The following is a 243,793-nucleotide window of genomic DNA, read 5'->3' as shown; positions in this document are numbered from 1 at the left end:
TAAGTTTAGTTTTGAGTATGAGGCATTAGTGGGATATCCTTTAGGTAGTGGGCCATGACAGTCTAGAACTTAGGAAAGAAGTCAGGGAGGGAGGTACAGATGATCACAAACTCTCGTCATTTATTTGTATGGGAATGTTGTATCCTGCTAATAGAATATAAGCTTCTTGAGGGCAGGAACTATATTGCTTTTATCTTTGTATCCTCAGCTTCTAGCAGGGTGTCTGGTGTGGGGTAGGGAAACACTATGTTTATGTAATTGAATTAGGAGAATGTGGCATACAGGTGATGGTTGAAGGCAGTTCAATGAAACCCAGTGAAGCTAGCAGAGCTAGATATGAATCACTGCTATGCCTTTTACTAACTTTGTGACTGTATGTAGGTAAATCCCTTCAGTTCTTCAAGCCTTCTTTTTCTTCATTTGTAAAATGAAGTTAGGCTAGATGATCTTTAAATTCCCTTCCAGCTCTAATGATCTATGAGACTGCCATGGGAGACAGTTTAGGAAAAGAACAAAAAGTGGGCTAAGGACAAAGGAATGGCTATTGAAGTACCTTACTTTCTCAAACCAGGATTTGCTTCAGTGAAAGAGGTATTGGGGAAAAAATGTCATTTGAGCTGTTCCAAGGATGGTATTAACAATTCTTATTTCTTATCCTTTCATTTGAGCATTTCCAAGTAATTTAGCAACATTAACTTAGCTTCCCTCCCTTCACCAACAAATATGCAATGTGCCTTTGTAATGGTAGATTGGGCACATTGTTCTCTTTTTGTCTTACAAAAGGAGAAAGGTCCCAGGTCAAATGAGAAAGTCATAAAATGTGAAATCTTCCAGTGAAATTTAAGACCCAGTTTTTATCCCACACTAGGAATGCATAGAATCAAACAGTGCTAAAATAGGATAGGAATTTAGAGATTTTATAGCCCAATCTCCTAATTTTATGGACTACTGCAAGAGCCTCCTGATTAATTTCCCTGTCTCAAGATTCTTCCCACTTTGATCCATCCTTCACATAGCCAATGTCTAAAACAACTCATTTTCTTTTCTCCCCAAGTAAAACTCATTATCTTTTCCCCTAAGCCCATTTCACTTGAGAGGGCATCACTATCCTCCCGGTCACTTGGGATGAAAAGCACAGTGCCACTCTCCACACATCTGATTTGTTGCCCAGTCTTTTCATTTCTACCTTCACATCATTTGTTGTATCAGCCTGCTCTCCACTTATGCAGCTACAACCCCGAGCACCTCTTGCCTGGACGCTTTTAGTACCTCTCTAACTGGTTTCCCTTCCTCAAAACTCTCCCCATTTCAATCCATCAGAATTTCACTCAGCTGCCAAAATGATTTTTCTAAAGTGCAGGTCTCATTATGTCACTTCCCTACTCAGTGAACTCCAGTAATTTCCTATTACCTCTAGAGTAAAATATAAAGTTCTCTTCTTGGCTTTTAAAGCTCTTCCTAATCCTGTCCCTTCCTACCTTTCCAATCTGTTCCCTCTCCTTTATGCACCCTACGATCTAGCTGCACTAGCCTAGTTGCAAACGAACATGACGCCATGTCCAATTCCAAGACTGTTCTAGACATGACCAAAAGTGAAGCATCCCGGTATGATGGGAATAGAACTTGGCCTGGAAACCAAGAGACCCCCGTCCTATTTCCTGCTCTGCTAATAACCTGCTATGTGATCCTGAGCCAATCAATTCTTTTTTGGTACTTGGTTTTTAGATACTTTTATTAAATGAAGGAGTAAAGCATAGACGATTTTTAAGATTCTTCCTATCTAGAAAAACAAAACAAAACAAAACTATGACTTTATGTATCTATCCTTATGTAATTATGAATTCAAAGGATTGCTCTCAAGTTTCCTTCCAGGGCTAAGATTCTGTGATTCCCCATGAAAGGAGAAAAGGAAGTGTGGTGTTTTCTTTGTCTGCGGTTGCTAAAGGAATCATCAAATCATAGGTTTAGGGATCTTATTCGTTTTCTAGTTCAGCCCCCTCATTTATCATTGCAGAAACTGAGGCCCGGAGAGCTGCAAAGGAGGGTTAGAGGTAGTCAGAGGATACTTTTCTGTGTAGAAAAGAGAAGACAAGAGGCTGCCGGTTATTTGGGGCTATATTGAGAACAGGATGAGAAGGAAAGGGGAGGACGCTGGAGATACAGCAAAAAATAGCAAGTCGTGGGGAACTTTTAAATGAAAAGGGCAAGGAAATTTATTCAGAGGTCAATTTGTTGGTCCATTGTACGTCCGTCGCCTGCACCTCTTCCTCCTCCACCCCGTAGTTCCTCCAGGAGCTAGTTTTCATTCCCTGCCCCCGCCCTTTTTCCTCCCTTTCCCTCTCCTTTTCCTTTCCTCCCTTCCAGAGAAGCGAGACACGCATGCGCCTACGGAACCTTCTCTCGCGACCAGTTCTCTTCTTTCCCTCCCCTCTTCTCCTTCGCTCCTCGCTCTGCCGCTCTTTCATTGGACAACCTGCTCCCGCGCTCCGGCCAATCAGCGCGGCCCTCTCGCCCCCGTGTTACTGGGTAGAACAAAACAAAAACAAACAGAGCGAGAGAGGCCAGAGAGGCGCTGAGGAGGCAGCAGCGGTAGCAGCAGCCTCGGCGGCGGCGGCGCAGCGGCAGCAGAGCGAGGCGCGGGAGCGGTGCGAACGGCCGGCTGTGGCCCGAGGAGGGGTTAGTATCGGTTGGGCAGTCGGCAGGCTTCTTTTCCCCTTGGCTGAGGCGGCCACACGTTAAGGACGGGGAGGCCCGCGCTGCGGACCTCCTGAGCCCTACCACTCCCCCCTACCCCCCCCCTCCGCTTCCCCCGAGACCCCTCGGAAGGCCCCTCGGCCCCCTTCGACTGCGACTGCGCCGGCGACTGCGGGGAGGTTGGTTTCCCCGCCTCCCTCCCCCCTCCTTACCCCCTCCCTCCCCCGTGCCACGAAGCGCTCTGGGGAGAGGGCCCCGCCCCCCGGAGAGAGCCCCCCCCCCCTGTTTCTTCCCTCCTACCCATGTTAATAGAGAGATCCCTTTCTCTCCTCTAGCTCCCGATAGAGGAGAGACCCCTTATCTTCTCCGGTCCCCGTTAGTGGGGAGATTTCTCCCCCTTCTCCCAACCCTCGTCAGAGGGGGTGCCTCCATCCTCCCAGCCCCCATTAGAGGGGAGACCCCTTTCTCTCCTCCAGCCTCCGTTAGAGACCCTCCCTTCTCTCAGCCTCCATTAGAGGGGAGACCATTCCCTTCTCCCTTCTACCACCCGTTAGAGAGGAGACCTCTCATCCCTCCGTTCCCCCACCCCCCTCCCTTATAGCCTACGTTAGAGGGCAGACCCCTTTCTCCCCTCCAGCCCGCGTTACGGGCGAGACCCTCCCTTCTCTCAGCCTTCGTCAGAGGGACGACCTTCTCCCTTCTCTTCAACCCCCATGGGGGGGGAGACCCCCTTTCTTTCCAATTCCTGTGTGAAGGGGGAAACCTCCCTTTTCTCCTAGACCCTGTTAAAAGGGGAGGCCTTTTCTATTCTTCCAGCTCCCATTAGGAAGGAAAGCCCCCTTTCCTTTCAGGCATCACCCTTAAGGGGGGGGGTCCCCTTCCTCCCCCGCAGACCCCGTTAGAAAGGAGATCCCTCCCTTTCTCTTGTTCCCGTTGGAGAAAAGACTCCTCCGTTCTAGCCCCCGTTAGAAAGGAAACTTCTCTCTTCCAGACGCTATTAAAGGGAAGACAACCCCCCGCCCCGTCGTCTTTAGGGTGAAGGCCACCCCCCCCCTTTCGCTTCGGGCCCTTACTGAAGGGAGATCATCTCTTTTTTTTCTCTAGCTCCTAAGTCGGGGGGGGGGGCTCCACTCTCGCTTTCCTAGCTTCTGTTAGAGGGAAGCATTCCTCGCTTTCAGCACCCCGTCAGAGGGGAGACTTTTTTTCTATTAGAAAGGAAAACTGTCTCTCAGCTTTCTTTAGAGGGGAGAGCACCCCCCTTTCTCATTTCCTACCTTTCTTACAGGGGAGAGCCTTCCTCCTCTCTTGGCTTCCTTCCAGGCCCTGTTACAGGAGAGACTCCTTCCCCTCCCCCCGCTCCCCCCCCCCATTAGAGGGAATGAATTTCTTTTCCCCAGCCCCTCTTCCCTTACAGAGAGGTGGCCCAAAATGATTAGCCCTCCTTGCTGAAGAGCTAGTCTACTTCTCCCCTCCCCCCTCCCCATTTACAAATATATCAGATTTTAGGGAGAGTATGTTCTAAGATTGCAACTCTTAGTCGAAGACCCTGTCTCCCTCCTCCCCCTTTTGCTTCTTGGAACCTTAAAAGAAGATTGTAAAGGACTTTGTATCTGTAGAGGCCCTTGTATTTGTAGACTCTCATATCCTACCTACAGCTAGAGTAGAAAGAGGCACACTCTCCAGACACTAGCATCCAGGAAAAAGAGACACATACATATTCACTTACTGAAACCCTCTGGGCTTTTCCTCTTTGGAGGGCTAGCATGCTTCTGGGTCCTATGGGTTTCTCACAAATTAGGAACTGATTTGTGGGGAAGAGGAGTGGATTAGGGGAGATTTCACTTTATTCTTCATAAAGGTGTGCCTGATATCCATTGAGCAGTATGTAGGAAGTAGGCCTTGGTTTTGCTGGGGAAAGATTTATCTGAGATAAGGGCCAGGAACGGGAGAGGGTCAAAGCAACATCACATCTAAGTAGGTAAATGCTTGGGCTCTCCTTCCTAAAGTTTTTGATGTTTTTTTTTTTTAAAGCAAAATGAAATGAATCTCATCTATCAGTGCAAGTAAAGGCAATTGGGAACCATCTCTATCACAATAAATATTTCAGTGAAATACCAGTTGTTAGTAAATTTAAAACTCAAAGTAATCTGCAAATATAATTTCATTAATCCTTAGTGTCTGTATGGGAGCCTGGTAGATAACACCAGTAAGCTCTGGAACAGATGTTTAAAAATGGAGCTAACTTTTAAAATGGTTACCTATTTTGGAGTAAATTGTTTTTTGTTTCTCAAAGTTTCAGCAAAAATTTTTTTTTGGGGGGGGATTGAAAATGACTTACTTAAATGATTTTTAAATTTTACCTTAGAAATCTGAGTATTGCAGCTATGGAATCATGGATTATTTGCATGTGTACCCTTAATCCTGTGCTAGTATGGATTCATTCAATGTCCAAATAAAACTCTACAAGGATCTTTTGAATGATTTTGGTCATTTTTTTTCAAATACTCATAATCAAAGAGGTAAACATTAATATTAAAAAATACCATCTGGTATTTCCCACAAAGACTGTTTCTGCATCACTAAGATGCTTGTTTTAACTAAGCAAATAAAGTTGGACTTTTTTTGGGGGGAAGGGAATAAGAATCTGGTAAAAGTTTTGAAAACAATTAGAGAATATTAACAATTTTTGAATTCATATATGTCCTAAATACTGATATTTTTATGTTATTTGGGAAAAGGTAAGAATAGTGTATTGTTTTTGTTTTATCTGGAAATATCTTGGCAGTAGAAGAACTGTATATTTCTGTGTAGAACATTGTAGGAAAGAAAACTATCATATAAACAGTAGGGTAGTTTTTATGTAACTTGTAAGCATACTTTTAAAAAGAAAAACCTCAGTTTTGTGGTTTGGTATTGAGGATGTGGGGTTTAGCTTCTTAGTTCAAATTATTTTAAGTTTTTAGAAACAGAAACTACTTATCTTTTAAATATATATTTAAAAAATTTTAAACACATACATAACACTGATTGGAGAGATTAAACATAAAAACCCTAGACTACTTTTTCTTTATGCTTCTATCAAAGAGTGTCAAATGTTGTTCTTAATCGTGATTTAATTTTTATGTGTAATTATTGCTCAAGAAGGTAGGAATTCTTCCTATGCTAATGAAACTGAACGTGACCAGTTATTATGGAGAAAAATGCTAGTTAATGTTCATAGTGACTACCAATTTAATTAATTCCTTCTCTATAATATTTTGGTACTTTAAAATAGTGAATGTGCTATTTTTAGTGACCATAATACATTATGCTTTTCAAAATTAATTTCATATATTTTGAAGAATCTAATAAGGTTTATGTATATATTAATCATTTTATCAGTTAACCCCAAAGGCAGATGTTTATTTGGGAAATAAAATTTGGAGTTGGAGATATGCATACATTTGTTTCATTTTATAGTAGTCATAGTCCGATATTGGTAGTATTTATAATGGGATTTTGCACATTGTCTTATTGAACCTTTTTCAGTAGTGCAAAGTATCCTGAACTTTTTAAAGATAAGGAAACTGAGACTACAAGAAAAGAGATGACTTACTCAGCTACTAAGTAGGGAAGCTGATGATCTCATGGTCTCTGACACTTGAGTGTAGGCTCTTTGTGTGTGTGTGTGTGTACCTGGAGCAAGAATCTGCAGACAAGATTCAGATGAATTATTATACACAAAACCAAAGGGTTTCGAAATATATGTATAGCTTATTTGACACGGGCACATGATGTGATTGTCATTTTCATGAGACAACAAAATGTCATTTGTTGAATTGTATATCTTTTATATTTTTTGCAGGATATTTACTTATGTAAAATACTTTTGTAAAATTACATTTTCTTTTTTTTTAAATGTCGTGTTGGTGGCAATTATGTTGTTAAAAAGTGACCATATATGACAGAATCCTTTAATCTTTATGAAATTAAAAAGTAACACATCCAATTTTTTCATCTTTTGAAGCCATACAACTGCCCCTACATTAATTGACAATTATAGCATGTTTATAGAGGAAGCCAATTTATTTAGGCTAGTTAATATTTTCTTTATGTGAAAGGGACACGTATCTACTATTTTGAAATTAAAACATACTCAGTAATTTTAAGGCAAATTTGGTCTCTGATTCCTAAGAAATGATAACATTCTTTATTCTAAGGTAACAGTAGGTTATATTGTAACCAATATAAGTATTTGTCCATAACTTATATACTAAGAAGCTTCATTAATGTGTGCATTTTGTTTTTTAAAAGGAGAGCACACTGCTAGTGGAATGATTGTAATGGAACATTCTACCAGGAACAAAGAAAGTAACCTCACAAACTAAACAGCCAATCTGGATTCCCCACCATTGTGAGAACTGCATAGCGAACACTCTTAATAAAATACTAGTGCTTCAGAACACTGGGGAATTCTGAATGATTGGATGAGGTAACTATTTGAATGGTATTAGAAGGAAGATAATATTTAGTGGAGATATTTTTTATTTTTATGCAAAACTGATATTAAAGATATGCTTAAGTAATTAAAGCATATTATAAGTAAAGCCATAGGGATAGAGTAATCTAGATCTTAGTCATTATGAGGAATTGAAATTCATTTGTAAAAATCTCTAGAGGAGGAGATTCTGTAACCCTACTTGGTTATACACTCTGGTTATTATATCTTGATTATTTTGGTGAAAATGATCTTGGGGTGTTCTGTTATTTTTCTCCCCGTATAGTATAAGGTTAGTTGATATAATTGATGAAAAAAATGGTAATTGGTTTAAATGAAACTTCCAAGCATTGAGAATTTTAAAACTCTTTAGATACTTGTCTGAAACCCTTTGAAAAGTTGATACAAGTATCATCAGGCTTTTACATAGCCTTGCTAAAATGTATAAAATAAAATAAACCTGATTTTCAGCTTTAGTGGTAGTGTTAGTGGATTAGAAGAGTTATGGAGAGATAAGAAAAATTAGATTCAGTGTAACTTTCATTGATGATATCAAAGTAATATACTAAAATTATGATATTTTATGCTGGAATGTTATTTGTATTTTGGAGTATTTCCCATAATCTACTGCTGGGAAGAACTTAGAACATCCAACTTTTTCTATGAATGTGAAATTTTGAGATTTGGTGGTGTGGGAGAAAAATAATTGTGGATGCAATTACTGTCATTTTATTCCAAATTAAAGGGATTGTTCAACCCATGCTGAAATCTGGACACTTAGTTAACTGGAATTGCTAGGTTGATAGCAATCCTAACAAGTATTTGATTTCAGTCTCTGAAGGCAAAGTCAACTCTTAAAAGGGTTTAATTAAGTATTTTGATTCCTTTTTCAGATGTTTAGCAAACTAAACTGATTTCAACTATTACTAGTAGGTTACGTGAAAACTTATTTTTTGTTCTCTTTTTAATAGATTCTAAAAAAGTACTACCATCAATTTGTCTAATCAGTGCAAGTGTAATTAAGCAACGATGGAAGTAGAAAATGAGCAAGTACTAAATGTTCATCCTACAGGTAAGTAATAACATTTGTTTTTTCATCTGTATCTTAGGAGAGTATATTGAGTCAAAATGTACTTTGTCAAAGAATGATAATAAAATGATCTGGATTTGAAAAAAAAAACCTGAGTATACCACATAAAAACAGGATATATGCTTGCTTCTTATTTATTTGGGTGATCAGTTCTCTAACTAAAGAAAAGCCCTTTCTATTCCCCCCTTGCTCTTTTTTTTTTTCTGGACTGAGGTATTTAAAAATTAATCTTTTTGTGAATTTCTTTTTTTTTTAAATTAGGAACTTCATAGTAAGAAAAAAAAATATGGTTCTCTCTCCTTGCTTCTATTCTTTATCAACCTCATATACTCTTATTCTTTAATGATAAACTCTTCATGTATTGAAGAATACCTAAAGGAGGGCAGGATTTAAAAAAAAATCAAGTCCTATCATAGGTTCTGGCAAATATATAAAAATCTCATAAATTTCCATAAGGTTTTTTTTTAATTTTTAAGGTTTTTTTGCTGTATGTTTTTGTTTGTTTTGTTTTTGTTTTTGCAGGGCAATGAGGGTTAAGTGACTTGCCCAGGGTCACACAGCTAGTAAGTATCAAGTGTCTGAAGTCACATTTGAACTCAGGTCCTCCTGAATCCAGGACCAGTGCTTTATCCACTGCACCACCTAGCTGCCCCTATAAATTATTTAAAAAAAAAATCTCAAAGCTGTTTGTGATGGTATACTAGCTTTCAAAAATACCTTCATTATGAGCATTGACATTTGTTTACATATCAACTAACTTATAAGTGAGAAAATTATACTTCAATTTGAACTCAGAGTTCATCAGTTTTCTCTCTGGAGGTGGATAGCATTTTTTCATCCAGAGTCTTTTGGAGTTGTCTTGATCATAGTAGTTGATGCATTGTTTTTTTTTTTTTTTGGTTTTTTGGTTTTTTGTTTTTGCGGGGCAATGGGGGTTAAGTGACTTGCCCAGGGTCACACAGCTAGTAAGTGTCAAGTGTCTGAGGCAGTATTTGAACTCAGGTACTCCTGAATCCAGGGCCAGTGCTCTAGCCACTGTTCCACCTAGCCGCCCCCAAGTTGATGCATTGTTACAACATTGCTATTACTTGACATAATCTCTCTGTTCTTCTCATTTTTATTTTGCATCAGTTCATTTAAGTCTTGCCATTTTATAAGTAATTTCAGTGAAAGTGAACTAGAGAAATATTTTAGTTGGAAAAATGCTATAATAATTAACTGTCAGAGAAATTCTACTTTTAACTATTATTTATATTTTAATATATTGAGCAGATAAAATGGAAAAAATGTCCACTTGGAAGAAAATGTCAGATTTTAAGGATTTATGTTATATGTAAATTTGTGCTTCTACTCTGTGATACACACACACACACACAAGTTGATTATGGAGGAGTTTAGTTTTCACATAGTTTGTAGCTTTTGTTATGCCCCCCACCTTATAATGAGGCCTTTAATTTAGCAACTAAATCACCATATACAGAATCCATTTAAGAACCTTAAGCTAAATTGTGACCTATCTAACTAGTCCTATAGCAAAATTCTATCATAACAATATTCATATTGGCTAGTATTTATAAATATGATTAACTAAGACTTTTGGTCTGATATAGTGTTGATATGGCACCAGTTTTGTCTGCTTCATTTAGGTACTTGAGAATATCAGTTTGAATGTTGAAGAAAACTATTTTGAAGTCCCATCATTCTTTTTTTTTATATTAACTTCTTTTTTTTTGTTGGGGCAATGAGGGTTAAGTGACTTGCCCAAGATCACACAGCTAATAAATGTCAACTGTCTGAGGCTGGATTTGAACTCAGGTCCTCCTGAATCCAAGGCCAGTGCTTTATCTACTTTGCCACCTAGCTGCCCCCCCCCCCAATTCTTTAATGAAGTTGTTTCTGGCTTAACTTTTGGTTTTCTTGAGACCAAATCAAAGATAATTATTGTATTCATACAATTGTAGTGTATGCAAGTGAAGCTAAACCTTAAAAAAACAATATGCAGAGTTGACATTAAAAATATATGTATGGAGGGGTAACTAGGTGGCACAGTGGATAAAGCGCTGGCCCTGGATTCAGGAGGACCTGAGTTCAAATCCAGCCTCAGACACTTGCTAGCTTTGTGACCCTGGGCAAGTCACTTAACCCTTATTGTGCCCCCCCCAGATATCTATCTATCTATATATAATATTATATATGTATGTATGGAAGCAGTGTGATATAGACATATAAATGGAGAGACAAAAAGTTGAAGGACAAGAATATTTAAATGGAAAAATAGATACAGTGTATGAAAATTGACATTTTTCTTGTAACCCTGAGAATAGTTCAAACATCATCCTCAGGATTAATTTTGAGTAGTTTAGCTTAAGTGAAGAATAAACACAATGTGTTCTATGTGTATTATTCAATCTATCTGGAACCACCTACTCCTAGAATTCTTTCTTCTCTTCACTTCCATGAAACTGTATTTTCTTGGTTTTCTTCCAAACCTTTGGATATTCTTGCGTCTCCTTTTCTTTCTAGTGTTTTGTAACTGTGGTAATCTACAATTTTGTCTCCCGACTGACTTCCTTTTTCTTTTTTTATTCCTTCAAACTTTCATCTTTATGTAGATGATTTCCAAGTTTGCATCTCCATCTCTGATCTGTCATCTATCTGCACTATAGCCTTCTATTTTTCAATTGCCTACCTTCTTTTTCCTTTTGTAACCCCAAACTCAACATGTTCAGAACTAAATTTATCTCTGTCCCTTTAATTGATTTCTTTTCCTAGTTATCTTATTTTTGTCATTAGTGGCACAATTTTTCTCTCATGAAATCTCTCCAGCTTCTTTGTATATGCTGATCTCTTCTGTCTCTGAAGTCTTATTGCTTTTATAGTTTGTACCATATAATTTAGTACTTGTCCTCTGATTTATGTATACTAGTATAATGAAAAGTCCTACAGAATCATATCTTAGATAACTCTTTTGTGTCTCTTATATCATCTCATAAAAGTGATGAACACACAGTAGGTAGTACTTGATTCATCAATTTGACACATATAGAGATTAGGGTGAATGTACATTCATGTAAAGATAGGCTAGAAAGTTCCAGATGTTTGGTTTACTTGTTAGTATGTACCTAATTTAACTCATATCAACCCAGCATTATAATTCTGCTCTTTTGAACCTTCCCTTTTTTTTGGTTACACATTATAAAAGTGTAGCAGTCCTAGATGGTGTGTCTTTTTAAAATACGTATTTCGCAGTGGATAGAGCACCGGCCCTGGGTTTAGGAGGATCTGAGTTCAAATGTGACCCCAGGCACTTAACACTTACTAGCTGTGTGACCCTGGGCAAGTCACTTAACCCCAATTGCCTCCCCCCCAAAAAAAAAACAAACCCGACAACAACAACAACAACCATATTTCATTATCCAAATAAATAATAACTCCTGTACAGAAACCTTCCCATAAATGGTCCAACCCGATTGGACTTTGGGGAAATTAATATATAGCTATTTAGCCCTATTTTAAAATACCAAAGACATGAGTTAGGATTTGAGCTAACTACCACAGTCAGCTAGTATAGCTCATGAAGGCTACATACCTCAAAGCTTAACTTTGTACTGATGAGTGATCTTTGCCCAGTTAGTGGATTAATTGAGAGAATACTAGATTGGAAATCAGAAGACTTGGGTACAAGACATAGTTTTATAGAGTTTGCCTCTGAACCAGATTAAAATGTAATAGGGAAATGTTTAACAGAATTAATAAAAATGCAAAACAACATAATGTTAATTTGTGGTTTTCTAAGTTAGTATGCAACTGGAAGAAGTCTCATTCTGTTTGAGTTTGACACCACTGCTCTAATACTTAGTAGCTCTGTGACTATGAACAAGCCACCCTCCCTGAACCTCAATTTTTAATCTGCAAAGTAGGGATAATTAGCTACTTGCCTTTGGGGATTATTGTGAAGAAAGTAAACTTGATAATGCTATATAAATGTGAGCTATTATTTTTTTTAGGTAGTAAGCATTTATTATTAAAGTATATTAAATATTAGTAAACAATTGACCACATAGCATTTTCCTAACTTCTTCATGAGTCAGAGGCTTACAGGCCTAAACAATTACATACCCAGTGTATTTGGTCAAGAGAGAGAGAGGATAGGGCATGTGGTGACTTTAAGAGAGTCCCAGGTAGGGGCAGCTAGGTGGAGCAGTGGATAGAGCTCTGGCCCTGGATTCAGGAGGACCTGAGTTCAAATCCGACCTCAGACACTTGACACTTACTAGCTGTGTGACCCTGGGCAAGTCACTTAATCCTCATTGCCCTGCAGAAAAAAAGAGAGTCCCAGGAAGAAAAGAAATAAAAGCTATTATTTTTTATAAGGCTTTTGGTGTTACTGTGATTCAGAAAAGGAAATTATGTAACAGAATGGTCAAGAAAAACTTCATGAAGGATTTGAGACTTGAACTGGAACTTGATTAGGGATGGGTAAGACTTGGATAAAGTAGAATGTAGTGAATCAGATACTCTAGCAAAGGGCTGCTGAGTGGGATTGAGATGGGAGTGCATAGGTATATTTAAGGAGTAATGAGTAATCATTTTGATTGGAGTGGAATTTTTACATATAGTGATGAAGATGAAATTAGCTAGGTAGATTGTGACTACATTCTAGAGGATCTTTAAAAAAATGTAGACTACCGGGGAAGCTAGGTGGTGCAGTGGGTAGAGCACTGACCCTGGGGTCAGGAGGACCTGAGTTCAAATCCAGCCTCAGACACTTGACACTTCCTAGCTGTGTGACCCTGGGCAAGTCACTTAACCCCAATTGCCTCACCCCCCCCCCAAATACTTGTAGACAACCAAGCTAAGTTCGTTAGACTTTAGTCAGTTTTCACTAGAAGGACTTCTTCCTCTTCTTGGCCTAGTGGATGGAGCTCTGGCCCTGAAATTGGGAGGACCTAAGTTCAAATATGACCTCAGATACTTATTAGCTGTGGTGACCTTGGGCATGTCACTTAACCCCAATTGTCTTAAACATCTGGGGCCATCTCTAGTCATTCTGATAATATGTCTTGCCACTGGACCAAGATAACTCTGGAGGACAAAGTAAGGCTGGTGACTGTGCAGCCCTTCCTCACTTAAATTCAGTTCATTGTAAGTCATGACATCTGTCATACGGACTAGGAGCATCAATTGATTTTAAAATATACATGTATAATTTTGTGTAATAATAATATAATTTTATGTAACAATATTATAAAATTTGAAATAAAAATGTTCATCCTGCTATCTCTATTTGCTTTGCCTTATGGATTAAAAAAATGCACTGTCTAATGACTTGGTCTTTTGAGGTGCTCCTAAATTTTGGTCTTTCTAGTGTTAAAGGGACATTGAAATTTCATCTAGTACCTTTTCATGGGTTGGTTAGATTATTTTGTTTAGCTCTAATCATAATACCTGGCATATTTCTGTAAGTCATCTTTCATTGACATTTCATTGAATTTTTATTGACGCTGAATGATCTACTAAATTTGTCCAGGGGTCAGTAGTATCTGTATCCACTGAGGCCTCATTTACAGTAGGTGTTCAGAATTTGCTTTTAATTTCAGGCATTCAAATGTGTGAATATTTTCATTGGTCATTTTTCTGTAGTCCTGGATGTATGCATATGGTTTATATTCCTCACTTATTTTTTTCACAGGATCCCCACCTCAATCTCCCAAATTTCAGTGATTTTTATATTAATTGGTTTTAGTTTGTAGCCATTTCTTTAAGAAACTGTGCTTAAAATCAACATGAATAAAACAGAGCAATAGGGTTTTTTTTTTTTTTTTTTTCCGGGGCAATGGGGGTTAAGTGACTTGCCCAGGGTCACACAGTTAGTAAGTGTCAAGTGTCTGAGGCTGGATCTGAACTCAGGTACTCCTAAATCCAGGGCCGGTGCTCTATCCACTGTGCCACCTAGCTGCCCCGAACAAATTTTACTAAAAGAAACCTGGGGGCAGCTAGGTGGCGCAGTGGATAGAGCACCGGCTGTGGATTCAGGAGGACCTGAGTTCAAATCCAGCCTCAGACACTTTACACACTTACTAGCTGTGTGACCCTGGGCAAGTCACTTAACCCCAATTGCCTTACCAAAAAAAAAAAAAATTTGTTTGGAGGAGTTAAGTGATTTAATTTATATTGCATGCTAATATGGAAAAAACCCCATTTTTATCAGTTATATATAGTCTTAAAATATCACTATTTTAGTAATGGATGTTTAAAGTATATACTAAGAATTTTTCTTTTTCTTATCTTTCTTTTTGAGAATCTGATAATTTAAGTGACTCTCTGTTTTCTGGTGATGAAGAAAATGCTGGGACTGAAGAAATAAAAAATGAAATAAATGGAAATTGGATTCCTGCATCCTCCATTAATGAAGCTAGAATTAATGCAAAAGCAAAGAGGCGGTTGAGAAAGAATTCTTCCCGTGATTCGGGGAGAGGAGATTCTGTTAGTGATAATGGAGGCGAGACCCTAAGAAGTGGAGTTACTGTACCAACCAGTCCAAAGGGGAAGTTGCTGGACAGGCGGTCCCGGTCTGGGAAGGGAAGGGGACTACCAAAGAAAGGTTGGTATGATGGATTAAGTTCAAAGGAGAATGAGAGAAAAACATTGTTTTTCCTAGTATTTCTGAGTTTTACTCTTGGGAATAGAAGAGATGCAAGAAATGGAAAAGAGGAAGTGTTTTTTTGTTTTTATTATATAAACATACAATAAACAGAATGTTGCCTGCTGTTTTTACTTGTTTTAAGTTTACTTGGTCATTTTGGGCATTTATAATATGTGAAATGTGCAAAGTTAAAAAGTGGAATTTATATTCAGCTTTATACTAGATACTATAGAATTAGAGATATTAGATACAATAGATAATAGAGACCGTTCTAGGATTTATACTACTGGTGTGCATGATTCTTAGTTGTGGACATCTCAGGCATTATGTGTGAAAAGGAACAGGCTCTTTATGCAATATCACTACTGTTTGCCCATCATGATTTAGCAAGATGAATCTCTTCTCAAAAACATTGATTAGAAACTGGATTGGTATTATTTCTATTTTCACTGACCAGATTATTAATGGCCATGTTCACATGAGTCTATAATGTATCAAAGTAATTGTTATTCATCACAAGTAATTTGATTCATATATTCAAATAATTTCAATGCAAATTGAGTTTTTACTAGTTTATGAATGGTGTGAACTGCAACTTTCATCTTTTTCTTCAAGTTTTTTTTTTTAATGACCTGATGAATTACACTTCTTGTTGGAATGATTGAGTCACATTAGAACTTAATTATCTAGTACCAATTTGATCTAAGTGCAGGGACTTTTCTTGGTATAAACCATTTACCAGATTGAAAGTAGACATTTCACAAATATTAAGTATCAGTAACATCATATTCTACTTTTTTCATCATAATAATATGTAATTACTTTCCAGATTACTTTTAAATAATTACTTTCCAAATTACTTTTTGCATTATAATAGTAAATAATTACGTTTCAGAGGTAATTGAGGACTATTTCTTTATAATTACTACTTTGAGCCTAGAAGAAACAAAGTTCAATAAATTTAAATAGAATAGCAACTTTAAGACTTTATTTAATGAATTTGTGCATAAAAGTAATTGTGACATGGAAACAATTCTGAATATGTCTCATTAACTCAGATAAAAAGGTTTTTTTTTTGGAGTCATTATATTGCTAAAGTGCAAAGTTCGTCCATTTGTCTTTAGAGACCTAAGCTTTATGTGAGGGCCATGTATGATCTGAACTTCATTTCTCCCCTAGTATCATCTTTAATTCTTTGCACAGTATATTGCACACATTAGGTATGTTTGTTGAGTTGAATGAAATTAATAATAGATCATACTACTGTGGAGTATAGATGCTGAATGAACCATACTATTTCTTTTGTTTTTAGTGCTGTTGTTTTTTCTATTTTGAGGTTTTTCATCATTGCTCTGATTCTTCTCTTATAACATGACTAATGCAGAAATAGGATTAATGTTATTATGTGTATATATAACCTATATCAGATTACCTGCTGCCTAGGGGAGAGGGGAGGGAGGGGAGGGAGGGAGAAAAATCTGAAATTGGAAAGCTTGTATAAACAAAAGTTGAGAACCATCTTTACATGTAACGGAAAAATAAATAAATAAATAAAAATAATAATAGATCATACTTTGAACACATTGACCATTGAATTTATTCATATTTAAATGTCATATTCAGTACTTTATCACTTTTAATTTACCATGCCATAACTTAGTGCTGACTCAAAGTAATTTACATAAATAGATAAAGAGTATAAATCTCAGAGCAGTAGAGGGAAAGAGACATTGCACAAAAATGTTAAATAGGAATTTCTGTTTTCACTAATTAACAAATATATGACAATCTTGAATTTTCATTTTACTTTATTTGAAGATGGGATCAGATTTGAATTGGAATCAGATTGAATTAGAAAATTCCATTTCATTTCCTTTCATTGTTGAAGATTGAATCTAACTTAAGCACTGGTTCATGACATGTTTTGCCACAGTTTGGTCTTAATATATATGGGTGTGGGGGGGGGGCGGGAGGGAGAAAGAGAAAGGGGTCTTCCCAAATAAGATGATTTTGCCAAATGTATTTGAACTGATGATGGTTGTGTTTATTCAGTTACAGTATTTGTGAGTAATATTAAGATGGTGTGTGAATTATTCATATGTGATGAGAGATGTATTCTTCTCTTTCTAAACTTTTAACTCATTACATTAGGTGGTGCAGGAGGCAAAGGTGTATGGGGTACACCTGGTCAGGTGTATGATGTGGAAGAAGTAGATGTTAAAGATCCCAACTATGATGATGACCAGGTAATTAATGTTTTTAAAAAGTTTGTAATAAACATTTTTATTTATAGTTTTGGGTTCTAATTTTTATCCCTCTTTCCCTCCTGCCTCCCACCTCCCTGAGGCAGCAAACAGTCAGATATGAGTTATACATGTATGATTATGTAAAACATTACCATATAAAAATTATAATTTTAACACAAAATTTCACATAGAAATTTCAAATATATAGTAACTTTCAAATTTTAGTCATTTGCATGTAATATTTTTTTTCATTTTCTTTCTTTCTTTCTTTTTTTTTTTTTTTGCGGGGCAGTGAGGGTTAAGTGACTTGCCCAGGGTCACACAGCTAGTAAGTGTCAAGTGTCTGAGGCTGGATTTGAACTCAGGTCCTCCTGAATCCAGGGCCGGTGCTCTATCCACTGTGCCACCTAACTGCTCCCATGTAATAATTTTTTAAAATGTTAATTTAATCAAACTAATGTTTATTATAGTTCTGCTTGTTTATATTGTTTTCACTTGATTTAAATGTCTCTTTACATAATTCGATAAACAAATAGGGCTAAAATTTCAGTAGTCATTATATTGAAGATTTTGACTTTTTTCCATCATTCTTTGGTAATTATATTGATACTGAGGAGACTAAATTGATTTTGAAGAGTGTAGTAGGTAGATACTTTCACACTAGAATGTAAGGTCTTTGAGGGCAGGGGCAGTTTCACTTTTATATTTGTATACTGATCACCTGACCTATAATTGATTGTCAGAACTTCGTTTATTTTAATTTTTTTACTTTGCTGGTTGGAGAGGGGGGTGACTACTTTTATGTGGTAATTTTTAGATTTTTGGACTCAGGGACTTTAGTTTCTTTGAAAAAGAATGATCATGCAGATAATGACAACTCTGAACAAGCTGTTACTTTAATTGCAACTTAATTGATTCTCACACGTTTAAGTAGTCAAAGATGGATTAACTAAAGAGAAATACACTTACATTTTCTAATTCCTAACGTTACAGACTTTCATTTTAAGATCCAACATATGCTTACTTTTTTGGATAATTACTAAATTTGAGGTCTTTACTTAAAACATAAAAATATAAAGGCTATTTTGTGCTAATCCACTAAAACTACCTTTAGAGAGTATTTTATATCAAATTCAGAGGATTTATTGTATTGGATTCATTGTGCATATTGTATTATGTATGGGAAAAGTAGTTTCTTAAAGGCATTCTTTTCTCAAGAAAAAGATTAACTTAAAATATATCGTTATCATTTAATTTACATATGATTGTATGCTAACTCTAGTTATCTAAAGGGGGGAATGCTGTTGGTATTCTTAGAGTCAAAGAATATTAAAGTTTGAAAGGACCTTTCTGATGGTTTAATTCAACTTTCTCATTTCCAAATGAGATCCAGAGATGTTGTGATTAATAAAGGTTACATAGTTAACTAGTTGTTCTTTTAAAAATATTTTAATTAGCTTGTATTTAACCATGATTCAGTAGAGAGAAAGCAAGGCAGACCCAGCTACTATTGTCTTAAAGCTTTGTAACGATTGGAATGACACCACCTGCTAGAGACTTACTGTAGGAAAGCTCCACCATGAGAAGGCGCCTGAGGGCAAGACATGTGGCTTTTCTTTGGCATCAGGAAGTGATGTTTGCTTGTGGGAGGAAGAGGGGTCAAGGCTGGTGCTCTTGTTCTCTTTCCTGAGGACTCTGGTGGAAAGCGGAGCTAAAGATGCGCTCTCCCTTTGACAGATAGATGAATCTAGGCCTTTCTCTCTCTTAACCAAATTCTTATTCTCAATAAATGCTTAAAAGTCTAACTCTTGCTAAAGCTTATAATTTATTGGCGACTACTCATTAGATATTTTATACAGATTAGCTAGAATTTTAGCCCCTTATAGCTTATAATTTAATAGATCCCTGAATTCATGGGGTACAGTTTATTTTCAACATGATTCAAATCTACTGCCTTTGTAGCATTCATAGAATTATAGAATTTTATAGTTGGAATGGACCTATGAGATCATTAGTCTAACTTTTTCCAGTTTACTATATACATGAAAAACTGAATCCCAAAAGGGGCTAAAAGATTTGCCTAAAACCACACAGCTTAATCATTCAGTGGTTGGGATGGATGGCTGAGACTAGAATTGGTGCCTGACTCCAGCCTAACAGTCCTCATATTACCCTGGTCTATATGCCATATTCTTGGAAAGCAGTTGATCCTCTTAAATTAAAAAATAATAAAACTTAAAACAAGTAGATGGTATATGCTAGGTAGTTTTTATGATTTAACTCTCTGTACTAAAATTAACCAGGAATGCAAATAATTTTAAGACAGTACAAAAGTACACACTTTAGGGGCAGCTAGATGGCGCAGTGGATAGAGCACTGGCCCTGGAGTCAGGAGTACCTGAGTTCAAATCCGGCCTCAGACACTTAACACTTACTAGCTGTGTGACCCTGGGCAAGTCACTTAACCCCAATTGCCTTACCAAAAAACAAAAACAAAAAACACACTTTAAAGGCTGTGGGAGCAAATTCTTCTGTCTTGTTCCTTAAAAATTTACTACACTCTTCTCAGTAAACACAGGCCCTGAAAAGTTTGTGGTTCAAACTGAAACCAGTCTAAAAAGAGGAAATAAGTATTTTCTTAATCTAAAATTTAACTCAGAAACTATTCTCTTTTTTGGAGTTAGTTTAGTTTCCTTTCTGAATCTTGAATTTGAACCACACCTACTTCAAAGGCCTTATAGTACCATCAGCACAATTGGAGATCTGAAAATGATGCTTCTGGTACAAAGAGTTTTAAGGTCATAACATTTAGTTATTAGCTTTTTTTTCTTAACAGGGGGCCAGTAGCATCCGTATGTGTTTTTTTAAAATCATAAAAGTGTTTTATTATTTTCCAGTTACATGTAAAAATAGTTTTCAACATTTGTTTTCATAAGATTTTTAGTTCCAAAATTTTTTCCCACCCACCCTCCCTTCCCTGCCCCCTTCCCTAGACATAAAGTAATCTGATATAGGCTATATATGTACAGTCACATTAAACACATTTCTGCATTAGTCATATTGTGAAAGAAGAATCAGAACAAAAGGGAAAAACCTCAAAAAAGAGAAAAAAGCAACAAAAAAGTATTAACAGTGTGGTTTAGTCTGCATTCAGAATCCACAGTTTTTTGTTTGTTTGTTTGTTTTTTTCTCGATTTGGAGAACATTTTCCATCATGAGTTCTTTGGAATTGTTTTTGGGTTATTGCACTGCTGAGAAGAGCCAAGTCTATCACAGTTGATCATCACACAATGTTGCTGTTATTGTGTACAATATTCTTCTGGTTCTGCTCACTTCACTCAGCAGCAGTCCACTTAAGTCTCCCCAGGTTTTTCTGAAATCTGCCTGCTCATCATTTCTTACAGCTCAACAGTATTCCATTACATTCATATACCACAACTTGTTCAGCCATTCCCCAATTGAGCACCTGTTACTATTATCCAAAGTACTTTAAAACATTGTTTTTTAAAAAGAATTATAATGAAAATAGTAGCTATACTCCTTAATTTTGTCTTGGTGATGAGTCTGAGGATTGCTTAATATGGGACTAATAATTTTAACTCTATATATGACTTTTAGATAAAAACAGACATATAACCAAATCTACTTTGCAGTGGTCCTTTAAAATAGGGTCAGATTCAGAGATGGAAGGGGTTTTAGAGGTCCTCTAGTCTAGTGTGTCTCATTTTATAGATGAAGAAACTGAGGCTCAGGGAAGTGAAGTGGCTTGTCCCAGGACCCACAGGTGGGAAGTGGCAGAGCAAGGATTTGAATCCAAGTCCTTTGATTCTGAATTCCATCTTTTTTCCACTACGACAAACTGCCCAGTAGTTAGTGGTGTATTAAAATAGCATATTAATATGGACTAATTTTATCCAGATTGAATAATTATTGAACAGTTGCATTATGTCAGATAGTCAGTATAAATTTGAATATGTGTCTGAATTTTGTTTATATTCAAGGCATGTGCAGCTCTTCCTTTTTTTGTCCCCCCCAGGAGAACTGTGTGTATGAAACGGTAGTTCTACCTTTGGATGAAAGAGCATTTGAGAAGACTTTAACACCAATTATACAAGAATATTTTGAACATGGAGATACTAATGAAGTTGCAGTATGTTTAAAACTTATTGTATAAACTAATATAAGCGAGCACCATAACATGAAATGGTCATCATCCTAATATTCCCTAACATTTACCTAGTGTGTTAGAGTTTGCAAAGTTTTTCACATATATTATCTTGTTTCATCCTTGGGACACCAAACAATGCATTTTTTTTTTTGCCTCAGGCTATTCATAAAACTACAGGTAAGTTGAGAGCAGCATCCATCCATAGAGGGAAACATTCACATTTGTGAAATCACACACATTTTGAAGATTAGATTTTGAATGCTGACATCATTTAAATTGCCCTTGCCCCAACTGGTCTGACTTAGTGAGAGCTAATTCATATTAAAGACAGCTTGGAATTGAATAAAACCCTTTGCTATTACATGACAGACAATTTTTTAATAATTGGTCTTTTACTAAACCATTATCTCAATGATTGTCATTTTGTCCTGAAAAGAAGGTCCTGAAATAGGTAATTTAAGCTCCTGTTGTCTTGGACTTCCTTGATTTGCATTGCTTGGCTCTTATGATGTAAAGAAGAATATTTCAGATATAAAGTTATTTTCAAAATTAGTAGTCTGTGATTTTAATGTCTATCAGTATTACCATGATAAAATTAAAAAAAAATGAATCTCTTTTTAACCAATCTTCTTTGAAGAATTGTCCTGAAGGATAATCTGTTTTTTTAGTGGAATGTATGGGTAGAATTTGTTTTTCCCCTTAATGCCTGAGACCTTCCTTTAACTTATGATGATGTAATTATTTTTCAATTGAAAGTAAAACTTTGGAGGAAGGGCAAATACAGTATAAAGGTACCTAAAGGTAATGTAGAAACACAAAATTAGTTACTACTTGGTTGAATGGAGATATGACTATGTAGAGTGAAAGCTAATGCTATCATGAATTTAGAAGACAGTATCCCTTAACATTGAAACACTATTTTGCAGTTTTTGTAAATGCGCTTCAGATGCTTCAGGAGGCATGGGAGTGTTTATTAACTTTGCATTAAAAGCTCAAAAAACTTGATCAAAGGGTTTACATTTATCATAGGGAAAATAAGCTAACCAGGTAAAATTAGTCATTGAGTCAGAATTTGTCTTCTTAAGAATTGCTACATAATAAGTTTGATTTTAAAATATGGAACATTTTATGATTTTATAGAATGTATAATACTTTTTCTGTTTTAGGAAATGCTAAGGGATTTAAATCTTGGTGAGATGAAAAGTGGAGTACCAGTGTTGGCAGTATCCTTGGCCTTAGAGGGAAAGGCTAGTCATAGAGAAATGACATCCAAGCTCCTTTCTGACCTTTGTGGGACAGTTGTCAGCACAAATGATGTAGAAAAATCATTTGATAAATTGCTTAAAGAGCTACCTGAATTAGCATTAGATACTCCTAGAGCACCACAGGTTTGTATGTTTCTTGCGTTATGGTAACATATTGTCATATTATTAAACTGCTACATGGTATAACTAAAATTTTAGGTTGTATATATGTGTTATAGCTAAAAACTAAGCTTACTTGACTCATTGTTCACTGAAGAAGCATAAAGTAATGAAACTGACCATATGACTTGTGGAATAAGTTTTATTATTTATTTTTATATCTTGCTAACCTACACTTTAATATAATATATATTGGGGACAATAATTAGGAAATTAAGTTTATTTTAGGTTCAAATGGCTAATTTAATCAATTTTGTGATAAAAAGTTCATTTTAAAGATTCAGGCATGAAATATAACAATAGTAACTAAGCCTAACCCCTTTGAGCATTATTATGCCATATTTCGCTTGTGTTTTTTATGTAATTGTTGTCAGTGTCCATATCGTATTCCTAGTTCTGCTTATTTGACTTTGATAATCAGATTTATTTTACTTGTTTAAATAATATAATTCAGAATTAAAATATTTTTTGAGAGACTTAGAAAAAACAGCGATAGCTAAAGAAAGTTTGCCATTTTTTCTTTAAATAGTTGATTCAAAGAAGTGTGCTGCATAGAGTGCACTTTATTTTGCCAGTCTAAGCAATGAAATGACATAAAATAAAATATTCTTTAATATATTACTGTAACAGGTATTCTGAGTTCAAAGTGAAAATGATAACTCAGATTTATATAATTTGAAATTTTAATTTATTAATAAAGATGAATATAAAAGAAGAAAGAATATTAATATATCCTGTTACCAGTTAAAATGTTTTTTGAAAAAATTTCTAAATTTAGGAACTGTCAGCAAAAGCAAAAATTCAAGAAAAAACAAAAAAAAAGATATAAAACTGAATTCCCAATTATTTAAATTTTTAGATATATTTATTAAAACAGTAAGTTTACTTGTATCTGTTTTTCCTCCTATTTTTTCACATTTTGTTGATGTTACTTTTTATAGTCATTCATATCTGATTCTGATTACTTCATATATATCTTTTAAATTTCTTGTATAAGAGATAGTGTCATGTTATGGATAGAGAGTTAGCCTTAGAGTTAGGATAACCTAGGTTAAAGTCCTGTCTCTGATGCATATTGGCTCTGTGATGCTGGGGCAAATTACTTCTCAACTCCCCCCAATTCTCTAGGACTGGTAAAGAGGATTGTCTTGCAGGGAGTTCCATATTGTTAATGAAATTATAGGTCTGGACTGAAATTTAAAAGTCATGCATTAATGTTCCATTATGTTCAGGTATTTCAATTCATCCATTCTCCAGTTGTTGGACGTGTTTTTCCCTCCAGTTTTTTTGCTACATAATCAAACCACAACTTAAAAGCTTTGTGACCTTGGGCAAGTCACTTAGCTTTACTAAACCTTGGTTTACTCAACTGTAAAAGTTGGGGATGGAACTAGATGGTCTCTGACTTTTAGCTCTAGATCTTATAAATGTAGTCCAGCAAAAAGGACTGAAGAATACTTTGAGAAGTAGGAGGTGAACCAAGAAAGCAGAGGCATGAAACTGAGAGGAGGAGATTGTCTAGAAAGAGAAAAATATTAGCAGTGACAAATGTTGCAGAGAGGTCAAGAAGGATGAAGCTTAAGAAAAGACCATTGCATTTAACAAGAAATCATTGGTAACTTTAGAGAACAGTTTCAGTTAAATGACAAATTTGGAAGCCAAACTATAAGAGGTCAACGACCAAGAGAGCTGTCCAGTAGTGGGAAGGCTGTCTCAAGAAGTAATGGATTTGGGGGCAGCTGGGTGGTGCAGTGGATAGAGCACCGGCCCTGGATTCAGGAGGACCTGAGTTCAAATATGGTCTCAGACACTTGACACTTACTAGCTGTGTGACCCTGGGCAAGTCACTTAACCCTCATTGCCCTGCCCCCCCCCCAAAAAAAAAGTAATGGATTCCTCCTCCTTGGAGGTCTGAGAGGAGGTTGAGTGGTCATTTGCCAGGTGTGTGGGTTGGATTAAATAGATGGCTTCTGAGGTCCCTTCCATCTCTTAGATTGTGGTATTCCCTGAATATGGTTGGTTAGCATTTTCTAAGAATTTGATTGAAAGGGAAGAGAATATAGGTTGATAGCTTGAGGGGATGATAGGATCAAGTGTTTTTTTTTTTGGGGGGGGGGTTTAGGGTAGAGGTAGATCTGGCCATTTGTATAGAGCAGAGAAAAAGTTAGAATAGGTAGAGATTTAAGGTTCCAGAGTGGATGATTTTAAGAGTGAGCTGCCAGAGGAGATGGGAGAAGATAGAATCATTTCCCTACTTTTTAATTTAAAAAAAAAGACTAACCCAACTTATTCAGGAACATGTATGTATTTTGTTTTAGGCCTTTTCTGTATGCCTGTTTATTTCAGAGAAGAAATTACTGTTGACTATCTTAACTTGAAAATTTGTTTGATTTCTTAAGGATGTAAGATGAGAAGGTCAGAATCTGTTTTGGTCACTTTTGTAATTGAGAAATTATACAGTTTTTCACATCTACTTTGCTTCGACATTGCTTTTGATGAACAAATGCTTATTTGATAAATTTTTATCTAGTTCTTTTTTTCCATTATAGTTGGTGGGACAGTTTATTGCTAGAGCTGTTGGAGATGGAATTTTATGCAATACCTACATTGATAGCTACAAAGGAACTGTAGATTGTGTTCAGGCTCGGTAAGTAAGCTCATTTGTTTTCATACTCAGAATTTCAAACCATACTGGAAAGCCCATATGAATCCTACTCAGTGAAATTTCAATTAACAAAAATTGTGGACATTGTCAGAAGGTTGTGCTCTGTTATATTGTTACTAAATTCCATGAAAACACTAAAGTGAACTTTAAAGTTCTGCTTAAAATTTTTATTTTAATATAGACATCTGAGTTATATGATGTATCCACTTTAAAAAAAAACCATATCATTTTATTGTTTTGTTTTTTGCAGGGCAGTGAGGGTTAAGTGACTTGTCCAGGGTCACACAGTTAGTAAGTGTCAAGTGTCTGAGGCTGGATTTGAACTCAGGTCCTCCTGAATCCAAGGCCAGTGCTTTATCCACTGCGCCACCTAGCTGCCCCCCGATATATCCACTTTTTTGATCTGGAGTCCAACATATTTTTTTTGTCCAATTAATATTAATTTAGGGGGCAGTTAGGTGGTGTAGTGGATAAAGCACCATCCCTGTATTCAGGAGGACCTGAGTTCAAATTTGACCTCAGACATTTGACACTTACTAGCTGGGTGACCCTGGGCAAGTCACTTAACCCCCATTGCCCCGCAAAAAAACAAACAACCCCCCCCAAAAAAAAACACCCAATTAATAGTAAGTTAGAAGGGATACATAGGACCTGCAATATCATGTTTGGGCTTCTTTTAGCTGAAGCTAAAATTCTAGTTTGGATCAAGACATTTTCTGTATGTCTAAGGATACTACATCTTAGAATGAAATGACCTTCCAACAATGGCAAGGCTCTGATTTAGATGCCTACCCCATAGTAAAAGCAAATTATGTTTATGCAGTGTTCCTTTTTGCCTAATTACTTAAAATTTGCATTTTGTTTGTTCTGTTAGAATATAGACTTTGTTTTGTGGTCATCTTTTGCTCTTTTTATTATAAATTCAGCTTTTTTTTTCTAGGCATGATATTAATATAAGATTGAAAAACAGCATGACAATCAGAAGAGTTGTAGAATACAGATGTATTTTCTATATTCACCTGTTTCATAATGTTTCTTTCACTATCACAGGACTGGTTAAAATTGAAAAACTTTATATTATATGAAATGTCTTAATTAAATTTTTTTTTTTAAAGAGCTGCTCTGGACAGAGCTACAGTGCTTCTGAGTATGACAAAAGGTGGAAAGCGTAAAGATAGTGTGTGGGGCTCTGGAGGTGGGCAGCAATCAGTCAATCATCTTGTTAAAGAGGTAATACAATGTTGGATATTGTCTGAACTTACTTTAAAAGTATTTGTACTTTAAATTGGTCCTTTTTGGGGAGAAATTTTGATTTAATTTTGCATATGATTATTCCTTGATTGGTGCTCAGAATTTTTTATAATGCTTTATATTTAGTTTTGAATCTTTTTGTTTTGTCTTCTAAAGCCTGACTTAAATAGGACTGTAGTTTTATTAAAGTTTTAGCAAAAGTATTTTCTGCCATTGGACCTTTTCTGAATTACATAATCCAGTTTAAGTGTGGATTATAAGAAGAGAAATGTTCTTTGAAATAAGAGGGCTCTTGTCTTTTAAAGCATACTTTTTCACCTTTATAAAATAAAATATTATATTTGTGACTTGTATGGCATTGGCTTTTCACATTAAGTTAAATTCTATTTACTCCCCCTCTTCCAACTGAGGGTTTCTAGTGATGGGCAGTTGTATTTAATAGCATAATCAAAAGGACTACTTTTCAGATGGGGCAGTTCATTGTGTAACTTGCTTTATATGGGAAGCTTTGGAGAGTGGCCTATATCATTGAAGATAACAAGCCTATTACCATATAGTCAGGTGCCTTTGCAACTTTGTAACAGAACTACTTGAAGATTTTTTTTTTAGGAAGATAGGGGTAATTATATATAATAAATAAAACACACATGCATATAACATAATGTATCACATTAATACATACACATATATAGGTGTGTAATATATTTTATGTATATATCTTGGGTTTGTAAAGTTCTTCATATACATTATTGCTTTTGAAGGAACAGATGTGTGAAGTAGAGGTTTTAAAGGTATTAATAACATTCATGACTAATTTAAAAAATTTTATTGATACCTTTTGTTTTATATCAGTCATTTCTGGGACTATTTTTCCACTCCATTCCTTCAGTTTTGGGGGAAAGTGAGTCTTCCATTTTAACAAAGAAAAATGGTTAAGAAAAAAACTACCTAACACAAGGACTTGAATCTGATTGTGTATAGAGTTTCTAGTACTCTTATTTTGGGCCTCACAGGTGACATTCTGCAAGGTCCAGGAAGAGATTCAGGATTTGCCTCCTAAATTCTTAAGTCTGTTTGCCATTTCTATTCCTCTTACTTTTTAGCTGAAGTTTCAATTTGATGAATTGTTAGTTGATGCCTGCCCATCAATTGTACAAGTATTTATTAAACATCTACTATGTGCCTTGGAGGCACTGTAGATATAGACACAGAAATGAAAGTCTCTTCCCTTAGGGAGCTTCTTTCATGTGCATATATAAGTACAGACAAGGTAATTTTGTGGGGTAGGTGATACTAGTAGCTTTGGGTTGAGTGGGTCAAGAAAATGCTTCATGTAGAAGGCAAACCTTGAGCTGAAACGAATGAAACAATGGGCTTTAAGAGGTAGAGGTGAGGTAAGAGAATGTATTCTAGGGATAGAGGCCATCTTTTGCAGAGGCATGGAGACAGGAAATGTTATGAGGAACAAGAAGAAGAAGGCTATTTTGAACACATTGTAAAATGCTGGAAGTGGAGTAATATATTACACTGTTGGAAAGGTAGGTTGGGGCAAGGTTTGCAAGGTCTTTGAAAGCCAAACAGTTTGTATTTTATCCTAAAAATAGGGAGCCATTTCCTCTGCCCCCCCCTTTTCTGTTGTTTATTTATTTGAGTTAGAGGAGTGGCATGGTCAGACTTGTGATTTAGAAAAATCATTTTAGCAGCTGTTTGGAGGAGGGATTAGAGTGGTGAGAGACTCTAAGCAGGTAGACCAATTAAAAGGCAAAATTAGGAGATAAGGGACTAAACTAGGGTGATGGCTACATTAGTTTCTGAGAAGGGGACAGATTGGAGAGATATTGTAGAGATAGAAACAACAGGAATTGACAACTGATAGTGGAGGATGAATTGAGTCTAGTATTGAGGTTGTAAACCTTGTTAACTAGATGGATGGTGGTGCTCTAAGTAGAAATCTGGACGTTCAGAACAAGGTGGGATTTTAGGGGGAAAGATAATGAGTTCTGTTTTGGTTTGAGTTGCCTACAGTACATTTTTTTTTCCTATAGTACATTCTGTTGAAAATGGCCAGTAGGCAGTTGGAGATGTTTTGGATCATCATTTAAATGAAAAAAACAAACAAAAACACTATATGGAAGTCTGACCTGTTTAGTAATGCACTGTAAATACTTCTCTTTCTTCCTGGCTATGAGTATACCGTAGTTAGTGTTTATTTTTAGTAGTGAAAGATTTCAGTGCCAACTAAATTTTGTCAGACCAGCTAGCTTAATGCCCTCTAGTGGTGGTTCAGATTTTCTTTATGAATACACACACATACCCACACTCCCTACATATGTATCACATGCCCTGCCCCCCCAGTAAAAGCAGACCATCAAAACAGAAATTATAACAAAAAACTCAGCATTATTTGATACTAATTTTTGATATTTGATACCAACTTTTTATTTTTGATATTTAATATTTGAAAACCAATATATAGCAAAATGCTTTCTGGTAAAATCTAAATATCTATGACTCCTTTAAAAATTACCAAGTCACTGAATAGTGACTGAATTCTCCACAGCTTACTTATTAGTTGTTTTTACATTTAGGAAGATTTTTTTTTGTTAGTATAAAAAAAGTTTTATTAGAATTTTAGCCATATAGCAAACTTAGTTGTTCTTGCTTGATTTGGAGTAAGTTATATTATAGAATAAGTGCCATAAAATAAGGGATTTAAACCAATGGGGAGGAATAAATATATTTTTTAGGCAAAGTGAATTTTTAGAAAAAGTATAACTTACCTGTTATTTTAAAAATCTAACAGATTGACATGCTGCTGAAGGAATACTTACTTTCTGGAGATATATCTGAAGCTGAACATTGCCTTAAAGAACTAGAAGTACCTCATTTTCACCACGAGCTTGTGTATGAAGTAAGACTGACATGAAATTTCAAGACTATAAGTGCTAAGGTTTTTGGACAATGATATTATTTTACCTTTATTAATTTTTATCTTTTCTTCTAACAATAGTAATGTAAAAGGAGAGTTGGAAAAAGGATTTTCATGAAAAGTTCTTAGATTTCTTTATACTTCAAATTACTGATTACATTTTGGCACTTACTTTAGGCGGTTGTGATGGTTCTGGAGTCAACTGGAGAAAGCACATTTAAAATGATATTGGACTTATTAAAATCCCTTTGGAAATCTTCTACCATTACTGTGGACCAAATGAAGAGAGTAAGTATTCTGCTACCCTGTTTTACCTCATCACCTGTTTTAAGGGTTCTAGTGCTAGTTATGCTAATGGGGCTCTTTAGTCTTTATGGTTATAGGGATGTTTAATTTGACTACCTACAAGATGATTAAGGCTCAATTTGTCCTTTGTGTTAAGTTAATTGGAAGTGTGAATGTGTGAATCTAAAATATTTTGTCCATAAGATAAAAAAATGTGTTTATAGATAGGATTCAACATTTTTTTCTTCTTCTTCTTAAAAATCCTTCTTGTTTTAAAGTATATACTTTTCCTTTATGTTTTATGTATTATTGAAATAATTTGACATTTAATTTGAAGTTTACTTCTTTTGCCTTCTATTTTATTATTCAGGTAGTAAAAATTTCAAGTGTATGAAGAGCAATAGGGTGAATGGGAAGCATTAGTTATTAACATTATCTGTTATTAATAAAGGGTCCATCTTCATTAAGACGTTTTTCTGATCTCAGTACAGAAGTCTTATTTGATGGAGGTATTTCTAAAAAGAAATCTATTTTTTATATTTTCCACAGAGCATATTATACAAGTTTAAATCATGAGCATTTATTTGCCCTTACATACCATTTGATGACATACCAGTTGATTGTATTGCCTAATTGTAATTTAAATGTACTGACATTTCTATGGATAATGGTTAAATTATGTTTGTTTCAGGGTTATGAAAGAATTTATAGTGAAATACCAGACATTAACCTGGATGTCCCACATTCATATTCTGTGCTTGAGAGGTTTGTAGAAGAGTGTTTTCAAGCTGGAATAATTTCCAAACCACTCAGAGATCTTTGTCCTTCAAGGTATTTTGAATTGCATCTTTCCTTTATGTAACATAAGCATTAGCTGCAATATATAGTCTAGAAGGCTAAGAGAATCTATAATCAGTAAGACTTTACACCATGCCAAATCTTCAAGGGCACAGCAGTATGCCCTCTGAAGTCATAGGAGGGTTGAAATTATACTTTGTCATTAGGGGAATTTTATTTTAGTGCTATGAAAACCTGTGGAAGATTAAAAAAACAATTATAATGGTTTACACCAGTCCATGGTTTGGAGAATGGGGCTGATTTGAGCTATATCAGTTCTAACAGGATAGGGGTATGTTATCCTGCTTCTTTGTGCTTTGCTTTAGTGCTTTTAAGAGTAAATTTAATTTTTAATTAATTAACAATTAACATGTTGCTTAAAGTGAACAAATTTCTCTTTTACTACTCTTGGGCTAAGATACCCTGTGTTCATTGCCACAAATAAGTATTTGAAGTTAAGTATCTTTTGACAGCTCAGAATAGAAATAAAGTATCTTTTGGGTTTATTTACTATAAGATGTTGGTTTTCATATTTCAGGTATCTCTAAATTTCTAGAGGAAGCATAGGTTAAGAGTAGCTTTTAATTTAATTTTTATCTAAGTTCTTTTGTTTTTTTTTTTTTTTTGGTTTGTATTTTTTAGTGAGGCAATTGGGGTTAAGTGACTTGCCCAGGGTCACACAGCTAGTAAGTGTCTAGTGTCTGAGGCCAGATTTGAACTCAGGTCCTCCTGACTCCAGGGCCTGTGCTCTATCCACTGCGCCACCTACTTGCCCCCCAAATGTGTTCTTTTATCCTAGAAAGTAACTCAGATCTTTAAAAGAACTTAGATAGGGGCAGCTAGGTGGCGCAGTGGATAAAGCACTGGCCCTGGATTCAGGAGGACCTGAGTTCAAATTTGGTCTCAGACACTAGACACTTACTAGCTGTGTGACCCTGGGCAAGTCATTTAACCCTCATTGCCAATGCCCCCACCTGAAACAAAACAACACTTGACACTTAAATTCAGAATACTAGAAATCATCCTGCTGCTGGTTCAGACCACTTTTGCCTTAATTTTAGAATGGGAAGAAATCCCACTGGTGATATGGGGATAAAGAGACTGAAAGCCAGTGGGTTGATTTTTTTTTTTAAGTGTCCAGTAATATTTGTAATGGCATTCTTTTTTTTTTTTTTTTTGGTGAGGCAATTGGGGTTTAAGTGACTTGCCTGGGGTCACACAGCTAGTAAGTGTTAAGTGTCTGAGGCCTATTTGAACTCAGGTCCTCCTGTCTCCAGGTCCGGTGCTTTATCCACTGCGCCACCTAGCAGCCACATTCTTTTAATATGGATTGTAAATGCTGGTTGATGTGTGACATAACTTTTTATTTATACTCATATAAATAAGGGATTGGAATGCCCTAGTTTTTTTGCCAAATATAGTTACAAGTTCTGTTGCTAGTAGGAACCATCAATACTACATAAGTTAGTGAGAGTATACTTACTTTCCTTATGCTTATGTAGTCTATTGCTAGCCCTTATTCATCTCTATTTTGCTTAGATCAGTAATCAGCAGTCTCTGTCCTTGGGGCATGTCAAATGAAAAGGAGTGAGTTGTCTCAGCCACACCTCCTTTAAAACATTGCTGATTTTTAGTTTTGAAGCTTACTCTTAAGTATTTCTGTTGGCCTTTTCTATTTGAGTAGTAATTTGGCAAAAGGCAAATTTTATCTGTACATTTGACTTTCTGGCTTCCCCACCTTGGTCCTCAGGGTTAACGAGCCCAAAGCAAAAAATGATTCCTACTCTTTATTGTTCTGATCCCATTTCTGCTTGAATTCAGGCTACTTCCAATTCATGGTCTGTGGTGGTATAGAATAGAATCTTGGCTCATATCATTTAGGAATTGGTTAGAGGCCCAAAGTATATAGTGAGATGTGTATTGTAAGTAGAATTTTAGATAATTTAGACCAATTCTTTTTCTAAGTATTTTCCATGTTTTTAATTGGCACATAAGAAGGCTAGTTATCTCAGGCTGCAAATATTTAGTTTCATAAAAATGCACATATAACCATCCCATTTATACAGTGTGAAAACAGCAAAATTCAACAAGCTTCAGTTTCAGCTTAATTAAAAAAAATTTGAACAGAAAATATTTTTAAAGGAAATTGCTAAAAAATGAGTCCCTTTCTCCCCCTATTAAAAAAAGTTGTATATATCAAAAGATGGAATTCTTTTGCTGTCTTAGGTATATAGAAATAAAGATTGTAATCAGAATTTATATTTAATTTTGTGATTGTGTGCTTTTTTTGCAGGGGCAGAAAGCGCTTTGTAAGTGAAGGAGATGGAGGTCGTCTTAAGCCAGAGAGCTACTGAATATAAGAACTCTTGCAGCCTTAGATGTTATAAAAATATATCTGAATTGTAAGAGTTGCTTAGCAGTTTTTTTTTTAAAGCACTTGTTTTGGGTACAAGGCATTTCTGATATAGTTTTATAAACTTACATTCAAGGTGGATTTTTTTTTAAGTTTTCTTTTTTTTGTGGGTATAAAAGTTGAGGGAACAGAACAATAACCACTCTGAAGTGGTATATTCAAATAAGCTACCCTTTTGTAAGTGCCATGTTTATGACCTAATCATTCCAAGTTTTGCATTGATGTCTGACTGCCACTCCTTTCTTTCAAGGACAGTGTTTTTGTAGTAAAATCACTGGTTTATACAAAGCTTTATATAGGGGGTAAAGTTAAGCTGCTGAAACCCCATGTTGGCTGCTGCTGTTGAAATACTGTGCTTTGGGAGAACAAAAAGGTTATTTCTTTGTTTTAAAGAATTTTAAGAAAATGGGTTAGTCATAAGATTTATTCATCTTTCCAGGGAACATATTGATTGGTCTTAAAGACTAGACAGTTCAGTAAATGGTGGCTGGAACATCTATTTTTCTACAAAACTGGAAAAATGAACCAGGTTCTGGAAGAATGTATTACAAAATAAAATTTGTGAAGCAGTATTTTTGCGTCTTTATTAAGATAAATTTTACTTAGAGAATTCCCAATAAGTTATCATTTAAAAACATCTTAAAGACTCATTAAACTGGGCACATGAAATTTTTTACTACTACCTGAATTTCAAAGTCTGAAATTATCAGCTTCTCAAAATTAACTAACAATTATAAAAGCTTTTTTCCTTGTGATTAATCAGTAATTTAAAATGTACAAATGGTAAAAACAAACTAAAAATATGTGCTAATGATAACCTAATGATGTGCTTGTTCTTTTGGAGACAAGGAGCAAATGTAGGAAATATTCTTTTAAAACTACATTGAAAACCTATATGATTCAAAAGACTCTCCCTAACATTTTAGTATTTGACCTAGGAGTATATGAAGCATGTGTTTAGAAATTTGCATGAGATATAACCCCATGGACATTCTTAAGTTGCCAATTATAGGAATGTAGTATTAGCTTTGTTAAATAACAAAAGCCAAGGGTATCATAGGTCATATTTTTAATCCTTGCTGAAAATACTGCTTGCCCATTGTGTAATCTCAGACTCAGTCCAATTATGTAGCAAGGCTTGAAGGCCTATTTTTAAATTACTCTGTACCATGTTGAAACAGACATGTTCAGAACTCTTGCTTTGTTATTGATAGAAATTAGACCTACTTTGCTTGTTCATAGGCCTTCTGTAGCTTATCGAAATTTTCTATTCACTTTTAAAAACTACTGTGTAGTTTAGACTGTTGATTAAAAAGACCTTACGATTCCTCATTTCCCCTTTCTACTATTACTGTTTTAGAATTGAAAACCTGTAAAGGTGAGTACCAAAATGTGGGTGTAAAGTCTAAAGCATGCTAAGACAGATATGTACTTTATTGTTCAGAAACATTGCTACATTTATTTTGCTCCTGCTGGCCAAGAAAGATTGGCTGTAACTTCTGTTAAAAAACATTGTGTAAAACATAGGAGGTTTTTATCAACTGAAAGTAAGAGCAATCTACCATGAATTCTTGTTTCACAAATCTATTCAGGTTCTCCCTCTGCTTCAGATTCCCAGGTGAATCCTTAAAGAGAAACTTAGCTTATTTTTGGTGTGATTTTAATGCATTTTTGAATATATGTGTGTGTTTGTATATGTGTGTATATGTACATGTGTGTATATGTATATATTTATGTATCTTTGTAATTCTGTTTTTTAAATATTTCTTTTCTTTCCCCAACATTGTCCACTGAAAAACAAATATACACACTCAAAACACTTTAAAAGTAAATGTAATTTTTAGTCTTGATATAGCATGTAAAAGGTCAGTGTGTAGAATTTTCACAAAGTTACATATTTTATGGGTTGTTGGATCTCTAAAATTGATAAAAATAGGAATGCTGAACAACATCTGGACAAATGGCAATCATGTGGTAGAACTAAGAATTCCAACAACCACTAAACAGTGTACCAAAGATCAAAATAAAATATGGCCAAAGTAAAAGTTGGACCATAATCTATAATAGGAATTACAAAAGCTTAAATTCATTATGTTGTTTTGATGACTTGTCCCCTTATTTTAAATGGATTTTACAGGTTTAGCAAACAAATGTGAATTATTTTGAAAACCTATCATAGCAAGTAAATAACAAAATTGATGAATAAATCATTCATTGGTTTGCTTGGTGCTGTTCCTTTTCTGCCATTTCCTGCTGGCGAATAGTTTCTTGTGCCATTTGCTGCATTTTCTCTAATTTTTCAAGAGTCAGAGATTTTAGTGGCAGAAGTTTGGGTTTGCACAGCACCATGGTGGCCACATCTTCCACAGACAACTGTCCTATGTTTAAAGAGAAATAAATATTAATGGATTATTGAGCAAAAGTAGTGGAATGTTTTCGATTTGTACTTAAAACAGGTTGGTAGGAAAGCTGCATTTTCACAATAACAAAGGTATGATGAGGCCTTGGAATTTCATGGTTGAGATAATGGCTGCCAGTGGGCTATGGCAAGTGTTTTATGTCAAGCCAGCCAGTGAGTGAAGCCCAGTTTGAATTTGGCTGATAATTTTGTGATACAACTGGGATCAGAGCAGCCAAGGAGAGATGAACTCTTCCAGGATAGAGTACTGCCACACCAGTTACTGACTGGGGTAGTCAAAAGTCCTTATTCTTTCTTAATCTTTTTGACAAACGAAAATCTAGCTATGAGACACAGTGTGCTACAACAGATAAAGTCTTAGTTTGGAGTTAGGACCTCAGCTCCTCTAGCATGTGACCTGAACAAGTCATTTAGCTCTGTTTCAGACTTCTCCACCAAGTTAAAGAGGCAATAGAGGAATTAGGATTTGCGGAGCAGTAGGGTTCTCAGCACTTGAGGTCCTCCAAAAATTGCAAAATCAGTTTGGATCTTTGGTGTATTTATCAGATCTAGGTAGGATCAGACAAACTTAAAAATATTGTGTTCCATTTAAAGCAGGAAATGGTTAACAGCAGTGTGATATCGTGGATAGTGAGCTATTCTCAGAGCCAGTTAGACTTGGATTCAAGTCTTGCCTTTGGCATACCAGGCTGTCTGATCCTGGGCAAGTTACTCAACATCTCAAGTGTCCTAGGCTCTAGCATGTGGGGTCATGTAACAATGTGGGGGTCGAAAAAAATTTGGCAACAGTAAAACGTTATGTACACACCCACACACCCCCAGGGTGTGTGCAAAATTTCTGGTACATCTCCTTTCTATCACCCTTTTCTTAGAAAGCTCAGGTTTCCCATTCCCTCAATTCTGTTCAGCCAAAAAAAAAAAAAAAAGCATTACAAACCTGTTTGTTTGAAGGATTGGGGCAAACTTCTTTTGATGGCAGTTGTGGGAAACAATTATAGGGTCTGAAAACTAGAAGAATATTCTAACGTAGAATGCTTATTTTAAAAAAATATTCCTTGGTATATTACCAGTCATTTTGTAGGGACCAATAACTGTTACTGGTGGGGGTAATTATGTAATTACCTTGTTTGGGAAGGACTTCCCGGAACATTGACTTCACTTCTGCCATATCAGAATTGCTGTATGTTGCACTTTATTTTCCCTTTGAATAGAATAAACATTTATTAATGTTATTTTTCTGGAATAAGTACCCAAAGCATATTTCTGTAATTGATTTTGCTCCATGAAGCACTGTTGGTGTAATTCAAGTCAAGAAGCAAAAGATGGAAGAATTTTTCCTTGCTTACATAATTTCTCTAGAATCTTCACCAAAGTGGGTTCAATTGAATTATATGAATATCTTGTTCCTGGTGGTCTACTGCCTTTTTGGCAACTTTTTCTACTATTTGAGAATCTTCCTACTTACTGATTTAGTAATAATACTTTGCCACAGAAACACAGGGTAAGAGCTCAAAGGGCCCTGAGAGGTCATCAAATCCAAATTCCAAAATTGAGGCCTACCTAGTGTCAAAGTTACATTGGAAGTTCTATATCCCTAAAATTTCTCCTTCTACCATTTCTTGTGTCAATGAAAACTTTGAATTAAAAACGAAAAGTAATGACAGAGTTTTAGCATCACTGTCTCTGAAAGATCTGCAAATGATTGCAAGATGGCTTTTATATTTAGAAACTTTTACTTTCAAATTTAAGGTCTGGGGCTTAAAGTTTCACTGAATTCCAGAAAATGGAGTCCTATCTCAATCCTAGCATTTCCCACATGGTTGTAGGTGAAGTGGGGAAGTAAGAAGGATAGCAAGAAGTAAGGTATGTCGGTGAAGAGAGAGAAAGAAATGACGACATACTCCTTGTTTGTCTCATTTCTAGTGGCAAACAACAACCAGCCTTCCCTGTCTTGCCCTTTGACATTTCACTTACAAAAACTTAACTGGTTATAAGGTCACAATTTTGAAGCTGAGTAAGATTTTGTGAAAATTTTCTCAGTTTTCATAAAGCATACAAAAACATGCATAAATGTGGTAAGGTTAAACCCTTTAAGCTAATTACTTTTCTCTAATCAGACATCATTAAAAAAGGTATGTTAATTAAACCAGACAGACCATTAAAAAATATGTCATCTTGAGCATATATATAGGAGGACCATCTTGATCAGATGCCAACTTATCACTACAATAATGCTAAATTACAAACATGATATTGGACAAGGCTGGCAACACAAACGTCAGTCTGAAGAAATGTAATTTTTTTTTTATAAAAAAATCTCTAAAAAGCCCCACCCTTTTCTTGATACTTAATTATACTGATGCAATATTATTATTCAGCTTTCACAACAGGATCACATTAAAGATGGGCCTGTGATTTTTAAAGTGGCTATGGTTTGGTTTCTGCTAGAGCCTGCCTTCTCCACTCACAGCAAGCTAGTGAGTGTCAAGTTTCTGAGGTCACATTTGAACTCAGGTCTTCCTGAATCCAGGGCCAGTGCTTTTATCCACTGTGCCACCTAGCAGCCCCCACCGCAAGCTAGTTAATAACCAAATGAACTTACTTTGAGGCCCTTTGATTTCTTTGCTACCCAAACCTCTTCTGTGACAGGGCCATATACTTCCCATTCCCTCAACTAAACCATTTCTTCAATATCTATTTTAGAAATTCAGTCACAAGCTCCTGGGTGGTTAACATATCCATCTTCCATAACATGCTTAGACCCCTTAATTTTGGGTGCAGCCCAAGACTGTCCTGTGTTCTCATATTCTCACTTGGTGACCTCATCAGCTCCAATGTGGATTTAATTATCATCACTATGAAGACTGTTCCCAAATCTATATATTTTAGAGGCAACTAGAAGGTGCAGTGGATAGAGTGCTGGGTCTCGAATCAGGAAGACCCGAGTTCAAATTCAGCTTTAGATACTTATTGCCTTGGGCAAGTAACTTAACCTCTGTTTGCCTCAATTTCTTCAGTTGTAAAATGGGGACAAATAATAGCACCTAGCTCCCAAAATGGTTGTGAGGCTCAAATGAGGTATCTGTAAGGTATTTAACACAATGCCTGGCACACTGTAGGTACTACATAAATGCTAGTCATCATCATCATAACTAGCCCTAGTTTCTACCCTGAGTTTCAGTTGTGCATTTCCATCTGCCTACTGGCAATACACACAGGGCCACAGTTCAGGCCTTCCTCACCTCTAGCCTAGGCATCTACAATAACGTTCTAATTGATCTGGCATCAGGCCTCTTCCCTCTCCAGTCTGTTCTTTGTGGAGTTGTCAAAGTAGTTTTCCCTTAAGGTACAAGTCTCATCATGACACAACCCTACTTAATAAAACTAATAGGTGACTGTTGCCTTTAGGACCAAATGCACATTTTCATTTTAGCTTTCAAAGCCCTTCACAACTTGGATCCAATCTACCTGTTTACCCTTATGTTATTCCTTCTATATTAACTTGCTATTCCTCACAAATTACTCGTACTTTCTATCTTTGTAATGGCTTCCTAATACACAATGTAACAGAAATAACTAAGTCTTCATAATTAAAGTAATACTTTCATGAATTGCTAATCATTTATTATTTGCACAGTACTAATAATGCCTGGAAATGACTGATTCTTTTACATAAAAGTACATATTTTTTTTTTTGCTACCTAGCCTGTCTTTTCCCCTCCATAGTGCCCAACGTATTTTCAAGTGATTATATTTGGGTTTTTACTCTATACCAGTGTCCTTGGTATTCAAAGACCCTAATTGATTATGGTATCCATGATTTCCTATATGTGAAAATACGCTTGGAAACACTAATGGGGGAACAACTATTTGTCTTCTTATGAAAGTTAAGACCTATAGGTGCATTCCTCTAAGATGGTCACGATGCTTATTCTACAGTTAATCTCTAATTCCTCAGTTTTCTTATACTAAAACCTTTAACATCCTTTTTTGAGTGTTTATTATATTAACCATATTCTCTGAGTGATTAGTCACCTATATTGTCTACTAGATTCTAACTTCTTAAAGGCAAGATCATGCCTATCCATGTCCATGAATGACAAATTTAGAATTCACACAGTTTGAAAGGAAGAATAATGCAATTAATCTAATAAGATGAAATTTACCTGAATAGAACATTTTTGCACATGTTAAAAACAACTCATATAAAAAAGATATGAAGGTTTTTAGTGAACAGACAGCAATGAAACATAGTAAAAGAAGCAAATATTATTTTAGGTTGAATTAAAAGAGGCAAAGTGTGAGGGAAATGATAGTTCTCTCATCTTCCATAGTCAGACTATATAGGGTATATCTATCTGACATACTATATTCAGTTCTGGACACTATTTAAGAAAGTCACTGTCAAGACAGAATATATCTAGAAGAAGGTGACCAGAATGGGCAGGGCAATGGAGATGATCAAAAAGACTGGTGGAGGGAACCAGGGATAATTAACCAGGACAAAGGATAACTTATATGATAACTTTTCAAGTATTTGAAGGGTGTCATGTGGAAGAGATTACATTTGTTTCACTTGGTGCCAAGTGGGTAGAAAAAGGAATAATGAGCGGAAGTTGCAAGAGAGACAGATTTGAGCTTGATATTATGAAGACTTTCCTAACATCCTGGCTTGGAATGGGCTGCTTTCAGGAGGTAGTGAATAGGCTTTCCATCACTGGAGATTTTTAGGTGAAGGCTGGACTGTATTGCTTCATAGATCCCTTCCAGCTCTGATGAGATTTCTTTAACATGGCCAGATATAAGGTCATGTACCTTGAATGAGATTATTATTCGGACTATCTCCCATTTAGCTGCTTTAGTCTGTCCCTTCTTCATGTTCTGTAAGTAACAATTGTACAGTACAAGCTGCTGTGATGTTTCTATCAATGGAAAAGAGTCTTTGTTGCTGAGTAGTTTTATAAGTTAAAAGTGGGAGATAAGGCAGATAAACATAAAGGTTACCATTAAATATAATTCTCCCTTTTTGACTTCAGGGAAACAAGACAAGCAGCACTCTCTTGCTAGAAAGGAAAGATATCCTTTCACCTCCCTTCCAGATTATCCAAGGTAATGAGCTTTTGTCATACAGCTCCTGGGAAACTGCACTATCAGCAAAATAGCCACATCAGCTATTCAGAAACTTAAGACAATTCAATTCAATAAGCAAGCATGTATTAAGCTACCATTATATTCAAGGCACTCTTAAAGAATAATTTAAGAGCAGTTTTTCATTGTATACACAGTTGGGCTTTCATAGTTCTGTGCTTCTTGGCTATGGTTATACACTAACTCCAAGATACGGGGCTAATCCCATTAATTTGGACCCATGGCCCTGGAAATGTATAGTGATCATGCATGAAGCCACTCAGCTCATGGGTAATTCTATATTACTGGGGCATTCTTGGCATTATTTGGACTTATCTGGAGGGATTGTGTGGGGAGCTCCATGAAATTACTGCCTTTCCTCTGCCATCTTGGCTCTGCCCCACCAGGGGCATTCTTAATAAAGGGAGAATGACTTCTGAATGGCTATTTTGGTAGGATAGGTCAAATGTTGTATGCACAAAAATGCCAAAGTGGTACTTTTACTTGCAGACACTATGTGATGTGAGTCCCACCCCGCCCCCTGCTTCATTTTTTAAAATTATATTTTTGAGAAAACAAACCTGTCAAGAGTGGGGTTCAGATAGTGATAGTGATAGTGAAGCAACTGAAAACCAGAAGTAGTATTTTGGGACTTAAAAACAAATCAAGTGAACACTCCTCTATTCCCATACTTAAAGAGATTTGAGATTTCATTGGGATGGATACTTTATCAAACACTGCAAATCACAATGTCTCCACACCTTAAAGAATGCTTCGAGATTAACTGAGGCTCCAAAATTCATAACCTGGTGATGGTGATAAAAGCCCTTTAGGCTGGTCCTCAGATGAGAGGTACACAATCCATTGCTAGGGTCAAACTCAAAATTTTTTTTACTTGGTAGAGTGGGTTCCCACTGGCACAGCCTTCAAGAAGTTAGGGTCACTTCTCCACGTAGGACATTGGTGGAGGTTTTAATCCCATATGAAAGAGAAGTGTCAGTTTATCAATATACTGACCAGATACCGAACAGACAAATGGAAGCTTTTAAGTAACAGTCTCTATAAAAGTAACACTCAATAAAATGTAAAACTTTGATCATTTCTACTGCTTGATACTTTTTAAATACTTTACTGGTAGTACATTCCACACATAGCATTTTTAAAGATTGTTTTTTTTCTGTAAGGTCAGTCAAACAGGAACTGAGATCTCATATATGTTTGGTAAATATTTTTATGAAGTGAACATGTCTTTTGTTTTTCATTAATTCTATTTGCCTATAAGAGAGAAGCATAGTGGGAAACAGGGAAGTAGCAGTGATGCTACACTAATAGAAACAACTGAGAAAAGAACTATGACAAAGAAAGTAGAGATTTTCTTCCACTAATTAAGGGAAGTAGGAATGTGAATTTCCAGATCACTTAAAAGCAGAGAATTATAGCTCAAGGAGGGACCTTAGACATAAGAGATCTTTTTGGCCAGAGATTTTCAAACTTTCTGACTGTATACTCTCTATGAGTAAAAGTTTTTTTAGTTATTTTATTTCATCCTTTAAACTTTTGTTTTGTTAATATTTTATAAATACATATCATATTAATAGAGTACATACAACTTGTAAACGTGTGTGTGTGTGTGTGTGTAAAACCTGGTAATATGTCTGAAAAAGGAGTTAGTACCAAGAGTAGGAAATGAGGCTCTACCATGTTCTTGTTTGTGCTTGAATTATTAATATTATAATCAATCCAAGGTTTCTATGCAGGAATCCTGTAAAACCACATGTCTGTTTGGTGAGGGTTAGCTTAGTTAAAACTAGGTAATGTAATCCATAAATCCACCTTGACAACAAACATGTAAACTGCAATATATCAATATATGCCAATGTGAACAAATGAATGGGTGCACCACAGTTAACCTTCTGCTCTGTGGAATTCCCATTCTTCACTCAGAGGATAGCTTGCATACCTTAAGTGACATGTAACACAATGACCAAGTAAGGGACCAGTACCAATCTGCATATCAAATATTACTAGAGCTCAATTTCTTAGATTTTTTAAGATAAGAACCACAAATAGAAGTTCAAATATTTTCTTTCTGGTCCCCAAGCAGGTCATTGTATAAATATCCTTTCTTTGGAGTTGACTCATCATTTTCTATATGAAGGGGATCAGAAAGGGTAAATGATTTGGCCAAGGTCATGCAGCAGGTTAATGGCAAAAGAGAAACTACCATAGTGTTCCTTTGATGTTTGTAAATTTCACAAGTACTTTGAGATATGAGTTGGGGCACTCACAAGGTTAAGCATAATGAAATACTCGCTTCTTTGCTAGCAGCAGCCCTTTAAGATTTGCAAAGCACTTTATGGTTTTTCATTTCGAGTCCAGTAACACTCTTGTGAAATAAGTACTACATATATTATCCCCATTTTACAAATCTCAAGTTTGGAGAGATTAAATGACTTGCTCAAGGTCATGCAACCAACTGATTTCAAGTTGGCTATTCTACCCATACAATTTGCTTGGTTTTTTATGTGAAGATCCAGTATCTTTTTGGCAAGAAAAGGGCTAATAAACGTTTTCTTAGTGATTTGGCACAGAGGGGAATAGCATCTACCACCTTTCAAGTCCTGATTGTGGTTAAAAATCACTTAGACCTTGGCCTCTTGCCTTGTAGCAGTAGTGAGGGTTTGGTGTAATTACCTTTAAGTGCATAGCTTCTCTACTCTTCTTGCTTAATTATCCTATTTTATTGTACTACATTCTCCTTCCAAATTGTCTCTGAATTTATGGAAAATCTTTAAGAGACATGTTTCTTTTTCCCTGTATAAAAGTGTGCACATGCAAACAAACTCTAACAAGTCAACTGGTCATAAGAAGTGACAATTTAAATAATATAGTAATGTTAATACTTAAAAGCATATTTAACATAGATCAAGTCATTGGAAATAAGAAATAATGTGGTTTTGGAACTTATTTCTTTGGTAACATGTCTGTCAAGAGCTAGTTAACTTAGTGGCATGTGGCCCTACTGACAAAGTCATAAATTTGATTTTTCTCTTAGCCAGTCAGCTTTCATTCTATTCCAGGAATACATACTGCATACCTCACCCTGGTTAATTGTCTCACAGATGGGTGCTGTTGCTTACCATGGCAATGGTTGAGGAGGTGGATGGATAAGTACAAGTTCATTGACATAAGGTCATGGATTGAGTTAGAAAAGATCTCGGAGATCATCTAGCCCTTCAAACTGAGGCCCAGAGAAGTGATTTGTCCAATGTCAAACAAGAAGTATGCAGTAGAGTTGGCATTTGAACTCGGGTCTTCTGAATCAAAATCCAATACCCTTTAGGGGAAAAACTCCAAAAAAACAAAAACAAAAAACTAGAAAAGAGATATTAGAAAGGAGGTTGCAGGTCTGACCATGTTGCTCCTTTACTCAAACTTTAGGGGCTCCCTAACTAATGCCTCTAGGATCAAATAGAAATTCTTCTTTGGCAGTTAAAGTTCTTTACTACCAGGCTTCAACTTCCCTTTCTAGCCTTAGTATATTTTACTAACCTCTGCTCTCCCTTCCTGAATTCTGAGGTCTAGCCAAAATGGTCTTGTTGTTGGTCCTCACAAATGCCTCTCCATTTCCTGACTGTGCAGAGGCACTGTTTCCCCTGCCTGGAATACCGTTCTTCATCACTGCTGACTCACAGAATCTCTTACACTTCCTTCAAGACTTGGCTTAGGCACTACTCTTTACACGAACCCTTTCACTGCTTCTGCTAGTGCCCTCTCAACCTGAATTTATTTTGCATTTCTTCTGTATAAACTTACAGATGCACTGGATATCTCCCCCAAAGAATGAAAGCTCCTTTAGAGCATTCTTGTCCTTGTACCTTGTAGGTGGAAAAGCTCAGTAAAGACTTATTGACTAAGGTCTAAAATGTCATTTTCACATGTAAGATGACTTATACATGTATAACTTATACTGAATTGCTTGAGTTCTTAAGGGGATAGGGTGGGGAGGGAAGAAGATAATTTGGAACACAAAAGTTTTAAAAATCGTTTAAATTGGTTTTACATATAATTTAGGAAAAAATAAAATTCTAAATAAATGGGGAAAAAGAGGAAAAAAAACATTTTCACATGTAAGAGAAAGCATGATTCTAATTATTGTTAAAGTTTTATTCTAAAGCCATCGGAATTCAGTCTAATCTGACTTGTTTGTTCAGGCTTTTTGTCTGAGTGATCTGAGCCAATCTTTCTGTTTCTTGGTTTTGTAATTGCTCCCTGAGAGGGTTGTGATGGGAAGTTGTATGAATACGAGAGATGAAATGAAACATTATTGCATAGTGGAAAGAACCCTTGGAGTTAGGTACAGACTTAGTTCTAGGAGGGAGGCAAGGTGCTTAATATGTAACAGTTTGGTGATAGGGTAAATTCAAGAAACTATTGTTAAAAATCTATGCACAAATACTCAATAGAAGAGAAGTCTATTCTTCATGGCATACAGGGATTTATTTTGTGATAAGTCAAATTACAGGTATTATATGAAACTCAAAACCTCCAGTCATATTTGGGGCACACTCTTTGAACTCTGTCTAAGGTACATAAATGTCTTGTTTTAGTTTTGGCAAATAGATCTGGTTCTGCTGTTAACTACCTGTCTGGCTTCAGAAATATATAGTTTTCTTTCCTAAGCCTCAGTTTCCTAATTTTTAAAATGAAAGCTTTGAAACAGATGATTTAGCTATGACAATTGTGATTCTAAATGCTTATCATTATGATAGTCTCCTGCAACTTAGACAAATAACATGGCAATTCTTCAGGGGAAAAACAACCCAGACAGAAAAGATTTGTGTCTTATGTACCTAATATTTCAGTCTATAGTCTTTATGGGTCCTTACTCCTATAAATTAAAGTTACATAGAATTTCTGATTGTAAATCAAAGTTACAAAATAGCTTTGCAAAAATTAGCAGTCTTCCATTTGGTTTTCCTTTTATGATCTCTCTACTGGAGATATGTAGGTAGTAAAATCAGCTGTCTTACTAATTTTGCTTAGTAAAATCACTCCTTGCCTAGGAAGAGCCACTCTATACAATTCTTTTTCAACACAGCACAGACATTTAAAAGTATCTATTAGATGTCTACTAAGGAGAATAGCTGAGATGGTGGGACAGGAGGATGCAACATTGCTTAGCTCTCCCTGCAACTTCTCCGACAAAGATCTAAGAAGAGTGCCAAAGTAGTGAAGGTGGGGGGGTGGTGGTGGTTAAAGGTGGAGGGGTGTGTGTGCTGAAATCCAAGGAGAAAATACATTGAGTCATTTTTGCAGCCTAAGGAAAAGTAATAGAAGCCGGCAAGCAGCTGTGTTTTTCTAACCCCAGAGATGGTCTGCACATACAGAGGACGTAGGCAGGAACCCAAGTGAGGTATGACCAACAGATGTATTCCAGAGCAAGGAGTAGATAAGGATCCAGCAAGTATCCCAACTCGGCAGGAAGTAAGAACAGGAGCTGGTTGGCAGCTCTTTAGCTCTGACTCCAGAGCTGAGTAGTGGACCTAATGTGGACTTAGAAGGGCTGGACAATGAAGCTGATCTGCAGTTGTGTTCCAGGAAAAGGAAGAGTTGCCTATCCAGCAGATCCAGCTCACATCTAGCCTGAGGCTATGTGCTGAGAAAGGAGCAGGAAGAGACAGAAGTAAATGGCAGCTATATGACACTGATCTGAGTGAGGTAATGCATTCAGATCTGAGTCTAGTTTGAAGACTGTAGTTCAGTGACCAAAGTATGGAGCTCAGACCAATGGGAAACCTGTACTTCTGTTGCTCTGAATCAGTGGTCTTCCAGCTAGCTGAATCGGGGCTGGGGTAGTCTACTGGAGCTCCAACCAGGGGCTAACCTATCAGTCCAGACCCAAACTGGGACCAGGAGTTTGAAAAGCTCCAAGTGGGCAGCAATTAGCTTTTTCCTTTGGCTTGTCCCTTTGTTTTGTTTTGTTTTTCTTTTCTTTCTTTCTTTCTTTCTTTTTTTTTTGTGGGGCAACGAGGGTTAAGTGACTCACCCAGGGTCACACAGCTAGTAAGTGTCAAGTGTCTGAGGCCAGATTTGAACTCAGGTCCTCCTGAATCCAAGGCCAGTGCTTTATCCACTGCGCCACCTACCTGCCCTTGGCTTGTCCCTTTGTGTACTTAGAGTGCATTGAAAGTTTGCACACTGTTAAGTCCCTAGCCTGAGCCTCCCCTGAGATCCTGAAGAATAAAGCACTCAATATCTGGAAAAAGCAACAGTAAGACCCTAAAGAATATGAAATAGTACCAAACAAGGCCAAGACATTACCTGCAGAAATGTGCAGAGCTTAGCTTTAATACAAAGTACCAATTCGGAAAGTAAAGCTTGAATATTGAGTAAACAATAACAACAAAAAAGATTCCCATTAAAAAGTGTTATTATAATGCCAGGAATGCTTGAGACAAAAACCCAGAAGAAAATAACTCCAAACCATTTAAAAACAAAGCCTCAAAGAAAAGCATAGGCTACAAACTAGAATTAGCACAAGAAATGAATAAGAGTTAAAAGAATGTCACAAATGAAATGAGGGTGCTAGAAAAAAGAATTAGAAAAGAAATGAGAGCTTTGGAAAGAAGACAAATTGAAAGTTAACAGCTTAGTACAGGATCTACAAAGTCTTAGACAAATGACCTGGAAAACAGATTAAGAAGAGATAATTTATGAACTGTTGAACTTCCTGAAAACTATGACAAAAAAGAGCATAAATATCATTTCAAGAAATTATGAAGGAAAACTGAAGATGACCAGTCCATAAAACAGCCTCAGGCATCCCAGGTGGATCTAGTGTTATGTTGGCAGTCTACAACCTGCACAGGGCCATCTGTGAAGCCTGAACCCATGGCTGTAGGAGCTCAAGTTGAAAGAAAGCAGTCCTGGGAAGTATTAGGTAGGTTCCAACAGTGTTTGCTTAAGCCCTAGGAAAAAATACATCTTGAAATAGTTTCTAAAGTCTGTTGTGGAAGTCCAGTATGGGAGTAGCACCTGAGCCTGAGCCCACCAACAGGGGGAAAAGACCTCAGGCAGAACCAAGAGCCGAGGAAGGTCCTGGACTCTATGGCAAGAGGGAGCACACAGGCAGAGCCCAACAACAGAACAGGCCCAAAGTCCCTTGAAGGAGGAACCCCTTTTGGGTTACTATACTATATATAGGACCAGGCAGGCCCTGCCTAGGCCATCCAGTTCCACAGACTGAACTAAATACATTCTTCCGAGTCTCATGTCTCCCATTCCCCCACCCCTCATCTTAGACACAGAGGCAGATGAGATGATCAAACAAAGAAAACTCTGACTACTATGAATATCTTGATTTAAGAGGTAGCTAGGTAAACTAAGGAGGATAGTGATCCCAAACAAATTCAGGGGGAAAAATGTACTGTCTACACAGAATGTAAGAGTAACTAGAAAAAATGAAACAAGATAAAATTAGCATGGGCCAAACAGAAAATTACTCAATAGACAATGAATATTAAAATAAAAAACAAAAGATTGGAAAATAGAAAAAAAATGTAAAAATGTATAAAAAATAATTGACCAAAAATAAATCAAGGAGAGATAATATAAAGAATTATTGGACTATTTGAAAACTATCATTTTAAAAAGTCAACACTATATTTCAAGAAATTTCATTTATTTAGAGTTTTCCCCACCTTATATATAAAAACAAATTGTAACACTGATTTTTAAAACTGTGTTCAAAATTCTCTTCCTTCCTCCCTATCCCTGCTTAAGAACTCAAGCAGTTCAATATAAGTTATACTTGTGCAGTCATAGAAAACAGTAGACAAAAAATTTTTTAGAAAAAGGAACTAACAACAACAACAAAATATACTTCCATCTGTATTCAGATACCATCAATTCTTTCTCTGTAGATGGACTGCATTTTTCTTAAGTCCTTCAGAGTTGATTTCAAGAAACTATAAATGAAAGCTGACAGAACTCTAAAACCAGAGAGTAAAGTAAAAATAGAAAAAAAATCCACTGGTCATGTCCATAAAGAAACCCCCAAAGTTGATACTCCAAGAAATGTTACAGCCCAAACCCAAAGTTTAAGTCAAAGAAAAAAAAATACTACAAGCATCCAAAAGGAAGGAGTTCAAGTACCAAGGAGCCACAATAAGTCTCATACAAGACTCAACAGCTGCCACTTAAAATGAAAAGAAGAGCTTGGAATGTGACATTTTAAACAGCAAGAGATAAAGGTTTACAACTAAGAAAAAAGCAAAACTAAGTATAATTCTATTGGGGTGGGGGAGAAACTGGGCTTTTAATGGAATAAAGGCTGTCCAAGTATTACTGATGAAAAAGCCAGAACTGAGTATACATTTTGAAATGGAAATGATGGCACCAAGAGAAAAACAGAAAAGTACACATATTTGCTTAATTAAAAAGGAATAAGTGGCGATGAATTGCTTACATGTTAATAAGAAGATAAAATTTATTTTTAGAACCTTGGTGTCTTTAAGGGTCATAGATAAAGGTAAAAATGACAGAGTCTGGTAGGTGGTTTTGTTTTGTTTTAGTGATCTTGAAAGAGAAAAATGGGAGAAATGGAGAATAAAGGAGGAGAAAGGGAAGGAAATCACTTTTCCAATACTAGAGGTGCATAAAAAGAAAAGATCATAGCTATAGAGGAAAGGGTAGGAGAAACAGGTATCTCATGAACCTAACATTCATGTGAACCAGATAAATTGAATACAATTACTCTCCCCACTTTCCAAAACATACGCTTCCCCCGTATGCCCCCACATAGATTTTGGTATAGATCTATATTCAACCTCAAAAGGAAATGGTGGGGGGGGGGCAGGAATGGGATGAGGGAAAAGTTGAGATGGAGTCTAAGAGGGTGAGCACAATAGGTAAGGGAATAGGTCAAAAGCAAAACAAATTTGAATGTTGGAGAGAATTTGAAGAAAGCATTAAATGAGAAGGAAGAAAGCAAAAATCTGGTAACAGGTAAAGGGACAGAAAAGATTTGCAATAGAATAAATAGGCTGTTTCACTTATAAGATCACAAGTGCTAGGCAAACTCCCTCTCTCCTATCACCTTATTTGTAAATAGTGGGGATGGAGAAAAAAGGGGAAAAAGTACAAGAAGACAATACAAAATTAACAAACAAGCAAATATGGATGAAATGAACTTACCCATAGAATCATAAAAGATAGCAGAATAGATTAGAAAGTAGGAATTTACAAGAAGTACACTTGAAATGCAAATATTCTTAAGAGTTAAAATGATGGCCTAGAGCAAAATCTATTTTGCTTCAGGTGAACTAAAAAAAAAAAGGGATGGGGGGTTAATAGCAAACATAATTTCAGAGAAGGCTACAGAAATGATAAAAAGATACAAGCAGAGAGATTACACTATGTTTAAAGGCACCATAATGAACAAATTACTATCAGTACTTACTATATAGGCAACCAAAGGCATTGCACCTATTTACTGAAAGGAAAAGTTAATAAACTTGGAGGAGGAAGGGGGGGGGGATGAACCTTTAACGACATAAAACTTTCAAGCATTCTTGATGTAACGAATAGAACTGAACTGAAACTTTGAAATACAAACACAGGCATCAACAGAAACCTGTCATATTCTGAAGGTCTTAAAAGAAGAAAAGAAAAGGAGGGGGAAAAAGAATGTACTAGGAAAAAAATGGGGAGGAGAAGTGGAGAAATTTATTAAGTTCTTTTCACATACCAGATACTGTGCTAGACAATGGTAATAGAAATATAATGAATTAAGTTCTTACTTGTAAAGACCAATATGTGTTTCAAAATTATAACTGATTTTGAAAATAATTTAGGATACACTGGATCTGAAACTGGATGTTCCATAGGTACCTTTCCAATTCAAGGATGATACTATCCTTACATCTGACCTGGCATTTGGAGTCAAATGCCAGCTCTACCATGCTTGTATGTGTAATGTTGGGCAAATTAGTTACCCTCTCTGGGCCTCAGTTTTTCTCATCTATAAAATAAAGGAATTTGGATTAGATGATCTCTGAGGTTCCTTCCTCCTGTTCTCTTATCCTCATAGATCAAATCACTTGCTAAAGCTTCTCATTTCTATCTCCATAAACTCTTGTCTATCCTCTATTCTCTACTTTAGTGGCCACCACCTTAGTTCAGGCATTCTCTATCTCTTTTTGCCTAAACTATTGCAATAGCTTCCTGCCTCAAGTTCTACTTCCCTTCTTATCTATTTTGCTATATTCTTTAGTTACCAAAGTGATTTTCTTAAAACACAAGTCTAATTGTGTCACTCACCTACCTGTTATTAACAAACTTAATAGGGTAAAATATAAACTTGTTTCCAATCCCTTATTTCCTTCCAAAATTTGCTTCTATTTAACATATATTTTATATATAATTATTTATTTACACATATATTCAAAAGAATGTAAGTTTCTTGAGGGCAGAAACTTCTTTCTTTCTCTTTTTTCCTTGTATCCCTAGTGTATAGCAGAATGTCTAGATTATAGCAGGGGTTTTATAAATGGTTGTCAATTTTATTAAAAGAAACAATTATCAGAAAAATTTACTGTAAATAAGATAATTTTTTGCAGTGGAGTCACTTATCCTCATTAATAGGGGGAGTTTCCTTACTGGGAGTTCCCTGCATCAATGAAATCAATTTTGGATTATGAATGACAACACTACAGAAGATGGATGTGTAACCACTACTGTAACAAGACCTGGCATTTACAAGTAGCTGAGCTAAATGATAGCTATTCTCTTGGAAAGTGTGACAGAATGTATTAGGGCCGCCAAATACGGGGTGATTACATGCTTTTATGTTTTATCCTCTCCACTACAGTTTTACACTGATGCTTCATTACAGCAATGAGATAACCCTGGGTTCTAAGAGCCTATGCTAGTTAAATAGCATAAGCTGCAGCTGGACCTACTAAACTAAAAAGTTTTCAAGTATGGCAGGGAGATGCACTGTTATATGTCTGAGGACTAGCTTAAGTTATGAGAGGATCAGCATCAAAAAGGTGGTCATCATGTGATAAATACTTTTAAACGTGGTGACTAATGACGAATATATAAGCTATATAAATATTAGAGTGGAAGGAATATTCATCCTGATGAAATCAAAGGACCTTGATATAATGAAGTATGTATAAATGTACACCAAGCAATTAAAGAGTTCTGGCAATGGATAAGTAAAATATCCCCTAAGTTCTACTTAAAAATAGTATTTCCAAAGTGTTCTTGGTATACAAACACAATTATCGTGATTACAAAATAGGGCTTTTCAAAGAATGAAGGTCTGCAGGTGTATGTTTTTTTCCCTCCCTAAATGAAGCAGCTCTTGTGTTGTCTTTTGGAACCAAGGCTTTGTTTAGGCTTGTAAGAGGAATAATATATTCTAAAAATATTTCACAGGGATCTAATGGCATGTAAAAGCTTAAATCTACTGTTAGCAGAAGATCTAGTTTTTGGCTCACTGTACATAATATCCTTAAGAAAGGCAAACACTTAAAATAGCAAGAATGTACTGGTTTTTGTGGACCAAAATCTGTATTCCATTTAGAAGAAAACGATGAATATCAAGTCTGAAGCACTAATATAAAAGAATGCTTTTATTTCTGTGAAGGGAAATGATCCTTTGTTTTTGCATTAAAATCAAGAAATTTAACAACCACAGAAAACAGCACATCTGAAGACAAAATATCCAAATATCTTTTCAGTAAAAAGCAGCAAATCTAGAAGCAACAGAAGGTAAAATAGAGTTGTGGCAGATTTGGGATTACATTCAAAGCCTTTGAGGAAGACTGTCTTTTTTTTCTCTGTAATTTTATTTAGTTAGTAATGGTATCGTAATAAATTGTTTCCAAAGGGTTGTTTTATTTTTTCTGACCCTTGTGCTTTTCAACACATTTGAGTATTTCCTAAAAGCAAGCAGTCTTTGGCTTTTGTCATTGGGTTGTCAAAACCTTTGTTTTGTTTGCAGCATTCATTTGATATTGCACTTAAATATGCTTTTTGAACTTTTAAAGCTCCAGCGTAATTAGAAACAGACACTACTCAAAATCCTATAGGTTTAAAAGTTCCTTTTCTCCTACCTAGAACGTACTGTGAATTTACTCATTTGCTTAGAGCATGGGTGATAAGACTTGGATCACAGTTTCAATTGCTGAATAGGCCAATTAACTTTAGATGTTATCTTATCCATAGCTAGCCATCAGGTAACTATAAGCTTTCAGGCACAATGGTTTCAGGGAGAGAAAGTACATGTATACAGCTGCTGGAAGCATGCACTAGAGAGAGAAGGCACTAGGAGCTGGGGGTGGATGGGTGGATAGATACCGGGAAAGATGCTCTAATAGGGTTACACTTGTCTTAAAAAGTGAAGCAGAGATTTTAAGGAGGCAGAAGGAGGGCATTCCAGGTATACAGCAAAGGCATAGAAATGTAAGAAGATGCACAATGTGAAAGGAGCAGCAAGTAGGCCAATATAGCTGGACCACAGAATGCATGGAAAGGAGTAACATGTAAGAGGAATGAATGGAAAACCAGGAAGGGTCCAGTTATCAAGAGCTTTAAATAACAAACAGGAGTTCAAAGATTAGGGGGAGGTGACAATGTCAGACTTGCATTGTAGGAAAATCACTTTGGAGGATGTATTTGAGTAGGGAGAGAATTGAGGCAGAAGGCAGAGAGGCTGATTAGAAGGCTACTGCATGGGGACGGCTAGGTGGCACAGTGGATAAAGCACTAGCCCTAGATTCAGGAGAACCTGAGTTCAAATTCAGCCTCAGACATTTGACATTTACTAGCTCTGTGACCCTGGGCAAGTTCACTTAACCCTCATTGCTCCTCCAAAAAAAAAAAAAAAAAAAGAGCTATGGCAACAGTCCTGATAAGAAGTGATGAAGACCTGAACTCAGATGGTGGCCTTATGATGAGAAAGGAAGGGATGTATCAAGAGATGCTATAGAGAAAAAAAATATTAAAAGATCCGGTAACTGATTGGATATATGGGGTGAGTAACAGTGAAGAATCTTGGGTTACTAAAAAGATGGTGGTGTCTTCAACAATAATAAAGAAGTTTAGAAGACAAGTGGATTTTGTGGGTAAAGATGAATTTTGGTTTGAACATGTTGAATATGAAATGCTTTAGACATCCTTTTTTTTTTTCTTTGAGGCAATTGGGGTTAAGTGACTTGCCCAGGGTCACACAAGTAGCAAGTGTCAAGTATCTGAGGCCAGATTTGAACTCAGGTACTCCTGAATCCAGGGCCAGTGCTTTATCCACTGTGCCACCTAGCTGCCCCTGATGCTTTAGACATCCTGAGTGAATTACCCTAGAGGCAGTTGGTGATGCAGGAATGGAGCTCAGGAGACATTCAACATAAGACACTCAGGAGGGTTCAATATAAATAGATCTAGAAATAATCTGCAAAGAGATAACTGAACCTAATGGATGCTGTTGAAGAAACTAAAGTGAAAAAATAGGAGGATTCAGATGGAGCCTCAAGGTACACTCATAGTTAGCAGGCAAGACATGGATGAAGAGCCAGCTAAGAATAATGAAATGAAGTGTTCAGACAGATAGGACAAGAAACAAGAAGACAGAATCACCAAAACTCATCGAGGAAATACTATCAAGAATGTCAGATACTTTGGAGAGATCAAGGAAGAGAACTGAGAAAAGGTATAAACAGATTAGGAAAAAAAAAAGGATCAAAGAAGAGACAATTTCTGATTGCGGTGGATGGGAAGAGAACTAACAACAGATAAAGAACAGTCTAATTCTTATTTTTCTTCTATTTTCTCTGCCAAAGTAAATGATCTTTGGACAGGAAATGTCCAAACAAAAATGCCTAGAATTGTTAGAGAACACAAGGAGATAACTGGGAGAGGCCCTAGGTGCCCTTGATGAATTTCTATCACCTGGCCTCTGAGTACATTTTCAGTTACTGAAAGAATTTGCAAATGTGATGACTGAGCCAGTGTCAAATAAAATTAGCTCAAAGCTCCCTACTGCCTTCAACTTAGGCAGTTGAAGGTTCTATCATCCCCTATCTCTCCTCCCTTTCCTAGTGAAACACCTAGAAAAAGCTATTTGTCCTTGTGTTCACTTTTTCTCCTCAAATTTTACCAATCTGGTTTCTGATCTAATTACTCAGCTGAAACGGTTTTCTACAAAGCTACCTGTTACCTTTAAAAAAATTAAAAAAAAATCTTTATTGGTCTTTTGTTTTTCAAAATAACAATAATTTCTTTAGACAACCTTCCAGTTCCCCTGAAAGCCACCCCATGTAGTATTTTTTAAAGACAAAAATTAGTATGAGGGATGGATACATTTAAAAAGTCTCAAAATATGTGTAGTGTATACCACTTGTGGACCTCCCATCTCTGACAAGGGATAAAGTGAGGATGTCTTCTCACATTGCTTCTTTTGAGCCAGGATAGTTCTTTATTAATTTCTCAGTCTTCACTTTCAATTTATTTTGTGATTATTCTTTCCATTTACATTGTTGTAATTATTATTATATTGTTTTCTTGACTCTGCATCAGTTCATATAGTAGATCTGTCCAAGCTTTTCTGTATTCACCACATTTATCATTTTTTACAGCACAGTAACATTCCATTATATTCATTACCACAGTCTGTTTAGCCATTCCCCAATCAATGGGCATCTACCACCAATTCCTTTTCAGCACAAAAAGTGCTACTAAAAATATTTTGGTGTATATAGGGACTTTCTTCTTTTCAATGGCCTCCTTGGGATATAAGCCTATTAATAGAATCTCTGGGCCAGAGTATGGACACTTTAGTCACTTTGTTTGCACAATTCCAAACTGCTTTCCAAAACAGTTTGTGCAGATGAATCACAGCTCCACTATAAATACACTAAGGTGCCTATCTTTCTCCAACCCCTCCAACAATGATTATTCCCAACTTTTGTCATCTTTGCCAATTTGCAGGTATGGGGTAAAACTTTTGATTTGCATTTCTCTTATTATGAATATATGGGGCCTTCTTTCACATGGTTAATAGTCTGGAATTCTTTTGAGAATTGTTTATTCATATCCTTTGACCACTTGTCCTTTGGGGAATAGCTTTTGGTCATATGTATGCATATACATGTGGATAGGATACTAAACTAAACTTGGATCTTGAATATTAAATCCTTTCCAGAAAAATGATAAAAAGATTTCTTCTCATCTACCAGGTTCCCTTCTTATTTTAGGTGTGTTAATTTTGTGTAGAAGCCTTTCAGTGTCATATAATTGAAGTAATCTATTTTATCGTCTGTAATTTGCCTCTATATCCCTAGTTTAGTTAAAAATATCTCTCTTAGCCATAAGTGTAAGAGTATATATAATATGATCTTTAATATTAGGGTCATAGATCCATTTAGAATGCACTGGGGAATCCAATACTTATGATTTCTTAATTGCTAAAACAGATGGTCTTTTGTCAGTCCTCTTCTTTTTTTATTTCTCTGCCACATTTGAAACTTGACCAGGACCAAATAGAAAACCCTGAGTTTAGCATTTAAAGCTCTTCACAACTTGGCTCGTCTACATTTTCAATCTTCTTACACCTTATACTCCTCGATAAATTCTATGATACAGCAATACCAGTTTACTTACTGTTTCTGGCAGATAACTCTGTCTCTTCGCCATGCTTTTATACTGGCTGTCCCCCGGACTTAGAATACTCTCCAACTTTGCCTCTTGACATCCCTAGCTTCCTCCATGACTCAGCTTAGATACTATGCATTGCAAGAAGGTTCTCTTGGTCCTCTGCTATGCACTTGAGCCTTCCCCCTCTAAGGTTATCTTCCCTCTACCCTGTATGTAGTGTTAATGGATCTATATATTTACACTTACATCCAATTCAGTGAAAGTCATGACATTATCTCCTGATGTCATGGTCCTCTTCGAAAACACAGGACAAACAACAACAATTTACATGTAGCTTTCCATGTTAGTGTGCAAGCTCCTTGAGGCATGAATTGATTTTCTGCTTTGGCTTTCTTTGTATCCCAATGATTAGCACAGTTCCCAGCATATAGGAAGTGCTTTTTTATAAAAGCTCATTCATTGGTATTGAGTTTTCATGACACTATTCTCTCCTGGCCCCATCTTGTCTTCTAAATCTTTTGCTAGATCAGCAACCATATCATTAGTGTGGTGGGTATTCCCAGAGGTTCTATCTTGGGCATTCTTCATTTTTGTCTTCATATTCTCTTGGTGACCTCATCAGCTTCCATAGATTTAATTGCCATGTAGATGACTATCCCATTCTCCCCTTATCCAGTTCTGGATCAGCAACTACCTAACTCACATTTTAAAACTGGATATCCAAGTTCTTTATGTCCAAGAGTACTCATCTTTTCCCCTAAAATGACCCCTCTTCCAAATTTCACTATTTCCATCAAAGGCACATCATTTTTCTAGTATCCCAAGTTCATAATCTTAGAATTATCCTTGACTTCTCAGTCTCAGTCCACATATTTGGTCAGTTGTCAAACCCTAATGCCAAAACCTCCTCCAAATTTACCCATTACTCTGTTCATACAGCCCCCACCCACCTTAACGTTTGCCTAGATTCTTGCAAGGGTCTCCTGATATGATCTCCCTGTTTCAAATCTCTCCCTACAATGGTGGATCCTCTTCCTCAATGTTGTCAGTGATTTTCCTTAACTGCAGAGCTGTCCATGTCATTTTCCTACTTAAAACTCTGCTTTCAGGGCAAAATAGAAACTCAGTTGAGCTTTTAAAACCCTTCAAAACCTGGCCCCAAATCATCTTTCCAGACTTAGTCCTCTCACAGTCTGAAATCCAGCCCTATTGGCTTCTCTGTTTTTCTTCATCTCCATCCCCCATTTCTGATGGCACCAGCCACCCTTCACATCTGGAAGGTACTCCCTCCTTACCTCAAAGAATCATTTTCTTCCTCTAAAACACAGTTTAAGTCCCATTTCCCTATTCCAATGGGCTAGTGCTCACCATTCCAAAACGACTTTGCATTCATTGGTATCTGAGACTGAGCCCTCCCTATTTTAACCAGGGTGGAAATACAGAGGCAACTCCTGGCCAAATTCATTCTAACTTGCTCCTTTCCCAACCTCTACACACTAGCTGCTGAAAGAAGATGGAGTACAACCATTCTAACAGAGCCCAATTATGTTATACAACTCCAACTGAGTCTTCACTGCTGCTAGGCAATCCTACTATACCTCCCTTATCAACGCACTATCCAACTCTCCCCAGTGGCTCTTCTAAACCTTTTCATCTTTCTTCAAATCTCTCATGACTCTACTACTCCCACCTTTTTAGTTGAGAACCTTGCCTCATATTTTACAGAAAAAATTGAGATAATCAACTGTAAGCTCCTCCCCTCTTCTTCATCTCCTATACCTCAGATGCCTTTTGCCACTATCTCCTTCACCCATCTCATATGATGAAGTGGCCTTTCTCTTTATCAAAGTTAATCCCTCCACTTGTTCAACTGATCCCATTCCATCCCATCTCCTCCAACAGATTCTCCCCTCTGTCAACCCCATTTGCACTTATTTTAAATTTCTCCTTGTCCACTGGCTCATTTCCTACTGTCTACAAACATGCCCATGTCTTCCCATCCTGAAAAAACACTTACTTGATCCTTTCATTCCCATTACCTGTCAATCTATATTTTTCTGCCCTTTGTAGCAAAACTCTTCAAAAAGGTCAACTACAATAGGTACTTCCATTTTCTCTCCCCTCACTCTCTTAACCCCTTCCAATCTAGCTTCTGACATTAGAATTCAATAGAAAACAGTTCTCTCCAAAATTACTATTGATCTTTTAGTTGCCAAATCCAATGGCCTCCCTATCCTCATTCTCCTTGAACTCCGCAACCTTTGGAACTATTGATCACTCTTTTCTCCTTGATTCTGTTTTTTTTGGGATACTTCTTTCTCCTAGTTTTCCTACCTATCTGATCGCTCCTTCTCTGTTTCCTTTGCTGGATCTTCTTTCTAGATCACACCATCTAAAAGAAGGGCATCTCGGTGTTCTATCCTGGGTCACCTTCTTTTTTCTCTCTATACTTCACTTGGTGATTTCAATCAACTCCCATGAATTTAATTAACATTTCTATGCTGATGATTCTCAAATCTATCTATTTTGCCCCAATCTCTCTGCTGATCTCTAATCTTGAAACTCCAACTGTCTTTCAGACATCTTGAACTGGATGTCCTGTAGACATCTTAAACTCAACATGTCCAAAACCAAACTTATCTTTCTCCCTAAACCTTCCTCTCCTTCTACCTTCTCGAGACATTGCTGTATAGGGCAACATCATCTTTCTAACCCCTCAGGCTTGCAACCCAGGAGTTATCCTGGACTCTTCACTATCTCTTACCCTTCCCTCCCCCCTTTTCTAAGCAGTTACCAAAGCTTGTTGGTTTGCAATATCTTTTGAATGCTCCCATTTTTCTCCTATGACACTGCCACCACACTAGTGTAAGCCTCTGGATTACTGCAGTAGCCTGTTGGTAGGTCTGTCTGCCTAATGTTTCTTTCCATTCTAATACATCCTCCATTTAGCCACTAAAGTAATTTTTTCTAAAGATCAAGTCCAATTATTATCACTCCCTATCCTTATTCAATAAACTCAATGATCAAATATAAAATGCTTGCTTTGCATATATATTTTTTGCATGTTGTCACTCTTATTGGATCGTAAGCTCCTAGATAGTAGGGGCTATCTTTTGCTTCTTTTTGTATCCCCACCACTTTGCACAGTATGTGGCACCTGATAATTGCTTACTGATTAATTTGATTGATTGGCCCAGTTCACTTCTACTTAGGGCTGCTATCCTGTGCACTTCCCTCCCTATAAATGCTGAACTTAATATCTACACTTGATCTGCACAGCTTATTGCAGCCCAGAACCCTCAAACTCAAGAGATCCACCAGATTCAGGCTCCCCTGTAGTTGGGAAAACAGGAATGTTTACTTTATATTTATTCTGTATATACATAATACATACACACATACATGCTTACTTCCATTAGAATTTAAGCTCCTTGAGCACAGAGATGGTTTTATTCCTTATTTTTGTATTCTCAGCACCTAGCAGAGTGTCTGACACATTGGAGGAATATAATAAATGCTTCTTTAGTGATTATGGAATATGGAAGAAGTACTAGTAGTGGTGATTACTAGTTGAAGACCAATGTGCCTTCAACAAGAGCATGTCAAAGTTTCTTTTTCTTTACTTTCTCTTTCTTCTAAATTGGTAGTTTTCTTTTTCTACTAAACAGGTGAATGTTATCACTGCCTCATGTAAAGAGGTGGCCCTTTTCTTTGCCAAGGCAAACCCCTCTGCATGCACAAGTGATCCTATTCTAATTTTTTTTTTTTAAATTCAGCAACAAACATTTATTTTATTTTCCAGTTACATGTAAGGGTAGTTTTCAGCATTCATTTTCATAACATTTAGAGTTCCAAATTTTTCTCCTTCCCTCCCTTTCCTCCCCCCTCAAGACTACAACCAGGTTATATATGTACAATCCACAAGTGTTATTTTTATCAGTTCTTTCTATAGGGGTGCATAATAAGCTTCCTCATTAGTTCCTTGGGATTGTCTTGGATCATTGCACTTCTGAGAGTAGTTAAGTCTTTCACAATTGCTCACTGAACAATACCCCTGTCACTATGCACAATGTCCTCCCAGCTCTGCTCACTTCACTATACATCCATGTTCATTAGTCTTTCCAGGTTTTTTGGGGATCATTGTATTTGTCATTTCCTGTAGCACAAGACCATTCCACTACAATCATATAGCACAGCTTTTTCCATCATTCCTCAATTGATGAACATTCCCTTGGTTCTCAATTCTTAGCCCCCACCAAGAGTTGCTATAAATATTTTTTGTACAATTTTCCCCCCTTTTCTCTTTTTCATGATTACTATTGTTAACTGTTTCCCTTCTATCCTATTCCCTTTCCCATGATATTTATTCTATTATCCATCTTCTTTCATCCTATCACTCTTCAAAAGGGATTTGTTTCTGTCTGTCCCCTCCCCCACTCTGCCCTTCCTTCTTTTGCCCCTCTCTCTTTATCCCTTTCCCCTCCTATTTTCCTGCAGGGTTAGAGAGATTACTCCACCCAATTGAGTGTGTACATTATTCCCTCCTTGAGCCAATTCTAATGAGATAGAGGTCTTTGAGCCAATTCTGATGAGTGTTAGGCTCATTTGCTGCCCAGATTAAATAGATTATTCTACCCAGTTGGGTGTGTCTGTTAGTCCCTCCTTGAGGCAGCTCTGATGAGTTTAAGGTCTTTGAGCCTTTTCTGATAAGTGTAAAATTCATTTACTGCCTATTCCTCTCCCATTTCTTCCCTTACTCCATAAGCCCCTTCCTGTTTCCCTCATGTAGGATTTCACCTCTGCCCTTCCCCTTCCCCCAGTGAACTCCCTTCACCCCTCAATTTAACCCCAAAGATGTTATCACCTAAGTGACACAGTGGACAAAGCATCACCCCTGGAACCAGGGGGATCCCAGCCAAAACCCGGCCTCAGACACAAGACAGTCTCCCACTGTATGACCCCAGGTATGTCCCCCAGCTCCATTTTTTTATGGTTCTCTAGGGTCTTGTATTTGAAAGTCAAATTTGCCATTCAGTTCAGGTCTTTTCATTACAAATGTCTGAAAGTATTCTTCTTCATTAAAGTCCCATTTTTTCTACTGAAAGATTATGCGGAGTTTTGCTGGGTAGGTGATTCTTGGTTGTAATCCCATTTCCTTTGCCCTTTGGAATATCATATTCCATGCCCTCTGGTCTTTTAATGTAGAAGCTGCTAGATCTTGTGCTATCCTGACTGGGGCTCCATAGAACTTGAATTCTTTCTTTTTGGCAGCTTGCAATATTTTTTCCTTGACCTGAGAACTCTGGAATTTGGCTATAATATTCCCAGGAGTTTTCCTTTTTGGATCTCTTTCTGGAAGTGATCAGTGGATTCTTTCAATTTCTATTTTAGCTTCTTCTTCTAGAATTTCAGGGCAATTTCCCCTGAGAATATCTTGGAAGATGGTGTCTAAGTTCTTTCCTTGATCATGATTTTCAGGTAGACCAATAACTTTCAAATTATCTCTCCTGGACCTATTTTCCAGGTCAGCAGTTTTTCCCAGAAGATATTTCACAATGCCCTCTATTTTTTTATTCATTTGGATTTGCTTTATTGCGTCTTGGTTTCTCATAAAGTCACTGGCTTCCATTTGTTCAATCTTCATTCTTAGGCAATTATTTTCATCAGAGAGCTTTTGTACCTCCTTTTCCATTTGGTCAATTTGACTTTTCAAGCTGTTGACTTTTTTCTCATTTCTTTCCTGCATCTCCCTCATTTCTCTTTCCATTTTTCCCTCTACCTCTCTAACCTTATCTTCAAAGTCCTTTTTGAGCACCTCTATGGCCTGAGACCAATTCATATTTTTCTTGGAAGCTTTAGATATAGGGGCCCTGATATTGACATTTTCCTCTGAGGGTGCCCCATGGTCTTCCTTGTTACTGAAGAAACTTTCTATGGTCCTCACCTTTCTCTGTCTGCTCATCTTGCCTTTCAGCTCCTTAAAGTGGGGCACTGTTTCCAGGCTGCAGTATCCCAAGCTTAAGAAGTCCCAGGTGGTATGATTTAAGGAGGATCAGGTTCTTCACTTGCCTGGCCTGTTCCCTGATCCTTAGTGACCCCAGACCAACTTGCTAATCAACCAGCTTTGTGTGTTGTGGTTGTTAGCTCCGACGATCCTATGCCCCTCCCCCACTTGGGTCACTGCTACTTGAGCCTTCCTCCTGGTTTTCAGCAGGGGTGTAAAATCTAAGTTCTGCCTTAGCACCAGCATAGACCCCTGTAGTCTCCCCCCTGCCCAGGGCTCAGCCCACTCACCAGACTGTGAGCTTAGTTCCAGATGACACTGCCACTTCAACTGATTCAGAGGCTCTGGGGGTCTCCTTCTCTGGTGTGGCCTTCCTGGGACTGGATCTGTGTCAGGGTGTTTGTGGGGTTGGGCTCAACTCCTGTATTAGCACAGCAGCTCCCTCCTTCTGACCTTCCAAGCTGTTCTTGGTTAGAAGATGATTTCAGCACATTCTTCTGTGAGTTTTGCTGCTCTGGGCATTTTCCTATGGTGTTATTTGGATGTTTTTTGGAGCAATCATGTCACGAGTTCAGGAGCTCACTCAAGCGATCCTATTCTAACCAGCAGATTGTCCCCTCTATCATTACCATTCCCTCATATCTTCAATTTTTCCCTGTCTTCTGACTGCTTTCCTGTTAACAAAAATGACCATGTCTCCCTAATCTTAATGCCCCCCCAAACCCACAAAAACCTAAAAAATTTAAAAAAAGCAAACCCCCAAATCAAACAAACCCTCAATTGATCCATCCATCCCCATTAGCTATTGTTCCATATCTCACCTCTTTTTTTTGGCCAAACTCCTTGAGAAGGCCATCTACAACTGATGTCTCTATTTCCTGCCTTTTTGTTGTCTTCTAACTCTCTAGAATTTGGCTTGTGATCTCACCATTCACCTGAAACTGCTCTCTCCAATCACCACCAGAACCAGTACCACAACCAGCAGCTAACATTTATATAGCACCTACTGCGTGCCAGGCACTGTGCTAGACATTTTACAAATATTCTCTCATTTGAATCTCCTAACAACTGTGGGAACTAGTTGGTATTATTACCTCCATTTTACAGATAAGGAAACTGAGGCAAACAGAGGTTAAAGTGACTTGACCAGCATCACATAGCTGGTGTCTGAAACCAGATTTGAACTTGGGTCTTCCTGACTCTAGGCCCAGCACTCTATCCATATTTTGCCACCTAACTGCTCTCCTATCTGACCACCCTTTGGTCTCCTCTGCTAGACTGAGGTCCAGGTCAGTTGGTGGGTTCCCCAGGGTACTGATCTAGTCCTTCTTTTTACCTTCTCTACTTGTTCACTTGATCTCACGAGCTCCCAAAGATTTGGTTGTCATCTTGTGATTCTCAAATATACCCATCCAGCCTGAACTTCTCTCTGGATCTTTGGTGTCCCATTTCAAACTGTCTGGTAGATATCTCAAACTACTATGTCTTATAGGCACCTTAAACTCAACATGTCCAAAACTGAACTCCTTATCTTTTCTCTCAAATCCTTTTTTGTTTTTTAAACTCCCCCATTACTGTCCATGCTACCACCATCTTCCCACATCATCTTCTACCTAGGTGTTGGCCTTGACCCCAGACCCTCATTCACCCACTCCCTGCCCCCCAATCTATTGCCAAGGTCTATTTTACTTTGGAAAAACCTCTTGGATGTGCCTTCTTTCCTCTGACACCATCACCACTCAGGGTTAGGTCCTCATCTCTTCAAATGTGGACTATTGCAATAGCATGCTAGTTAGTTTTACTGTATCAAGTAAATATATATATGTGTGTGTGTGTGTGTATATAAAAATATAAGTATATATAAAATATCCATCCTCTACTTAGCTGTCAAATTTATCCTCTTAAAGTGCAGGTTTGATCATCTCAATCCTCTAGTCAATAAGCTCCAGAGGCTATCACCTGGATCAAATATAAAATCTTCTGTTTGATATTTAAAGCACTTAATAACCGGACCCCCCCCCCTTTCCAGTCTTCTTATACCTCACCCCCATACACTCTATGATCCAGTTAGACTGGCCTCTTTGCTGTTTCTTGCACAAGACATTTTCTCTCAACTCTGTCCATTTTCATTGGGTGTCCCTCCAGCCTGGAATACTCTCCCTTCTCATCTATATCTCCTGGGTTCCTTCAAGTCCCAAGTAAATTCCATGTTCTGCATAAAGCTTTTCATGATTATCCTTAATGCTAGTGCCTTCCTTTGTTGATTATCTCCATTTTGGGCTGTAAATATCTTATTTGTACAATTATTTACACTTTGTCTCCTGTGTTAGGCTTCGAGCTCCTTGACAGCAAGACTGTTTTTTGCCTTTCTTTGTCTATCTGGTGCTTAGCAGCACAGTGCCTAGCACATATAAGTGCTTAATAAATTCTGACTGTTTGACTGATATAGTTGACCTAGATTTTAGCAAAGCACCTGATAAAGCATCTTAAACTATTATTATGAAACAGATGAGAGAGATACGGGCTATATATTAATACAGTTAGATGAATTTAGAGCTAGTTGAATGACCAGTCTCAAGAAATAGTTGTTAATACTCAGTGCTCCCCTGGGAGGAAGTCTATTATGGAGTGTACTAGACCTGTAGTTGGTCCTGTGTTGTTTAACATTTTTTAAAATTAATAATCTGTATAAAAGCATAGATAGTATTCTTTAATCAAATTTTTACATGACCTTAAACTGGGAGAGATAGGTAATACTCTGAATAACAAGTTATGCTACAAAAAACATCATGATAGCATAGAGCACTGGGATGAATCTACTATGATAAAATTCATTGGGGATTTAGTCTTACATTTGGGTTCAGAAAAATCAACTTTGCAAGTTTAGGATGGGTTAGGTAGGGTTAAGTAGCAAGCTTGTCTGAAAAAGATCAAGGGTTTTGATGTAGTGTTCTACTTCAATATAAGTTAATGATATGACATGGAAGCCCCAAACCCTAATGTCTCTTGGGCTACACTAAGAAGGCAGAGCTTCCAGGAATAAAGTGATGACAGTCTGCTCTGGTCAGACCATACATGGAGTATTGTGTTCAGTTCTGGGTTCCAGTTGAGGAAGGATATTGATAAATTGGAGAGTATCCAGAACAGAGAAAATGGAATGAGGGACTTGAGTCTATGTCATATGAAGATCAGCTGCAGGAACTAGGCACATTGAATCTGAAGAAGATAGGATAGCTTATAGTTGTGTTTAATTATCTGGAGCTTTCATGTGGAAGAAGGATTAGATTTGGGTTTTTTAGGCCCAAAAGGCAGAACCAGGAGCAATAGACGGAAGTTACAAAGTGGCAAATTCAGGGGAAAAAACATCCTAACAATTGGAGCTTTCCAAAGTTGAAAGTGATCTCTTGGGAGATGGCAGGATCCTTCTCCATGGAGGCTTTTTTTTTTTTTAAAGTGAGGCAATTGGGGTTAAGTGACTTGCCCAGGGTCACATAGCTAGCAAGTGTTAAGTGTCTGAGGCTGGATTTGAACTCTGGCACTCCTGACTCCAGGGCCAGTGTTCTATCCACTGTGCCACCTAGCTGCCCCAGTGGAGGTTTTTAAGTAGAGGCAGAATGTCCATTGGTTGGGTATGTTAACGTGGGCCTTCATTTCTGATATTGGTTGGACTATATGACCACTGAGGTCTCTTCCCAAACTCTGTCATTAAATTCATGTTTTCAAAAATTTGAAAAATTGTTATATCATCACATGACATTTTATAGACTCAGATTTAGAACATGAAGGATGTTGGAGATTATTTATACAACATCTTTTTCAGTTGAGGAAACTGAGGCCCAGAGACTTTATTTAAGTGATTTGCCTCAGGTCAGATCACCTTTGTAATGAATGGCAGAGTGGTCATTTGAATCCCGGTCTTCTAACTTCAAACTGAGTACTCTTCTGCTAGACCACATAGCATTCCTTATAAGACTGAGTAACTACTCTATGTGCATCCTTGGTCCTAGTCCGCATGCTTCCAGGACCAAGCCCCAGTAATTATCCTCTCATACAACTGAAATCTTTATTCCTTATCAGCTTTTTCTTTCCCCTCATCCCCAAATCTCAAACCAGGCCCACCCTTACTATTTGTAAGATGTTCTACAGGCTGGCTATGGGAGGAACAGGTTTGTACTTCTTACTGCCAGAGCCTGAGCTGGTATACCACTTGAACCCAGGAGTGCTGAGTTATATCAGGGCTAAAGTCAATCAGGTGTCTGTATTAAGTCTGATATCAATATGGTGAGACTCCCAGAATGGGGAGCCACCAGGCTGCCTACGAAGAGAAAAACTGGTTCAGGTCAGAAAAGAGAGCAAGTCAAAAGGTCAAAGCTTCTGTGCCAATCAGCAGTGGATTGCGCAAGAGTCTCAAAACAAAATTTACACTCAATGCATCATTCCACTCCCTACCATAAACCATTGGTAACTGGAGTCTCCTTCCTATCATTTTATTGAAAATGTTTTCTCAAAGATCACCAATGACATCATTGCTGGATGCAATGACTTTTTCTCAGTCATTATTCTACTAGACTTATATGCAAAATCTGACACTGTTGGTAGCTTTCCTCCCTCCATTGATAATCCAACATCCTCTCTCCATCTTTACTATATACTCTCCTTCCTTGACTTTATTATTTTTGGGGGAGGGCAGGGCAATGGGGGTTAAGTGACTTGCCCAGGGTCACATAGCTAGTAAGTGTCAATTATCTGAGGCTGGATTTGAACTCAGGTCCTCCTAAATGCAGGGCTCGTGCTTTATCCACTGCACCACCTAGCTGCCCCCTTTCCTTGACTTTAGTCCCACTTTCCTGGCTCTTTTCTTACCTGGATTTCTTCTTTGTGCCCTTTGCTAGATACTATTTCTGACCTGGGTGCTCCCAAATGTATTGGGGAAAATTGTTGGCCCTCCTTTTTCTTTATACTTTCCACCTGGCAATTTCATGCATTCCTACAGCTTCAACTACCATCTCTATGAAGATAACTCAAATCTCTATCTCTAGCCTTGACAGCTCTCTTGAGCTCCAGTCCCATAGTTAGAACTCTTTAACATGTCATACTTACTCAGGTGTCTTACCAAAACCTCACCATTGTATAATAAACCAAACATTAAAAATAATGTTATTCTTTGTATCTTCTAGCACATAGCAAGGTATTTTGCATATAACAGGTATTGAATAAATGCTTGTGGAATTGAATTGAGGATATACAAACTTAATAGCTAGTACAGGAGACTGAAATTTATGTTCTTGTTTTACATGATAACTGACTTCCTGCCTAGCCCAGAGAAGTAAATGTCTACAATATAGAAAAAAGACTGTTTACTACTTAGCTTATTTATAAAACATTTTGAGAACACTAAGGCGAAGATTATTTTTAAAAAATAAAATTGGGAATAGCCTTCTAAATGGACAGTGCTCTTACATCACTAATAGTGCAAAGAAGCACCAAAAAAATGGGGAATTGAGATGTGTCCACACCAGTCATATTCAAATAGGGTAAAAATAGGAAACATTAAAGGATATTCTTTTTACTGGGCCATCTAGGGAAAACTAATCCTTTCTTTTAAAATGAACTGTATCCAACCTGTCTTGGAAAATAACAATTTATTTACTATAATGCTCACAAACCTATGACAGATTAGAACTTTAATTATTAGAAAAAAGGAATATATTCTTAAAGTAGAAGTGGGAAGAAAGGGAAGAAAGGGCATGTAACTAAGAAAAGTGTTGTCCAGTATCACACAGTTATAATATTCCTACTTGTTCAGCAGACAATGCCCTTTTTAGCAGAGTATTTAATTTGGATTGCTGACATTCATTTGGTACCAGTCTGGGTGACATCATATACAATATAGTTGGAGATTGTAGCAGCTTCTATTCTGTTTTGCTATCTGTCATCTGCTGGTAGAATAATGTGGCAACATGTTCAATTTGGCTAATTAACTCCAAGACTCATGCAAATAAAATGTGCAGGGCCTAACTTCTAAAATGTGCCTAGGTTGAAAAACTGTAAGTCTTTGGCCAATATGTGCATAACATTAATGGAAAATCATATACCTACTCCTATTGAATAGCATTATCTAAAAACTTTATTTTGAAGCTACAGTTGAAAGGCACTGGTTTTCAGTGAGGATAAAGTTCATTCCAAGACTGAAAATGTTGAAAGAACATGCTTGCACTCAGTGTTCCAGCCTAACTACTCTATCGGCTATTCCCAAATCTGAAATTACATCTCCCATCTCCATGGCTCTACACAGGGTGCCCCCAGACCTGGGACACACTTTTCTAGGCCTCTCAGTGGAGCTAAGCTGAGAAGCTGAAGCTTCTTTGGCTTCTATCTTGTTTCCAAGATCAGCTCAAGTACCACTCACTGCCTAGCCAAACAAGGCCTTTTCTGACCTCTTCCAATTTTTACTCCAGTCCCTCGAATAATCATTTCTATTTACTTAACTGTGTATGCCATTCTCTCTCTTTCCCTCTTCTCTCCTCCCCTCCCCCAATAGCAGATGTTTGTTTTTAATTTGTTGAACAACTGAAATTACCAAAGAACAGAAAAAAGAAATCTCAGGAGGAAAAAACAGCTAGTTATCAACACCTTTCGATCAAGCAAGGCTTCTGGGTATTTTTATGGTTGTAGCATGTAAAGTAGTCTGAAAATGAAGGCTCTAACATCATGATACTTTTAGCTTTGGATAATCTGAATTGTTGACTTGGATTGATCTAGAACTACAAGTTTATTGTTCTAACAGGAGTTTCAATTTGTCTTAGGTTTACAGTAATTAGCCTACCTTTAACAGACAATTTTTTCCATGCCTGGTTTGCTGGTAAATTTAATTATACAGACATTTTAAGTGTTTCTTCTCTAAGAATATTCTAGCCATACAAGTATTTTTCTTATTTAACTTTATCTCAAGATTATAAACTTTAGGAGAGAAATTTAATGTACTATTGTGGTAATTCCTCAAACACTTTTATGCCTATCAAGCAAGGAATGAATGTCCACAACTCAGTGTGCTTGACCACCTCTTAATAATAGAACTGGTACTGTGTGTTTACTGAACATTAAATAAATTTGATATGGCAATTTGAGTACAACCTGACTTCCAGTCCTAAGAGGCTAACGTAGATATTTTAAATTCATCAGGCCCAAGGAAAACTGGCAGGGAATTTCAGGGTGGAATTTGACTAGCTAGTAGTTTACTTGATATCTACTTGATATCCATTGCATTTGAATTGCAGAGCCCACACAGACTTTTAACAACAACCTACAGGCTTCTAAGGAGTCCTACAGAAATTGGTGAGAACAATGCTGACACCAGTACATTTTGCTGCAGACGCCTACACCCAGACATGATGCAATGTAATGAAGGAATACTTTGCGAAGGGAGGCAGCTTTTATGGCTAATAGAGGGTGAAAATACAAACTTTACAGGTGGAGACAGGAAGGGTAAATGCTGTGCTACCCCAGGGGAGAAGCTAGTTTTCTGCAGAACATTCTTTACAGATAGAGTACATACATAGGACATACATTTAAGTGCTGGATAGACTAAAAAAAAATAATGAATATATCCAGCTGAGTTGGAAAAGGTTCTAAAAAGGGTCTAGAAAATTGTCTCTCTACAAGGTCACAGGGTGACTTATCAAGGTAAGAAAAGTCATTTTTCTATTAAAAAAATTCTGGAGGCAGATTGAGAGCTGGCCTCAGTCCACGGGACTTAGACTTAGGGTCAAGTCCTGCTTTTAACATAGACTGGACATGTGATCCCAAACAAGTAATTTAAACTTTCAGTACCTTAGGAACTCTCTAAGTGCATGGAGGGTTCCCATCACTATGGTAGAAGAAGCTTCCTTACTAAGAGCTTCCTATACTAATTAATGAAATCAAAGATGTTGACTCTGACCCTCAGCAAAGTGACAATGTGCACAGTATATAACACAAATGATACAGAGCAGCTATAATAAGAAATATTTATTAATAATAATAGCTAGCATTTATATAGCAGAGTGCATTACAACTATTTTTTCATTTTATTCTAACAACTCTGGGAGGTTCTATATTATTGCCATTTTACAAATGATGAAGCTGAGATAGACAGAGGTTAAGTGACTTTCCCAGGGTCACAAAGCTAATAAATTGATGAGGTGGAATTTGAAGTTAGATATTTCTGACTCCAGGTCCAGTGTTCTACCCATTGCTCGATACAGCTGCTTCTGATATGAGTGGAGCACAGTGACAGGGGAAATAACAAAATTTAGATAAAAGTCTCTGCCATCAAAGAGTTTAGAAGTCTAGTAGGGAGAGGTTACTCTGGCAGATAGCGATAATGCATAATATTACATGAAAAATGGATATTTTAATGCCTACTCACAGATAGAAAGGGTGGGGGTGGGGTGATTCTTCCTAAAGCCTACAGTTCTGTGGCAAGAACCCAAACCTCATCCTGGATCTTAATGTTTACAAGGACCTTTCTCAGTTCTTTTTGACTTTTGCGCTGCATCTGACCAGTGTTCTGGATATTCTCTCTCCTATATAGGTTTTCCTGACACTCTCTCCAGGTTGTTTTCAGTGTGACCACTTCTCAGTTTCCTTTGTTGGCTCTTCATCCATATCACATCTCCTAACTGTGGGTTTTCACCAAGGTTCTATCCTAGGCCCACTTCCCTTTTTTTCTCTATAATCCCTTGGTGATCTTATCAGCTCCCAAGAGTCTAATTATCATCTCTAGTCAGATGACTCAGATTTAGATATTCTGCTCAGGTTTCTTCCTGAGCATCAGTTCTGCATCACTAACTACCTACCATATATTTCAAACTGGATGTCTTAGAGACATCTCAAACTCAACGTGCCCCAAACAAAACTCATTAACTTTTCCCCTAAACCAACCCCTCTTTCAAAATTCTCTATTTCTCTCAGAGGCACCCCTTCCAGTGTCCCAGATATCAAAACCTTAAAATTATCTGACTCCACGTTCCATTTTCACTCACATAACCAATCATTCGACAAATCTTATTGTTTCTACTCCTTCCAAATCTCTTGCATCTGACCCCCCTTTCTTTCTACCCACACAGCCACTCACTACCTTATTTCAGATCCACATCACTTCTGGCCCATACATCTGCAAGACTTTCCTCCTAATTTGTCTCCTTGCTACAAGTCTCCACATAATACATTCTCTACACAATTGTTCAAATGGGTTTTCTTCAGTCAGACTGATCACTTCATTCCCTTACTCTATCAACTCCAATGGCAACCTATTAGCTTTAAGATGAAATACAAATTTGTTTCCCCCCCAAAGCCTTTTACAACCTGGTTTCCACCTGCTTTTCCAGCATTTTATGTTGCTCTCCTATCTGCACTCTCTATGTGACAGTCAAACTGACCTTGCTGATCCTAATGCAGAGCACTCAGCTCCTGTCTCTGTGCCTTTGAACTCACTCCTTACCTCTGCCTCATACAATTCTTCTCTTTCTTTGGCTCAAGCACTGTCTTCTACATGAATTCTTTCCTGATTCCAGAAACTGCTAGTGCCCTTTTGCCCTTTCTGGATTTTCTTCTTTTCATAATTATTCTCTACATACTCATATATGAAGGTGTCTACTCTGGTGGAATGTTAGCTCTTTGAGAGTGGGAATTGTTTAATTATTTGCAACCACAGAACCTAGCTAGCACAGTGCCTGGAACATAGTAAGCACTTAACAGATGCTTGGTTGATGGACTGCAATGGATCAACAGTGATGAAGAAAACAATTAGGAGGACATGAGAGAAGTGGAGGCCAAAGAGAAGATAAGTGCATGGGATCTCTTAAATAGTTCTTCCCCAAATGATTCTAATTTCATAACACTTCTTAAATTCATTCTCACTGCCACCAACATTGTTGAAGTTTACATCATCTCACGACTGGCCTATTGAAATTAGCCTCCTAGCTGGTCTCTCTACTTCCAGTCTTTACCCCCTCAAATCTTCCTTGCTTCCAGATTAATCTTCCTGAAGCAAATGTCTGATCATGCCACTCCTATTGGCTAAAAACCAAAACCTTTAATGGTTCTCTATTGTCTAGAAGGAATAAAGTTCAAACTACTCAGCCAGAGTTCAAGAGACCTTTCACAATTCTAGCCTCCCCCTCAAACATTCAGAGAATCAGACTTGGAAGGGCTCTTTAGTGCAACTACCTTTTTTTTTTTTTGGGGGGGGGGGTGAGGCAATTGGGGTTAAGTGACTTGCCCAAGGTCACACAGCTAGTAAGTATCAAGTGTCTCAGGTCGCATTTGAACTCAGGTCCTCCTGACTCCAGGGCCGGTTCTCTATCCACTGCACCACCTAACTGCCCCGCAACTACCTCTTTTTACAGGTAGCATAACAGGCCTAGAGAGATGAAAGGATTTGTAAAAGTTTCAAACATTTTAGGAGTGACAGAGTTAAGGTGAGTGAGAACACATGTCTTTGGACCATCAGTCCAGTATACTGATTGTGCAGTTGGCCAACATACTCCCTGCCTCCCCATCTCCATTTTCCCCATTTCTTAGCTCATGTTGCTTCTGCTACTTGGAATATATCCCTTGCCACTTTTCTATTTCCAACTCAAATCAAAATCCAACTCATCCTTCGTGAAACATTCTCTCATTCTCCCAATTAAATATTTCTTCCCTCCTCTTACCCCGCCCCCCGCCCCCCGCCCCCCAGCAGTAAGCACTGAAGCATTAGACGTCTACTGGAAAGGAACTTAAAAAATCCAAACCTTTTATTTTACAAATGGAGAAATTCCGGCTCAGGCCAGGCAAGTAAACTAACAATTTCATCATTCCTCGTGTCCCTGCTTTAACCTTTTCCCCGCCCCCTCCCAGCTCCTCCAGGGCCCAAACCAAGTCTTACTCATCTTTATGTCTCTCCCAACACATAAAGAGGTGCTCAGTATCTGTGCATTTGGATTTTCTCTCTCGTATCTAGGAAGAGGCTGCTGAGAAGAGATTGGCTTTCACAAAAGGAAGAAATCTTAGGTGCGTGGGAGAGTGTGGGAAAGAAATGCTTATCAGTGCCTCTTTCTCCGCCCCCACTCCTCCTAGTTCTAGCTTGTCCAGATGCTGGAGTTGTGGGGCCTCCCGGGACTTTGGTGTCCTCTTCGGTGAATTGGGCGGGCAGGTTGAGAAGACCGCTACCCCACCCCCTCGTCCCTTACACAGCGTCACCAACACCTTCCTAGGCAGGGCGGGAGGCGGTAATGGGGGTTCATTTTGTCACCGTTCAGGCTCTACACCACTGTCCTAACTCCAAAGTCGCGGCCTCACGGCTCCGCCCCTGGGCTCCAGAGTAGTTGGGGCGGGGGGAAGGGGGGGGGGCGCCTTCCCAGAATGGGGCGCTTCGGGGAGGCGGGGCCGCCCCTCCCGGGGCAGCCTCCGAGGCCGGCGGGGAGCTGGGAGCGGCCCGAGCGGCGGCCCGCCCTCCCACCGGAAGACAGGAGCCGCCCATCCAACCGGCCCGGCGCTCAGCAGCTCCCCCGCCCGCTTCCTCTTCCTCCTTCTCCTACGGTCCCGTGTCTCCAGGCCTTCGGCTTCCCCCTCCCCCTTCTCCAACCCCTGACACAGACCATCGCTCACCTTTGGGTTCCAGCCCTGCTCAGGTCTAGGCGCCCCCTGGGGGAGGGGAACTACGGCTGCAGAACCCTCTCCGCTCCAAACCCGGAAGGCAGTGAGACGGCTTCCGGTTGGGATAGGCTTTTCCCGGCCCCGCGCTCTAGTTAGTACATCGAGGTAAGGGGACAAGACGCCTGGAGCTGTGCGACCCAAGTGTGCAGAGAGCTTCACCGCACGGGGCTGAGGGTGAAAAGTCTGGACTGGCACGTCTAAAGAAGAACGTATTATCATGTAGGCGTTTTTTTCTTGGGCTCGCTCATCACCTACTGGTCCGTTTCGCGACCCACCAGCCGTTGCCCCGGAAACGAGGAGGCTGGGCGAAGGGACAGCGTAAGGCGTGAGACCGGAAGCTGGAAGAATAGCTTTCCCCGCCCCTGCCTTTTTTTCCATTATTAAAAATGGCCGCCGCTGCGTCGACTCCAAGATGGGCGGGGTGTCGCTCTACCTTTATCAGAGGAGTAACTCTATGACCCGAGAGAGAGAGGCAGCGTCATCTAGTGGACAGGAGACCGAGCATTGTAAGTCGGGAAGGAAACGGAGGGAGCGTAAGGACGCCAAAGAGACGTTGTTATTGGAGGGCAGCTGCCACCCGTTCCCCCTGGATGACCCCGCCTTCCCGTCCCTTACTCCCGCCTCCCTGGTGGGCTGGTGACGTGTGCACGCCGGCGGGCGGGGCTAGCAGGAGGGGCGGCTGGAGTGGTGTGTGTGGAGGGGGGGAAGGAGGACGGGGACGGGGCGGGGCCAGCGGTAGGGGGGGCGGGGGGGGGGCGGCGGTTGGGTAGCGCCGCTTCTGTAGAGGAGGAGGAAGGAGGAGGATGGCGGAGTCCGGGCTCTTGACGGTAACCAGGGAGCGCCCGGGCGGGGGGCGGCAGGTGGAGAGTGCGACGTCTCTTCTGCTGGGGAGATGGCGGGGGGCACGTCGTGCCTACAGCCCGGAGTCCGAGTCGGGGCCCGGGGGTCTTAACTTAAGGGAAGGGGCGAGGCCCGGAGCTGAGGGGACGACTGGGCTCGGCACGGAGGGCCCGGAGGAGGCGCCGCCGCCGCAGCTTTCCCGGGCACCCGGGCTGGGGGAGACTCGGTGCGGGCCCTGCCGCTGCTCTGCGGGGCGGAAAGCCGCTCCTGGCGGCGGGGGCCGGGTCTGACAGCGGCCCGGGCCGGGCCTAGGGAGTCTGTCCAGGACAGCTCCTTGGAGCTGGGGAGCGAGGGGAGCCCGCCGCCGCCGCTGAGGGGGCACAGCGGGCTGGGGGCCCAGCCTCTGTCAGGGGCAGCACCGTTGGGGCCGAGAAGGTGGGCAGGTGAGGAGCTTCCCCCCCCCCCCCGCCCCGAAGCGAGGCTCTCCTTCCATACCCCCCCCCCACTCTCACACACACACACACACACACACACACACACACACACACACGCACACTCGCACACTCGCACACACTCACACTCCCCATACCCACCCCATAAAGACAGCTCTCCCCTGTAAGCTCGAGACTAAATGTTGGGTGTGTTTTTCTTGTGAAGGGAGTCGTAGGCATCCAGGGCTGCCTCCTTTGGGTATGCCTCCTGGTGTCCAACCCTTGATGGTTTTTAAAAAATGTTATCATTATTATTAGGTAGAGAGTGGGAGCCAAGATCAGGGTTACTCTGAACTAAAAGAAAGAAAAAAAAGTAATTCAATAGTAATGCTGGAGACTCCTCAGACAAATACATACATACATATCTATATCTATGTCTATATCTATATCTATAACTATATCTATATATCACAACATTCATTGTCTTCCACCTCTTTTCTCCCTCACCTCTAGTATGCTTGAATCAGGTAGGAAAATAATGACCTCAAAGCAAAATCTTTAATTGATGTGTATGAGAAATGGGTTTAGTTGTTTGAGTGACTGTGTATTTAAAAACAGTTGGGATAAATCTTGCCTCATGGCTCTTGGTGTGTGTATGTGTGTACACCCAGGAGAAAGATTATTTTTTTTTAAAGTTATCAGATCTTGAGATTTGGGTTTATATTTTCAGTTGTTTTGTGTGGAGAGTTGGTGTTTAGTGTGAATAAATGAGATAGTCCTGTTTTAGAGCCTAACTAAATCTCTGTTTCTGGAGATGCTGAAGAGAAATGAGGTTAGAGATGTATATTGTATAGTAGTATTATGCTACAGCATAATGATTATATGACTATGAATGTGTGTATCTGACCTTACACCCCAGTAATTTTTTGCACTCCTTGAGAAAGAGCAAGAAACTCACAATAATCCCTTTGACTTCATACCAGAATAGAGTTTCATTTTTTATCTTTTGGAAGCCCATAATTTGTGACTAAAATATACCACCAACAGAGGAAAATGTTTTTTTATACAATTTTAAAGAGATTGTTCTCAGAAAAGAATGAGAAAAATATTATGGTTATCTTAACTATATATGACTGCATACATAAACATTTAGCTTGTGCTGGACATGATTTGTAGTAGGACTTGATGTAATTTTATAATTTGAATTAATGAGGCAATGTCTCTTGATGAAAGGAATCTTTAGGGATAGACAGTGGATGTTTTAATTTCTCTTTTCTATGCGACATAGATAGAATTTATATGAAATCTGTTTCTTACTTATTGAGCATTACATACACTGTACATGTTTAGAAATATAATTATGCATGTATGAAGTAAGTTCAGAGACAAAAAGATTATGGGTAGCTTTCACTGCTTTAATTACATTAGTTACACACTATCTAATCTAGATGCTCTGAACTGCAAAAGTATCTAAATACCTTTTAACTAAGAATTAAATAAAATATGAGAATAATAATGCTTTTTTGAAGAGCCAAATTAATTGCCTACCTTACTTTCAAAAATGTTCATTCATTTTTTGAAGAGCTGACCTTATCTCAAGATCTGATTTGCATGTTCAAGTTTTCTTTTTTTGACTATAGTTTGTTTAGTGACCTAATGGAAGTTTTAGTAATATGAGTCTCTAATTTCTCTTCAGATTAATGGCTCACTAAATATATTCAGTAGTTTGCAATTGAATTTCTTTATAGTTTTTATCACCGTATTAAAAGTTTCAACAAGGAGTTGGTATATGTGGCAAAAATGTGATCATGTAATTGTCCACAAGCAATGTCACAGTATTTACATATTTCGTGGGATGAAAAGGCAACATTGATTGCAAATTATCTTTGAGATACTTTCTGAAATTGTTTTAAAAATATTACTGTTTCTTCAGTGGCCTGAGTAGGAACAAATTGTTTTTTCCGTTTTCAGAAACATAGAAACCAGACTCTGATGTGGAATAACCCCAAAGATAGTTGCTTTTGAATGGTTGCTGTTATATTTTTTTTCCCTTGCCATACTGAGACATACGTAAGAGGGGGAGGATGAATGAAGTTGAGTTCCTTTGTTTTCCAGACAATTAAATCATGCTAATTTGAGCTGCTTTTTTAATATGCTGGATGATAAAAAAAACTTGTGATATTTTTCTAAGATGAATGTGTGTCCTGCTAACATAAAAAACCCCAAACTTTGTTGAGTTTATTTTTCCATAGTTTTTTCTTTACATGATTATAACTCATCATGTTTTCTGATTGATCAGAATATGTTGTGTGTGTGCCTAAACCAATATCTATTAATAGTATTTTCAGTTATTTGGAAATACTGAAATGTCCAGATTTAGTATTTTAAGATCATAGATTTACAGTTAGAGGGGATTTCAGAGATTATCTAGTCCAGCCCTCAAATTTTACGGATGATTAAACAGTCCTAGAGAGCCTAAGTGACTTAGCCAAGGTCATTCAGATAGTGAGCAATAGAATGGGGATTCTTTCTCTCCACATCTTGTGTTCTTCTTAGATTAAATTTTTAAAAATTGCATTAATTGGTGCTTCCTAGTTAAGTTGCTGGGAAAAGAAACATTTCCTTCTTGAGGGACTGGCAGGAAGATGACACAGTTTGAGAAAAGTATAATATGTAAGTGCTGTTGTATCACCAGGTGTACAATGTAGGCAGCAGTCAAATACGACTAGGGAGGTAGGAGGTTCCCCTGCTGAAGGTCTTCAAGGAAAAGCTGGATGACCACTACTAGGGTATGTAGTATGGGGAATTCTTATTTAGGTATGGATTGGACTAAATGTTCTCCAAGGGCCCTTTCCAACTTGGAGATTCTCTGATTCTGTGATTCTGATATAGGGTTACTAATTAACCCCTTATAGTGGTTTGAGTATGTAGCTTTTATATTAATTACAACAACAACATTTATATCAACTTTGTTCTTCCAACATCCCTGGTTGTATCTGCTGAAATGTATAATTTAAAATAATGTTTGGCTTTAGTTATGTTTTGTCAGTGAGGTATCACTGTCTTCTTTGTAATTTTATTTTTCTGTGAGTCTACAGATACAGGATATAAAATTGTATTTACATTTTTTCTTAATGCACTAAGTTAACCGATGTTTAAGTACTAAAAAAATGAAATGGGAATTCCTACTTTGTTACTGTTGTCTTTAACATAGCAAGTGTGAAGTGTGATGGGGATTGGATTTAGCATATGACTGAATGTCTTGGAAAATGGCTAATATGAAGCAATTCAGACTACAAAAGAAGACTTATAAGTTTGAGAAAATAATATTTTACTTGTGTCCTATGATATATATCTATTATTGTAAGGTAAACTAGTATTTGAACTGTCTTTTCCCATGGGTTTTTCTCTATGGCATTTTATATTTAGTTAAGAGAGTAGGCTTAATTAAAAAAAATTCTAATTGCAAAGGACCTTGGACTTGTTGGTAACATTTGTGCCTCTTGAGAAAATATGCAGATTTTGGCATCAATATTTTAAAGCGCTAATTACATTTTCCACCATTTAGCTAATTTTGGCATCTCTAAAGATTAGGGCAGACTTCAAAATGCAGTCTATTTTGTATGATAAAAGTTTACTTTATATGAAAGAATGCAGATATTGGTTGGAACTAAAGCATGATATCAGTGGTATTAGTGTGAAATCAACCTCCAAGAGTTTTATGAATTTTTTGCTATGCTGTCCTTTGGTTTTTAAAGCACTATATATGTTTATTTGAAATAATAGTACCAGTGTTAGTGCTTAATCACCAAAGAATTTTGTTAACTAATTTCACAGTTGTCAGAAAGACCACATGCTTTCCTACTTTTTCATATGAATGAGTGGAAACTTAGGGCTAGAGAGAATATACAACTTGGTTGATTTTTATCAGTTAAATTAAAGAACTCTGTTTCCATTATTCAACAGTACTCATATTTCTAAGACTTTAACAAACTCGTACTTAAAAGATTAAAATGTTTTGGTTTGTATTTTTTCCTATCTATTTTTGTATTTCCTAATGTCATTGTTTTGATTAAGCTGATAGCATCCTTAATTTGAAGATGTATAGTTTTAATGTTTTGAGGGAGCATTTAAAAATAAATTTATTATACGTGCATTTGTGATCTGTTCCTCCAATCACCCCCCCCCATCCCCACCCCCACCCCAGTAGTCTATGAAAATTGTTTTTCACTACAATGTGGTCATTGTATACATCTTTTTTAATTCTCTATACTTTACTCTGCATCAGTTCACAGAGATCTTTCAAGTTTCCTTTGAAACCATCTATTTTGTCTTTTTTTATTCCATTACATCTATAAGCCATAATTTGATTAGCCATTCCCCAAAAGACAGCCCCTTTGTTTCCAATTTTTTGCTGCTAAGAAAAGAACTGCTATAAATATTTTTGCACATATAGATCCTTTTTCTCGTTGATTTCTTTAATGAATATAAACTGAGTAGTCATATTGTTGTGTCATAGGGTATGCACAGTCTTTTTGGGCATAGTTCCAAATTGCTTTCTAGAATGACTGGACCAATTCACAGTTTGGATGGAGCTTTTAAAAAATATTAAATATTTTCTTAATGAACATTATTTCCTATTTAATTTCATTTGAGTCTTCATTAATTTTGAAGACTGCTCTTCCTGTGTAATTGTAAGGAATTTGCTTTTTACTTATTTGAATTTTTATTCTATTAAGTATCAAGAAGTAGAACTTTAATGATAAGTGAGGAATGTTCTAAGCTGAATATTTGGAAGAGGATAATGCAAAATTATTTTTCTTCTTTTTCTACATTGTATCTTATCACATTTGATATTTGTAAACTTTCTTATAACCCATGGTGGGAAGTGTTTATTATGGAGACATTTTTAGGCTGCTATTTTGAATAAAATAGATGTAATTTTACCTTTTTCTATTCTTGAAAATTGTTGCTTTTAAAGATAAGTCTGTGTATTCAATAGCTATGCTACTGGAAGGTTTATAATGACTACATTGAGCTGTCTGATTTAAAGGACCTTGGAATTGGTATTTTCAGTTGTTTCTCATAAAATATGAATCAATAATGGCTTATTTGGCATCCCAGTTAGTTCAAAGGAGCAGCTCCTTCTGAAACAATGCCAGCATTTCTTTTCCTCATATTCTCTTTTTTTACATTTGTCTTCCTATATTTCCCATCTTTCCATGTAGTTATATTAAATATACAGGACTTAAACTTTTCCCCATAATTTCTTAAATTTATGCACTTAAATTTTTTTTGTTACAGTAATTTTCAAATTATGATAACACCTGCTTTTATGGAGGTTACTTATTGGGCAAACTAAACTCTATGTAACATTACTAAGAACCAGAAAGTAAGCCCCCAAAAGACCTCTAAGCCAAAATTGCAAAGTTCATACAGTTTATAGGAAAATCCTTAGGACTTATTTATCCTTATTTTATATACAGTTTGACAGTTGCTATCCTGACTTTGAAGCAGTTTAGGAGTTAATTAGAAGAGAAGGCTGTTAGAGGTAGGTGCATTGGCAGCTCTAAAAAAGGCAGGAAAGATACAGAAAAACTATAAAAAGCAGATAATTTGTCTCCCCCATACCCTAAGAGGCTGAATCTATTTAACATAAGAGCAAACAGTCATTATACACTTCAATTTTTTTGTCAACTCAGTGTTACAGTAAGGTTATAGAATCTTAGAAAGAAGCTCATGGACCTTTTAGTTCAAGCCATCCCTCTGAAGGTATACCTATTATAACTCTTCAGTGTCCTCAAAAAGTGTCATCTAGCTTTAACACACAAGGTAGCTCATTTCACTTCAGAATAGGCCTAGAAATACAGCCTATATCTTTGCAACTTCTACCTTTTGTTCCTAGTTTTGCCCATGGGGTTGGACACAACAAATCTTATTCCTCTTTCATCTGATGCCACTTCGAATATTTGAATTCAATTATCACCTCTCCCTTAAGTCTTTTCTTTTCCAAAATGACTGTTAATATAATATGATTTGTAGCCCCCTTACCATTTTAGTTTCTCCCTTCTCCCTTCCCCCTTCAATCCCATAGCTCATTCATGTATTTTTTTTTCCTTAAAGTGAGGCAATTGGGGTTAAGTGACTTGCCCAGGGTCACACAGCTAGTAAGTGTTAAGTGTCTGAGGCCGGATTTGAACTCAGGTACTCCTGACTCCAGGGCCAGTGCTCTATCCACTTCGCCATCTAGCTGCCCCTACATTCATGTATTTTTTAAACTGTGGCATTCAGAATGGAATACAATATTCCATATGTGGCCCAACCAGGGAACAGTATAGTAGGATATCTCTATTCTTGTTATGTACAATTCTGTTAATTCAGGTAAAAAAACCCAACATATTAGTTTTTTTATTTTTTGATTGCTCATAATGGTGACCCAGTCATTAAAAAGTTCAGTTTATTTAGTTTAGTAAGACAAGAAAGTATAGACTACATTTATCAACCGATCAAAATGCTGGTAACTTGTCTATAGACCTCCCAAATCCCCTTCCTCAGTGAATTTAGTGCCAGGCTCACAATTTCTCTCTCTACAACTCCTGCCCTCATACTAGGGGACCCCAGCATATATATTATATGGCTCTCCCTCAAACACCCTAATCCCTTACTTCCTCAGCCTATTTAGTTCCCATGAACTACTCCTCCCTACAGTAAAGATAGTCATACTCTTGATCTTGCCCTTACCCACATATGCACCACTTCCATGTTCAAGAATTCCAAAATTCACTTATCTGGCTTCCCTTACCATACCCTATTCATCCATACTGCCAATCCCCTGACCCCTCAGTTTTCTCCCAGGCCATCATCTCTGCACTAGCCACTCTCCTCTTTTCCCCATCTTAGCCACCTTGGTGAGCCAATTTGACTCTACACTGTTCTCTTTTCTTGAATCCTTAACCCCCATCATATTGTTGATTATACCCAGCCAAGCCCCAGCTCATCCTAGCCTTGGTTCATTCCTATCATCCTCTGCTTTTGCTCCTACAACCTGTTGCTGACCAAAGGTAGAGAAAAACCATACAACCATTTTGAATGAATCGGTGACAAATTTATGTTACACAACCTTGATTGGTCTCTTATTGCTTCTTGGAAATCCTTCACTGGGTCCATTATCAACTCATCATGCCACTCTCCACAGCAGCTTTTCCAAACCTTTTCATCCCCTCCTCAATCTTCCCACAGCTCCTTCTTTCCCAACCCTCTCAGCAGTATTGCCTCATATTTTACAGAAAAAAAATTGAGATCATTCTCTGTGAACTGCCTCTTCTCTCCTCTTCATCATATCACTCAAATACCTTTTGCCACTATCTCCTCCTTCACTCTTCTCACACAGAGGTGGCCTTACCAAGATAAACCCCTCTAACTGCTCAAGTGATCTAATTACATTTCATTTCCTCCAACAGATTCCCCCCTTCCCCCACATCAATCTCTTTCTGTCTACTGGTTCCTTGTCCATTGCCTATAAACATTTCTATCTCCTGATCCTTAAATAATTCTCACTTGATCATTCCATCTCCTCTATCATCTTGTATCTCTTCTGCCTTTTCTAGCTAAACTTCTTTCATTTCTTAACCCCTTAAAATTCAGCTTCTGACCTCATTATTCCACCCAAACTATTTTTTCCAAAATTACAAATTACGATCCAGCCTCCTGGCGCCCCGCCCCGGCCCCCCCCCCCCCCCCCCCCCCCCCCCCGTCAATGAGGGTTAAGTGACTTGTCCAGGGTCACACAGCTAGTAAGTGTCAAGTGTCTGAGGCCAGATTTATCCATTGTGCCACCTAGGTGCTCCCATAAATGATCTCTTAACTGTCAAATCTAATAGCATTTTCTTGATCTTCATTCTTTTTCACCTCTCTGCAGACTTTGACATTTGTCGATCACCCTATGCTACTTGATTTTCCCTTCTTTTCTTTTCTTTTTTTTTTTTGCAGGGCAACCGGGGTTAAGTGACTTGCCCAGGGTCACACAGCTGGTAAGTGTTAAGTGTCTGAGGCTGGATTTGAACTCAGGTCCTCCTGAATCTAGGGCTGGTGCTCTATCCACTGTGCCACCTAGCTGCCCCTGATTCTCCCTTCTTTCTAGGTTTTTGGGACACCATGCTCTCTTTGTTCTTTTCCTACCTTTCATACAGCTCCTTCTTAGTCTCTGATGAATACTTATGCAGGTCATTGCTCTCTAACCATAGGTGTCTTACAGGGTTCTGTCCTGGGCCATCTTCTCTTCTCCCACTATACTATTTCACTTGGTAATCGCATCAACTTCCATGGATTTAATTATCATCTCTGTTGATGATTCTCAGTTATACCTATCCTATCCTGCCATGACTTCTCTGCTGACTTCCATTCTCACATGTCCAACTTCCTTTTAGACATCTTGAATTGAATGCCTTGTAGACCCCTTAATCTTAACCAAAACTGAACTTTGTATCTTTTCTCCTAAAACCTCCCCCTGCCTGAGACTTCTCTCCTCCTTTTGAGGGTACAACCATCTTCCTAGTTCCTCAGGCTCACAACCTTGGAGTCAATCTAGACTCTTGATTCCCCCTCCCCCCCCCATATCAATCTGTTGCCAAGGCCTATCGTTCTCACCTCTGCAACATCCCTTGAATACAACCCCCTTCTATCCTCTGAAATGGTAACCACTCAGATATAGGTTCTCATCACCTTAAAGCTGGACTACTGTAATAACCTGCTGGTGGGTTTGCCTACCTATGTTTCTCCCCACTACAATCTGTCTTCTATTCAACTGACAAAGTGATTTTTCTGATGCACAAAGGGGACTATGTCACCCCCTGCTCAATAAACTCTAGGGGCTCTCTATCACTTTCAGGATGAAATATAAAATTGTCTTTTTGGTATTCAAAGCCCATACCCCTTCCCACACCTTTCTAGTCTTATAGATTATATCTACCACGTGTTCTTTGATCCAGTGATACTTGGCCTCCTTACTGTTCCATGAGTAAGATATTCCATTTCTAGGTTCTGGGCATTTTCTCTGGCTGGCCCCCATATCTAGAATGCTCTTCCTCTTTAACTCTGCCCTCTTAACTTCCCTGGATTCCTTCAAGTTCCAGCTAAAGTCCTATCTTCTACAGGAAACCTTTCTCAAACCCTTTTAATTTTAGTGCCTTCTCACTTTTAATTGCTTCCTATTTATCCTGTTCATAGCTCGTTTGTACTTGTATGCTTGTTGTCTCCCCCATTGGATTGTGAGGGCAATGTCTTTTGCTTTTTTGTATCTACAGTGCTTAACACAGTGTTTCGCACATAGTAAACACTTAATAAATGCTTAATGACTGACATTTTAGGAAAATTTTTTATTAAAATGAAAATGAAAATTTTAACTTTTAATGGAATAAGCATTTATTTGGAAAATTTGCATGTAAATAAATGAAATGTTACTGTGCTACTTAATTTATCATTAACAAGCATTTATTAAGCACCTCATATGTGCTGTTACTGTGCTAGGAGTACATATACAGATAAGAATGAAACAACCCCTCCCTTTGAAAGCTTACATTCTGTTGGGGAAAATAACGTGTGTGTGTGTGTGTGTGTGTGTGTGTGTGTGTGTGTAGATACAAAATATATACAAAGAAATATAACAAATTCAGGTAAATGTCATGTTGAATGTTTTAGTTCATTGGTAATTTTACAATAGAATTTTGCAATTGAAAATATTTATCTGCCATGATGAGATTAAATGGTACAGCTGTTTCTACAAAAAAAAATTCAACAAATAAGTGTCTCCTCTGTTCAGTGCATAGTGCTACATAATGACTATGAAAAGGCAAGAATAAGGCATCCTTATCATCAAGGAGTATTGAAAGAGCCAAAGAAATATCAAGTATTATTTATAGAACACTTGAAAAAGAACTCAGAGACTATATAGTACAACTCTTACCTGAAAAATTCCCTTCTACTTTGTACACAAATGGCCATCTGGCTTTTCCTTGAAGATTTCCAGGAATGGGATGGTGGGATTCACTCCTTTATGAGGTAGACCATTCCACTTTTGTATAACTAATTGCTGAGAAGCTTTTCTTTAAAATTTAACCTTAATTCTCCTCTTTATAACATGTATCCATTGCTCCCAATTTTCACCCCAGAACAAATATAAATTCTCTTCCACATAATATCATTTGAACACTTAAACACAACTACCATGCCCCTTGAATCTTCTGTAACATTCTTAGGTCATTTGTCATATAACATAGTCAAGGCTCTTAACTCTCTTGGTTGTTTTCCTCTGGATGTTCCAGTTTAACAATATCCTTCCTAAATTCTGCTACCCAATTGTGAACTGAACACAAAGTTTGTATGTCTGAGCATGGCAGAGGAAAGTGGGACTATTATCTTCTTATTCCTGGAAACTATACCTTTGTTAATGTCTTAGCTGCCATATAACACTAGTTAGTGACTCATAGTGAGTTTGAAGTCCATTAAAATTCCCAAATCTATTTCAGAAAAACTATGTTCTAGTCATACATGCCCATTTTATGTTTCTGAATTTAAATTTTTACGTCTGTATAAAACTACATTTATCCCTATTAACATTTCATCATATTCATTTTGGCCTAATCTGGTTTTAGCTTTCTTTTAACATTTATTTGGAATGTATTTGCAAATTACAAAAGCATGTTATTTATGTTTTTAGTCAGGTTATTGATAAAAGTGTTAAAGAAGACAAGGTCACACATAAATAGATCCCTGGAAAGTTCATTTCGAGCCCTCTTTCTGGACATCAAACCATTAATGACTGTTCTTTTGGTGGAGCTATTGAACCAGTTCTAAAACCCCCTAATTGTAATGTCATCTACATTACATACTCTTTTCCCCCACCTTCTTCTCCCCCGCTTTCTCCTTCCCCAAACAATTTGCTAAAATCTAGTGAAACTTACCTGTCATTTTAGAAACTCTGTCATTAAATGAATACCACCATTGCTTCTGGAAAAGGTTTATTTTTTAGCTTGCTCAATGGGTCATTGTACCTTTCCTGTGATTCCCTAGACCATTAGTTCTGTCCCTTATAAGTGTTGTCTGTCCCTTTTAGAATGCAATCTTTTTGAAGACAGGGACTCTCTCACTTTTATACTTATATCTTCAGTGCTTAGCACTGTTCCTGACACATTGTTTCATTCAAGGAAATAAGGATAGTCTAGCATTATTGGTTTGATTCCTTTGTTTTATTGATGGCTTTTTCTCTTTTCTTTTTTTTTTTTTTTGGTGAGGCAATTGGGGTTAAGTGACTTGCCCAGGGTCACACAGCTAGTAAGTGTTAAGTGTCTGAGGCCGGATTTGAACTCAGGTACTCCTGAATCCAGGGCCGGTGCTTTATCCACTGCGCCATCTAGCTGCCCCTATTGATGGCTTTTTCTTATATAGCATAGTCTTTTTTTTTTTAAAACTACACCTCTCCTTTCCCAACTCAGCAAGCCTTCTGTGGTATCCAAGATTTTTGAAAAATTCAACAATACTATCTTATATACAAAACATGTTAGAATTCATATACAGAAGTTCATACTTATAGTCCCTCACTTCTTCCAAAAAAGGAAGATGGCACCTTTTCTCATGGCTTCTCAGGGGTCAAGTTTAGTTATTATAATTATACAGCATTCAGTTTTATTGTTTACTTTTACATTGTTATACTTATTGTGTATAGTTTGGTTCTGTTTTACTCAGCATTAATTCCTATGTTGCTCTGAATTCCTCACATTTATAATTTCTTATAGTACAATAATAATTCATATATATATATATATATACACACACACATACACACACACACACACACACACACACACACACACACACACACACACCCCTGAGTTCTTTAGGTATTCCCCAGTCAATAGTTGTTTCCAGTTCTTTGTTACTACAAAGAATGCTGATATGAGTATTTGGTATATATGGAAGCCCATTTTCCTTTCTTTGACATCCTTAGGGCATATTCAGAGTAGTGAGATGTCTAAATAGTAGGGCATGGCATTTTAATTACTTTTAAAAGAATTCCAAAGTGTTTTCCATAATGATAGAACTGCCAACAGTGTGTAAGTATGTCTGTCTTTCCCTACAACTCCTCTAACATCAACTAGTTCTATCTTTTGTCATCTTCATGTGGAAGTCAGTGTAGTGTAGGGGATAGAGAGCTGACTTCAAAGTTGGAAATTTGGGTTCAAGTCTTATGTATCCAGGGTTTGTGATCCTGGGCAAGTCACTGAACCTTTTAGTAACTCTGCATAATTCTTTAAATCTTTAAGTTGCAGAGAAGATGCCTACCTTCATTGGTAGAGGTAATTTCCCACTTAATTCCCTATTCCAATGGAATCATAGTTCTGGCTCCTATCCCTCTCTTTGTTGACAATTTACTGGGAGTTAAATCTTCAGATTAAAAAAAAGAGGCAAAAGACAGTTCTTGCCCTCACCATCTTTTGGAAGAGATAACTAAATATGTACAAACTATAAACAGTATAAATAGGAATTAATTGTAAATGGGAAGGCACTAGAATTAAAAGGGTTTGAGAAAGATTTCCTGTAGAAGATAAGACTTCAGCTGGGACTTGTTTTATTTTACATTTTCCTCAATGATTTGTAGCAAGTTTACATATGGTTGTAAATAGCTTGCAGTTTTTCTTTTGAGAACTCTTTACTTAGTAAATGTCTTTTTGGTGGTGACACAGCTTAAAATTACACTAAAGTTTTGCGGGAATCATTGTATATTTATGTTAATTCCCTATATAAATTAGATATCACATCTTTTTTTTTTTTTTTTTCCTGGGACAACGGGGGTTAAGTGACTTGCCCAGGGTCACATAGCTAGTAAGTGTCAAGTGTCTGAGGCTGGATTTGAACTCAGGTACTCCTGAATCCAGGGCCATATATATCACATCTTTTTTTTTTTTTAAACATTTTTTTGGTGAGGCAATTGGGGTTAAGTGACTTGCCCAGGGTCACATAGCTAGTAAGTGTTAAGTGTCTGAGGCCGGATTTGAACTCAGGTACTCCTGAATCCAGGGCCAGTGCTTTATCCATTGTACCATCTAGCTGCTCCTATATCACATCTTTATGAGAGGTATTTTATATTAAGATGTTTCCTTCATTTGACAGTAGTCCTTCTTAACCTAGCTGCACTGATTTTGTTCATGCAAAAAGCTTGTCACTATTTCATGTGATTGAAATTATTTTATCCTTTGTGACCTAACTCTATTTCTTATTTGGTTAAGAATTCTCCTGGCCATATTTGTGAAAGATATTTCTATCCCCCACCCCCCTTTTTTGTGGTGTTCTGAACTTTTATATTTCAGTTGCTCATCCATTTAGAGCTTTCTTGTATGTGGTATAAGATGTTAGTCTTCAAAACTTTTTTTTGTACCAAACTGCTTACAGTTTCCTATAAGTTCTTGTCAAGTAGTGAGTGAGTTCTTTTTCAAGCAGGTTATGTTCTTGAGTTTATCAAACCTGTATTGTTTCTGATTCTTGCTTATCTAGTCCATCCCATTGACTCTACTTTTCTGTTTTTTAATCACTTCTGAGCACTTTGGATTAAACTGCTGCTTTATCATATAGTTTAAGGTCTGGAAGTGCTATTTTTTTCACATTATTTCCCTTGAGATTTTAGACTTTTGGTCCTTCAAATGAATTTTGTTATTATTTGTTTAGCTTTGTAATATAAAATCATTTAAGAGCTAAATTTGTCAATTTATTTTAATAGTATTGCCATATATTTATTGGTGTAGTGAGAAATGTATGTTTCTCCAGTTATTTAGGTCTGTTTCATTAAAAAAGTATTTTACAATTACATATACATTGTTTTGGTATGTATTGGTAGACCAACTTCTAAATATTTTATGCATTTTGTAGTTCAAAATGGATTTTTTTCTATTGTTTTCTCTTAGTTTTTGATGTCATTATATAAAATGCTGACTTTTATGGATTTATTTTCCATCCTCCTGTTCAACTCTGGGCCTGACATATTTTGTATCTTTATTGTCTGTCCCAGCTATACATAATGATGGACAACTTCAAAAGGTCATTCATCCAAATGGACATAGTCTGGGCAATAGATATTGTGCATCCATTTGATCTTTCCTGTGTGAATGAAAGACCAAACTTGTGTGAGTAATTACAGATCTGTTCCAGGAGGCTTTGCAGTGTTTCAGGGCTTGAGGCAGTCAGCACAATTTCATATGTGAACAAGAAAACCTAGAAGACCTTAACATCAACAGGGAATTCCTCTTTGCCATGAACTCAGCAGCTGACCTCCTGTATCACATTAGTGAACACCTTTGGTGAGAAAGCTAAATTTTTGAGAAATTGCAGAGCTCTTTTAGTGATCCCAAGCTTCTTACGAAGACAAATTTTAATACCAGCATCTAATACATTGAAACTAATAATCTCCAAAGAATTACAAATGAATGGAAAATGGGCATGTCACAGGGAGAGGGCACATGTCCTTTTCTTTGATGTTCACTAACCATCTCTTTAATCATCTTTTCTAGAATTCGTCAGGAGCATACACAGTATCCCAAAAGCTATTAAAATTATTATTTAAGCTTTTAAAGCTAAAACTGCACTAAGATTATTTGGACACTCTGTATTTATAATAATGTATATACTTGTTGTCTCCCCTGTTTGAATGTAAGTTTTTTGAGAAAGATTGTTTCATTCTTAACATTTTTATTCCCCGAGCCTGGTACAGTGTTTGCTACATAGTAGGGAATAAATAAGTCTTGATTATTGATTGAGTAGAAGGGCCTGGTGACTTAAATTCATAGGCAGTTTGGTATTCTCATGCTCTTCCTGCTTACTTTGGGGATCACTTCCCTGCTAGCCATTTTTATTCTGTCTTTTCCAGTGCAAAAGTAATTTTCTTTGGAAGAGAAAATAGAAGCAAAAGAAGAATTGAGCAGCTTTGCTTTCTTTTTTGTCAATCGTTATCATTTCATATACCCTGAGCAGCATTAGATTTTCTTTATTCTATCCTTTTGATTGATCCTGCTATTTTCCTCATTATAACTTTTTTTTTTAAAGTCAACAAAACCCTCTTATTGTCCTTTTCTTTTCTTGCTAGTTTCAGCACCTTCTGAGCTTTAGTACTCTTGATATGCTTACTGGGACCACACTGTGCTTATTGTATTATTTGCCTTTGCTTCTTTTATATATTTTTTTTAAAGTGAGTTCCCTATGTATTCACATGTACTACTATCCTTTCCACTTACTCTGCTATCTTTAATCTTTCTCTCTTTACTGGCTTCTGTCCTTTTTCTGAAAATATTTTATCCATGTTTTCCCTGTCCTTTAAAAAAAATCCTCACTTGATCCTACTATCCTGCTAGCTATTGTCCTATTTCTTCTCTATTGTGGCTAAGCTCCTTGAAAAAGCTTTCTATATTCACTCTTATTTTTTTTCTAAGTAATCTGCAGTATGTTTTCCAGCTTAAAACCATTCAATTGAAATTGCCCTTCCAAAGTTACCAATGCTCATTAAATCACCAAATCTAATGACCTTTTATCAGTCCTCTTATTGACTTCTGCAGCATTTGACACCGTTAACCATCTTTTTCTTCTTTATACTCTCTCCTTTCAGGGTTTTGTGATATTGCTATTTCCTACTTCTCCTACTTTACTGGCTCTTGCTCTGTCTCTTTTGCTGGTTCTTCATCCATTTTACACCCTTTATCTCTTCAGTACCCTGAACTGAATATACAATAGGCATCTGGAATTCAACATGTCCAAAACTTCACATTTTTCCCCAAAACTCCCCCTTTCCAAAATTTTTCTATTATCATTTCATCCACCCTGAGCAGCATTAGATTTTTTTTATTCTATCCTTTTGATCGATCTTGCTATTTTCCTCATTATAACTTATTTTTTTGAATCATAATTGTGTGCTTTGGTACGCTGATCTCCAGATATTTTATACATTTTGTAGTTACTTGCAATTAGATTTCCCTTATTTTTGCTTTTAAAATTTTGTTATATAGAAATGCTATTGATTTTTGAAGATTTATTTTGTAGCTTGAAACTTTGCTGAGGCTATTAATTTTCTTCAATTAGTATCTTTGATGATTCACTAAGATTTTGTTTGGGGGGGGCAATGGGTTGAAGGCAATGGGGTTAAGTGACCTCCCCTGGCTCACTTGGCTAGTAAGTGTCCAAGGCAGGATTCGAACTCAGGTCCTCCTGAATCATGGGCTGGTGCTCTATTCACTGTACCCATCCAGCTGCCCCTAGAATTTTCAGTGTAAATCAACATAGCAGCAAATAGGAATAGTTTTATCTCTTCCTTATCTATGTTTACACCTTTGATTACTTTCTCATATTATTACTGTTGTTAGCATTTACAAGACTATCTCAAATAATAGTAGGAAGAGTAGCATCCTTGATTCATTTACTCTCATATTTATTGGAAAAAGTTCTAGTGTATCTGTATTGTATTTGATGATTGGTTTTTTTTTTTTTTTTTTGGTGGGGCATTGACGATTAAGTGACTTACCCAGAGTTACATAGCTAGTAAGTGTCAAGTATCTGAAGGTGGATTTGAACTCAGGTCCTCCTCAATTGAGGGCTGGTGCTTTATCCACTGTGCCACCTACCTGCCCTCTGCTTTTGGTTTTTGATATTTGCTTTTTTTATGATATTAAAGTCCCTCTATGCCTATATACTTTGTAGAGGTGGTTTTTAATTTTTTTTTTTCATTTTTTTAGCATAAAAGGGTGTTATACTCTATCAAAGGCTTTTTCTGCATGTGTTAAGATGATTGTGATTTTGGATATTTTGGGTTTTGATATGATTGCTTATATTAATTTTGTTTCTTATTTCAAACCATTTTTTAAATTCCTAGAATAAATCACACTTGTTCATAATGAAAAGATTTTTTGGATAAATCTTTGTAGTCTGATGGGATTTTGTTAAAAAATTTTCAGTAAATGTTTATCAGTGATATTGGCGTCTGATTTTCTGTGTTTTATCGTTCTGTAGTTTAGGTATTAAAACTATATCTGTCTCAAAATATTTCTGGTAGGGTACATTCTCAGTTTTAAAAAAACAATTTGTGAAATATGGAATTAATTGTTATTTTAAAAGTATGATAGAATCTTCTTATGAATCTATCAGAACCAGTATATTTCCCCATCTCTACCCACCTTTGGCAGTTTCTTTATAGCAAGTTCTATTTTGTTTTCTGAAATTGAGTTATTTAATATCTCTATTTGGTTTTCTGGTAGTTTGGGTATTCTGATTATTCTTTTTAATTTTTCTGACTTTGCTCTGATTTCACTTTGCTCATTTGCTATTTTGTGGATTTGATTTTCTGCTCTATGCTTTTTAATCAGACTAGCCAAGGGTTTATAATTTTATTAGTCTTTTCAAAGAACCAGCTTTTAGTTTTATTTCTATCCTTTTTGTTTCCAATTTGTCTGTTTCCCCTCTAATTTTTAATATTTCCTCTTTTGTGCTTATTATAGGTTTATATATTAGTTGGCTTTCTAATTTTTAAAAAATGTATATTCATTTCATTAATCCTCTTTCCTGTCTTTTAATGTGTTTGTAAGAATATTATTTTTTCCCTGAGAACTACTTTAGGTATAGCTCAGAAATTTTGGTATGCTGTTTCATCATTATTCTTTTCTTTCCTTTTTATTTTTTTTTTTCGCGGGGCAATGAGGGAGGGTTAAGTGACTTGCCCAGGGTCAAACAGCTAGAAAGTGTCAAGTGTCTGAGGTCGGATTTGAACTCAGGACCTGAATCCAGGGCCAGTGCTTTATCCACTGCGCCACCTACCTGCCCCCTATTCTTTTATATAGTTACTAATTCTTTCTATAATATGTTCTTTGATCCACCTATTATTTTGGACTTAATTGTTTAGTCTTTTATAGTGTGAGGAATACAGAGAAAAATGAGAGATGAAACATCATAAAGCAAAACATGAAACTCTTGGAAAACTTTAAAGTGCTACATAAATCCTAACTAATTATCTTTCACGTTTTTGACATTTTAAATAGTACTTTAGTCTTCAGTTATATGCATTACCTGATCTGGCAGCTAACTTACTGGGTAGGTGCTATCCCTTTTTCCATTTTATGAAGGAGGAAACTAAGGTTCAGTGATTGATGTGCTAATAGTCACACAGCTAGGCAAGTGAGATTTGAACCTATACATATTCCTGAAATAGCATATAACAGTCTGCCTGCTATGCCATGTTTCCTTCCAGAGTTGTGTTGTCATAAGTCTCATGAGTCTCACAAAGTTTCATTGATATTTCAGATCAAATTGACCTATATCATTTTAGCAGGATCTATATAGTTCATCTTGCTTGTTACTACTAATACTTTGTGTGTTTGTGTATAAACACCAGAGGCTTTGTTTTTTATACTGGTTCCTTCCTTGGATTTTGTCTTCTGAACTTGTGGTTCTTTCTACTGCTATTTTTTTCTTGCTTTGAAAACTTTAAAGTGCTGCATAAATCGTAACTATTATCTTAGCTTGCTTAATCATATAGGTAATTTTTTTCCTTCCTTGTCCGTTCCAATGGGTTTTCTTTCTCTAGTTATTTATGCAAAGAAATTTTAGAATTAGAACTCTGGAAGAGGGAAAGAGGGTCCCAAATCCAGTTGTATATTAATCTTTATTCAAAATCGGCTATGTGAAAAAGGTATTGTAATCCATGAAAAATCGACCTTACTTAATTTATATGGATTTTTCTGTGAGTTATTTTGTATAATTGAAGTTTTAGAGGTATTTTTCTTCGTATTTTAAAAGTTTCCTTTTATCCAAATTTTATTTTCTCATAATTCTATGACTACATAAAGTTAGAGCGATCAGATTATTAGTATTCATTATCAAAGTGAAATATTGATTTATTTAGTACTGGTTTATAACTGATACTTTTGGCACTCAAAGTCCCTCATAACCTGGTTCCCTTCTATCTTTCCAATGTTCTTACACTTATTCCCAATACTTTTCCCCTCATTGTACTCTGAGATCTAGTGATAATGGCCTTCTTGCTATACTTGCTCCATCCATTTTCACCAGTTGTTCATTTGCCATCTTACTTCATCTATGTCCTGACTTCTTTCTAGACGCAGCTAAAATTCTACCTACTATAGGAAGCCTTTCCCAATCCCACTTATAGCTAGTGCTTTCCTCTGTTGATTGTCTCCAATTTATCCTGTTCCTATTTTGTTTGTATAGTTGCGTGCATTGTTTCCCCCAATAGATTGTGAGCTCCTTGAGAGCAGGGACTGATGTATGTATGTATGGCTTTTATTCATATCCTTACTCTTAGTTAGATCAGTACCTGGAACATCATAGGCACTAAATAAATGCTTGTTCACTGATTTAACTTTAGAAAATGGGTTGCTTATGTATGGGATGGTTTTAAATAGCAAGCATTTAATTGTGTAGGAATATGTTTCTGCACTTTGGGAAAAAGTTTTAATATTCTTTGATACTAGAAATATGGCCTACTTTCTGAACACCCACTAGGCAACTGTGGGGACTCAGCAGTAAAAATGGCAGGTAGTGCAGTTTTCCACACTTTCTCCCTTGTTATATAACATCCCATAGTAGTGCATATAGAAAACCAACATTTTTGACAGGTAATCAGACATCTTAGTAGTTTTATATAGTGAACTACTATTCATTCATCTTTAATAAGAAGTTAAATAAATTTTGGATCTTTGTCTTTAGGCAAATGGGATGGACTAAAATGACTTCTCAAAGTTTCTTTCAGCTTAGGTTTTTTATGACAGTAGTTGATAATAAGCAACATTGTATAGGATCAAAGAGTAGATACAGGTGATAACTGAAGTTATTTTATATTATATACAAGACCTACATATTTATTTATGTATTCAATTCTTTATTTTGATTGGGACTTGTGATCAGCAGCTGATTTGTAACTGACAATATAAGAATAGCCAGGAGTCACTGGAAGGTTATGTGACTTGTCCATGGTAACATTGCTAGTATGTGGTAAAGGCAGGACGTCAACCCCTATCTTCTTGACTCTGAGACCAGCTCTTTCCACATATAAGATCGAAAATTTAAAAATTCTTAGATCATTTAGAAAATGGCTTCAACATACGTGTTATTCACCTGTTTCAGTCATGTCCGACTCTTTGTTTCTTGGCACAGATACTAGAGTGGTTTGCCATTTCATTCTCCAGCTCATTTTATAGATGAAGAAACTGAGGCAAACAGAGTTAAGTAAGTGACTTGCCCAGGATCGCACAGCACAGTTAGTGTCTGAGGCCAGATTTGAACTCAGGAGGATGAGTGTTCCTGACTCTAGGCCTAGAACTGTATCCACTGTGCCACCTAGCTGCCATGATTGAATTATATGTTTTTAACTGCAGCAGTTTTAATATATGCTAGTAAAGTTGCAATTACTGTGGCTGCTGGAACCAGACTTGCCCTCCAATGGATCCCTGTTAAAGATTTAAAGTGTACTCATTCCACTTAGAGGACCTCGAAAGAGTTCTGTATTATTCTTTTGTCACTACCTCCCCAGGTTGGGAGTGGCTAATTTTCATGCCTGCTGCCTTCCTTGCATGTGGTAGCTGTTTCTCAGGCTTCCTTTCTGAAATCAAACCCTGGTTCCTCATTCACTAAATAGAGTTATTTTGTATTCATTAACCCTAGGGTACTAAAAATGTTGTAGCATTGACCTTCTGTGTGACAACCAGATACAGAAATTGATTGGGAATGCATGATAATGAAGCCCACTATTATATTTTTCATTTTCCATGTAAATAAGATTTAAGAAATATTTCATTTATTGTGTTATTTTAAAGATTTAAAAAAATGTTTTTCTTGCTCCAGGTGATACATGAGGGAAAATACCAAAATCATAATTCTTTTATTAAGGCCTAATATAAATTGTTACCAACTTCATTCAAATAACTATTAAAATAAACATATTTCAATTTTAATATTTTTGTGATGGTACACATTTTACAAAAAGAGGTCATATTTCATAAAATGACATTGCATAGATACCAGGTTACCTTTGTATCTATCAGATATTTTCCCCCCTTTCTATGTGGCAAGTCACGCTCTTTTTCTGGTCTTAAATATCTGTTAAAATCCTTTACTCTGCTTAGCATTTCCTTCTTTTTAATGTGTTGTTATGTATGTTATCATATGTTAGTATAACTATTAGAATGTTCTTAACTGTGCTTGATATAGTGAGGTTGCATAGTGGTTAAAGCAGTGCATACAGAGTTAGAAAGACCTGAGATCACATTTTGTCTTGAATGTTTTTTACCTGTATATCTGGGCAAGTCATGTATTTCCTCATTTGTAAAATAGGATTAATAATAGTATCTACTTTTGAAGGATTGTTGTGAGGATTAGATGAAATATGTGTGAAGTACTTTTTAAATCCTAAAGCACTATGTGTTTTTAAAAATTTTAAATATTTCCAACATCCAAGTCTTGCTTTTAAACATGGTTAAACTGAGGGTTAGCTAGAGATACAGTAAAAAAAATTAAATTAGGTTGGAGAGTCAAAACTTTAAATATAAGAATTTTCTTAACTGAGTTCTCTTGATATAAAACAGAAAAGGAGCAGGGACGTCACGGGTCTGATGGACATAATCTTGATCATTGACTAAAAAACCAAGGTGAATATTGTAATAGGGTGTTTGTTGCTGATCAAATCTGAGAGAAGGAGATAGAAAGGTAATTGGCCAAGAAGAGCTCATACCTCTCATTCACCTCTTAGGTGCTCTCAGAAGAGAGCAGAAATGATTGAGTACTAATAGTACTACCAACACTACACATTGCCATGTCTGACTCTTCATGACCTCATTTGTAGTTTTCTTGGCAAAGATTCTGGAGTTGTTTACCATTTCCTTCTCCAACTCATTTTACAAAATGAGGAAAGGAGGCAAATGGTCTTAAGTAACTTGCCCAGGGTCACCAGCTGCTAAATGTCTGAGGCCAGATTTGAACTCAGGAAGACGAATCATCCTGACTTCGGGCCCAGTACTTTATCCACTGTACCACCTAGCTAATCCTCGTACTGTATATGTAACTACTATATGTATGTGTGTAGTACTAGTATTATATGTGTTAGCGTTATTTTCATCATTATGACTGCAGTGGTCCATTGTTACAACTGTGGATACAAAATAATTGGTCACTAATTTCTTTATGGTAAACTTTAAGTAACTGATATAAGAAAATTTAAAAATAGGAATAGTTTAATAATCCAACTGACTTAATCTGTTCTAAAACATTTTGGGTATTCCCGATGTGAAGGTTATTTTATAGCATTTTGAATCTTTGTTATGATCATGACAGACTTATTTTTTTCATGCATATTGTTTCATTTGGAATTAAGTTTATACTTTAACTTTTAATATTTGTGGCACTAGGTCTTCAAAAAGAATAGCTATTGGTTGTATATTTTAAAGCGAGGTACATTTTCAGATAGCTAAAAAGTGAAAATTTCTCTACTTTGTTTTGGGGCCCAACTTTTGGATTATGTTTTCATGTCAGTATGTGCTATTTGAGAGCTCTAGGTTAGTGTTTTACATGAAATTATATTATTGTGATAGATTTGTATTCTCGTTGATAGGAGTAGTTCCTCCACTGCAGAGTGTAATCCATCCATGCTTTTTGAAACTGCTATTATGCTATTGTGATGTTTAAAATCTAAATGTGTGGTTGCCTTAAATTAGAAGCTTTAACACCAGTCTTTGGGCATTAAGCATTTATTAAAGCATACCAGGTATTCACGTGGAGTTAAGAAAAGGCCTATCTAGCCTAGAGTTCTAGCCTGGTTGGGTTCTTCCTGAAGTCCTCCACCATGAGCCTGCTTCAACCATGAACTCCCTTCAAACTGAGTGTGGAAGCTTTTTATAGGTCCAGAGCATGGGCGGTCCTTACACACTGCTTCAAGCTGATTGGCTAGTGTCATCCAAATCGATTGGTTCACTAGATTTGAAGGTGGTCTTGAGTTAAGTTCAAGGTCTTCTGAGAAGACTACCTTCTTGAGGGCTAGCCAGGTGTGATTACAATCTAGTTAACTTGAAGTAGGCTAATCAGCAGTCAATCATTCTCACTTAATTAAATTAGTTTAGATTAATCTCCAGGTGGGCCTTTGAGTATCTGCTAAATCCCATTATTTTATCATACTATAAATCCTGAGTTTGTATCAACATTTACAGATGAAGTGCTTGTCCTACAGATTTTTCTTGAGTTCAGTTGAGATTTCTGTCCTGGAAGCATTTCTGAGGTAAGTATAATCCAGACTTAGTTAAATTATTATTATTTTTTTTAAAGACTCAAATATTTAGCAGTTCCTATAAAAACTGAAAGTGGCAGCTTAAATATGAAAATAAAAAAAGTTATTTATTATCAGAAGTCTTTATAGAAAAAATTAAAAACCTGACCTTATAAAACAAACTGCTTGTGGTGTTGTAGTCTAAGTGACTGATGAATTTGAGGTGCCTTACCATGAGACCACGTGTAATATTTTTATTCTTCTCACATTATTTACATTTATTTTGTTTATATATGCTTTGTACAGAAAAAAATGAGGTAGTTAAATGTGATTAAACATTTTTCCCCCCAACAAAGTTGAAAGAACAGTGGTTCAACACTTCCTTCCCCATCTCTAAAACTCTTGAACATTTTAAATGAAAACAGATAGGACAATGAGTTAGTATAGAATACTATAGAAAACCGGTGTATAAGAGCCTAACCTATTGATTATATTTTTTCTTGGGTATTCATTGATGTTGGGTAAACCTAGTCTTTGGATCATTGTTATTTTACAGAGAGGAAACTGATAGTTAATTTTTATTGTTCTTCTGTAGTGTGAAAACATTTATGTAACAGATGAAAAGATTAGAACTGGCACAAAGACACGATTAACTTCATCTATACTTCACAGGGAAATTTTATTTTTAAAAATTTATTTATTTGGAATTTTCCCCAAGTTACATGTATAAAGAAATTTTCACATCAATTTTTAAAACTTTGTGTTCCAAATTCTCTTTCTCCCTCCCTCCTCACTCTGCCTTAAGAACTCAAGAAATTCAGTATGTTATACTTGTGCAATCATGTAAAACATTTCTACATTAGTCAAGTTGTGAGAGAAAACAGACAAAAAAAACTTTAGAAAAAGGAACTAACCAAAAAAAAATACTTCAATCTGTATTCAGCCACCATTAGTTCTTTCTCTGTAGATGGACTGAATTTGTCATAAGTCCTGATAGCATCCTGCTCATCATTTCTTACAGCACAATAATGTTCCATCCTAATCTCATCCCACAGTTTGTTTAGCCTTTCCTCAATGATGGTCATCACTCCAATTTCGAATTCAACTTTTTTTTTTAATATCTCTTTTAGGATAACAACTTAGTAATAGTATTGCTAGATCAAAGAGTATGCATGGTTTTATAGCCTCCTTGGCTGTAGTTCCAAATTGCTCTACAGAATGTTTGAATCAGTTTACAACTTTACCAAGAGTGTATTAATGTCTCATTCTCCCCATATCCCCCACAACATTTGTCATTTTCCTCCGCTGTCCCATTATCCAGTCCAATAGGTATGAGGTAGTACCTAGAATTGTTTTGACCTGAATCTCTCCAATCAATAGTGAGTTGGAGCATTTTTTTTCATGTTTATAGGTGACTTTGATTATTTCATCTGAAAACTTAATGTCTTTTGATTATCTATTAATTGGGGAATGGCTCTCATTTTAACAAATTTGACTCAGTTCTCTATGTGTTTGAGAACTGAGGCCTCTGAGAAAAACTTGTTTCAAGTTTTTTTTCCCCCATAGTTACTATTGCTAACTGTATTACCCTCCATCCTATTCTCTCCTTTTGATATTTACTCTATTTTCAGTCTTCTTTCACCCAATCCCCCCTCAAAAGTGTTTTGCTTCTGACTGCTCCCTCCCCCAATCTGCCCTCCTTTCCTTCACCCCTCCCCCTCTTATCCCTTTCCCCTCCCACTTTCCCACAGGGCAAGATTTATTACTATGCCCAATTGAGTGTGTATGGTATTCCGTCTTTAAGCCAATTCTGATGAGAGTAAGACTCACTCACTCCCCCACACCTCCCCCATCTTCCTCTCTACTCCATACGCTTTTTCTTCTTTTATGTGAGATTCTTTACCTCATCCCACTTCTCCCTTTCTCTCAGTGCATTCCTCTCTCCCCTTAATTTTATTTTTTAAAAGATATCAACATGGGGCAGTTAGGTGGCATAGTGGACAAAGCACCAGCCCTGGACCCAGGAGGACCTGAGCCCAAATCTGGCCTCAGACACCCGACACTCACCAGCTATATGACCCTAGGCAAGCCATCCAACTCTGACTGCTCCACAAAAATACCCACACCCACACTCACACCAAAAAACTTCCCCCCAAAATAAATGCTTTAAAGATATCATCCCTTAAAATTCAACTCACACCTGTGCCCTCTGTCTAAGTATACTCCATTCAAGCTGCACTGATAATGAGAAAGTTCTTATGAGTTAGAAATATCATCTTCCCATGTAGGAATGTAAGCAATTTGAAAAATTATTGGACTGCCTGAAAGCCATGATCAAAAAAAGATTATTATTATTTTTCATCTCACTGGTTCCTTCAGGAAAATCTAGTATGTAGAATCTCTTTTCAGTTTATTCCATGGAGTCTTTCATAAATTACTCCATCCTCTTTTAAAAACAAGATTAGCCTTGAAAGAATCTTATAATATTATTATATCTAAATGAAATTCAGAACCAGATAAGTGACACTGAAGCACTTCTTTGTGACTATTCACATGAAATTGTGTCCTTTACTGCTATACTAACAGAAGAGGCAAGATAGTAATGGAAAAAGTGTTGGTTTCAGAATTAGAGTATCTGAGTTCGAATTTGGTTCAATTGCTTCCTTACTGCTTGTTTGCATATTAGTAAAATGAGGTAATTGATATTGTTTATCTCCAAGGACCTTTCCAACTACAAATGCTTTTCATTGATTTAGGATTTCAAGAGTGAGCAAGGCAAATTCTGGTTACCAGTTTATCAATTCAGTTATAAAACATTTCTTAATAGGATAAGAATTAAGCATTATGTTAAATTATAATTTTAACTATTATGTCTATTTTGTGTTTCTGGAGTATCTGGTCTTAAAATCCATTAATTCACAAAAACTTCTTTGTTAATTCCAAAGTGAATCAGCTCATTCTGTGAGCCCTTAAATGGCTTGATTTTCCTCTATACTCATTTGGTCTAGACAGACCAGGAACAAATTCAATATGATTCTTCTATAGTGAATATGTTTATTGCTTTCTAGATTATCAGGAGATAATATAATTTGGCTATAATTGAGATTATTTATCTAAAATTTGATATTGCAGTGGTTAAACTTTAAATGATATTTTAGTCATCCATGTTATTAAAGTTATGCTGTTGATAGATATTCAAATAAATTTGTTCTCATATTTGTAAAGTTCAGATCTTTTGGTTCCTAATTCTCAATCTTGAATTTTCTGATGTGATTTTATACAGCAATAAATTGGAAAGAAGAAATTATGGTAGTTTAATATCTAAACTACAGTTAGTTAATTGGGTAAATACATTTGTCTGGAATAGGGTTTGGTATTTGCATGATCTTTTAAAATAGTGATCCAGGTAAGTATACTTCGGTGCCAATTCCTGATTTGGATGACTTTTTCTTCAGAGGACTAATTGGAAAATTGTGAGATGGTCAGTATTTCTGGAGTATATGTTTGAATCCCTCTGTTGTTTCAGAGAGAATAATGATCAATACTTATTTAATAATCAATATTTATTTAATAGGATTTAAGCTTCTTGTAGTGACTACTGTCTCATTCATTTTTTTCATCACAATAATCCTGTGAGGTGAGCAGTATAAGTATTGTTTCCAAGTCCACTGTTCTTTCCATTATACTCAGTATAAGATTGCTTTCTCTTACAAATAATTTGTTGGACTTATTTTCTTAGAAACTAAACTACTAAGATTTTTTTTTTTTAGTGTTTTTTAGTTTTTTTTTTTTTAGTGAGGCAATTGGGGTTAAGTGACTTGCCCAGGGTCACACAGCTAGTAAGTGTTAAGTATTTGAGTCCAAATTTGAACTCAATTTGAACTCCTGAGTCCAGGGCCAGTGCAAAAGTATATACTTTAAAGGAGGTTTTGCCAAAGAAATATCCTTTGTTAGACAATATATCATGGTTTGGGGTTTGGAAAAAATATGATCTTCATAGTTAAGAATAACGAATTTAAAAGTAGGTATCACTATTTAGTGTGTGATAGGTGAAAACAACTATATTCAAGGAAGGGAAAAAGGAATAAGCATTTATATAGCACTTACGCTGTGCCAAAGTGCTTTTTATGAATATTATCTTATTTGACCCTCATAACAACTTTTCAAGGTAGATGTTATCATCATCCCTGTTTTACAGTTGAGGAAATAGGCAAATAGAGATTAAGTGACTTGTCCAGGGTCATATAACTAGTACAGGTCAGGTTGGATTTAAACTTTGCTCTTCCAGTCTTTAGGCTCAGTGCTCTGTTTATTTCTTCACCAGCTGCCTCTGTGCTTTCTCACAAAAATGCTTTTACATTTGCATATGAAAAGAAAAACCTTTGAAGCTTAAAAATGTTATCTTTAATGCCTTTTTTTTGGTTTAATGCATATATGTACTGACATACTCTTGTATTCTAAAAGTGTGATGTAGTGGAAAGGGCCCTGGGCTTGGAGTCATGAAAGACCTGGAATACAATTCTGCTTCTGACACTTAGACATTGTGTGACCATGATCAAGTCATTTAATTTTTTTGAGCCCAAGTTGTGTTATCAGTAAAATGAAGATAATACATGTAGTATGCGCTTTATTGGGTTGTGAAGATGAAATGAAAATAATCTGTGTAAAACGTTTTTTGCAATTCTTAGAGTACTATATAAATGTCAGCTATTATTATTATTACCTGATTTTTCTAAAGGAAATGTGGATTTCCTACCATCTCAATGACATTAGTTAGTAGACTTAAGAATAATATGTTTGGAAAAAGCCTAGGTATCCAATTGGCAAGTGACCTTGAAACTTTTTCCTTACTCTTTTTATTTTCTCATTAAACACATTTTTTTCTTTTGTCTTTGTGTCTTTTCTTTCCACCAAGTCTTTGTCATTTGGATTGGGGCGGCTGTTCAAAGAAGCGAAACGTGCTTTTTTCTCCCCTCATTCTGTGACTGAGGAAACCTAAACTGCTAAAGTACTTGAATAGAATCTTTCAGATTCTTCAGTGTACACCAGCAAAAAGAAGCAATACATAATTAAAACAGTAGGTAGGAAAAAACATAAGTATAACGTTCATTGCCAGCTTATTGCATATGCATATTTTTATAAATGCTTCTTATTTTAATGTCCCAAACTGGCAATAGGAAAAAATTTGTGCATATCATTTGGGTGTTGTCGAGTAAAAGAACGGCCCAAGATATTGTGAAATGTCCTTGTAGTATGTGATTCTTTTAAAAAGCACCATTTTAGGTATATTTTAATATTCCATAAAATCAATAAAACCTTATTTCACAAACTTATTAGAACAACTTATTAAAGATTTAAAGAAAATCTCTAGTTACTAGCACTTAGTCAGTGATCATTGATTGTTGGAATATTGGATCTCTTGGTATTTAACTTTGTATTCTGTATTGCAGTGCATAAGGTAACAATAATTTTGTGACTGTAGTTTTCTTGAACTTACAAAATACTGAAATACAAGGAACATGTTAACAATTAAGGTGCATGATATGGTTTATAAAATTATTAATTTATCTAATTGTGCTAATTTTAATCAGTTTCTCTTGATTCTCTCTTGACATTTATAGTATAACATAGGTGATAACATCCATTTTTTTCTCTTTCCATGGGACACTTACCGTTATTACAGACTATTTTTAAGTTCCTTGTATTTTACTACTTTATAAATTTAGGGATATTAAAGATGACACAAACTTATTGTTACCTCATGTACCTTTTATTATGGAATGCATCTTGTCTCTTACTCCTATATGTAAATATATTCACAATTTATGATTGTGCTGTTTTTCCTGAAATTGAGCAGCTATATTCCATTCCTACAGAGGCAGTGTGGCAAAATGAATAGAAAGCCTGTCTTGCAACCAACAAAAGCTTGGCATAAGTATTGCCTCTGACACATGGTATATGACCATGGGCAAATCATGTAACCTCTTGGCGTTGCTGGCAACTCTTTAAGACTAAGTTGTTTTTCAGTGGATAAAGCACTGGCTCTGGAGTTAGGAGCACTTAAATTTGGCTTCAGACACTTAGGAGCTGTGTGACCCCTGGGCAAGTCACTTGTTTTCCTCACTTCCTCATCTGTAAAATGAGCTGGAGAAGGAAATGGCAAATGACTCCACTATCTTTGCCAAGAAAACCCCAAATAGGGTCACGGATATTTGGATACAACTGAAAACAGCTCAACAACAAAAAATTGTAGAGCTGTTGTTGACCTGCATTTGGAAGAGGGAGTTTTCTCATCCAGAGAGTTCCCTATACTAATGAAATGACAGGTCCTGTCTTTCTTGTGTTCAGTTACTAAGCCAAAAAGTGTCATCAAATCAATACTTGTTTATTGGGTACTTCTCTGTGCTTAGCACCAAGAACTGTTGTTAAGTGTATCTTTAAATGAATTGCAGTCATAAAATTTTAGAGCTGAAAGGAACTTAGATTCTAGTTTAACTTCATATTATAGATGATGACTCTGGGGCCCAGTGACTGGAAACAAATTCCCTCAATTCTCAAGTGAATATTTATTTCTAATATATCATATTGCTTCAATGAATTTATTAGATTTTGCTTTTTATTCAAATGTAGTGCAAAGAGCACAGGATTTGTGGTTAATGGATCTGAGTTCAAATTCTGGCTTTTCCACTTACATTCCCTTGGGCAAGTCACTCTAGGCTTCAGTTTCCCTCATTTATAAAATGAGGCATGTGCACTTGACCTTTATGGTCTCTTCTAATTTTAAATTTGTGATCCTGTGCTCTCATCAGTTTCCATGTTAGTTGGATATATTATCTTGCTGCCTCCCTTTTGCTACTGGAAAAAAACAACCTCATAGTATTAAAAATATAAGTAATTTATAAAATCAAGAATAGTGAAAAGAATTGATGTATTTGTTGTCATCTAGCAGGGGAGTTGGAAAGTTTCAGCTATGATATTTATGGTTCTTTTTACATATATAATTCTACCTTCACTCAAGTACTGAACTAGTTCTTTCCCTTTTAATTGTTTAATGGATGAGTCTTTTAAAATTAGAATGTGTGCCTATATTACTATTAAGGAAGCAGAGTGTGCTTCAAGAATTGGCAGACAAGGGGCAGTGAGTCAAGTTGCCTTGTGATTTGAGATGGCTTCATCACTCTTCAGTACCCTGTTATGGAAACATTTATCTAAAATGCTGCTGTTAATGGAAATGTGACCTTAAATTAATAAATGTATTCAAACTTCTTAAGTTACTGCAATTACACTTAACCTAGACAAATGTGGCCTTTTTAAAGCACATTTTTCTGAATAATATTCAGTAGCAAATTATATTTATAGAACTTTAATTTTTATCATGTTATATCTTTATACATGAAATATTAGTATTTCACCCCTCCTTTTAGTGTTGGGACAAAGGGTCATTAAATTGACTTCATGCAATATGTAAAAAATAAGTAGATAAAGGTGGCAGAGAGGGTGTAGGGTAGAGCTTTTAAAGAATATGATAGAATGCCCTGTTTTATAGATTGGCCCCAATAACTCATCAAAAGGATATACAGCAAAGCTAAGTGGCACTAAGTACAAATAGAATATATTTCATTTACATTTTAAGGCAATAGAATGATGCCCTAATTTTTAGCTCATACCACCAGGTTCTTATCTTTGTCATAGTATAGATTTATTGTATAGTAAATTTACATTTTTATGGTGAAGTAAAATGAGTGAATACTCAATTTCCAGGAAAAAACAGGATTTGTTCTCAATATGTTAAAGATAGTCTATTATTGAATATCCCTTTTCATCTTTTATTCTATCATTTTAAGAACATTCTTTTTTTTGTATAAATGTTCATAGCTATAATTACTAACATCAGATTAATGAATAAAACATAAGCTTCTTAGCTCTGGAACATAGTTAGAGCCGGAAGGGACCTTAGAGATTCTCTATTCCATGTCCTTCATTTATAGATGAAAAAAATCAAGGCCTAGTGTGGTTAAGTGACTTACCCAAGGTCATATTGGTAATAAATGGCAAAGCTGGGATGAAGGCTGAAGGTCCTCTCCAAATCTGGTGTCCCCCCCCCCCCCCCCCAGCCCCAACTCCCATCAGGCTGCTTTCTATGTTCAGGACTTTTTAGCATCTTACTCAACCATTTCAGTCTCATTTCGTTACATAACCCTTTATGCTCCTAATTGCTCTAGACACATTGGACTCTTTCCTCTTCCCTGCTCTTATCTTGACCTGTGCCAAGAACAGATGTTCTTGGGTTTGTGAACTTAAAAAAATTTTTTTTGATAATTACATTTCAGTATAATTAGTTCATTTTGTAGTCCTAGGTATTTTGTTTTATGAATTTAAAAGTACATGAGAGAGTGTTAGACTTCACTAGTTGCCAAAGGGTTAAGAATAATATATTTCTGTTTTTTGATATCCTTTCTCTACATTGTTTCAGTTCAGGTACTACCACCTGCATGATGGTCTTCTCCATTTTCTCTGTACAACTGTTTTTCCCTTTTTGAATCTCTCAAGCAGCTATGATCTTTCTAATATGTTGTTATTTCATAACCTGTATTATAATTGTGTATATATTTTCTCTCTTGCTATATATTGGAAGCTTCTTGAGTCTACTGACTTTTCTTTTGTTTTTCTTTTTAAAATATCTACAAGATTCATATCTAATCTTCATTAGTTCCTAGTTAGGAAAGTCCTACTCCCATTACAAATCAGTAGCTCTTCTTCAGTTTAGAGTCTTCAAGAGGTGCCTGCCTGGAACATTTAGACCTTAAGTGACTTGCCCAGGCACTTAGAGCCACCAGAATGTGGCAGAGGCTCTTGAGCACTGTCATCCTGGAAGGGTACTACTGGAAGGCTACTCTGCCACCATTTATGTGATGATTGGAAAGGTGGAAAATGTTATAGAAATATGAGGACATAAGCTTAAATGTGTGCATTTTTAAAATGTTTATTTTAATAAAGTCTATTTTGGGCTTTCTGTTATTGACTTGATTTTACTTATGTTTCCAAGTGTTTATTAAATGCTTGTTATGGATTCAGGACTGTTAAATGCTGTAGAATTATAAAAATTAGTTGATTTAGTTCTTGTTTTCAGATAACTTTTAGTTAAATTATATAGATTTTAATTATTCAAGATGTTTTAAGAATGTGGTGATATCATTTAATTCTGTATGTAGTCTTAAGTCTTTCATAGTGAAAAATTACCTGAGAGTATACTGAAAAGAAGAAAAGTAATATAACTCTTATCAGAAATAGAGATAATTTCATTCAACAGTCAAGGATGTTGTATAATTTGGCAAGGATTTAAATCTTAAGGATTTTCTAGGTCTCCAAACTACTTTGAATGAATTCAAGACTCTTTAGCCATTCTCTTCTGGTTTACCTTTTATTGTTGTTTTTAACCTACAAAAAACTATGAATTATTTTTTGGTAGAAAAAGGTGTCTACCACTATTTATATCCTTCAGCTCTTTTTTCTTTTTTGTTTTCTTTTATGTTTATTTCTTTTGTTACTTATTTTCCAGTTACTTTTTTGGGGGGGGGTGAGGCAGTTGAGGTTAAGTGACTTGCCCAGGGTCACACAGCTAGTAAGTGTCAAGTGTCTGAGGTCACTCAGAACTCAGGTCCTCCTGAATCCAAGGCTGCTGCTTTATCCACTGCGCCACCTAGCAGCCCCAATTACATTTTAATCTGCATCAGACCCACTCTGGAGTGTCAGCCTCTGACTTAGAGAAGTTGAAAGGTGAAGGGTCACACATCCAGTGCATGGCAGAGGCAAGACTTGAACTTGGGTCTTCCTGTTTTTGGGGTCATCAGCGCTCTTTTCTGATGTAGTTCCTGAAACTTATTCTTGAAGAATATAAGTTCTAGTGGGTCCTATCAAGCTGGAAAGGCTTCAAGTTTCGGTCCTGCTGACAAATATCTGTCACTGGAAGAGTAGCCTAGTTAAGTTTAGAGAGGAAATATCAATTAAATTTATTTTGATCAAAGAAGAGAAAAGCAGTTATTAAGTGCTTACTATAAAGTATTATGCTAAATGCTGGAGATACTACTCTTTAAAAATTAAAATATTTTTTTTATTTTGAATATTTTCTAAAATATATGTAAAAACAAAATTTTAACATCAATTTTTAAAAAACTTTGTGTTCCAACTTCTTCCCTCCTCCATTCCCACCCCCCTACCACAAGAACTCAATCAATTCAAAATAAGTTATACATAAGTAGTCATGGAAAAATTCCCATATTAGCTAGTTGTGAGAGAAAACAGTAAAAAACCCCCAAACTTCAGATTAAGGAATTGTTAAAGAGGAAATGAAAAAAAAAATTTAAAATGTGTTTCCATCTGTTTTCAGATACTATCAGTTCTTTCTCTGCAGATGGGCTGCAATCTTCATAAGTCTTTCAGGGTTATATTGGATCATTGCCTTGCTGAAAATAACCACATGCTTCCCAGCAGATCCTCCCCCAATATTGCTGTTATTTTGTATACAATACATTTCACTCTGCTTCAGTTCATGTAGGCCTTTCCAGGTTTTTCTGATAGTATCCTGTTCATCATAACCTTTATATAGTACCTTAAGCTTGACAGAGAATTTTCTTCATAAAAGCCCAGCAAAGTAGGTACCATACATTTTGCCATTATAATCAATCATCGTAACTATTTCCCTCCATACTACTCCCTTCCCAGGACATTTACTCTATCTCCTTTTTACCTATTCCTTCTCAGAGGTGTTTTACTTCTGACTATCCTCTCCCTTGCTCTGCCCTCCCTTTTTTCACCCTTACTTCCTTGTCCTCTTCCCCTTCTATTTTTCTGCAGGGTTAAATAGATTGCTCCTCCCAATTGGGTATGAAAGCTATTCCCTCCATGAGCCCACTCCAATGAAATCAGGGTCCCTGAGTTAATTCTGTGTTCTAAATTTTTCTTCCTCCCTCCCTCCTCAACCCTCCCTATGAGATCAAGCAATTCAATATGTCATACTGGTGCAGTAATGCAGAACATCTTCATCTTCCTTGAAAGCGTTTTGCTTTTTACTGCTCTCTCCCCCAATCTGCCCTTTCCTCATTCCCTTCTCCCCCTTTTTCTCCCTCCCCCTACTCAGAGCAAAAATATATTACTATACCTGCTTGAGTATGTATGTTAGTCCTTCTTTGAGCCAGTTCTGATGATATTAAGGTTCACTCACTCCCCAACTCCTTCCCCCTCTTCTACTCTCCTTCCTAAGCTTTCTTCTTGTTTCCTTCATGTGAAATACCTCTCTCCCCTTCTCCCTCCCTCAGTTTATTCCTGCTACACCTCAACCCTATTTTAATGATGTCATCATGGATTAGTTAGGTGGCACAGTGGACAAAGCACCAGTCCTGGACCCAGGAGACCCCAAGCCCAAATCCAGCCCCAGACATAAGACACCCCACCCTGTTTGCCCTAGAAAGAACAAAACATAAATGCTTTACAGATATCATCCCTTCATATTCAGTTCAGCCCTGTCTTCTGTGAATTTCTTGTGAAGAATTTTTGTTTTGTTTTGTTTTGTTTTTTGGTGAGGCATTTGGGGTTAAGTGACTTGCCTAGGTTCACATAGCTAGTAATTGTCAATTGAACTCAGGTTCTCCTGAGTCCAGGGCCAGTGCTCTATCTACTTGCCACCCAGCTGCCCCAGAATTTCTTACTGAGATAGTTCTTATGATTTCAAAGTATTATCTTCCCATGTAGGAATGTAAACAGTTAGATCTTTTTTTTCTTTTTCTGCCTTAAAAAAAATTAATAAAGTATTTTATTTTTTCCCGTTACATGTAAAGATAGTTCTCAACTTTTGTTTATACAGGCTTTCCAATTTCAGATTTTTCTCTCTCCCTCCCCTCCCTCCCCCCCCCTCCCCCCCCTAGACAGCAGGTAATCTGATATAGGTGTTTTATATATATACACACATAATAACATTAATCCTATTTCTACATTAGTCATGTTATAAGAGAAGAATCAGAGCAATGATGAAAAACCTCAAAATAGAAAAAACAACAGCACCAAAAACAAAAGAAATAGTATGTTTCATTCAGCATCTATACTCCACAGTTCTTTTTTTTTTTCTTGGATTTGGAGATCCTCTTCTATCATGAGTTCCCTGGAACTCTTCTGTACCATTGCATTGGTGAGAAAAATATAGTCCATCACAGTAGATCAACACTCAATGTTGATGATACTGTGTACAGTGTTCTTCTGGTTCTGCTCATCTCACTCATCATCAGCCCACGCAAGACCCTCCAGGTTTCTCTGAACTAGTTTGATCTTTTAATATCCCTCATGAAGTCTTTTTCCTGTTTACCTTTTTTATGCTTCTCCAGGATCTTGTATTTGAAAGTCAAATTTTCTATTCAGTTCAGGTCTTTTCATCACAAATGCTTGAAAGACCTCTTTCTCATTGAAATCCCATTTTTGCCTCTGAAAAATTATACTCAGTTTTGCTGGGTATGTGATTTTTGGCTGAAGTCCCAGTTCCTTTGCCCTCTGGAATATCATATTCCATGCCCTTTGGTCCTTTAATGTAGAAACTGCTAGATCTTGCTTTATCCTTATTGGAGCTCCACAGTATTTGAATTCCTTTTTTCTAGCTGCTTGCAGTATTTTCTCCTTGACCTGGGAGTTCTGGAATTTGGCTGTAATATTCCTGGAGGTTTTCCTTTTGGGATCTCTTTCAATTTCTATTTTAGCTTCTGCTTCTAGAATAACAGGGCAATTTTCCCTCACAATCTCTTGGAGGATGGTGACTAAGCTTTTGTTTTGGTCATGGTTTTCAGGTAGTCCAATGATTTTCAAATTATCTCTCCTAGATTTATTTTCTAGGTCATCTGTTTTTCCAAGGAGATATTTCACATTGCCCTCTATTTTTTCATTCAATTGGATTTGCTTTACTGTGTCTTGGTTTCTCATAAGGTCACTAACTTCTATTTGTTCAATCCTAATTCTTAGGCAGTTATTTTCATCAGACAGTTTTAAAATCTCCTTTTCCATTTGGCTTTTCAAACGGTTGACTTTTTTTCTTATGACTCTCCTTCATTGTTCTCATTTCCCTTTCCATTCTTTCCTCCTTTTCTCTACATTTTCTTTCTATTTCTCCTACTTTCTCTTCAAAGTCTCTTTTCAGAGCTTCCATGGCCTGAGACCAGTTCATATTTTTCTTGGAAGCTTTGGATGTTGGAGCTTTGACCCTGTTATTATGTTCTTCTTCTGAGGTTGTACTGTGGTCTACCTTACCCCCAAAGAAGTTTTCGATGGTCTTCTGCTTTCTCTGCCTACTCATTCTGGCTTACTATTTCTTGGCTTTTAATTCCTTCTTAAAGTGTGGCGCTGCTTCCAGAACACTCTGTTCAAGCTACAGCGTGGCCTGGGGGATGGTTGGGCTTCTTCTCAGCCTGCCTGGCCTCACTTTCATTTGATTTTAAACTCTACACTGGGGGGGGGGGGTGGTGGGGCTGCTTCTCGGCTCCACTCCTGTTCTCAGCTTCAGAGGGTCCCAGGTGTTTTGGGTGGGTGGGTGGGGTCAGGCTTTAATCTCACCTGGCCTGTTCTCAGGTCTGGAGATAACCTCAGGCCTACTTTACTAAGCAACCAAGGAGCAGAGCTTTCTGTGGTGTGGTTCTCAGCTTCTGATGAGACTGCTCCCCTGCTCCCCTCCCCCACCCGGGTCTCCTGCCACTCAGTATTTCTTCCTGGTTGCCCACTGGTGTGCGACAGTCAAATCCTTCCCCCCAGTCCACTGGTACCCCTGCACTCCCCCCACCCCAGCCGTTCAGTCCTACTGCGCGCTAGGTTTCAGAAGATGCCGGTGCTGCAGCTGATTCAGAGGCACTGGGTCAAATTCCTCTGCTGTGTGTCTGGTATGTCGGCCCGATTGCGGGGTTAGGCTTTATTCGTGACCCAGCACAGCCCCCTGAAATCTTATCTATAGCTGGAGAAAACTCTTAGCCCATATTTTTGTGCGTTTTTCTGCCCCCAAGGGTTCTTTTATTGCTATTTTTGGGGTTATCGTATCAGGAGCCCTGTGGGTTTAATGTCTTTCCTCCACCATCTTGGCCCCCCCCCAATACTATTCTTTAAACAAAGCAAGATAACCCTTACTCTTAAGGTTCTCACATTCTAATAATGGGAGAAAGCACCTCTACTAGGAGTCAGCTGCTGGGCTGAATAGAATTGGAAAGGTTCGGTGGTTTTTAGAGTGAATTAGCAAGACAGAAAAGTTTCTTTTCAGGGTCCTTGGTAGCTGTGTCTCCATAGGAGGAAGGGGCTACAATATGTGCAGAAGGTATTTGTCAGGTTGTGTCCCTGCAAGAATTACCCTCTGGCTTCTGCTGCAGGGGCGAGGCTGAAAGGATTGTTTAGTTTGGAGAGTACTGTTATTTCTGAGGCTTTTGGGCACAGGAGTCTAGGCTGCCTATAGCTGGATATGAAGAGAGATATGACAGTGGTTTTTCCACATCTTCAAATAGGTTGGCCTACCTGCTCTTTGGGTTACCTAGGTTAAATTATTTGGCCTTTTCCCACATTTGTAAAATTAGAGTATTGGAATAGAAGATCTCTGATGTCCCTTCCAGTTATGGAACCTGTCACACTGGCAGCTAAGGCATGGAGGTTTGTATTCTGTGTCAGTTGATGAAGGTACTCAAAAAGGTTGAAGTCCTGAATTAAAAAAAAAAAAGGTATTTGAAGAAGAGACTGAGACAATTTTGAGTCTCTTTTTCTTTCTGCCAAATTCTGTTTTATTTCCTGTGAAGGGCTGCTATTATTTTTGCTTATCAGCTTAGTTCATGTCAATAAACATTATACCTGCTTTGGACCAGAAACTGGAAGTACAGAGTTAGAAACTACTCTCCAGGTGCTTAAAGTCTAAAGAAAGGGGGAGGAGTGAAGAGGGGAGAAACAAAACTGTGCACAAACATGACACAAGGGAGAAGGGGTCATCTGGAACAGGAGAAGCAGAATGCTATTATACATTTGAAGACAAGGAGGCAGGTAGGGGAGATTAAGGAAAGCTTATTGGAAAAAGTAGTACCTATATTATAAGAAGGTAGAAGTGCTTCATTTAACAAACTGTAGAGTAGTCAGATGAAGGATATCTGCAAAGACCTGGAGAGAGTAAGAAGGATGGAGGTTAGTCCTGTTTGGTCCAAAAGCAATGTATAGATTCAGACATGGTATAGTGGGAAAAGAACAACAAAACCTGGGTTTGGGTCTGAATTTCAACTTGCCATTTACCTATGTGACCAAGTCTCATCTTTGGGCCTCATTTTCCTTACCTAGGTGATGTCTGAGATCTTAGATAGCTCTAACTCTTTCAGTGTGCTCTTTTTCTTTTTGTAAGCAGCGAGGTTGGCTGTCCTGGTTGCTCAGTCTGCTTTCTCCCTCTAGAGTAGAATGGAATTTGTTAGTCCATACCTAACTCCTCCCACCTGCTGGCTCAGAGACTTCACCTCTCCTTTTTAGATCTACACTTTCCTTCCTTACCTTCCCTTGGTACCTCCACCCCTACACTCATCCCTAACCCCAAATCCCCCCCCCCCCCACTTTTTAGAGGTTTTATGACTTAGTGAGCCACAGCTGGATTACAACTGGCTCAATATAGCACACAGGCAGTAGTCCCAGATTAAATTTTAAAGCTCTGCCTTTTGAAAGTTTAACGAATATTAATAAAGTGAAAGTAACAGTTTATTATTCCTCCAGCTAGAAAATCCTGAAGTTAGAAAGGAAACTTCCTAGGCTGTTACAATCTGTGAAGCCAAACAATCAAAATCTTTTTCCTTGTTTGAACTCTCTGCATGCAGTTAAAGATATATATGCAGAACAATTGAGATTGTTCTAATTTTTTATTTAGAATAGCGGTTCTCAAATGTTTTGGTTTCAGGATTCCTTTGTCCTCTTGGAAATTACTAAGGACCCCAAATTGTTTATTACTTATTGATATTTACCATGTTATAAGTTAAAACTGAAAAAATAAAAATATTCATTAAATAATGACATTTAAACTGAAAAATAACTTTTCAAAACAAAAAAAATAGTGAGAAGAGTGACGTTTTACATTTTTGCAAATCTCTTTAATGTTTGGCTTAATAGAAAGCAGCTGGAAATCTCATCTGCTTCAGCATTGTTTGATTCAGTTTCTTGTTTGGGTTGAAATATATTGAGAAAATTTGGTCTCACAATATGTAGTTGGAAAAAATGAGGGGCATTTTAATAGCCTGTTCAGATCATTGTGGACATTCTTCAATACTATGCCAATACTCGCTAAGTGGTAGTTCCTTAAAGGTTAGGTCCAATGTGGAATCTGAAACCATATAATAAACTTATTGTACTCTTACATTAAAATCCATTGGTCTATTTTGCACTTTGAATGGATCTTTTACCTATGCATAACTTTGTAATATCAGTCATTGTTCACTTGGAAAATATTGGTTCATTGAGTTATACAGCTCTAATAAATTGTTGACATGATGTTTTTATAAAATAAAAAAAATCATATGTGCTAATATTTATACCACTGATTTCATCAGGAAAGTCTTTAAGTATTGGGAAGCAAACATCTCATGTTGGCATAGAAGTTTTCTACAAATTCTAATTTTTGCTAAAGCTTGGATTTTATCATTGGCAACAAATACTGTCAGTTGTTTTCTTTGAGATGACAAATTCATTTAAAAAATGTCTGTCAGATATTCAAGTTTGGATGATGTAGTTTGTTAATTTTTCTTTCACGTAAAAATGGTGCTTCACAAAAAAAGCATTTAGTTGAGTTGACAGTTCAAGCAGTTACACAAGTCTTTTCCCTCAAGATAACCATCATACTTTGGTATGCTTCAAAAGTGCTTCTTGCAAATTCCCATTGACATTTAGTCACTCAAAATATTACAAAAAAACTGTACTCAAATTAAATTAATTTTTATTGATTCATCAAAGACATTAAGTGAAACTTTTTTGTTTTGTTTTAAATTGCGGCAGTGAAGATTACAGTGACGACTAACTAGTACAGTTTGCTGTTACTGCTTTGATTTGTGCTAATGCTTTTTTCCTTATTAGTGATTTATAAAATTCTTTAATGTGATTATGAATACTTTGTAATTTTCCTTTTGAGGACTGTTTATTCTTGTCCTTTGACCAATGATCTATTGGGGAATGGCTATTAGTTGTGTGTGTGGGTATGTATATATCTCTATATACACACACATACATACACATATATGTCTGTGCATACACACATATATTTGTTAATTATTTATATATTTTGAATGCCAAACCCTTAAAGAGAGGTTTGATACAAATATTTTTTTCTCTCGTTCAGCCACTTCCCTTTTTATTCTAGGTGCATTAATTTTTTTCCTGTGCAGAAGCTCAGTTTTATGTTATCAAAATGATCTATTTTATCTTTTGTAATTTTTTCTATCTCTTATTTGGTTAAGAGTACATCTCCTATCTGTATTTGTAGTATGTATATAATCTCCTCTTCTAAATTTTTATAGTGTGATCTTTAATATTAGGATCCCAATAAATAAAATTTTTTGTATAAATAAAACTAGTATAGCCAAAGTTAGAAGGAAAGCAGAAAATTGGAGAAAAAATTTTATAGACTGTTTCTTTGATAAAGGTCTCATATCTCAAATATTCTTGTAAATTTGACATGGTTCTCTATATGAGTCATTTCCCAATTGATAAGTAGTCAAAGGGATATGAACATTAGTTTTCAGATGAGAAAATCAAAGCTATATCTAGTCATATAAAAATGCTCTAAATTATTATTGATTAGAGAAATGCAAATTAAAACATCTTTTAGATATCAAAGATTGGCTAAAACAATAGAAGGGGAAAGTGATATGTTGGAAGGGATGTAGAAAAATTGTGACAATAATACGTAGTTGGTAGAACTGTGAACTGGATGAACCATTTTGGAGAGCAATCTGGAGTTATGCCAAACAGTTATAAAACTGTTTTTACCTTTTGACCTAGCAATACTACTTATTAGGCCTGTTTCCCAAAGTGATCAGGGAAAAAGGAAAACAACTTAGATGTTTCTAAAACATTTAGAGCAGCTCTATGGTGGCAAAGAACTGGAAGTAGAGCAGATACAAATTAATTGGGGAATAACTAAATGAATTGTGTGGTATATGATTATGATGGAATACTGCTGTGCTGGAAGAAATGATGATCAACAGGTTGATTTTAGAAAAATATGGAAAGACTTGTGTGAAATAATGAAAAGTGAAATGAGCAGAACCAGTTATTTGAAGAATAACTGTGAATGATTAAGTTGAATATTCAAATCAGTTACAAAAGACTGATGAAGGAAGATGCTGTCCACCTCCAGAGAGTACTGATAAATAGAAGTATGCATAGTGTAGTTTTACGTATATTTGTGTTTATATATGTGTATACACACACACACACACACATATATACACATACAAATATATCATATCTATATTTGTGTCAAAGGTGGCCTTTTCTAATTTGGGGAGAGGATGGAGAGAGGGAGACAGTCCAGAACTTAAAATGTAACCAAAAAATTAAAATAAAAGATCCTAATGTATATCCACTGGGAGCATATTGTGGAATATGGTATAATATGCTTGTCTGAGCTACCAGGTTGGATTTATACTAGGAATGAAATGTTGGTTGAAAACAAGGAATATTATAAATATAAAAAACTGCATTATTATGTCAGCAGATGCTGAAAAGTCTTTTGACAAAATACAGCACTTTTCTCTGTTAAAAAACAAAATACTGGAAAGTATAGGAATAAATAGACCTTTTCCTAATAGAGAAAGTATATGAACCCAAGAAGGGAACTATCTAAAACCAGAGGAAACATATGTAATGGAGAAAAGTTGGAGAAAAGTTAGTGACCTTTCCAAAAGATCAGGAGTAAAAAAACAAGGATGCCCCATTATCAAAACAACTAGAAATGCTAGCTATGACAATAAGAAAAGAAAGAGAAATTGAAGGAATAAACATAGATAAGTAGGAAACAATTATGTATTTTTAGAGATATGATGATGTACTTAAACCCTAAGGAATCATCTAAAAATTTATTGAAAAAAGAATTTCAGCACAGTTGCAGAATATAAACCCACAAATTATTACTATATCTATATATTGTCAAAAAAGCCTGCAGAAAGAGAAATTCCATTAAAAACAACTCTAGTAGGTATAAAATGTTAGGGAGTCTTTTTTTTTTTTTAAACCAAGACACACCTAGTAACTATGTTAATCCAGCTATAAAATACCATCTGCAGAAATTAAGAAAGACTCTAAGGAGAAATACTAATTTCTCATGGGTAGATTGAACCAGTATAATAAAAATGACAACACTACCATTAATTTTCTTATTCAGTGCCATACTAATCAAAAAGATTACTTCATAGAGCTAGAAAGAATAATAATGGCATTCATCTGGAGGAATACCAGTTCAGGAATCTTAAGGGTAATAATGAAAAAAGAGTGGGAAGGTAAGGGGTCTAATAGTACCATATCAAATTATATTACAAAGCAGTAGTCATTAAGATCGTATGGTATTGGTTTAAAAATAAGTTGATCAGTTGATTTTGTTATGTATATGACATACAGAAGCTCAGTATCATAGTATTTGATAAAGATCCTACTAGGGTAACTTCTCATTATTTGACACAAACTGCTGGGAAAACTGGAAAGTAATTTTGCAGAAGTTAGATATAGATCAGTATCTCCCATCTTAAATCCAGATAAACAATTTAGATATAAAAAAATGATATTTTAAGGAACATAAAGGAGAAAGGGGGTCAGGAAGTTCTTGCTTATGGACCAGGTTTCCCCAAACCCCTCCCTGGAACCAGCCTGGTTTTGTCTAGTTGGGAGCTAAGAATAGTTTTGACATTTTAAAATACAGTAAAACTTTTCAGGCTGTACAAAAACAAATGGGGGCCAGACCAGGCAGTCATTTGCAGAGCCCTGTTTTAGATCTATGGCTAGGGGAAGAGTTCATGACTAAACAATGTATAGAAAGGATTTCATAAGATAAAAATGGAACAATTTAGATCATATAAAATTATTTTTCTTGGAAGCTTTGGACATAGGAGCCCTGATGTTGCTATCCTGTTCTGAGGGTACACCTCGATCTTCTTGTCACTAAAGACACTTTCTATGGTCTGCATCTTTTTCTATCTGCTCATCTTGCCTGCTTATTTCTTGACTTTTAACTCCTTAAAGTGGGGCACTGCTGCCAGGCTGCACTGTCCCAAGCTTCAGGGGGTCCAAGGTGGTACAATTTAAGGAGTGGCAGGTTCTTCACTCGCCTGGCCTGTGCTCTGGTCTGTAAATAATGCTAGGCCTACTTGTTCTTCAACCACACAGCAAAATTTTTGTTTTGCTGGATTGATAGCTCCTGTGAGCCTGTGCCCCTCTCCCACCTGGGCTGCCTTCACTCAAGGCTGTTTTCAGGTTCCCAGCAGGGTTAAAACACCAGCAGAGACCCCTGTAATCTCTCCTTGGCCAACCACTTAGCCCTCTCACCAGACTGAGAGCTTAGTCCCAGAAGAAGCCGGTGCTGCAGCCGATTCAGAGGCTCCAGAATTCTCTTTCTTTGGTGCAGCCTGCCTGGGCCTGGATCTGTGTTGGTGCAACCTTGGGGTTAGGTTCTACTTCTGCTCCAGCACAGTGGCCCCCTCCCGCCAACCTTCTAAGCCGTTTTTGGCTGGAAAATAATCTCACCCTGTCCTTTTGTGTGTTCTGCTGTTCCAAGTATTGTCTTATGGTATTATTTGAAGGGATTTGGAGAACTCTGAGAAGTCACTGCCTGTCCTCTGCCATCTTGGCTCCGCCCAGGAAGGCCTAGATCATATAAAATTAAAAAAAAAAACTTTTATACACAAATCTAACAGTTAAAATTAGGGAAATTAGGAAAGGTGATTTAGGATTGTAAAAGGAGAAAATGCCTTGATTTTCAGAAAATGAAAGGGGTTGCAATCTGAAAATTATATATCAATAAATTTGGTTTAGCAACCTGGGGGGGGGGAATCTAGAATTTATTCCTTTTGGGGGGGGGCAGCTGGTCAATGAGGTTTAACTGACTTACCCAGGGTCACACAGCTAGTAAGTGTCAAATGTCTGAGGCTGGATTTGAACTCAGGTCCTCCTGAATCCAGGGTCAGTACTTTATCCACTGTGCCACCTAGCTGCCCCTAGAATATATTCTTTAAGGGATGACTTATGAACGTTTAGACATGGAGCGGTGATCATTAAGTGCCAGTATGTCTTTCATCAATAATAGTCATGACAGACCAGTCTCATCTTGCTTGACAGGGTTGCTTAGACTGGTCCTATCATTTTGTTATCCACCTTATTACCCCCCCTCCCCAATTTTGTAACATTTTCAGCTTTTATGAGCATGCTTTCTTCCAAGTCATTCATAAAACTGTGTAACACCAAAGGACTATGGGCAGATTCTCTAGGTCAAACCTACTGAGTGTCAGGCACTGTGATAATTGCTGGGGATACAAATACAAAAATCGGACATTCCTTGTCCCCAAGGAACTTACATTCTGTATAGGAGGAGACAATATAGGGTTTGTAGATATTTAGTTTACCTAAATTTCATTAAAGCATTTGACAGCGTTGTTGATACTGACTTTGTGTACAAGATGGATAGATTCATTGGCTAGAGAAGAGTATAGTTAGGTGGATTCAGAATGGATTGAATTACTAAATTCCTGGTGAAAAGAAGCTTTAAAATGGACCTATTATTAAGTCTTTGAAGGGCTATCTTATTAAACAGGAATTATATTTCTTCTATTTTGGCCCCAGAGGACAGAAATAAGAATAATAGGTAGAAATTGTAGAAAGATGGTTATACTTGATCTTGGAAAAAAAATGTCCTAATAATTTGAGCCATTCAGAAGTGGGGTATACCATCATTTGAGGTAGTGGGTTTCTTTTTCACCAGAGACCTTGAAACAAAGGCTGGATTATCATGGAATCACGAATCACAGGATTTTGGAATTGGGAGAGACTTGACAAATAATCATTTAAACTTTGCATGAACACCACAAGTAAGGGGAGGGACAACACAGCCCATTTCACTTTTGGATAGCTTTGCTTATTAGAAAGTTTTTTTGCAGTGTCTTCCCATTGCTCCCATTTCTGTCCTCTGGATCTAAACAGAATAGATCTCATCCATCATCTTCTTGACAGCCCTTCAAATAAACACAGCTATTGTGTTCCTCCCTAAGTCTTCAGGTAAAACATTCCAGGTTTCTTCAGCTACACCTAATATGACTTGAACTCGAGGTCTTTCATTGTACTAGTTTCTCTCCTCTGGATGCTTTACAGTTTATCAGTGTCTTTCCTACAAAGAACTGAACACAATACCCCAGATGTGCGCTGACCAGTACAAAATGTGGCACTATCTCATCCTGTTTCCTGGAAGTTGTTTTAGACCTCTTAGTGCAACCGAATATTTCACTAGCTTTCTTGCCTGCCAAATCGTCCTGTTGACTCATACTGAACCTGCAGTCCACTAAAAATTCTGATATTTTTCAGTTGAATTATTCTCTGGCTGTGCCTTCCCATTCTTGTGTTTATGAATTTGATTGTTTTTTAAACCCAAGCATAAGACTTTACGTTTATCTCTATGAAATTTCACCTCTTTCAGAGTCAGCCTGAAGTATCTAACCTGTTTGGTTCTTTTTGAATTTTGTCATCTACCATGTTAATTATTCCTCCTTCATTTCTGTTAGCAAATGTGTTAAACATGCCAATTATGCCATTATCCAAATAATTTTTATCTCATGATTTTCCAAGTTTTTATAATTTAAGTCATTCTGGATCCTATTTTATTTAAAATTCTTAGAGTAGAAGTGGATTTCAGAGATCATCTAGTCCAACCCATAATTGAAGAGGATAACTTGTTTCTATTAATGGAACCTAATTTTTGTTACCATCTTATAGTTTTTACTCATTTTGTACTTATTGTCCAATAAAACCCTCACATCTTTTTTTAACATGAATTTGTACCCTGTACTTGTACAGTTGATATTTTTAATCCCAATGTTAATATTTGAAATTAAATAGGAACAATCCTTTTAGATTTGGCCTGTTTTTATAGCCTGATGGTAGTTTTTGGATCCAGAGCCTTTGTCCAATGTGTTCTTCTTCTCTGTGTTATCTTTCAAACCATTGGTTAAAATGTTATACAGAACAAGGCCTCTCCTTTGGTAATATAAGGTAAACCTTATTATAGAGTAACCTCTGATATTCAGTAATTTATGATTAGGCATTTATGAATTAGGCAATTGATTTGAAATGTGTTAGTCAAGTATTTACTCTGAAGACTTTTAGATTCCCTTAGGTATATGTTTTAGCCTATATAGTTCCCTAATAATTTACTTTTGTGTATTTTTGTCCTTTTGCCGCTTTATTTTGAACAGTCTTGTTACAAGAAAGTTGGTGCTAAGGGACTGTCTACTAAAGTGTTAGATAGCCTAGGTTCTGCATAGGTGAATAGAGTACTCCAAATCAAACTAAATCATGGATTGGAGTATTTAAATCAGTTCCTTTGTTATATACTTTAGTTTCTACCTTTTAAAAAAAAATCTTAGAGAATGTTAATGCTAGAAGGGATCTCTCTATTCCAATCTCATTATACAGATGAAGAAAATTGAGGAAGAAAAAGTTTCTTGCTCACAATCACATAGTAAGTTAATGGCAGAGCTAGCTGTGACTGGAATCAGGTCTTTGGACTTCAAGATTATGCTCCCCTCCAGTACACCATGCTAATACCTTCAGATCAACTTAACTCATTGCAGGGTAGAATGTTTTCCTGATCATATGCTTTTATGTACATGGTAAAAATTTAAACTCTTCATTCAATCTTTTTTCCTTTTTTTTCCCCATTCAATCATTTAATGATTTCTTCCACAATGGGAAATCAGTTAATCAATCCATAAGCATTTCTTAAGTGCCTGATATTTGCTGACCTGCCAGTCCACTTAAGCCTGACTCCTGACTCCAAATAGGCTATATCTTTTGGTTTTGAGCACCCTCCCTGCATATCTAACCTCTACTTACTATTGAAGATCCAGATTTGGTTCCACACCGTCATTTCTCCAGCCATGTATGACCATATCCATCTCTTTTTTTTCTCCAAACTCAGCGTTCATTTGCTGCCTTAACTAACAATGTAGGTAATATATGATTAACCATTTCCTTCTAGTTCTTACCAATTAGATTGACCATTTAGATTTTAAACTGTTAGGCTGCAGAGATCCCCTTTTAATTTTTTTTCTCTCTTTCATTGTCAAATTGACTTTCAACAAATATTTGAATGATTACTGGGTAAGGAAGTTTGATAGAAACTGAGTGCCCTTTTTATATGCAATTCATCCAAACTATTGTTTTTCTTTAGATTTGGAAGCCATTGTATTAAATATTATAATAAGTGATATAATAAATATATTAAATATTATATTTTGGTGACTAGAATACTAATAATATCTTTAAAATACAATTTTGTTAGCTAATACCATTTCAGGGTAAACATTTTTCAGAGAAATCTCAAATTTTATAATGATAGTCAATGGGGAAAATTGGGTTTACTGTACAAAAACTCATCTCAAGGCAACTTTCCAGGAATATGGACATTTAACCTATATATAAATAAGAATCCATATTTAAACCAGATTCCCCACCCCCACCCCCCAATCATTTAAAAGTAGGAAAAAACTGATTAGCTTGAAGGAATTTAGATTCCATTTTGTGTGCAAATAATTCTGGGTTACACAGATTTGTTTGTAAGACAAAGTAGCCAGAAGGGCACAATTGTACAATAATGTTTCCGTTTTGAAGGCCTTTCTCAATCATCTACAATACATTGTTATGAATAAGAAATTGCCTAGCTTTAACCATGTAGCAAAATACAAATCTTCTGATTCTCTGAAACTAGAGGAAATCATACAACTGTGCTGACAAATTTATTTTATCTCAACTGGACTTTCCCTGAAGCAAAGCAGGCCTCTTATTCCACCTTAACTGATTTACTATCCTTAATTTTGTTTTTTTTTTGCCACAGTAGCTTTTCTAAGACTTCTCTTCTGAAGCTTCCCCTAGGCCCTCCCCCTTCCCCCCCACCCCCCATGGCCCATATTTTTAACTGAAAACCTAGCCTCATACTTTACCTAGAATTGAGGTCATTTCCCCCCCCCCCCCCTTCATTTCACAACTTCATCATCCACTATTTTCTCCTTAACTCTGCTGAGGACGTAGCTCTTCTCCCCAGTGCCAGCCCTTCAACATGTACCCTTGAATCCTGTCCCTTCCCATCCTCTCCAACTTATTGCCCCCAGTCATTCTCCTACTTTCTCACCAATCTTCAGTTTTCCCTTTATTCTGAGTCTTTCATTGCTGACTAAAAATGTCTAAGTTCCCTTTATCTTAGAAAACCTGTACTAGATATATCCTACCATTTCCAACAGTTATCATCCTATTTCTCTTCTGTCTTTCTCAGGAAAACCAGAGTTACCAGTGATCTTTGAATTGCCAAATATAATGGCCTTTTCTCTATCCTAAGCTTTCTTGACCTGTCTGTTGCAGCTGTCAGTTGACCTGGATTTTCGTAACATTGCTCTCTTGGTTCTCTTCCTACCTATCTGTCTCCTTTGCTGGTTCATCATCCTTTTCATGCCCACTAACTTTGGGTATACACCAAAACTATGTCCTGTGCCATATTCTTTTTTTTTTCTTTACATTCTCTCTCTGAGGCTTAATCAACTTCCATTGGTTCATTTATCATCTCTGCACAAATGACTCCCAGATTTTTTTTATCCTCCCATAATCTCTTCTCAACCCCTATCCTGCATCACCAACTATATTAGATATCAAAAACAGGATTCATTGGAGGCACATCTCAAACTCAAATTGTCCCAAAACACATCTTCCCCCTATTCTCTTAGCCCCCTAAACCCAACCCTGTTCTCAAACTTACACAGTAATGTCAAGAGCACTACTATACTTTAAGTCACCCAGGTTCTTAGTCTTGGTGTCATCATCTACTTCTTACTTTCACTTACCCTACATCTCTAATCGGGTGACATAACATGTCATCTTATTGCCACAACTTTAACATATGTCGCTTTTTCTTCACTTACCCAGCCATCACCCTGCTTCAGTTTCTCATCATCTCATTCCTGGACCACTACTATATCCTTCTAATTGGTCTTCTTGCCTTAAGTCTCTCCCACATATTTTTGATAAAGCCCTACCAAAGTGGTTTTCTTAAAGTGTAGATCATATCCTATCACTACTCACTTAACTCCCATGGCTTCCTATTAACTCTAGGATCAAATAGAAACTCCTCTCCAATATTTAAAGCTCTTCACAACCTGACCCCTTCCACCTTCTCCAGTCTCTTTACACTCTGGGTATAGCCATATTGGCCTGTTTGTTCTGCCACAGTCAGAATGCTCCCTCTGAGGGACAGCTAGGTGGATAAAGCACCAGTCTTGGATTCAGGAGGACCTGAGTTCAAATTCAGCCTCAGACACTTGACACTTAACTAGCTGTGTGACCCTGGGCAAGTCACTTAACCCTCATTGCCCTGCCAAAAAAAAAGAAAGCTCCATCTGTCATCTTTGTGCCTAATTACTGGCTGTCCCCCATGAGTGGAATGTTCTCCCTCCTCACCTTTGCTTTTTGGAATTGCTGGCTTTCTCATTAAGTTTAGGAGTGAAATGAGAATAGTCACTGCCTCCACTATTAAAACATTAGCTATAGCAACAAAAATAAGAAAAACAAATTAAGAGGATGTAAAACAATCTTGATTTATATAAATATAACTATAAAACAGTTTTTAAGAATACAAATAAAGGAAGAAAAATAATTGGAGATATGTTCTGGCCTTAGTAATATCGTAAAAATACCATACTCTTCAAATTTCTATACAGATTTATGCTACACCAAACAAATTATCAAAGGATATTTTATAGAATTTGACAAAATAATAAAGTTTATTTTTAGGGATAAAAATAGCAAGATATGGTGTTAAGATGGTCAACTAAATCTACTTTTTTACCAGATTGCTTCATGCTTGGCTTAGATTTTACCAAATCTGACTATAGTACAAGGCTACATTATAAGGTTACCAGATTACATCAAAGTTACCTGATGATGCATTTAAAATATACAGATTTGATTTCTTTCTCTTCCCTTGTCATTCAAGCCTAAGTATTGACCATGAGATCAAGGACTGTGTTTTATTTAATACTCCCTCACTGCCTAGCTCAATGCTCTTCATGCTGTATGGGCTTAAGTGTTGCTGAAGTTGAAGTTGGGTTGAAGGCAGTCTAGTTAGTAGATATAAAGATTGTGGATTTTGTAGTACTTTGGGGCTAGCATTGGTGGACTGAAGCCCCAGAGAGTGGTTGACTGTTTTTTACCTCAGGGTTCTTGGTGTAATTTTGAGAGTTTGTGAGTGATTTCTCTAATATTCTCACTCGACAACCCCCAGGAGTATGCTTCCCATTGCTTATCCAGCTCATCAATTAGCTAGCCAGATTTAATTAGATTTTAGTTAGGAATATTTACTAAGCAAGTATAGTAATAAAAATTGGTACAAAAATTTTTCTTCAAAAGTTTTGGACATATTCTACTGCAAATACATTTAAAATCCAAGGGAAAATAGGCTAAGCATAGCATACATGGCAAAGGGGTAACCCTGGTTGGATAGATATCTTTTTACTCCTTTGTCCAGTACTGACGAACTTCCCCTGGACTGTGTGTCTCCCTGATGATAGGGTCTGGACCCTTGTAGAGTCCTAAAGCTGTACCTTTTTCAGTGAATCATTTGTGCTCTCTGAGTTCTTGAGCTAGATTCATCGTCTTAGTAGAGTCTCTTCTGTTAACATGGTTAGTGATGAGGAAGATGAGTATGATAGTCCCTCTGGGTTAATTTCCTTTTCCTATTCCCCTGTGGTACAGGTACCAGGGGTTTGCCTTTTCAAAATGTTCCTGAAGCTTGACTCCCAAAGAAATTACTGGAATCACATTCTTTGATATTAAAAAGTACCACAAATGTGTCTAATTCTTTCAACTAATCCCAGTGCATTTTCTCATCTGATTTCATGCAGTGTATGGAAAAACTTCATTCTTCCCAACAGAATTGTTTATATCTTTTAAACTTTCTATTGATTGATTCTGTGGACATAAAGCAGCTTGAATATATTAATTGGGTTTGATATGTGAGACATGCCCCTTTTACAGTTTATTTTAGTGAACCGAATGCATTTGAAGAAGGGCAAAATGGAAACATTGCTTAAAGTACAAGGAATAATCTGGAGTTGGAAGAGGGCTTAGAGGCCATCCAGTCCAGTGATGTCAAACCCAAATAGAAAGAATCTGTGTAGACTATATATTGATGTAGAAAACCAGCAAATTAACATAATCTGTATTGTATTATAATTTTGTTTATTTTGTTAGGTATTTCCCAATTATATTTTAATCTGGTTCTAGGTATTCAAATTCTTCTGGATGCAAGTTTGACACCTCCGATCTAGTCTAAAACATACCTGAAGAATGAATTTTCCTATACATTCCTGAGAAATGGTTGTACAATCTCTATTTGAAAACATCCACTGATTAAAACTTGTTTTATTCAGAGGTAATCCATTCCATTTTTGGACAGCATTAATTGGAAGTTTTTTTGCTATTGAATCCAATTCTGCCTTCTTGCAATTTCTATTCTGTACCATAGAGTTCTATACTCTGTGATCAGCCAAACATATAATCCTGTGTTTTTGCTTTGAGTTGTGGATCCTTTGACTGAAATATTTTCTGAACTCCATATTGGGATAGATAGTATGATTATTTTATTTACCATTGTTATCCCTTCTTGATCTCAATAATCTTTAAATTTGGGACAGTTCCAGAAAGTCTAGGCTGTATTGTCACATACTTTCCTTTCAGTTCTTTTGATTAAATCCATGCTTATTTGCCCTCCTATGCCTTTGAGTTCTCTGTTTCTATCATTGGTATCATCCCTCCTCCCCTTTTTAGAGAGGTTCAAATCTGACATCACTTATAGTCCATCAGTCATGAATTCCACAGAATATCAAAGATAGGAAGGGTCTTAGGATCATTTAGTCCAACTCCCATATTCCACAATTGGGGAAAACTAAGGCTCTGAGTGAAAAACTGGCTTAACTAAGATTGTGTTAGGGTCAGAATTAGAATCTAGGGTTATTGATGCCCTAACATGCTGTTTTATGTACTTTTGTCTCTAGGACACTGTGTTGACAAGCTGCTTGTTGTTTTTAAGGGGACAGGGATTCTTAACTTTTTTTTTGTCAGTTTGCTGAAACCTATGGACCCCTTTTCAAAATAATGCTTTTAAATGCAATAATAGAAGGGAAACCATTTATTGTGAAATAGTTATCAAAATAAAATTATTTAACAAAACAAATGTAGGTTCTCCAGGTTAAATATCCCAAGAGTAGGGGGAGCCAAGTGTTCCTGCTTCCTGACCAGACTCTTCACTCTCACATATCATCTCATGTTTATGGAACATCTTCAGTTTTGTCAAGTCCTTTCCCCATAACAGACCCTGGGAGGCAGAGAATATAAGGGTTGATTGTGTAGTATCTTTGTACTTTCAGCTCTGAATTTCATTTGACTTTTGTAAAATGTTGTCTCTGTTTTACTGTGATGTTTAAAATCTAATGTGGGTCCTAACCTGCTCCCCCCTCCTCCCAGTGTTGGGGGGGCAGGGAAACTAGCTAAGATTTACTGATATTTCAGCAAGAGTTTAGGCTTTTAAGTATTTATTAAAGTGTATTAGAAGTTAGTGAAGAGAGAGTGGGTAAGAGCAGATTTCATAGAATGGAAAACCCTAGTTTAGATCTATTTGGTATAGCCAGAGAGAAACCTTGTCTTTCCCTAGCAGCTCACGTGAGAGTTGTTAGTTGATCATCAGCATCCACACCTGAAAGACTTCCTTTCCACAACCACACCCAGAGGATATCCCAAGAATCATCCGAGAAAAGACTTCCAAAGACTTAAATGGACGTTTTCCTGTTTTCCTTTTCCCCATTGCATACACTGTTTATAATGTCCATTTACTAAAGGGCAGTGCTCCCTTTAGTTTTTCTCTGTAATGTCCACCTGCTTAAAAGGGCAGTGCCCCCTTTTAGCCTTTGTTAATGTGTCCCTCAATTTCTTTTTCTCTCTTTATTCCCTTTACTTTGTTAGTCAGAAGTGTCTGTAATGTTATTGCTTCATATAAGGAACCATGTTTTTTCACATGAAGCACAGGGGGTAGTGTGAGAATCAGAGCTCCACCCTGAGGAGAAAGCATGTGACTTGGCGTCTGGAAGTTACATCTATAGAACCACCTGTATGTAGTCATGTCAATCAAAGCTACCAGCCAATTAGCTTGGAGCTGTGTATGTGGATGGCCCTGCTTCCTGTTTCACAGGGGGCTTGTAGGATAAGTGGTGGAAGATCACTCTCTTTTTGCCCAGGACTTTGGTGTGATGGCAGAACTTCAGGTGGGCTGCTAGGGAAAGACAAGGTTTCTCTCTGGCTATACTAAATAGATCTAAGCAAGGGTTTTCCATTCTATAAGAGATCTGCTCTTACCCTCTCTCTCTTCACTAACTTCTTTTTTTTTTTTTTTTTTTTTTTTAGGCAGCGGGGGTTAAGTGACTTGCCCATGGTCACACAGCTAGTAAGTGTCAAGTGTCTGAGGCCGGATTTGAACTCAGGTACTCCTGAATCCAGGGCCGGTGCTTTAACCACTGCGCCATCTAGCTGCCCCCTCTTCATTAACTTCTAATACACTTTAATAAATACTGAAAAGCCTAAACTCTTGCTGAATTTATCAGTAAATCTTAGCTAGATTCCTCCTTCAAAACTGGGGAGGGGCAGGTTAGGACCCACATTAGATTTTAAACATCCCAGTTACAGATGAGAAAGCTGATGCTCAGAGAGGTTAAGTGACTTGCCCAAGGTCACTCGGCTATTAATGGTCAGAACAGATTCAGACCCAGGTCTCTTCAAATCTAGCCCTTTTCACACTATGCTGCCTCCTTTTTTGATTCGCTTGAGATCTGTTGATCTAAACAGATTATTATCAGTAAGTGGCTAGCTAATATGCTTTGTAAGCCTTAAAGTTCTACGTACATTTAAGTTCCATGAGAACTGGAATCATGTTTTAAACTTTGTATCTTCCCCAACATCTAGAGGAGATACACATTTTCTTCTCTTGAACCTCCTGGAGAGCAAACATTTTTTGGAAACATAATAGCTTGGGTTTATTGCTATGTGGACACAAATCTACATGTTCTATATATTTAATTTGATTATTGAACCTATATTAGGTAAAATAGAGTAGTGTTTTAGGAAGGATGGAACTCTGCTGTGAAGTGGGAAGGTCTTTATGAGGTCATCATGTTCTCAGGATTGATACAAATAATATATATTCTAAAATAACCTAACATTGACTCTTTTTGTGTTTCATTACAGGAATTCTAATGAGCCTTTGACCTTCACCTTTTTACTAGTTGGAATGTGTTATCAAGTTTGGGTACAGTGCCTTCAGAACCAACATGTAACAGATGGATGTCACTTTATACAAGTTGCTACTTCAAGCCAACATTTTTGACTCTGTAGGATCCCTGTACCTTCAGCCTTGAATTTCAATTTGTTGTTGTAAACAAAATAAAATAAGTTCATGTAGTCTTGCTCTAGCTTGAGTCATCATGAGTAGCAGTCTAGGAAAAGAAAAAGACTGTAAAGAGAAAGACCCTAAAGTGCCATCAGCCAAGGAGAGAGAAAAGGAGGCAAAGGCCTCTGGAGGTTTTGGAAAAGAGAGCAAAGAAAAAGAACCTAAGACCAAAGGGAAAGATGCCAAAGATGGAAAGAAAGACTCTGGTGCTGCACAGCCAGGTGTGGCTTTTTCTGTGGACAATACTATCAAACGCCCTAATCCAGCTCCTGGGACTCGAAAAAAATCTAGCAATGCTGAAGTGATTAAAGAGCTAAACAAATGCCGGGAAGAGAATTCAATGCGATTGGACTTATCCAAGAGATCTATACACATGCTTCCTTCATCAATCAAAGAATTGACACAGTTAACAGAACTTTATTTATACAGTAACAAATTACAGTCTCTTCCAGCAGAGGTAGGCTGTTTAGTGAATCTAGTAACACTGGCACTGAGTGAAAACTCACTGACCAGTTTGCCTGACTCTCTTGATAACTTGAAGAAGCTTCGTATGCTTGACCTGCGGCATAACAAACTGAGAGAAATTCCCTCAGTGGTGTATAGGCTAGATTCTCTTACCACTCTTTACCTTCGTTTTAATCGAATCACTACTGTGGAAAAGGATATCAAAAATTTGTCAAAACTCATTATGCTTAGCATTCGGGAAAACAAAATCAAACAACTACCTGCTGAAATTGGTAAGAGACTTTTGATTGTAATTTTTTCTTTGATATGTTTAGTATGCTAAATGTTTTTGTAAAGAATTCTAGGTTTGTGTCAGTAAATTCAGGAACTACTTGTTTGTTTTACCTTCATTATAAGACTTTTAGCAAATTTTGATTCTTGAGCTTTTTACCTGTATCAACAGCATGATGGCATAAGAATGCTTATATAAATGTTATGATCCTCAGAATGTATGGATAATATATTCAGATAACTTAATATAGATATAAAGGTTCATCTTTCATATGAAGAAAATGGTTATTCTTTTAGATGAAGATTATGTTTTAAGTGGGGAAAAGAATTACAGAATCGTAGCATTGAAATGAGCTTCAGAGGTCATTCAGTTATACCCGTGCCTCAAGATTGAAAACCCTTTACAACAGCCCTAACAGATGGTTAAATTTCCATTTGCACTATTCCAGAAATAAAAAAAATCTCTATCTCCTGAGGCAGGCTATTCTGTTTTGGGGACTATTCCAATAGTAAATTCTCCTAACTGTGATTACCTCATAACTACCACCTAATTGTCCTGGTTCTTTCCTTTGGAGTCAAGCAAAAGGATTCTCTTCAAATATCCTGATGCCCTAAAGTTTTATACAGGCTCTATACCTATTTCCTTTGATTATTCTTGATAGGGCATAGCTTCATGTTACCATACCATCTTGGTTACTTTCCCCTGAATCCAGGCTACCTAATCAGTGTCCCTCCTAAATTATGGTGTATAGAACCAAACATTTGTTCAAGTGTGGACTGAACAGTCCAAAAGATAATGGGATTGTCATTTAATTTGTCTTAAATATTAGTCATAAGTCATGTTGGCTGCTATCACACCATTGATTTATGATAAGCTTACAGTCAACAAAAAATATTTCTCACATGATCTGCATAGCTATATCTTCCCTACCCTTCACTTATGCTGTTAACCTGAGTTCAAATTCAGTCTAGCAGTATAACCCTGGAAAATTCACTTAATTTCTGTTTGACTCAGATTCCTCAACTGTAAAATGAGGATAATAATAGCACCTAACTCTCAGTGTTGTTGGGAAGATCAAATGAGGTAATATTGGTTTAAAAAAAAAAGTGCATAGTACTTTATCAATTCTCTCCTTTTTTTCTTCCTAAATTTTCTTATATCAAAGAGCTTATATTCTATGGATAGACTTATTACCTCTTTGTACTGTTGGTCATGCAACTAACAGGAAAAGAAGCATTTTTACATCTTCAGATATGTATCCAGGTGGTTGGTTTAGTTGTGGGAAAAGCTAGCATAGTGCTTTCTATGCAATACCCAGTTAATAAACATTTATTAAGAAGCTACTTTGTTCCAGGCATTGTGCTAAATGCTGAAATACCTCAGAAAACTACCCCCCCCCCCCCAAAAAAAAAAGACAGTCTCTTTTTGGAGGAAGGCAACATGAAAACAATAGTGTTCAAACAAGATATATACAGGATAAACTGGAGGTCATCAACAGAGAGAAGGGACTAGCAATAAGAAGGATCAGGCTCCTTTTGGAGTAGGTGGGATTTTAGCTTGGACTGGAGGGAAGGCAGGAAGGGGAGATAAAGAAGGAGAGAATTCCAGGTATGGGGGACAACTAATGGACATTCATGGAGTCAAGAGATGGATTGTTTTGTTTTAGGAATAGCAAGGAGGCCAGTGTCACTATAGAAGAGAAGGAAGAGTAAATGATAAATATCTTTTTATCAATTAGGTATTTGATAAATGATTGTTGTATTTAATTGAATTTTGGAAATCTTAGATGCCATATTACATTTTACTTTGCATACATTCTGAGCATAAGTCACTTTTCTCTTTCATTTTGGACTAATGAAATTACTTGTCACAATTTTCTTAGTCATTTCATAGAAATTTCACTATTATTTTGCATTAAAATGTTTTTTAAAGTGTTCTTTAGAGATTCTCTGCCTTATAGTTTCTTCTGTAGCTTTTAATTTCAGTACAAAATATAATTAAAATGAACACTAATATCTCTTAATGTAGAACTGAATTATATACATATGAAATCCAGAACACTGAATATCTTAATTTTTCTGTAGAAATATCTCCTGTTTTAATTCTTAGATGCTAATCTAAAAGCTTGACTTAAGATAAGAACAATTATTATACAAGTCTTTGTTAGTAAAGTCTTACATGATAGAGCCTACCAAATTAGCAGAGATTTAATAAAGGCTTATTCCTTGACAGAACTAACACTGTGCTTCAGAGTTGCTTCCAATTTCTACTGTGTGAGTTTGTGTTTAGCATCTTTATCAAAAGGCATATTTTTTTAAAAAGGCATATTTTACTATAGTTTTCTTCATTAGGACTGGCGTATTTTAAAGTTTATCTGCTTGTTACTATAGTGTGACTAGTTTTTTGAGGCTGAGTAGTAAATTTTTTTTCATTATTATTTTTTAATCATTGTCTTTTTGAATAATGCTAATGGTAGTAGAAAACCTCAGGGGATGAGTTGGTAGTACAGATTATGAAAATTGAATTATATTTTCACATAATATGCAGAGAGAATAAATTTTACACTTTTATTTTTATTTCCTCTTTCAGTATCAACCACAATTTTAAAAGATTAGTCCTAGTAATATAACTTATAAATCTCTTAAGGATGGGAATTAGTTTTCACATTTTTAAAGTGTCACTTCTGTATTTCTGAATTCTGTGCCTCTAAATAGATATTGAGGTGCAGACAAGAGAAAAAATGCATCTGTACACAGTGGATACTTAACAGATGGCTACTGAGTGAATCTATTGAGAAGATTGTTATTCATATGTTCCATCTAATGAACAAATAATAAATGGTAAATCATAGGACTCAGAGTTGAAAGGGACCGAGATAATCTAGTCTACTCTTCTCATTTTTTCTTTGAAGAAAAGAGTCTAATGGGGAATATCTTCTTCCTCTTAGTTTAGAAATATACATAGGCCTTTCATTCCTAAAATCTAGATGGAAGTCTCCAAACTCAAAACAAAATAGCTTCCCTTTGATCTTTGCACCTCCTGCTCAAGTTAGTGCCTTGCCTATTATTGCTTAATCACTTTTCCTTATTCCTTTGCATTTGTTAGTCCATTGCAGTTTGGTTTCTGTCCTCACTACTCTACAGAAACTGCCTTCTCTTAAAGCACTAATAGTTTCTTTATTGTGGTCTAATGGTTTTTTGTCCATATTCATCCTTTTTGCCGACCACTCCAACTTTGATACTGCTTTTCCCTTGGCTTTTATAGCACTTTACTTTTTCCTGCTTTTGACTATTCCTCAGATTGTTTCCTGACTCAGGTAACTTTCCTCTTCTCCCTTAAGTGTGAATATAGCCCGTGAGTCTGCCCTAGATTCTCTTTGCTTGTCACCCTACATTTTCTTCCCTTGTTAAGCCCATCAAAATGGCTTAAATTACCACCTCTATGCAAGTGACTTCTAATTATTTATGCCTTTCCCCCATTTTCTCCTCAGAATTCTAGTTTTATATTTCTGATTGTCTGCTTGATACTGCTACCTAAATATCACACTTTGCTTTATCTCCCATAAGTCATGGTTTTGTATGTATACTTCTTTTTATTAGGTAGCAAACCCTTTGAGAGCAGGGTCTTTGTTGTGTCTTCATCGTAAACCCTAGAATCTAGCACAGTGATTTGCAGTTACTTGCTATTTTCATTAATCTGTGTTCTCATCGAATATACTATTGTCCCAATGGTATAGATCACCAGAGGTATGGCTTTTCTAATGATCTTATAAAAATAATATTTAAAAAATCTTTGAGTTCATTAGAAAATACAACACAATAGAATTAAGTAATTTTTACGTACTTCATTTTCATATAAGGTGGCAATGAAAAAAACAACAACAAACAAACAAAAAGGGGCAGCTAGATGGCACAGTGGATGGAGAACCGGCCCTGGAGTCAGGAGTACCTGAGTTCAAATCCGGCCTCAGACACTTAACACTTACTAGCTGTGTGACCCTGGGCAAGTCACTTAACCCCAATTGCCTCACTAAAAAAAAAACAACAAACATATAAGGTGGCAATGAATGAAATTAATTATGATAATCTTCTTAATGTTTAAATAAACATGGAGAAATTGGAATATAGATTTCCTTAAAGTATTGTTCACCAATGATTGTATAGCTGAAATATATGGATTCAAAGGCTTGCCTTTTTAACATTTTATTAAAGGCCAGTTCTGATATGGATGCCAGAGCTTTGGATCATTTATTTTCTTTCCATTTTTATGAATATATATATAGCTGGATCTAAAAACATCTAGTTGTCCCTGTGTCCCGTCTCCCCCCCATGATTCCATTTATACTGGAAACTCAGTGTGTGGAAACTCCTTCTGATGCAGATCAGCAGTTCATTTGCATCTTAGAGATAAAGCTGTAGTTCTCATAGGCTGTCTGTCTCATCAAACCTCTTCCTGACTAGACTTCCATATTCCCTATTCCCTGCCTTCAGCTGAAGATTGCTTCCTACTTTTCCCACTTGGTGTTGGTAAGGTCAGTAGGTCTGCCAGTGGAGGTACAAAGAAGAAGATGAAGGAAAGGAAAAAAAAAATCCCAAGTTCCACATAATTGGTCTGGATTCTGACTGATTGGGAACCCTTCTTTATTGACAACTTAAACATTCAGCCTCTTTATGTAAAGAATACTGTGCAAAACAAAACAGACAAACAAACTTGATAAATCCTTTTAGAGAGTTGAATTGTTCACTAAGAGGTTGTGTGGCCTCCCTATGGTCATGAAGCTAATTTGTGTGAGATACAGGACCTCAGCCCAGCTGTTTATAAGACTAACCTTCTATTATTCATCTTTTATATCCCACATAGAAGTATATTTGAAGAGGCCTTCAAATTAGTAGCTATAGCCCAGTATTCAGTTAATAAGGTGGCAGACCCTTGGGATCAGCTTTTACATAGGGAAGTAATTCGTTTCTTCTTTTTTTATTAATGTGATCATATTTTAAAAATTGTATACAAATTTATGCGGAGACCAATGCAGATAATTTTGTACCCTTAATTAATGCTATTTGATGTGAGAAATTAGAGACTTGTGGTATAGAATTTTTAAAATGTGAGAACTGTGACAGAAAATAGTAAAAGTGATATTGAATCAGATAGCAAGCATATGAATATGAAGAACCAGAGATACTATGTTGGACAGAATCCAAGAAGACACTTAGGCTGGCAATGTATCTCCTTGCAGTAGTCCTGTATATTAACTTAAATCATTTAAACTATGTTTTCATTTTAAGTTTATATAATGACTTAAGAAAATAATTTCCCATTTATCTGAAATGAGACTGCTCAGACATCCCCTAACTCATGGATATTGCCCTATTTTTAGACGACTTCCTGTAAGTTCTTTTCCATAAGGTTCCTCCTTATTCCCAAAATACTTTTAATGTGCTCAATATGGATCTGAACAAAGTGCTGGTGGCTATGTGAGCAGAGAATGGAACAGATGTGAGAGAGATTGATGTAGAATTGACAAGACATAGTAGTTGAGTAAATGTGGGGAGCGAGGGATAGGAATGAGTAAAAAATGACTGAAGTTGCAAATCCAGGTAACTGGAAGGCTGGTGGTAGCCTAGTAAAAATAGGGAAATTTGGAAAAGGAAACAAGTTTAGGGGAGAAATGATATCACATTTGATATCCTAGGATAACAGGTTCATTTACACACACACACACACACACACATCCTCCCCCCCCCCACATACATACATTATGCAGAGTCTATACACACACATATTACAGTTAAAATTAGTGGTAGAACTAGGACTTCTAACAATCTTTCCAATATGCCAGACTGCTTGTCTTTTTTTTGTTTTTGTTTTTAGTGAGGCAAGTGGGGTTAAGTGACTTGCCCAGGGTCACACAGCTAGTAAGTGTTAAGTGTCTGAGGCCGGATTTGAACTCAGGTACTCCTGACTCCAGGGCCGGTGCTCTATCCACTGCGCCACCTAGCTGCCCCCAGACTGCTTGTCAAAGGACTAACCTTTAGCTGTTATCTTCAGTAAACCAAAACATGTAAGTTGATATGTTTTTACTTTGGGTGGAGTTCCAGGTATGTCAACTAGTTCTGACTCATAGGTTAGATTACAAAAGCAGACAATTGCCCTTCTTAGTCTTAAGTGCCAAACTTGATTTGTTACTTATATAGCTTGAACAAAGAAAACACAGGTTCACTTCTACCTTGGACACATTTGCTGTTATGACTTAGGCAAGTCACTTAACACTCATTGCCCCAGGCAGTCTGTGACTGATAAATTACAATTCAAGTGCCAACTTGCATTAATAGAGGGAGTTTCCTGACCAAGAGGTCCCATGCCAATGAAATTATAGGTGTGACTTAAAAAAAATAGCTGGGACCCACTTGACTAGAGCAAATGTACATCACTTTTTTTGAGGAGGCTTTGCTTCATTAAGTATTGGTTCCTTTTCTATTTCAAGTCTGTATTTTTCTTTCTTGCATTTAAGATCATTTGTTTGAACACAAAAATATATAAATACACCTACCAAGGAAACCACAGGTGATGAAAATAAATTACCTAAACTCTAGAGACTTTTTCCCCCCCAGGGCAATGAGAGTTAAGTGACTTGCCCAGAGTCACACAGCTAGTAAGTGTCTAGCGGCTGAGGTCGGATTTGAACTCAGGTCCTCCTGAATCCAGGGCCGGTGCTTTATCCACTGTGCCACCTAGCTGCCTTTTTAGAGACTTTTCAAAGAAAAAAAACCTAGAAAGATAAAGATACCTTTTGGGTTAAAATGGAAAAAAAAGAGGGACCATTAAGATATTTCTTTCTAAAAATACTCAAAAGGATAAAGATGAAAGTAGATTTAAAGCCATTGGAGAAATGATGGTGGATGAGCAAGCTTGAAACACCACGGACTAACATTACTTCCCAACTTACCATGAATCAAAGTATTATATAAGACTGTATGTAGACTACATTAATAAAAGGGGAAAGAGTTGGTAGAGGATAGAGGGGAATATGCCTTGTACCCATATCAGTTCCATTGGCAAATAACAAGGGGGTGATAACTTCTATAGTCTCTTAGCAAGAAAAGATGTTGTAGGGAAAGATTGATAATTTCCTGGAATATGGTATCTAGATTATTATTATTATTATTATTATTATTATTATTATTATTTTTGGTGAGGCAATTGGGGTTAAGTGACTTGCCCAGGGTCACACAGCTAGTAAGTGTCAAGTGTCTGAGGTAGGATTTGAATTCAGGTCTTCCTGAATCCAGGGCCGGTGCTCTATCCACTGCACCACCTAGCTGCCCCCTAGATTCTTTTTGATCATGGTTTTTGGGTAGTTCAATAATTCTTAAATTGTCTCTGCAGAATCTATTTTCTAGGTCAGTTTTCTTTCTGATGAAGTTATTTCACATTTTCTTCTATTTTTTTTATTCTTTTGATTCTGTTTGACTGATTCCTAGTGTCTCATAGAGTCATTAGCTTCCACCTGTCCAGTTCTAGTTTTTAAGACATTATTTTCTTCATATAAGCTTTTGTACCTCCTTTTTCATTTGTCCAATTCTACTTTTTAAGGAGTTGCGGTTTTTCTTTTTTTTTTCCTTTTTGCGGAGTAGTGAGGGTTAAGTGACTTGCCCAGGGTCACACAGCTAGTAAGTGTCAAGTGTCTGAGATTGGATTTGAACTTAGGGCCTCCTGAATCCAGGGCCGGTCTTTATCCATTGCGTTACCTAGCTGCTCCCAGGAGTTGTTTTCTTAAGGGGAATCCCCCCCACCCCCCACCATGTTGCCAATTGTATTTAAGGAATTGTTTTCTTCAGTCAATTTTTGTGCTTTTTCCAAGCTGTTGACTCTTTTTTCATAATATTCTTGCATAACTCTCATTTCTGTCATTTCTTTTCCCATTTTTTTTCTTCTACCTCTCTTATTTGATTTTTAAAATCCTCTTTGAGCTCTTCCCCTTTGAAGCTTCACATGTAGGCATTTTGACCGTGTTGTCCTCATCTGAGTTTGTGTTTTGGTCTTCCCTGTCACCATAGAAGTTCTCTATGGTAAGAGTTCTTTTTTGTTTCTTACTAATATTTTAGCCTATTTTGTGACTTTTAAAGTTGAGTTCTGCTCCTGGGGCACAGGGGCCACTGTGTCAAGCTCCTTGTGTTGGGAGCCAGCGGCCAGATCACTAGCTTTCTGCTCTGAGGTCTTTGGGACTCATATATTCCTCACTGCTCTGGGCTTGCTCTCTATGCTGGGATGGCTTGGCCTAGTTGCACATGTTCTGTGGGTGGTTCTCTAGCTGGCTGTTTGCCCTCTCACCTGGGATTGGGGGCATCTCACAACTGGCCTGCTGAGCCAGGACCAAGGAGCCTCAGCTGCTGATCTGTGCTGTGGCCAAGAGCTTCTTCCTGATTTGCCCAGACACCCTCTGCACTGTGCTGTGCTCCCCTTTCTCCCAAGTGAAATAGATCTTTCCTGAAGTCTTCTAAATTATCTCAAGGTGAAAGATTGTTTTTCTCTGTTTGTTTTTTTTTTGGGGGGGGGTAGGTTGTGTAGCTCTAGAATCTATTTGGAGGCTTGATTTAATGTTGTTGTTGTTGTTGTTTTTAGTGAGGCAATTGGGGTTAAGTGACTTGCCCCAGGGCCACACAGCTAGTTAAGTATTAAGTGTCTGAGACTGGATTTGAATTCAGGTACTCCTGACTCCAGGGCTGGTGCTCTATCCACGGCGCCATCTAGCTGCCCCTTAATGTTGTTTTTGAGGGAAACTCAGGAGAGCTCAGACAGCTTCCTGGCTTCTCTCTGCCATCTTGATTCTGCCTCTGAAAAATAAATATAAAAAGACAAATACTGAACAAATTCTTTACAGATTATATCAGGATAAAAATCATAATCAGTTGGGGTAGCACATACAGAAGATAAATATAAGTGGAGACTCCATAATGAAATTCTGTATAACCTATGGATCAAAAAATAAATCATAGAAATAATAATTATGTGAAATACAGGGTTAATGATGGAACAACACATCTACCAACATTTCTGAGGTTCAGCCAAAAACCAGTCCTCCAGAGAATAAGGATGTCTGTAAAAATATTCATTAGCAAATTAGAAAAGGACATTAATGAACTGAATATTGCATACTTCTTTTGGACATAGAGTCTTTCTGTCTCAAGTAGACTGAAAGGGCAGTGGTCACTCACAGACTGGACACTACTCTGATTGGCTGGACAGTAAGTACTACTGATTTTTGACCTGCTCTATTTTTGACCTGGGCCATTTGTTCTTCTTTATGAAGCCTGGTGGCCTCCTATTTCCAGGAGTTCACCATATTGGCACGAGACTTTGTGTGAACACTTAATTGGCATTTAGCACTAATGTAGCACAGAACTCAAACTTAAGGGATCCAAAGGCCTCAGCTCCTTCCCATTTCCACTTTCCCACAGTAGGAGGAACTATGGTGTATGGCAGCATGCCCAGCAGAATATATATTCTAAAAAAGAAAGCCAACAAAAAAAGAGGCAAAAGCAGTGCAAAAAAAGGTACAAAATAAGAAAGAAGTTTGAAAATTAGAGGAGTACTAGATAAACTGGAAACCAAAAAGACTAGTATTGATAAAAGAAAACTAAAAGCAGCTTCTTTGAAACGACTAACAAAACTGATAGACCTTTAACTAACCTGATTAGAAAGAAGGGGACACAAAATCAAGTAAACAAAATAACAAATGAACAAGGTGTAATCACAACAAAACTAGAATAAAAAGAATGATCAGAATCTGCTTTGCACTGTTATATATGCCCCTCCCCCTCCCAACAAAACAAAACTGAGAACAGAAAAGAAAAAGAGGTGGACCTTCAAAAATATAAAAAATTTCCAAGCTAGCAAAATACTAAATAGAGATCTTAAATAATCCAGTGTTAGAAAAGAAAATAGAACTGACTGTAAATGAAATATTGAAGGAGGAAAAACTCATCCTAATGGATTCACAGAATTTTATCAAACTTGTAAATAAAATGAGTACTAATAATACACAAATTTTTCTCAAAAATTGAAAACAACACAAAACACTCTACTAAACTTCTTTTATAGTCCTAATACCTAAACCAGGGAAAGACAAAGTGAAGAGAGCTGCAAACTACTTTTGTTAATAAATATTGATTCAAATATTTTAAATAAAATCTTTACTAATATATGATAGAAACTGTAAGTGTATCTGTTTGCAGCAAATAATTTAACTCTAAAATTTCTGTAGGTTTTCCTATTTAAAATTTAGCTATTTTGGCTTAGGTTTTTCCCTAAATTCCTGGGAAATACATTGATTTATAAAAATGTCTCCAAGGGTTTGAAACATGTTTCTAAACTTTATATCTCAGGTTAGGTATGCTTGGACCTCTGAAGTTTTGGGTGTAAAATGATTGAATATAGATTGTACACTTAGGCTAATCTTTATGTTTTGAACCAACTTTAGAGCTAATTCCCAAGAAAACTGACTTCGCTGCTTTATAAAGATAGCACCTTCCTGATGTCATTGATCCTCTATAAGAATGAAGTACAAACAATATCATATCTTTGACCAAATAGTACTGGCCAATTTAGTCACCCACTTTATTCACTAGACTTATTTGTAAATGATTTTTTCTGTTTTCAAATATTAAATCCACAGAGTCTGAATTTTTGACATGATCTTCAAAAGACTGTAAAGGCAATTTCAAAAGAAGAATCAAATCATTTTGGGGGGGTACATGGTGATATTGTTGCAATAATTAAGGAGTACATTATATTTTCTAAGATGACTACTTTGAAAGAGAACACTTATTCAGATGCCAAGTTCTAGGTTGTGTTTGTATGTAATTATTTTAAAGAATGTGCTGTTACTTTATGCTCACACATCTTATACCATATAGAATGCTGATTAGCATTGCTAATTGAAGTATTACTTTTTCTCACTTTTCCTACAGTACATTTAATCCAAGAGTATTTGCAATTTATTTCTTTAAGAAGTAGCAATAACATGTCAAGTCTGTTCAGTTTGCTATTAGAACAGTATGAGTAAAGTATTTTGCCAGTTATAAAATTCCATGAGCATAACAAAATCTTGACCTTAAAATGTAACTTCAGTAAGCTTCAATTGAGAAAACTAATCTCTAATCTTTAAGTTCTTGCGCTAACCTCCATGCTGTGGCAGGGCAGCACAACCTAACCTGTGGCCTTGTGCTTTGGTATCCACTGAGCAGTTTCCTTGTTGTTGTTGCTGCCATCCCTGCCAGTATAACCTACTCCTGCCCTTATTCTTCCATTCTGTGGCAATAAGCAGCTTAACTCTTTCCTCTCCAGTTTGTGGAGGACATGGATCCACAGGGAAACATAATCTAGCACTGCAGCACACTGCACTGAAGCAAAACACAGCCACACAAATGAAAAATAGAACAACTTGAAAAAGCATTTGTAAAGATCTTCTTTACAAGTTTGATTAGCTAGGGGAATACCTGGCCTAGAGCAAAGGGGACTGACATCCAACCAGGAGCAGATCTGGTCACCTGAAAATACTTGGGGTAAAGGGCTGAGGCTGATAAAAAGAATGTTACCTAATATGAGAAGAGGCTAAGAAATCTTTGAGATACAGCCCTGGGGTCTCTACCATCAAAGAGGAAGGAGAGTGAGAGGAAAACATAAGGAAAAAAGATTGAAATTACCAAACATCTCAGAAAGAAGAAAACTCAGTTGAAAACTTTGGGCACATATAGATAAATGAACAAATAAGATATTAACATAGAAGGAAAGACTTCTATCTAGATAGACATTTAAGTGAGTACAGACACCTCTGAATGAATATTGCAAAAGAAATGGAAACCAGATCAATACCTGATAAGGCAGAGGATCTTGTGGATTCCCTATGAGAGCATGTAACCCAAACGGTTCAAGAGAGAAATAAGAATCATGAAAGCAGAATTCGTGGTCTATACAGCAGAAATAGTTTGCAGAGTAGGAAAAAACCTTTAATCCAGTGATAAGCCTCTCCAAAGAAGCAACAATCAATTAGGAATACAAATATACAGAAATAAAGGACAATTTTGGTAATAGAGATGCACAATGCTGTAAAATTAAAAGAACAAGTAAAATATTGATGTATGGAAAAAATTTAAGGATCATTGGTCTCTCAGAAGAACAAGACAGAGTAAAAAGCCTGAATACTATAATGCAACACAGAATATAAGAAGACTGCCCAGAGCTTCTGAATATGGAAAACAAAGTGTCAGTTGAACGAATTCAGAGATGTCTTCTAGGAAAAACAAAACAAAAAACCCTACCTTATACTGCAAACTCTCAGCAGCATAGTGATTAATTCCAATAACAACAAATTCTACAAGCCACCAAAAGAATTATCTTCAAATATAAGCTGGGAGGATTCTGGGAAGATGGCAGAAAAAGGAAGGAAATTATCTGACTCTCCTACATTCCCTCACAAATGACTTAAAATAATGTCTCAAAGTGAACTTCGAGAGGCAGAAATAATTAAAATTAAGGGTAAAATAGTTGTCCATCTAAGAAAACTTAGGAGGACTTTTGAAAAGACCTAATTTCTCCTTCCCTTCCCCACTCCTGAATGAAATGAGCAAATCCTTTGAGTAGTTCAATCAACAAACAATAAGCCCTGGGGCAGCTGTGTAGGCTGTAGCCTCAGCTTATTTTTTCCCCACCTGAGGGATCAAGGATCTTTTTTGAGATCTGAGGGACATCAAGGTTGGGGGAAGATTGAAAAGGGTTGCACTGGTGCTGGACACCAGGGCCTAGGTGTACTGGCATACACAATCCTTGGCTGTGGCTGTGGACACTCTCATAAGAGCAGAGTCCCTGGTTTTGGTTCCAAGACAGGATGAGCTGAAGCTTGTAACCTTGGGAGGGGAGCCAGGGAATAAGAGTGTTTGCCACGGCAGCAGCTAGGCTCTGGTCATGGCTTAGGGGTGGAGAGGAGTACCTGAGATCAAGTCCATTACCCCCACCCCCCCAGCCCAGATAACAATAAAAGAAAGTCAGCCAATTAGAAAAGGAGATGCAAAAACATACATAAGAAAATAACTCCTTAAGAATCAGAATTTTGTAAGGGGAAGCTAATGATTTTATAAGACACAAAGAGATAATAAAACAAAACCAAAAGAATGAAAAAGTAAAAGAGAATGTGAAATATCTCATTAGAAAAACCACTGACTTAGAGAACAGATTGAGGAGAGACAATATAAGAATTGTTAGACTACCTGAAAGTTATGGCTTTAAAAAAAAAAGTCTAGACAGAATATTTCAAGAAATTATTCAGGAAAATTGCCCTGAAGTTTTAGAATGAGAGGGTAAAATAGAAATGGAAAGAAATCCACTGATCACCACCTGAAAGCTCTCCCAAGATGAAAACTCAAAGGAATATCATAGCTAAGTTTTGTGTGGGGCTAAAATTCTAGCTAGTCTACCTAAAATACCTAATGAGTGGTTGCCAGTAAATTATAAGCTTTAGCAAGAATTAGACTTTTAAGCATTTATTAAGGAGAATAAGAATTTGGTGAAGAGAAAGAGAAAGGCCTAGATTCATCTATCTGTTAAAGGGAGAGCACATTTCTAGCTCCGCTCTCCACTAGATTCCTGATGAAAGAGAGCAAGAGATCCAGCCTCATCCCCTCTTCTTCCCACAAGCAAAAGGTCACTTCCTGACACCAAAGAAAAGCCACATGGCCTTGCCCTTGGAGGCCTTCTCCTCATGGCGGAACTTTCCTACAGTTAGTCTCCAGCAGGTGGCATCATTCCAATCATTACAGTTTTGAAGCTAGCAGATCAAGAAGAAAATACTACAAGCAGCTATGAAAAACCCCACAATTTAAATACTGTTCAGATACAATCAGGATAACACAAGACTTAGCAGCCTCTACATTACAAGACCAAAGTCCATGAAATATTCTAAAGAGCAGAGAAATGGGGTTTGCAACCAAGAATAATTTACCCAGCAAAGCTGAATATAATCCTGAATGGGGGAAAAAAAGATATTTAATGAACTAAAGGACTTTTGTGACAAGGTGAGATTAATAAAATTGAATGTAAGAAAACCTTTGAGTTAATAAATAAAATGAGGTTGGTTTTATGAAAAATGAAATAGATATACTTTTGGTTCATATGATTTTTAAAAAGAAAATGAAATTACTAGTATCAAAATTGAAAAGGACCAATATACCACTAATGAAAATGAAATCAAAGCAATTATTAGGAATTATTTTGCTCAATTATATTCCAATAAATTTACCATTTTAAGTGAAATGGAATAATATTTACAAAAATAGAATTGCCTAGATTAATAGATGAAGAAATAGAATATCTAAATAAACCTATTTTAGAAAATGAAATTGAACAGACCATAAATGAGCTTCCTAAGCAAAAAAAAAAAAGCAAACAAACAAATACCCCAAAACATTAGGGCCAGATGAATTTACAAGTAAATTCTACCATTTAAAGATCAACTAATTCCAATATTAAATAAACTATTTGGAATGATAGACAGGAATTCTACCAAACATATTTATGAAATAAATATGGTGCTGATAACTAAATCACTAAGAGCAAAAACAGAGAGAGAAAATTATAGACTCATTTCATTAATTAATATGGATGCAAAAATTCTAAATAAAATACTAACTTGGAGACTACAACAGCATATCACGAAAATTATACAAGGAATGCTGGGATGGTTTAACATAAGGAAAACTATTAACAAAATTGCCATATGAAAAAATGTTCTCAAGCACTACTGATTAGAGAAATGCAAACTACTCTGAAGTACCACCTCAAACCTATCCAATTGGCTAATATGATAAAAAAGGAAAATGCTCAATGTTGGAGAAGAGCTGGGAAAATTGGAACACATGCACTGTTGGTGGAGCTATGACCCCATCCAACCACTCTGGAGAGCAATTTGGAACCATCCCCAAAAGGCTATAATACTGTGCATACCCTTTGACTCAGCAATACCACTATTAGGTCTGTTTCCCAAAGAGATCATTAAAAAGGGAAAAAGACCCACATGTGCAAAAAATATTTATAACATCTTTTTGTGGTGGCAAAGAATTGGAAATTGAGGAGATGCCCATCAATTGGGGAGTGGCTGAACAAGTTGTAGTATTTGAATGTAATGGAATACTATTGTGCTGTAAGAAATGATAAGCAGGCAGATTTCAGAAAAACCTGGAGAAACTTACATGAATTGATTCTGAGTGAAATGAGCAGAACCAAGAGAATATTGTACACAGTATCAACAACATTTTGTGATGATCAACTGTGAGATACTTAACTCTTCTCAGCAATGATCCAAGACAATGCCAAAAGACTGATGGTGGAAGATGCTCTTCACATTCACAAAAAGACCTATGGAGTCTAAATGCAGATTGAAGCATGCTATCTTAAAAAATAATAATTATTATAAACACCCAAGTTATTCTGAGTATTATAAATATTCAACTCAACTAAAAAGGACCTATAAAGGAAGATACTACCCACCTTTGGAGAAAGAACTGACAAATAAAACTATGCATCATATGGTTTTACATATATTTATAAATCTGTGTCAAATGGTGGCCTTCTTTAGTGCAGAATGGGAAGAGAGGGTGGGAGACAGTTTGGAACTTAAAACATAACAAAAAAGAAAGATAATTAACACCCCCCCCCCCAAAAAAAAATAATGGGTTACCTAGGTGGCACAGGGGATAGAATGATGGGCCTGAAGTTAAGAAGACTAATATTCCTAAGTTAAAATCTGGCCTTAGATACTAGCTGTGTGACTCTGGGCAAGTCACATAAACCTGTTTTCTCATTTGTAAAATGACCTGCAGAAAGAAATGACAAACCACTCCAGAATGTTTGCTAACAAAATCCCCAGTGGTCACAAAGAGTGACATGACTGAAGTGACTGACCAACATAATGGAAAGAAAATATGAGTGACCCAAGGCTATTTTGCACCTACCAAAAATGCAGAAGGAATTGAATTGTGTTTTGAGGATCTCAAGATGTAGTCTAGGATGACACATACTGACACATGGCAAACTTTGGCCTAACCATTATTGGAAAAAAAAAATGGTAGACATTCAATATAAGAGAAGTCCTTTGAAACATTCCTACCCCAAAACAAACACTCCCCTCTCCCCCAGCACATTATTTGGTTTGCAAATACCTCAAGCAACAGAAATACAAGAAAAGTAAATAAATGTAGTGTCTAAGGAAAACACAAGTAATAAAATCAATTTCCATGGGGAGGAAAAGGGGTGGGGGGACCTGGAAAGAAAAAATATACTTACAGGATTAAAGTGTAACAACCAGGTACCAAGAGGGAATCATTAAGACTTTTCTCTCTAAAAGTATACAAATAATTGAAAGTATACAAGGATTGAAAGATATGAGGAGGGGCAGCTAGGTGGCACAATGGATAGAGCACTGGCCCTGGATTCAGGAGGACCTGAGTTCAAGTCTGACCTTAGAAACTTGACACCTTACTAGCTATGTGACCCTAGGCAAGTCACTTAACCCCAGTTGCCGCGCACGCGCACACGCACACACACACACACACACACACACACACACACACACACAAGATATGAGGAACAGACTCAAAATAATATAGAGTAATAATGTTTCCACGCAAATAAGTATGTTTTAGAGGGGACTAAGTTGCAGACTGGGAGGGTACATAAAAGGGGAGAGGAGGAGGATAGAGATGTGTGATGTATCCTAATCAAGAGATTGGGTTAATGAAGAAGGGAAAATAACTTTTGTAGACTCAGGAAGAAGAGGAGCTAAGGGAGAATGGGTGAGTAGGCAAATGGTGGTATTGAAAGAGGGGAAAAGAGTGACGTTTTGGTTCAGTTGTGAAAAGGGGGGACTGGTCCCACTGAAGACTACTCTGATGGAAGCAGAGATAAATTCCGTGATGGGAGATGGGACCTTTGAGTTGTTAAAGTATACAGAGATTTTGTGCCAAGAGAGTAAAATTACTCCTCTATGGGTGGCATCTTACCTTCAGAGAGAATCAGCCTTTGTGGTGCTACCAAGTATCCAGGATGGCATGGCAAATGGGAAAGAAAAGATCACGGGGGGGGGGGGGGTCAAGGGGGATAAACATGGACCACATAATCCAAGACACAGGAGAATTTTATTATAGGGCAAAATTTCTTTCTTCTCAGTTGAAGGGTTTGATACCTCTAAAAGTGAGGCCCAACAGAAGAAAAACAAAGAGGGGCAAAATCTACATGGCAATAACATAGACATTTTTTTAGAAGAGGGAATTAAAAATAGATATTTGACATTTTAAATCCATGAGGAACACAAAGACTAAAGAAGGAATAAGTATGATGAATCAAAGAATTAAAGTTTAAGCTAGACAGTAAGGAAAGAAAATTAGTGGAGAACAAAGTGAAGAAATCTTTTTTGGAGAAAGGTTCAGGAAAAAAAAGCTAACAAAGGAAATTGAAGGGGAGTAGAGTAAAGAGGAATTTACTTAAGTACTTAACTGAAAGAATAAAGCATTTATTAAGGATTTGCTATGTGTAAAGCACTGCGCTAAGTCTTAGGGATACAAACACAAAAAATTAAGACAGCGCCTGCTTTAAAAAGAAGTGAAGAATTAGATGATTATATAAAAGAAAGAAAAGGAATTGATAAGTAAAACTTAGTAAGGAAAGATGTGACAAATGAGGGAGGGAAAGAAAGACTGAGAGAATAGTGTTTCCTTAGAATAGATTAAGTGAATGCAACTGGAGACAAAGTACTTTATTTAATGAGGAAGAGGAATTTAAAAAAAATCCTAATTCAAAAAACCCCACACACATTAGAGACATATGGGAAAAATAAACCTAACTCATAACTTTATGAATAGATTAAACAGTAAAAACAAACCAAAAAAAAAGAGTGACAGATTGGATAAGAAACCAAAACTTCACAATCTATTGCTTAAATGAAACAACTAAAAAGCAGAGACTTGTACAAAATGAAGATGAGAAATGGAACAAAATTTACTATGCATCAGTTGAATCTAAAAAAAATATCAGGAGTTGCAATCATGACATCAAAGAAAAAATTCACAACAGAAATAAATTATACTGTAAGGAACAATAGGAAATAAATTAATATCAACATTAAACCCATATATTTAAAATACTTTATCATCTAAGTTCATAAAGGAAAAATTAATTGAAATACAAGAAGACATGGACAGTAATACAACAATAGTAGGAGACTTTAATATCTCAGTTTTGTATCAATATAAAAAAAAAAGCAAAAAGATATAATGGAACAAATTGCTGGAGCAACTAAAGCCAAAATATTCATGCCTCTAAATGCGATAGAGAAAAAATTACAAACACACACACATACACCTATAGCTTAGGATCACATGCAACTTTTACAAAAATCGACTATGTATTTGGATCCAAGTATATTGCAAATTAATGTTCAGTCCTCCATCCCATTCCATTTGTCTCCTCCAGTAGATTGCCCTATCATCCTCACTTATCTTCTGTTTATTTCTGCTGTCTCCTTCCCTGCTGCCTATAAACATGCCCATATCTTCTTCATACTCAAAAAACTCATCACTTGAACCTTGAACAAAGTTAGGTTTTAGGGAAAATGTAATAAGCTGTATTTTGAACGTTTCAAGTTTGGGAAGTCTATGGGATATTCAAGTAGAAATATCCCACAGGCTTTTGCAAATATAGCACTAGAATTCAGGACAGATTAGGGCTGTTTTGTGTGTATGTGTGTATGTATATATGTCTCTTTACCAAAATTCCCTAGTGGATTAGTGCATGTGAGATTATTTTATTTCTCTTATTGATAGCCATTATTTTCACACCATCATTCTGGAGAATATTTCCTTTCTCCCTCCATTCCAGATTGCACCCTCTCTCATAATAAAAGAAAAATAACTAAGCAAAACCAGTGACTATTAGAAGTTATTTTGGACAGCTAGTTGGCGCAATGGATAGGAGCACCAGCCCTGGATTTAGGAGAAACTGAGTTTCAAATCTGGCCTCAGACACTATACACTTACTAGCTGTGTGACCCTGGGCAAGTCACTTAACCCCAATTGCCTCATCAAAAAAAACCCCAAACAAACAAGAAGTTATTTGCCCTAGAAGTCATTTACCTCTGCTATAAAGAGGAAGGTATGTTGCATTATCTGTACTCTAGGACCTTTATGAACTTTATAGTTGCATATAATTGTTTCTTTTTAGTAGTCTTTTCATTTTCATTTTTATAATAATTGTACTACTTCACTTAAAATCAGTTCATAAAGATCTTTTGATTCCTCATTTGTCAATTCTTACAATAATACTTCATCATATTTATATACTACAGGTATTCCCTTACTTGATGAGAGCCCACTTTAGTTTCTAGTTCTTTGCTGCCATAAGGTGTGCTTCTATGATTGAGTTCTTTAGGGGGTAGCTAGGTGGGGCAGTGGATAGTGTACTTAGCCTGGAGTCAGTAAGACCTGAATTAAAATCAGGGCTAAGACATTTACTATGTGTTTGACCCTGCTTCAGTCACTAACACTCTCCCTCAGTCTTCTCATCAGTGAAATGGGGATAATATAGCACCTACCTCTCATAGTTGTGAGGACCACAATTCAAATAATGTTTACAAAGGGCTTAGCATAGTGCTCTTTCTTTTTTTTTCCTCCTTTCTCTCATATTGGGGAATTTACTTTTCACTAAACCTTATCTCCTATATCAAGTACCTTTGGTTTGGCAGAGAGGACAGAACTAAGACCCTACTTGAATTACAGTCCTCTTTTCTTCAGGCCTGGTGTACCCATGCTGTTCCCTTGCTTCTATTCTATCCTTCTCTGATTGGGTTGAATCAGCACCTACTATGGTTTTTTTTTGTTTGTTTTTTGGTTCTTTGTTTTTTTAACAGGATTGAGGAAAGGGGGTTGGGTGTTCTGGTCTGTGTATCTGCAGTTTGGGTTGTATAATTTAGGGAAGCCTGATTTCCTCTCCCTCCTTATCATTCCCCTTTGGGTCCGCATGATTAGTAGAGTCACAGTCTGATGCCTAAAGTGAGAAAGTGCATCCCAGCAGTATCTGCAATCGGAATGTAATTCCTGTATGTGCCCAAAGCTCAAGCCTGTGGGGTCATGGGTCAGTTTGTGAGCCCTGCGGGAATATGGAGGTTGATGGGAGAGCATTGCTGACTGCCTTAAAGATTAGAGTTCTCATCTTGTTGGACTTCTTGTTTTGTGGTTTTTGTGCATTAAGTTATAATTGCTCTACCTCGTGACTCATAATTCCTTTTTTTTTTAAAAAAAAAACAAAACTTGTGGAAGTCAAAGAATATGAACAGGCAGTTTTTAGACAGAAGAAATCAAAGCTATCTATAGTCATGTGAAAACAATGTCCTAAATCACTATTAATTATAGAAATGCAAATTAAGAGCCATTCTGAAGGTACCATCTTATACCCCTCAGATTGGCTAACATGACAGAAAAAGAAAATGACTAAATATTGGAGGAGATGTGGAAAAATTGGGACAACCAGTGCACGTGAGGGAGTTGTAACTGTTGCAGACCATTCTGTAGAACATTTTGAACTATGCCTAAAAAGGTTAGAAAACTGTGCATACCCTTTGACCCAGCAATACCACTGTATCCCAAAGGTGTTAAAAAAAAAAAAAAGAGAGAAGGGCCTATATGTATGAAAATATAGCAGCTCTTTTTGTGGTGGCAAAGAACTGAAGAGTTGAAGGGAATACTAATTAGTTGGGAATTGCTGAAGCAAGTGGCATATGATTGTGATGGAATGCTATTTATGCTATAAGAAATGATAAATAGGATGGTTTCAGAAAAAAATGAAAATACTTACATGAACTGATGCAAAGTTAAGTGAATAGAACCAGAACACTGTAACAGCAGTATTGTATGATGATCAACTATTAATGACATAGCTGTTCTTAGCATATACAGTGATCAAAGAAAATTCTGAAGGACCCATGATGAAAAAATGGTAACCACCTCCAGAGAAAAAAACTAACGGAGTCTGGATGTAGATTGAAGTATACTTTTAAAAACTTTATTTTGGGGGGGCAGCTAGGTGGCGCAGTGCACCAGCCCTGGAGTCAGGAGTACCTGAGTTCAAATCTGGCCTCAGACACTTAACACTTACTACTGTGTGACCCTGGGCAAGTCACTTAACCCCAATTGCCTCACTAAAAAAAAAAAAAACAGAACTTTATTTTCTTGATTTTTTTGTTTTGTGTTTTCTTTCAGAACCTGGCTAATATGGAATATGTTTTGCATGACTGCACATATATATTTGCTATCAAATTGCTTGTCTTCTCAGGGAAGGGGGAGGGGATTTAGAACTCAAAATTGTTTTAAAAAGAATTGAAAAATTGTTTTTACATGTAATTGCAAGAAAAGAGATATATTTTTTTTAAATTAGTGGAGATTGGAGAAAAGATTGAATACTCTCATTTTTGGGGGCCATATCTTTTCATTTTAAAAAAATTGATAAATTTTCTTTACATATACTATATAAGTCCTCCTAGAATATAATAATACTATATAAAACAGGATAAAAGCATGTAGAGCTTACTTTATATAAGTAAGTTTCTCTGTGAGCAGGACAAGGATGTATACCATATAAATTATTGTGAATGGTCTGTTTTAAAACTGCTTTATTGATGGCTAAAATTGTCATAGTTATAATTTTTATGTGTTCTTTTAATTCTAACTTTGCTCTATATTGCCTCATACAAGGTTTTCCAGTGTTTTTTGGATTTTTATATTTAACATAGATAGCAGCCATTAATTGTTATGAATTCTAAATAATATTCTATTACAACAATGCTGTGTTAAAACATCATATAGCACTTGCTTGCTTTTGACTCTAATAAACATCATGGCTTCCCCATAAGCTCATCACCTGCAGTCTCATCACCATGGAGAGTGATTCAGTTTTGATACTCAATTAGGTTGTCTCTTCTCTCTGTTTGGAGGGCTGAGCAATAAACTCCTCCTAAAGCTTGCCTTTATAGAGGACTCAGAATTTCTAACTCTTAATTTCCTATCAGATGTGTTGTTTTGTTTTGATTCCACAGCCATCATATCCCTGTATTGAGTAACTTGATGCATAGTAGGTACTTAATAAGTATTTACTTACTATTGGCTATTAATTAAGCCATTCCCCATCATTGGGCACATAATCTATTTCCAGCTTTTTGAAAGACAAGTAGTACTGCTGTAAATACTTTTGTATGGTTAGGGCCTTTCTTTTTGTTAGTATTTTCCTGGGCTATAAATAGTATCTTCATGCATGCAGAGACTATTTGGTTTTTTTTTTTTGTCTTTGTATCCCCAGTAGGTAACAGTTCTTTGTATGTAATAAGTGCTTATGAGTGTTGACAAAACAGAATCTTACTTAAATACAGCTGTTGCCTACTAATTTGATTGCTACTAATAAACTGCTGTTGATGGGAAATATATTTTAGTTACTCTGGCAGAAATAACTTTAAATGTCAATGTCTCCACAGTGAAATAGCTGCACTGATTATTTCTCAAGCAAAAAGCCCTAGGAGTAGAGTTATGTAATACCAGGTGACATTGTGAAATTCTCAGAACAAAATAACCTTTAATTCGCAATAACTAAAAATAAAATGCTTTTAAAATCCCATACAGTATTCTTGAAGAAATGTCAGGCATAGTGGAGAAAGTACTAGATTTGGAGTCAGGAAGATCTGGGTTCAAAGTGTTACTTCTGACACTTAGTAGTCTGGGCAAATCAAGTTAACCTTTCAGTGCTCAAGTATTTGCCTTAGGATTTCTCTATTAAATCATAGGTAAATAGTACAGATTTCCATTGGTGAAGGGGGGGTTACCAGTGCCCATTACAAAATTAATAACAAATTATCTTAGTCTGAAAAAAATTAAGAATCACTGTTGTAGAAATCTGGTGATTATTGAAATATGGTATACTTTTGATTGCTTCAAATTGATACAGGCTATCTCTGTGAAACAGATTACTTTACTGATAGAGCTATTTTCACATCTTTATTCATGACTAGCATATACTCCTTTCTTTCCTGACACAGCAGTCCCCCTGGGATAGGCCCTTATCACCTCATACCTGGACTACTGAAATAGCCTATTGATTGGTCTCCCTGCCTCAAGTCTCTTTCCACTCTAATACATTTATCCACTCAGTTGTCAGATTGATCTTCCTAAAAGGTGTCTGACTATATCCACACCCCTGCCCCCAGTCTTCAATTCATTAAACTCTAGTATCTCCCTGTTACTTGCAGGGTTATATGTAAGCCCCCCCCCTTTTTTTTTTTTGGTGAGGCAACTGGGGCTAAGTAACTTGCCCAAGGTCACACAGCTAGTAAGTGTCAAATGTCTGAGGCAAGATTTGAACTCAGGTCCTCCTGAATCCAGGGCCGGTGCTCTATCCACTGCACCACCTAGCTGCCCCCTTCAAGCCCTTTATAACTCTGACCCCTTTCTATCTTTCTAGTACTTTGCAATCCAGTAACTCAGGCCTCCTTGTTCTTCCATGCACATGATACTTCATCCCCTGACTTGGAAGCATTTTTACTTGATTTCCTCCATTTCTGGAAAGCTCTCCTTCCTCATCTCTACCTCCTGACTTCCCTGCCTTCCTTCTCATCTCAGCTAAAGTCCCACCTTCTGCAATAACCGTTTCCCAGCGCTCATTAATCTTAGTGCCTCTAATCCGTTGTTGGTGGAGCTGTGAACTGAGCCAACCATTCTGGAGAGCAATTTGGAATTATGCCCAAAGGGCGATAAAGCTGTGCATACCCTTTGACCCAGCAATACCACTTTTGGGTCTTTTTCCCAAAGAAATCATGGAAGGGGGAAAGGGACCCACATGTACAAAAATATTTATAGCTGCTCTTTACGTGGTGGCAAAGAATTGGAAGTTGAGGGGGTGCCCATCAATTGGGGAATGGCTGGACAAGTTGTGGTATGTGAATACAATGGAATACTATTGTGCTATAAGAAATGATGAGCAGGAGGAGTTCAGAGAAACCTGGAGGGTCTTGCGTGGGCTGATGATGAGTGAGATGAGCAGAACTAGAAGAACATTGTACACAGTAACATCAACATTGAGTGTTGATCTACTGTGATGGACTATATTCTTCTCACCAATGCAATGGCACAGAAGAGTTCCAGGGAACTCATGATGGAAGAGGATCTCCAAATCCAGGAAAAAAAAAAAAAGACTGTGGAGTATAGATGCTAAATGAACCATACTATTTCTTTTGATTTTGATGCTGTTGTTTTTTTTTTTTCTCTATTTTGTAGGTTTTCCATCATTGCACTGATTTTTTTTTCTCTTATAACATGACTAATGCAGAAATAGATTAATGTTATTATGTGTGTGTGTGTGTGTTGTGTTGTATATATATTTTTAAAAAAAAAAATATATATATCCTATATCAGATTACCTGCTGTCTAGGGGACGGGGGATGGAGGGGAGGGAGGGAGAAAAATCTGAAATTGTAAAGCTGATATAAACAAAGGTTGAGAACTAACTTTACATGTAATGGAAAAAAAATACTTTATTAAAAAAAAAAAAAGGAAAAAATCTAGTGCCTTCCCTTCAAGATTATATCCAATTTGTCCTGTATCTATCTCCCACAATTAGAATATGAGTTCCTTGTGAGCAGGACTTTTTGCCTTCCTTTGGAGCCTCTATTGCTCATTGCAGTGCCTGGCACATAGTAGGCGCTTAATAAATGCTGGCTGACTACCACATAAATATCAAGGAATAAATACAGCTACATACAAAATAATTAGGTGGCAGGACACTAGCATTGGGGAATATGAAAGACTTTATTCAGGGTTGAATTAAGACTGTACAGTTTTAAACCATGCTTGTTTGATTGACTCTTTATTTTGCTATAGTTCACATAATCAAAGTCCATTGAAATACAGTATAAGAGTAGGAGGGAGGGTTTTCTCAGTAGTGGGGCTTAGAGCCAAGAGTTAATTGGATAATAATCATACAGCATAACCCATATTTGATTGCTTATCACCTCAGGAGGTGGGGAGGGGAAGAGAGGGAAGGAGGGATAAAAATTGGAACTCAAAACTATAAATAAAAATTTTATTACTTAAAAAAAAGAGTAGTATGATAGAGCTACATGCCTAGATGAAAGTGGGGAAAACTGCCTTTTCAGAAAAGGAGCAGAGCTGCGGGTTTGAGGTAGCAGCTCTAAGAACCAAAGAGAACTTGACATTTTTCCTCTGTGTTAAAAAGACACATAACCACCTGGGTAACATGGAATTGCCTAGTGTCTGCTTTTTATTGCTAACAGGGAACAGGCTCATACACAGTAGTAACTCCAGTGTTTGATTGTATATTGATCTTATCTTCCCAGCTAGCACGAAGGGCCCTAAAGGGCAGGATTGAATGTCTTAGACTTTCTTAGCATCACTCTCAGATAACTAGCACAATCTAAACATATGAAGGATGCGAAATATTTGGTTAAGAAAAATGGTATACCACTTCATTGCATATCTTATGCTTTGAAATAAAAGGATCATAGGTCTAAGACTGGATTTTCATGTAATTTAGGCTTTATTCTATATTTCTTTAGTTTATTCACAAACACATCACCTCGCTCATTAAAGAAGAGTATACCAGTAAGAAGGGCAAAGAATTAAGATCATACTCTGTATAACAAATCAGAAACAGAATTTAATTGTTGGGAGAAAAATATGATGGAAAAAGATGAAGAAAGCTGATCATAGAGTATAGATCAGGACTGAAATGGATTTTAAGGACATTGTTGTCTACCCCTCTCATGATAAACAAGAAGATACTCAATGTCCAAGCAGTTTAAGCCCAAGGTCACACATGTGGGTGCAGAGCCAGGCTCTTAGTAGTTCAGTAAGCTAGTTGAATAGTATGATAAATGTGTTAATAATTGCCAAAACAACTACTGAAGAATGAAAAAGATTTTTTCATTGATAAAATAGTGTTTTATGGTAGATAAAGGCTAGACTTGTTAGAGGACCCGGGATTGAAAATCTGTTCCTTGTGGTGGTGTAACTTTGTGCAAGTCATGTTATCTCTTCAGCTTTACTTCCATAAAATGAAGGAATTGGAACATAGGATTCTGAAAACCATTTACAGTCCCTGCACCCTATGACAGTCTCTGATGACTGAACAATAATGGAAGGAAACAAAATTTATCTTATCCTTTTAGACTGATTGCTCTTCACTTCTACAGAACTAGTAGTACTGTGAATTAGAGGGCTCACTCAGTGTAATTACAGAACATTGGAAAGTATGCCCCTTTAAAAGTATTATTAAATACCATTTTTAAAAAATTGTTAAAATACAGTGATCCAACACAATCTCAAAGGACCATCGATGAAACATACTATCTACCGCCAAACAAAGAACTTATATTGATGGAACACAGACTGGAGCATGCTAATTTTCACTTTCTTCATTTTTTCTTTTATTCAAGTTTTCTTATACAAAATGACTAATATGGTAATGTTTTACATAATTGTAAATGTATAACCCATATCTGATTGCTTACTGCCTCAGGGAGGGGAGGGATAAAAATTGGAACCTCAAACTATAAATAAAAATGTTTATTACTTAAAAAAATTTTTTAAATGTTGTGACCCATAAATCAAACTGATGGTGCTTTTATTACAGAAAAGTGTACTATGATTAGTTTGAGGAAGTCTTGTTTTAAAAGTAGTTGTGAAAAAATACAAAATACTCTTTGTAAAATTAAATAAGCATCTTATTAAGGCCAGTTATTTATTACAGTTTAAAAATAATATAGCAAAATCTTCATACAAAGCAAGTTTATTTCAACTTTATCAGTTAACATTTTGAAATAAAGATTTCATTTTGTGTCATTGACCTTTTATAACAAGTGTATGTGTAAGGATGCTGATATTTTTCATAGAATTAGTTCCTTGTAATCTAAGTGTAACTTTGCGTTCCACAAAAACGTTTTTATAGAAAAGTGCTATGTTGATATGACTTAAGAATTTTTAGAAGTATTTGTAACCATTTTTTGTTTTTAAAAAGTATTTCTGCTTACTAGCATTATCCAGATAGTGCCCACTTTTGTGTGGTTACAGTAATACTAATGTTAATTTATTATTCAATTCATAGGTGAATTATGTAACCTCATAACCTTGGATGTACTCACAATCAACTGGAGCACCTATCCAAAGGAGATTGAACCTGCACTCAAATCACAACCTTGACTTGCAGCACAATGAACTCTTGGATCTTCCTGACACTATATAGAGGTTGAAAGAATACTGGGAAACATTTAGATTTGCAATTAAGTCTGAAATTTATTTCACAGGGGAGAATTATCTTCTTACCAACACAAATTTAAATGATGAGTGTCATTTCTAAATGATAATATTTTGAAAACTGAATTAACAATTTCATGAAGGCAAAGAGAGCTGATTTTTAGGAATTTTGCTTAATTGAATTTAAAAATGAAGGACAAACAATTGATTTGCCAAAATTAAAAAAAATTACCCTTTGTATTATCATTCAAAGATTGCTTGGGGCAGCTTGGTGGCACAGTGGATAAAGCACCGACCCTGGATTCAGTAGGACCTGAGTTCAAATCTGGCCTCAGACACTTGACACTTACTAGCTGTGTGACTCTGGGCAAGTCACTTAACCCTCATTGCCCTGCAAAAATAAAAAAGACTGCCTGTGAAATCTATGAAAAAGAAGTAAAATTATAAACAGATTCTTTAATTTAGAAATTTGCCACAGGCTTAAAGATGGGATGTCTTCTTCCCATTTAAGTAATCATAGGACTGATGGAAGAATAAAATAAATGCTATTCAATTTCAAAATGTGGTAGATTCAGACTTCTTAAGGAAGTTCAAAATGTGTTTATAAATATTTAACTAAGCTCCAGTGATTGAATTGAACTTATCAGTGGTATTTTCGTGTATTTGTTTATATGTATGCTTTTAGAGAGAACAGTGTATAGGTTTTAAAAATTTATACCATTTTGAGCCAGTGATGGCATAAAGATATGTAATGCTTTTTGACTTAAAAAATTTCCATTAGTATTAAGTTTTCATAATTTTATTACACAATACTTAGAAGTTCTATTTTCTAATTTTATTTGAATACTATTTGTTTTTGCATTTTGGATTTGTATGAATGACTCAGGTTTAAAGTCTAATGTTCCTTATAATTCTTTCATTAGGATCACCTTTAAAAACACAGTAATCCAAAAGCTAAATCTGCTGATGAGTTGTACTATCCTATTCCACAGTTTTAGACTTTAATTAAATTAATTGCTTATGAAAAAAATCTCAGGGAGAAAGAAATATTTTGAGGTTGACATGTCTTGTTCTTTTGGAGCTACTACATGGCTGCAAATAAGGGAAAATCATAGCCTATAAAAAATAAAAAATTCTAGGTGACCCACAGATCAATACAGAGATTCATGGTAGACATAAATATATGATCTGACATATTACTGGTGATGACATTCACACAAGACATAAATCATCTAGAAAATGTATGATTAGAAAAGATGCCATGTAGATGGGATAGACCAACTATTGCTGTGGTATCCACGGGTAAGTGACCTAATGGAAAGGTTTTCCAGCATATTGAGTAGAATCTTCTTTAAATGATTATGGGAGGACAAGAATAAGAGTTGCATTTTTAAAAATGTCAGGTAGGTTACAATCTGTGCTGTTGCAGGATCAATACATTTTATTACATCACAGATCCATTAAAAAATTGAAGTATTGAGAGTGCATATGTAATATTTTTGAATGCTTTAAAAACATATAATATGTAAGAACATTCTACCTCATAAATATTTTTATATATTTTAACCAGTTCTCTCCTGCTGTTTTTATCTGCTTTCAAGTATTTTATTTTGTTGTATTTCATAATATACAAATCATTAAACAGTTGTAAGCTGTTATTTAGAACTGCAGCTCTGAGTCTGTGCATGAGGTTCAAACTTGGGGCTTCTTTTTAATCACAATCTTTTTTCTTCTTGTCCTTCCACGCGACGTTTTGCCTGGGAACATCAGAATTTGAGGTTCTATCTCAACTGCTTTTTAGGGAAGAGGTTGTGATTGAAAGTAAGGTGAATTGAGGCACAAAGCTCCGCAGCATATTCACTTTATTGGTAAGTGGCTAGCAGTTACCAATAAAAGGGGTCTTTAGCTCCTTAGCAAACCAAAAGACCACAAATTAGGACAGATCATTTTTACAGAGAAAAGAAGGAGCATTCAGAAACTGGAAGGGAATCTTATAGATGGAGAAAACAGAGGATTGGTTACAAAATCTGAAGCATCACAGGCATTGGGAACATATATGACTGGCTGGAAATTGGGAATGTGGGGCTAGCAACAACTCCTCCTTCTATCTAGGAATTCTGATTAATTTAATTCACCTGTAAGAATAACAAATTGGCATATAGACACAGATTCCTTCTAATTGTACAAGGCAGCTAGTATTTTTTTTTTTTTTTGCAGGGCAATGGGGGTTAAGTGACTTGCCCAGGGTCACACAGCTAGTAGTGTCGAAGTGTCTGAGGCTGGATTTGAACTCAGGTACTCCTGAATCCAGGGCCGGTGCTTTATCCCACTGCGCCACCTAGCCACCCCGGCAGCTAGTATTTTAAAGTGAGTTTAAGGAAACTGAACTTTCAAAGTTAACTCAAAGAGAAATGTGACTTCTGAACTCACGAACTTCTTAATTTAATTCAGAAACAAAGGCACTTGATTTGGGCAGTTATGCAAAATTTTGGCAGTGATAAAGAATAAAATCAATTACAAAATAGAGTCAATTTTATTTTCTCAGTTCCTCCATTTATCAATGGACACATGACTTACATGGATCACCCATCTATAAACTAATTCTATAGAGAATTGTAGTATAAGTCACAATCAGTGGTGTCTGTTACCATAAGCTTTTCTGGGCTAGTCTAAAAATGTTTTACACACAATAACTAAGGCTTAGTCTAAAAAGAGTAACAAGACAGGTCAGTAAGGGTCCATTTACCAATAATGGGCTAACAGGTCATAACTCAGTAGCCAGAATCAACTAAGAAGGTTTCCACCTGGGGAAGGTAGTTAGGTTTCTGCTGTAACTCATTGGATCTTATGTAGGTTTGTCATAATTTCTCTTGGCTGGTTAATGTAAGAACAACAAGAGTGACTAATCATAGCATAGGGTCCTCCTTGTGTAGTGGTGAGGAGGTCCAGAATCATTTAATTTTGTAAAACCATTTGAACTAAAGAATCTCCCTCAATTTGGAGGGAGAAGATAGGCTCACTTGTGGCCTGAATGAACTTCACAATTTCAAGTGAGAAATTTGTATTACTTATAGGGCTTACCTTGAACTAATTTGATATATGAGATATACATGTCACCAAGAAAACTCAGACATAAACACCTTGAAGAAAAAGCCAAAGTAACACAATAATATTATTAGAATTAAATAACATCCTAATTAACCAATCCCCAATGTCCATTTAATCAGAATGTTAAATTTTGAGTCCCTCATGTACCATGTAGTCATCTGGTCCCTGGAAATATCTTTTGTTGGACATTCTGGAATAGGTCTCATTTCCAGGGCTGCTCTGAAGGAGGCTCCTCCTTGAGAGATCTGCTTCTCTGTTTCTAAGTCACCTGCAGAGATCCCCTAAATAATTCTAAAATCTGCCAGTAATAAAACTCAATACAGTTTTAGTACAGACCTTCTAAATTTCCTTTTTCCAATAACTAGTTCAGTGGTGAAAGCCAGCTTATTAAAGCCTATGATTTCTGATCCTATTAACAACAGAGCTAAAAGAACACCAAATTAGAAGCCCATAAATCACTTGAAAATTCAGAGAATTTCAGTTTTTTATTTCTCTTTACGTAAACCTGATAGCTCATATGAATAGTGCCAACAACAAGCTGAATGGAAGAATCTTAGAAAGAATCTATGATAGCTAGAATTGTAAAATGAGTCCTTCTTTTTCTTAAAATGATCACATAGGTACTTCAAATAGGGAAACAATTTTACCCTCTTCACAGATGCAATATTATATGTAAATCCTTAATCCGAATTTTTAAAGATCCCATTAGAAAGATCGGAAGCCAGTTATATACAATTTATATATTCTAGTTCTTAGAGAAAATAGTTTGATCCTGTTGTTTTCTTAAAGTTGCCTACTCTATTTAATTAAAAAAAAACTCCATTTGACATCTTTTCTTATTAGAAAATTTTTGCATCTTTTCACAGTTCACCATTTAGGAGAGTATTATCTCCAAAGCATAAGTACTAGTGAGGTGATGGCAAACGTAAAACTCAGTTTCTTAGTTTCTTATGCTATTGATTTGACTACCAGTTTAGAGTGAACACAGTAAGAGCTTATTTAACTCAGAAGTCTTGGAGTACTATAACAAGATTCATTATTAAAAAATTACAGCTTTACCTGCCATTGTTAGAGATATTTGCTATGAAAAGAAGAATAGGGACATAATTGTAACAGCATCAAGACCAGTCCATCCATGCCTAAGCATAAGAAACAGATTGACTCAGCATAGTATAATAGGATAAAACATCTTTAGTTCTGTTTGATTTCAAGTAAAATTGTTAGTTGCTATTTTGACCATCTAATCAATACAGCAAAGTTCCACATTATTTACATGAGTAATAATGGCTAGGTTCTGAATTAATCAGGTGGGAAACAGTCCTGTTAAAAAAGGAAATGATGATTGGGGAAACCTGAGTCAAGAGGATTTTTACCTTTGACTATGCCAAGGTTATCTCCTTCAACTTTTCTCAGATACAGACATCTAACCTGCAGTTTTTAGATCACACTCCCTTTGAGCAGCTTGTGGCATTTCCCTCAAATAGTGATTATTAACTTAATGATACTTAAAACATTTATACTGAATTCTTAACTAAAAATTCTTAACTAAAAATAAAATCAAATAGAAGCCCTAAGAGATTTTACCTCAAATAGCAAGTTTCACCAATCATACTTAGGGCTAGATACAGTTATTACAGTTTCACATTGTGACTTTCCCTTTCATGTTTTGAATATATTGTGGATTACATAAGAAATTACTGTAAATGGAAATTTTTTGGGAGTTTTGTAGAAGTTGCAGATGACACAATGAAGGCCAGCAGACGACACAGAAAAGGTTTAGAAAATAAAGAAATTCATAAAAAATATGTAGTATGATATCAACATATTTTATCTTTTAATACCATTAAATATACTTAATTTCTTTTTTAAAGTTAAAATAAAAAGTTAAGAGTTTGCAAAAAGAATGTGAAAATCTCGCAGACAAAACACAAAGCTAAAGAATCTTAGATTTTCTTTGGGACAAAGGACAGTCCAAAAAATTTTATGCAGATTATCCATGAGTATGGGGCACTGCACTCCAAAACCCCCTCGATGTGAAAGCATAACTATTATACACTCATATTGTTGCAGACAGAATTAGCCAAATAAAATTTACTAGTCCTAATACAAAAAATTCACTCAACATTCTTTTCTTCTTCTCCAACTTAAACTCATCCTGGTATAAAATCAATCAGTAGGAATTAAGAAAATGATTATGTTTCTGGAAGTTCCACATAGATATATACTGATAGGTCACTCAAAAACCCAGAAAAACACTGGCTGTAGTATGCTTCCACACTAACATATATCCATCTCTTAAAGTTATTGTATATTAAATCCCTAAAGAAAAAATATTGTCTGTTGAGACTAAATTCATCCAACATGTAATTTCAATATATAGTATGTGGGGCACAACTCCATAATTTTCATAATTACAAATCATAAAATCACTTCTATACTGTAAACAAACTTGCAAATCCTCCCTGTTTTTGGCAAAAAAGTGTTTGTAGGGGGCAGCTAGGTGCACAGTGGTCAAAGCATCGCCGCTGGATTCAATAGGACCTGAGTTCAAATACCAGCCTCAGACCATTTGACACCTTACTAGTCACTTAACCCCATTGCCCCATCAAAAAAAAAAAGTGTTTGTAATGGAAGGGGGGATCTCTGTATACCAGATCCATTATTTAAAACTTCACAACATTTAGCATGCATGGCTTATAAGATTTTATGATCCTTGTCCAAGCAGATGGTCCCAAGAAACCTGGAAGTTTGCAAATAAGGAGATTTTATAAATTCATCTTTTTTTCTCTTTTCCCACAAAGTAAGTAATCATTATTCTTCCCTTTTAAAATATACCCAATTAAAAACTTGATATGTTTTAACATTAAAACAATAACCTCTAATAACTTAATTTCCCGTCATCCAAATCAGAAGACTTAAATTTTCTAGTGATACAATTGCATTAACTTTTTAACAATATTCCTTATACAGAGATCTCCCAAAATTCACAATACAAGAAAGTTTAGAAATATAATAATGTCATATACAATATTATGAAACAAAACTTATTACTAGTTAGATGATAGCAGTTCAGTCAACTGCATTTCCAAATTATCTTATGAAGAAAGATATTCATTTTATCACCTTTAGTATTTTATACTAATTACATTTAAAAGCCAATGTAGAGTTACCTAATTTGGGATAATTATATTCAATTAAAAAAAATAATAGTAATAATAATAGGTGACATTTATATAATGCTTACCATGTGCCAGGCATCATGTTAAGCATTTAAAAATTATTCTATCATTTTTATCCTCACAGCAATCCTTGGAGGTGGGTGCTATGATTTACCTCCTTTACAGATTAGGAAACTGAGGTAAACAGGTAAGGTAACTTGCTTTGGGTCACACAGCTAAAAAATGTCTGAGAACCAGATTTTGACTTAGGTTTTTCAGAGTCATGATTATATTAATGTTAAATGGTATATACTTTGTATTAAGTTCTAATTTACCAGAGTTATCCTATTTAGTTTCAGAACAAAATTCTATCCAAATCAAATCTGCTTTTTTAATCACTAATGGTAATATTTAAAATCTTAAAAAAAAAAAAGGTTTCCCAGGGGCCTTTAGTTAGTAGTACTTTAAAATTTAGAGCCCATTGTTATTAGTTAGTTCATTCTCGCAGATTCATGGTGACACTCCCAGCTCCTCATAACTTAACTTTCTTTTATTTCTCTTTTAAGTCACCCAGAGAGCCAAATCAATCATTTCTCTTTTCTCAACCTAAACCACTTAAATACTTAAAGAGGGTAGCCTCACCTTCCCAAGACATTAACGTTCTCTGTTGTGTTTTGTTGTTGTTCTTTTCAAACTAAGGGACTTTCTGTGATGACCATGCATTCCCAACCTCCTGCTTTTAAGACCATAGGATATTTTATTTCCGACATAACTAAAATATATTCTTCTAATGTTTTTCAAGGACAGAATTTTGGGTATACTATTTTCAAATAATTCCATGTTGCAAACTATAGTTTCCATATCATAACAAATAATCATCCATATTGTTCTTTTCTTGAGAAATCAAAAATTTCACTCATACTCTTTTAAAAAACACCTCCAAACCCCATTTACTTACACACTCTACTTGCTTAAACTTTCTTTCTTCTTTTCTCTATGTATCCTTCCAGTGGACTTTAATGGAAACCCTGAAAACTGAATCTTACTTGTTCTCCTTTCATATGCTGATCCAACACCTTTTCCACTTTCTCAATTCCTCTAGTCTTCATTTCCCAATCACATCCTAGACTATCTGTAGAACCCATCTTCCCTCCACTAAGTTTCTCCTTTGAAATTTGACACACACAAATTTTTTTTTTTTTACACAACTCCAGTAGATTGCAATACTGTTGCCTTTGGGGTTCTTAAGAGTTACAAACACATGGCCTTATCTAATTTCTCTTGATGTCCTTGCTTCTAGTTTACCTAACTAATTAGTTCTGTTCTATCATTCACAGAAGAAAGTACAAAGATAACACCAAAGCACTTTTATGAATTAAATTTTACTTATTCTTCACTTGCTCCCTGATTTATACAAACCTTTCTCATTTTGTGAACCAGGAAAGAGTTAATAGTCAGTTCTTAAACACCAAATAAATTTAAACTGCAAAGTGGAAGCCTGTTTTTCCCCCCCTCCTATTTTGGATGGGATACTACTGATACTACTTTCAAACTAGCTTTGGTTAGTTTGAAATTACCTTCCTTCTTCCACTAAAACAGTAAAATTGTTACTTTCTGGAAATAGAGTGATAAAAGTCCTTAGTGTTGTTTCCCATAACTTTCACAGTTCTAGTCTCATTTTTCTTTCAAACATTCTACAGAAAATACCTCAGAATTTACTAAAACATTTCAACATTTATAAAAAAACATTCAAACCACAATTTGGAAATTCAGTGAGACCTTACATTTCAGTCACAAAGTTTAGTCTCTCATTTTAGAATGCTACAAATTTCTGCAGACTACTGAACAAAGATTCCTTCTTGTCTGTGTGTCTCGCCTGCCTTCTAACTTGACCAGAGTCATAAGGTAGGGAGAGATTTTCCACTTTTTCTCCTTTGGCTGATAAGGCCTCAGGAAAAAGCTTAATTTGACTTACCAACATAGATAATGTGACAAGACAGACACAGAAGTGCTTAAAAATTGATGTGCATGGGGCAGCTAGGTGGTGCAGTGGATAGAACACTGGCCCTGGAGTCAGGAGTACCTGAGTTCAAATCCTGACCTCAGACAATTAACACTTACTAGCTGTGTGACCCTGGGCAAGTCACTTAACACCAATTGCCTCACAAAAATTAAAAAAAAGAATTAGAAAAAAAAATTGATGTGCACAAGTCAAGTAGAAGTCCTTTTTCAGGCCAAATTTGGGATTTTCTTATTTTCTTTGTCCATTTTGGGTAAGGGTGGTCCCTAGATGGTCTAGTGAGACTTTTGAATTATTCAGATTAATCTTTTTGAGCTGTTTTTATCCCCTTTTCTGACCAGGAAGAATCTATTTCCAGGCTTTCCCAACACCTTCCTAAATAGGTAGTGTCCTTTACTGTCCCCCCGGTCTTGTACCAGGAACCTCCACCTTGCAGAGAAAAAATCCTCAAGGGTTCAGTAATGACTTCTCTAAAGGTGTGTTGATAGCAAGCACCTTATGTTTCCTCTCAGACTGAACTGGTAATCCTCCTTGAAGGGAAAAAAAAAAGGGGGTTTCCAAGGGGTCAGTCTTTCAGGGAGATTTCCTGTTGTTTTTTTTTTATCTCCTTTTCTTTTTGACAAGAATTCACAAAACAGACAAAACACCAAAAGAAAAAAAGCAACGTCACAATTTCCTTGACAGTATGGGAGGCTTAGCTTGACTCAGAAAAGTTAGAACTGGAGGGGGGATTAGGCTTCTGGTGCAGTCCTCTGTAGAGAAATCCCTTGGTGAAAAGTTCCACCTGAGTATTCTAAAAGGGAGTTATTCTTAGAGGCTGCCCCAGGGATCAGCCTCCCTCCCTTGGTACTTGTGGAGTCACCACTTGTGATTGAAGTTAAGGCAAACTGAGGCACAAAGCTCCCAGCATATTCGATTTATTGGTAAGGCTTGCTCCTTAGCAAACCAAAAGACCCCAAATTAGGGCAAACAAATCCTTTTTACAAAGGAAAGGAAGAAATTCAAAAACTGGAAGGTAGCATCATCATAGATGGGGAAATCAGTAGGATTGGTTATAAAATCTGAAGCAAAACAGGCATTGGGGACAATATGATTTGCTGGAAATTGGAAATGTGGGCTAGCAATAACTCCTTCCATCTAGAAAATTCTGATTGATTTAGTCCACCTGCAAGAATAACTAATAGTATATAGATAATGGATTTCTTTTAATTGTACAAGGGCAGCTAGTGTTATAGAAGTGGTGGGTTTTCTTTTAATTAAAGTGATTTATCGGGAAACTGAACTTTCAAACTTAGAGAGGAAAAGTGACCTTCTGAACTCCTGAACTTCTGAACTTAACTCAGACAAAGAAACTTGACTTAGGCTGCTATGCAAAATGTTGGCACTGATACAGTATAGAATCAGTTACAAAATAGAATCAATTTGATTTTCTCAAGGTTAATGAGCCTTCAGTTCCTGTTTATAAGTACTGGGCTAATAAAACATTAAATGTAAGGTAACTTTTATTTAACCCAGCTAAAAATATAGAAACACAAAGGACTTGCTCCCAAGTCTTTGAGAAATTAGGAAAATCCTCTTTCCTTTTTCAGAAAGTTTTATTTCACTTAATGCTGAAAATAATCTTCCAGAGTTATGGTACTAAGAACCAATTCCCTACAAAGGGTTGTTAGAGATTTGATTCCTTATGGCATGTTAGAATCCTCCAAGCACATAAGGTTGCTAGACAATTGGCCCTTTTCCCCTGGAACCCTTATAATCTACATAACTTATAGTACTAGTAAAGTACAAAGTTTGAATTTATTATTTTACATCACGGATGTGTCTCTTGCTGCTCCTCAGCTTTAGCTCCTCCATGGCTCAGGCATTCCTTTAATTGATCTAGGAACTTGGTATTGCCCAAGAATTCTCTCTTTGGGTCCAGGAGGCTGAGTACTGGATTTGTAATCATAAAGACCTGAGTTTGAGACTTTCCATGACTCATTTGCTAGCTGTGTAATCTTGGTCAAGTCACTTAACCTCATATAAACCTCAGTTAATTCATGTGTAAAATGAGGATAATAACAGTTCCTTCACAGGGTCACATTGTGCATCAAATATAATAATTAAATTGTTTTGCAAACCTTAAACTGTAAAGTGCTTATTATTATTATTGTCCAGTATCCTCCAGTACTCTGGCTCTGCAGCTTGACTACTATAGGCTCAAGTTCCTGCAGCTTCTCACATGGCCTAGGAACTCCTTGCCATTCTACCACTTTCTCTGTGTGCTGATATCTCAGGGGCCATGTGGTTCTCTGAGGGAAAGAAGGGACTGGTTGTATAAATTTCCTTCCAGTGAATTGATGACTATATCTCTGACTAGCTTCTTTTGGCTTGTGTTAGCTCTGGGTCTCTCTGTCTCTTTTTAAACATCTTCATCTAAGTTCAAGCTGTAGCTCAAGTGTCCCCAAACTGACTATGAATAGGTTGTCTTCAGTGTGATGCCAAGGAGTATCCAGGGTAAGATGAATTTGTACCTTATCAAAGACATCATCAGTTCAAGAAGAAATCTCACGCAATTTTAAGGATGGAAGAAAGGTTAGAGGACCTTACTTCCCCTGAATACCCTTTACACAAGGAAATGAAATATTTCCTGGCAAATTTTGTTTTTCTCAGATTTATTTTAGGTCTTCAGGTGGTCACACTTTCACATTAACCTCTTTTCTCAAAAGTAATTATTTTGTATGCTGTTGTTAGTCACCCCCCTAACTAACTAAGCATGTGAAGACTTCCCCAGTGGAGTGGGTAGATGAGAACAATTTGTTCCAACAGCTATGAATTTGCTGAAGTAAGTGCTGTGGAGTGCTTAGAGCTTGGTCAGACATTGAAGATGCCAATGTCATCCCCTGCATCCTGGGCCATCACATCATTCTGACTTCTGTCTTGCCACTGGACTTTGATGACTCTGGAAGAAAGAGCGAGGCTGATGATTATGTGCAACTCTGCCTCGTTTAAATCCAATTCCTGGGTCATTCAGAATATCACCCCATGATGCCTTTGGTCCTCTCTGAAGCAAAGGACAAACAACAACAGCAATATTGTTGTCAAGTAAGCATTTGTTCTGTGTCAGGCATTGTGCTAAGTGCTAGGAATACAATTGCAAGCAAAAATCAAAACAAGTGGCTGACAAGGACCTTGCATTCTAATAGTTGAAGACAATATATAAAAGGAAGCTGAAAATTGGAGGGGGGAAAGAGGGGAACCCTAGAGGCCAAGGTCCATATAATCTGAGATGTCTTGGACTGAACCAAGTTCAGAGGATGCTTGACTGACTTGGCAGATGGAGGTTTGGGGATGAAATCACAATCAGAGGAGATTTTAGAAGTAGAGGGTATTGCCCACTTAAAGGAGGATACTGGGGCAGAGGTCTAGAAGGAGCCCAAGGAGTCAGGGGCTAAACCAGGTTTTGGAGTTTGTTACTGTTACTAGTACTTATTTCTGTGCTATGGTAGTGGTAAAACTTTGTTATTTCAAAACAAGATAAATAACTCTTTTTTGGAGCATCCTATATGACCTGTTGTTGAAATATATTAAAAATTTCTTAGGAAACAGGAATATTAAAAACCAAAATGAGTGATCATTTCCCCATTATTAAATTTTTACAGATAGTAATTTATTTGAATTTTTCATGTAAAAATTATATTAACTGGGGCCTAATCTGTGAACTCCTGGCCGGCTATCTGACTGCTTTTAAATGGCAAAGCTATAGCAGGCTATTAGCTGCCTAAGCCAGTCTGCAAGGGCTGTTTAAAAACTCCCCCACTGATTCTCCCAGACTACAAGAAAAAAGATTAAGAAGCCTCTTACAATTTAAGTAAATACCGGGGTTTATTTATATGTGAATTTCTGCCAACTGAACTCTCCACTTTCTCTTTTAACTTTCTCTCCTGCTGCTGCCTGCTTACAACCCATCTGAGCTCCCCTTTCTCAGTCTTCCCTATGTCCTTTCACTCTTCCTCCCGACTGACCTCTTAGCATCTTCACTACATCCCCTTCACTGTCTGACTTCTTTCTCTGTAGCAACCCCCTGCATCTCTACCTTCTCGTTAGCTCTCCTCTCTCTGTCTCCCTAGCATCCCTGTAGTGTGCCCATGACCGTCTAACTTCCCAGTATATAAAAGGCCTCTCTCATTGGGAACCCCGGGGCCAAGTCCCCACACATACCAAGCTAATTGGTTGGCTGTGCTAGGGCCATGACTGGGGGCTGGAGGGAATAGTGCCCCTTCTTCGCCCCTGGGGCCCCTCTGCACAGGCCGAGCCAGGGGCCAGCGTATATCCCCTCAGGGAGCTGGGGCTTTCCACAGCTGTCCAGCCTGGCCACTGCCCCTGAAGGCTCCAAGCCCCACGGGGCTTTTCAGCCGGACCCCTGAAGCAGAGGGGAAGGGGCGCCAGCCAGGCTCATGCAGAGAAAAAACCTGAAAGCCCAGGGCTAATTTTAGCTGCCCACATTCATTTATGTTTTCTACCCTAGAAGAGGAGCCAGGATCAAATGGTGAGGAATCTGAATATTTGTCAGTCTAAAGTGGAATGACCTTGCCATTCCGTTGCTTAAGAAGTTCGAATGGCTTTGTATTTTGCCTCTAGGATAATAGACAAACTTTGCATTTAAAGTTTTTCATATCTAGCTTCAACCCACCTTTAAAGGATACTTATTACTTTCCTTCACTTTTTGTATGTTACATTCCACTGCTCATCTCCATGTTTTTGCACCAGCTGTTCCTTATTCCTAGAATACTTCCTCTTCTCACCTCTCACCCTAGCTCTAGTCAAGGCTCAGCTCATGTGGCACCTTATTCAAGAAGGTACCTTCTTGATTATTCCAATTGTTAGTGCCCTGTCCCTCTTCCCAATCATAACTAGCAATAGTTTTGTATTTATTTTGTATCTATGCTTTATTTACTTATCTATGAATATGTTATATACCCTCAGTAGAAAATAAGCTCCTTGGAGGCAAGGATCATTTCACTTGAGTGGGTTTTTTTCCTCCCTTAACACCTAACACAGCATGGTGCAGTAGTGAGAGAGCCTAGCATTAGAGTCTAGAATACCTGAGTTCAGGTCATACTATAGATATGTAAATTGGCTGTGTGACTCTGTAAATCACTTAACCCTTCAGGGATCCAAGCAGCTTTCTTTCTTTCTTTTTTTTTAAAGTGAGGCAATTGGGGTTAAGTGACTTGCCCAAGGTCACACAGCCAGTAAGTGTTAAGGGTCTGAGGCCGGATTTGAACTCAGGTACTCCTGAATCCAGGGCCAGTGCTCTATCCACTGCGCCACCTAGCTGCTCCTAGCAGCTTTCTTTAAAAAAAAATTTTTTTTTTGGAAAAGAGTTGATGATCTGTATTGGTACAGGGAGTCTTTAAACCACAGATGTCAAGCATACTGGACAGCATTCCCCATTGATCTGGAACTAGATTAAAATGTAATTAAGAAATATTAAACAAAATAAATAAAAATACAATAGGACATTTTGTTGTTGTTCAGTCATTCAGTCATGTGTGACTCTTCATGACCCCATAGCACACCAGCCTCTTTTCTCTTCCACTATTTCCCAAAGTCTGTCCAAGCTCATGTTCATCTCGCTATCTCACCTCCTGCCATCCCCTTCTACTTTTGCCTTCAATCTTTCCCAGCATCAGAGTCTTTTCCAATGAATCATGTCTTCTCATTATATGGCCAAAGTATTTAAGCTTCAGCTTTAGTATTTGTTCTTCCAATAAATAGTCTGAATTAATTTAAGTATTGACTGATTTGATCTCCTTGCCATCTTCTGCAGCACCACAGTTCAAAAGTGTCAATTCTGTGATGCTTAGCTTTCCTTATAGTCCAACTCTCATAGCCATACATTACTACTGGAAAAACTATAGCTTTGACTATACGGATCTTTGTTGACAAGGTGATTTCCCTGCTTTTTAGTATGCTGTCCAGATTTGCTATAGCTTTCCTTCCAAGGAGCAAGTGTCTTTTAATTTCATGGCTGCAATTGCTATCTGCAGTGATCTTTGAACCTAATAATAGGAAATCTGACACTGCTTCCATTCCTTCTCCCTCTTTGACAGGAAATGATGGGATCAGTTGCCATGATCTTAGGTGGTTTTTTGTTTTGTTTTGTTATTGGGTGTTTTTTTTTTTAATGTTAAGCTTCGGGCCAGCTTTTTTACTTTCCTCTTTCACCTTCATCAAAAGGCTTCTTAATTCTTCACTTTCTGCCATCATTTTATGAACACAATAACAAGAAAATGTTGTCATAAAATGATGGCATCCATATAGTCAAAGCTATAGTTTTTCCAGTAGTAATGTATGGCTGTGAGAGTTGAACTATAAGGAAAGCTGAGCATCACAGAATTGACACTTTTGAATTGTGGTGCTGCAGAAGACTTGTGCTTGATTTCCAGGTTGCAGTTTATTTTGTAGTTAAAACCACTCATTGAAAGAGGTTTAGAGGTGAGAATTGCAGGGTGGGTGAATCACAATATGTTCCCGACTTTTGATTTCAATATCATACTAGCTGAAAGCTTGCTTATTGTTTTTCAACTTTGATGGTTATTTCTTTCTCCATCTTTTTTTCCTGCATAATATGTGTTACTCTTTAAATATGCCCAATATTCCAAGATTATAATATAGCCTCTATAAAGGAATTTCACTGATTCATAGAGTTCAGTTATTTTAAAACTGTGTTGTGTTTCAGCATCAGCATGGTAAGTGTTTTCAAGCATTCTCTATATAAATGCTTATTTGAGACTTTGGCCAAAGGTGAAAAAATTACTTTTTTTTTCCCATCAATCTGGTCTTCATTTAACAGGAAAACCTTATATAGCAATTTTACTATATATTTCCCCTTTTGCATTTGTAGTGTTGCCAAATATATTTTAGAGAAATCATAAGGACTTAGGAGTTTTTATTTTGCTTTTTTTGCAAATAAAACTTATTTTTCTTGCTGGGTATTTCCCAGATAGTAAATATTTCGAATTGAGTTGGCTTACCAAGCTCTGTTACCAAAGAGAGCTTTCAGATTATACTGGAAAAACTTTAATGAAAACATGAAATACATATAAAGTTACATTTCTTAACTATTTTCCTGAAAAGGGTAAAATGACTGACAGAATCATGAGTCAAGAGACCTACTATAATTAGGAATCTACATATTTATTCTCTATGCTGACAATCCAAATATTTTTAAAGCAGTTTTCACATATTTTGTTCCCTTTCTTGAATTAGTAGGTTTTTTCCAAGTCAAAATTGCAAGTCTTAGGAAGTGACCTTTTTTTATATACCTTTTTCCCACAGATACTGACTTTAGTGCATGTTCATGTCAGTAAGTTAATAAGTCAGCATGTATTAAGCATCTATTATATGCCTAGCACTGTGCTGAGTCTTAGAGATATAAAAGTGCCCTCCCCCAAAAGAAGATAGAAAGGAAGAAAGGAAAGAAAGAAGGAAAAGAAACTAAACACAGTCCCTGTTCTCAAGAAGTTCCCACTCTAATGGGGGAGACAACATACAAATAACTATGTCCAAATAAGATAGAAACAAGATAAATTGAAGATAATCTTAGAGGAAGATACTAGTAATAAGGGGGTTAAGAAAGGCTTTCTTACAGAAGATAGGATTTTAGCTGAACCTGAAGGGAGGTAAGGGAATACAGGAGATGGAGTTTAGGTAGGGAGAGAAATCAGGGTGTGGAAAAAAACTGAAAATTGCATGGAATCAGATATGGAGATGCCATGTTTAAGGAACAGTCAATTGGTCAGCATTAACAGAATTGAATGAGTCTGTGGAGGGAGTAAAGGAATTGGAAGGCAGGAAAGAACCAGGTTATTACCGGCTTTTGCAAAGTGTTTTATTTTTCATCCTAGAGCTAATAGGGAGTCACTGGAATTTACTGATGCAGAGAAGTATTGACATAGTCTAATTTGAATTTTAGAAAGATCATGTTAATTAATAGCTGTGCAAAGAGTAGGAAGAAGGGAAGGTTTGAAGAGAAAGGTGATGAGTTCAGTTTAGGACATGCCAAATTTCAAATGTCTGTGGGACATCCATTCAAGATAGTATAGAGGAAGAGAATGTAGTACAGAGCCTTTGGGGACACCCATGTTTAGGTGGAACCAAGATCCTACAAAGGAGGCTAAGAAGATGTGGTTAGAAAAGTAGGAGATACAGGAGAGAGCAGTGACATTAAAAACCTATGGGCGGGGGCAGCTAGATGGGTGGCAGTGGATAGAGCACTGGCTGTGGAGTCGGGTAGTACCTGAGTTCAAATTCGCTCAGACACTTAACACTTACTAGCGATGTGAACCCTAGGCAAGTCACTAAACCCCAATTGCCTCACTTAAAAAAATTTTTTTAAAACCCTATGGGGGCAGCTAGGTGGCGCAGTGATAAGGCACTGGCCCTGGATTCATAGGGACCTGAGTTCAAATCCAGCCTCAGACCCTTGACACTAGCTATGTGACCCTTGCAAGTCACTTAATCCCCAATTGCCTACAAAAACAAAACAAAACAAAACAAACCTGTGAAAGAGAGTATTCAGAAGAACAGGGTTCTCAACATTGTCAGAAACTACAAAGAAGTCTAGAAGGATGAGAATTGATAAAGATCATTAGATCTGGCAGTTAAGAGATAATTGGTAACATTGGAAAGAGGTCTTTAAGTTGAAGGATAAAGTCAGAAACCAAATTTACACCTGAGAATTAAGAAGAGAGTGAGAATAAAAGAAGTGGAGGCCCTAATTGTAGATGGCCTCTTAAGGAGTTTAGCCATCAAAGGAATGGCAGATATAATAGATATCAGGATGGATGGATCAGGTGAGTGGTATAATTATTTTTCTTTTTACTTTTCTTTCTTCTTCTTTTTTTTTTTTTTTTGCAGGACCATGAGGGTTAAGTGACTTGCCCAGGGTCCCACAGCTAGTAAGTGTCAGGTGTCTGAGGTCAGATTTGAACTCAGGTCCTCCTGAATTCAAGGCTGGTGCTTTATCCACTGTGCCACCTCGCTGCCCCCTGTATGGTTATTTTTCTTGGATGTGGAAGTCATAGGAAATAGAGAAGTAATCAGTAAATAGGGAGAGATTGAAGATTAATCAGAGAGTGGGGATCAAAGAGGGAACAATTTGCTGGAGCAGATAGAATAGAGTGGAATCACTTGTGTATGCAGAAGGGTTTGCCTTAGCAAGGAAAAGAACCACCTCTTCATGTAAGACAGGGATGAAAGAGAAAATAGGGCTAAAAGGTATCTCAGTGATCTCAGATGAGGAGGTGATAATAGGGAGCTCTCATCAAATGGTTTTAGTTTTTTCAGTGATAAATATGAAGAAAAGTTTTCAGCTGAGAGTAGGGAGACATTAGGGGAACCATGTGAGATTTGAGATGGGATGAAAAAGTTAGGAAAAGGTGCTGTGGTGAGTAGGGTAGTGATGGGATAGTAGGGGAGTTTAAAAGGATTGCTCTGCTTAAGTGAGAGCCTGCCTTAGTAACATAAATTTTAATGTGGGCCGTCAGTGTGATTTTATTAATTTCTCTAGCTTTATTTTGCAACATATGGGTAGAAATAGGAGTGAAAGCAGCAAGTGGATGGAAGTAATCAAAGACTGTGCTTCTCAGGGCAAGCTTTGGGAGAATGGAGGGTTTAGTTGAAAGAACAGAGTAGCCTGTGGATGAATTATGGCCTTGAAAGGAACTGAGAGGTGGAGAGATAGGAGGTAGTAGTGAGGGCAGAGAATAGTGGTTAATGTTGCCAAGGCTGGGGGAGAGATGGGATGGACAACAGATGGGTTACTTTAGTTGAAATATCAATTTATTAAAGTCTGTTATGTTATTTTACAATTTAAAAAAAGTATATAGTTCTTATAGCAGACATGAAATGGTGTCTTAGTTATAATAACCAAAAAGTACTATCGAGTATTGTCTTTTTTAGAAAAGCTATTGTTATTTTGGAATACGTAAAATATTTCTGTCAAAGTACAGTTTCATAACCAACATTACTGATGTATTAATTCAGATATTGCTAAAAGATGTACTAAGAAGGAGGCAGTGTGGTATAATGGGGAAGAGCACTGGATTTGGAGTCAGAGAACCTGATTACTAATTTCAGTTCTGCCATTTAACTACAAGTATAACATTGGGCAAGTAATTTAAAGTCCCTGTGGGTCTCAGTTCCCTCACCTATAAAATGAAGAGGTTAAGACCCTATGATCTCTTAACCTATTTCTTCTAGCTTTAGGATCCAGTGTTTTAATTCAATTAAAATTAGTTCGATACTATTTATTAAGTACCTAATACTATGTAAAAAATGAGTCATTGATGATGAAATGGATAGAGGCTAGTCTGAAAGATCTCTTCTTTGCCTAGTATTGGCTGTATGACTCTGCAAATCATTTAACCCTTCATTACCAGGCAAGTCTCTGAGACTGTAAGTTGCAGAGGAAGTACTTACTTATGGGTAGAAGAGGAAAGTTTCTCATCAGAGCTCCATACAAAGATGAAATCACAAATCCTGGGTTAAAAATATATAAATGTGTATATACATATACACACATACATGGTAGCTGTGCTTGATGATGATGATGATGAACAAAGATAGATTATCCATAGACTTAATTCTTCATGAACTTCTAATTATTTTCTGAGATCTCTTGTAGGATGATGGTTCAGGGACACATATTAGAGATACCAATAGCAGTAGAGCACAACTGAGTGGTCCAGACAAAGTGCTTTAAGAAAGATGAAAAGAGAAAGAGCATTTCAGGTGGGTGGTGAACTGAAGGGCTGAGGTCAGGCAAAGCTCCATGAGGCAGTATTCCCCTAATTTGGAACTTGAGAAGAAGAGAATGACTGTTAGAGGAAATGACATGGGAAGGGAATACATTTAAGACATTGTGTTATACAAACTCAATACAAAAGTACATACTAGTAAAGAGATTGGGATAGAATGTGTTTGATGAAGAGTGAAGAGAAAATAACTAGTTTGGTGGAATTGAAGTAATGTTCAAGAAAGTGGTTTCTATCAGATAAGACTGGAAATGTTAGAGTCAGATCTAGGAGTCCCTTACATGAGAGTGAGTATTTTATTTTGTGAGCAGTGGGAAAAATTTCAAATAAAGCTGATGTGGTTGAAGTGCTGTGAAGTGACATATTACAATGATTATTTGGCTAGCTATGTGAAAGATGGATTAAGTAGGATAGACTGAAGGCAGGAAGATCAGACTTTTATAATAACCTATCACTGAGGTATAATGGACAAGAATTGGTTATTGATTGGATGTGAGAGGTTAGGGAAAGGGAAGAACCAAAGAATTCCAAGGTTATGAGCCTAGGTGTCTAGGAGCATAGTATTGCCATCAACAGAAACAGAAGCTTAGAGAAGAAGCATATTTTTTCAGGACAGATAGCAAGTTCAGTTTTGGACATCTTCAATTAATTAGAGATGCTAGTTAAACAGTTGTCTATGTGGTACTATTATTCTCAATAAAAACTGGGGGTAAGGATATAGATTTGAGAGAGATTCTGTGCTGGAATGATAATTGAAGTAGATGGGATCATGAAGGATTATGAAGAGACAAAGGAGAAGGAAAGAGAAAGAGAATAAACATTTATATAGCACCTACTACATGCTATGCACTGTGCTAAGTGCTTTACAGATGTCTCATTTGAAGGGCCTAGTAAAGAATCACAGTTGAAAGGACTTTTAGGAGGCCGTGTAAGAGCCATCTAGCCACTAGCCCAGTGGTCCTAAAATGTGGTTCATGGACCCCTTTGGGTCCTCAAGACCCTTTCAGGGATGCATGAGGTCAAAATTATCTTATTAAGAAACTTAGATGTTATTTGCCTGTTATAATACTACTCCCTTTTCCAACTACATATCTGTTGAGGTAATTATTTTCTTCATTCTTTCAACCAAAATAATTTATCACACAGATACAATGCAGATATGAAAAATCCAGTTGTCTTCTATTAAGCCTGAAATTAAAGAGATATGCAAATATTTACAAAGCAATACCACTTTTCTTTTAATTTTTTTGTTTTGGAAAAATTATTTTATTAAAGTTATTATAGTTAATATGTAATTGTTAGTAGTATTTTAAAATGAATCAGTAATTTAAAAATAATATCAATTTTAGATTTCTAATATGATAAATATTGAAAGACATAACCTATATAAAAATTAAAAGCTTTGGGTTGGGGCCCTCAGTAATTTTTAAGAGTTTAAAGGGTCCTGAGATAAAAAAAGTTGAAGAACCACTGCTCTAGCCCCAGTTATGCTGAGGAGACTAATTCTTTACATGAAGCTTACATTTGCCTCTATGCCATTTATACCTTTTGGTCTTAGTTTGTCCTCTGGGACCAACCAAAGAAGTCTAAGTCTTTTTCCACTGACAACTCGTCAGCATACTTGAAAACAATCATCATGATGTTGAGGTTCCCTCTCACCCCCCACCCCTCCCCAAGACTTCTCTTCTTCAAACTAAATATCTTTATTTCCTTTAGACTCATCCTCCTACAGCATGATGTCAGTGGCCCTTGAATCCTGAAGGAAACCCACATTTCAGAAGCAGAAAGACATGAGGACTCCGTAAACAGGAATGGGATTGGGAGATGCATTAGTATGTACACATATATCAACCTCCATTAGAGTTCTGCCCTAGGGCCTCCTCATAACGGTGGTCCATGTGGTTCTAGGTTCTCAAAGGCTATGATGATTGAAGTAAATCTGTGGAAGGTCTTATCAAGCTGGAAAGACTTCAATGCATTCATGTACTGGAAATATATTTTTACACATATAAAGACATACATATACACAACAGAATAACTATTAAAATGAAACAAGATTACTGCTAAAGACAAACAACCAGATCATGCCATTTAATGCCAAAGATTAAAATTTTAACCATGCTTCAGAGAGTATGAAGAAACATTAATCTGAAGGAGTAAAGAGGGGCTCAATGTGGACATTTGAGGATTTAATATTGGGACAGAAGGGCCTGTCATGTGGAAGGGGCAATTAGGCTAGTTTCTCCCATGATCCCAGGATGACAGAAGGTAGAGCTATTATAGAAGTATCAGAGATGCAAATATAGACTTAATTTAAGGAAAAACTTGCTGACATTTTGAATATCCAAGACATGAAGTATTTGTTCTCTCTCTCTTGAAAATTACTCAACCCCACCTCTCTAATAGCAAATACACTCCGTTGTAAGTAAAATGTTCATAGCTTTAGTTACCTAGATGCCCTAAATCTATTTTCCCTAGAGAGCTCTATATATGAGATGTATATCTTTCAAAACTGCATTGAGTATCTGCAGAAGCCTTAGAGATACTTAGAAAATTACAAAACCTTTAAAGCTATGAATTGAAACAAACAGAAATAGGGAACACTAGTTTTTTGTTTGTTTGTTTCTAAACTAGTTTGGCTTTAGAAATGCCCAGAATGGACTTTTCTTTGGATAGTGAGAGCAAAATCTGAGTGCAGGTCCATGAATACATAAAATGTTCTTGGGAGAAAGAAGTTTAAATGCCTTTAGTTTCTGGACATATCTTCGTTTTTTTCCCTTTCTTCTTGTAATGTAATTTTCTTTTTTATCATTTGCTCTAGTTTCTTTTTTTTAAATAAACTTTTTATTACATTTTTGAGTCCCAATTTTATTCCCTTCTTCCCTCCTTCCCTTCCTCCTCCCTGAGGTGGTTAAGGAAGTCAGATATAGGTTATACATGTGAATTACGTAAAACATTACCATTTTGACCATTTGTATAGGAAAAACCTGAATAAAATGAAAAAAATGAAAGAAAGTAGAAAAAATAGCATGCTTCAGTCTGCATTCAGTCATATCAGTTTTTCTTTCAAGGGTGGGTAGTATACTTCATCATTAGTCCTTTGGGATTGTCCTTGGATCATTGTATTGCTGGAGGAAAGTTAAGTCATTCGTAGTTCATCATCAAACAATTATGCCTGTCACTGTGGCACAGCGTTTCTCCTGGTTTGCTCACTTCATTATACATCAGTTCAAACAAGATTTTTCCAGGCCTTTCTGAAATCCTGCTTGTCATTTTTTAATAGAAGAATAGATTCCATCACAAAAATCATATACCAGCAGCTTGTTTAGGCCAATTCCCCAATTGATGGGCAATCTTTTGGTTTAGCAATTCTTAGCCACCACAAAAAGAGCTTCTATAAATTTTTGTAGAAATAGGTCATTTTCTTTCCTTTTGGATGTCTTTGGGATAGGTATGCACAATTGAGTAGCCCTTTGGGCATAGTTCCAAATTGCCCTCCAGAATGGTTGGATCAGTTCACAATTCCATCAACAGTGGATTAGTGTCCCAGGTTTTCTCACACCCCCTCCGATAGTCCAATGTTTTCCGTATATGTTATATTTGCCATCTCTGATTGGTATACGGGTGATACCTTAGAGTTTGTATTAATCTGCATTCTCTGTTCAGAGAGTGATTTAGAGCATGTTTTCATATTACTATATATAGCTTGATTCTTTGTCTGATAACTGCCTGTTCATATCCTTTGACCATTTATCAATTGGGAATAACTTGTTTTTTATAATGTAATATAACTCTCAGAAAATATTTAGCTCTAATTCAATTAAGAATAAATATTTGAATAGTAAAATGTTTGGAGTGGTTTATGAATATATATATATATATATATATATATATATATTTTTTTTTTTTTTGTGAGCAATTGGGGTTAAGTGACTTGGGGGCCCTCAGGTCACACAGCTAGTAAGTGTTAAGTGTCTGAGGGCACGATTTGAACTCAGGGTACTCCTACTCCAGGGCCGAGTGGCTATCCACTGTGCCACCTACTGCCCCTACTTTATATTTAAGAGAAAAATATAGGTAAACTCCCAACTTGTAAATTAATTGTGTTCCAGAGTTCATTTGTGAATTTCTTGTTTGGAATTCTGAATACATTTCCCCATAGAAACAAAGTTTTGTTGCTGTTCAGTTGTTTCAGAAGGTACTGGTATGGTTTGCCATTTACTCTCCACTCATTCCTTATCTATATGAGGAACTGAGGCAAATAAGGTTGTACTTGTCCACGGTCACACAGCTAATTAGGTCTGGGGTCAATTTGAATTCAGGAAGATGTGTCTTCAAGACTCCAGACCTGCTCTCTATCCACAGTGCTGTTATAAACCTATTAAGTCTATGGTGTATCTCATACTATAATTTATGATTAAAAGTAGTTGAAAACAATATAGTTGTGAATCCATAATTCAGTATTCAACTATCAGTGCTGTTATATCTGGAAGAATCTCTAAAAATAGAAATTCAAGAGAGTTAAAACCCAACTCTTGAATTTTTTTTCTGGATATGGAGAGCTTATTTCATCATGAAGTCCTTTGGAATTCTCTGGGATCATTGCTGAGAATAGTTAAGTCTGTCACAGTTGATCATCACACAGTGTTTTCTGTGTACAATGTTCTCCTGTTCTGCTTAATTCACTTAGCATCAGTCCACTTAATTCTTTCCAGGTTTTCCGTGAAATTTGCCTGCTCATCATTTTCTTATAGCACAAAAGTATTTAATGACATTCATATACCACAACTTGTTCAAACCATTCCCCAGTTGATGGCATCCCCTTAATTTCCAATTCTTTGCCACCACAGAAAGAGCTGCTATAAATATTTTTTGTACATGTGGGTCCTATTTCTTTTTTATAATCTCTTTGGGGAAAAGACCTAATAATGGTATTTCTGGGCCAAAGGGTATGCACAGCTTTATAGCCCTTTGGGCATAGGTTCCAAAGTGCTCTCCAGAATGGTTGGCTCGTTTATAATTCCAGCCAACAATGCATTAGTGTTCCAATTTTCCACAACTTCTCTAACATTTATTATTTTTCCTTTTTTGTCACATTAGCCAATCTGATAGTGTGAGACGGTACCTTAGAGTTGTTTTAGTTTGCATTTTAGTGATTTAAAGCATTTTTTTCATATGGCAATGGATAACTTGATTTCTTCATCTGAAAACTGCCTGTTCATAGACTATTTCTCAATTGGAGAATGACTTACATTCTTATAAATTTGGTTTAGTTTCCCTATAATTTTAGAATGAGCCTTTATCAGAAACAACTGGCTGTAAAAGTTGTTTCCCAGCTTTCTACTTCCCTTATAATTTTGGCTGCATGCTTCTGTTTGTACAAAACATTTTAAATTTAATTTAATGTAATTAAAATTGCTTCTCTTTGCATTTCATAATGTTATCTATCTCTTGTTTGGTCATAAATTCTTCCCTCTCTCTGTATATCTGAGAAGTAAACTATTCCTTTCTCTCCTAATTCGTCTATGCTATAATCCTTTATGTCTAAAATCATGTACTTATTTTGACATTATTTTGGTATACGGTGTAAGATATTGGTCTATGCCTAATTTCTGCCATACTATCTTCCAGTTTTCCCCAGCAGTTTTGTCAAATAGTGAGTTCTTATCTCTGGCTACTGGATTCTTTAGAGACATTTTCCTTAGTTAGGAATATCCTTTCCTTGAAAATCTAAACATTTGAATGAACGCAAGGCTAAAAGTTGTCTGAAGTGGCTTCTATACTCAGGTCTTGTCTTTATTAGTCATGTTGTTTGATCTCTCTAAGCGTTGGTGTCCCATCTTGAAAACAGGAGAATATACTGCCTGTCCTGACTTAACTTAAAGGGGTTGTTTGTGAAACTCAATTGAGATATAGTGAGTAAAACTCTTTATAAACTTATAAGTACCTATGTAGATTTTATATGGGCATCCTGTAATATGAATTCCAGATTTCACCAACAAAATGCAAGAGCAATGAAATGAGTAATAACTGGAATTGGTAACTGAGATTACTGGTTAGTTGCTTCTTGAGAGATCAATTACTTTGACAGTATGCATCATAATAATTATAACATCTAAACACCAACCAAAGAAACTGCATGCAGAACCGAATTAGGAAGCAAAAAGAATAGAATATGTAGGAAGCTGGATGCTTCAAAATGTCAGTATGCCAGTTCTGTATGGTTCTAATGTCTAGTTTTTTTAGCATCAGAAATAGTTTGATAAAGGGAAGGCAACACAAGTGATATCCCATTACACATATTCTAACTCAACAAAATGTTATAAACTTTTAAAAATTTATTTTGAAATTATAGAAGAAATTAAGGGCAGTAGGTGATCCAGAGAGAGCATTGAGCAGTGTTTTTATAAGTGTTTGTACTACTGTATAGGGGGAAAAAAGACATTTAGCTTCTGATATATTGAACACTGTGAACTATTCAAGGAAATAGAATGTGATTTTGTTCATTTTGGCAGCTGATATTGTATTATCAATTCTTTTTGTCAGTGTGGATTTCCTATAATTTTGGTGATGAAAGCTAAAATCGGTGCCCATTTCTATTCTAGTTACATCATTTTGCAGACTCTATTAGCTTACTTTCAATTACTCAGGATATGTTGAAATAAGTAATGGATAGTGTATGTTTTGGTTTGATCAGGTTAGTGAAGGACTACTAGCATGGAACTTGGGAATACTCGCTTTGCCACTGTCTCATCAGAGGCATCTGTAAGCACCTTTCTGGAACTAGCACTGTTCTACTGTTCTACAAACAAGCCCAAAAATAAAATAACATCTGCCTTCTAGGAGCTTTCAGTCTGTCAGGGGAGAAAAATATATAGTATATATAGAATATATAACAAATAAAAGAAAAATAAACAGAAGGTAATTTTTTTTGAAGGAGGACAACCGGCAGCTGGCAGGATTAGGAAAGGCTTCAGTGTAGAGGGGTAATTCGTATCTGAGTTTTGAAGGAACCTAGGGGATTTCCAAAAGCCAGAGTGGGGAGGAAGCTCTTTCCAGTCAAGAAAGTCAGCTAGTGCAAAAGAGTGATGAAAAAAGTAAGTATTGTTTGTATAGTTCTAGTGTGGGTATGAGGAACTGAAGGCCTGTATGGCTAGAATTATAAAGTGCAGAAAGGGGAGTAATATAGGAGTGCTGCAAAGGGGAGGGTTGGGGCCAGCTTGTGAGGAGCTTTGGATGCCAGAATTTATATTTGCTCCTAATGTCTTTAGGGAGCCATTGGAAGTTATTGAGTAAACGAACAACATGGTCAGACCTACACTTTAAGAAGATCACTTTGTCAACTGTGTAGAGGATAGATTAGAAGGGAAAGACTTTAGACAGGAAGACCAGGTGTCCAGAGGGTGGCCCCTCTTCCCCATATCCTAACTGATCTATATTCCAGGTGAGAGTGGGAAGAGAAGGAGTCAGGCATCTTCTATCTCATTCTGCTCTATCCCCTGCCTGATCTCCAGCCTCAGAATGGTTGTAACAAGAGGAGAGGCAGGACTTGAATTCCCTGCCTGTCCAACGGAGACATATTCGTAAAGCACTTTAGCACATTGCCTGGCACATAGTAGTTGCTTAACAAACACTTATTCCCGCTTCTCCCTTCCTGCCAGATCCTCCAACCTCCTGTGAGAGGAGAAGTGTTAATCCAGCATACAAATCTCCCACTGCTGTATTGTGGGGAAAGAATAATAGTCCATCAGATTTCCAAGCCAGGTTTCCTGCCTTGGGGAAGGAGGGTATCATCACCTTTTCAGCTTCAAGTTCTTGTTACCTTGCCTGAACTGCCCAAGATTGGGAAAGGACTTCACTCTTAGGTCATAATATTATTGACTTTAAAAATCTTTCTAAATTTTTCACTTAATGATTAACAAATTCCTGCCAGGTCATACCCTCCAAATCCCAGTGTTTCTGAATGCCTGCCCCAAACCCCATCAGCCACACCCTGTTCCCCATCTTCTGCTATCTGATTCCTTATTCCCTTTCTTCTCAACCCCTCCCCCAAAATAGTCCCAGCCAAATGCTCTATTGAAGGGTTGCTCCATGGGCAATAAACTGCTTTCATCTTAAATCTTTTCTTTTCCAACTCCTTCCATTTTCCAGATATCACTGAGACTTGGCTCTCTCCTGATGACACAGCCTCCTTGTCCAGACTCTCTAGCACTGGTTATACTTATTCCCCTAGATTCATGAGTTGAAGATAGGAGAGTTGGCATACGCTTTGTTCACCATTGCCACTCTCAGGTTCTCCTCTTCCTACCATTACTCAGTAATGTCTCCTTTGAGGTTCATCCCACTGAAATCCTGGCAGCTGTTGTCTACAGACCCCAAGATATTCCTTTTTCTTCCTCAGTGAGTTCAGTACTTGGTTCATAATCTTCCTCTCTTCTCCAACTCCTGCCTTCATACTAGGGGACTTCAGCATATGTATTGATTGTCCCTCAAACAACTTAACCTTTCAGTTCCTCAACCTACTAATTTCCCCATAAACTCCTCCATTTGACATAAAGGTAGTCATATTCTTGGGGCAGCTAGATGGCACAGTGGATAGAGCACCGGCCCTGGATTCAGGAGGACCTGAGTTCAAATCCAGCCTCAGACATTTAACACTTACTAGCTGTGTGACCCTGGGCAAGTCACTTAACCCCAGTTGCCTCACCCCCCCCAAAATATATATATATAATAAATATGTTCTTTAAAAAAAAAGATAGTCATATTCTTGATCTTGCCATGGACTCACAAATGCTAACACCTCTAGTTGGTGAATTCGTGGATTTGCTTCTATGATCATAATCTATTGCCTTTCCACTTCTCCCTGTCTTGCAATACCATACCCTTCTCTTGGTCCACACCTTAACCTCCAATTCTCAGCTCCTCAGTTCTTTCCCAGGCCATCGCCCCTGTTCTAGCCACACTGTCTTTCACCATTCTTTGCTCTTGAGTCCTTTGCCTTCTTATATCACTGATTGTGTCCTGCTAAGCTTCAGCCTTAGACCACTCCCTTCCATCCTACACAGGTACTACTGACCAGAGTGGAGAAAAACATGCAACTGTTCTGACGGGGCTCACTATAAATTTATGTTATACAACCTCAGCTGAGCCCTCACTGCTTCTAGACAATTCTTCTACACCTCCATTATCAACTCTATTGTTGGTGTTCATCCTTTGTTTTCAGAGGACCAGTGGTGTTACAGGGTGATGACTTTTGCTGAATTGGGTTTAAGTGAAACAATTGTATAGTGTTGTTAGCCTCACTCTTTCTCCCAGAGTCATCGAAGTCCAGTGGCAAGACAAAAGTCAAGAATGGCCATGGCTCAGGATGCAGTGGATAATGTTAGTGTTTTTGATGTCTGACCAAGCTCTTAAGCGCTCCACAGCATCTACTTCAGCTACTTTCATGGCTGTTGGAACAAATTATTCTCGTCTACCCATTCCACTGAGGGGAGTCTTCATATGTTCAGGGTAAACATCTCTTTAATTCACTGATGGGATCGAGGCTTGTTGGTTACCTTTAGCCTGGTTTAGCCATGGGTGTGGCTGCTGGGCATGGTACAGCTTCTTGGAGCCACAGGTGAGAGTTGGATGGTAGATGGACACCAAAGGTGAATGAACAGCCCTGAAAAAGGCTCAGACCAGAGGTGCTAGTCCTCTTTGAACACCTCATATCCCCCCAACTCTCCATCATATTCTCCACAGCAGCTTGTCTCAACCTTTTCATTCCCTTTCAAGATTACCATGGTTCCTCTCTCCCCACCCTCTTAGTTGATAATGTAGTCTCATATTGTACTAAAATAATTGAGGCCGTTCACTAAGAGTTCCTTCTTTTTTGCTCCTCACCTCAGATGCCTTCTGCTACTGTTTCCTCCTTCACACCTGTCTCATGTAAAGAGGTGGCCCTTCTCCTTGCCAAGGCAAAGGACTCTACCTGGTCAGTCCTCCATCCCATTCCATTTTGTCTCCTCTGGTAGATTGCTCTATCATCCTCATTTTCATCAGTCTATCTCTTCTTTTCTACTGCCTACAAACATGCCCATATCTTCCTCATCCTCAAACAATCCATCACTTGAACCTTCTTTTCCCCCAAAACTCTCATACCATCTCTCTCCTGCCTTTTGTGCTAAACTTGAGAAGGCTCTTCTACAGTATGTGCCTCCACTTCCTCTTCTTTCACTTTCTGGCTTCTGACCTCATCATTCCACTGGAAACTGCAGTCTCCAAAGTAATCAATGTTCTTTTAATTGCCAAATCCAGTGGTTTTTCCTCAGTTGTCATTCTTCTTGACCTCTGTAGCCTTTGACACTGTTTCCCTTTACTCCTTGTTAATATTTTCTCTCTAGGTTTTTGAGATACTACCCTCTCTCCTAGTTTTCTTACATATCTGTCCACTCGATCTACTACTTCTTAGTCTCCTTTTCTGGATCTTCATTTACCTGTTAACTCTGGTTATCCCATAGGATTCTGCCCTAGGCTTTTTTCTCTTCTTGATTTATACTATTTAACTTGCTGATCTCATCAGTTTCCATGGGTTTAATCTGCATTTCTCAATTCTGATATGCTCTTTAATTAACATCTCTTTTTTGCTCACATCTACTTAACCTCTCTGCCGACCTCCAGTTTTGCCTCTCCAGCTGTCTCTCAGACATTTTAAACTGGATGTTCTATAGGCATCTTAAATTCAGCATATCCAAAACAGAACTTATTATCTTTTCTGCTGCAACCCCTTTCCAGATTTCTCTATTATTGTCAAGGGCACCATCAACCTACCAGTTCCTCAGATTTACAACCTAGGTATCATTCTCTACTCCTCACCATCTATTATTCTCTGCTGCCTGCCCAATCTAACCTGTTGTCATAGCCTCTAGATTTGACTTTTGCAGAATCCCTGGAATACACTCCCTTCTCTTCCTTAATACTGCCACCTCCCTGCCTTCAATGCATTTTTTCATACCTGGACTATTGCTATAGCCTGCTGGTAGGTATGCCTGACTCCATTCTTTCCCCATTCCTGTCCAACTTTCTTTTAGCTGCTAAAGTAATTAATTCTCTTAAAGTATAGGTCTAACCATATAGGCCACCCCCCTCAACACAGAAAATTAAAGGGTTTTCCTATCACCTTCAGGAGCAAATGTAAAATTTTGTTTGGTAGTTAAAGCTTTTCAGCACTGCCCACTCCGCCTTCAGCCTCCCTGCTTCTGGTCTTCTTACATCTTACACACCACTACATAGTCTTCATTCCAATGACACTGACATTCTTGCTGTTCCTCATACAAGGTACTCCATCTCTTGGCTTTGGGCATTTTCACTGGCTGTCCCTCGTGTCTGGAATGCTTTCATTCCTCATTTCTATTTCCTGGCTTCCTTCAAATCCCAGGAGAAAAGCTTACCTCGTAGAGGAAGCATTTCCCAATCTCCCTTAATTTTAGTGCCTTTCTTTTCTTGATTATTTTTTAATTGTCCTCTCTATATAGCTTTTTTTCGTACATCATTGTTTGCATATTGTCTCCTCCTTTAACTCCTCAAAGATGGGGACTGTTTTTGGCCTGCCTTTGTATTCCCAGCACACTGTTTGGCATATAGTAGGTGCTTAATAAATATCTTTTCACTGCCAGATATAAGAGATGTTGTTATGGTAGATATGACAAGTTTTAACAACTGATTGGGTATGGGGGGGGTGAGGAAGTGTGAGAACTTGTGGTAATACTGAGGTTGCCAACATGCCTTTCTGGAAGGATGATGGTGCCCTCCACTGAAATAGAGAAGTTCATATGAGGGGTTGAATTTTAGGGGAAAGATAATGAACTCTATTTGGTACTTGTGTGACCTTGAGCAATCTGTTTTCTATAAAATGAAGGGATTTTACTAAGTGATCTTTAAGGTTCCTTCCAAGTCTAACATAGTATGATATTTGACCAAAAATTGACTGTTCCCCCTTATTCTTAGATTTGAAATTAAACTATTTCAGAAATTTGAAGACTTTTTTTTCTAATGTCACGTGCAGTTTTACCACATAAAACTATTACATGTTGGATCCTTATAATATTCAACTGTACATATGGTCAATTGTTAACATTTAAAATACATAAAATTCTTAATACAATACCCAATTCAGCCTAATCAGGGTATCCTAATTAAAGTAGACTTCATCAAAGATTTATTTTGAATTTTCTCAGGACCTTTCTAATCAGGTATTCACTTTTTAAGCTTGAAATCAGCTTTTTGAAAATTAAAAAAAAAAAATTCTAGCCCTCCCTCCCTCTCTCTCCTTCCCCCTCTTCGAGGCAGTAAGCAATAGTCTAGTGCAATTATGTAAAACATTTTCATATTAGTCATTTTGTATAAGAAGACTCAAAAGACTCAAAAGGAAGAAAGTGAAAAATAGTCTGTGTCAAATCAATATCAGTTCTTTCTCTGGAGGTGCATAGTATGCTTCATCAGTAGTCCTTTGGGGCTGTCCTGGATCATTGTATTGCTGAGAATAGCTATGAAAGTCATTCATAGTTCTTCATCAAACAATATTGCTGTTACTGTATTTTCCTACTTTTGTTCACTATACATTAGTTCATACAAGTCTTTCTAGGCCTTTCTGAAATCATCCTCCTTGTCATTTCTTGTAGCAGAATAATATTCCATTACAATCATATACCACAGCTTGTTTAGGCATTTTCCAATTGATGGGCATTCCTTTGATTTCCAATGCTTAGCCACCACAAAAAGAGCTGCTATAAATATTTTTGTACAAATAGATCATTTTCTCTTTTTTGGGATATCTTTGGGATCTAGACCTAGCAATGATATTGCTGGATCAAAGGGTATGAACAGTTTGATAGCCTTTTGAGCATAGTTCCAAATCGCCCTCCAGAATGGTGGAATCAGTTCACAACTCCACCAACAGTGGATTAGTATCCCAATTTCTCTACATCCCCTCCAACATCCAACATTTTCATTTTTTTGTCATATTAGGGGTTCTTCAGCATTGTTTTAATTTGTGTTTCTCTGATCATTAGTGATTTCGTGTTAACTATAGATGGCTTTGATTTCTTTGTCTGAAAACTGCCTGTTCATATCCTTTGACCATTTATCACTTGGGGAATGACTTGTATTTTTAAAACTTTGACTCAGTTCTCTATATATTTGAGGTACTATATATCAGAGGTACTTGTTGCAAATGTTTTTTTCTAGTTTTCTGCTTTCCTTATAATTTTGGTTGCATTGGTTTTGTTTGTACAGAAACTTTTAAATTTTGTATAACCAAATTTATCTGTTTTACATTTTGTAATGCTCTCTATGTCTTCTTTGATCCTAAATTCTTCCCCTGTCCATAAATCTGACAGATAAACTAGTTATTTACCAGAGTGTAATGTGTACCTATTCTATTCCATTCATCCACCACTGTATTTCTTAGCCAGTACCAGATTGTTTTGATACATACTGCTTTAAAATAGTTTGAGATCTGGTACTGCTAGACTACCTTCTTTTGCATTTTTTTCATTGATTTCCTTGATATCCTTGTGTTTTAGTTCTTGAAGATGAATGTTGTTAGTATTTTTTCTAGATCTATAAAGTAATTTTTTGATAATTTGATTGGTGTGGCACTGAATAAACAGATTAATTGAGGTAGGCTTGTCATTTGAAATTAACTCAAGTTTGATTTTGGCCAATGAATTTATTTCAGTTTAAGATTTGTTGATTATGTCTTTCCAAATAACAAGACAAGTGGTGGTTAACTAGCACTGGAAATCCTGAATCTCATTTGTCAAAATGGTATTTCAAAGTAATACAAAAGTAATTTCCTGATTCTTATGTTTGAGACTCTTCAAATTTTTAAATTCCTTCTCTTTGTGTTCACAGGAAACTTGTCCAGTTTAAATCGTCTTGGACTAAGGTATAACAGACTGTCAGCAATACCAAGGTCATTAGCAAAATGCAGTGCACTTGAGGAGCTGAATTTAGAGAACAATAACATTTCTACTTTGCCAGAGGTAAGAGTTGAATTGGGCAGACTCTTACATGAAGTTTGAAAAATTAACAGAAATCTATAAATGTATACAGCTTTGTAAGGAATTAGAATGTTTGGAATGACATGAATGATGAATGTGTTAGGGGTGAATATTCACGGCTTTCAGAAGGGAGACAAACAACAAAGGAGTAGTTTAAAGAGGAGAGGAAAGTGGAGCAAAATGAATTTGTTTCCTCTGGGTACCGTGTACATTTTTCATGTTGATTTTAGCCACTGGTAACAAAAACTATTGAGGAAAATCTGTCTGGCTGGTTTTGAGGACAATAGTAAATAACTCCACCAACTTCAGTTTCAGAATTTTACTGGAAAAATTGTATTTGCCCTGACTCTTTCCTGCCTACTTGTGGGATCAGATGATGATGTAGATCTTTGTAAATTCTCCTTGATGTGACCTCCAGTCCATCCATGCCTCTGTGTTCTCCAAGGTCATCTCTACCATTCTGGCTTCCATTTCATAGGATCATATGAACATAATAAGAGACCTCAGAGAACATCTAGTCCAATCTTCTCATTTTATAGGCATCTTAGGGTGAGAGCAGTTAAGTGATTAGTCCAGGGTCATAATAGCATAGTTAAGGTTCAGATATATGTCATCTGACTCTAGATCTGATACTCTGCACTTCATTTATCTTGAACTTGTAATTACATAATTCAACTTTACTGTCTTAGCTTGAATCTCTTATTTCTTTGTCTTGTCACTCATGCCTTTTTGAACCTGAACCCAGGATTATCCTCATCAGCTACCTTCTTTAACTGTATGCATATGCTGCTGGAGGAAGTCATACAACAATGCTGATTAAATTCACCATCTAAACTCAGCTTTCCTGTGTATAGCAAGACAAGCTGGCCATGGAATTGGGGCTATCTGGGTTCAATTCCTGCCTTCACTATATACTAACTATATGACCAGAGACGAGGTCTTAATCTCAAAGTGCTCTGAGAGATACTACATGTTGCAGAGAAGGGATGGACCTATTCTTGGTAGAGGGAATTTCCTCATTTGGAAGTTCTCTATTCACAGTTCCAGTCCCTTTCTCTATCCTTAATTGACTGATCTCATTCCCTACAGCAGCTGCTTCAAATCTTGTCTTCTTTCCTTGAACCTCTCACATTATCCCCTGGCTGTCCCTTTCAAAAGAGGAACTTGCTTCCTACTTCACTGGGAAAATAGAGGGCATTCACTGTGAACTCCTTCTTTTAGCCTATTCTATGATGGAAAATCCCTCTACTTCATGCTCCATCCTTTCCTCCTTTGCTTCAGGCTCTGAAGAGGTGACCTGCCCTCCTCTATGTAAAGATCAATTCCTTTACTTCTGCTCTTGTTACCATTTCCTTTGGTACCTTGCCCCTGCAATTATTCTTGATCATTAAGCTCCATCTCTTATTATTAATCTCTCCTTGTCTACTGACTTCTTCCCTGTTACAAACAACTTCCCTTGATCATAGTCTTCCCTCAAGGAGTCATTCTGTATCTCTCCCTTTCATAGCTAAACTCCTTGAAGAAGGCATTTATACTTATCGCTTCCACTTCTTCCCCTTTTACTCATTTTCTCAATTCTTTTAAAAGTAATTTTATTGATATCTTTCATTTTTTTAAATCACCAAAATTTCCCCGTATCTCTTTCCTACTTTCTTCCCAGAAAGCCATCCCACATAACAAATAACATTTTCAAAAATAAAATGAGGAAGAAAAAAATTAGCAAAACAGATCAATACATTAAAAAGCATCTGAAAATAAATATAGTATAGGACTCCTGTTGGCCTCCCACTTCTACAAAGGAGAGGGGTGAGCATCTCTTCTCATTCCTCTTCTTTGAGTCTGTGCTTGTTCTTTGTAATTTTTCAACATTTATTTATAATTGCTTTGTGGTTGTTCTTTCCATTTACATTTTGTAGTCGTATATATTGCTTTCTTGATTCTGCTTACTTCACTCTGTATCACATCATGTAAATCTTTCCTCGATGTTTTTTGTTTTCTTCATTTCTGCTTCTTACTCTGCTTATTATAATATAGTAGTATTCCATTACATTTCATGTACCACAATTTGTTTAGCTGTACTTTCTCATCACTATTGCAATCTGACTAGCAGTTCATCTGGAACTGCACTCCAGGATTAATGATTTTTTAATTGCAAAATCTTATTACTTCCTTTCAACCCTTATCCTTTTGACCTTTCCATAGCATTTAATACTATTGACCACCCTTTCCCCCCAGCTAGTCTACTTTGTGTTCCCTAAATGTGATGATCTACCTTCCATCTCTGAGGCTTTATATAAGCTGTCCATTATTTCTTGAATACACTCTGTATATATTTCAGACTTAAAGAATCTCTAGCTTGGGGGGCAGCTAGATGGCACAGTGGTAAAGCACCGGCCCTGGATTCAGGAGTACCTGAGTTCAAATCCGGCCTCAGATACTTGACACTTACTAGCTGTGTGACCCTGGGCAAGTCACTTAACCCTCATTGCCCTGCAAAAAACAAAACAAACAAACAAAAAAAGAATCTCTAGCTTGTCTCAAGGCTAATTACATGTGTGTCCTCTGAAACAGGCCTATTCTAATCTCCCATATTGCTAGTGCTATAACTCTCCAAAAATAACTATTTACTTTTATGTGTTCATGTTTTTTTCCCTTCCTTTTCAGTCAAATATGATCTCCTTTAAGGCAGGGACTATTTTCATTTTCATGTTTGTATCCCTAGTGCCTCTAGCATAATTGGAATATATATATATATAATACTATTTTAGTGTCAACTACTATTGAGATTACAAAGATTAAAATAATCCTTGCCTTCAAGGACGGCTTAAGAAATATTTATTGAATTGAAAATGCTATCCGAGAATATGATTTGAATTTCTGGATTAAAGCAAGGCAACAAACATTTATTAGGCATTTAACCATACTCCAGACACTATGCTAAGGGATAAAGATAAAATATAACCAAAAAGAAAAACAGTTACTGCCCTCAAAGAAGCTTACATTCTAATGGGGGAAGACAATACATGAAAATCGGGGCAGGGGGGAGGGATGGGGAGGGTCCCTGCGCCAGGGTTTGATGGCAAAGTCAAGAAAGTCAGAAGCAGAGTAAGAAGTAAAATTAAGGTTAGTTGGCTTGGGCTCTTCCTTAAAATTAAGGCCCCCAAGAGGAACTCAAGTGGGAAAAGGAGGCCAGCATGGTGGAAGAATATTCCTGGATGAGAGGTGAGATTATAGCTGAGGCATGGTGGCATTGCCTGGAAAGTCAGAGGAAGAACAAACTTGACATGGCATAGAATGATCATTTTAGGTTTGCCTGGTATCTTGAAAATCTTATTTAGAAATGGTTTTTTTTTTCCACTATGTATGAGGTATTTTATTTTTTCCATTACATGTAAAGATAGTTCTCAACTTTTGTTTATAAATGCTTTACAATTAGAAATGTTTTAAAATAAAAAGAATAGGGGAAGGAAGACACTGCCTAAGCATGTTCACTAAAATAGATACCTTGGAAAGAGTGGCCACAGTGTGGGAAGAAGAGCAATATAGGAGACAAAAATTCAAGCATGGAGCCAGTAGTTAAATTTATGATCTCAAATGTCTATACACAAATTCCAAAAGTTTTAGCAGTAAAGAAAAGAAAGGAACTAGTGGAACTAATGTAAGGAGGAAAATTTGACTTGATAAGTATTACTGATTTTTTTTGTGATGAAGCCAAAACCTGGAAAATAACTCTGGTTGGGTATACTTTAGGAGAATAAGATTTATTTGTTTGTTGTTTAAAGCTATTTAAGATATGAGAGACCATTGAGTCCAACCTCATTTTGCAGTTGAGGAAACTAAGAGGTTAAGTGATTTGCTTAGGGTCACACAGCTAATATGTACCCTGAAGCAGGATTTAAACCTGGGTCATCCTAACTCCAAGGCCAGTGTTCTTCCACCATGTCATACTGCCTAGTCAGAAAGATAAAAGTAGGAGATAATGGAAAAGAGCAGATGGAGATGAAATGATATTCTATATTATGATGGCATACTCCTTCAAAACGTGAGGGCACCAACAAATGATAATTCTCTTCGGGGTGGGGGATGGGGCAATGAGGGTTAAGTGACTTGTCCAGGGTCACATAGCTAGTAAGTGTCAAGTGTCTGAGGCCGGATTTGAACTCAGGTACTCCTGAATCCAGGGCTGGTGCTCTATCCACTGCGCCACCTAGCTGCCCCCAACAAATGATAATTCTTTTCTTGATCCAATTCTTACAAAAAGGAACAACAACTTACTGGGGGAGGAAATGATGGAAAATATGGGGAAAAGTTAGCACTTCTTTCTAAAGTTTGTGATAGAGAAGGAGTATCTAGGTTGACATCTACTCCAGATTTATGGATAGCAGATTTCATAAGTTCCAGAGGAATGGTAAGAAGGATTCCACAGACTTAAATAAGAAATGTAAAATTCAAAATGAAATTCTGAAGAGACAAGGGAACATCATTCCAATGAGAGATTACCTGAAGAGACTGATATGCATGTACAGGGAATTCCCCAACCAACTAGAATTTTTTAAAAAGCTATGTACAGAAAATGGAAGCAAGGGTAGGTAATAAAGGGTGTATATTAAAGCATGTTATAGGCATGTAAAATAGTTGTCAGGAGTGGTAGAGCACAAAATAAGCTGATGCTAATGAGAAAAGCTAAGAACAACAAAAACAATAGATTTTTTTTAACCCATGTATTGGGGAAATAGGAGTAGCACAGAAGGAAGAAGGTTTTGCTTGGGGTAGATAGGATAATAACAAGACAACAGAAGAAAGGCAGAGCTGCTCACTTCTCTATTTGCTTCTGTTTTGTCTGTCAAGGAAATGATCTTTGCGCTAGAAAAGGCAGAATTTACAAGGGGTTGGTATCCAAGATAAGTTAGAAGATAATGAGAACACCTTGCCATGAGTGATGAATTAAACCACCCTGTTCCAGTTGCACTATGCATTCTTGGATATCAAAAAATACCATCATTGGTATTTGAAAGCTTATGAAGAACAGGAAAAATACAGAACTCTAGAGAAGAATGAATGTCTATCTATAGGAAATAAAATAAAGAATCTACAGACTATTGGCCAATGATCTTCACTTTGATTCTGTAACAATTGGAATGACACCACCTGCTGGAGACTTACTGTAGGAAAGCTCTGCCATGAGGAGAAGGCGTCTGAGGGCAAGACATGTGGCTTTTCTTTGGTGTCAGGAAGTGATGTTTGCTTGTGGGAGGAAGAGGGCATGAGGCTGGCTCTCTTGCTTCCTTTCACCAGGACTCTCATGGAGAGCGAAGCAGAACTGTAGCTCCCTGAGATAGATAGCTGAATCTAGGCCTCTTTCTCTCGCTCTTCACCAAATTTGTATTCTCCTTCATAAATGCTTCTGCAGAGGCCCTCCCTCTGAAGGCCAGTGTCAAAGCGCCTGTTCATGAGGGGCCACTCCTCTGGACAAAATTTCCCCTTTCTTCCTTTCCTATATTGTTATTACCATATTGTTTATTAGCATAGGGTATTATATTCTATTATTTTTGACTGTTTCATCAAGGAAACACCCTGTGTTTCTTGAAGAAACAAAGAGGGGACTGTAATGATTGGAATGACACCACCTGCTGGAGACTTACTGTAGGAAAGCTCTGCCATGAGGAAAAGGCGTCTGAGGGCAAGACATGTGGCTTTTCTTTGGCATCAGGAAGTGATGTTTGCTTGTGGGATGAAGAGGGGGCAAGGCTGGCTCTCTCGCTCGCTTTCGCCAGGACTCTCATGGAGGGCGGAGCAGAACTGTAGCTCCCCGAGATAGATAGCTAAATCTAGGCCTCTTTCTCTTGCTCTTCACCAAATTCTTATTCTCCTTAATAAATGCTTAAAAGTCTAAACTCTTGCTAAAGCTTATAATTTCTTGGCGACCACTCATTAGATATTTTAGACAGACTAGCTAGAATTTTAGCCCCTTACGATTCCTGGGAAAATTCTAGAATGTATCATTAAAGAAATGATTTAATGAACATCTAGAAAAGGAAATGGTGATTACAAAAGACAGCGTAGATTCATCTAGAACAGGCCATGCCAGACTAACTTAATTCTCTTAAATAAAAGAACGATTACTAAACCAGTAGATGAAAGGAATGCTAGAGATTTAGTTTACCTGGATTCTAGGAATTTTTTTGGGGGGGGTGGGCACAGGGCAAGGAGGGGTCACACAGCTAGTAAGTGTCAAGTGTCTGAGGCCAGATTTGAACTCAGGTCCTCCTGAATCCAGGGCTGGTGCTTTATCTACTGTGCCACCCAGCTGCCCCTCTAGCAAAGCTTTTGATAAAATATCCCTTGCTGTTCTTGGGAAGAAGTTGGAAAGATGTGGATTAGACCAACATTCTCTAGCTCTTTTGATTGTACATTTCTATCAAGAACATGTTTTGAGCATTCAATTCCAATTTATTTTTTTGTAAGCAATAAACGTACTCAGCCAAACTGGCAAAGTGGTTCTGGCCTAAAAGCCAAAAGGCCTGGGAGGAATGTATACTAGCTGTATAGCTTCAGGCAAATCACTTAAACTCTCAGGGCTCTTGGCAATTCCAGGAGTTTCATAGAAGGTTCCAGACTGCATTGGTAGAAGGAGTTTTTTTCTACTGGGAGTTCCTTATACTAATGAAATCATAGGTCTGGTCCTCAATCCTTAAATATATACTCTAATACTTATGTTAAGGGCTAAAATTCTAGCTAAACTGTCTAAAATATCTAATGAGTGGTCGCCAATAAATTATAAGCTTTAGCAAGAGTTAGACTTTTAAGCATTTATTAAGGAGAATAAGAATTTGGTAAAGAGAGAGAGAAAGGCCTAGATTTCTATCTATTAAAGGGAGAGCACATTTTTAGCTCCCTTCTCCACCAGAGTCCAGAGGAAAGAGCCCCAGACTGAGCGCCAGTCTCTTCCTTCCTCCTCCCACTAGTCCGCGTCACTTCCTGACTCCTGGTCTTGCCCTCAAAGACCTTCCCTTCATGGGCAGAACTCTTCTACAGTAAGTATACAGCAGGTGGCGTTATTCCAATCGTTACAGTCCCCCCTGTTGTTCCTCAAGAAACAAAATGTTTCCTTGACGGAACAGTAAAAAGAATATAATAACTATTGCTAACTAATAATATGTGAACAACAATATAGAAAAGGAAGAGAGGAAAGTTTTGTCCAGAGGGGTGATTTTTTGTCCTCATGAACCGACGCTTTGACATTGGTCTTGCAAAGGGAGGGCCTCTGCAGAGAATACATATTACAGATGGTGTATATTATAACAGAAAGAGAAAAAAACAACAAAAACAACAAATCAAAACTGTTCATTTAAAGTCTCTGAAAGTCTTTTCTCAGATGTCCTCTAGGTGTAGTCATGGAATGGAAGTCTTTTCAGGGGTTGATGTGTGGATGCTGGTAATCAGCCAGGAAAATTTCCTACAAAATTGAGCTTAACACAACTTTAAAATAGCTTTGTCAATAATCAAATCAACCAATGAAAGTTCTCAAAAACATGTCTAAGGGAATTCAGAATCTTAGTTGTTACACATGAAACATATAATAAAACAAAAATTGAACCATTCTTTAAAATTATAATATTACTATAGTCCCCCCTTATGGAGGGTAATTGAGAAGACAATTGCTGCAATATTAATTAATAAAAACAATTTTTATCTTTGTTTTATCACTTTTTGCATCATCTGCCTAATTATCTTCATGCCATTATGAGAAATTAAAAAATCTAATATAATTGGTAACAGGTGTCAAGGCCAAATTCAACACTGTATTTATCATGACACCTGAGATAATTATGGGGGTTACCATAAAAGAACAGAGAAATGATGGGATATGAACATTCCCACACTTGAGCAATATATACTGTCCATGCAGTATGCCAGGCTTAAAATAGGTGGATGGAATACATGTCCATGCCACCAAACATATTGGAGGAAACTGAGTCAGACTTAATCAGATGCATGGGATTGAAATGGTCCATGGCATCAGGCATATAGGAGGGAGCATAGAAGCCAGGTGTAGAAGTGAGATGGGTGGGATGAATACTTCCAGCCATCTGTACAATATTGTAGGGAAAAAGAGAATAAAATATTAAACCAAGAGAATCCAACCTCAACATTTGTCAAAAGCCGTTCCCTTGGCCATACCTTGACTTCATGCATGTCTCCCCTCATGTGACAGTTCAGTGTCTGCTCTTGCATGTATTCCTCTTGTGATTGGATGGCATCTTGGCCAACTGGCATCTGATAACTCAGAATAAAGGCAATTAATGTCTTAAATGATAAGTTCCCATAATCCAAGTCTCATATGGATTTAAAAATTGAGGATAATAAATGATTGCAAAAAATGTGAATACATCTTGACTCAGAACACAATATATAATTATGCAACAATTTCAAATAATACCCCTTTTTACTTAGTATACAATTACTTTTGTGAAAAATCTGAACATACTTAAATACAAGTTAAAGCACAACAGAATCTCAAAGAACTTTTTTTTTTTTGAAAATAGAAAACTTTTACAAATGTTCCCCTCTTTTTTTTTTTTTTTGGAATATGCTTATCAAAAATAATACTTCTAGAATCAATTTATACTTGCCATGGCAACCAATTTGCCAGGGAAATGCTTTAAAGAGTTTGATCAAATAATCAGTTGAGAAAAAATAACAAAAACAAACAACTCAGAATATGGGAGCACAATACTCCTAGAATTAACATTGTATTATGAAATCAAAACCATGTTTCAAAATTAGATAGATGAATGAATAGAAGAAAATACACGTGGAATAATAAGACAATGAAATTCAAACTAGGGAAATCTAAATGAATATGAACTTAATATTAATAAGAGTATTATAAAATATAAACCTGATCACATGACTATAAAAAGCTTTTACAAATATTCTCCTTGTTTTAAAAACTAAGTATAAGACACAATCTCAAAAGCATGAAAATCTCTATGAAAATAAACCCATACCATTAATTTCAAAATGTATATATAATAGCATAGAAATCCTATGTAACCTCTGAACTGACATTAATACTCTGAATGAATTCAGAACACTTTTGATTCCGATATCTAAAATCCCCAATACTCATATCAATACCTTGCTGCTTACTTCTACATTTCTGTAAAATATATACCCTTCCATGGCAAAAGAAGCAGAGTCTTGAACTATGTTGATGGTTGTCATTCTTATTCAGCTTAAGTTTTTCTTCTTTAAGCCCTCTATATTGTCTGTCAGTCTTTTCACCATACAAATGCTTTATAAGATTACTAATTAAAGACAAAAGCAGGTTAGCAAAATTAAGAACAAAACGAGCATATCTGGAATTTAAAGAGTTTTCTAAGATTGTCTCAAAAGCACAGCCAGGCCGGGGAAGGGCTGAGCCTGAAGCTGCAAATGCAGGTAGAAAAAGTTGAGCATGCGCATCAGATCTCTGGACTTCCCAGGCAGGGGAAGCTATGGGCTTGGCCATAGGAGGAGTAGAGGGTGGGGTCTGGGGAGGAGGGGAGGGACCAGAGCAATTTGAATCCGACTTGATTTTGAACTCAGGCCTGGATTCCTCTTCCCCCACTTTGCCTCCAGGTGCTAGGGGATTAAAAGCTTCTAGAGGGTGGGTCATTGCCTCCAGGCATGCAAAATTAGAGCAACAATTAGTGTTGGAACTGGGAAAAGCAGCAGGAATCTCTTCAGGTTTCTCTGAAAAAGCATGGTTGGGAGAGGGAGAGATATTTCCTTGTGTGAGTAAGTTGCTGGCTCTTTTAACAAAAATAAAAAGAAAAATAGAAAATCCAGAAAAACAAAGCATTAACATGATCTTATCTCCCATTTGTCTGGTTAAACAGACTAAAATAAAAAATAGGGTAATTAGGGAGTTTAAAAGGTCCATTTGAAAAAAATTAAAGGGAAAACACCTGGCAATTCAGCAGTACTTAAGATTTAAAGGGTTAGGGTAGGGAAAATTTCTTACCCAACCGGAAGATCAGAAGTGAGGTTCAGCTTTCCTCTTCGTGGTCAGCCATCTGTTAAGGGCTAAAATTCTAGCTAAACTGTCTAAAATATCTAATGAGTGGTCGCCAATAAATTATAAGCTTTAGCAAGAGTTAGACTTTTAAGCATTATTAAGGAGAATAAGAATTTGGTAAAGAGAGAGAGAAAGGCCTAGATTTCTATCTATTAAAGGGAGAGCACATTTTTAGCTCCCTTCTCCACCAGAGTCCAGAGGAAAGAGCCCCAGACTGAGCGCCAGTCTCTTCCTTCCTCCTCCCACTAGTCCGCGTCACTTCCTGACTCCTGGTCTTGCCCTCAAAGACCTTCCCTTCATGGGCAGAACTCTTCTACAGTAAGTATACAGCAGGTGGCGTTATTCCAATCGTTACACTTATATGCAATGTAAACATATAAATTATAGAAATCTTTAAAAGATAAGATAAATGAACAGTTTTTATGTAATAAGACTGGAAAGATAGGTTGGGATTAGGTTGTATAGGGCTTTAAATGCTAAACAGATCAGTTTATGTTTGGCCCTATAGTCAATTATGAGCCACTAGTTTGTTGCATTGGGGAAGACATGGTCAGACTTACACTTTAGGAAAAGCTCTTTGACAGGTTTACGGATTGTGTGTTGGGAGTGGGGGGAGAGACGTGAAGCAGGGGGACCAACATGGTGACAATTTTTATAAACTAGTGGGACAATGATAAGGGCCTGAACTAGAGTGCTGGCTACATGAGTGAAGAGAAGGGGATACCTATGAGAATTGTAGAGGTAGAAATGACAAGATTTGGCAACTGTTTGGGTTTGTGGAGTGAGTGAAGGTGAGGGTTCAAGGATGACACTTAAGTCAACAATTCAGGTGACTTGAAGGATGCTGGTATACTCTAAAGAAATAAAAAAGTTCAGAAATAGGAGTAGCCTGTTTGGAGGGAGGGGAGATGATATGAGATCTGGAATTCAGATAGGGAACTCATCTCTGCTTATTCATCCTGTACAATTTACTCTGTCCCATTGAAACAAAAGGGGGGAGAAGTGGAAAGGATAGGGTTCATCCTCATTGATCACTAGTCTGGAGCATAGAGCCTGCTCCTGAGGCATAGGTGCCACAGCTGTGAGGTGATTAGAGGGTATAAGGGAGTGCAGAATTTTTCTAGTGGTACCTTCACAGCTGTTTTTATGGGTACCCTGGTATGATTAGATTATAACTGCCCTAAAGGATGTACAGAAGGAGAAAGGTTTGGAGCTTGCACAGTAAATGAGTGAGAGTGTTAGACTAATGAATGGAGGGTAGGTGTGGTTATGTTGGAGAAAAGCTTGGGGAGAGTACAATGTGACCCCATCTTTCCACTTTTTGTTGATCACATGCTCTGTGGTGGCTGTTCCAAGTACCTCCTGAGGCACTTGGTCTATCACTTTGGAGACAACCTGGCCCAGGCAGTAATGGCATTAGATGGATTCTGAGCTGTTTGGCTAAACTCAAAGAATAATCATTAATGGCTTCATGTCATCTGGTCAGGAGGTCTCTAGTGAGAGTGTCCCAAGAATATCTGCTTTTCCATGTGAATATTTAACAGTTTTTATCAGTGATTTGAATAAAGGCATAGATGGCATATTCAGATGATCTGAAACTGAGAAGGATAGCTAACATACTGCAAGATGAGTCAGGATCCAAAAATATTTTGACAGTCTAGATCATTGGACTGAATCTAATAGAATGAAATTCACTGGGGTAAATGTAGTCTTACATTTAAGGTTTTAAAAAATCAACTTCATATGCAAAATGGGAAAGGCATGTTTAGATAGTAGTATAGAAAAAATATGGGATTTTAGTGAGCTTCAAGCTCACTATAAGTCAACAGTGATGTAGCTGTCTTTTTTCCCCCCAAAATAAAATGTTTAACTTTATTAAGAGAAGCATAATGTCTAGGGTTGGGAGTAAAGAGGTAATAGACTTTCTGGACTCTAATCTTGTGAGATATCAGAAGTGATTTTCATTTCTGAGTGCCATCATTTAGAAAGGACACTAACAAATTGGAGAGCCTGGGGAAGGGCAACTAGTACGATGAAGGACCTTAAATCCATGTCATATATGAATTGGTTGAAGGGGCTGGGAGGATTTTGTTTAAGAAGACTTGAGGGGCCAACACATTAGCTATCTTTAAGTATCTGAAAGCTTATTAAGTAGAAAAGGGATTATGAGACTTATTCTGTTTGGCCCCAGATGGCAATACCAGGTAAAAGTTGAAAGGAAACAAATTTAACCTTGATGTAAGGGAATACTTCTTAACAATTAGAGCTGTCTAAAAAATGCAGTGGGCTGCCATAGTGTACAGTGGGTTCTCCATTATACTAGGTTTTAAAGCAAAGGCTAAATGACTCCTTGTTGGATGTGTATATTATAGTGGAAAGAATTTTTAAGGTATAGGTTGGACTAAATGGTAGAGTCCCAACAAATTCAGAAATTATGTGATTCTGCAAATTGAACTGAATGTTAGTGGTTATCATCATCATTAACAATGGACAGTAATAATAACAATAACAATAATAATAACAACAAATGTTGAGATACCATAAATCTCACCTAGTTGATTTCTGCCAACATAGATTAAAATATATATATATATATATATATATATATATATATATATATATATATATATATATATATATATATATATATATATATATAGGAAGTTTTGTCAATCTGCAAGTGAAGGTTCCAGGGCTATAAACACTAGATTAGCATTCTGTGCTTTGATATCTGAATTTCGTTTTCCTTAGCTTTAAATTCTACTCAGCCCCATTCCTTATTAGAGCCAATACCGGGCTCTTCTCAACTATGCCACCATAAAAAGGTGTAGTCTGATGCTGTAAGAGATAGAGTAGCTGTCACCTTAAAAGTAACCTGTCTGATGATAGCTTTGAGGCAGGCTGGAGAGTAGGATAATTGTGGAGTCCAAAGAACTGGAGTGTCTAGATTGTCTTCTATTTAGACCATAAATGAATGTAACGCTTGCAGTTTGGCTGTATCCCACAGTCTTCAGTGACTAATGTCCTAAATGGGAAACAATGGTTATTCTATCAATTAGGGTTTTACTTGTAGTTTAAATATAAAGAATAACTACATAATTAGCCATATCAGTAACAAAGCCAACAGAAATCATATGATTATCTCAATAGATTCAGAAAAAGCCTTTGACAAAATACAGCACCCATTCCTATTAAAAACATTAGAGAGGGGCAGCTAGGTGGCACAGTGGATAGATAGTGGATAGCCCTGGATTCAGGAGGACCTGAGTTTAAATCCGGCCTCAGACATTTAACACTTACTAGCTGTGTGACCCTGGGCAAGTCACTTAACCCCAATTGCCCCCCCCCCCCAAAAAAAAAAACAAAACCCACAACAACACATTAGAGAGAGGGCAGCTAGATGACACAGTGGATAGAGCACTGGCCCTGGATTCAGGAGGACCTGAGTTCAAATCCGACCTCAGACACTTGACATTTACTAACTGTGTGACCCTGGGTAAGTTACTGAACTCCTATTGCCTCACCAAAAAAAACCCCAAAAACCAAAACAAAATTAGAGAGGATATGGATAAATGGAGCTTACCTTAAAATAAGTAATATTTATGTAAAACTATCAGCAAGCATTATTTGTAATGGGGATAAGCCAGAAACCTTCCCAGTACAATCAGGGGTGAAGCAAGAATGGCCATTATTATCTCTATCATTTAATATTGTACTAGAAATTTTAGCTATAGCAATAAGAGAAGAAAAAAATGAAAGGAATTACAATAGGCAGAGAGGAAACAAAACTATCCCTCTTTGCATACAATATGATGTTATACCTAGAAAATCCTAGATAATCAACTACAAAACCACTTAGAATTATTAACAACTTTAGCAAAGTTGCAGGATACAAAACAAACCCATATAAATCATTAGCATTTCTATATATTGCCAACAGAGTCCAGCAGCAATAGATAGAAATTCCATTTAAAATGATTATAGACAATATAAAATACTTGGGAGCCTACCTGCCAAGACAAACCCAGGAACTATATGAACACAATGGTAAAACACTTTTCACACAAATAAAGTGAGATCTAAACAGTTGGAAAAATATTAATTGTTCATAGGGAGGTTGAGCCAATATAATAGAAATGGCATTTATACCTAAATACATCTATTTATTCAGTGTCATACCAATCAAACTATCAAAAATTTATTTTATAGATCTAGAAAAAATACTTTAAAAATTCATCTGCAAGAACAAAAATTCAAGGATACCAAGGGAATTAATAAAAAAAATGTGAAAGAAGATAGTCTAGCAGTACCAGATCTCAAACTGTATTATAAATCAGTAAGTGTCAAAACAGTCTGGTACTGGCTAAGAAATACAAAGGTGGATGAATGGAATAGAATAGGTACACATTACACTATAGTAAATAACTGTAGTAATCTAGTATGTGGTAAAGATCCAAGCTTTTGGAACAAAAATACATTATTTGACAAAAACTATTGGGAAAATTGGAAAACAGTATGGCAGAAACTAGGTATAGACCAACATCTCACTCTGTATACCAAATTAAGGTCAGAATGGGTGCATGATTTACACATAAAGGGTGATACCATAAGCAAATTAATAGTGCATAGAATAGTTTATCTGTCAGATTTATGCACAGAATTTAGGACCAAAGAAGATAATAGCATTACAAAAAGTAAAATAGATGATAATTTTGATTATATAAAATTAAAATTTTCTGCACAGACAAAACCAATGCAACCAAAATTATAAGGAAAGCAGAAAACTAGGGGAAAAAATTGCAACAAGTACCTCTGATAAAGGCCTCATTTCTCAAATATATAGAGAACTGAGTCAAAGTTTTAAAAATACAAGTCATTCCCCAATTGAGAAATGGTCAAAGGATATAAACAGGCAGTTTATAGACGAATCAAAGCTATCTATAGTTATATGAAATCACAAATGATCAGAGAAACACAAATTAGAACAATGCTGAAGTACTACCTCACACCTATCAGAATGGCTAATATGACCAAAAAAATGAATATGTTGGATGTTGGAGAGGAGGTGGAGAAATTGGGATATGAATCTACTGTTGGTGGAGTTGGGAACTGATTCCACCATTCTGGAGGGCTATTTGGAACTATGCCCAAAAGGCTATCAAAGTGTACGTACCCTTTGATCCAGCAATACCATTGCTGGGTCTAGATCCTAAAGATATCCCAAAAAAGAGAAAATGATCTATTTGTACAAAAATATTTATAGCAGCTCTTTTTGTGGTGGCTAAGCATTGGAAATCAAAGGAATGCCCATCAATTGGGAAATGCCTAAACAAGCTGTGGTATATGATTGTAATGGAATATTATTCTGCTACAAGAAATGACAAGGAGGATGATTTCAGAAAGTCCTGGGAAGACTTGTATGAACTAATGTATAGTGAAGTGAACAGAAGTAGGAAAAACACAGTAATAGCAATATTGTTTGATGAAGAACTATGAATGACTTTCATAGCTATTCTCAGTAATACAATGATCCAGGACAGCCCCAAAGGATCGCTGATGAAGCATACTTTGTACCTCCAGAGAAAGAACTGATATTGATTGAACACAGACTGAAGCATGCTATTTTCACCTTCTTTCATTTTTTTTCTTTTATTCAAGTTGTTTTACATAATTGCACATGTATAACCTATATCTGATTGCTCACCACCTCAGGGAGAGGGGATGGGAGAGAGGGAGGGAATGATAGAATTTGGAACTCAAAACTTTAAATAAAAATGTTACTTTTAAAGAAGGTGCAACAACAGCAATAACTGTTAAATGATGTTCTGGTGAGGACATCAATGCATAATAAAGGAAACTATAAAAAATTTTCAATTAAGGGCCTCAGTTGCCATCCTAGGCCGAACCATATACCTAAAACTGTCCCTTCTACAACATATCTCACAAATGCTCATCATCTAGCCTTTACCTGAAGGTCTCCAATGAGTACACATTAATACCAACTTCCTAAGAATGGCCTTTCCTGTGCCCCTCAACTTCCACAATTATTACTTCTTCCTCTTGCCTCCAAATTTATTTTGCATATATTTTATACTTTTTTATATTTATCCTTAATGAAAGTTCATCTTATTAGATTTCTACTTTTAATGTATGACTATGCTGACATCTTGGTCTGTGCTAGAAATGCAAGTGTAAAATTTGAACATATTTGTTGAAATTAAAATAGCTTTTCATCTATTGCCCAACATCATAACCAATAGGATGGCGCTCTTTCAAATAAACTATTGCTTGACAGTAAGCATGGGGCAGCTAGATGGCTCAGTGGATAAAGTGCTGGACTGGGAGTTAGGAAGACCTGAGTTCAAATCCTGCCTGAGACTCTGAATAACTATATGACCCTGGGAAGTCACTTAACCTAGGAGGTGGCTAGGTGGCTTAGTGAATAGAGTGCTGGGTCTGTAGTCAGGGAGAACTGAGTTTAAATTCAGCTTCAGAAACCTACTGGTTGTGTGACCCTGGGGAAATCACATAGCCTCTGTTTGACTTAATCCACTGGAGAAGCAAATGGCAAACCACTCCAGTAGCTTTGAAACCAGCTGTAGTAGCAAAGAAAACCCCTAGGACAGTATGGCTCATGGGGTCATGAAGAGTTGGACACAGCTGAAGACAACAAGAACTGATAGTAAGCAAGCATGCATAAATAAATAAATGAATGAATGAATGAATGAATGAATGAATGAATGTTGTAAACTTGATCACTTTCAGATAGATAAAGCTGCTTCAAAAGTCCCTATTCAAATTTGCAAAAACATTAAGGGTTTAACTGAAATATCAACATATTGAAAGTAGCATGTTCTTACTGAAAATTTGAAATCACTTGCATTCATAAGCAAATAAAATAAAACTGAAATCTCTTGGATAATGCATGTGAGGCCATTAGTTTCTTATGAGATTTACCTTCGAATAAGATATACAGTAGAGAAAGAGTTAGGGACCAGTTATGCAGAGCTTTGTTTATATTCCTCTCCCGAAGTCAAAGTGAAAAGTTTCAAATATTAATGGCTTTAAATGTTTCTCATATATTTAGTTCATGTTTATCCCTTTGTTCGGTTTTTTTACCTTCTACAAATTGATCAGTTTTGACATGATTTAGAATATATCTTCCAAGATTTTCTTGTTGCTACCTATCTTGAAGGTAATGAATCATCAGGTAATAGAATGTGTAACTTTACTGATGATTCTAATTCTGTATATTTTGTACTCAACAGGGTCTTTTATCAAGTCTTGTGAATCTGAACAGTTTGACACTAGCTAGAAATTGCTTCCAGTCATATCCAGTGGGTGGTCCATCTCAATTCTCTACCATCTATTCCCTCAATATGGAACACAACAGAATCAATAAAATTCCATTTGGAATTTTCTCCAGAGCAAAAGTATTAAGCAAGCTGAATATGAAGGTAAGAATTTCTGTTATGTGGAGAATCTTTGTTGGTAATTCTTTGGGCACTGGTAACAATGCAACTTGAAATGCACATGTGCACACACATATTTGGACAAATTACATACGTTTCTGTGACATGTAGTGTTACAATCCTATGGTTTGGTTAGATAGGTAGATAGACAGATCTAGACTCTGTGTGTGTGTGTGTGTACACACATATGTATTTACCTCTATTCCTCAATATAACTACTAATAAAAATAGGTTCATCCTTGAAATCTTGGTCATTGGCAGAAGTTGGTGATTAGACATGACAGTTGTGCTAATTTTAGATATTTAGAATGAAGCAATAGATTTAGAAGCAAAGTAATACAATTCATTTTTCAATTTAATAATACATTTTGATAGAAAGGATGATGTTGAATAGGTTTGACAGCTGTATGAAAATTAGACTTTTTGAGTCTTTTTTTTCTTTTTAAAAATCTATAACAAACCTTGTCTTAAATCTCCCTTAAAATATTATGTCATATGTTAACAAAGCTTTTTCCTCAAAGCAATTTCAAAGGCTAAATAAAAGCCTTTTTCCCCCCTTTTTTTTAAAGAAGAAAACTTTTTTATGCCAAAATTATTTAATATGTCAAGAATTAAAATGTTTGGCTGTTGTTGTTGGTTTTTTTTTTTTGCTGGTTTTTTTTTTTAACTAGAATAAAAAGCAGTAAGCTTAAACTTTTAAAATAAGTGACAATTTTTAAAGAGAAACTTTGAATTTTCATGTTAATATGTTCTATTTGGAGCTTCTCTTATGGATTCTGTTCTTAAATGAAAGGCTAGAGATTTATTCATTTGTGTATATTTTCAATTGTCATCTCGTTAAAGCCTTTATTTTTTTCCCTCTTTTCATTCTTAACACTTCTGACCAGTATTAAAAGAATTCATGACTTATTCCTAGTTTCTTTCTGAGATTTAGTTTCTTTTTTTCCCTTTTGTGCCTATTCATTTCTTAGGTATGCACATAGATTCTTAGAATTGAGAAGATATGTCTTTATTAGCCTCTCATCTAACTCAAGAATCATCTCTATAGTATTTCTGACGAGGTTTTATTTCTGAAAAGCCATTACCCATCCAATACTTGAATTCCAATAACAGTCTAAGTTTTTATACATGTTTTCCCCTCCCAAATAAACCATCACAACAACCAAGATCTTTGAAATAATAAATGGTGTTCCATTCATAGTTTATAATTTAAATTGCAAATGATTGGGAACGGTTTCCCATCATGATCTTTAAATAGAAGTCTTCTGTTTGTTTTTTTGGGAACTCTCTGGACTTTTAAACAAAGTATATAAAGTTTTTTTTCTTTTAAAATATTTTCATTTTATATTATAAGGCCATAGAATACAGAAATAGGATTTTTTTTAAAGGTTCTCCTGTAATAGTCCCTCCATCCTTCACTCCTTGTTTTTCTATTTTGAATGATGTTTATTTTTTTTAATTTCTAGGACAATCAGTTAACTTCCCTTCCCTTGGACTTTGGGACTTGGACCAGTATGGTAGAATTGAATTTAGCTACCAATCAGCTCGCAAAAATCCCTGAGGATGTGTCAGGGCTTGTTTCTCTTGAGGTGAGCCTATGAGACAATGCAACTTCTTCCATTCCTTCTAGAATTAGCCAACTTACAGAGTCTTAAATTAAAATAGCAGGTTATAGTTGGGCAAAGATAGTAACTAAATATGGCAGAATCCTATAACAAACTTACCCTTGTTCTCTGATGAGATTTAAATTCAGTCTCTGTTTATCTAGAGATAGCCATGCATACCGTCCTGGATTGTTCATATATTTGAAGGCCATCAGTAGTTTTGTAAAAGTGTTTACCTCAATTTTAATTGGTCTATATTTACTCCCAAGAGGTATGCAAGTAGAAAAATTAACATTTTTATCTTGCATAATTTAATTCCATATGACATTTTGAAAGGCTTTTTAAAAAATGGATCATCTTTTATCATAGTTAGTAGACCTTTGTTGTTAATTATTAAAATATTAAATGTAAGTAGTGGTATATGAAAGCATTGGCTCGTTCATTCTTTAGCAATTTAGTGGAAACTAATTTCACCTCTAGCCTTTTTTTTCTTTAAAATAGGTGAGTCTTGTTCTGTTTAAGTGAAAAATACTTTCGTTTTCAATGGCTATAATTGTATCTCCCAAAATGAGATTTTAGGGATATATATTATTATTTAACAAAAATTATAGTTTTTCACCCTTTTAAAACAGAATAATGCTATGTACTTTATACACTCTCACCATAATAATAAAAACTGACATTTGTACAGTATTTTAAAATTTACAGAATTTTTTACATGATTATCTCCTTGGAGTTTCACAACAACCCTGTAAAGTAGGTATTATAGTTATTATTATCAGTATTTTACAATTTAAAAATGGAGGTTCATCAAGGGTAAGTAACTTTGCCTTGATAACATGTCCAGTAAATGGGAGCCTTAGGATTTAAAACTCCTTTACCTGACATCATTGGCCCTCCACCTGCTCTTTTAGTAGAATAGGGCTTTTTATTAAGTTCTGAGTCACACAGTGTTCATATAGAATTCATTCCCTTTCTTTTGCATTACCTACCAGAAACCATTTCTCCATTTCTCTCTTTAGGTTCTAATATTGTCAAACAATGTTCTAAAAAAGCTCCCTCATGGCCTTGGAAACCTTCGGAAGTTAAGAGAATTGGACCTTGAGGAGAACAAACTAGAATCCTTGCCGAATGAAATTGCTTACCTTAAAGATTTACAGGTAAAGTGATGTTATAAGAATTTGTTCTATTTGCTATACAATATATGTTATATGTCCCTGGATTAAACTTCACTCTTGAATTTGGCCTGTATCTTGAATCAGTTTCCTCATCTTGGAATCATAAGGATGAAAGTCTTGAGGGCTCATCTAGTCTATTAATTCAGATTAACATTCAGTAGATACCTACGTTCAGGCCAGTTGTTAAGGACAAGTGAAAAATATGGATCACAACTTAATCCATAACCTTTAAAATTTCACGATAACCCTGCCTCACTTGAAATGCAAAGAAAAGGAAAGAAACAAATGTGTTTCAATACCCCTATGAGAAGTAAAATACCTAGACCACAAATACTTATAGTGAGTGTATTTTGTAAAATAACCTGTCAGATGTGATCAAAGTGTATAAATTTTGAAATCAGAGGACTGGGTTTAAATCTTAGTTCTATTCCTTACTATGTGTTTTACTTTGAGTAAATCACTTGAGGTTCTCTGCACTTCTTAGGGAATTGATCTGCACAGGAGTCAGTGCTCCTTTATGTACAGTCAATCCCTGTGTCAAAGTGAGAGGCTTTATACGCTACATCAAGTGTAGCATTTTGCTGTCTAGTGCTAATGTCCTAATGGGACTTGTGATAACTTGTATTCTTTGTACATCAAAAGTGGTCTTGGGTCACCATATTTGTGTCCTGCATGGTGATATTAGTAAGTGTTCCACTGGTTTTGGTGTGAGGAGTAGGTGCTGGTGATTCATGAGTATAGAATAGTCAGGTGGCATGGGAAGACTTGAGATGTTCTCCTATTTCCTTGAGCGGCAGTGGCTCCCCTCCTGCCCTCTGTAGAGTCATCCAAAGCTAGGAGTCTTGCTCACAGCAAGGAATATCCTGAGGCCCCATAAAGCCACATTTATGTCTTTATGTAAATCTAATCAACTTCTTCCTTGGCCATCACCCCAAACTTTGACCCTGAAATATCCTATGAGCTGAAGTTCATGACAGTGGCTGGGATCTGGAGCCTCTTGATTCTCTGCATTCAAAAGATTAATTTATAAAATAATTCTAAAGAAGTGGGTGCTTTTTATTTTTTTGAATGAGAACAATTCACAACTTCTGTAAAGGTTTTATTTATTTATTTATTTTTTTTTAAGTGAGGCAATTGGGGTTAAGTGACTTGCCGAGGGTCACATAGCTAGTAAGTGTTAAGTGTCTGAGGCCAGATTTGAACTCAGTTACTTCTGACTCCCCGGCCGGTGCTCTATCTGCTGCACCACCTAGCTGCCCCTCTGTAAAGGTTTAATATAGTCCTGTTATATTTTCTATAAATGTTTTTCTGCAAGAATGTATTTTGTTAATTTAGCAGATATATATTCTATAGGAGAAATATATAACACTTTCCTTTTAAAAATGATTAATCCTTCAGAAATTAGTCCTAACAAACAACCAGTTGAATAACCTTCCCAGAGGAATTGGTCACCTTACCAATCTTACACATCTTGGCCTTGGAGAGAACCTACTTGCTCATCTTCCTGAGGAAATTGGTATGAAGTAATTTCTGATCATTAACTTTGTACTGAACAAACTTGGTGGAGCAGTATTTATGATTCAGTAATATGAACCTTTATTTGTAAACCCATATAACTATGTTAGTGTTGTAATTACCAAGATTTAGATAACTTACTTTGTAGTATCCTTAATGGTATTAGTACTTCAAAAGGACACAATATTTTCTGTGAAATAGATTATTTCCAGGATATTTAATATTACTGACAGAGATTACATATAATCTTAATGTATAAAAGGAATTGTATGCCCTTAATTTAAGGCAAGCATTTGTGGGAGATGTTTCTTGACTTAAAAGCCAAAAGGTAATTTCCTCATGGGATCCTATGAAAACTTTCATTTTTATGATTATTTACTTTTTAAGAGTAAATTCTATGTACTATCATTTGCGTCTCACAACAGTGGCATGAAATGGGATGGGCAGGTCCTGTTTCCACTTTTCAAAATACAAAACTGAGGGTTATAGAAGTAACTTGCTAAAGGTCATTTGGCTATTAAGTGATATGTTAGAGATTTGAATCTGAGGACATGTAGACCCAGTATTCTTCCACTATGCTGTGATGTCCCAGTGGCCCCTAAATGGTGCCATTTAGTAGAGAATGCAAAATTTGGGAATTTAGAAAATCAAAGGATAACATGAAGGTTTCTAGCATATTTGAATATCTAGTGGATATTTGGCCCTCATAAGAGACTTTTTGTTTACATATCCCCAAGATAGCCCAAAGAAATATATTAAAGCTCAGTGGTTTGATTATGCCTTATTGACCATGTGTACCCTAGCTTAATATTTTGACAAAGTTTGTGAACATTTATAAACTGGCCCTATCAATACATAGAGAAATTATGAGAGGCAGCTCCAGGAAGGATCTCTTGATACTGTAGGAATTTCAGGAGCATCCAGAAAAGAGGCTGGGAGGAGGAATGAATGTATAGACAGAAGCAAATTTTAGTCAACAATCATCTGTTTATTAAGTGCCTCCTGTTTGCCAAGTGTTGTATAATTATTTATTAATTTTATTTATTCAGGTACACTGGAGAACCTAGAAGAACTATATTTGAATGACAACCCTAACCTTCATGGCCTTCCTTTTGAGTTGGCTCTCTGCAGCAAACTGTCAATCATGAGTATTGAGAACTGTCCACTCAGTCACCTTCCACCTCAGATTGTTGCAGGAGGACCATCTTTCATCATTCAGTTTCTAAAGATGCAAGGTCCATATCGTGCCATGGTCTGATGCAAATCAGTTGGTCCCTTACACTGTATAAATCATAAACTGCATTAATGTTGTCTCATATCTATATCTGTATCTGTTTGTAGATATTGATATATATATGGCAGATTTATTATGACTGCATTATGTGTTTCTGCTAATAGAGGAATCATAGCCATTTAGATTTTTTTTTATTCTGTATAAAATGCTTGTTTGAGTTTTCTTTGCTGAATTTGATGGATTTTTGTCTGTTGAGTCATATGTAATACCAGTTCACTTAATACATTTGCCAACAAATTAAAAAATTATTAAATTTAAGGGACAAAATTAGTATTGTTAGATAGACTTTCTATTAGAAAAAACAATGTACAAATATTTGTTGCAACTTTTCATATTCATTTTTCCCTTCTCCTTGTCAGAAACCTGTAATGTCATATGTCCTAAAGATAGAATTTTTCTTTTAACTTATTTTGAGATTTGAAACAGAAATGGTTTTTTATATATTGTTTACAGTCAGAGTAAATCACTGGATTTTTTAATTTGTTTTGATTTGCTCTGTTTTAATCAATCATAACTAGAATTTATATGCTTCTGCTGAAGAATTTGTATCAGCTAGTTTATATACAAAACATATTTGCTCAATGAAATAAGTGGTAAACTGAAAAGATGCAGCCAAAATGCTTGAATTCTTATAATTATGCTTCTCTGAATTATCATTTGTGAGGCAAAACATATCTGAACTGAGCCTTTGGGGAGGGTTGGGGGAGAGGAAAAGGGAAATGACATCTTTTCTAGCACAAATAGCCTTTTCAGATTGGGGAAAGAAATATATAATTGGTTCAGTGAAAAGCAATTATTGTTTTGGGAAGTTGCAGTTACACAAATTACAGATTGATTGGCAAGAAAATCTCATCCACACACTTTATGTATAAATATACAATCCTATATAGATATGTATTTATTATGACAAATGACATCAAGTAATGTTGAGGATTTCTCCCCATCCTTGTACAATGAAATGAATTGAATGTCTCTTACTTTTTAAACACTGCAATATATGTAAGTTTTAGGGTTATTTAACAATGTACTCTGGTTTTATATCTTGACTTGCCTTGTACATCTTTCAATCCTGGAATTTCTGCATCCAAGCACAATATCTTTACACTGTGCTGTGTTGCTGCTGAACTAAATGCACTTTTCCTTATATTTGGGGCACTAGCTTCAAACAATTAAGTTCAGTTTCATGTATCATTTGTTTTAACTTCACCCTTTCCCTCAGTAGTTACTTCAAGTGGCACATGTTGAGTTGTGCAAAGAAGCTGTTGATAGCTCAATGGAAATACTTTGAGTTGTGCATGTACTCTCTGACATCTTTTCTTTTTCCACATTGCATTAAGGCTAACAGAGTTGTCTAAGTGGCACACATTTCCTACAGTACTGTTCTTTTTGTAATGCCAGTATAAATTATTTTCATTATCGTGGAGACTAAAAGGGCAGTTACATTCCAATTGATATCCCAAAACTCCCCTTTGTAATGGATATAAATTGTCGATTGCTATTTGACTAATGCTATTTAAGTAGGAATTATATATTTTGAACAAATCTATCAATTATTGGGATGGGGAGTAAGGTGGTATTGTCCCCCCCCCAAAAAAAAAAACCTCAGTACAGTTAAGGATTGTACTGCTCTAGGCTAGAATCACTCTTCTTATTTATCCAACGTTTTCATAAAGAAAAAGTTTTAAATGGAAGGCAGGTGGAGATATAAAACCCTAGGGGGCTTAACTGTGCTGTAAAACTATTGTAGATGTCACTGGTTTTTACCAGGTAATATGTTTTTTCTCTTTTTCCATCTATGTGGCTTTTCAGTTTCAATTTTGTTTATAAGAGAATTAGCTGATTACTGCTCTAAGTAGAGCGAAGATTTTTTTTCCCCTCCTCTCAGCATAAAGGTGTTAAAATATGAAAACGCTGAAACCTGGACTTTGAAGACCATAATCTAACTTCTGAAAAATAATTGGAAAGATGTGTGGTCTTATAGCTCTTTAAAATGAAAATGTCCCATGTCTCTCAAAATCTAGGTGTTCCTTTGCTTTAATAAGGGGAATGTCTTTCTAATTTGTTAACCTATTACAATGAGGCAATTTATTGTAGTACTGAAGCTACCTGAAAAAGAGAAAATGGGGGGGCCATTGTAGAGACTTTTAATGAGCATAAGTCAAATGTCTTCTAATGGCTACCTCCTTTATAAAACAGCACATGGATTTTTTTGCCTCTAGTAGCCAGAAACAAGCATGAACTTTAATTGGGCTTTGCTCTTAAACAAGATGTTTCATATGTAAATAGCTTGATCTGAATTATCACCTTTCTAAGGTGTATTGTTAAAATGATGTATGATCAGAGCTGACCCTCTTCCTGAAATTGCAATGGGATGAGTAGTTGGTTTACCTAAAATAACATGCTTGCTGCTTTCTTTTAAAGAAAATATGACCAGTCTCTCCATTATCCTGTGAATAAATAAAACAAAAAAATGTAGAAGATGACTACAGTATGAAACAGATCCTTTTTTAAACTTTTCCTTCTTTTAATGTGTGGTAGCTAAATGGCAATGCTACTTACTTTTTAAGGAGGTGTTATGTGTGTGTTTGTCTGTCTGTTTCCAAAGTGGTTATTTCCTACAGTAAAAAGGGGACATACTAAAGAGTTTCATGGAAATAAAGAATACAAATAAAACCAATAGGAGATAGAAGCTCTAGGAAGAAAAATATGCATAAAATGCATTTTTGTAATAGTTCTATTAAAGCTTGGGTACTGCAATTGGAATGAGTTTTAATAATTCACTTGCATATGTCTGATTTATCCTGCTGTATATTTGAATCAGTTAAAATGGGTAAAGTACTCTGTGGCAAAATGTACCTAGTTTTTCAAATCCTCCATTATGCTTTGTGCATCCCTTTGGTTTTTAGTCTGTGTATTGTGCCAAATTTCAGTTGGCAGACTACTTTTGCTCATCTGTACAAATAGTTCGTGATAAGATTCACAATGGAGAGGCAAGCAGTATAACTCAAAATAGGCAAGAGAGGGAATTGATATTGCTAGGCAAAATAAGATAAAATATTTCTTTCTACCAGAATTAGTAGTAAGTTAATGAACCAGATGCCTTAGTTAAAACTTTCCATTTCAGTATTGCTCTGATCTTATGACAGATACTTCCTCTGGAGTCAATTAGTAGAGATTAAGAAGGGTGACAATCTTTAGTGATGCAAGAATTTTTATATTCTGAATGTAAGAAAATCATGGTATTCACCTGGAATTCAAGGGATTAACTCTGAGAGATAAAATTTATAGGACATATCATGAGTGTGTCATGGGTAATAAAGTCAGTACTAATGAATAAGTGAATATAGTGTGGTATGAACTTGATAACAGTAATTATAAGGGGGAAATCCTAAGTTATTAAAAACTTTGAGAAATAAATAGAAAATATAACTTGTGTATGTATGTGTGTGTATATATGTGTGTGTGTATACATATATATATATGAAGTCAGTTTTACTGGATTTAAAATTTATTTAAATAAGAGTTGACTAGTACCCAAGAAAGAAAAATTAAAATCTTTTCTTAATGTTAGTGTTATCTCACATACATTTAACATCTAAGTAAATGAAATTAATCTGAACAAACCAATTATAACTAAGACGTATCTCAGAGTAGGATAATAATGGTGGCTTGGAGGAAAAAAAGGCATTTTCCTACTGAAGGGTGAGGAAGAATAACTTTAAAAGCCTGGTCATAGCTAATAATAAAAACAGCTCACATGTATATATAAAGCTTCTTAAAGTTTTCAAAGTACTTTCTTCACAACAATCTTGTGAGCTAAGTAGTTGGTGCAAGTATTATTACCATCCTTTAGAGATGAGGAAATTGAGACTTAGGTTAAGGAATGAATTTACCCAGAGTCAAACACCTCGTAAATGTTAGAGCCAGAACTCAAACCCAGGTCTTCTGACTCCAAGTCCAGAGCTCTTTCTACTACACCATGCTGCCTCAGATTGTTCTGTGAAGAACGATCCTAAGATTGATTGGATAATAGGATTATGTGAGTGACATTTTCAGCATGTTATATGTTATGGAAACCTAGCAATGATCCTATTTTGAAAGTTTTATTGTAGGATAGTTGGTGCTTCAATGAATGTCCTTTAGATTTCTGTGCAGTCTTGTCCACCTTTGACCGTTGCCAGTGTTAAATAAAAATTAGCATGTTCAGACTTTTGAAAGCTAAGTATACCAGTACCTTTTGCAGCAGCCATATACATATAATTTTCTTCTAATAATTTTGGGGAATACTTTTGTTCAACAAATCTATCCAGCTGGTAAACACTTAAATATGACACCCCCCACCCCCACCTCACTTTGTATTATCTAAAAATACAACATAAGGAAGAGTGTTTCAGGTTACTCTTCAAAGTACCTATTTTTTTCAGTATAAATTTTAATTACAGAAATGATAAAACATGTCATCAAATAATCTTAATTCTCATGAGTTATCCCCTGTTTTCTGACCTTGAATATTAATGCAACCTTTTGACATATCACAGATTACAAAGTCTCCTTGTAGTAATTCAACAATTTGAATGCAGCAAAATATTTTTGTATAGTCAGTAGTGCACCTTAGTTGTATCTTTAATATGCATGTCAAAACTTGCTTTTAATTAGATGTACGGTTGGCAGTCATTTGCACAACATGACAAATTTACAAGGCACAGTTATAATATGATAGTATCTACAAACAATATTTAATGGTTTGGGGTTTTATTCTAGCAAAGATTAATGCATCTTCTGATGTGTAGGTCTTAACCAGGACTACACAGAACTTAGGTTGTGGAAAATATTTGCCCACATTCAATTGTGGTTAAAAGCTAAACAAAATGTAAACAGTCCACAAAAAAAAAAAATGTACTTTTAATCCCACTTGTACTGTTGATTGTTATGTCTATAAAAAAATTGCCTTGCCTTTTTTATAAGTCATTCTGTATTAATTTCATTCATTATAAATAGTATATTTGTAAATGTGCTGCCATTGAGTCTTTTGAAAGGTTTCTAGTGCTATTTGAAGCTGGTTATAAAGTGAACTTTGTGGTGTCATTGATGTCACATGAAAAATGAAATTGAGAGAACTGATTTTCAATATCATTTAACCCTTTGAAGATAAATATATAGAAGGAAAAAATACACCAATTACCTTTTTTCTTACATTGCATGACAGTAACTGCCTCAAATAAAGCCTTGCTTAAATTTTACATATTTACTAGCTATAAAAATAGAAAACATTTTAGCAACTTTTTGCATTCTTTCCCTATGATTAAAGTGAAGCATACTAATTAAATACTACTGGGACATTTGCAGTTGAGACAAAGATGCTACTCTTTGATTTTTATGGTTCTCTCTCTAGTGGTATTTTATCATTTCCTACATATCACACAACAACCTCAATAACAACGGTTGACTCTGTGTGTGTGTGTGTGTGTGTGTGTGTGTGTGTGTGTGTGTGTGTGTGTGTTTCCCTTGCCCCTCACTAGGGAGTTCTAATCCAGTGCTTCAATATTACATGTTAGTGACACTATTGGAAAAGCTTTGGATATGGACCCTGTGATAGACTGTATGCCTTTTGTGACAGAATCAACCTAATTTAATTTGGAGAGGCTTTCCCCTATGTAGGCTGAAGAGTAATGAACTTAACAGTTATATTAATTGAATATTATCAGCTAAATCGTAGAAGTATGAGATATACTTCAGTGAGAATGAAAAGTAGGAAGTGGTAGGTACTCTGATAGAATTATGGATTCCTTGATTGTTCCATTTAAAACTTCTAGGTATGTTTAAAGGTGGAAGATAGTGAATCTAAAGTAGTGATTTGAGGATAAGAAAAAGGAATACAGTATATCAATTATTGAAATGGAAATGATTGAAAATTCATTTTTATTGAAATTCATTTTAAGTAGATTTCAATAGTTCTCAGTGACAAAAAATTTAATAAGAAAGGCGTAATACAAGTAAATTAGAATTTAAAATATTCTACTAAAGGAATATAGAATCATTACATGTATAAACAAGATGAGAATAGTCATAGGAAACCAGATTGGCTTTATAAATGTGAATATCTCCCTACACTATTCTTCCCACTACATTCGCAATTGAAAATGATATATTTCTTCTTTTACTGTTAAGTCTATGAATGACATTTTTTTCTTCTATTTTCTATTTGTTTTTTTTTAACATATAAGGTTATTTTATTTTTTCCGTTACATGTAAAGATAGTTCTCAACTTTTGTTTATACAAGCTTTGCAATTTCAGATTTTTCCCCCTCCCCTAGACAGCAGGTAATCTGATATAGGTTATATCTATATATATACATGTACATATATATATATATATATATATATTTATACACACACACACACACACATATATATATATATATACACATAATAACATTAATTCTATTTCTGCATTGGTCCTGTTATAAGAGAAAAATCAGGGGCAGCTAGATGGCGCAGTGGATAGAGCACCGGCCCTGGAGTCAGGAGTACCTGAGTTCAAATCCGGCCTCAGACACTTAACACTTACTAGCTGTGTGACCCTGGGCAAGTCACTTAACCCCAATTGCCTCACTAAAAACAAAAAAAAAAAAACAAAAAAAAAAAACAAAACAAAAAAAAAAGAGAAAAATCAGAGCAATGATGAAAAACCTCAAAATAGAAAAAAAAACAACAGCACCAAAACCAAAAGAAATAGTATGGTTCATTCAGCATCTATACTCCACAGTTCTTTTTTTTTTTCCTTGGATTTGGAGATCCTCTTTTATCATGAGTTCCCTGGAACTCTTCTGTACCATTGCATTGGTGAGAAGAATATAGTCCATCACAGTAGATCAACACTCAATGTTGATGATACTGTGTACAATGTTCTTCTGGTTCTGCTCATCTCATTCATCATCAGCTCATGCAAGACCCTCCAGGTTTCTCTGAACTCTTCCTACTCATCATTTCTTACAGCACAATAGTATTCCATTGTATTCATATACCACATCTTGTCCAGCCATTCCCCAATGGATGGGCACCCCCTCAACTTCCAATTCCTTGCTACCACAAAAAGAGCAGCTATAAATATTTTTGTACATGTGGGTCCCTTTCCCCTTTCCATGATTTCTTTGGGAAAAAGACCTAAAAGTGGAATTGCTGGGTCAAAGGGTATGCACAGCTTTATCGCCCTTTGGGCATAATTCCAAATTGCTCTCCAGAATGGTTGGACCAGTTCACAGCTCCACCAACAATGAATTAGTGTTCCAATTTTCCCACAGCTTCTCCAACATTTATTATTTTCCTTTTTTGTCATTTTAGCCAATCTGATAGGTGTCAGGTGGTACCTCAGAGTTGTTTTAATTTGCATCTCTCTAATCATTAGAGATTTAGAGCATTTTTTTCATATGGGAATAGATAGCTTTGGTTTCTTCATCAGAAAACTGCCTGTTCATATCCTTTGACCATTTCTCAATTGGGGAATGACTTGGATTCTTATAAATTTGATTTAGTTCCCTATATATTTTAGAGATGAAGCCTTTATCAGAAGTACTGGCCACAAAAATTGATTCCCAACTTTCTGCCTCCCTTCTAATTTTGGATGCATTGCTTCTGTTTGTACAAAAATGTTTAATTTAATATAATCAAAATCATCCATTTTGCATTTTATAATATACTCTATCTCTTGTTTGGTCATAAACTGTTTTCCTTTCCAAAGATCTGATAGGTAGGCTATTCCTTTCTCTCCTAATTTACCTATGGTATCATCTCTTATGTCTAAATTGTGTATCCATTTTGACCTTATTTTTGTATAAGGTGTCAAATGTTGGTCTATGCCTAATTTCTGCCATACTGTCTTCCAGTTTTCCCAGCAGTTTTTGTCAAATACTGAGTTCCTATCCCAGAAGCTGGAGTCTTTGGGTTTATCAAACACTACATTACTAGTGTCATTTACTACTGCATTTCCTGAGCCTAGCCTATTCCATTGATCTACCACTCTATTTTTTAGCCAGTACCAGATAGTTTTGATGACTGCCACTTTATAGTAGAGCTCCAGGTTTGGTACTGCTAACCCACCTTCCTGTGAATTTTTTTTTTTCATTATTTCCCTGGATATTCTTGATTTTTTGTTTTTCCAGATGAATTTTGTTATTATTTTTTCTAGCTCTATAAAATAATTTTTAGGTAGTCTGATTGGTATGGCACTGAATAAGTACATGAATTTAGGCAGTATTGTCATTTTTACTATATTAGCTCTGCCTATCCATGAGCAATTGATATCTTTCCAATTATTTAGATCTGATTTGATTTGTGAGAAGAGTGTTTGGTAGTTGTGTTCATAGAGTTCCTGGGTTTGTCTTGGCAAGTAGACTCCCAAGTACTTTATATTATCTACCATTACTTTAAATGGAATTTCTCTTTCTATCTCTTGCTGCTGGGCTTTCTTGGTTATGTATAGAAATGCTGATGATTTACATGGATTTATTTTATATCCTGCTACTTTGTTAAAGTTGTTAATTGTTTCAAGTAATTGAAATTATAATTATAATATTAATTATAATATATAATATAATAATTATAATATAAATTATAATATGAATGACATTTTTAAAGACATTAATTAAGACTGTAATCCTGACAATGAACTAATGGTATCCTGCTTGACCATATGAAAAAAGAGCCCAGGATTGTGAGTCAAAAATGAATATAATGAAAATCCCATCCTTTTAAGAAGTCAACTTGAAGGACAGTTAGTGACCCAGGAATAATTGCAGTAGATATCTATTGTAAATTCTTGAAGTTTCTCTTTATCGCATTAAAAAAATACATGTAAATAGCTTGCTAGTAAGTAATGTTTTCACAAATCATAGTGTCCTAAAACATTAGAGAATTTTATTGTTGTTTGAGATCACTCCGTTTGAACCCTACTGCCTTTTCATAAATATGCCCTTTAAAATAATTTCCCCTCTTGGCTTCTAAATGTCCATTTGCTTTTTTGTACCTAATTAGTTATCAAAACTCCATTTTGAAGTTGTTGTTTATTATTCTCAGATGAGCAGATCATTTGGTTCCTGTTTAACTGCTGATTTTCCTTTCCTCTTTTCAAAGTTTGAGTTTGGTGAGCGTTATCAGCTTAGATTGTTCTGATTTTATATTTTTATTCACCACCCTTGTTTTTCTAGTTGGTGACAATTCATTACTGAGATAAAGTCCTGAAACCCAAGAAAGAGATCCTCTAAGTTTATAGGTACTAGCATTCATAGAGAATGCTTAACATAGTCATTTGATCCTCATAACTCTGTGAGCTGGGTACTACGTGTATTACCCTTATTTTATAGATGAGGAAACGGAGGCTCCAAGAGACTGGATGAATTGCCCAGGATGATCTCTAATGTATTTGTCAGTAAGTATCAAAGGTGGAATTTGGCAGCAGGAATCTCCTGACTCTCAAATCCATTTCTTTACAGAGTAATATATGTACTCTTTCTGGTTATACCGATTGGTCTGTACTGTATGGCCTCAAATGGATGGATAAAAAAGCACTGCACACAAATACAAAGTGCCAGTCCCTGCCGTGGAGAAGCGTCCATTCTAATGAGGAGGCAACATATGTAGGGAAATAGTGGCCATGAGAGAGATTTTGGTCTGGGGAGTGTGATAGGGATTTTGAGCAGAGCCAACTGATTATCATAACTTTTTTTTCCCCAGAAGCAATTCTTGTATTGATTAAATTTCCCAGATCTAGGATTAGGTGTGGGTGAGTGGGATGCTGAAGATTCTCCATTGTTTGGGAAGCAGCTGTAGGTTTTTGAGTTTACACTTAACCAATCAGGACAGCTTGAGCTCTAGGGTCAGATTTCAAAGTTGTAAACCATTGTATTTCCTCCAGATAGGAGAGGTTAAGTGTCTCAAATTTTTACTTTCTTAAATGCCTGATGTCCAAATATATAAATGTTCATTATAAAGGGAGTTGTATTCAGTATATTTATGATTTACCTTTAAGTTTCAAAAAATAGATATACCATTCTGAGCTAATAATAGCTTGCATTTGTTTGTAGTACTTTACAGTTTCCAAAGTTCATTCCTTAAAATAAGATGCTTAAAGTTCAAGTCATCCTCATAGATAACTTCTCTGAGCCACAGGTTCCTAAAGTGATTTGCCCAAGGTCTCTGGATAAGTAAGTGATCTGACTTGGAGATTGAGCCTAGGTCATAAGGTCATGGATTTAAAGTTGAAAGGGACCTTGGGGGTTTTACAAATAAGAGAAACCCAATTTAATGAGTGAAGATCTTGCAAAGGGAAACTGAGATGGGTTAGTCAGGGAAAATCACAGCAGAAATGTCCCAAAACCTGAATAGAAAACATCTAGAAGGGGTTGGTTAACTGGGTTAAATTCTGGGGAGAGGTAAAAGGGTGGAGGATGAAGCAAAGTTCATTGGATTTAGCAATGAAGAGGTCTAGTGGCCTAAGAGGGCTTAAGGTTGAGAATTGAGTGGGAGGTGAGAAAGTAGAGATAGGGTGTAGGCAATCTGATTACAAAACAGTAACAAAAGAAACTGTGCCTTAAACGTTTATATGACAGTGTCTTCCTAGACCCAGGGCATTTACTTTTAGGACTAAAGAAGATGTATGTTAAAACTGACTAGAAATCTGCTAGTCTTTCTAGTCTACCATACTGCCTTTTTGTTGGTCATTCAGAATATGCTGTTCTTTTAGAAGAAATTGGAAAAGAGGGACCTCAGGATGCACTAAAGCAGCTCTTAATTTCTGACTGCTATCTCTTTTTTACACTGGATATAAATGTATACATATTAGTTATACATGTGGGTAGAGTGTGGGGCCTGGAGTGAAGATCTGAATTTAAATCCAGCCTCAGGCACTAGCAGTGTGACCCTGGGTAAATAATAATCTCTACTTGTTTCTTCAATTATAAAATAAGAATAATAGCTCACCTACCAGGATTATTGTGAGGATCAAATGAAATAATAATTGTAAAGTATTCAGTACAGGGTGGATAAACCTAGAGTTGCTTGAAAGTTTATAGGAAACATTTCCTCCTTATTTATGCTAGCTACATGCTTGCTAATAAATCTGCTACATTCTTAGTCTTTCATTTCAACAGAATTCTGATAAAAAGTAGCTAGCTTATAGGGATAGGAAGGAAAAAAACAACAAAAGCTTAGGTCTTTAAACATTACAGATTCCCTATAATCTGCTATTAATTGATATGTGACTGTTTGTTCTAGGGAACAATTGGATTCTTAGGCCACAATTGTGAGGTGAACTTTAGCTATAGATTAAAGATATGTGAAACTGAGTTTACTTTACAGTTTAAAAAAATGAGCATTGTATTTCCTTTCTTCCTCGGGTTATGCCCAATCATATTCTTGATATTGTGTAGCAATTACTGTTTTATTTTGAATGTGACTGCAAATAATTGTCCTTGGAATAAAGCATTAGAGTAAGTGGGAATATGAGTTCAGGGAGAGTTCAGCTGTATCTAAATGCTCCAGCAGCAGCTTTATCATTTTTTATCAAGTTTCTTTTTTCTTTCATTACATTTTTAACATTCAGCTATGCTGTGATTTTAGTGAGCCTATTGAATTATGCCTATAAGCAAGTATCTCTCAAATGGCACTTCCTGGGCCTTTGCAACTTTCCTTGACAATTACTCTTGTCTCTTCCATTTTGTGTGGGAGGTACCAATGAGGTTTGTTGTCATAATCTAAGTAAATTTCTTTTACCATTCTAATGGATGTTCCTTATGATTTTCTTTGCCCCAGTTTAAATTTCCATATATATACACACACACACACATATGAGTGTGTGTGTGTGTGTGTGTGTATAAGATCATCCATGTAAAATGCATCTTTATGGTAGAATTCCAAATCCAGAGAAACTTTCAAGATCTAGTCCAACTTCTTTTTTTGTTTTGTTTGTTTTTTTGTGGGGCAATGAGGGTTAAGTGACTTGCCCAGGGTCACACAGCTAGTAAGTGTCAAGTGTCTGAGGCTGGATTTGAACTCAGGTACTCCTGAATCCAGGGCCAGTGCTTTATCCACTGTGCCACCTAGCTGCCCCTCAATTTCTTTCTACAAATAAGGAAACAGACCCAGAGAGGGGAAGTGGCTTGTCTACTACCACATAGCAAATTGGTGACCAAACTGAGACTTGAAGCCATGTCTCAACTCCCTATCTGATACCCTTTCTCCCATATTGTATTGCCTTCCCACTCAAAGCTGTGAAATAGTTTGTACTGTTTTGTATATTACATGCTATGCCCAAAATCTGCATTCAGAGTTTTTCCGTTTGACCCTCTTGATCTCCACAAGATAGCCAAAGTAAACAAAATTTGTGATTAATAGCATTGTTTCCCCTTGTACCAGTGGCAATATGAAAGAATATCTCTTAGGGTAATGTTAGCAAATAGCATTTTCAATTTAAACTGTAACATACTGACCTTTTCCACCCCTTCTTTTCTCCTAAGGAAAAAGTAAATTCCAAACACTAAAGGATCACATAAGGAAAAAGTAAACTCCAAACACTGAAGGATCCCATTTAATTTTGACAATTTATTTTTGATAAACTTAAGTGCTGCTTTTACTTTATGTGGTCGTTCATGTTACTAGGTTACAAATGAAAACAATTTTACCCAAAATTTTAGTTTCAGTATAGGATCACAGATCTTTTAAAAAGACTTCAAAAGATCATCAGTCCATCTCCCTGCCTAGGCATGTTAGGCTAGTAATGCCCTTATTTTAAGGGGAAGATAGAATCTCTGAGACACAGTGATGCATCTAAAAATAATATGATATAGTAAAATCAGATGTCTTAAGGGGTCAGCACTATTTCCACTAAGTTAAGCTGATTTGTCAGATCATTCTGCTATAAATTGGAAGAACTGTTTTTGGCTATGATTCTCTTCATCAAGCCTATATCTTCCTTAGAATGACATACATAGCTAGCCAGTTAACCAAAGTGACTGTTCATCATCAGTTTGGCCATGCTGTTGATCAACTCAATCTCACTTTGGAAAATCCTAGTCAATGTGAGATAAGAATGAGATAAGCGGTAGACTACATTTGTATTTACTCAATAAGATTAATCTTTTTTTTGTGTGTGAGATGACTTGTCAGATCATTCTGCATTTTAATTCAGTTTTAATCTTTAACTGGATTGTGGAGGCAGCACAATTTTTAAAAATCTTGTTGCCAGTAAAAGTGAAAAATGATTTTTTTTTTTTGCTTAAAGTATTATTTGGTTTCTGCCACTAGATGGTGAAAAAGTAATAACTGAATTTTCATGATGTTACATAGGCTGGGATTTCTCCTTATTAAATTATTACAGTGCCATGTACCTTGAAAACCTTGTAATTTCTGGAAAATGACCACTGGTGTTAATTATTTGAAGTCTTCAAAAATCTGACCATCCAAGACACCGTATCAGCCTCAGTCATATCTCTAACCATCTCAGTAACTCTGAAGTAGCTATTCTCCTGAATCAGCTTTCTAAATGACTTGTAAAAAAGACAGTGCGGCATTTAAAGGGCACCTGAAAATAAGGCTGCTGCCTATCATGTAGACATCTGCCATCTTTGGAGGAAATTGAAAAAATAGTTTCTACTTTGAATTTTGGTTGTTTCTAACTGATTTGGGCACTCAAAGATTCATTTTAATTTTAGCATAGTTGGTCAACCAGCCAAGAAGAATTTAAATGCCTCCTATGTGTCAGGCCCTCTCCTAAGTTTGGGATACAAAGAAAGGCAAAACGTGCTCTTGTGGAACTTAGAATCTGATCTCGAAACAACATCCATGCAGATAACTATGTATGCCCCCCCCCCCAATAATAATCAACAGAGGGAAGGCACTGGAATTAAAACATTTCCTGTAAAAGATGAGATTTTAGCTGGGACTTGAAGGTAGCCAGGGAAGCCAGAAGGGGCAGGTGAGGAGGGAGAGTGTTCCAGGCATGTGGGACAGCTAGAGAAAATGCCTAGAATTGAGTGAAATGTTTTGTTTTGGGAAATGCAAGGAAATCAGTGTTTCTGGATCAAAGCACATTTGGGGGAGGTTGTAGGGTGTGAAAAGACTGGAAATGTCTTTTGGAGGTGGGGGGGAGAGGAGGGATTAAGTTTTGAAGGTCTTTGAATGCCAAACAGGATTTTGTGTTGATTTTGGAGGTGATAGGGAGCCACTGAAATTTGGACAATGGTTGGACAGACACTTTAGGAAAATCACCACGGTGGCTGAATGGAGGATAACCTAGAATGTGGAGAGACTCATTATGGGTAGACCAACCAGCAGGTTATTTCAACAGTCCAGGTGTGTGGAGATGAGGGCCTGTACCACAGTGGTGTCAGAATCAGAGGAGAGTCCTTCTTTGAAGCTGGAACCCACAATTGCCTCTCTCCGACTTTATCAGATATGTTTATAAATTCCTATGCTTGGTCCTAGAAACTAAGTTTTAACAGTATTCTCGTGCCCTACCAACTTATAACATCTTTGTTATCTTATGCTCTTTGACCTCTAGTTCTATTTTTGAAATTCATTCTCAGCATGCCACATCATTGAAAGACACATCTCCCTTTTAAGTTGCCCTCAGCAATATTCTGGATAGCCTTTAACTACTTGTTTCCCATAGAACCTGTTTTCCCAGCAGTTCTCTTTCAGTGTGAAATCATTTCAAGGAAACTAAACATGTTATATTTGTTACTCAGACAGCTTTTCACAAAATATTAAAAATCAGCAACTCTTACTCAGTCAAGACATTTTCTTTTGATGAATGGCTCTACCATGTTAGTGAGTATAAACAGTGCTGTTAAAATCACACATCTCTCTTTTAGTTGGTTTTATGCATATAATCAATTCCTGTCAGTGACTATAGTCCTATAGGATTTTCATTAAAACTTAGCCTTATGGTAGTACTATAGTTGAGTACGCTTTTCCTACTAAGAAACAGCATACACTTTTTTTGTTCAACAAATTATCATCTGTGAAGCTTCAAATAACTCAATAAATTATAATGCTCTTCACAGCAATAGGTAAGAAAGGTCTGGAGATATGGAAATTGTTGAAGACATAAGTATTGAAGAAAAGAGAGTACTTTTCCCAGCCACCTGTGGAAATTTTAGGGTGTGTCATTTGAAATATTGGGGTGAAGCCTGTCTCTGTTCTAAATTAGTGGGGAGCCAGGCTGGGGTTTCTGAGATATTGCTACTTATAAATTAATGGCTATTTCACCAGTTTTTGGCATTAAGCATTTATTAAATCATATTAAATGTTAGTAAAGAGTTTACCACATTTAACCCCCAGCACCAGAGAGAGAGAGAGAGAGAGAGAGAGAGAGCGAGCGAGAGAGCGAGTGCAAGCACATGGCTCCAAAGAAGCCTTACATTACCTAGAGAGAGAGAGCTTAGCTTTCCTCAGCTAGCATCCACCCCAGAATGTCATTCACCTGTTGACATAAGTCTTCCTTTTCAGATTGCAGTCTCTCTTACACATTGATCAAAGCTAATTGGCTAGCTTCATTCAGTTCTATTGTTTGACCTGACCTGAGGGTAGTCCATTTCCTATGACCTAATGATGTAATGACTTAATGAAGAAGTGTGCAAAAAAGAGTGCTATGCCTCTTTAGAGTTCTATTTCTTTATTTGTAAAATAAGGGGATTGACCTGGAGTTCTGACATGCTGCGATTCCATAAATGTATCTTCATCCTCTGCTGTTCTTGTGAACATAATCCCAAGGGAACATTCCCTGGTTATCACAAGAGTCCTGAGAAAGCCTGGTGAGCAGGGAGAAGGAAGCCTAAGAAGTTAGCCTTAGTGCAGAGTATATTCCACACCCTAAATATCACCTTGCCATTAAAATCCAGGAAAGACAAGGCAAAGCAAGAAGCATTAAGTGCTTAAAATATGTCAGACACAGTGCTTTGTGTTGGAAATACAAATAGAAGAAAAATGAAAGGGAATGGAGGCCAGAGAGTCAGGAGTGAATATGGTTGGCCTGGGTATGTCTTTAAAATGGAAGAGGGGCAGGGAGCTGGGAGGAACTCACCAAGGGGGAAAAGGGGTCAATAAAGCCAAGGAATGGCTGGGGGGACTGTAGGCACTGAAGGAAGTTCCAGGATGAGAAAGCAGCTGAGGTAGAGTGGCAAACTCTAGTGGGCTGGGGACTAAAGGATGGGTAGCCTTGACCTTTCCCCAAAATGGAGGCCCCAGGAAGAACTCAGCAATGGGAAAGAGAAGTTGTCATTGTGGAAGGATATTCCAGGATGAGAAGGCTCCAGGCAAGGCAGTGAGGTGGTACAATGAATAGAGGGCTGGGCTTGGATTAAGAAAGACCTGAGTTCAAAAGCAGCCTCAAACATTTTCTAGCTGTGTGACCCTAGGCAAGTCTCTTAACCTTGGTCTGCTTTAGTTTCCTTAACGGTAAAATGTGGATAATAACAGTGCCTACCTTGTGGAATTGTGAAGATCAAATGAGATAATAATTGTAAAGAACTTGGCACAGCACCAGTCATGTAGTAGGTATTATGTAAATGTTTATTCCCTTCCCAGGTTGTGATGGAAGAAGAGAAAGGAGAGATAACACCAGGAGGACCTATCTCACAATTCCATCTCTCTCCTTTCAACTGGGTTCTTGTTCAGATTATCTCTGGGGTATGTAAGGGGGTGCTTAGGGGAAGGGCCATTGAAACAGAGGAAAACCATAGCTTCTGCCAGATCTGTTTTTTGTCAAGTAATAACTAGTACTCTTGAGTACCAGAATGTCCTCCCTCACTCCTTTCCTCTTCATCATCCTTAAAGCAAAAGCAATAAATAAATAAATAAATAAATAAATAAATAAATAAATAAATAAATAAAAGAATTACAGAATGTTAGAAGGGACCTCAGTGACTTTCTAATCCAACTCACAGCTGAACAGGAATTCTCCTTCCCCATCCCTGACAAATGGTTGTCCAGCTTGAAGACCTTTAGAGTCAGAGGATCCAGGTTCAAATCTTCTGATACTAGGTGCAAGTCACTTCCTTGGAGCTTCTTTGAAACCTTCCTAGATCTTAGTTTTTTCATCTCTAAAATGATGGGGTTAGACTAAAAAAACCTCTGATATCTCTTTAAGTTCTAGATATGTGATCCTATTAGTGCATTTGTAACCACTGGGGTTGATTTTTTATGGGCTGGTAAGTAGACATGCAGAACTGCCAACCAGTTTTACTCTACCTACCTTTTGTGGTCTAGGTTATTAGGGGCATATGTTTCTCTCTAGTCATTCCCTTGGCCTCCTCTCCTTGGATATGTTTCTTTTCAAACCAGACTTGTGAGCAATAGCAGATGCTTACTTGCCTCAGAAAAATTGGGGAATAAAATAATTATGATTGTCAGAGACAGCACCAGAAACATCAGGTCCACCAAATAAATGTTCTCAACATTGTCACCAATCCCCATCACAGGTCTGGATCACCTGAATTAAAATACCTAAGAGGTCACAGGACTTTTGAATGCAACCTTTCTGGGGGCCAAGTTGATTCTAGGACTCATCTCATACTGTCATCCCAAACCCACCAGCTAAAACCTTTCCTAATTTAAGAACCTAGTTGATGGCTGCACTGGCTCGGTCATGTGCACTGCATGCAAAATGGGCGCATTCCTAAAGACCTACTCTATGGTGAGTTAGCCTCAGGCCAAAAACCTGCTGGACACCCCCAGCTTCACTACAGAGATGTATGCAAGCAAGACTTGAGGGCTCTGGGAATAGACATCCGCAGCTGGGAGGAGATGGCCAACGACCGCTCCCAATGGAGTTCTGTACTCAGGAGCAGCTTGCGCGCAGCTGAGATGGGCCTTCAAGCTCGGGAGGAAGAAAAATGAATGAGACGCAGGAACCGACGGGCAATAGAGAGCTCAGTTCTCCGATGTCCTCGTTGCGGCAGGAGCTGCGGCTCCCATATCGGACTGCACAACCACACTGTGGCCTGTGGCTCTTCAAGGTGCTGATCCATGGTCATCCGAGACTGGTGGAAGCCTACTACTAATTAAGGGATAATGCCCCCAGACCACTGAGCCAAACCCCTAGCTACCATTCAAGAATAGGTATATTCATTTTATCTGTTCCATCCTTTTAAATCTCTTGCACACTAGCCATGAAGCTTACAGTTTAGCCCACTGGGAAGACTTGCCAGGACCCCCATCCCTCTGTTCATAAGACTTGATCCTTATGAACAGAGAACTCCAGGAACATCAGCCTTACTGCATCATAAAGGCCTAAGGGGAGAGACTGATGGACAATCTGTTTTAAATCTTCCAGGGCTATATAACCTGTCCCAGTCCCCACTTAAAAGAGGCAGTCTTATTTGTAATTCAGTAAAGAAGAGCCATTTAAAAATCTAGGTATTGAATATAGGATCTCTAAAACCAACTGATTCCAATAAGCCTTTGAGCTTCCTTCTTAGTCTGGGGTGGGGGAGCAAGTACCAATAGCTTATTATGGTCTATATTATTTAGAATCTTCTAAGTTCTCCCCATCCTATGTATCCCTAAAAATAGATCGATTGATGGATGGATGGATGAATGGACTGGACTTTGAATTTTCTTTGGACTGATCTCCTAGCCCTTGTATCTCACATGAGCCACCATCTGATTTCAGGGTTCTGCCACTGTGTCCTTAACCGGCCTAGACAGCATTACATTTTTGATATAATGGTAGACATGTGTGCCCTCAGGATGTAGAGCCTTATTTAGGTCTCTGACCATTAAACTTTGACAATAAGAAGGGGGAATAAAATAATCTTGGGGAAGGATGAGTAAAAGCAGACTCAACCACAGAGACAGAGAAAAAAAAATATTGGTGAGATCAATAACCTCATAGCATTCAACTGAAGCCCTTTTTGCTGGGTGTTCCACTTTAGCATGCTAATGAGATTAAGAGTAGCTACAATAATTGGCATAACTACTTTATTCAACCCTAAGGTGCCAATTCTCCTTCTTCATTGGCCACATAGCATTATTAAAAGGCAAATTCATATAATGACTTCAGGTCACCTTTATCTTCATTTTTAGGGAGGAAATCTTTTACCCCTCCCTCCCCCTTGGAACTTGACATTGTTTACTATTAAATACAAGGGATGGTTCATGCCACTCAGAAGGTTTTGATTTAGTCTCACCCACAACAGAAACAACACCCTTATAAAGCCATTGAATGTCCCCTGGTATAATTGTGACTTGACCGCCAATATGTAGCAGTCAACAATAATAATATATTATTATATATTTGGCCATCCCTCCCTTTCTATTGTAAAAAATTATTTTAACTGGTGGGCCTAGTCTGTGAACTCCTGGCTATCTGACTGCTTTTAATTTAGTATGGGCCGTTTATAAATTCCCCCACTGCTTCTCCCAGACTACAAGAAACAGCCTCTTCCAATTTAACAGCAAAGGTTTTATATTTATGAGAATAAACTTAAAAATAAGAATAAAGCAAGAAATACAACCTGACTGCATTTTAAACTTTTTTTCCTGCTATCTGTGAGTCTCTCACCTGAGGGTATGCTGGCTGCTACTGCTGGGCTGCTGCTGCTATAGCCATGCCTCACTTGGACCAGTTCACCTTCAGCCCTCTGCAAATTTCTCAGTCCTCTCCCTTTCACTCCTTTTCTCCTTCACTCTAGCTCCCCTGCGCTTCTTCTCCCACTGACTGACAACTCTCTTCACTACGCCCTTTTTGCTAGCTCTCCTCCACTTTTACTGTCAGCTCCCCTCTGTAGTGTCCTCAGTATTTGCTCTCCTTTCTCAGTCCTCTCCTTTCACCGTCTGCCCCCCTGCCCCATCTGCTCTTCCCTTTTCACTACCTCTGCTCCTGAATATAAACCCTTCTTTCTTACCGGACCCTCAAGCTGACCACAACCCCTCACACCAAGCAGAATCACTGACTGCTCCCAGGGCAGGTGTCCAAGGCCGACAGTGGCACTAAGCCTTTGTGCTGTGTGCGCCTGGAGCCAGGGCTGGGTGGAGCAAGCTCCTGTGTTTCTCAGGCCCTTATATGGGGAGGGTGTGTGTGGGGGGTGGGGGTGGGGGTGGGGCTGCACGTGGTGCATGTGCCTGGGTCGGTTTCCGGTAGAACAAGTTGCACTGGGGGAGGGGTGGGCCATTCGGGGCTTCCGAGGCTAATTTCAGCTGCTCACACTATACTATAATAACTCAGATATATAACTTCCAGTTGCCTCAGAGTCTTTCAGCTAAGATAACCTGAACTCTTTGGGAACCTTGGCTTACAGGAACTCATTCCAAGAGACCCTCAAATTTAGACACAAAGACTTGCATGGATTCAGATAACTTAAGTGGGGTGGAGATATTTTTATATTTGATATTTTTTGATATTTTGAGGAAATTCTGAATTTTGTGGTGCAGAAGGACTCTTGCAACCTTGGTCTCAGATGTTCTGATACAATTTTACTGAAACCTATGTAGGCTATTTATCAATCATCTTATCCACCCAGTGTTTTAAAGGCCACATCCAAAGTTCCAAAGTTCCAAAGTTCAAGGACAGTATCCTTGTCCTTTGTCTACCTAACATGGACATTGTGGGTCAACATCATGGATGTCATTCCTCCTCTTATCATCTCCAGAACACCTGTATATGTGGACGGTTCTGTTTATCCAAATGGTTATTGGGGTTGCTTCAATATCCACTCAAAATTCACCAATTAATCCTACAGCTATGGCCTGATGCTATTTGAGGGCATTGTCAATATAGCTCTTCTATAGATGACAAAAGGAGCCAAACAGTGCTTTTGGTATTTCCAGAATATTTTTCCCAATATGTATCTTAATAATTCTATTGGATTCATAGGAACCTTCTCTTTATTCCAAAAAAAGGAAGTCTCTATGTATTCAAAACAAAGTTTTTGCCACTGTGGGGGAGGGTGTATGAAAAAAAAAATCTCTTTCTAGCCAGTCAGGGTTCCCTTTCTTCCACAACAACTTTCTTCCAATTAAAAAATTATTTTAGGGGCAGCTAGGTGGCGCAATGGATAGAGCACCGGCCCTGGAGTCAGGAGTACCTGAGTTCAAATCTGGCCTCAGACACTTAACACTTACTAGCTGTGTGACCCTGGGCAAGTCACTTAACCCCAATTGCCTCACTTAAATAAAAAATTAGCTGGAAGGCAATTAACAAAACTTAAACCAAACAGCAGAAATAACAAACAAAATATCTTAGTTCAAGGCACAATTAAATATTGTGGGATGTCACATACAAATTTATTAAACCGTACATATTTTTTGACCCAGCTATATCACTTCTAGTCTTATATCCCAAAGAGATCAAAGCAAGAAGAAAAGGTCCTATATTTACAATAATGTATAACAGCTTTGTGTATGTGTGTATATGTTTGTGTAGTGACAAAAATAATAAACTGAAAACTAAGGAAATATCCATCAATTGGAGAATGGTTGAACAAATTGTGGTATATAAATATAATGGAATAAATACTCATGTTGTAAGAAATGAGGAAATAGATAATTTTAAAGACATGGAAAGACTTACAGGAACTAAGAGTGAATGAGCAGAACCAGAAGAACAATTTATACCATCCCATCAATGTGAAAAATTTCAATTTTGAAGACTTGCATAAACTGACAACTAATGAAATGAGCAGAATCAAGAGAACAATTTATATTATAACAACACTTTAAAGACAAACAATTTTTAAAGTCTGAAAGAACTCTGTTCAATTCAATGACTACCCACTGTTTCAAAGGATGGATAATAAAGTATATTATCCACCTCCTGACATAGAGGTGATGGACTTAAGGTGTAGAATGAGACATATTTTTTGGACATAGCAAAAAATTTTTCTTGATTAGGCATATTTATTACAATGATTTTGTTTTTCTTTTTTGTTTTATTTTTTAAATGGGGTAGGGAGGTGGGAGGAAAAAAAAACAGGTTTCTGTTAATTAAAGAATAAAATTTAATTAAAAAAAGAAAAATAAATACTGTGGACTAAGCCTAAATTTTATTTAGTCATGAGGTTCGATTTTTTTCTCTCCAATGCAACAGGCACTAAGGGAAGCATAAAATGAAATTAAAATAACTTTAATAATTAAAGTTATAATATGGGGATAAAAATGACATAAAACATAACTCTTCTGCAGCCAGAAACCAAAGAAAGTTCAGATAGTTTGAGCTTAAGGAACCATTTCTGACAACCTTGTCTAACTCCTGGGATTCATCCTTTTTAATTCAAACCACCACACAGGGGAAACACTAGGAGAAACTAAGGAAAAGGAGAGAGGGCAGGCTGTGTCCACAATGGCTGCAATAAATAGGCCCAGGGGCATGACCAAACTCCCTGAGAAACCTATGTAAATGTATCATATGAAACTACAAATGAATCAATAATTCTCTCCTTTAAAGCTGAATCCCAGCCAGAAGTCTCAGTCTGGCAGATATAGCAGTTTTAAATCTATCTCCACTCCCTGCCATTAGCAATCCCTTCCTCCCTCCCAACTTCCCAACTCCCAACAAAGACTGCATTCAAACAATAGCTCATGTAGGTCAACTATGCAGTTAAGCAACAACTTTATCACATTTGCTTATTAATTGTGACACTAATAGGTTGGTTTACATCCTTTGAAAAGTAGAGCAAGACCAATAAGATTCTTTCTTTCTTTTTTTTTTTGATTGGCATATAGGCCTGTCTACATGCAAAACTGATTCTGTGGCCAAGAACCACAAAGGCTCACAAGGGAAACAAATTATAATTGAAAGGCATAAGAGAGAAATTGATTGGTCCTCTAGACTTTAGGCAAGCTTTTATTTCCTAACTTTCTGGAGAAATATAAACCCACCAATCAGCTGGAAGTCATCCTAGACTACACAACCTGACTTATGAACTTTCTGCCTGATATCTCAACTCCTTACAAGCCCTGTAGCCCTTCCAGATGTTCACTATCAGAACTCTCTTGCTCTGATAACTTTAGTGGCCCTAAGGAATTCTCTGCTAAATCTAAAGAATCATATGGGCTCTGCCCCCCTATTTCTCCAATACTACTTTTCTCTACTTCTGGGTTTCGAAGAGAGGTCAGCTACCTTTGCTCTACCACTAGCAACAAGATGTTTTACCTTTTCTAGGACCTATATGTAGAAAAAATATTTATAGCAGCTCTTTCCGTGGTGTTAAAGAATTGGAAATTGAGATGACCATCAATTGAGGATTGTCTGACCACATTGTGTTCAATGTGATGGAATGCTATTGTGCTGTTAGAAATGATGAAGAGGGTGGCTTTAGAAAAACCTGGGAAGATTTATATGAACTGATACAAATTGAAGTGAGCAGGATGGGGAGAATATTGTACACAATAACAGCAACATGGAAAGATAATCAACTGTGAAAGACTTAGCTACTCTGACCAATACAATGAACCATGACAATTCCTAGTGACTCATGGTAAAAAATTCTTTCTACATTAAGAGAGAGAAGTGATGAACTCTGAGTACAGATTGAAGCATATATATGTATATATTTATGTATATGCATATGTATATTCATTTATTTATTTTTCTTGCTTCTTTTGGCAACATGGTCAATATGGAAATATATTTTGCATGACTTCATGTATATAATGGATTGCCTTCTCAATGGGTGGGGGAGGGGATAGAATGAGGGCGGAAGAGAATTTGGAACTCAAAATTTAAAAATGAATGTTAAAACATTTTTTAATTAAAAAAGTTTTACTTTTTCTTCTCCCTCCCTGTCCTGGACTAAATTCTCAACTCTGTAATTACTACCTTCAGAACTTTCCTACTATATCAAGGAACCTTAATCCTTTAGGTAGCAATATCTTTATTATTCAACCCCCTGAATACCCAGTGACCTTTATAGATTAATCCAAAGGTTTAAGATCAGGTTGTCTTTGTTGTTGTTCAGTCATTTCAGTCATGTCTGAATCTTTATGATCCCATTTGCAGTTTTCTTGGCAAAGATATTGGAGTCATTTGCCTCCTCTCTCTCTCTCTCTCTCTCTCTCTCTCTCTCTCTCTCTCTCTCTGTATTTCAGAGAGGGAAGGAAGGAGGCACATGAAATAAAAAGCAATCTAAATTGAAGGAAGTAGTCAGGCACAATATCTTGAGAAAGTCATGTTTCCATGAGAATGGGAAAGAATATGAGATTCAAACCCTAACATGAAGGAAAATTTGTTAACAATATAACAGGTATTGAAGTGGTCACAATGAAATGAAAGCAGAACATATGAACTGTGGAGGGCTGGGGTTAATGTTGGAGAGTAATAGCAGGGAGAAAAGATTTTTCACCTAAGTAGGCCATGACTCTGAATCATAGGGACAAGAACAGTAATTTGTCAGCCATAGGATGGTGTAAGATCATTTGATTAGGTAACCCCAGCTTCATCCAGGGTCCTCTGATGACATGAGAATAGCATTACTGTTGACAGGGATGGGATATGAGGAATAATAATGGCACCAGATTCCATAGCTTGTTACTCCAAACACTGAGCAACTGGAGGTGGAGGATGGAGATGTCAGAGAGTTTTGGCCAGGTATTTGGGTCACCAGAAAATATCTGGTGATCAAACCCCCATACTGGAATGAATTCATGCTCAACTTCAGCTGCTTAGCCTCATTTAAAGATGAGCACTTGGCTCCTTCTCTTAAGAGTCCCCAGAAGAGTCCCTATAGGACCTCTGACTTCCTAAGGAATAGGAACTCTGGTGTCTGTGTATCCTTGTTGGCACAGACCCTCCAGAATATCTGGTCACCTGGGCTTTGAATGTCCAGTGGTTCTGAAACCTAGGTAGTGACAGAAAATGACTGGTGTTTGGATCCCTGGGATCTAGATAGAGATCATACTCTATGTCATTGCCTTAATTTCATTTCAAGATAAGGGGAGATAGTCCTTGGTTCCTGATCTCAGAATCCCTAGAAATTCAAGTCCTTTAATGGCTCTCCTCTTTGGGAGGGAGGGAGGGAGGAAGGGAGACATCACTTCTGGATGCCAAAGTCATATGGTTTCTTTTCAGGCCAGAGCTCATAATGTCCCTCCCAGCAGGGGTTATCATTCCAATTCTCACAAATCTGAATTGGGATTTGACACTCCTAAATTTGTATCCCAAAAACATCAAAAAAAAAAAAAGGAAAAGGAGATATTTGTACAAAAATATTTATAGCAGCTCTTTTTGTGGTGGATAAGAATTAGAAAACAAAGGGATGCTCATCAATTGGGGAATAATGGCTAAATAAGCTGTGGTACATGGTTATAATGGGATATTATTGTGCTATACAAAATGACAGGCAGGATGATTTCAGAAAAACCTGGAAAGACCTACATGAACTGATGTATAGTGAAGTGAACAGAAGCAGGAGAACATTGTACACAGTAATAGCAATATAATTTGATAAAGAACTGTGAATGACTGCCATTCTCAGCAATACAATGATCCAAGACAATCCCAAAGGACTAATGATGAAGCTATACTATCCACCTCTAGAGAAAGAACTGATACTGATTAAATACAGACTGAAACATGTTATTTTTCTGCTTTATTTCTTTCATTTTTTTCTTTTATTTGAGTATTCTTGTACAAAATGACTAATATGGAAATGTTTTACATAACTGTACATGCATATCTGATTGCTTGATACTCAGGGAGGGGGTAAGAGAGGGTGGGATAGAATTTGGAATTCAAAACTTTAAGTAAAAGGTGTTTTTAAAAAGTGGGATTGGTATCATCCATCTTCTTTCTTGAAGTTGGAAGCTGGAAGAACCCAAAGGGACTGAATTTTTCTTCTCTCCTACTCTCACCAACACTGCCCCTTATGCTTGTGCCCATTGATATCCATTAATTTTGGAGCTCAGATTACACCTTCAAACATTATTGAGGTATTTTAACTAGATGCATAAAGAAATTATTTTTATTGCTTTCTAGAATAAAAACAAGCATTAGAGTTAAATGGGAAGCTTTTTTTTTTTTTTTAGTGAGGCAATTGGGGTTAAGTGACTTGCCCAGGGTCACACAGCTAGTAAGTGTTAAGTGTCTGAGGCCAGATTTGAACTCAGGTACTTCTGACTCCAGGGCCGGTGCTCTTTCCACTGCACCACCTAGCTGCCCGAGAAGCTTTTTCTTAATTGACTGATGTCTCTTGAAAGCCTGGAAACCTATAGTTCTATAACCACTGTGAAATTTGGGTGATACTTGGCTCAGCACAAGAACTTTAGTTTTCATGAACATGAAGACATAATATTGTCACCTCTCTGCCTCACTCAGCTCTCTGTTGAAGCTTTGCTGGTGCCAAGCAGAGTAGTGCCAAGAAGAGAAATTGATGAGAAGCCCTTATTGATGAGAATCTGATGATCAGCTGGATCCCCAGACAGAATAAATTAAATCCCTAAATTCTTTGCAGCTGAAAAGCATCATGGCCTACATGACATACAGTCAAGATTCAGCTACTCAGGAGACAGCCACCAAAGACAGAACTCAGAATGGTGGTTACTGTCATTACTCATTTTTTCCATCTTAGGAACAGGCTGTGTCCCTTCATCTTTTAGTGCCTCTATATCTTTATCTGGAATATGGGTTTAAAAACCTCTCCACCTTTACTACCAAACAAAGATTTAATGAATAGGAATGGAAGTGATGATTACAAGCAGCCCACACTGACATCTTAGATGTCACATGACTTTACATGGTCTCTTATCCAGTTTGTGCCTACTTCAGGAGAGAATATTGAATCACCAGTGGTTTTTCTTTAGAACTACTTGCATACTTCTGGAGTAAACAAACAGGTCTTTCACTTAAAATTCTGTCCCAGGGCTTGAAGAAAGAGATAGTAAGGCTCTTGTTCCTCTTGGCAGCCTTCATTATCTTCCCTCTACCTTCCTCCCACTTTCTCCTTTGTTCTTCTTCCCCTCTTCCTTCCTTTTTATACCCCCTACTCCCACTATTTCTCTTCCTCTAAAGTAAGAAGAAGAGGGGGTGGAGCCAAGATGGCACAGGAAAGACATTAAATGCACAGAGCTCCTGATACAATTATCCCAAAAACAGCAATAAAAGAACCTCTGGAGCAGAAAAACACAAAAAAAATATGGGCTATAGATAGATTACAGGGGGCTGTGCTGGGCTACAAGTAAAGTCCAACCCTGTGATCATGCCGACAGAGACCCCAGGCACACCACCAGAGGAATTTACCCCAGAGCCTCTGATTCAGCTACAGCACCAGCATCTTCTAGAACTGAGCATGCAGTCGGGTGAGAAGGCTGAATGGCTGGTGGTGGGGGGGGAATGCAGAGATATCAGTGGGTCCTAGGGAAGAATTCGGCTGTCCCACCCTAGTGGGGAACCAGGAAGAAATCCTGAGCGGCAGGAGACCTAGGTTGGGGAGGGGTGCAGGCTCGTTGAAGCTAAGAACCACACCACAGAAAGCTTTGTTGGTTGGTTGTTGTTTAGTAAGTAGGCTTGAGGTTATCTTCAGACCAGAGAATAGGCCAGACTAGAGTGAAACCTGCCCTCCCTCAAACCAAAACACCTGGGACCCTCTGAAGCCAGGAACAGGAGTGGAGCTGAGAAGCTCCCCCAGTGGAGAGTTTAAAATCAGTTAAAAGATGAGCAAGCAAAGAAAGTTCAGAATTATAGAAAACTTTTTCAGCAACAAGGAAGATCAAGGGGCACCCTCAGATGAGGAAATCAATCATAGGGCCCCTACATCCAAAGCTTCCAAGAAAAATATGAACTGGTCTCAGGCCATGGAAGCTCTCAAAAGGGACTTTGAAGAGAAAGTAGGAGAGATAGAAGGAAGATGTAGAGAGAGGGAAGAAAGAATGGAAAGAGAAATGAGAGTGATTCAGGAGAGTCATGAAAAAAATGTCAACAGTTTGAAAAGCCAAATGGAAAAGGAGATTTAAAAAAAACTGTCTGAAGAAAATAATTGCCTAAGAATTAGGATTGAACAAATGGAAACTAGCGACCTTATGAGAAACCAAGGCACAGTAAAGCAAATCCAATTGAATAAAAAAATAGAGGGCAATGTGAAATATCTCCTTGGAAAAACAGCTGACCTGGAAAATAAATCCACGAGAGATAATTTGAAAATCACTGGACGACCTGAAAACCATGACCAAAACAAAAGCTTAGACACCATCCTCCAAGAGATTGTGAGGGAAAAATGTCCTGATATTCTAGAAGCAGAAGGAAAAATAGAAATGGAAAGAATCCACCAATCACCTCCTGAAAGAGATCCCAAAAGGAAAACCTCCAGGAATATTATAGCCCATTATGACATCTTTAAAATAGGGGTAGGAGGAATAGAGTGGGGGAGGGGGGAGGGGAGAGGTAGAATGGGGAGAGGTAGCTCACATGAAGTAAACAAGAAAAAAGCCTATGGAGGGGAGGGGAATGGGGAAAGGAGAGCGGGAGTGAGTAAACCTCACTATCATTAGAATTGGCTCAAAGAGGGAATAACATACATACTCAAGTGAGTATAGTAATTTATTTTTGTCCTGAGGAAAAGTGGGAGGAGAATGAGATGGGGGTGGTGGTGGGGAGAAGAGGGGAAGGAGGGAAGGGAAGTTTGGGGGAGGAAGCTGTAAAAAGCAAAACATTTTTGAGGAAGGTGAAGATGTTCTGCATAACACCACATGTATGACATATATTGAATTGCTTGATTTCATAAGGAGAGTTGAGGAGGGAGGGAGGAAGAAAAATTTAGAAAACAGAATTAGCTCAAAGGCCTTAACCTCATCAGAGTAGGCTCAAGGAGGGAATAACACATACACCCAATTGTGAAGAGTAATCTATTTAACCCTATAGGAAAGTAGGAGGGGAAGAGGATAAGGAGGGAAGGGTGAATGAAGGGAGGGTAGAGTGGGGAAGGGAGCAGTGAGTAGCAAAACACTTTTGAGGAGGATCATGGCAAAATAGGATAGACAGAGTAAATATCATTGGAAGGGAATGGGATGGAGGGAAATAGTTATGATGATTGACTACAATCTCAAAACGTATGGTACCTACTCTGCTGGGCTATTGTGAAGAAAATTCTCTGTCAAGTTCAAGGTACTATATAAAAATTATGATGAACAGGATGCTA

At 36.8% G+C, this 243,793-nt stretch overlaps 3 protein-coding genes across 5 annotated transcripts; 2 read left to right on the top strand and 1 right to left on the bottom strand.

Annotated features, from left to right (window-relative positions):
- The first annotated feature begins 2,519 nt into the window (after positions 1 to 2,519).
- PDCD4 (programmed cell death 4) lies at positions 2,520 to 33,697 on the top strand. 2 transcript variants are annotated; one of them, XM_043985367.1, is made up of 13 exons: positions 2,520 to 2,676; positions 6,988 to 7,165; positions 8,143 to 8,243; positions 14,563 to 14,865; positions 17,059 to 17,153; positions 21,190 to 21,303; positions 22,488 to 22,709; positions 25,295 to 25,392; positions 26,526 to 26,640; positions 29,465 to 29,572; positions 29,768 to 29,878; positions 30,567 to 30,706; positions 33,006 to 33,697. In XM_043985367.1, the coding sequence occupies exons 3-13, from the start codon at positions 8,201 to 8,203 to the stop codon at positions 33,064 to 33,066; spliced, it is 1,410 nt and encodes a 469-aa protein (XP_043841302.1). In that variant the 5' UTR covers positions 2,520 to 2,676; positions 6,988 to 7,165; positions 8,143 to 8,200; the 3' UTR covers positions 33,067 to 33,697. The 2 variants fall into 2 exon arrangements, with proteins under 2 accessions (XP_043841302.1, XP_043841301.1); XM_043985366.1 differs by lacking the exon at positions 6,988 to 7,165 and having other exon boundaries at positions 2,524 to 2,676.
- A 70-nt stretch (positions 33,698 to 33,767) lies between these two features.
- On the bottom strand, positions 33,768 to 74,291 carry BBIP1 (BBSome interacting protein 1). Of its 2 annotated transcripts, none has more exons than XM_043985368.1 (3): positions 73,970 to 74,291; positions 36,667 to 36,745; positions 33,768 to 35,503 (listed from the first exon to the last, which is right to left on the bottom strand). In XM_043985368.1, the coding sequence occupies exons 2-3, from the start codon at positions 36,710 to 36,712 to the stop codon at positions 35,337 to 35,339; spliced, it is 213 nt and encodes a 70-aa protein (XP_043841303.1). In that variant the 5' UTR covers positions 36,713 to 36,745; positions 73,970 to 74,291; the 3' UTR covers positions 33,768 to 35,336. The 2 variants fall into 2 exon arrangements, with proteins under 2 accessions (XP_043841303.1, XP_043841304.1); XM_043985369.1 differs by lacking the exon at positions 73,970 to 74,291 and adding an exon at positions 73,248 to 73,637.
- Positions 74,292 to 74,803: 512 nt separating this feature from the next.
- SHOC2 (SHOC2 leucine rich repeat scaffold protein) lies at positions 74,804 to 219,633 on the top strand. Its single transcript, XM_043985365.1, is given in 12 exon segments — positions 74,804 to 74,844; positions 129,293 to 129,332; positions 130,130 to 131,068; positions 158,269 to 158,298; positions 158,301 to 158,351; positions 158,354 to 158,402; positions 191,400 to 191,532; positions 208,882 to 209,070; positions 210,552 to 210,674; positions 211,712 to 211,849; positions 213,266 to 213,383; positions 214,432 to 219,633. Coding segments are annotated over 10 exon segments (1,743 nt in total). The 5' UTR covers positions 74,804 to 74,844; positions 129,293 to 129,332; positions 130,130 to 130,365; the 3' UTR covers positions 214,641 to 219,633.
- Positions 219,634 to 243,793: the final 24,160 nt, after the last annotated feature.

Source organism: Dromiciops gliroides, chromosome 2, assembly GCF_019393635.1.
Source record: "Dromiciops gliroides isolate mDroGli1 chromosome 2, mDroGli1.pri, whole genome shotgun sequence".
Classification (NCBI taxonomy): domain Eukaryota; kingdom Metazoa; phylum Chordata; class Mammalia; order Microbiotheria; family Microbiotheriidae; genus Dromiciops; species Dromiciops gliroides.
This window is presented reverse-complemented; position numbering and strand designations above follow the sequence as displayed.

Bases quoted from the DNA above. Each gene is read 5' to 3' on its own strand.
- BBIP1 (XM_043985368.1), bottom strand. From the start codon at position 36,712: ATGGCAGAAGTGAAGTCAATGTTCCGGGAAGTCCTTCCCAAACAAG. The intron at 35,504-36,666 runs GTAATTACATAA...CTTTAAACATAG, and splicing joins GGAAGTCCTTCCCAAACAAG to GACAGTTGTCTGTGGAAGAT.
- PDCD4 (XM_043985367.1), top strand. From the start codon at position 8,201: ATGGAAGTAGAAAATGAGCAAGTACTAAATGTTCATCCTACAG. The intron at 14,866-17,058 runs GTTGGTATGATG...TCATTACATTAG, and splicing joins AAGGGGACTACCAAAGAAAG to GTGGTGCAGGAGGCAAAGGT. The intron at 25,393-26,525 runs GTAAGTAAGCTC...TTTTTTTTAAAG, and splicing joins GTAGATTGTGTTCAGGCTCG to AGCTGCTCTGGACAGAGCTA.